A 281,357-nucleotide genomic window follows, 5' to 3' on the forward strand; every position below is an offset into this window, starting at 1 on the left:
AAATTATAGAACAATATCATTAATATCACACGCAAGCAAAATTTTGCTGAAGATCATTCAAAAACGGCTGCAGCGGTATATCGACAGGGAACTGCCAGAAATTCAGGCCGGTTTCAGAAGAGGACGTGGAACCAGGGATGTCATTGCTGATGTCAGATGGATCCTGGCTGAAACCAGAGAATACCAGAAGGATGTTTAAAAAAAAAAAAAAGAAGGCTGTTTACCTGTGTTTTATTGACTATGCAAGGGCATTCGACTGTGTGGATCATAACAAACTATGGATAATACTGCAGAGAATGGGAATTCCAGAACACTTAATTGTGCTCATGAGGAACCTTTACATAGATCAAGAGGCAGTTGTTGGGACAGAACAAGGGGATACTGATTGGTTTAAAGTCAGGAAAGGTGTGCGTCAGGGTTGTATCCTTGTACTGTACCTATTCAATCTGTATGCTGAGCAGATAATTTGAGAAACTGGACTACACGAAGAAGAAGAACGGGACATCAGATTGGAGGAAGACTCTTTAACAACCTGTGTTATGCAGAAAGTGAAGAGGACTTGAAGCACTTACTGATGAAGATCAAAGACCACAGCCTTCAGTATGGATTACACCTCAACATAAAGAAAACAAAAATCCTCACAACTGGACCAATGAGCAACATCATGATCAACGGAGAAAAGATTGAAGTTGTCAAGGATTTCATTTTACTTGGATCCGCAATCAACAGCCATGGAGGCAGCAGTCAAGAAATCAAAAGGCGCATTGCATGGGACAAATGTGCTGCAAAGGACCTCTTTAAAGTGTTGAAAAGCAAAGACGTCACCTTGGAGACTAAGGTGCGCCTGACCCAAGCCATGGTGTTTTCATTGCACCGTATGCATGTGAAAGCTGGACAATGAATAAGGAAGACCGAAGAAGAACTGATGCCTTTGAATTGCAGTGCTGGCAAAGGATGTTGACTATACCGTGGACTGCCAAGGGAATGAACAAATCAGTCTTGGAAGAAGTACAACCAGAGTGCTCCTTGGAAGCAAGGATGGTGAGACTATGTCTCACATACTTTGGACGTGTTGTCAGGAGGCACCAGTCCCTGGAGAAGGACATCATGCTTGGTAAGGTAGAGGGTCAGCGGAAAAGAGGAAGACCCTCAGTGAGGTCGATTGACACAGTGGCTGCAACAGTGGGCTTAAGCATAACACCGATTGTAAGGACGGCACAGGACTGGGCGGTGTTTTGTTCTGTTGTGTATAGTGTCACTATGAGTTGGAACTGACTTGATGGCACCTAACAACAACAACACTGCCTCCTAAGCTCCCTGTGTAACCTTCCGAGTTGCTGCTGTCAATTTGATCCCATAGAGATAGTTCGTAAAACAGCACGATGCTCAAGGCTGACGTTTTTCACCAGTTAAGCTAGACTATTGTTTGGTTTTAAGATGACTTCAGGAGATATTTTTGGTTTAAGGTTTAGAGACTATCTCAGGGCAATAGTTTCAGGAATTCATCCAACCTTCATGGCTCCAGAAAGTCTGGATTCCATGAGAATTTGAGATTATTTTCTGCATATTTTCCTTTTCTTTTCTCATTTTAAGTATGCACGTTTATTTTTATGGCGTATAGTAAATTGTTGAAAACCCTGGTGGTGTTCCGGTTAAGAGCTGTGGCTGGTAACCAAAAGGTCAGCAGTTAAAATCCACCAGGCGCTCCTTGGAAACCACACGGGGCAGTTCTACTCTATCCCGTAGGGTCGCTATGAGTCGGGATCAACTCGGTGGCAATGGGTTTGGTTTTTGGTTTTTTATAGTGACTCGTCAGTATTTTTTAATTAAAAAAAGCCTCAAATACATAAATGTTATTGCTGTTAGCTGCCATCGAGCAAACTCTGACTCCTGGTAAGCTTACGTACATGAGAACAAAACGTTGTCTAGTCCTGTATCATCCTTATAATCTGCAGAACGGTCAAGTTCATCATTGTGGCTACTGTGCCCATCCATCTCACTGAGGGTCTCCCTCACCCTTGCTGGGGTGGAAATGCAAATTTTCAGCAGGAGGTCGAACTGAAATGAACTGGTTTCAAGCCCTGCTGTTTCCTAGGATGTACGGTGGCCATGAAGCAACCCATGACAGCCAGGCTTTCTCCTTCCCGGGCTCCTGCAGGGGGCGGGGTGGCAGGCTTCTCCTCCTGCTGTTGCCCTGTAACCTTACGGAATCACGGCCGTATGTGTGGTCAGAGGTTGCCCAAATGGATGTTATGTGATGCACGGCTGTATATTGTTCACAGTGGGACATAGTTATTTCCACATTTATTTTCTAGGGCACATTTTTTTTTTTTTTATCTTTTTTTTTATCAATAAAAAACCCTCTTAGGGCACATTTTTAAATTTTTATTTTCCTGGAGTTAGTAATTGCCTTGGTATTGTGTGTCTGTGGCTCTGGCAGGGACTGAGTTCTCATAAGCATACTCCTCTCCAGTAGTTATCATATATAAGTATTGTTTAAATGAATATTCAGTGTTCGTTTTTGTTATAGATAAATATTAGTCACAGTGGAGTGATATACACTAAAGAGCGCTTTTATTTTCTAGGACATACCTTTTGATTTTCCTGGAGTTAGTAACGGCCTTGGTTTTGTGTGTCTGTGACTGTCTCTTCCCCAGTCTCTTCAACAGAACTGGTCCTGGCTCCTCTCTTCTTCAGCATCTAGGGATTCCTGGAATCAACCCCTATTTCTTGGGTCCTGGGTCTCCCTGCTTCTTGGTTTGTCCCTTTGTTTTGAGAGGGTGCACCGCCTAGGGACTTGCAGAGAAAGTGTCTTCCTTCCACCCTCTTGCATGGATTGTCGGTTTGGCTGAGGACAGTATTCTGGGTAGGGGGTCATTTTCCCTGCCCCACAGTCTGAAGCTGCCCTGTTTCCTTCTCTCTGGAAGCCTGGAGGATCCTTTCCTTGTTCCCTACGCCCCACATGTCCATACTGGTGGGTCTGGTATGTCACATCATATCTTCCATTCCTGGAAAATTTTCTTGAATGATTTCATCAGTGATTTCTTCCACGTCAGTTTCTCTCTTCTCTTTTTTCTGGAACTCTTCTTTGTCATAGGTTGAACTTCCTGGATTGATTCTCATTTTCTTTCTTTTTTGTTCTCATTCTACTTTCTGGGAAATTTCCTTAACTTTTTCTTCCATCTCTCCTACTGACATTTCTTTTTGACTACCGATTGAGTTTTTCAATTTCCAGGGGATCTTTTTGGCTCAGAGATTGTTCCTTTTAATTTCTTAAAGAAAACTTATAATGTTTCCTGGCTACTATGTCGTCTGTTTTCTCTCTGAGATTATTATATATGGAAGTTTTTCTAAAACTGTTTTCTTCTGCTTTCTGTTACCGTTTTCTTTGTTACTTTTTCCCTTTGCTGGTGTTGGTCTCTTCCCTGCCTAACACTTAGGAGGAGAGTACTACCCAGCTGAGGGGGGCGGTTTCACTGTGGGGGTCTGGCCACTGTAGTTGTACCCCCAAATGTCAGCAGCATCTCTAGTGCTTCTCTTTAGCCTGGCAGCCAGGGTTTGGAGGCCGAGAGGGCACACTAAACACTTGATAAACCCAAGTAGTTCCAGTGCCCAGTGAAGAAAAGCAGAAATTCACATAGTATAAATGACCCATTCACATGAGAAGAGAACACTACAAAGAAATACGGCAGTGTGTTAATAGCGGTTGATGGTTTTGCTTCCCTTTTTCCATTTTCCTGAATGTTCCAAGTTTTTTTTTTTTTATCATGAGAAAAATCCAGTGCATATTACATTTCAAAAACTGGACAGCTATAAATGGGGAGCTACAGTTTCCTTCCCCACCCCAACCCCCAGGCTGCCTTCTCTACCTTAAGGAGGAACACATGGTGTTCTCTGGCTGGTGGCTCAGCAGAGCCTTACTTAACCTGTTCGTCTGAGAAATCTTATCAGCCCCAGCGGCCAAACTAGCAAGGCGTCAAGGGGAGGGGGAGACCTAGTCAATATTTCCCAAAACAAACCCCAGAAAGTGGCCAAGCCTATATATATATATATATATATCTTGGTGCATACTCAGCTGTTAAAGGTTGGCTGTTTGAACCCACCCAGCGGCTCCACAGAAGAAAGGCCGGGCAATCTGCTTCTGTAAAGATTAAAGCCAAAAAAACCCTCTGAGGCAGCTCTGCCCTGTCACGTGGGGTCACTATGAGTCGGAATCCATTCCATGGCACCCAGCAACAACATAAATCATTAAGGAGTGAGGTAAGACCTGGGTGGCACAAGCTATTAAGTGCTCAGCTGCTAACCAAAAAGACTGGTGATTCCAGCCCACCCAGAGGCACCTCAGAAGAAAGGCCTGGCAATCTGCTTCGAAAAGGTTAGAACCTTGAAAACCCGATGGAGCACAGTCCTATTCTGCACACATGTGGTCGTCATAAGTTGGAATCGACTTGATGGCAACTAACAGCAACCACAGCCATATATCATTAGGTCCTTGAGTGGTGCGAATGGTTCGTACTGGACTACTAACCAAGAGGTCAGTGGTTCAAAAACCACCCATGCAGCAGTGCCCAGGAAGAAAGGCCTGGTGATATGCTTCCATAAAGATCACAGCCAAGAAAACCCTATGGAGCCGTTCTACGCTGACTCACATGGGGTCACCACAAGTTAGAGTTGACTTGACGGCAACGGGTTTGGTTTTTGGTTTTCACTCTGGCCAGATCCTGTGCTAAACAGTTAAGACACATTAACCCATTTAATCCCCATGACAGTGCAAGCGGTTTGCGCACGACTACTAACCTAAAGGTTGGAGGTTCAAACCCAGCAGCCATCCCGCAGGAGGAAAGACCTGGCAATCGGCTTCCGTAAAGATTACAGCCTAAGAAACCCTACGGGACAGCTCTACTCTGTCACATGGGGTCGCTATACGTCAGAATCGACTGGACAGCATCGGGTTTGGTTTGGTTTAACATGTCATTATTTCTTCCGACCCAGAGAGGAGGGAGTCACAGCGTTTTAAAGCTCCTTTCTGTGTTCTCAACGACCTTGCAGATAGACCCACACGCCTGCTCTCCCGTTCTGGTTTCTCAAGGGCCTGCCAGCTTCTCCATCCCTGCCCGCTCCCCAGCCCACACTCACCGCGTTGCCTAGCAACCGGGCTCGCCTGCCAGGACAGCATCCGCAGCAGCTGTGGTATCTCCACTCATGAAATGCTGCTCCCCGTGCCGTCCTGCTCCTTCGGGATCCCCCAGCCACTCCACTGTCCTGCTCTGGGGGGAAGATGGCCGGGGATGAAAGACTGGAGGTGGCGGCTCCTCTATGCCTGTAATGAGTTCAGTCGCCCAGACGGTTCAACCATCTTGTCCCAACATGTCACTAGACTCACTGCCTGATTTTGCTGCCTTAGACGAGGCACGGGTTTTCGGAGTTGCTGGGAGGGAAACTTAACCCTTGGTCAGCAGGGCTGGGTTTAGACCACCTGGTGGTGAGTGAGATGCCCGTCCTCCCTGGGAGCCACCGTGCAGGGTCAGTGATGAGGCAGGGTGTCAGGGAGGAAGGAAGAGACAGTCTGCTAAGACGGCAGAAGTGCAGCTGTGACGTGGAGCCGGCCTCGTCCCCGTCGCCATGGGTGACCTGCTCTCCTTCGTCACCGTCTTGCCACCGCCTTAGCTGGAGTTGCCTCAGGGCTGAGCCCAGCCACCGCAATCATCTCCTGCGATGGACAGATGGCAGCTGTGTTCTCTTAACTGCTCAGAAACAGGTTTCCTCTTAGGGAGGGAACCGCCTTTGTGAGCTGGAGTGGGGCTTCAAGCATTTAACAGCTATTTATTGAGAAGCCCTGGTGGCGCAATGGTGGTAAGTGCTGGGCTTCTAACCGAAAGGTCAGTGGTTCAAATCCACCAGCTGCTCCACGGGAGAAAGACCTGGCAACCTGCTCCTGTGAAGATTAGAGCCTGGGAAACCCTGTGGGGCAATTCTGCTCCGTCGTATGGGGTTCCTACGAGTTGGAATTAATTCGACGGCACACATAGCAACATTGAGTGACTGGGTGGTGCAAACGGTTAACGTGCTCAGCTGCTAACAAAAAGGTTGGAGATTCAAGTCCACCCAGAGGTGCCTTGGAAGAAAGGCCTGGTGATCTCCTTTTGAAAAGGCCGCCACTGAAAAACCTGCGGGACACAGTTGTTCTGTGACACATATGGGGTCAGTGGGAGTCAGGGTCAACTTGACGGCACATGGTTCGGGGGCAGTGGTGGCTCAGCGGGAGAATTCTTGTCTTGTACGTGGGAGCCCCGGGTTCGAGTCTGGCCAACGCTCCTCATGTGCAGCCACCAGTGGAGGCTGTTGTGTTGCTAGGATGCTGAACAGGTCTCAGTGGAACTTCCAGACTAAGGGACTAGGAAGAAAGGCCTGGCAATTGACGTGCAAAAAAATCAGCCATTGAAAACCACATGGTGCACAGTTCTCTGACACACATGTGGGCGCCATGAATTGGACTCAACAGCCACTGGTTGGTGTGTACCTGGCCTGCTCTAGATCTGGTGATACGGTGAGGAGAAAGCCAGACCTGTCCCGACCTGCAGAGAAGCCACGTTGCCAAGGGGAAGGCAGGTGACAGATAACTCTGGACAGTCATGTGTGTATAAAGAAAATGAACAGGGTCATGTGACAGGCTGGGGGGGTCGGGGGCGACATTCGAGCTGAGACTTGGAGGAGGAAGAACCTGCCATACAGGTCAGGGAAGCCATACCAGGCAGAGGGAGCATCTTGTGCAAAGGCCCTGAGGCAGGCACAAGTCAGGCTCATCTGAAGGTCAGCAAATGAGCTGTGGGTGGGGCTGGGTCAGAGGTATCAAGGGAGAAGGTGGGAGATGGGTCCTTGTGAGGGTGTTGTTTGGATTGAGATTTTTATCCTGAGCGCACTGGGGGCCGCTGGAGGGTTTAAACAACTGAGTGCCACAAGGATGGAGAGAAGGTTTGGCTGCAAAGCACAAAGGAATCCAGGAGGGCTGCCCAGTGGTGGTCAGACCGGCAGCTGGGGGAATGTCAGTGCTGCCGACGGAGATGGGGACAACTGGAGCAGGGAGAAAGGCGTGTGTGCGGGGCCACAGGCTGAGGGAAGGGGTGAAGCTCCCTGTGTGAAAGGCAAGGAAGAACTGATCAGCTGAGGTGGTGGTGGGGAAGCAGGAGAGCCGAGAGTGAGAGGAAGGGCTGCTGGGCAGAAGGACCCCCCCAGTCGGGGTAGGGGCCATCCTCCTGGTGCTGCAGGGGCATATGTGTGGGCAGGGGGCCCAGCCCTTCAGGAAGGAGCTTGGCTGCAGCAGACAATGACTGTCCCCTCAGGGTGGTCTGAGTGGCCAGGCACTTTGAGCTGCTTCCTGTTTCCATTATGACCGGCTGGCCCCGCTTCGCCGGCCACTGGGTGGAAGGTGGACCCTCCCTTTGGGCTGGGTTTTGAGAAGGGGATGCTAACTGTCCTGGCCTCTCTGCCATGTGTCATCTCCACCCCCATCCCTGGAAGACTGCTTCCCTCCCCATCCCCCCAGCCACTACCTGGTACACCCCAGGGGCCTGGCCTGGAGCTCTGCTGTGACCAGCTCTCTTCACTGGAGAAGCCCAGCCCTCTGATGTTTGCGAGGAGATTTGAGGAAGTGTGTGTGTACGTGCGTGCGTGTGTGCGTGCGTGCGTGCGTGTGTGTGAGTAAAGCTCTTGGTATGGAGCGGGCCTGCTACCCCTCCACACTTGGCTTGGCCACCTCCTTCTCCAGGAAGCCTTCCTGGGCTTCTGATCCATCCACTGCACGTTGTGTGAATGTCCGCCTTCCAGACCAGATGGCAGGGAACTCCCTGATGTCATGGTGCAATTCCCAGGGGCCAGTTTCCCTGCCCCCACAGAGTCCCTAGCCCCTGATTCCACCCCAAGTGGGATGGCCTGAGGGTGTCCCTGCTGGGCAGTTCCAGGCCCCTCCAACTCTGTGTCAGGTCAAGACCCTACTCAGAGCCCCAAGGGGGCTAGGAGACCAGGTGGGGCCTCCACCCCCAACTGCAGGACAGCCACTCCACACAGAGAAGACACCTCGTTTTATTTCCCTCCTTCCCTGCTGCTTCCAGGTAGCTTTACAGAGACGCTCCAATGTGAAGCCACACGCAGGCTGCAGTTTAGACACAGAAACGAATTAGGCAAACCATGTCCAGGGACCACAGGTCACATTGCCCAGGAGTTCTTGAGGGCAGTGCCATTGGTGTGGGGCAGGGCCCCTCCCAGGTCCACCTGAGCCCAGAGCCTGCTCCTGAGGGGCAGGGCCCTGGAGGAGACCCAAGTCAGGAAGGGCAGAAGGACAAGACATGACCGGGCAGCCCCTGCAGCATCGGCCACTCTCTGCAAAGACACTCAGAGATTTGGGGTCCCCAGGCTTGGCTCAGACCACAGGCCACAGGGGCTTCCAGGGCGAGGGTCTAGCCTGATTCCCCTGCCCCCTGGCCCTCTGCTGGGAGGGACGAGCCCAGCTCAGGGTAGGCTAAGGTACCACATGAAGGGCGTGGCTGCATGAAGCAGGTTGGCTGGGGCTGGGGGGTCCCTTGGGCTTTCCTGCACACACAGTGGCCTGAGTGCCCCGTGTGGCCCTCAACACCCAGCTCCCCTTCGCCTGGTCTCTTGTGGCCTCTTTTGGAACCTTCTGGGCCAGGCTCCCCATCAGTGGCCCCAGCACAGGCCTGCCTCATGATCCCAGGTCCAGCCGGCATTCTTGCCCTGAAGGCACCACGGGGGAAGTTTGAGGCCAGCAGCAAATACCAGTGTTTACAATGGTTGTGCCTGTGCCTTCTGCCCACCAGGTGTGGAGGGAGGGGACTTCTCTGGCACGGGGCAGGGGCCTGGGGAGGGGTGATGGATGCCGGCAGGGGACCAACGTCTTTAATGATGTGAGCATTAAGTGTTTTTAAAGAAACCTACAGGAGATGATTCAAAAGAAAAACACCGATTGTCAAATGTCAGAGACGAAACAAGACCTGTCCCCCATGCACACGCAGGTACAGGTGTGCACAGGTGTGTACAGGTGAGCACAGGTGAGTATGCAGGCTGTGGGGACACCTGTCCAGTGACCAGTGGTGGCAGCTCAGGCGGGCCCCTCTTCACCCCTCGGGACCTGCTTCCTCTTGCCCTGGCCCTCCTCGGCCTCGCCTACCTCCCATGGCCTCTTCCAGAAGCGGGCCCTGGGCCTGCCTCTCGGTGGCGGTAGAGGGTCCATCCCGAGGATCTTGTGGATCTGCCTGAAGGCTAACATGCGCAGGGCGTGCTGTTGGGCAGGCAGACTGTCAGGACGATCAGCTGCCAGCCCCCAGCCCCCTCCCTACCGCTCAGGCCCCTGTGTGGACACAGGTGGGACCCCCACCCTGGGTGCACGCGTGTCTGTGGGCCGCCAGCGGATGGGCCGATTTCCTGGCCCATGACAACAGTTCTCCAACTGCTGAGCCGCAGCCCCTTGGGGTGGGAGGAATGGTCCTCAGAACTGGCTGAGGGCGGGACTTCCTGTGCAGCCCCTCACCACTAGCTTGTCCTGCCTCCCCAGAGGCACCCAAACCCCGAGTTTCCCTGGCAGTTTCTTTCATCCCATGAAAGCCAGTCTATGAGGAGGCTCAGGCCTGGGTGATGTGATCTCTGCAGGGCTGGGGGGGCTTCTGAATACATGCGCAGGGCATTGGACCACAGTGGGGCCGGCTGGCTGAGATGGGCGGTTTGGAGTCACCTGGGCGTACCCTGGGACAGAGACCCCAGGCCTGCTCCTGACCACAGGACTGCAGCTTTACTCCAGGCTGGCCCTGTCCCCCTCAACAGTTCTGTTGCCCCAGGGTACCCATCTCTGTGGGCAGGAGGGAGGGGGACCCCAGACCATTTTCCTATACAAGGTCCTGCAGCTAATTGGGCTGGAACCTGGTTGGTCCCCCTAGTCTTGGTAGAGCAGCCCTGATCGGCCCCCACCCTTCTGGGCCCCCGCCCCTCCCAGGCCCCGCCCCACCTGGGCGCTGGCCGTGACGTCCTCTCGCTCCTGCATCGTCATAGAGTCAAGAACATCCATCGGGTCGCGCTCGCAGGGGTCCTGCAGCCCGGGCCCGTCTTTGGAGGGGGTGGGACAGCAGGGAAGGTAGAACACCTGTGAGAGCATGCACTCCACGGCCACTCATGGAGACGGGAGCACTGACAGGGTCTGCCTGCCGGGTTGGAACTCTCCAGGGGTCCTGCCCTGACCCGGCACAGGGTCTCCCCCAGCTGACTCGGGGCTCCAAGGCAAGGAGGAACTCAGCCTTCTAAATAGTTCTTCAAGAAACGCGTAAGCATTGATATCCTAGGCATCAGTGAGCTGAAATGACTGGTATTGGCCATTTTGACTCAGACAATCCTATGGTCTACTATGCTGGGAATGACAGCTTGAAGAGGACCAGCATTGCATTCATGGTGAAAAAGAACATTTCAAGATCCATCCTGAAGTTCAGCGCTGTCAGTGACAGGATAATATCCACACTCCTATAAAGAAGACCAGTTACTATGACTATTTTTCAAATTTATGGACCAACCGCTATGGTCAAAGATGAAGAAACTGAAGATTTTCTCCAACTTCTGCAGTCTGAAATTGATCGAACATGCAATCAGGATGCAGTGGTAATTACTGGTGATTGGAATGTGAAAGTTGGAAATAAAGAAGGATCTGAAGTTGGAAAATACGGCCTTGGTGATAGAAACAATGCTAAAGATTGCATGATAGAATTCTGCAAGACCAACGACTTCTTCACTGCAAATACTTTTTTTCAACAACATAAACAGCAACTATACCCATAGACCTTGCCAGATGGGACACAAAGAAATCAAATCGACTACATCTGTAGAAAAGAGACTATGGAAAACCTCAACATCATAGTCAGAACAAGGCTAGGGGTCAACTGTGGATCAGATCATCAATTACTCATATGCAAGTTTAAGGTGAAACTGAAGAAAATGAGAACAAGTCCATGAGAGGGAAAGTATGACCTTGAGTATATCCTACCTGAATTTACATACCATTTCAAGAATAGATTTGGTACGCTGAACACTAATGACTGAAGACCAGACGAGTTGTGGGATGACATCAAGGACATCACACACGAAGCAAGAGGTCATTAAAAAGACAGGAAAGAAAGAAAAGACCAAAATGGATGTCAGAAGAGACTCTGAAATTTGCTCTCAAATGTCAAGCAGCTGAAGTGAAAGGAAGAAATGATGAAATAAAAGAGCTGAATAGAAGATTTCGAAGAGGGGCTCGAGAAGACAAAGTATTATAATGACATGTGCAAAGAGCTGGGGATAGAAAACCAAAAGGGAAGAACACGCTCAGCATTTCTCAAGCTGAAAGAACTGAAGAAAAAATTCAAGCCTCGAGTTGCAATAGTGAAGGATTCCATGGGGAAAATGTTAAACGACACAGGAAGCATCAAAAGAAGATGGAAGGAAGACACAGAGTCATTATACCAAAAAGAATTAATCAATGTTCAACCATTTCAAGAGGTGGCATATGATCAGGAACGGATGGTACTGAAGGAAGAAATCCAAGCTGCTCTGAGGGCATTGGCGAAAAACAAGGGTCCAGGAATTGATGGAATATCAATTGAGATGTTTCAACAAATGGATGCAGCGCTGGAGGTGCTCACTCGTCTGTGCCAAGATATATGGAAGACAGCTTCCTGGCCAACTGACTGGAAGAGATCCATATTTATGCCTATTCCCAAGAAAGGTGATCCAACTGAGTGCAGAAATTATTGAACAATGTCATTAATATGACCAGAAGTAAAATTCTGCTGAAGATCATTCAAAAACGGCTGCAGCAGTATATCAACAGGGAACTGCCAGAAATTCAGGCCGGTTTCAGAAGAGGACGTGGAACCAGGGATGTCATTGCTGATGTCAGATGGATCCTGGCTGAAAGCAGAGAATACAAGAAGGGTGTTTACCTGTGTTTTATTAATTATGCAAAGGCATTTGACTGTGTGGATCATAACAAATTACAGATAACACTGCGAAGAATGGGAATTCCAGAACACTTCATTGTGCTCATGAGGAACCTTTACATAGATCAAGAGGCAGTTGTTGGGACAGAACAAGTGGATACTGATTGGTTTAAAGTCAAGAAAGGTGTGCGTCAGGGTTGTATCCTTTCACCATACCTAATCAATCTGTATGCTGAGCAAGTAACCCAAGAAGAGGGACTGTATGAAGAAGAACGGGGCATCAAGATTGGAGGAAGACTCATTAACAACCTGCGTTATGCAGATGACACAGCCTTGCTTGCTGAAAGTGAAGAGGACTTGAAGCACTTACTGATGAAGATCAAAGACCACAGCCTTCAGTATGGATTACACCTCAACATAAAAAAAAAAAAAAAAAATTCACAACTGGACCAATGAACAACAACATGATAAAAGGAGAAAAGATTGAACTTGTCAAGGATTTCATTTTACTTGGATCCACAATCAACAGCCATGCAAGCAGGAGTCAAGATATCAAAAGATGCGTTGCATTGGGCAAATCTGCTGCAAAGGATCTCTTTAAAGTGTTGAAGACCAAAGATGTCATCCTGAAGACTAAGGTGCGCCTGATCCAAGCCATGGTATTTTCAATCTCATCATATGCATGTGAAAGCTGGACAATGAATAAGGAAGACCGAAGAAGAGTTGACGCCTTTGAATTGTGATGTTGGCGAAGAATAGTGAATATACCACGGACTGCCAAAAGAACGAACAAATCTGTCTTGGAAGAAATACAACCAGAATGCTCCTTAGAAGCAAGGATGGAGGGACTGCGTCTTACATACTTTGGACGTGTTGTCAGGAGGGATCAGTCCCTGGAGAAGGACACCTAACAACAACAACAACACCTTCTCATGTGAACGCACCAAGATGCCACAGGCAGCTATAGGGAAGCTCTTCTTTTTTGCTGGTATAAAGCACACGGTGTTGGACATCTTTGTGCACCAACGACCGTGCAGGTTCCCGGCACTTCCTTAGGCCACATGTTCACGAAGGAAAAGGCCTGAGTGAGAGGACATGAGGTGTTTTGTTGCTTCCAGAAAGGCCGGGCCAGCCTCTGTCCTACCTGCCGTGGCCACCCACTCACCGTACGAGTGGCGCCTGTGGCCACCAGAAGGCCACGAGTCTGATAACAGCCCGTGGCCAGGTTCTTTTCCTACTTCTGTCTGGGTTCCCTGCTCTGTCCTCCAGGCTGGCCCTTGTCCCTGCTGTCACGCCCCACTTGCTTTCTTCTGTGAAGTGTGTGTCTTTGGTCTGTTCTCCTGTCTGGCCTGCACCCTGGGGTCTCCTGATGACCTGTGGCCATGGCCCCCACTCTGCTGTCTGCCGCACATGTTCCGGCGCTAACTCCACAGTGAACTCACCTGTCAGGAGTGTCCCTGTGGCCATGCACTCCAGGACCCTCCTCACGGCGTCCCCAGGACCCAGGGGCCCCGTTGCGCTGCTCAGTGCCTTCTCCACCAGAAGCTCCATGGCCTGCAGTGGGTGGGGGGCAGAAAACCACACACCGGGCTCTAAAGGGGGACGGAGGCCAGCTCCCTGGGGTCCCGCTCCCCTCACTGAGCTCAGAGAGGACCCATGATCCCCTCCTGGCTCTTCCCCAATTCCCCCTGCCCGCTGGGCTTCCATGGAGGAGGAGGGCGGGTATAGCCCTTGTTACCACCTGGCATGACCACAAGCAGGTATCTTCCCCTAAGCCTCAGTTTCCCCATCTGTAAGATGTGCTTGACAGTAACGCTGTGAACTAGTGTTTTGAGGATGAAGAAAAACAGCGTTTGTTTGCTGCATGCCACCTCCTCCAGGATGTCTTCCCTGGGCACACCGGGCTCCTGGGGGGGTCCATAAGTGACCATGCATGGCCCTGTGACTGAAAGCTCCAGGGACGGGGGGCGGGGGCCGTGACTGTGGCTCTCCAGGGCAGCAATAGAGGTGCCTGGGGCAGGCGTGTTAGGGGAGCTTCTACACAGACAGAAGGAGAGTGAGCCTCCAGGGAGGGCGTGGGGCCCTCTGGATGTTGGAGACCACCCGGGGCTGGCCAGACAGCAGAGTGACCAGGGACAGATGTGGCCTCCATGACCCCTTGAGTGCAGAAGGGGGTTATTTCCCAAGACCCTGGCAGAGCCCCTTGGGGCAGGAATCACACCTCTGGGACCTCAGACGCCCATGACTCTGGGGCCAGCCCTCCTGGAGAAGGCCAGGCTTGGGCTGGGGCACGGTGCAAAGGGTCCCAATTTTCAGGGCGCCAACCCTGGGCCCTGGGAAACAAGCCAGCAACAGAGGCTTCTGGCGGAGGCTGCGCGTAAGACACACCAGTAACCAGGTGCCACCAAGCTGACTCCGACTCACGGCGACCTCCTGCGTGTCACAGCAGAACTGCGCTCCACAGGGTTTTCAGTGGCTGATTTTTGGGAAGTAGACTGCCAGGCCTTTCTGCTGAGGTGCCTCTGGGTGGACTCGAACCTCCAACCTTTCGGTTAGCAGACAAGCGCCTTCACCGTTTGTACCACCCAGGGATGCCATAAAATGCACACTCCTCTCAAATCCCAGGGCAGAGGCCATAACTGGGCTTGAGCCTCCTTCCTCCAGGGTGAGGTGGAAATAGCGAGCCTTTGAAAACCCTGCATGTTTCTATCACATCCCAGATGCGGAGCACGAGTGGCTGTGTGACCGTGAGAGGGAAGGATGGACACGGGTAGGCCCACCGAGACAGAGCCAACAGAAAGATGGTGGGGAGAGCTGGGGAGGGCAGAGGAGTTGGGGATGCTGGGCTGTAGCTGGTGGAGAAGGTGCAGGGGTCGGCCGGGGCCGGGGTGACTCACAACTACCCACCCACCCACTGGGGGATTTGGGGGCATGGGGCTGCTCTGTGAGCTTCGCTGCTGCCCTGGAATTCTCTCTCCTCTCCACTTTCCCTGGAATATATGGGCAGTTCCTTCCTTCCTTCCTTTTTCTGTCTGTCTCTCTCTCCCTCCTCCCTCTCTTTCTCTCCCTGTTTCCCTCCTCCGGCCTTCTCTTTCTTTCTCTCAGTCTCTCTCTCCCTCTCTGTCTCTCTGTTCCTCTCTCTCTCTGTCCTGTTATAAAATATACTGTGTTGAACATCTTTGCCCACAAACTGTTCTCTGGGTTCCCTGTCATTTTCTTAGTAAATACTCTCAGGAAGGGAACCACCTGGGTGAAAGGATATGAAACGTGCCGTTGCCAGTTGGCTTTCTGGAAGGGCTCACGGGGGTGGGGGGTGTTAGCACCGCAGGGCGACTCCCCACCAGAGGGTGGGCTAGGCCTCGCCCCTGCCCTATGCTGCTGGGTCTGGGCCAACAGCACACATTTGCCTGGGCACCCAGACATTTGCATGGGATCCCAGTTTGCCTGCCTGGTTTCGGGTTTGAGATGAAGGCATTCAAATGAGGCTGTGGCCTCTTCCTGGACCCCGGGTGCCCTGTGACTGCCCGCCCTCATCCATGCAGGCATGCAGCCCCTGCCTGGAACCTAAGCCCTGGAGAGGAAACTGCATTTCTGAGGAAGTGAGGTGCCGCCTCCTTGGGGGACCTCCCAGAACCTACCCAGTCTGGCAGGGCCCCCCAGGTGGGCACGCGCTGGCACAGGTCCCGCAGGACCCTGAGGACTACCACGCAGGATTGCAGGCCGTTGGCACGTGCCTGTGGGGAGGAGCACACAGCTGGGTCAGGGACCCCGTGACACACAGGGACCATGCCCATGTGCCCATGGGGGGGCAGTGAAGATCAGTAGGAAGGGTCCCTGGGACACGGAGGGGGTCAGCCATGTGTGGGTGGGGACCCTGGAGGCCCAAAGGGTGGCTGGTGGAGGTGGGTTCACGCCCAATGGAACATCTGCCAACCACCCAGGAGCCTCGGCTGTCCCAGTACAGATCTATGTCCCCGTCCGTCTGTCACCTGCTGGCCATGAGGTGGCCGTGGGGCAGCACGTCCCCACCCCAGGAGTGGTCCCTGCATTCCTGGTCCCTGACTCAGTCGGTGCCCAGGAGCTGACTTGCTGACAGCCCAACAGGAGGAAACCCAGCCAGGCCCCCTCCCAGCTGTCCTGACCCCACACCAACCCCCATGGTGGGGGCTCTTTGCCCGGGTGAATCTTCAGCACAGACCCCTGCCTCTCAAACTTGGGGAAACCCCTTACCTGGAACCACTTGGCGTGGCGGAGGGCAGCCAGTGACTCCAGGCACCTCTCTGGGCTCAGGATATCCCCTGGGTCAGGCCAAGCCTCCTCTGCTCCTTCTAGAAGAAAAATGAGTGTGGAGAGGGGTGCGAGCCCCTCCCCTCTGCCCCAGCCTCCCTCTCCAGGCCTCGTTTTATCTCAGGGGACAATGCGCAGTCCCCCCACGCTGCCTTTTGGGGACCCTGCAAGGAGCAGAGAAATCCTTTCAGTGTAAACCTCCTCTCCCACACGGTCCAGACTCCGGAACAGCAGACTTTAGCGTGGTCACTAAGAGGCTGGTGGTGCAATGGTAAAGCACTCTGCTGCTAACTGAAAGGTCTGTAGTTCAAACCCATCCAGCAGCTCCTCGGGAGAAAGACCTGGCCATCTGCTTCCATAAAGATCACAGCCCAGGAGACCCTGTGGGGCACTTCTGCTCTATCACTTGGGGTCACTTGGAGTCGGAATCAACTCGATGGCACCCAACAACAAGTGATTTCAGCGCTGACCCTCTTGGTTAGCAAGTTAATGTTAGTGTGTAAAGCTATGAGTTAGGCCGCATTTCCAGAAACTTCTGAATGCATAATGAAGGGGAGAAAGTGGGTCAAATTGTAATACATCTTGTCATTGATGACAAAGGCCTCAGTGTCTGGAATTTGGGCCCATTTTTTATTTTTTATTATCACTCATTGCTTCTAGAACATTCTTCCCGAGAAGCTGGGCCATTTCATTAACACCAGTTTTATTGAGGCCATCTGATGGGGCACAGCGTTTCCTTAGCCATAAACATTCCTTGGTCTCCATCTGCTGTCTGCAAAGCTCTCGGTGCTAATGGCAGAGGAGCACGAGGTGTGGTGGGGGTCACAGACGCTAAGCTCCAGAGCATGCTGGGTGAGCTGGACGGAAGCCTGAGCTAGAAACGCCGAGAGGAAATGCCCTCTCTTGAAGGTGGGCTCAGGAGGCCCCGAGGTGAAGAACGCCAGCCCAGAAGCACTTCTGGTTCTCTTTTCATCCTTCCAGTTAGCCAAGGAAAGAGACTCCTTTTAGGCCATGGGCCTTGAACACTTTCTGTAGTTGTGTGCCCTCGAGTCAATCCTGACTCAAAGCGACTCTATGTGACAGAGCAGAGCTGTCCCATAGGGTTTTCTAGGCTGGAATCTTTACAGGAGCAGATTGCCAGGCCTTTCTCCCGCAGGGCCGCTGGGTGGGTTTGAACTGCTGACCTCTCGGTTAGCAGCTGAAGGCTTAACCGTTGTGTCACCAGAGCTTGAACACTTTCTAACACTGCTTGTTTGTTTCAAAAGAGCAGGCTCAGGTCCACCTCCGGCCATGTTGTTGTTGTTAGGTGCCGTTGAGTCGATTCCAGCTCACAGAGACCCTACGTACCACAGAACGAAACACTGCCACGGGCCATGGTGTCTAGCTAAAACTTAATGGCATTTTCTTCCCCACTGAGTTAATTTTTTTGATGACCCTCTATTTCTGACAACTGATAATGGTTCAGACTTTTCTTCTGAAGTAATTTAAGCTTTAACAGTGCATTGATTTATAGTGGTTGGGGGAGGGGAAGCTGTTGCTTGACGGGTACAGGGTTCTGTCTGGGGATGAAAGCGTTCTGGAATAGACGGGGTGATGGTGACAGAGCACTGTGAACGAGCCTGGTGCCGTCGCACTGTGAACGTGCCTGGTGCCATTGCACTGTGTGCTCAAAAACGGTTAAAACGGCAAAGTTTATGTTAGGCGTGTTTTACCACAAGAAAAAAAAATGTCAAAAGATAAAAAAGTGAATTGATTTAGAGAAGAATATGAGCAGTTCCTGGTCCACAGTGATTGCAAAAAAATTGTGAAGGGGTTATGTTAGCGGATGTTTGCTGTGTGTATTTTCACCACAGTTAAATAAACAAACAAAAGACACACAGATAGAAACACAGACAGTGAAGGGGCTTCCTGAGAGGCAGAAGCACGAAAGCCAGTCCCCGGGCCTATGCTGGGTGCCCCCAGGCCAGGGGGACCCTCACGCCCTCAGTGTGCGGGGACCTGTGGCCTCCACCGTGCTGTGGGTGCCCGAGCCTCTCACCGTCCTGGGAACTTGCCCAGCCGCTGCTCAGCCCTCTGTCGGGCAATGCAGATCGGGCATCTGGCCCCCAAGCCTCTGTATCCCACGTGAGAGGTGGTGGGATCCACCAGCCGTATAGGAGCAGCTGGCTGTCTAGGGCAGAGCCAAACTGGGCTGTGTAGACCTGCCAGTTCCCAGCAAAGCTGGGCTCGCCCTGGGTGGTGGAAGAAGGAGGAGACCTCTGCCCAAGTGGGAGGCTCAGGTGTGAACACTGACGCCATCAGCAGCCGGTTCCGGGCCATCTGACAGTCACCAGCTCTCTCCCTCCACTGCCCAGGACTGAGCTCCTTTTTGACCCACAGCCCCTGGGGTGACCACAGTGATGGAAGGCCACGTCATGGCCCCTCCTCCTAGAGCAGAGGTGGACCCCCTCATCCTGGGCATGAACGGCGCCTACAGTGCTGTGGGAAGGGGAACAGAGACCTTGGTCCGTGGAGGGGTCCTGCCGCATCAAGGGTGAGGTGACAGACACTGTGACCTGCATCTGGGGCTCCTGGCAGGAGGAGATGACAATGTTGGCCTCAGTGTCCGAGGAGACATCGTACCTGTCCTCAGTCACCACCTACGAGAGCAGACACAACATGAGGCCTCATTACTCCAGCCCAGAGGCTCACACCTGAGCAGACACAGACGTGGTGAGTGGGTGTATGTGTGCCACTCATTGTCAGTCTTCCTTCAAGGACACTCCCAGAGCGCCTCGTGGTACCTGGCCCTGTGCCGCGAGCCTGAGCCTTCCGTATAGCTGAGACCCAGGCCTAGCCCTCAAGGGTGCCCACGTGCAGAATACATGCCAAAAACTGACCCTGTTACATAGGACACCTTCAAATGGCAAATTGCTCTCATATGTAAAGAGCTCCTGTAAATCAATAAGAAAAAGACCAAGCATCCAATAAAAAAACTATATGGAACGATATTCTAGCTCACTCATGGTAAGAGAGAAGCAAATGAAAACAATAGTGGGGTATGAGTCTTCACCTGTGAGAAGGGGCAAACTCAAGAAGTCTGAGAAGCAGCGAGGTTGCAATTCCATACGTCTATTGAGTGGCTGGGTGGGCAATATAGATCAAAGATGATGAAGCTCTTTTCTTTCTCAATTATAAGTTGTTGTGTGTTGTAAAGTCAATTCCGACTCATAGTGACCCCATGTGACAGAGTAGAACTTCCCCATAGGGTTTCTTAGGCTGTAAACTTTATAGGAGCAGATAGCCAAGTCTTTCTCCTGTGGAGTTGCTGGGTGGGTTCGAACCTCCAACTCTTTGGTTAGTAGCCAAGCTGGTAACTGTTGCACCACCAGGGCTCCTTAAGTATTAGTGTCAGAAAAGCACCATAACAACAAAGGAATTGCTCTTCTGGCAAAAACTCAACTGCCATCCCAAAATACTAAACATGCCTTTCTGGTCCTGCAGACACAACTCCCAGTCGTAACTGCTGTAAATGTTTTACCTACAGTTTTCATTATCATTTTTAAGGACTGGGTTGGGTTAATTCTGCTGGATGGGTCACAGGAAGGAACACAAGTTATCATTCCCCGCTGGCGAAGCCTTTACATGTTTCCGCATTTTAGCCTGAACTCACTTTATAAAAGTGAGCCCCACGGTGGCACAGTGGATAAGCACTCGGCTGCTCACCGAAAGGTCAGCGGTTCAAACCCACACAGCGGCCCCGTGGGAGAAAGACCTGGCCATCTGCTCCTGTAAAGACTACAGCCTGGAAAACCCTATGGGGCAGCTGTACTCCGTCACATGGGGTTGCTGTGAGTTGAAATCAACAGACGGCACCCAACAAGAACATAAACACTTTGCAAAGAAACTCTGAAGTTGCCCCCACTCTCTCTTTGGGGGCTCTGGTTTTTTTCTGCTTTGAACACTCTGGTTCATTTCCAATAACAGCAGCTCTTGTTTCTAAAAATTGTCTAGAAAAAAAAGATTACCCCGTCTAGGGCCAGACGGAGTCCCTGGGTGGTGAACACGCTTGGCTGCTAACCCAAAGGTTGCCAGTGGAAGTCCACTCAGAGGCACCTACAAAGAAAGGCCTGGCAATCTACTTCTGAAAAATGGAAACCCTATGGAGCCCAGTTCTACTGACACACACGCTTTGCCATGAGTCGGGGTTGACTTGATGGCAGCTGATTTTAGGAGCCCAGAAAGCCCTTAGAAGAGGGCTGGTGGCCAGAGACACAGGAGGAAGAAAGAGAAGGGCGACCCGACCTTACCAGGAGCTGCCTGGGCAGCTGCTCGGCGATCTTGCGCAGCAGGGCGTGTGTGGGCTTCTCTGAGCAGAGCAGGGTCAGGTGCACATTCCTGTCACCCCGCAGGAGGAGGCCCTTCGCCAGGAGGCCGACCCGCATCACACCCTTCAGGACACGCAAGGCGGGGTCTGTGCTGCTGAGAGAACCAAGACCAGGAGGCACGGGGTGGGGGCAGGCATGGGGGAGAGGCACAGGGTGGGAGCAGACATAGGGGAGAGGCACGGTGGGGACGGGCACAGGGGAGGGGCTCAGTGTGGGGGCGGGCACGGGGAAAGGCACGGAGTGGGAGTGGGCACGGGGGAGGGACTCGGTGTGGGGATGAGCATGGGAGAGAGGGGTGCGGAGAAATGGAGCTTAAGGGGCTGGTTTGCACCCTGGCTTCTCAGCAACTTGCTTAACCTCTCTAAGCCTCAGTTTCCTTGTCTGTGAAATGGAGTGGTTTGCACCCCTGGCTCCTCCACTCTGAGCTGCATGAACCTCCTAACCGCCTAACTTTGCTGAGCCTTGGTTTTCCCGTCTGTGAAATGGGGCCAAGCCCCTTCCTCAGAGCACAGTAGCCAAGATGGAGATACTGTGAATGAAATGTATCTAAGAAAAGCTCTTAGGATTGAGACTGGCAAACTGTCCCTATACACCTGCCGTTAGTATTAGCCACTGGTAAGACTGCTGTTGTTGGGTGCCGTTGAGTTGATTCCAACTCATAGCGACTCCACGTGACAGAGCAGAACTGCCCCATAGGGTTTCCTAGGCTGTAATCTTTATGGGGGAGCCCTGGTAGTGCAGTGGTTACGAGCTATGGCTGCTAATCAAAACGTCAGCAGTTCGAACCCACCAGCTGCTCCTTGGAAACCTTACGGGGCAGTTCTGCTCTGTCCTATAGTGTCGCTATGCATTGGAATTGACTCGATGGCAGCGGGTTTTTTGTTTTAATCTTTATGGAGCAAATTGCCAGGTCTTTTTCCTGTGGAGCAGCTGGTGGGTTCGAACAACCAACCTTTCGGTTAGCAGTCTAGTGCTTAACCTAGTGTGTCACCAGGACTCCTTACTGGCAAGATTACAGCCTAGAAAACCCTGTGGGGCAGTTCTACTCTGTCACACAGGGTCCCTATGAGTCAAAATTGACTCAAGGGCACCCAACAGCAACACCAGTGAAGCGCACTTTGAAGGAGGACGTGCGCGATGGCTGGCCCTCTCCCGGGGTCCGCGGGCAGCTGCTGCCTGACCGCCGGCTCTCGGCCTGGGGTGGCTCTGCTGTTTCATCTCCAGGGCTGCCGTGCCCCCGCGCTCAGCTCCTCTCCAACACCCACCTCGCTGCGACAGTCTCAGGACAGTCTGTCACCTCTTTTTTCATATGTTTACCTATTTCCTGTTGGCTTCTCAACCACAGAGCCCTGGCGGCGCAGTGGTTAAGAGCTCGGCTGCTAACCAGAAAGATGGCAGTTCAAATCTACCAAGCGCTCCTTGGAAACCCTATGGGGTAGTTCTACTCTGTCCTATAGGGTTGCTATGAGTTGGAATCGACTTGAAGGCAGCGGGTTTGGTTTCGGCTTGGTTTTTCAACCACAGACTGTGCTAGCCCCCACAGGCTGAGGAACCAGGTCTCTCACACCCACCCGACCCACTGGGCCGGCAGCCCATCCACACTCCGGTCGACTTGCTGGGACTTACAGAACGTGGCAGAGCTGGATTCTGGGCACCTCTGCAGACTGCAGCTCCCTCCACCCCCCAACTGACTCAAGGTCTCCAGACCGGCCTGTGGCCACTAGGAACGCAGAGGCTGGAACAGCGCATTGAACAGCAGCACCGTGGTACTAGCAGCACAACCCAGACCAGGGATGTTCTGCGGGGCCAGGGCTCACGCTGGTCAATGGGGAGTTGTAGGGAAAGAAATGAGAGAGAGGAGGGGAGGGGCTAGAGGTCAAAGAGACTTAGGGGTTTATCCGTCAAGTTGGATCCCCATTCGAATTGTAAAAAAAAAAAAAAACCTTGGAAGAAAGTCCTGGCAAGCAACTTCCAAAAACCAGCCACTGAACACCCCGCGGAGCCCAGTTCTGCTCGGACACGTGTGGGTGGCCATGAGGTGGGGTTGACTCGACGGCAACTGGTTTTTATGGGAGCTTTGGAAACGTAGGAAACCCTGGTGGCACAGTGGTTAAGTGCTACAGCTGCTAACCAAAGGGTCGGCAGTTCGAATCCACCAGGCGCTCCTTGGAAACTCTATGGGGCAGTTCTACTCTGTCCTATAAGGTCACTATGAGTCGGAATCGACTCGATGGCACTGGGTTTGGTTTTGGAAATGTAAGCACTGAGACTGGACGATATTCAAGACTTATTGTTAATTTTTCCCAGTAGAGTAATTACACTGTGGTTTTGTTAAGCCAAAGAGAGTCCTCGGTTTTGAGGCACGTACTGAGATATTTACCGAAGTGATGACGCGATATCTGAGGTGACTTCCTGTCAGCCACCACGAGAGGGAAGGAGGCAGGAGCAAGGACAGATATGGTCACACTGGCCAGGATGTGGTCACAGCTGAGGCCAAGTGATGGCTCCAGAGTGCTTGCCACAGCCAATGAAAAGGAGCCTGTGTGGCACAATGGTTAAGTGCTAGACTGCTAACCAAGAGAACATAGGCTTGAACCCACCCAGTGGCTCCGTGGAGAAAGACCTGGAGATCCCCCCTAAAGATTACAGCATAGGCGGCCATCTAAGATGCATCAGTGGGTCTCAACCCACCTGGACCAAAGGAGAATGAAGACCACCAAGGACACAAGGTAATTATGAGCCCAAGAGACAGAAAGGGCCACATGAACCAGAGACGACATCATCCTGAGACCAGAAGAACGAGACGGTGCCCAGCCACAACCGATGACTGCCCTGACAGGGAACGCAACAGAGAACCCCTGAGGGAGCAGGAGAGCAGTGGGATGCAGACCCCAAATTCTCACAAAAAGACCAGACTTAATGGTCTGATTGAGACTAGAAGGACCCCAGCAGTCATGGTCCCCAGACCTCCTGTTAGCCCAGGACAGGAACCATTCCCAAAGCCAACTCTTCAGACAGGGATTGGACTGGACAATGGGATAGAAAAAGATGCTCGTGAAGAATGAGCTTCTTGGATCAAGTAGACACTTGAGACTAGGATGGCGTCTCCTATCTGGAGGGGAGATGAGAGGGCAGAGGGGTTGGAAGCTGGCAGGATGGACACAAAAAGAGAGAGTGGAGGGAAGAGGGGGCTGTCTCATTAGGGGGAGAGCAATTACGAGTATACAGTGAGGTGTATATAAGTTTTTGTATGAGAAACTGACTTGATTTGTAAACTTTCACTTAAAGCACAATGAAAATTAAAAAAAAAGATTACAGTGTAGGAAGCCCTATGGGGCAGTTCCACTCTGTCACATGGGGTCACTGTGAGTCAGAATCAACTCAACAGCACCTAACACAATAACAACATCCCAAAAAACCCAGTGAAAGTGAGGGAAACCCTCGATGAGATGGGTTGACACAACAGCCGCAACATGGACTCAAATATGTCAGAGACCACGAAGATGGTGCAGGATCTGGCAACGTTTCGTTCTCTTGCCCACAAGGTCGCCAGGAGTCGGAATCGACTTGATGGCAGCTGACAACAACAATGTACTGTTCTACTTTTGTGTGTGTTAGAAATTTTCCATAATAAGAAGTTAAAAAATAAAACTAATACCCTCTTTTTGGTGCTACGTAGATAATGCTCCTGTCACAAAAAACACAGCGTGTTGCTAGGACGCTGAAGAGGTTGTGGCGGAGCTTCCAGACTGAGGTGGACCAGGAAGAAAGGCCTAGTAATCTACTTCGGAAACTTAGCCAGTGACAATTTATGGGTCCTGATGGCCCGGTCCGCAAGCGACCAGGCGGTGGCCCGGGACCAGGCGGCGTTCCATGACCATCGTGCGCCGGGTGGCTGAGTCGGGGCTGACTCAACAGCAGGTAATGACAACAGCAATTAGCGGCAATGCACAGGGGCTGTGCGTCTCCTGGTGACCATGGTGACACACGACGACTGCCCAGGCATTGCTGATGTGGCCTCTTTTCATCATCCCCTTGTGAGGTGGAGGGGGCGTGTCAGAATGAGATTTGTCCCCATTTTGCAGATGAGGAAACTGAGGTTTACCGAGACTGGTTCAGCCCTTGGGAGCTACAGCTTTAGGTGCCCCTTCAATAGACGAGGCAAACTCATCTGCTTTAGAACAGCTGGCACCTGCTGGAGCTCAGTCACTACACTCTGTGCCTGGAATGCGCATCTGCTGAGACTCCCGCCTTGGGGAACTAGTCAGGGGCTAGAAAGCCCCAGGCGGCCCCAGAGAGCTCAGCGCCCATTGGAGTGGAGCCTGGAGTGGCCACCTCGGCCCCCTGCAGCAGCAGGTGCTTCCTGGGAGGAGAGGGGACACTCGCCCACCCAGGGACGGAGCAGGCAAGCCTTCACCCTCTTCTCTGCCACCACCGCCGATCCAGCGGACCGCCCTGTCCCTGCTTGCCCGTTACCCGCACTTGCTGCCCTTGTCCTCAGGGTTGGCTGCCTTCTCCTGGGCCAGCGAGTCAGACACGAGCTTGAGGGCGCGCTCCGAGTGGGAAACAGCCCGCTGCACGGCTAGCAGCTCTCCCTCCGTGGGGTAGATGGTGGCGTGCTTGCACATGACATGACGGTCATCGCTGGACTCGGGCCGCTGCGCCAGCTGTGGGGAGGGGGCCGCGTATCAGGGGTGGGACAGAGCCAGTGGGGGACTGGACAGCGGTGTCAGGGCTGCTCCAAGCTCTCAGATCAGCAGAGGTACTGTGGGCCTCAGGGGGCTGGCTTCAGGGGCAGCCGGCAGTGAGAGGGGTGTGGAGGCCCAGTGTGTGAGCCACGGAATATCTTGGCCGCACCCAGGGTTCAGGTGGACCTAACAACATAGAGGCTCAGGTATGAGTGGGGTGCTTACTAACATCCTCTTAGACACGCAAGCTACGGGGGGTGGGGAACTTCCCCTGAAACAAAAAAAAAGCAAGCCTGTTTCCTTGGCTGTGCCCTTATGGAAGTCGATTGCCAGGCCTTTCTTCCATGCTGCTGCTGGGTGGGTTCGATCTGCCAGCCGTTAGGTTGGTACCACCATCACCACCCATTGCTGTCGAGACAATAGATTCTGATACATAACAACCCTATAGGACAGAACAGAACCGCCCCACAGGGTTTCCAAGGGCGGCTAGTGGATCCTAACTGCCGACTTTTGGGTTAGCAGCTGTAGTACTTAACCACTGTGATACCAGGGTTTCTAGTTGAGTGTAAAATGCTTGCACCACCTACACCCAAATACGGTGCCAATCTAAAGGGGCCGTTTGACCGCAGGGCCCAGCTTGCCCAGACAGAGGCGCAGAGATGAGGAAGCGTGAGCCGCACTGCTGGGACAGACACAGAGCAGGGTTAGCACGTGGGAGGGACCGCCATGGCCAGAGGTGGGGGCTGGGGTGGGCCACCGAGGCCCTCGGGCCCTTTCTCCGCTCCAGTCCTGAGAACCACGTGGGCACCTTGGCTAAAACCGAGGAGCCACATGCTGTCCATAGAAGGTTCTGGATCCTCCCAGTGAGCTGTGAGCCCCCAGATGAGAGCATGAGAACATCACCCCATGGTGCTCCCACCCCCAGCCACGCATTTCAGTATGGAGGAGTCAGAGGAACACAGACCCACCAGGAGGGGCAGGGTGGGCGTCCCTGGCCGGGCCATCAGTGGGGGCAGTGGCCAGCTGGGCAAGGCCCAGCGCTGGTGCGTGTCCCGGAATGGCTGCTCCTCCCTGCGCCGCCACCAGCACCCTTCCTGATAGTGCCTGCGGAGGACAAGGACAGACAGACAGCCGTCACCCTGGTGATGGGCCGCTGCCCGCCTTCCACCAGAAATCCACAAACCTCCGTCCCCATGAAAACATTCGAGGCAGGCCCTGCTCCTTCCTGCCACAGGGGCTGAGTGCGGATGTGTGGGGGCTGACAGGCCCTGACTCTGCAAGAATGCCATGACGTGGGCAGGACTGGGTTCCCATTTCACGGACTTGGAAACTGGGGCTCAGATGGGGGAGCTGCAGCTCTCGGATCCGCCCAGCTTCCCCTTCCCCAGCTCCGACTTGCTACCACCCAATCTCCCGCAAACCAGAGCCTGGATGGGAAAGTGCAGTGCTCTGAGGGGGAGGAAGGGAGGAGGGCTACAGATGCTGCTGGCGGGGTGAGCAGCTGGGGGGGTGGGCAGCGCTTTGCTGCTGCTGGGGGCTCCTCTGTGACAGAGCGTGACAACAGGGCCACGTGACAACAAGCAGGGACTCTCATCCTCAGCAGACCTCTGCCCTCAGGGCCTGCCCCACGCTGCTGTCATTAGGTCTGTTGAGTCCTTTCCAACTCAGAGCGACCCCATGTGGTAGCGCGGAACTGCCCCATGGGGTTTCTTAGACTGTGACCTTTACGGGAGCAGACTGCCAGGTCTTTCTTCCTTGGAACCACTGGGCGGGGTTGAACCTCCAACCTTCCAGTTAGCAACCAAGCGCTTATCCATTGCACCACCTGGGCGCGCTAAGACCCTCTAACTCTCCACCAACTCCAGTGTCCACAGCTCATCGTCAAGTAATTAACAAGTGACTCGAGGTCACTATGAGTTGGCATCGACCGGCACATAGCAACAAAAGTCTGGACCCTCACAGCTGACGAGGGGACACCACTCGGATAGCAGACACCCACGGAGGGCACATGTTGGAGTTTGAGACAAAGCAGCATGGGGACACAGAGAGCTCAGATCTGGTCGGCCCCCACGGGCTCCTGCAGCACCGCCCCGGGCCCCGTCACAGGGGTACCTCATCTCCTCCTGCCAGCGCTGAACCTCCTCGCGCCGCCGCGCCAGCTCTTTCTGCCTCTGCTTCCGCATCTTCTCCTCGAGAAGTCTGCGGGTGCGGCTGCTGGGCTTCGCCACGATGGGGAGATCTGGGTTCACTTTTTTCTGGAAAAAAGGAAAGGCTGTGCGATCAGAGACCTGCATTTAGACCGGAATGCTGTGTATACACCTGTGTCTGTGTGTGCATGTGTGTGCATGTGTCGTGTTTGTGTGTGATGGGTGTATGTCCATGTAGACGTGCACGTGTGGTGTGTATGTATATATATGCATGTGTGCACTGTCTGTTACCTCTGTGTGTGTATATGCATGTGCTCACGTATGTATATGCATGTGTGGCATTCGTGTTGTGTCCACACATTTGTGTCCATGTCTGTGTGCTATACGTCCATGTTACATGTGCTTGTGTTCATACCTATGTATGTATGCGTGCGTTTGTGTGTGATGTATGTATGTGTGCATGCGTGTGCGTATATCTTGGGGACAGCAAGGAGAGCCCCAAAGGCTGACAACTCCTCTCCCCAAACACGATGGTGGGGGACGTGACCGGCTCTCCAGGTGAACAGATCTGCACCATGGACAAAAGTCTCCACCCACATCTACATCTCTGACACTGGCACCCAGGGAAGTTCTAAAAGGCAGATGAGACCCTGTTGGTGAGCAGTGACCCCTTGGGGGCACTGTACGTCCCCTGAGCCCAGCACAGGGGTGCCTGCTGAGTCACATATATGAATGCTTGTTCCCAGGCAGAACTCACCAGGGGAAACAGCCCGTGGGTAAGGCCCAGCTGGGTGGGGTTAAACAGCATGGCCATTTCACTCCTGCACTTCATTTTTAGCACTTAATTTCACCACTCAAACTGTAAAGCGCTGTCTGAAGGATATTCACTGGTGGGAAAACCCAAGCGTCCATCAACGAATTAACGGATGAACACACGAGGTCCATCCATACAACGGAATACTCAGCCATGAGAAGGAATAAAGCTCTGAGACACGCTACAACATGGATGAACCTGGAAAACATGATGCTCAGTGAGAGAAGCCAGATACAAAAGGCCACACGGTGTGTGATTCCATTTGTGTGAAATGTCCAGAACAGGCAAACGCATAGAGGCAGAGAGTGGCTTAGTGGTTGCCTAGAGCTTGGTGGGGGTGGGGGGGTGGGGGCAGTGACTGCTGAGGTGTGGGGTTTGTTCTGGGGGGATGAGAATGTTCTGGAATTAGTGGTTACACGACACCATGAATACACTAAATACCACTGTAACTGTTCACTTTAAATGGGTGAAATTTCTGGTGTGTGAAATATATGTTTAAAAAGCTGTTTAAAAAAAAACAATATTCATTGGAATGAAACCCAGAAACCACCCAAAGCTCCAGCAACTGGAGGCGAGTTAAAAAAACTGTAGCAATCCATACGCAGAGCAGTCTGCAGTCCAGCCTACTGTGGGCATTAGACACTGAGGATAGGAGAGAACTTTCCCACTTTAACAAGGTGGAAAAAAAGAAACACTTATAAAACCGTTGACGAAGTTAGGACTCCATCTGGGCCCTTTACCCCTGCATACATACTCTCTGCGCTCTCTATATGTACGCAGTGTTGAAAAGTTACCCCAAAACGTCAACACGAGTTACAGAGCGCGGTAGAAACAGGAGTGATTTCAACGTTTTCCTCATCTTCTGGAACGGTCCAGCCTCTCCAAATACCTAGTTCACGTGTAACCGGAAACCAGCTGCTGTGGGGTCGGCTCTGACTCACGGGGACCCGTGTGTGCAGAGCAGACCTGTGCGCCGTGGGGTTGTCAATGGCTGATTTTTGGAAGCAGATCGCCAGGCCTTTCTCCTGAGGTGCCTCTGGGTGGACTTGACCTTCCAGCCTTTTGGTGAGCAGGCAAGGGCATTAACCGTTTGTCGCCTCAGATTGATGGGGTCCTATAGGAGGGTCCCGAGCCCCACCTTGTACTGCAGCCGGTGCCGCCGCCCCCGCGTGTGCATGTCCTTGGCATTGGGGTCATTGAAGCTGCACTCACACAGCTTACAGTGGAAGCGGATCGTCTTCCCGTCCTCGTCACACACCTGCGACAGGAGACACATGGGGCAGCCGGGTGCCTGCGGGAGACGGGCCTCAGCTCTGCCAGCAGGAGCAAGGTCGGGACATTCCCCACGTGGCCCAGGTGAGAGCCGTTCCCCACGTGGCCCAGGTGAGAGCCGTTCCCCACGTGGCCCAGGTGAGAGTCGTTCCCCACGTGGCCCAGGTGAGAGCCTTTTCCCTGCTTCCCTCTGCCGAGCGGCTTTCAGAGGGACCCGGTTCTCACCACGAGGACTGCCCTGCGCAGTCCGCCTCCTCGCCCTCCAGGTACCCTGTCTCCCCTCTGCCTCCCCAGCCCCACTCCCCTGCCTCCTCCCTGGCTCCTTTCCACCCATTGGTCCCTTCAGTAATCACCCTCAAGTACTGCTCTCTCTCCCATACTTTTTTTTTAATATTAATATTTTATAATTGGTGAAAATATGCACAGCAAAACCTGCTCCCATTCCACAGTTTCTTGACACACTGATCAGTGACCTTGGTTACATCCTTCACATTGTGTCAGCATCCTCGCTACTTCTGTTCTGGTTGTTTCACTCCCATTGACTTAGACTCCCTGCCCCCAACCTTCTCGTTTGTGCTTTATAATAGCTGTCATCCGTTTGGTCTTATACAGATGATTCTTTAAGAGAGTGCAATACTCAAGGGTGACAGTCTTTACTCTTTGGGCTAAACTGTTACTTTTGTTTAAAGGTGACCTCAGGGCAAAGGAGAATGAAGAACACCAAAGACACAAGGTAATTATGAGCCTAAGAGACAGAAAGGGCCACATAAATCAGAGACTACATCAGCCTGAGACCAGAAGACCTGGATGGTGCCCGGCTACAACCGATGACTGCCCTGACAGGGAACACAACAGAGAACCCCTGAGGGAGCAGGAGAGCAGTGGGATGCAGACCCCAAATTCTTGTAAAAAGACCAGACTTAATGGTCTGAGACTAGAAGAACCCCAGAGGTCATGGCCCCCGGACCCTCTGTTAGCCCAAGACTAGAACTATTCCCAAAGCCAACTCTTCAGACAGGGATTGGACTGGACTATAAGACAGAAAATGATACTGGTGAGGAGTGAGCTTCTTGGGTCAAGTAGACACATGAGACTATGTGGGCAGCACCTGTCTGCAGGCGAGATGAGAAGGCCGAGGGGGACAGGAGCCGATTGAATGGACACGGAAATACAGGGTGGAGAGAAGGAGAGTGCTGTCACATTAGGGGGAGAGCAGCTAAGGTTACATAGCAAGGTGTGTATAAGTTTTTGTATGAGAGACTGACTTGGTTTGTAAACATTCACTTAAAGCACAATATAAAAAAAAAGCGGCTTCAAGGGACAGTCTTGATTCAAGGTTTAAAGAGCAACTCAGGGGCATGGTCTTGGGGACTCCTCCAGCCTCAGTAGGTCCAGTAAGTCTGGATTCTTTAAGAATTTGAGGCTCTGTTCCCCATTTTTCTCCCTTTCTATCAGGATCCATCTAGCGTGTCCCCGAGCAGAATCTAACTAAGCTCAGTGGGGTCTCCAATGGCACCAGTCCCGTTTGCTGGGGCTTTCGCATGCGGCAGAAGAGAAGCTGCTGGGTGGGTTGAATACCAACAAGAAAAGGGAGGAGACGTTATGTTAATGCTTTAACTTCTTTTCAGCCCTGGGCGACTCTTTGGAAACATTCTGCCATGTCGTTACACAACGGTGAAGCACTTGGCCTCTAATCGAAAGGCTGGCAGTTCAAATCCACCCGGTGGCTCGAGGGAGAAAGACCTGGCTCATCTGCTCCTGTAAAGATCACAGCCGAGGAAACCACTTGGGGCAGTCCGACTCTGTCACATGGGGTTGCCATGGGTTGGAATCGACGACGGCATCTACGACAACATGCCATTGGAGCACTTGGAGAGGGGCCTGTGGACACAGGGCGGGCCAGGGAGAAGGCTGTTTACAGTGAGCCGTGACTGCTTCGGGGCTTGGTGTCTGCGTGGTGGTGGTGTAGGGTGCACGCTGGTTCCTGGTGACCAGTCTCAGGCTGAGGTGCAGAACCACCTGCTCTCGGGGGGTGAGCTGGAGGCTGGCGGGTGTCCCGCGGAGGACGCTGGCCTGGGACATGGCAGACCTAGATGGGACCCTGGCTCTGCTGGTCAGCTGCATACCCTCAAAAGGTCCTGTGCCTGCTCAGGCCAGCAAAGGGGGCTGGACGAAGTGCCTCCACGCTCCTGCCAGCTTCAAGCCGCTCTGAGGCTCTGACTCCTCTGTCTAAGTCCCTCCTTCAGGGGCTGAAGGCGGATGGCTTGGTGCCGGCTGGCCCACCAGGAGGCACTGCTCCGCCTGCCTGGGCCTTGCTGTTGTTCGCTGCTGTCAAGTCAGTTCCAACTCATGGTGACCCTACATGCGCAGAGCAGAACTGCTACGTACGGTTTTCAAGGCTACGACCTTTTGGAAGCAGATCGCCAGGCCTTTCTTCAAGGCATCTCCTAGTGTGTTTGAACCACCAACCTTCTGGCTAGTAGTTGAGTGCTTAACGTTTGCGCCACCCAGGGACTCCTGTCCCGGGCCCCATATACCCCATTTTCAGTCCCCTCTTGGGGCTGCAATTCAGCACCCAGGACCCTTGAGCAAGGTCTGAGAGATCTGCCTGGGCCACTAATCACATGGGCGGGGCTAGAAGTCTTGGCGGGACAGGCCCTGAGGGATAGGCTCCCGGGTCTGGCCTGGTATCAGGTCCTCCCGACGAGACAGCGGACACAGACACAGACCCTAAGGGCCGTGGGGACGCTGTTGCTCGGGCAGAGTTACCTCCTCCACGTAGTCAGGCCCCACTGGCTCTGTGTCACGCCAGTCCCCAGAGGCTTCCCCGGAGTCTTCATGGGTGGCTGGCCGGCCTGGGCCCTCTGCTTTGGGTGTGGCTGGCGTCCCCTCCTCGGGCCAGCTGTGGGCAGCCTGTGGCCAGGGCAGCCCTGGATGGGAAGAACTGCGTTACTCATGACCCGCTCCTGGCAGGAACCGAAGGCCGCTGCCTGGTCTGCCAGGCTGTGGTGGGCAGGACATGACACAAACCTGTGTCTCTCCTTGTCCTGTTCACCTTACCCTCCCGTGCTGTTACTCAGAGCCACCCGTTACCAGTGGCTGATTTTGGTCGCACTGTTTCCCAGGGGACTGTGTCCCAGTCAAGCTGACAACAAGGCCACCGCCCCTGGCCCGTGGAGAGAGGAACCCACCCACTGCCAAAACGTATTGCCCTGAGTCGAGGAAGGTATTTAATCCAGTCCCTCTGGGCGAATGTCTCAAGTCTTGTTGTTGTTGTGGGTGGGTGCAGTCGGGTTGATTCTGACTCACAGCCAGACCCTGTGTGACAGAGCAGAACTGCCCACAGGGTCTTCTCGGCTTCGGTCTTTACAGGAGCAGATCACCAGGCCTTTCTCCTAAGGATCCGCTGGGTGGGTTCTAACCGCCAACCTTCGGGTTAGCAGCCGAGCTCTTAACCTTTGTGTCCCCAGGGCTCCTTGTCTTGAGCCTTGAAAGGGAGAAATCTGTTACCCAAACTCCTTGATGATTTGATCTTTGACCCCAGGTTATTATTCAAAAAACCCTGCTGCTGAGGCTAAAAAAAAAAAAAAAATGCAATAATAGGAGAAAAGGTAGTTTGAACGCACTGAGCGGTACTGCAGAATAAAGGCCTGGCGGTCTGCTTCTGCAAGGATCACAGCCAAGAAAACCCTACGGGGCACAGTTCTACTCCGTAACACGTGGGGTCGCCATGAGTTGGTGGCTACTCGCTGGCCACAGGCTTGGTTTTGTGTGCAGGGGCATAGGAAGCTCTCTGCATCTCTGCTGCAAATGTCCTGTAAAACTGTCGTTGTCAGCTGCCACGGAGGCGGCCCCGACTCACAGGGGTCCCATGCACCGCAGAGCCAAATGCTGCCCAGTCCTGCACCATCCCCATCATCAGCCGCGGACCGGTCGCTGTGTTCCGCAGGGTTCTCACTGGCAGGTTTTTTGCTAATTGATCTTCAGGCCTTTCTTCCTGGTCCCTCTTAGTCTGGAAGCTTTGCTGAAACCTGTTCAGCATCCTAGCAACACACAAGCCTCCACGGACCGATGGGAGGTGGCTGCACGAGGTGCCTTGGCCAGAATCGAACCCAGGTCATGAGTAGGAGAGGACTCTACCATTGAACCACCAATACCTCCCTGTCAACCTGAAACTGCTCTAAAATATAAAGAAAAAACCGAACAAAATAAAGTAAGGCCTTCTGAGCAGTGCTTGGTGGTCAAGAGCAGAGACTGTGGGACAGACCTGTGTTCAAATCCCACCTCCACCTCTTCCTGTGTGGTCTCTCTGCACCTCGGTTTTCTGATTTTCAAAGTGGGACCGGTGACCACAACTACTTAAATGAGGTGTGGTGGGGACTCGACCAGGCAATGCCTACAGTGTGTGACACGCCAGCTTAGAGATGACCAACTTGGGACCTGTTATCGAGGAACTGACCTTGACTCATAGCGACCCCATGTGACAGAGGAGAACTGCTCATAGGGTTTCCAGGGCTGTAATCCTCCTGGAAACAGCCCTGGTGGTACAGTGGTTAAGTGTTCGGCTGCTAACCAAAAGGTTGGTGGTTTGGGCCCCCCAGTGGCTCAGCAGAAGAGAGACCTGGCGACCTGCTCCTGTAGAGATGACGGCCTGGGAGACTCCCTGGGGCAGCTCTCCTCTGTCTCATAGGGCTGCTATGAGTTGGAATCGACTCGATGGCAACAGGGTAATCGTTACTGAAGTAGGTTGCCTGGTCTTTCTTCTGCAGTGCCCCTGAGTGAGCTCAAACCATCTGGCTTTAGATTAGCAGCCGAATGCAGACCGTTTGGGCCACAGGGACCTCCGACCAGCTCAGTGAGCATGGGTGGTCACTGTTTGGGGTCAGAGCAGGGAGGCAGCCCACAGTCGGTGCTTTAAGGAGCCTACCCTACCTTCCTGGTGCCCATGTCACCCATATTAGGGCCTGAATTTGTTCCCGGGAGCTCAGTGTGGGAGGAACAGCCGAGAGAATTCTCTAGGGGCTTCAGAGACCTGCTGCACCAACCCAGCTCTAAGGGAAGAGCCGTGTTCCCGTCTCATCAGTTCTGTGGACGCTCCTGGGAAGGGTCTCGGAGCAGAGGTCCTGACTGCAGTGGATGGAGCTGTGCCCCTGTGGCCCCACGGACTATGGAGGAAATGGCACTTCCTTCTCTGACAGCCTCCCCCATCACCGCTCCAGTTCCTCCCCAGGGGATGGGACCACTCTCACACACACAGTTACTTACACACACACTCCCAATCATTCATTCATCGACACTTATACACAAACTCCCACACACTCCCACACTCCCACTCATCCACACACTTATACAGACTCAAACTCACACACACCTATACTCACAATCACACTCACTTGCACACACTTATACACTCACACACATGTAAACACTCATACACACACTCTCACACTCATACATATACTCACACTCACACACACACACTCACACCCCCCCCAAGTGGGCAGGAACTCCTCAGAACTCGAGTGGAGGTTGGTGAGCGCCAGCAGACACACGGATTTGCACCCCAATGCCAGTAAACCCCAGAAACACGTACCAGTGTGTGTGGCCTTTGAGGTCACCAGTCTCTTGGGTGCTGGCCTGCTGGGTGGGACGCTGGGGCTGGGGGTGGTGGCAGGCCGGGCTGGGGTTGAAGCCGCAGGGGCGCTCTCTGGAGTGAAGGCCGTCGGCTGGCTGGCACAGGGTGTCTGGGCTGGGCCGGTGCTGCCTGGTGCAGGCTCTGTGCATGGGATGGGCTTCCCCAGCTTGGTGTGCGGCTTGAAGACCTGGAGGAGGACCCAGCCCATGATCAGGGGCACCTTCCAGCCTGAAGCACCTTTTTCGCGATGAGGAAGGGCCCATCTGGGGGCCAACAGTCCCCTCCAGGCAGAAGAGTGGGGGTGGTCTGTTCACCTGGGGGTTGCCTCCCAGTCCCACAAGGGCCCCACCCCTTCCCTCGACCCCCTGTAAAAATGTAAAGCACAAGATCAAAAAAGGGGGCAATGCAGAATAGAGTACCAGTTCTCATGGAATCCAGGCTTTCTGGAGCCACTGGGGCTGGATGAGCCCTGAAACTATTGTCCTGTAATAATCTTTAAACTTTAAACCAGAAGATTATCTCCTGAAGTTTAGCTTAACTAGTAAAGAATGTCTTCTGTGAGCATTATGCCCTTTTAAGAGCTATCCTTATGGGATCAGATCGACAACAGCAACGGGCAAGGTAAGACAGGAAGCTTAGGGGGCGATGCCTTCACGTTAATGCAGAGAACAACTTGGAGAAGGAGGGTGAGAATGTCACACCACTAAAAGAGTATCATCAGTGTGACTGAACTGCACACGCAGAAACTGTTGAGTGGGTGTGTGTTCTGCCATGCATATTCCCAACAACAACAAAATGCCGAGCACTGCTGCTTCCAGAAGGTCTTTGCTGAGCTGTCTCCTGCTCCTAGGCCCCCACGGCCCCCACAGGCCTCCTCGCCTGCTGGCTCCCCCCGAGCTCCCTCTGGACTCATCTGTGCCGGCCTTGGGGCCTGTCTGTCTCTGCACCGGGCACCAGCCCATCACACAGCCCATAGGGGCACCAGCCCATCACACAGCCGGTAGGGACTCCGCAAACCCGTGCCGGTGGGTGGATGTGTGCTAGGCTGCTGCCCACCTGAGCCGTGTCCCTGTCTGTGGCCCCACCCCAAGCTCCTCACCTCCAGGTGGGAGGCACTTACGAAGGTCCTGTTGAAGGGCTGCTCTGCCAGCCTTGGCTGGGAGCTGACTCCGCTCTCAGACACACTGGCCAGTTGAGGCCTCTGACCCCCCACAGAGCAGGACCTGCCACCCATCACATTCAGTTCTCAGGCCTCCCTGGCCCCCAGACCAAGCCCAGCCCAGCAGTGGGGATACCCGTGACCCCACCCTGCCTGGCGCCAGCTCTCTCACCTCCACCTCCTGTACCTGCCTCCTGCACTCCACTTGCCCCCAGGCATTCCCTTCCCCCGTCTCCCACCTCCTCCACCCCCCCATGCTTCATCTGCTCCTTCCCTTGGCGTTCACGTCTCCCACTTCCTCCACCCCCCCATGCTTCATCTGCTCCTTCCCTTGGCGTTTGCTCAGCATCTGCGCCCGCCCCAAGCTGAGCCAGTGAACGAGGCCCACAGTCCAGGTGGGCGAGTAAGGCGAGATGTCAGGTCCCTGGGCAGGCGACCTCGGGGCTGAAGTGGGGGCCAGGAGGATGGTGAGCCCTGGGGTGGGAGAGTGTATGTTATGGATTGAACTGTGTCCCCAAAATATGTGTTGGAATCCTAACCCCGTACCTTTGGAGGTGATGTGAGGTGAGGTAACGCAATATAATCACTTTCCATATGTGATGTAATGACCTTCCATAATGCAATCTAACGTAGTACAATCGATCAAATGAGATCATACCAGCGTAGGGTGGGTCCTCAGCCTGATCACTTCTGAATTACAGAAAGAACAGCACAGACACAGAGACATAGGGAAAGACAGACACCTTGTGAGGATGGTCTACAAGCCAAGGAAACAAGGGGCACCCAGGGCCGCCGACAAGAAAGGAATCAACACGGCAGGGCTGCGAGCCCACAGATTCCTGCACTTTAAAGCCACCACTTCTGGTGTCCCTGTTAGGGCAGCACCAGGAGACCACAACAGTGTGTGAGCAAGACCGGGGCACGAAGGAGGGAGCGCGGCAGGTGTGTGATTAGAGAGTGGGGGAAGGGACAGAGACTCTGCAACCCTTCCAGAGGCAGCACCCAGGCAGGTCCACCAGGGGCCCCTTCTCTCTGTGCCATCAGGTGAGCATGGTGTCGTCACCAACAAGGATGTGGGAAGAAGTCTGGCTGCCTTTCAAAGAGTACCCGCTGGGCTGTGGAGAGACAGGCCTGGGGACAGGGGATTGGGTGTCTCCTACCTTCTCACAGGCCGGTGACTCCATGGACCTTTCCCATCAGATGACATAATAGGAGCATTTTTAAGGCCCCAGGACAATGTGGACATTAAAATACAATGTGCTCAGAAGCCGGGCCCCCAACAGCAACTCCAAAGGTTAGACAGGAGCCTTAGAGGACAGTGAGTTTATGTCAGTGGGGGAGGAACAGCTCAGAAAGGGAGGGTGCGAGGGGTTGTGGGACTCCAGGAATATAATCATTGTAGCTGAATTATACACAGAGAAACTGTCGAAATGGTGTATGTTTTGTTGTGTATATTCTCAACAACTACAACAACAAAAATAAATTATGAAACAAACAAAAAATGCAGCAGGAACCACCTGGAATACTGTCTGATCTCGCCAATGTAAAACGGATGCGTGTGAACACACACGGGGCCCAGCAGGGCTTTCTCCACACTCTGGGTACCAGGCCCTCCACTCTGTGCTTTGGTGCAGTGAGTTGTTGCTGGGGACTGTGGAGTCAGCTCCAACTCATGGCAACCCCGTGTGACTGCACAGGACTGCCCCATAGGGTTTCCTAGGCTGTGAACTTTACGGGAGCAGATCACCAGGTCTTTCTCCCACGGAGACACTTGGTGGACTCGAACCGCCAACCTCTCAGTTAGCAGCCAAGTGCTTCACCGTTTCTCCACCTGGGCTCCTGGTACAGTGAGTAGGGATCTTATTGCTGGGGACAAGGGCTTGTGCTTCTTAGGAACGGAGACACGAGGGCCTGGGAGGGACAGCCGCCAAGTGGTACTTTTGGGGGAGCACCTCATCCTGGGTCCTCCCCATGGGCTGAGCACCAGGCAGAGGTCGCCGCCTACCTTCTGGTGCTTGGCCCCCTGGATGTGGGCCGTGTAGGCATCAGCCCCGGTGCAGGACACAGCACACAGGCCACAGTGCAGGGGCGCCTGCACACTGCGTGGGCTGCGGTCGCCCGCCCTCCGAGCCGCCTCCTTCTTCTTGTGCTTCTGTCCTTCCAGGTGCTCCCGGTAGGTCTGCAGTAAAGAGTGAACACAGTTTGCCAGGTGTGTGGCCCACACGGCACCACCCCGGCCCCTGCACTCACAGGCCCGGCACACGAGAATGCAAGAGGGAACAGAACCCAAGCCCCCACCGCCTCAGCACCAGGGCCATATTACTATCATTAACCCGCCCACAGGCCTCAGAGAAGAACCGGTAAGGTTTCTTCCCTTTTCTGAAAATAGGCACGTTGCTTAAGAAAGCATCAGCACAGGGTCGCATATTGAGTTTGGGGATTGCTCGGAAAGAAAATTCTGGGCTTGCAGAATTTGACCTCGGAAGCCACACAAGGTATGACCTGGGGACACTTCCTTAGAAAACTGCTCAGAGACCCAAGGGCTCCCCGTAAGTGAGGCTGCCGTGAGTCATGGCCAAGACGCCCCACCACCAGCCAAGAGTATCTGAGGGCGTGGGGCAAGCGATGGCTGACTCGATTCTCGGAATCCTCAAAACACGTCAAGCCACAGCTGACACACTGAGCGTGGGCCTGGTGAGCAGAAATGCTGAAACTCTGCCGAGAACTGAAGTTCCGTAGAATAAAGTCACTGCTGGAAAATGTGCAAGGAACTGGTAGCCTCGGTTGGTTACAGGGAGGGAAATGAGGAAATAGGGGACGGGTGGGAGGCAGGCATCGTACTGGGTTCTCTCGCAGCTTATGAAGCTCGAGCCTTGTGAACATATTACCTAAGCAATAGAACACACACACACACACATATACACACTAGGTAAAATCAGTCTGTGGAACAGAAAAAAGCTTGGAAGGATGTACGCCAAACGCCAACAGTAACTTACTTCAGGATGGAGGGATTATAGGTGGTTCTTGTCTGCTGTCTTCATGCGCCGTAGGAAGGGGACAAACCTTGGTTTGATTTCAATCTCCATGCCTAACACAGGCTGTGAGTTCCCTGGCAAGTTACTCCACCTCTCTGAGCCTCGGGCACTTGGTCTGTGCTCCGAGTGGATCAAAACGGGGGCAGGATTCACACATAATCTGCATCGCCGGCTGAGCAGAGCTCTAAGCGTAGGCCAGCTGCTGTCAGGTCAGCTCCAACTCACGGTGACCCCGTGTGTCGCAGCAGAACTGCGCTCCACAGGGTTTTCGGTGGCTGATTTTTCAGAAGCAGATCGCCAGGCCTCTCCTCGGAGGAGCCTGTAGGTGGACCCAAACCTCCAACCTCTCGGTTGGCAGCTGAGCACGTCTGCGCCGCTCATGGTCTCCGCTCAGCACACAGTGAGAGCGAACATTCACTATTTTATCAGCTGTATCGTCACGCTTCCTGTTGCAAGCACATATCAATAAGAAAAAATTTGTGGTTGTTGTGAGGTGCTGTTTAGCTGGTTCCAACTCACGGAGACCCCACGTACAACAGAACGAAACACGGCCCGGTCCTGTGCCAGCCTCACAATCGTTGTTACGCTTGAGCCCGTTGTTGCAGCCACTGTGTCAGTCCATGTCCTGGAGAATCTGCGTTTTTCACCGACCCTCTGCTTTACCATGTCCAAAGCACGAGACACAAAGTCTCCCCACCCTCGCTTCTAAGGAGCATTCCGGCTGTACTTCTTCCAAGCCAGGTTTGCTCGTTCTCCTGGCAGTCCATGGGATATCCAATATTCTTTGCCAACGCCCTAATTCAAAGGAATTGATTCTTCTTTGGTCTTCCGTATTCACCGTCCAGCTTTCACACGCATATGAGGTGACTGAAAATACCATGGCTTGGGCCAGGCGCACCTTAGTCCTCAAACTGGCATCTTTGCTTTTTTAACACTTTAAGAGGTCTTTTGCAGATTTGCCCAATGCAATACGTCTTTTGATTTCTTGACTGCTGCTTCCGTGGGCGTTGATTGTGGATCCAAGTAAAATGAAATCCTTGACAACTTCGATCTTTTCTCCATGTCTCATGCTGTTGTCCATTGGTCCGGCTGGGAGCATTCTTGTTTCCTCACGTTGAGGTGTAAACAGGGGAAGCCTTTTTAAAGTGGCAGGTCTGGCGCCCTGCCTTCCAGCGTTTGCTGGCTCCCGGGGGCCAGGGCTGCTTTCCCGCTGCCCCAGGCCAGGTTGTGGGTGGCTGTTGTCTTAACACGGAGATGGCATCATACACAGTGTTATCTCTGACTTAGAAAAACAGCATAGATGGGCACGAGAGAAAATGCAGAAGAGGCACCATCCAGCCACAGTGAGGCCACATGGACACAGCTCCATAACAGACTGCATATCGAGACCCCACGACTGTGAAAATGCCAACAGTGTTTACTACAGTGTCGTGAGGAAGCTGGAGGGGGGTGGGATGTAAAAGGGCTACCGAGGGACCTGGTGGTGTCGGACTGTTCAGTCCCGTGACTATGACCACACTGGTGATACATTTGTGTAAAAATTAAACACACAGACATGTCTATGCACATGTGGACACACACACACACACACACACACAAGACCCACGCACACACACACACATACAAACCCATGAGCACAGAAGGCACACACACACACACACACACAGAGCACATACACACATACCTGCACACAATACAGAGAAACACACACTCTTACATGCACACACATACGCCATGTACACACCCGCATAAGTGCAAGTAAAACTGGGGAAATCAGAATAAGACGGACGGGCTGTATCGATGTCCAGTATCCTGGCTGTGATGCTGACTAGAGTTTGACAAGGGGGTGGGGGTTCAGTGGTAGGATTCTCGCCCTCTGTGCAGAAACCCAGGTTCAATTCCCAGCCAAGGCACCTCATGCGTAGCCACCACCCACCTGCCCGTGACGGCCTGCGTGTTCCTGTGATGCTCAACAGGTTTGGCGGAGCTTCCAGACTAAGATAGACTAGGAAAAAAGGCCTGGTGATCGACTGCCAAAAATCAGTCAGTGAAAACCCTAGGGATCAGAGGGGTCTGATGCACAACTGCTCATGGGGATGGCGCGGGACCAGGCGGTGATTTACTCCACGGTGCATGCGCTCACCACGAGCTGGGGGCTTCCCACGAGCCAGCTGCTGTGCAAAGTGTGTCGACTGGTTTGGGCCCCGCAACGGCCCTGTGGGGCCACCCCATGACCACCCCCAACCCAGAAGGGAGCCCACACACATGCAGGGTCCTGCATGCTTAACCTCTGCGTGCAAGAGCCAGTGGAGGGGCCCACACTCGCTTGAAACGATGCGAGAAGAGTCTGGAATCCCCTGAGGAGATGCTGAGCCTGACCAGCAGGAGGAGCCAAGCAGGGCGCAGAGTTTTCTGTTCGGCAAGGTGCCAATGACGCAAAACAAAAATCAGCCACAGAGATAAATAAATGGCGGACATGTGTGATGGGGAACACATGACATTGTGCGTTTGTCAGAACCCACAGGACTGGAGGAACCAGAAGTGAGCTCGAGGTGAAGTGTGGGCTTTGGTCAATGACGGTCTCTCCGTCCCGGGTCATCACCTGTGACAAAGGCACCCTAGGAATGTGAGATGTCAGGAAGCGGAGACAGTGAGCAGGGGAGGTTATACGACGACTCTGCACTTCCTGCGCGTTTTTTCTGTGAGCCGCAAACTGCTCTTAAAAATACCCAAAACCAGTTGCTGGCAAGTTGACTCTGACTCGTGGTAACGCTGTGCGTACCAGAGTAGACCGGTGCCCACAGGCCTTCTCAGAAGTAGATCACCCGGCCTTTCTTCCGAGGCCCCTCGGGGTGGCCTCAACCTGCCAGTTAGCGCCGAGTGCACACACCATTGGCAACATCCAGGGTTGCTTTTTTTCTCTAAAAAATAAAGTCTATGAAACATTTTTTAAAATGAAAAGCAAGCACAGCCATGAAGGTGGGATCAATAAAACCAGCCTTTCACTGACGAGCGTGTATTAGCCTTGTGAAGGGAAAAAGGATGCTAGAAGCTTCCATAAGGACTCTGGAAAGCAGGTCAGCGTCTCCGGGCTCAAGGCGGAGGGGAAGGCCCCGAGGGAGAGGAGCGCCGGAGCAGGAGGTGGCCCAGTCTGCAGAGTGGGGGCTCAGCAGGGGTTGCGGAGGCCGGCCCCCACCTGCCATCTGACTCTGGAGTGGCTGTGCGTCCCCGCGTTCAGAGCTGCCTTCCAGAGCGTCCCAGCCAACCAAACAGGTGTAGGGTGTGTGTGTGCTAAGGACACGGCTGTATCGTCCAGCTGCCGTTCCAGGAAAAGAACCTGCCATTTGAGCCGGGTCACTGGGGCGGTTCTACTCTGTCCGATAGGGTCGCTCTGAGTCCACTCGACAGCAACGGGTTTTACTAGTGAGCTTGGGTGTGCTCACTTAGGAGATCCCTGACGGACATATGCCAAACAAATAATACATACACACACGTGCACACACACACAGACACAGATACACAGACAGCCATACACAGGCACAGAGACACATACACACTCAGACACACAAACGCATGCACACACACAGCCCCTCATGCACGGATTCACCCTCCTGCACACATGTAGACACACACAATCTCTCTCTCTCTGTTGGCTCCGAAGAGTGTTGCACTCGTCTTCTTCCTCCTGTGGCCCTGCTTAAATGGCCCTCAAACAAAAGGATGCCACACGACCCTCCTCTCTGGGGCCACGTCTGCCTCACCTCTGAGTGTGTCCGGCTAAAGCCCTGGGGCCCTCGGCCCTGAGAGCTGACGGAGAGGCAGCCATGGCACCTCTGCAGCCCACAGGCCCCGCTGAGCCTGGCTCTCTCGGTTCTTCCATAGGACCCAGTCAGCAGGGACCTGAAGGCACGTGCTCATGAAAGCACGTCACATCACAGGTTTAACAATGGACTTCTCCTGGGAAGACCCCGACGCAGACCCGGACCCCAACATTCAGTGTTCTGACTCAGGGGTGCCATGGGGACACAGGGACAGAGGGTGCCCCCAGGAGGCAGTGGGCAAGGGGAGGCTGACCTGGGGCCCAGCACAGCTGATCTTGCACACTTCACAGTAATGGACCGGGGGCTGCTTGGGGCCACTCCTGGCTCTCGCTGGCTTGGTGGGGAAGCTCCCGATGGCACCAGGACTGACACTGGGGCTGCTCCCAGAAGCACCCCACAGGGACGAGCTGGCTGGCCTCAGGAGAGGGGGAGGCAGCGGTGGTGGGGTGGGTCCCGGGGGCGGCGGGGGCTGCCTCTGTGAAGGGAGCGGTGGAGGATAATAGGGACCAGCAGCTGAATACGCCAATACGTCGTAGGCCGGGTAGTTAGGTCCTAGGAAGCAGAGAGAAAAATGAGAGAGAGGTTATAGTCCTTTCGACTGGGCTTCCGGGGTAGCAAACAGAGCGATCATCCAGTACCAGTGGCTGTCTCATGGCGACCCCACGTGTGTCAGAGAAGAACTGTGCTCCACAGGGTTTTCAGTGGCTGAGTTTTTGGAAGTAGATCACCAGGCCTTTCTTCCAAGGCACCTCTGGGTGGCCTCGAACCTCCAACCTTCTGGTTAGCAGCTGAGCGTGTTAACCGCTTGTACTGTTGTTGTCAGGTGCCATCAAGTAGATTCCAACTCACAGTGGCCCCATGTGACAGAGAAGAACTGCAATCGAGGAGCCGCTGGGTGGGTTTGAACTGCCGACCTTCGGTGAGCAGTGGAGCACGTTCACCGTTTGCAGCACCCAGGGGCTCCCGCACAGCCCGGCGCTATGCAAATGTTGTCTTACCAGTGTACGAAGCAGCAGAGGCGCTGTACGAGGTCAGGGTGCACGCTGGTGTGGTGGGGACTGCGGCTGAAGGTGGGGCGGTCGTCCCCGCAGGGTAGGTCTCCCCGGGCGGGGCTGTGGACCCCTGTCTCTGGGGCTGGGCTTGACTGTAGCCCCCGCTGTAGCCTCCTTTGGTACCTAGAGCACAAACACAGTCCTCACCACCTCACTGGGGAGGCTGGGGCCGCACTCCCGGTGCTGCTGTAACCTGCTCTGAAGTGCCCCAGGCCCGAAACTGGCTGGCAGGTGGGCCTGGCTCCTGGCCCCAACCCTGGGACGCTGAAGCTGGTCAGTGTCACCTGGGCCTGGGACAGAGACGAGCCCTGGCGCTGACTCGTGGTGACCTCGTGCCCACCACTCCTTTCTGCAGCCCAGCTCCTTCCTCCTCTGGGTCCTGGGGGGACAGGTGGGGACACTGAATGAGCTCCTCCGTCTCTTCCGGCTCTGGAGTCCATGGCCCCACAGAGCCTAGAGCCTTCCATCCTGCCAGCACACCCTAGACGAACGTTCAGCTCCGCTTTGCCTCCTCTCTCCTGTGCAGTACCACCAACTCCTGGAGATGCCAGGGCATAGGTGAGAACACAGACCTGACGTCCGCATCACCCCAGGTCTGCTGTGAGTCTAACTGACTAACTAGCTGCCGTCCAGCGGGCCCCGACTCACGGCCACCCCGCGCACCTGGAACGGAACGCTGCCGGGCCCTGTACCACCCCTGTGGTTGGCTGCGGATCGGACGTTTATGACCCACAGGGTTTTCTCTGGCTGATTTTTGGAAGTCAATCACCAGGCCTTTCTCCCTACTCCCTCTTAGTCTGGGAGTGCCACTGAAACCTGCTCAGCACCCTAACAATGTGCAGGTCTCCACAGACAGCGGGGTGGTAGCCCCGCATGAGAGGTAATGGCCGGGAACTGAACCTGGGTCTCCTACCACTGGACCACCCCGCCTTTCTCAGGGTTAACACCAGGTGCCATTGAGCCAACTCTGACTCACGGTGACCCCATGTGTGTCCTGTGCCCTGCGGGGTTTTCTATGGCTGATTTTTCAGTAGATCACCAGGCCCTTCTTCCAAGGCACCTCTGGGTGGATTTGAACCTCCAACCTTTTGATGAGCAGCTGAGCACTGAACAGTTTGTACCACCTGTGACTCCCCTGTGAGTCTAGAATGTTTCTAAACAACTTTTCTAGAGTGTTTATAAACAATGTTTATAAACAACTGAAGCAAACACCTGGCACTACCCTCTGCCTGGAGGACCCACCTGGCTGGTAGAGGGAGTCGGTGGTACTGTGCTGCGGCCGACTGGCCGCAGGCTGGGAATACCGCTCGTTCTCATAGCTGCCGGCTGCCGAGTGACCGTAGCTGTCCTGCAAATGTGTTTCCATGGAGAGACACAAGGAGACACAGTGAGAAAGCAGCTCAGGGCCACGCTCAGGACACGGCGTTGTCTGCACACATTCATTCGTTCACTCACTCAGGCATCCATGTTTACTGAGCCCCTGCCCTCTCCTGGGCCCTGGTGCAGAGCTGGGGACACAGTGATGAAGGAGCTGGACAAGGCTGCTCTTGTGGAGTGATGTCAGTTCCCCACACCAGAAAGGCCCTGAGGAAAACCAAGCAGGATGAGGGCTGCTCGGGTCGGTTCCCTGGAGGCCTGCAGAGACCTGAAGAGGCCCCCAGGCAGATGAACAGCAGAGCAGGAGGTGGGAGGGCTAGAGTGCTGCACCTGCAGGGAGAGGCACCAACAGGGCTTGGGGAAGGAGCGGAGAGCAGGGAGGAAGAGGGTGGACGCAGATGGGAGCTGAGTGGGATACCGGGGTGGCCTGGGGTGCTCCATGGATGTGTCCCCCCAAAAGACAGGCTGAAGTCCTAACCCCTAACCATGAATGTGATCTTGTTTGTAAACAGGGGTTTTCTTCTGTTGTGTTAATGAGGTCATACTGGAGTAACAGTGGGTCCTAAACCTAATCACCTGAGTGGTGTTTTATAAAGAGGACAGACAGAGAGACACACAGGGAGAGATGCCATGTGAGGCTCTGTTTAAAAGCCCAGGAGTGTCAAGAAATGTGCAGGGCTACAGGAACTGAGAGAGACAGGGACACGTCTTTCCCTAGAGCCTACAGAGAGAGCACGGCTCTGCCGACGCCCTGAATTCAGGCTCCTGGCCTCCAGAACACAGAAGATGATAAATTTCCATTTTTAAAGCCACCCACACGTGGCATTTTTATCATGGCCACCCTAGGAGACTAAGATGCCGCTTACTGACTCCAGCTGGGGAGAGCGTGGGTGAAAGGAATGGTGCAGGGGGTGGTGGACCCCGTCCAGCGGGGGATGCCTTTGCAACACCAAGTCTAAACATCTCAGCAGATCTGCCAGCCAACAGAGGAATGTTCTAGACTCTGCAGGGGGAGGGTCTGGGGGCACAAGGAGGGGGGCACAGGCCCGTCCCTCAGAACCCACGATTGCTGGGGGAGGGTCGGGGGGCATGAGGAGGGGGGCACAGGCCCGTCCCTCAGAACCCACGATTGCTGTGGGGGGGTCGGGGGGCATGAGGAGGGGGCGTAGGCCTGTCCCTCAGAACCCATGAGCCCCTGCGGCGCCACAGTCTTTAATGCAGGCTGGGGCCCCAGCAGCTGACAAGACTCCACACATTGCTGCGGACCCCAAAGCTCCGGCGGACCCCAAAGCTCCGGCCAACTCATCTCTGGAGGTGTGAGCAGAGCCGACTTTGTGAGAGCAGCTGTGAGCTCTCCCAGAAGGGGGTGTGTCTTAGTCCCCGGCAGCCGCTGCAGCAGAAAGACCTTAACAGGGTGGCTTTAACAAACAGAAGTGTGTTTTCTCCTAGTTCAGGAGGCTAGAAGTCCGAATTCAGGGCACCAGCTCTAGGGGAAGGCTCTCCCACCTTTGGCCCTGGGGGAAGGCCCTGGTCACTTTCCAGCTTCTGTTCCTGGGTTCCTTGGTGATCTTCGTTTGGCGGCTGTCCCCCCCATCTGTGCCTAATTGGCCCCTTTTATATCCCCAAAGCCACTGGCCTAAGACACACCCTATACTGACACAGCCTCACTAACATAACGAAGGAAACCCTATTCCCATGTCGTCGTTGGGTGCCTTTGAGTGGATTCTGGCTCACAGAGACCCCACGTAACAGCGCAGAACTGTCCTGCAGGGTTTTCTAGGTTGTCATCTTTATGGGAGCAGATCACAGATCTTTCTTCCACAGAGCCACTGGGTGGGTTTGAACCGCCAACGTTTGGGTTAACAGCCGGGTGCTTAGCCATTGCGCCACCAGGGCTCCTTATCCACAGGCACAGGGTTCAGAGTTACAACACGCACTTTCGAGGGGGACACAATTCAATCCGTAACAGGATGATTCCGATTTCACTGTATCTGCTCACCTTTGCGCCCACAGTCCTTGGGGGAAAGAGCGTGGGTGGCCAGGCCTGGGAGAAGGGGCCGCCATGCGAAACCCACCCATGTTTCCAAGGAACCCCAGGGTGTGAGTCAAAGCAAAGATGGGCCAGGTACCTGGTAGGCAGGCACAGCCGCAGGCGTGCGCTCCTGGGGCCGGCTGCTGTAGCTGAAGTCCTGGCTGGTGTGGGGCTGGCACTCGGCATACCCTGCCGAGGCAACCGGCTGGGGTAGCTGGGTGGTGGTGGGAAACCCTGGGGTCACGGCGGGGGCCGTTCCGGGAGTGGACGGTGCGGTGTAGCTGGCCCCGGGGGCTGGGTGGGAGAAGGCTGTTGCAGGCTGGGTGCTGGAACCACAGAGAAACACAAAACCCAACTGTGTCACATCTGAGTTCTAAGCAGAACTTGAACTGAAGGGATAAATTCCACACAACGCTGGGCCTTCAGCAGCACTGCTTCCGTTAGTACACGGGTAGTCCCGACTTACGACGCAGTGGAGTTACGGTGAACCGCACTTAACCACCATCCTTTTTCCTGGACATTTATTTGTTGTTAGTAGGAAACTCTGGTGGTGTAGTGGTTAAGTGCTATGGCTACTAACCAAGAAGGTCAGCAGTTCAAATCCACCAGGTGCTCCTTGGAAACCCTATGGGGCAGTTCTACTCTGTCCTTTAGGGTCTCTGAGCCGGAATCAACTCGACAGCAAGGGTTTTTTATTGTTAGTAATATGTACTACATACAACATTGCAGCGTGGGACTTGTTGATGTTACCATTCGCAGATGTTCACTGTCATGATCTACTGACCAAAACACTGCCGTACTGTAGGCTTGTCTACAGTGAAGCGTGTCAGTGTTGGCGTAGGGGGTCCTGGCGGACAGAAGGTTGGCTGATGTTCAACTCTATTAATGACATATGACAACTGAACTGCACGTGTCCGACAGCCATTTTTACCCACGGGTGCCGACAAATAAAGACAAGATTTATAGATACTGATAATAAAAGACAAAGACAATGAAAACTAAAAAAATATAAAAGAGGTATTCGACTTACATCAGAACTGACTAGAACCGGTGAGGTAGGGATGATTACTGTCCCTTTTACAGATGGGGAAACTGAGGCATAGTCTGTGGCCTGGTCAGGACTCCAACCCATCTAGCTGTTTTTATTTTAATTGTGCCTTAAATGAAGGTTTACAGAGCAAACTAGTTTCTCATTAAAACATTAATACACATACTGGTTTGTGACCTTGGTTTCCAATCCATGACATGTCAGCACTGCCCTTCTCAACCTTGGGTTCCCTGTTTCCATTTGTCCAGCTTTCCTGGCCCCTCCTGCCTTCCCGTCCTTGCCCTGGGCTGGTGTGCCCATTTAGTTTCATTTTGTTTTATGGGCCTGTCTAATCTTTGGCTGAACAGTGAACCTCAGGAGGGACCTCAGTACTCAGCTATAAAAGTGTCTCGGGGCCTCTCCAGTCTCTGTCAGACCAGTAAGTCTGGTCTTTTTATGTGAGTTAGAATTTTGATCTACATTTTTCTCCCGCTCTCTCTGGGACCCTCTATTGTGATTCCTGTCAGAGCAGTCAGCGGTGATAGCCGGGCACCATCTTGTTGTGCTGGGCTCAGTCTGGTGGAGGCCATTCTAGCTTCTGTTGTTGTTAGTTGTGGTCAAATGGTCGATTCCGACTCCTGGTGACCCTATGTATGTGGAGTAGAACTACTCCACAGGATTTTCAAAGTTGTGACTTTTCAAAAGCAGATCGCCAGGCCTGTCTTCCAAGGCACCTATGGGTGGGTTCAACCTACCAGCCTTTCAGCTAGTAGTTGAGCACTGAAGCATATATGCCACCCAGGGGCTCCCTCATTCTGCTGCACTACTTCTCAGATAATCCACTCATAGTGTCTGGGGTTTTAAAGGCTTGGGAGCAGCCATCTAAGATACATCTATCGGTCCCATCCTGTCCGGAGCTAAGGAGAATGAAGAAAAGCAAAAACTCAAGGAAAATATTAGTCCAAAGGACTAACAGACCACCTGAACCACAGCCTCCACCAGCCTGAGCCCAGAAGAACTAGACGGTGCCCAGCTGCCACCACCCACCACTTTGACAGAGATCGTAACAGAGGGCCCCAGACAGAGTGGAAGAAAAATGTAGAACAGAATTCAAATTCCCCTAAAAAGACCAGACTTACTGGTCTGACAGAAACTGGGGGAACTTCTGAGACTATGGCCCCCAGACACTCTAACTCAGAACGGAAGCCACTCCGGAAGTCCACCTCTCAGCCAAAGACTAGACAGGACTACAAAACAAACAATAACACACGTGAGGAACGTGCTTCTCAGCTCAATCAAGCGTATGAGACCAAATGGGCCACACCTGCCCAGAAGCAAAGACGGGAAGGCAGGAAGGGACAGGAACTAGGCTATGAACGCGGGAGCCCAGGGTAGAAAGGGGAAGGGGGAGAGCGCTGCTGTCTCACAGGAATTGCAACCAACGTTGCAAAGCAATCTGTGTAAATTTTTGAATGAAAAAAAAAAAAAGGAGAATCCACTTGTGTAGCTTCCTTTGTCCTGGGATCGAGAGTCTTCAAAGAAAGTTAAATCTAACAGAAGGAACCAACCAATCCACCCTATTATTAAAATACGGGAAGACCAGTTAGTGCAAAACTAAAAAATCTGAACTGAAAAGGACCAATTTTCCACTTCGCCCCCACTGGGATGGCTCACCTCAAAAAAAAAAAAAAGAAAATAACAAGTGTCAGTGAGGATGTAGAGAAACCGGCACGCTGGGGCATCGCTGGTGGGGGCGTGAAACGGTGCAGCCACGCTGCAAACGGTCCGGAGATTCCTCAAGGAGTCAAACATTAAATTACCATAAAAACTAAGCCCGTTGCTATTGAGTCGATTCTGACTCAGAGCGACTCTTGGAACGGAGTAGAACTGCCCCACAGGGTTTCTAAGACTTAATCTTTTTTTCTCTTTATTTTATTGTATTTTTGGTGAAAGTTTACACAGGAAATTAGGTTCCCATTTAACCATTTCTATACACACTGTTCAGTGACACTGCTTATAGTCGTCACACTGTGTCAACATTCTTATTTCCAGCTCATTGTTCCGTTTCCATTAATCTAGGTTCTCTGCCCCTTTACCGTCTCGTCTTTGCTTTAGGGTAAATATTGATCGTTTGGTCTCAACAGATGACTATTTAAAGGCGCACAGTGCTCACGGGTGATATTTAATTTTATGAGCCAATCTATTATTTGGCTGGAAGGTGACCTCCGGGAGCAGGTTCAGTTCCAAGTTTGAAGGGTATCTTAGGGCGATAGTCTGAGGGGTGCCTCTAGTCTCTACCAGTCCAGTAAGTCTGGCCTTTTTTTAGGAATCTGAGGTTTGTTCTACATTTTTCTCCCGTTCTATCTGGGCCCATCATCTACGGTGTCCCTGGTCAGAATGGTCATCCGTGGTAGCCAGGCACCATCTCATTCTTCCGGGCTCAGGACAGATGAGGCTGTGGTTTACGTATTAGTCCTGTGGACTAGTTCCTTCTTTCGGTCTTTGGTTTTTTTCTCTTTTGCTCCTGACGATTAGATATCAATAGTTCTATCTTAGATGGCTGCTTGCAAGATTTTAGAACCCAGATCTACATCCAAACTAGGATGTAGAACAGTATCTTTATGAACTATGGTTATGTCCAAGGCTGTAATCTTTACGGAAGCAGACTGCCATACCTCTCTCCCGTGGAACCGCGGGTGGGTTTGAACCACCAACCTTTTGGTTAGCAGCTAAGTGCTTAACCACTGTGCCACCAGGGCTCCTAAAATTACCATAGGACCCAGCCATTCCACTCCTAGGTATATGCCCAAAAGACTGAAAGCAGGGACTCAAACAGATACCTGGACACCAGTGTTCACTGCAGCCTTATTCACAATAGACAAAAGGCTGAAACAACCAAGCAGAATGGATAACAACGGCAATATCATTGTTGTTAGTTGCCATCGAGCCAAGGCCAACTCAGCAACCTCACGTGACAGAGCAGAACTGCTCCACAGGCTTTTCAAGGCTATGACCTTTCGGAAGCAGACTGCCAGGCCTTTCTTCCGAGAGGCCTCTGGGTGGGTTTGATCTACCAGCCTTTCAGCTAGTGGTTGAGTGCTTAGCCATTTGCACCACTCAGGGACCCCGGTGAAATATTATTCGGCCATAGAAATGAATGAAGTCCTGATACATGCTATCACCTGGATGAACCTTGAAAATATCATGCTCAGTAAGAGAAGCCAGACACAAAAGGATAAATACTGTCTAAGCCCACTTATATGAAATGTCCAGAACAGGCAACTCCAGAGAGACAGAGAACAGATTAGCGGTTGCCAGGGGCTGGGGTGAGGGGATTGGGGGTGATTCTGTCCTCAGGGGACATGGGCAATGTCTGGAGATATTCTTGGTTGTCACATGGCGAGGGTCTACTGGCATCGAGTGGGTGGAGACCAGGGATGCTGCTCAACACCCCGCAGTGCACAGGATGCCCCCACCCCAGAGAAGGATCTGGTCCCCATGTCAGCAGTGCTGCCCCTGAGAAACTTTGATCAGGGTTGGGGTTTCCCAGGCTTAGGGATCGGTAATTAGAGCCTGGAGTCCCTGGGTGGTGCAGACAGTTCACAGTCACAGCTGCTAACTGAAAGGCTGCAGGTTCGAGGCCACTCAGGCACCTTGGAAGAAAGCACTGGTGACCTGCTTCTGAAATACCACCCACTGAAACCTCGGGGAGACAGCTCTACTCTCACACGCGCGGGGTCGCCACGAGTTGGAGCCGACTCCATGTTGCCTGGTTGTAACTGGTTCGGGGAAGCAGCTGAGTCAACCAGCAGAGCGGCTCCTGCCCAAGATCCCCCACACCAGGTCCGAAGGGCGAGAGACCCACCCCTTCTCCAGCTTCCGCCAACGGTGGGGGCGGTGTCACTGCTGGTTGCCTCACTTCTCTGCTCCACTTCTGCAAACAGGAAGCTCACCCGCTAAAAGCCCTTTCCTGGGTCCTTTTGAAAGCTGTGGCCTCCTGACCTCGTGACTCCCTGAAAACCCGCACAGCCAGTTCTGTCTCTAATTGCCTTGGATTCCAGATACCAGGCTAACGAGCCTGCAGGTGGGTGGGGCAGAAAGCCTTTGTGAAGGTGACAGTGCCTGGCAGCAGTGCCCTGGTGGTGGAGGATGGGACACGGGGGCTCTAAGGACTCCCCCCTAGGGCGCATCTGGGACACCCGGGAAAACCTCCGTCAACATCGCACCTGCTGAGGCTGGAGTCCTGGCTGGCAAAGACCGATCAAGCTTTCTCACACGTGGGCTGAGACCTGGGGGCCAGAAATGTTCTGTGACAGGTACGGCGAGTACCTCGGATCTTCTGGCCCCATGATGCCAGGATGCTTGTCCTGTCGACGGGCAAAGAGGGTGCCTGCGTGGTTTGAGCTGCAAGAAATACTCTGACGGCCTCCGGCCTGGGGGACCTCATCTGTCCCTTCCTCAAACCGCCCCCACGGCTTTTGCATTCCCCCTCCCACTCACACATCTGTTTTGTTGTTCGCTGCCAAGTCGGCCCCCACTCATGGTGACTCCATGCACAAGGGAACAAAACGCTGACCCGTCCCGCCACATCCCCGATTGGCTGTGGATTGGGCTGTTTTGATCCATATGGTTTTTATTAGCTGGTTTTGGAAGCAGATCGTCAGGCCTTTTTTCCTGGTCTGTCTGAGTCTGGAAGCTCTGCTGACTGTCGTTCCCCGTCATCGTCAGTCCCCAACCCCCACCCCCAACTCCTAGGCAACCGCTACTCCACCTCCTGTCTCAGTGGACTTGCCGGTTCTGGGCCTTTGCTCTGTGGCCTTCTGCAGCTGCTTAATTTTTTTATTTGTTGCTCTTGTTGAGAATATACACACCAGAACGTATACCCATTCAACAATTTCCACGTGTACGGTGCGCTGACATTGATTACATTCAAGTTGTGCAATTGTTCTCACCCTCCCTTTCAAATTTTTCCTCCCCCTTTAACATAAACTCACTGCCCCCTCAGTTTCCTATTTAAGCTTTCGAGTTGCTATTGTCAGTTAGATCCCATATAGTTCTTCAAAGAAGCAAAATGCTCACAGCAAACATTCTTTACTAATTTAAACTGTTGTTTGGCTTAAGAAAGACTTTAGTGGATATTTTTGGTTTAAGGTTTAAAGACTGTCTCAGGGCAATAGTTTTGGGGGTTCATCCAGCCTTCATGGCTCCAGAAAGTCTAGATCTTATTAGAATTTGTAATTCTGTTCTGCATTTTTCCCCTTTTGATCAGGATTCTTCTACAGAATCTTTGATGGAAATGTTCGGTAATGGTAGCCGGGCACCATCCAGTTCTTCTGGTCTCGTGGCAAGGGAGGCAGTTGTTCGTGGAAGCAATTAGCCACACATTCCCTGTCCTCCTCCCATTCCTGACTCCCCTCCTTCCTCTGTTGCTCCAGGTGAATACAGACCAAAACAGGTGATATTTTAAAGCCTCAAGAATGGGTGAGATCTACAAGTGAGAGTGTGCTTTGAACAGAGAAGAGGCTCAAGGCCTGAGCCAGGGTCCTTCAGCAATAACTGAGGGGGGAGGGGAGCAGCAGAAGTGACTGGGAAGGTTCAGCAGCAATGGCAAGTGGGGGGCAGGCGGCGTGGGGCTCTGGAAGCCAAGTGAAGCCAGGAGGGGACAATGGACATGGGCAAGACTGCTGGCTGGGGCTGAGGAATGAGAAGTGGCCAGTGGGGGTCCCGGGGCACCGTAATGACCAAGCCCTCCGTGCAGCAGAGGGGGTTGAGTCTGGCCATGGTGAGCTTAAGAGAGAATTTTGGTGGTGTTTGTCACTGAGTCAATTCTGACTCATAGTGGCCCCATGGGACAGAGTAGACGGCCCCATAGGGGTTCCTAGGCTGTAATCTCTACAGGAGCAGATCACCGGGTCTTTCTCCTGTGGAGCCACTAATGGGTTCGAACTGCCAACCTTTCAGTTGGCAGCCAAACACTTAACCATTGCACCAAGAATGGGAGGAGACGGACTGTCGGCAGCAAGGAAAACTGCTTTCATGTTTTGCTGTAAATAAATCACACTAGTTGATAAGGAGTCAGCCTCAACTCACAGCAACCGTGTGTATGTCAGAGAACTGTGCTCCACAGGGTTTTCAATGGCTAGTCTTTCAGAAGTAGATTGCCAGGCCTTTCTTGCAAGGTGCCTCTGGGTGGATTTGAACCACCAACCTTCCAGTTAGCAGCCAAGCACCTTCACTGTTTGTGCCACCCAGGGACTCCCTGCTACAAATGGAAGACAAGAAGGGGAAATGTTAGCCAAGAGAGTGTAAGATGTGAACACCCTCACCAGCATCCCAAGGAGCCATTAAAGAGCCAAGACACTGGGAGGAACTGGTCGGGAGAGCTGTTCTCTGGTAGCACAGAGGGGTGCAATCTAGTCCCTAAGTGGAGGGGTGGCCTTTGCCAGGAAACAGGAGGGGAGCCAGAGCGCTGGGCACACATGCAGGTGGTAGTGGTGGGGGGCTTCAGGGACCTTCTCTTATTGAGAAGACCTTGATTTTCTCCATGAAATTGGAAAAAAGGCAAGAGCAGGGCATGCGGAGGGAGGCAGAGGGATGGGACGCCTGAGAGGAGGCAGAGTGGAGAAGTACGGGAACCAGGGAGGCAGCCACAGCCACCAGAAAGCCCGTGGGGCCCACCTGTGGCTATGGCTGTGAACTTGAACTAAAATGAGACCGGCAGTTCTCTCTGGGTTCAGCAACACAGGGGCAGGTGCAGAGCGGGCCTGAGAGCTGGAGTCACCTGGTCCTGCACCACCATCCCCACGATCAGGTGCCAATCTGTTATGATCCACACGGTTTTGACTGGCTGATTTTTGGAAGTTGATCGGCAGGCCAACTAGCCAAGGGAGTTGAGGAGGCAGGCAAGGAATTGACGGCAACAAACTCTTGTGGGATTTTCGCAAAGGAGGTTGTGGTCGGCAGAATAATGGCCACCCAAAGATGTTCACACCCTAGTCCCCAGAACCTGTGAACACGTACCTTGCGTGGCAAATGGGACTTTGTAGATGAGATTAAGAATCTTGAGATTCCCCTGGATTATCTGGATGGGCCTGATGTAACCACACACACACACAGAAACCCACTGCTGCCAAGCTGACCCCGACTCATAGCGACCGCATGTGACAGAGTACAGCTGTGCTCCACAGGGTTTTCCAGGTTATGATCTTTACGGAAACTGACCGCCAGGCCTTTCTTCAGCAGTGCGACTGGGTGGATTCAAACAGCCAACTTTTAGGTCAGTAGTTGAGTGCAAAGTGTTTGTGCCACCCAGGAGCCTTGATGTAATCACAGTTCCTTATAAGGCTGAGAGAGAGATGTGACAAGGGTAGCAGAGCCTGGGGCGATGTCTCAAGGAATACAGAGGCCTCTACAAGGTGGAAGAAGCAAGAAACCAATCCTCCCCTGGAGCTTCCAGACAGAACCAGCCTTGCCCACACCTTGACTTTAGCCCACCAAAACCCACTGCCGTCAAGTCATTTCCGACTTACAGCAACCCTACAGGACAGAGCAGAGCTGCCCCATAAGGTTTCCAAAGCCGTAATCCTTAAGGAAGCAGACTGCCACGTCTTTCCTCTGAGGAGCAGCTGGAGGGTGCCAATTGCCCACCTTTTTGTTAGGAGCCAAGCACTTAACCACTGCACCACCAGGCCTCCTGACTTTAGCCCAGTGAGACTGGTTTTGGGCTTCTGGTCTCCAGAACTGTGAAATAATACATTTGTGTTTATTTTTTTATTTTAATTTTATTGTGTTTTAGGTGAAAGTTTACAGCACAAATTAGTTTGTCATTCAAAAACTTATACACAAACTGTTTTGTGACATTGGTAAACTTGTCTTTTATTGCCACTAAATTTGTGGAAATCCGTCACAGCAGCCAGTGGAAACTGACACAGATGCAGGGAAGACAATGAGGGGTGAACTGCAACAGAACAAAAACCAAACCAGCTGCCGGCGAGTCCGCTCCAGCTCATGGAGCGCCCACGTGCGTCAGAGCTGAGCTCCACAGGGTTTTCAGTGGCTGGTTTTCCAGTAGGGAGCCAAGACTTTCTTCCAAGGTACCTCTGTATGGGTTCAAACCAACTTTTTGGTTAGTAGCGGAGTACTTTACCATTTGTGCCACTCGGGCTCCAGAAAAACTGGGAGAAGGTGGGCTGGAGGTCCTCGTGGTACAAAGGACTGGCGCAGGGGAGCCAAAAAGGCAAACCAGGAGGCGGTGCTCAGAGGGGCTACAGACAAGCTGCAGCCACTGATCTAACGTGGTTTTCGCCCACTGCTGCCGAGTCGGTTCCGACTCAGGGCGACCCGTGCGCCCTGACACAGAACTGTGCTCCACAGGCCTTGACCGGCTGTCATCTTTACGGAAGCAGGTTGCCAGGTCCTCTCCCTGTGGTGCTGCGGGCTGAGGCGGAACTGCCGACCTTTAGGCTAGCAGTTGAGCGCAAACCATTTGCGCCACCTAGGCACCATCTGTCTAAAGCAGGGTCAGCAAACTTTCCCATCAAGGGCCAGATGGTAAATATTCCTGGCAGGCCATGTACAATCTCTGCTGCATTTTCTTTTGCACATTTTGCTTCCGTTTTCTATAACCCTTTACAAAGCCTCAGCTCAGGGGCTGCACAAGGCCAGGCTGCAGGCTGTGGTCTGCCGAGCACTGGGCAAGGGGCGAGCGAGGGGCTGAAGGAGATGTCCAGGAGCACGGAAGCCTGTATTTGGAAAGATGGCAGTGTATCTGGGAAGGGGCAGTGGCGGTCCAGGGGTAGAATTCTCGCCCTCCACGTGGGAGACCCAGGTTCAATTCCACGGACCTCATGCATCTATCGCCCATCTGTCAGCGGAGGCCTGCGTGCTGCTACGATGCTGAGCAGGTTTAGCGGAGCTTCCAGACTAAGACGGACTAGGAAGAAACGCCTGGTGATCGGCTTCAGGAAATCAGCCACAGAAAACCCTACGGATGGGGGCAGGGAAGCCAGAGTGCTGGAAATGGAAAACCAGAACACAACTGAGAACACTGACACAATGTGAAAGATGTAACTAATGTCACTGATCAATTTGTGTGGAAATTGTCAAAGGGAAACCTAATTTGTTGTGTAAACCTTCACCAAAAACACAATTGGGTATTATTAAAAACAAAAACCCCTCTGGATCACAGCGGTCCGACTCACGACCCATCACAGGGATAGCACAGGACCGGGCAGCATTTTGTCCTGCCGTGCATGGGCTCATCGTCAGTCGGGGCTGACTCAACGGCAGCTCATGACAACAGTCTCTGGAAGGATGGATGCTGCCAGGGCACTTACAAGGACAGACTGAAATCGCCAAGGATTCCGATAGGGAAAATGCTGGAGGGAAGTAAAACCTCCAAGGACTGAGGACAAGACAGAGGGTCAGAGAGTCTGGTGCCCTGAGAGTCAAAGCCAGCAGTTTGTAGAGAGGACAGGGCGTGTTCAGGAAGTCCCATGAAGAGCAGGAGGACCACTACCCAGTTCCAGGTCAGGACAGGCAGGAGGGAGGGCCCAGGGAACACAGAGCCTTCAGGGCAAGCAATGTTTCCCAAGAGCAAGAGGATGTGCCATGAGACCAGACCTGGATGGTATCTGGCTACCGTTACTGATCAAAAGGGGGAAAATGCAAAACAGAATTTCAAAATCTCATGGAATCCAGATTTTCTGGAGCTGTGGAGGTTGGACAAACCCCTGAAACTACTGCCCTGAGATAATCTTTAAACCTTAAACCAAAAATAGTCCCTGAAGTCTTCTTAAAACCAAACAATAGTTGTAGTTTAACTAGTAAAGAATGTCTGCCTTGAGCATTGTGCTTTTTTGCAGATCTATATGGGATGAAATGGACAACGCTAATTTGCAAGGTACGACAGGAAGTTTAGGGGGCAGTAAGTCTATGTTAATGGTGGAAGAACAACTCAGAAAAGGAGTGTGAGAACAGTTGCACAACTCAAAGAATGTAATCAACGTCATTAACTGTACAGACATTGTTGGTGTATATTCTACTGTGTATATTAACAACAAAAAATAAAAACAGAAGGCAAAGAAGAGAGGCTGAGAATGGGAGGGGCTCTGCAGAGAGCCAAGAGGAAGAGCGGGTGTGGGCTTCCAGCTCGGGAACTGGGAGGGCACATGCAGCCCAAGAGGGATGTGGGTTCTGCAGCCCAAGTGCTTGGCTTCCAGGCCCGGCTCTGCTCACTGTGAGGGCCCTGAGCAAGCCACTTACTCGTTCTTAGCCTCAGTTTACTCACCTGTGAAATGGGGGCACCTGCCTCTGGGGATGGCATGACCATTCAACAAGAACACCCACGGGACAGTGCCTAACACACAGTGGCGGCATATAGTGCAGACCCACTTGGAGAGCTGCTAGAAGCCGGGGCTTCTGTAAAATCTCTCGGTTTTTAAATGCTGGCAACTGATTCAGATGAAGTGAGCCAAAAACTAGGTACACAGGCCAAGGGAAGCAGGTCTGAGAACAGGCCGTGGTCTGCAGGTGGCCATTTTTCAACCTCTGACCTACGTGGAGGAGTGGTGACTGGGGAACAGAACGAAGTCACAACACAAATTTACTGAGTGAAAAACCAGAGCCAGGTGCCAGCGAGTCAACTCCAACTCCCAGCAACCCGACGTGTGTCAGAGCGGAACTGGGCTCCGTGGGGTTTTCAATGGCCGACTTTTTTTCTTCTTTTTTTTAAAATTGTACTTTAGAGGAAGGTTTACAGAACTAACTTTTCATTAACCAGTTGGTACACACACTGTTTTACAACATTGGTTACCACCCCTGTGACATGTCAACACCTTCCCTTCTCGACCTTGGGCTCCCTATTACCAGCTTTCCTGCCCCTCCTGCCTTCTGGTCCTCTCCCCTGGGCTGGTGTGACCCTATAGTCTCGCTTTGTCCTGTGGGTCTGTCTAAGCTTAGGCTAAAAGATGAACTCTGTGGTGACTTCATTACTGAGCCTAAAGGGTGTCCGGGGCCATACTCTCAGGGTTTCTCCAGTCTCTGTCTGGTAAGTCTGGTCTTTTTTGTGAGTTAGAATCTTGTTCTACATTTTCCCCAGCTCTGTCTGGGACCCTCTACTGTGATCCCTGTCAGAGCAGTCAGCGGTGGTAGCTGGGCACCATCTAGTTGTGCTGGACTCCGTCTGGTGGAGGCCGTGGTAGATGTGGTCCATTAGTCCTTTGGTCTTTAGCTTTCGTCTTCCCTTGCTCCTGAAGGCGTAAGACCTGTGGAGTATCTTAGATGGCTGCTCACAGGCTGTTAAGACCCCAGACGCTGCTCACCACAGTAGAACACAGAACATTTCCTTTATAAGCTATGTTATGCCAATTGAGCTAGGTGTTCCCTGAGACCACGGTCCCCACAGCCCTCAGCCCAGTAGTTTGGTCCCTAAGGGAGTTTGGATTTGTCCATGGAGCTTCTCAATGGCTGTTTTTCTGAAGGAGACCACCAGGCCTTTCTTCTGAGGTACCTCTGGGTGGGCCTGAACCACCAACCTTTTGGTCACCATTTGCACCAACAGGGACTCCGCTCTTAGTAAAGCTTCCCCTTACACAATGAGCCTAAGCTTCCTGCAGCTGTTGTTAAGTCGCCTGTTGCTCAAAGGGAATGTGTGTCACTGTACTAACGGCACCAACAGCTGCTATCTCCATGGCAACACGGACCAGCTGGTGCTATCTGTCTGGGGAGGGAAGAAGAGCTGGGAGTGTCCCTGCAGCCAAAGCACCAGTCACCTTTTAGCTGACAGAGCTTGCAGGCTTCCTGGGTAATGAAGACTTCTAGGTCCTGGCTGGGCTCATCTTTGTGTCACGAGCGACATTTCTTTTGACAGCTTTTTGGCGTGAATATTTGTTTTGGGGGAGTCAGGCTTTTTGGGGTACATTCCTAGATAAGATGTTATAATGCAAAGCTGATCAGATGGTCACCTAACTGATGGGGACGTCACGTGCCCACAGAGTCCTAGTCTCTGGACCAGGGCTCTCACCTCTGGACATGTTCTCCCACCTGTCCCCTAAGGGCAGACCCCTTGAGGTACACCCGGGAAGTGGTGATGAATGTCTCAGGGTTGGGCAGGATGATGGCGGGTCGTTCTGTATTTGTATATGATGATGCTTTCTGCAGACCACCTCTTCCAAAGGGTCACCCTCGATGAGAACACAAAAAATAAAAACCAAAAGTTAGGTTCAGAGTCCAAGGAAAAAATCAAGTGGAAACGTCACTTTCCTGGAATCACAGAGCAGAGAAACCTCGCAGCGCTTTCTGTGAAAATCCTGGAATGCCCCTCCTAGGACAGGCACAGCTCGTCACCTGCTTACCCACCGCCCCCTCCAGCGCCCCCCAGGAGGCGGGAACTAAGCCGGAGAGAGATCCAATCTCAGGAGCCAGCCAGCTGGGAGTCGGTCTCTAAGGCTGCCTGCCTCTGGGGCTCTGAGAGAAGACCTCTGCTCTGACCTTGACCTCAGCTCCGCCTTCCGGGGCTGAAGGAGGCCTGGCGGACATTCAGGGTTCATGGTCACGGTGTCCGTGTGTACAACGCTGATTTGTAACCTGCAAGACAAAATGTTCTTCCGTTCACTAAGGACGTTCAGCAGGAAGCATGTTTTCAAATGTTTTATTGGCAACAAAATCACGTTTCAATTACTTCATGGGCATATACATATACATACATACCCAGGAAATATTTCATTTGGCAATTATTTCACAAGAGTGTTGTACTTAAAATATATAACACAAACGGTCACACTCAACAGTTTTGGGTTTTTTAACAGCAGAATTTCTTCTCTTTTTCTCACCATGAAGGCCCCAAGTGCCTTCTCCATGTGAAAGGCCCATTTCACATCAGTTGCCCCCAGAAAACGGCCCAACATATTAGAAATGGATTCGATAAACTGTGTCATTGGGCTCTTGGGGGATCTGACCCCCCACCCCCATTTGCACCTTCTTTAAAATGCGGCTGCAAGTCCTCTTTACAACAGGGTCAGCTGGTTCTTCCAGGCAGGGACTCTGGGCTGGTGGAGTCCTCCAGACGGGGACTCCGAGAGTTTCCCGAGCTTCAGGGGTGAGCCGGCTCCACGTTTGCCAGTGGAACTCAGGGCTTCTCTTCCATCCTCTGGAAAGGAACACGGTCCCCACAGGCAGGGAGGCCACCTGGTTACCCAACGTCAGGAGCTGAAGACGACCGTCAGGATGCTATCCTGCTGGTTAGGCTGAAGAGAAAGCACTACGTGCTGTCCTTCTAGAAGCAGGGAAAGGGAAGGCTCTCCACCCAGCACTGAGTCAACACGGCGATGCCTTTTTACTGCTGGGAACCAAACTGGTAAAACTACCAACCTTTCTGGAACAGCGAGAGGCATGTGGTTCCAGCTGCTTCAGGGCCAAAAAGCCTCTCCAGCCGCGCCTATGCTAGTCTAACACGTGAACATCCCGCGTGAACAGACGAAGCCTCAACACACCAGGCAGCCAACATGAGCTTCTCCTGAACAAGTGCCACAGACAACAAGCCATCGGCCCGGGCTTTAACCAGTCACAGTCAAAACGTACAAGAAGCATACAACGTGCTCCAGAATCGAAGCAAAGCAAGTCTCAATGCGCGGTCAGCAGTGACAGTAAGAACTTGGAACATTCATTAAATGAAGGCAAATGACAGTGATTTGCTCCAAACGCAACTTACCTTAGGGGGAAAAAACTGCTCCAAACGAAAAAAATATCCACATATTCCCCAAAACACTAACAAACACAACTTCCAGACAAAAAAAATTTTGCAACCTTTAAATTGTAACACAAGACAAGTACAGCAGAACGGGACAGGTGGAGACTTTCAGTTCCTGGTTGGTGGCTGTTAGCTACCGCTGAGTCGACCCCTGACTCATGGCAACCCATGCACAACAGACCATTGTGATCCACGGGGTTTTCACTGGCTGACTTTTGGAAATAGATCGCCAGGTCTTTCTTCCTAGTCTGAGCTAGAACTTTTGCTGAAACCTATTCAACATCACAGAAGCATGCTAGCCTCCACTGACGGATGCGTGGTAGCTGCGCATGAGGTGTACTGGCTGAGGAACAAGATACCCGGACTGAAAAAAAAAAAAAAACCACTGTTGTGGAGTTGATTCTGACTCATAGTGACCCTGCAGGGCAGAGCAGAACTACCCCATAGGGCTTCCAAAGTTGTAAATCTTTATGGAAGCAGACTGCCACATCTTTCTCCCTCGGAGTGGCTGGTGGATTTGAACTGCCAACCTTTCAGTTAGCAACTGAGGGCAGGTAACAACTACCAACCTCTTGGGGTGCTAACAGTGTCGTCAGAAGTGAGCTCCTCAGCTACTTTAAGAACAAGGGAGAATGTATCCATTAGATTGTGGATGGAGTCAAGGCCTTTCTCTGGCCAAGATTCTAAAGGATCTTCTTTGTGTGAACAGCAGCCTTCAGTTTAAGGTGTCACTGCGCCTAAAACGATGTGAAAGAAGAGAAAGAAAAACCAACAGACACTACTTTGTAATAGCAAGCTTTGTGGAGGCCTACGATTTTAGTCTGATCCAGATAGCCACACCTGGCTTCCATGAGGGAGCCACCCGAACGATTTACAGCTGAGATGAAAACAAAGCCTGATACTAACTTCTTCACACAAACAAAAACCCCTCAGACTCTCCTTAAGCCACTCAAACTCGTGGAAGTGGAGGGCCCCTCCTCCTAGCTGTGACATGGACTTAAAAAAAATTAATAAACAAAGAAACCTGTTGCCGTTGAGTCGATTCTGACTCACAGCAACCCTAGAGGACAGGGCAGAACTGCCCTAAGGGGCAAGGGTTTCCAAGGAGCAGCTGGTGGCTTCGAACCGCTGACCTCTTGCTTAGCAGCCAAATGCTTAACCGCCGCACCAGTCCTCTTGTCGAACGCGTCTGTACCTGCTCTTTAAAACAGGAAGCTGCGGTGACAAAGCAGCAGCCTGTCTCCTCTGTCCTACGGTTTTAATTCGGGGCCTGTATTACACGCTGCGGGATTTCACATAGAAAGGGGACTTGTGAAGCCTCCAAGTGGCCAGATTTGCCACACGGGGTTCCCGTCGCATGTGTCAATGACGGGCGGAGCGAACGTGTAAGCTAGAGTTTGACATCTCTCCCCAAATACACACATTCTCTGCTGTCTTAAAACAAACAAAAAATCACTAACCCAGTTGCTATCGAGTCAGTGGCAACCCCACGTGTGTCAGAGTAGCAACGGAGCTCCGTCGGTTTTCAGTGGGGGAGTTTTCAGGAGATTGCCAGGCCTTTCTTCCAAGGCACCTCTGGGTGGACTCGAACCTCCAGCCTTAGGGTAGCAGCTGAGGGCATTCACCGTTTCCACTATTCAGGGGAATTCATGTACCTGTCTGGCCCCTATAGGGCAAGCTGTGATCCCTCATCTTTCAAGTTACCAATATAAAAAAAATGAACATGAGGTTTCCAAAACCCTTTTATACACCGTCCTTATTTTCCTAGCACTACTTAGTTATTTTGGCGCCCTGGTGGCGTACTGGTTAACAGCTTGTGTGCTAACCAAAAGGTCGGCAGTTCGATTCCAAGAGCCACTCCTTGGAAACTCTACGGAGCAGTCCTAGTCCACCCTATAGGGTCTCTATGAGTCGGAATCAACCTGACCACAGCGAGAGAGCTTTGACTTAGTTATTTAAGGAGCCCTGGTGGTGCAGCGGAAACCCTGGTGGCGTAGTGGTTAAATGCTACGGCTGCTAACCAAAAGGTCGGCAATTGAATCCGCCAGGCGCTCCTTGGAAACTCTAAGGGGCAATTCTACCCAGTCCTATAGGGTCGCTTGAGTTGGAATCAACTCGATGGCAGTGGGTTTGGTTTGGGTTTAGTGGTGCAGCAGTTAAAGCACTCAGCTGCTAACCGAAAGGCTGGCAGTTCAAACCCACCCAGCAGCTCCACAGAAGGACCTGGCAGTCTGCTCTTATAAAGACTACCCAAGAGGAAAACCAAACTTGTTGCTGTCGAGTTGATCTTTCTAGGAATAGGCCGCCACGTCTTTCTCCCGATGCGCAGCTGGTGGGTTCCAACTGCGAACCTTTCAGCTGGCAGCCGAGCACTTAACCGCCGCACCCCAGGGCCCCTCTGTAAAGATTACCGCCCAGGAAACCCTATGAGGCAGTTCTACCCTGTCACATGGGGTCGCTAGGAGTAGGAATCAACTCGACAGCCTAAACAGCAACTCAGCTACCTATACAGATCAGGGGGTCTTCTTCTCCTTACCTGTGTTACCCTGCAAAAGGACCCCAATTACACTCACTTCAAAAATAATGTTAAAGGATTATTGGAAAATGCTTTTCAACTTGCTATTTGTTCTGCCCCCCACATGCCTGTCAGGGTGTCGTACCGTGGGGGCTCGCATGTTGCTGTGATGCTGGAAGCTATGCCACCGGTATTTCAAACACCAGCAGGGTCACCCGTGGTGGACAGGTTTCAGCAGAGCTTCCAGGCTAAGACTAGGAAGAAGGACCCAGCAGTCTACTTCTGAAAAGAATTAGCCAGTGAAAAACCTTATGAATAGCAGTGAACATTAACAATCGGAATGTGGAACGTACAAAGAACGAATCTAGGAAAACAGGAAATCGTTAAAACTGAAACGGAACGCATAAAGATAGATATCGTGGGCATTAGTGAGCTGAAATGGACAGGTAGTGGCCACTCTGAATCAGACCACCATATGGTCTACTAAGCCGGGAATGACAAATCGAGGAGGAATGGCGTCGTGTTCATCGTCAAAAAGAACCTTTCAAGATCTATGCTGAAGTACAATGCTGTCAGTGACAGGATAATGTTCACACACCTACAAAGAAAATCAGTTAATATGGTTATTATTCAAATTTATACACCAATCACTAAGGCCAGAGATGAAGAAATTGAAGATTTTTACCAACTTCTGCAGCCTGAAATTGATCAAACACACAATCAAGGTGCACTGATAATTACTGACGATTGGAATGCGAAAGCTGGAAACGAAGGAGGAGGATCTATAGTTGGAAAATATGGCCTTGGTGGCAGAAATGACATTGAAGGTTGCGTGATAGAATTTTGCAAGACCAATGACTTCTTCGTTGCAAATATCTTTTTTTCACCAACATAAATAGCGACTATGCACATGGACCTCGCCAGATGGAATACACAGGAATCAAACTGACTACATCTGTGGAAAGAGATGATGGAAAAGCTCAATATCACCAGTCAGGACAAGGCCGGGGGCCGACTGTGGAACAGACCATCAATAGCTCATACGCAAGTTCAAGCTGAAACTGAAGAAAATCAGAACAAGTCCACAGGAGTCAAAGTGCGACTTTGAATATATGCCACCTGAATTTAGAGACCATCTCAAGAATAGATCTGATGCATTGAACACTAGCAACCGCAGACCAGACCAGTTGTGGAATGACATCAAGGACATTATACATGAAGAAAGAGGTCACTAAAAAGACAGGAAAGAAAGAAAAGACCAAAATGGATGTCAGAAGAGACTCTGAAACTTGCTCTTGAACGCTGAGTAGCTAAAGTGAAAGGAATGACGAAGTAAAAGAGCTGAACAGAAGATTTCAAAGGGCTGCTCAAGAAGACAAAGTAATATAATGACAGGTACAAAGAGCTGGAGAAAGAAACTTTGGATGAATCCTGGCTGAAAGCAGAGAATACCAGAAAGATGTTTACCTGTGTTTTATTGACCATGCAGAGGCACCTGACTGCATGGATCACGACAAACTATGGATAACACTGGGAAGAACGGGAATTCCAGAACACTTAATTGCGCTCATGAGGAACCTGTACTTACACGAAGAGGCAGTTGTTCAAATAGAGCAAGGGGATACTGTGTGGTTTAAAGGCAGGAAAGCTGTGTGTCAGGGCTGTGTCCTTTCACCATACTTATTCAGTCTGTATGCCGAGCAAATAATCTGAGAAGCTGGACTATATGAAGAACAGGCATCAGGGTTGGAGGAAGACTCATTAACAACCTGAGATATGCAGATGACACAACCTTGCTTGCTGAAGTGAAGAGGACTTGAAGCACTTACTGATGAAGACCAAAGACCACAGCCTTCAGTATGGATTACACCTCAACATAAAGAAAACAAAAATCCTCACAACTGGACCAGTGAGCAACATCATGATAAACGGAGAAAAGACTGAAGTTGTCAAGGATTTCATTTTACTTGGATCCACAATCAACACCCATGGAACACAGCGGTCAAGAAATCAAAAGACTTACTGCATTGGGCAAATCTGCTGCAAAGGACCTCTTTAAAGTGTCAAAAAGCAAAGATGTCAATTTGAGGACTAAGGTGCACCTGCCTCAAGCCAAGATTTTTCAATCTCATATGCATGTGAAAGCTGGAGAATGAAAAAGGAAGACTGAAGAAGAACCGATGCCTTTGAAGTATGGTGTCGGAGAAGAGTGCTGCATACGCCACGGCCTGCCAGGAGAACCAACAAATCTGTCCTGGAAGGAGTACAGCCAGAATGCTCCTTAGAACCAAGAACGGCGAGACTACGTCTCACATACCTTGGACGTGTTATCATAAAGTGGAAGGTCAGAGAAAAAGAGGAAGACCCTCAACGATATGGATTGACACAGTGGCTGCGACAACGGGCTCAAACATAGCAACGACTGCGAGGATGGCACAGGACCGGGCAGTGTTTCGTTTTGTGGTACACAGGGTCACCATGAGTTGGAACCGACTCCTCGGCATCTAACAACAACAACATATTTGTTCTGATTGTTCCAAATATACGTGGTGGAAAACCCACACAAAAGAAAACTGCTAAAAATTCAGAACTGAGAATGTAATATTTTTAGAAAGATTTAGAAAAAAATCTCCATTAGGAATCTACTTATGCCCTAACGCTGGTGAATAAAAGGAAAATTCAAACTACACATTTCAAACCATTTTAAGCCCATCCAATTGTGGTAGATCTACCGTAGCACTGCGCTTTCACTTGAAACCTTCTCCTTAAAGTACACTTCGCTAAGTGTTCATTCGCAGTGCTGAGCTGCCTCTCCAAAGGCCCTCCCAAGGACTTCTTTCAGTCCCTCCCTGAAGCATGGGTCAGTCCTCAGAGAGCACCCTCGAACAGGGAGAACGGGCCCTGCCTCGCTCCTCTGGCATCTGGACTCAAGGAGAGCGCTAGTTAAGTGCAGTCGCCTCCTAGGATGCTTCAGACTCTGCCCGTTACTGTTGCTGTGAGGGGCCACCACGTGTGCAGAGCAGAACTGCCCCATGGGATTTTCAAGGCTGTGATCTTTCGGAAGAAGATTGCCAGGCCTTTCTTCCGAGGTGCCTCTGGGTGGGTTCAAACTGCCAATTTTTTTTGCTAGTAGTCACCCCGGTATCTGAGACTCAGCTAGAGTTCCCAACCTGCCCCATTCTCCATGTGGTTAATGCAACCCCACTTTTAGCTGTGGTGGCAGGGGTCTGCAACAAGTCCCCGGAGGCAACAACATCAGATTCTCCTCCAGGGGCACCTGGGCTCCTGTGACCTGAGCTCCAAGGACAGGCTGGCTTTGGTGGCGAGTGGCACGGCCACCCCAGGAGGGCCTGGAGGGCCGTGGGAGGATGCGTAGCAGAGGCCGGGCTGGGTATGACCAGAACTGAGTTACCCTGGCTGCAGTCATACCTGACAGAGCAGGGCTCCCAACTGGGGGCATTAACAGGTGGTCCTCCACAAAGGACCGACAAATGGCGACTATGGTTTCTACCCATCACTGATAGAGTTTAGTGGGCTTCCAACCAGGCTTCTAACTTCCTGCCACCCTCCCGATGAAGGAATTCAGCCTGTTAAGACGTGTGCCAAAAGCTTATTAAAATAGAGCTTGCCTTTATGGGAAGTTAAGTATTACCCCCGAACCCAGCAGGTGTCACATTTTGATTTAACAAGAACGCAAAGACAGAGGTAGCCAACTGTGTAGTACCAGGGGAACTGGACAAAGAGCTGGACTAAGAGAGAAAGGTAACAACGGACACAGCTGTCTGCTTCCTCCACTGGTGTGGACTTACGACACACAGCTCTGAGCTTTCAATGTCTTGATTACCAAAGCAATTAAAACACACAGCAAACCCCATTGTGATCTCCTTAGCTGCTCTCTGCTCACAACTGAAAACACACTCAGTGCTAACTGAAAGCGCTATGGAGCTCACCCTTTCCCTTTGGAAGGTTACTCCTTGATCCTGAACTCTGCAGCACTCATGCTTAAACTCCAAAAAAGCCATCCGACACCCACGAGACCATCTCAAATAAAATAAAGGATCATCGACAGGCCACTGCACACTTCCATAACACCTTCAAGAGTGAACCTGCATCCAATTCTCACCACTGCTGTCATGGATTCGACTCTAACTCGTGGCCACTACACGTGTGTCAGAGTAGAACTATCTTGTATTGGGTTTTCAACGGCTGACCTTTCGGAAGCAGACTGCTAGGCCTTTCTTCTAAGGTACCTCTAGGAGGACTTGAACTGCCAATCTTGCAGTTAGCAGCTGACTGCATTAACTGTTGGTATCACCCCGGGACCCCCTCCAATTGTTGCTGAGTGCTGCTGAGTCGATTCCGACTCACAGTGACTCCCTGTGACAGAACAGAACTGCTCCACTGGGTTTCCCAGTATATAATCTTTACAGGAGCAGATTGCCAGGTCTATCTCCCAAGGAGCTGCTGGGTGGGTCTGAACAGACAAGCTTTCGGGTAGCAGCACCACCACGGCTCCATCTCTGACTCTTGCCGACCAACAATTAAAAAACTGCAGATCTCAACCCTATTTACGGGTGCTGAGGTACAGAATACTGCCACCTAGGACAATGGTTATCCATATTTTTTAAAAACATATTTAAAAATCTTATGAAACAAACTTTTGTCTTTGCTTTGGCAAGTCATGAAATGGGCTTTATAAGTACTGTTGTCCCAAGGCCACCATAACTTGGTATTCACAAAATCTGTCATCTAACTAGCTTTTCCACAGTGTACTATGTAAGGATTATAGACTTTAAAAAGTAGCTGAGTTTCCCAGCAAAGCTCATTTACCCCCAAAAAGGTCTGGTTAAGTGAAAATCATTTGGATTAAAAAAAAAAAAAAAAAAATTCAGATAACGCACATTATCTCGTTCCGAGGTTCTGTGAGAACGGCATTTATTTTGCTATGAGTCCTGGGCTGTGTTTAGCCTTAGTCAATATCTACTCTTTTCTCAAGAACAACGCACTCTCAAGGACAATTCTAAAGATAGGCTAATGTGACGCACACTTGACGGTAGTGCCACATCCTTGTTACGTGGACACTGTCTCACTGATGTCATTCCAATACAGAAAATTGCTGTGCTAAAATCTTTAAGTACATTAATTCGAATAAACGACAAAACATCTACTGGACGTTGGCAACTACCTATTATAGCAGCATAAATGCTCAATTTCTCCTCTGGAAGGAAATCTTAATCAAAAGCGTAACATTCAAGTTATTTTCCTCATCTCACCGAAGATCACACTGGAGAAAGCAATAGAAAAAGAGAGAAAAAGAAAGGACAGGGGAGCCAGCTAACACGCACAGGTGTTAAAGGCTCTGCACCAGGAAAACAGCAGATTATACATTCTCTCCCCGATAGAAAATTCACGGCTAGCCATATTCTGTTCCACCACAGAAACCACTCCGAAGGCAGAAAACACGAGGTGCACTCCCGATTCCACAGTCCGTGGCTCCAACCCATGGTTTCTCTTTATGATTCCATGAGAAGGAACACGGCAAACGACTGGGTTGGCAGCGGAAACACTGGTGGTGTAGTGGTTAAGTGCTAGGCTGCTCACCAAAAGGTCGTCAGTTCAAATCTACCAGGTACTCCTTGGCAAGTCTATGGGGCAGTTCTACTCTGTCCTATAGGGTCGCGATGAGTCGGAACCGACTCAACGGCAATGGGTTTACAGGGTTGGCAGATTCTGTGAAAAACTGAAACACAAGTCTTAAATTTATTTTCAACTTTTACTGAAACCAATATTAACGAAACAAGCAGCCAAGCCTCCTCATTCAGCTGATAACCTATCCATCGATTGCCTAAGGTGCTACTGGCATCTGTGGTGGGCTCAGCAGGGTCTGTGAGACACTAGCCCAAGAGGGGACACCAGGCTACCGCGTGGAAATTGTCGCCAAGGTGAGAAATGAAAGCGATGGGGTGTTGTGTGTTTGTGAGTGTGTGCACATTTGAGGTGTCCCATCCACAGATCCTTCCTTCCTCTGGCTACTTTCCCTCTTGCCATCTCTTCTCTAAGCTCCTCTCCTCCCAAATGCCTGGGTCCCCATTTTTTGTTGTTGTGGGCCACCTAGTTGGTTCCAACTCACAGTGACCCCATGGGACAGAGCAGAACTGCCCACGTGGGGTTTCCTAGGCTATAATCTTTACGGGAGCAGATCGCCAGGTCTTTCTCTCATGGAGAGATTTCCAGCCGAGCGCTTAATCACTGCAACACCAGGGCTCCTTCCGCATCCTCTTCTGGGTCTTAAATATCCAAACACCTTCTCCATAGAGTTTTAAGGTCCCAAGTCCCTCTCGCCCGCCTCACTTTCCCCTTCCCTGGAAGCCCCAGGTGCCTATCCTCCTACGGGGTCTCGGGATCCCTCCGTATCAAGTGCCTGCCCTGCCCCATCGAGCCTCAGTTTACCCCCAGGTCTCTGCCCCTCCCTCTGGCCTTCTCTCCCCCTCCCCATCAGGGGTCGGTTCCCCCAGCCCCCACCTCCTCTGCCAAGGTCTCCGTCTCTCCCCTTGCCCAGCCAGGTCCCCTCCACGTCTGTCTTCTCCTCTCCCCCTCAGGTGTCGGTACCCCCCTCGATGTGAGCCCCCTAAGGTACTGATGCCCTTCCTCAGCACGGCTCGGGCTGCAGCCCCCAAGACAGGCCCAGGCCCCCTCCCTCCTCTCTCCCCTTGACGGACTGAACTCAGGGTCGCGGCCTCTCCGGCTCCGCGGCCGCCGCCATCTTCGCCAGAATCAGCCTCCCAGCCGGGGTCCGGGCAGGTTCCGACAGAGGCCGCGCACCCGCGGGCTCCCCACGGCGCGGCTGCCCCCGGGCCGGGACCAGGCGCGCGGAGAGGGACGCGGGTGAAAGTCGGTTCGCGGCCAGGCTGCGGGGCCAAGCCGAGCGGGGCGGGCGCCGCGCGGGGCAGTTACCTGTACTGCGGGCCGGTGCCCTGGGCGAAGCCGTAATAGTTACTCGCCGCCATCTTGGCGTCCTCACAGAGGCCTGCCGGCCCAGAAGAGGAGCGAAGGGGCGGGTCGCCGACTTGTGACGTCACCCTGGCTCCGCCCCCAGCCGCGTGCCGCTCGCGCCCCGCCACGTGCCCCAGGCCACGCCCCCTGCGCGAAGCTCCGGGCTTCTGGGTTCCTGCTGCGTGTCTGGGGGCGAGTCTCTGCTTCGCGCCCGCCCCCACTCAGGCCCTGGCCCTTGCGCGAAGCCCCCCCTCCCCTTCCACTAATCTGGGTGGGGTGTCGGCCACAGGCCCGGTTCCCTCGGCCCCGCCACTTATGCAAAGACCCACCCCTGATGCGAAGCTCCACTTTCCCTTTAACCACTTAGCTGTGGGGTCTCTGGGAGCCCTGGTGGTGCAGTGGTTAAGCACTTGACTGCTAACCAAAAGGTGGCGGTTGGAACACACCAACCGCTCCCCAGCAGAAGGATGGTGGCAGCCTGATTCCATAAAGATTACAGCCTTGGAAACCCTATAGGGCAGCTCTACTCCATCCTGTAGGGTTGGTATGAGTCGGAAACGACTTGATGGCAATAGGTTTTTAGTGGGGAGGGGCGCTCTGACTCAAACCCCGCCTACTCCCTCAAGTACTCCTCATCCAGGTCTCTGCCTCACTCCTGGCCCCTTGCACAAAGCCCCATCCCTTGCTCGGAGCCTTGCCTTCCTTTCGAGTACTCTAATGGGGGGAGTCTCTGCCTTGCGCCCCGCCCCGCACCCCAGGCCACGCCTCCCGGGCGAAGCTCTCACATCGCTCAATGAGGGATAAGTGTCTTTACATCGCGTCCCGCCCCCCGCTTCAGACCCCTCCCCTTGTGCTAAGCCCCACCCCTTATGCAAAACCACACCTTCCCTTTAACCATTCAGCTGTGGGATCGCTGCCTTATGCCCCGCCCCTTGAGTGAAACCCCACCCCTACACAAAGCCCCGCCTTCCCTTCAAGCACTCACTTTAAGGACCTTTGCTTCGGGCCCCTTCCTGCACCCCCGGCCCCGCCCCAGAAGCAAGCCTCTAGGGGCTCTCTAATATCCACCAGTCCCTCCAAGCGTGGGACGCTCTCTTCGGGGATGATTTTACTTTTGTTCCAGTTCAGTGGGTTTGGGAACCCCGATGGGCGGCGTATGCAGCCCCTTTGACACTGCAGAGTCCCGCTTGTGTCTTCAGCAGCCCCCTGGGTGCCAGTCTTCTCAAGGGGTTTTGTAAGGACACCTTTGGCACCTAAAATTCAGTGGCCCTAACCCAGCGGGGATCACCTGGGGACATTCTGGCCCCAGGGGACACTGGGCAGTGTCTGGGGACATTTGTGGTTGTCACAACTGGGGGAGGAATGCTACTGGCATCCAGTGGGTGTGGGCCAGGGATGCTGCTCAACACCCTACAGTGCACAGGATGGCCCCAGCCCAGGGAAGGAGCTGGCCCCCGTGGCAGCAGTGTCAGGGGAAGAGAGCCTGCTGTAAACGTAATTCGTTTTGACGACTATTTACTGAGCCACCTGCTATGGACTTGGCCACTTGCATGCAGCAGTCAGCAAAGCCGTGGTAGCTACCAGCCCTCCCAGAATGTGGAAACAGGTAAGCAGACCTTAACCACACTATTCATGACAATTATGGTTCTACCTTTTGTTAATGACAGCTTTGTTCTCAAGATACGATTCACATACCATACAATTCATGCATTTAACATGTACAGTTTAGTGGTTTTTTAGTATGTACACAGTCATGCAACCATCCTTTCTATCTCATTCCAGAACATTCTCGTCACCCCAAAAAGAAACCCCTTACTTAGTAGCAGTCACTCCCCCACTCCCCACTTGCCCCAGACATTCTGTCTTTGTGGATTTGCCTATTCTGACCATTTTTTATGAATGGAGTAATGCAACATGTGGTCCTCCGTGTCTGACTTCTTTCACTCCGCATAGTGCTTTCAAGGTTCATCCCTTTTGTAACGTGTATCAGAGCTTTATTTCTTTTTATGGCCGAATAATATTCCATGACCACCTTGTGGTGGTTTTATGTGTTTTGGTGATTCTGGCAGCTATGCCACCAGTATTTCAAATACCAGGAGGGCCACCGATGACGTAGAGGGTTCAGCGGAGCTTCCAGACTAGGACAAACTCAGAAGAAAGGCCTGACGATCTACTTCTGAGAATCTAAGAAAACCTTATGGATCACTAGAGAGTGGTGTCCAACTCGCTTGCTTTGGATATGTCATTAGAGGGGGGTCTGTCTCTGGAGGAGGACATCAGGTTTGGTGAAACAGAGGGCCAACAAGGGTGAGGAGACCCTCAGTGAGATGGATTGGCACGATAGCCCCAACGATGGACTCAAGCATGCTGACAATCGTGAGGATGACACAGAACTGGGCAACGTTTCATTCCATTGTATGTAAGGTCGCCATGAGTTGGAGTTGGCTCAAAGGCAACCATCTAATACTTGTGAAGAGTGTGCTTCTTAGCTCAAATAGGAAGCTTAGGTAGCAGTGAGTTCATGTTAATGGGGGAGGAACAATTTGAAAAAGAAGGTGAGAACGATTCACGATTGGAAAAATGTAATCAGTGTCACGGAATCGTACACGTGGAAATTGTTGAATGGGTGTATGTTTTGCTGTGTGTATTCTCAAGAACCACAAAAATAAAATGAAATAAAATACTTTTTAAGATGTCATTACGTTTAACCAACACTAACTCCTGAGGTCACCTTGTAGCTAAGTAACCAACTGGCTCACAAAATAAAGAATATCACCTGTGAGTACTGTGCTCCTATATGAGACCAAACAGTCAACGATTATTTTAACATAAAGATGAGCATGTAAGGGGGCGGGGAAACTAGATGAATGGAAACAGAACAACCAGAATGGAAATAATGAGCATGTTCACACATTATGAAGAATGTAACCAATGTTACTGAACAACTTGTGTGGAAATTGTTGAATGGGAACCTTAAACCACTGTGTAAACCTTCCCTGAAAACACAATAAAATATTGTTTTTTTAACAAAAGTCATTAGGTTTAAGACACACTCTATGCTGATGTTATGAATTGAATTGTATCCCCCCAAAATGTGTATCGAGTTGGCTAGGCCATTGTCATGGATTGAATTGTGTCCCCCAACATACGTGTCAACTTGGCTAGGCCATGATTCCCAGTATTGTGTGATTGTCCACCATTTTGTCATCTGATGTGATTTTCCTACGTGTTGTAAATCCTACCTCTATGATGTTAACAGGGCAGGATTAGAGACAGTTATGTTAATGAGGCAGGACTCAATCTACAAGATTAGGTTGTGTTTTAAGCCAGTCTCTTTTAAGATACAAAAGAGAGAAGCAAGCAGAGACATGGGGACCTTATACCACCAAGAAAGCAACGCCAGGAGCAGAGCGTGTCCTGTGGACCCAAGGTTCTTATGCTGAGAAGCTGCTAGACTGGGGAAGACTGATGACAAGGACCTTGCTCCAGAGCCGACACAGAAAATCATCCCCTGGAGCTGTGCCTTGAGTTTGGACTTCTAGCCTCCTAGACTGTGAGAGAATAAATTTCTCTTTGTTAAAGCCACCCACTTGTAGTATTTCTGTTATAGCAGCACTAGATTACTAAAACAGCCAAGAGTCCCAGTTTTGTGTGGTTGTACTCCATTTTGTGATCTGATGTAATTATCCTATGTGTTGTAACTCCTAACCTCTATGATGTTAATGAGGCAGGATTAGAAGCAATTATGTTAATGAGGCAGGACACAAGCTACAGGATTAGGTTGTATCTTGAGTCAATCTCTTTTGAGATATAAAAGAGAAGGGAACAGAGAGGATACCGCCAAGAATGAAGAGCCAGGAGTAGAGTGCATCCTTTGGACTTGGGGTCCCTGCGCTGAGAAGCTCCTAGACCAGGGGAAGATTGATGACAAGGACCTTCCCCCAGAGCCGACAGAGAGAGAAAGCCTTCACCTGGAGCTGGCACCCTAAAGTTGGATTTCTAGCTTCCTAAACTGTGAGAGAATAAATTTCTATTTGCTAAACCCACCCATTTGTATTTCTGTTATTACAGCATTAGATGACTAAGACAGCTGGTACAGCCTCAGTCACATAACAAAGAAAACCCTGTTCCCAAATGGGGCCAGAAGGGACGCAATTCAATCTGTAACAACACTTCACAGCCTCGTGCCCCCCAGGAGCCTAAGCACCATGTGACAGGTACGTCTGCATAACCCCCGGGGTCCCTCAAGGCCACGTTCAATTACAATAGCCCCCTCACCGGACTCAGGAGAGCCCAAAGCTATCACCCTGATGGGGTATTTATAGTTCATTTACTGTTCTCCGGGTCCCTGACGCATGATACGAATCAGGAGCCATTCGATCATACACGATGTTGCCTAGAAACAAAGTTGACATTTTTGTCTTAGTCCATTTCCAAGACAACAAAACCAGAAGGTGTCACATGGTCAAATTCTCTTCTGGAGGAGGGAAGGGTTTGGGAAATCCATTATCTAAAGCAAGAATTGAAGAGTGCCGGGGCAGAGTGAGCAGCTCTTACAAGGCTTGCTCAAGTAAATGTCTGGGCAATTATCCTCTACAGAGTCCCTGAGTGGTGTGAACAGTGAACACGCTCACCTGCTCACCAAAAGTTTGCAGGTTCGAGTCCACCCAGAGTTACCTCAGAGGAAAGCCCCGGCCACCTGGTTCTGAAAAATCAGCCATTGAAAGCCCTGTGAATCAGGGCCACAATAGATGGACCCTGATACAACGGGAGAAGAACACAGAACTCAAATTCTGAAAAAGTCTGGACTTAACTGAACCTGTTGAGACTAGAGGACTCCCTGAGAATATCGCCCTGAGATACTCCTTAAACCTTGAACCAAAACTATCCCCCGAGGCCACTTTTTAGTGAAACATCAGATTAGCACACAAAATAAAAGATATTACCCATGAGCACGGTGCTTCATTAAAAAACCATTTCTGGGAGACCAAAAGGGCAACAATGACTCTAAACCAACAATGAGAAGCTTGGGGGGCAGGGAAGCTAGAGTACTGGAAACGGAACCACCAGAGCACAGAGAGAATGTTGACACATTGTGAAAAATGTAACTAATATCACTGAACAATTTGCGTAGAAATTGTCAAATTGGAACCTAACTTACTGTGTAAACTTTCACTGAAAACACAGTAAAATATTATTTTAAAAACAAAAAACCCCGTGGAGCACAGTTCTACTCTGACACACATGGGGTCACTATGAGTCGGAATTCACGCAGCAGGAACTGGCGATGGTAATTTTATGGTTAACTTCTTGAGGAACTGCCAAACTGTTGTCCAAAGCCACTGGACCATTTTATGTTCCCACCAGCAATGCACAGGGCTTGCAGCGTGTTCACATTCTCCCCAACATTTGTTACTGTTCGTTTTTTTCTGATAACAGCCATCTTAGTGGGGGTGAAGTGGTATCTCACTGTAGTTTTGATTTGCACCTCCCTAAATTTTTTTTTTTAATGACCCAAGCCTGGTGGCACAGTGGTTAAGAGCTCAGCCGCTAACCAAAAGGTTAGCTGTTCCAATCTGCCAGCCGCTCCTTGGAAACCCTATGGAGCAGTTCTACTCTCCTATAGGGTAGTTATGAATCGGAATTGACTCCATGACAACGGTGTTTTTTTTTTTTTTTTTTTAATGACTGAAGATGTTTAACATCTTTGCATGTGCTTATCGGCCATTTGTATAGGTTCTTTGGAGAAATGTTAATTTTTTTTCTCTCTCTATTTTTTATTGTACTTTAGATGAAGGTTTACAGAACTAGTTTCTCACTAAACAGGTAGTACAAGTATTGTTTTATGACATTGGTTAACAACCCCACAACATGTCAACACTCTCCCCTTCTCAAGCTTGGGTTCCCTATTACCAGCTTTCCTGTCCCTTCCTGCCTTCTAGTCCCTGCCCTGGGCTGGTGTGCCCCTTTAGTCTTGTTTTATTGTATGGGTCTGTCCAATCTTTGACTGAAGGGTGAACCTCAAGAGTGACTTCAGTACTGAGCTAAAAGTATGTCTGGGGGGCCATACTCTTGGGGTTTCTCCAGTCTCTGTCATGCCACTAAGTCTGGTCTTTTTTTGTGAGTTAGAATCTTGTTCTACATTTTTCTCCAGCTCTGTTGGGACCCTCTATTGTGATCCCTGTCAGAGCAGTCAGTTGTTGCGGCCGGGCACCATTTAGCTGTACTGGACTCAGTCTGGTGGAGCCCATGTGGACAAATGTGTATTCAAGACCCATTTGGCTTTTTGACCATGGAATATTACAAGAGAATCAAAAACTTAAAGTACATTGGGCAACCCTGGAGAGGCAGTGTTTCTTTGTCTATGTTAAGTGTTGTTGTTGGGTGCCATCAAGTCGATTTTCAACTCACAGCGATACCATGTGACAGAGTAGAACTGCCTCATAGGGTTTCCTAGGCTGTAATCGTTATGGGAGCAGATCACCAGGTCTTCTCCCTCAGAGCTGCTGGGTGGGTTTGAACCACCAACCTTTCAGTTTGCACCCAAGCACGTAACCATTGGGCCACCAGGGCTCCTTTATATTCAGTACCAAAAGCCAAAGACAAGAACAAACAAAAAACATTCTGACTCATAGCAACCCAGTAGGACAGAGTAGACCTGCCCCATAGGGTCTCCAAGGAGTGGCTGGTGGATGTGAACTGTTGACCTTTTGGTTGCCAGCCAAGCTCTTAACTACGGCGCCACCAGGGCCCCTTATACTAAGGAAGCATCAGTAAAAATACCAGTTGCCATTAAGTCAACTTCAACTCACAGGGATTCCGTGTGTGAAGAGAACTGATCCATAGGTTTTTCCAGGCTGTGACCTTTCAGAAGTAGATTGCCAGGCCTTTCTTCCGAGGCATCTCCAGGTGGACTTGAACCTTCAACTTTTTCGCTAGCAGCCGAGCACATTAACTGTTAGCAAGACCCAGTTTGGACTCCCGTATTATTAGCTCTGGTGGCACAATGGTTAAGTGCCTTGAAAACCCTTACGGGGCAGCTCTACTCTGCACACATGGGGTCGCCATGACTTGGAATCAACTTGACGGCACCTAACGACAACATATAAGATGCAAGGTCCCCAGGCAACACAAACAGTTTGTGCTCGACTGCTAACCTAAAGGTCGGTGATTTGAACCCACCCAGCAGCTCCCCAGGAGAAAGACCTGGCCATCTGCTTCTGTAAAGATTAAAAAAAAACCTACGGGGCCTAGAAAACCCTACGGGGCCATTTTACTCTGCACACATGGGGTCTCCATAAGTCAGAATCAACTCGACGGCAGCTAACAACAGCAATGACAGCTAATCCTTGGACAGAAAGCCCAGGGTGCCGGGGGAAGCCGTGTTGGTGAGTTAGCCATGGCATCCTTCCCCGGGGTCGTCCTGACCATGTGCGGCCACTGGACAGAGTCTGAGGCGTCTGGTGACTGCAGCTCTCCCAACACTCCCTGGCTAAGGGCCAGCTGGGTAATGACTCACCGCCAGCCTCTGGTCCCCCCGCCCCGCCCCTCAGCTCTACTTATATAAGGAAGGCTGCTTCCTCTTGGCAAAGCTGGTTCATTTTAGTGTTTTCTCTGCCGATACCAGAGGCCACATATTGTATGATTCAATTTATCCATAGAGACAGAAAGTAAATGAGTGGTTGCCTAGGGGATGGGGAGTTTGGGGGGAAATGGGGAATGGCAGCTAATGGGCCGTTTTTGTTCTTATTGTTGTGTGCCATCGGGTTGCTTCTGACTCATGTCGACCCCGTGTGACAGAGTTAGAGCTGGTGGATTCGAACTGCCAGCATTTTGGTTAGCAGCCTGGGCTCTTAACCACTTCGCCAAAAGATCACAGCCTAGCAAACCGTATGGGGCAGTTCTACTCTGGCACACAGGGTCGCTATGGGTCAGAAACAACTCAACGGCACACAGCAACAACAGTCTTTATGGGAGCAGATCGTCAGGTCTTTCTTCCTTGAAACTGCTGGGTGGGTGCAAACCACTCACCTTTCGATTAGCAGCCGAGCACTTAACTGGTGCATCATTAGGTCCTAGCTAATGAGTAGGGGGTTTCTTTTTGGGGTGATGAAAATGTTCTAAAACTGATGATGGTGATGGCTACAGAGCTCCGTGAATGCAGGAAAAGCTATTGGATTGTACACTTTAAATGGGTGAATTACATGGCATGTGGGTTATAGCTGTATAAAGCTGTTATTTTAAAGAATGAAAAAGAAGAGGCAAGAGTATCTGCAGATGGTATGTAAATATATCTGGTGTGCTTATATATCTGGAACACCCAAAAGAAGGAATGGAAAAATGCTATGAATGTTAAGAAACTAGGGAAATAAAAAAACCAAACCCATTGCCATCAAGCTGATTCCGACCCATAGTGACCCTTTATGACAGAGTAGAACTGTCCCTTAGGGATTCCAAGGCTGTAAAGCAGACTGCCACATCTTTCTCCGGGAGAGTGGCTGGTGGATTTGAACCGTCTTCCTTTTGGTTGGCAGCCGATTGCTTAATCGCTGTGCCACCCAGCCTCCTTCATTAGCCGTTGTTGCTAGGTGCCATCAAGTCAGCTCCGGATTGTAGTGATCCTATGTACAACGACATGAAACACCGTCTGGTCCTGCACCATCTTCATAATCGTTGCTGTGTTTGAGCCCATTGTTGCCACCACTCTGTCAATCCATCTCAATGAGGGTCTTCCTCTTTTTTGCTGACCCTCTACTTTACCAAGCGTGATGTCCTTTTCCAGGGACTGGTCCCTCCCGATAACAACGTGTCCAAAGCACGTGAGATGGTCTCGCCATCCTTGCTTCTGAGGAGCATTCTGGCTGTACTTCTTCCAAGACATTAGCTGTTAGGCAGATGCAAATCAAAACCACATGAGATACCACCTTACCCCCATTAAAATGGCAAAGATCAGAAAAAATGGAAAACAGTAAGTGCTAGCGAGGTTGTAGAAGGGTGCAGCCGCTGTGGAGAAGTTTGGCGGTTCTTTAAAAAGTTGAACATAGAACTACCATATGACCCAGCAATCTTAATCCTAGGTGTATACCCAGAAGAAGTGAAGGCAAGAATGAAGACCGAAACTGTACACCAGTGTTCACTGCAGCACTTTTCACAATAGCCAAAGGGTGGAAACAACCCAAGTGTCCATCAACAGACGAACCGATAAACACAACGTGGGCCCTCTGCACGATGGAGTACCACTCAGCCGTAAAGAGGAATGCAGTCCTGCTGCACACCACCACATGGGTGGACCTCGAAAACATCATGCTGAGAGAAATAAGTCAGTCACAAAAGGACAAAGACTGGATGATCTCACTTATATGAAATCAGGAAATATATAAAAACCAAAAATTATTAGTGGCTACCAGGGGAGGGAGGGAGGGGGAGACAGGGAGTGTTTGCTTAGGGGGAAGTGAGTTTATGTCAATGGTGGTGGAATGGTCTGGAAAAGGACAGTGAGAGTGGTTGCACAACTTGGAGAATGGAATCAATGTCACTGAATTGCATGTGGAGAAATTGTTGAATTGGCATATATATATTTTTTAATTTTTATTGTGCTTTAAGTGAAAGTTTACAAACCAATTCAGTCCCTCACACAAAAATTTATATACACCTTGCTATATTTTTATATACTCCTAGTTGCTCTCCCCCTCCAAGGAGACAGCATACTCCCCCCCTCCACTTTATACCCTTATGTCCATTCGGCCAGCTCCTGTCCCCTTCTGCCCTCTCATCTCCCCTCCAGACAGGAGCTGCCCACATAGTCTCATGTGTCTGCTTGAGCCAAGAAGCTCACTCTTCACCAGTATCATTTTCTATCCCATAGTCCAGTCCAGTCCCTGTCTGAAGAGTTGGCTTTGGGAATGGTTTCAATCTTGGGCTAACAGAAGGTCTGGGGACTATGACCACCGGGGTCCTTTTAGTCTCAGTCAGACCATTGAGTCTGGTCTTTTTATGAGAATTTGGGGTCTGCATCCCACTGGTCTCCTGCTACCTCAGGGGTTCTCTGTTGTGTTCCCTGTCAGGGCAGTCATGGGTTGCAGCCAGGCACCATCTAGTTCTGGTCTCAGGCTGATGTAGTCTCTGGTTTATGTGGCCCTTTCTGTCTCTTGGGCTTATAATCACCTTGTGTCCTTGGTGTTCTTCATTCTCCTTTGCTCCAGGTGGGTTGAGACCAATTAATGCATTTTAGATGGCTGCTTGCTAGCATTTAAGACCCCAGACACCACTCTCCAATGTGGAATGCAGAATGTTTTCTAAATAGAGTTTATTATGCCAATCGACTTAGATGTCCCCTGAAACCATGGTCCCCAAACCCCCGCCCCTGCTATGCTGGTCTTTGAAGCATTCAGTTTATTCAGGAAATTTCTTTCCTTTTGGCTTAGTCCAGTTGTGCTGACCTCTCCTGTATTGTGTGTTCTTTCTCTTCACTTAAAATAGTTCTTATCTACTATGTAATTAGTGAAAACCCCTCTCCCTCCCTCTCTCCCAACTCTCATAACCATCAAAGAATATTTTCTTCTCTGTTTAAACTGTTTTTCAAATTCTTATGATAGTGGTCTCATAAAATATTTGTCCTTCTGCAACTGACTAATTTCACTCAGCATAATGCCTTCTAGATTCCTCCATGTTATGAAATGTTTCATGGATTCATCACTGTTCTTTATCGATGCGTAGTATTCCGTTGTGTGAGTATACCATAATCTATTTATTCATTCATCCGCTGATGGGCACCTTGGTTGCTTCCATCTTTTTGCTATTGTAAACAGTGCTGCAATGAACACGGGTGTGCATATATCTGTTCGTGTAAAAGCTCTTATTTCCGTAGGATATATTCCAAGGAGTGGGATTGCTGGATTGTATGGTAGTTCTATTTCTAGTTTTTTAAGGAAGTGCCAAATCGATTTCCAAAGTGGTTGTACCATTTGACATTCCCACCAGCAGTGTATAAGAGTTTCAATCTCTCCACAGCCTCTCCAACATTATTTTGTGTTTTTGGATTAATGCCAGCCTTGTTGGAGTGAGATGGAATCTCATCGTAGTTTTGATCTGCATTTCTCTAATGGCTAATGATCGTGAACTTTTCCTCATGTATCTGTTAGCCACCTGAATGTCTTCTTTAGTGAAGTGTGAATTGGCATATGTTTTGCTGTGCATAATTTTTTTTTCATCACAATAAAAAAAAAGTCAATTAGAAGATATAACAGGAGAGAAGACCGTGTTTATGACAGCAAAGTAAGATGCCCTGGGGTACAATAAGCATATAACCCTAAAACACTCCTGGAGGGAGGAGAAGCAACTTGAGCTAGAGAAAGACATGTCTTTTTTGTTGTTGTTGTTCTTTTTTAAGGAAGATTCAACATCATAAAGATGTCAATCTTTCTTAAGTTCATTGATAAATTATCAGGTGGAAAACAGTTTGGTGGCTCCTCAAAAAAATTAAACCTAGAATTACCACGTGACCTAGCAGCTCCATTCCGAGATATAGACCAAAAGAATTGAAAGCAGGAACGTAAACAGTAACCTGAAGGCCAGTCTTCACTGCAAAGCTGTTCACAGCAGCCAGTAGGCGGAAACAACCCAAGTGTCCATCACAGATGATGGGTAGACACAACGGGGTCCATCCGCACAGTGGCAAACTACTCGGCCATAAAGAGGGATGAACTCCTGGTGCCTGCCACCAGAGGGATGAACCTCAGAAACGTCATGCTGACCGGAAGAAGCCAGACACCAGAATTTACCTACTGTATGATTCTTTTCCCCCATGCCTCTGTCGGTTGGTCGTGCTGTAGGGGCGTGTGTGTTGCTGTGATCCTGGAAGCTATGCCACCGGTATTCAGATACCAGCAGGGTCACCCATGGCAGACAGGTTTCAGCGGAGCTTCCAGACTAAGACAGACTAGGCAGTAAACCCGGCAATCTAAAAAAAAAAAAAAAAAAGGCCAGTGAAAATCTTGTGAATAGAAGCGGAACATTGTCTGACTGGTGTAGTGCACGAGGATGAGCCCCCTGGTTGGCAGGCACTCAAAATACGACTGGGGAAGAGCTGCCTCCTCAAAGGGGCGTCGACATGGTTGGAGCTGAGCGTTCAGGACCATCTTTTGCTGATGTGGCACGACTCAAAATGGGGAGAAACGGCTGATTCCTTTGATAAGAAATGTCAAAGAACAGGCAAATCCATGGAAACAGAAAGTGGATTAGAGGTTGTCCCGGGCTGGGGCTGGGGCAAGGACATGGGGGGTGACTGCTGAGGGCTGGGGCGTTTCCATCAGGGGTGGGGCGTTTCTGAGACTAGATAGAGGTGGCCATTACACAGCGTTGTGAATATATGTATATGAATTGTACACTTTCAAATGATAAAAGTGGTAAATTTAATGTTAGATGTGTTTTACCACCATGAAAAGAAATGCATTAAACCTAAAAAAAAAATCAGATCAGACTGTGGGACAGAAGGCGATGGAGTGGGAGACAGGGTGGGGGGTGATCAGGGAAGTCCTCTCTAAGGAGATACCTTCTGAACTGGTGGCACAATGGTTAAGCGCTAGCTGCTAATGGAAAGTTGGTGGTTCAAACCCACCCAGAGGCTCCATGGAAGAGAGGCCTGGCGATTGGCTTCGGTAAAGATTACAGCCAAGAAAACCTTATGGAGCAGTTCTGCTCTGTCACACCTGGAGTCGCTATGAGTCAGGCTCGGACGCCACGGTGCCCCACAACAACGACTGGGGGAAGAGTGTCCCAGGCAGAGGGCACAGCACGTGCAAAGGCACTGCGGAGGAAATGACCTTGATGTGTTCCTAGGACAGGTGCCCAAAAAAAAAAAAAAAAAAACAGCGTGGTGATTAAGATGGTCAGGGGAGAACAAGGCCTCCGTTTCTACTTGGGTTCTCAAAATACAAACAACAATAGCAAGGAACATTTGTAGAGCCTCTCCAGGCTCCGGTGCTAAGAGCGCTCCGTGAGTGAGCTCGTCACGTGCTGAAATGGTAGTTCCATATGTCCCCATTTCACAGATACGGAAACTGAGGCCCAGAGAAGCCAGATCCTTTACCTCAGGCCCCCCGGCTAGCGAGTGTCCGGGGCCAGGATTCAGACCCCTTTCCCATCTGACTCCAGAGGCGATGCTGTTATCCCTACGCGGTTCCACTGTCTTCTCCAAACCCTCCAGGGCAGGGCCACCCCAACGCACACCTCCAGGGGGCGCTTTTCGCAAGGCGGCTGGAGAAAGTGCGTCTGGGCAGCGCCTGTGTCCCCCCGCTCTCAGTCCCGTCCTCAACCCGTGGTCTTCCATCCCCGATGTCCATCTGACTCACTAGCCGGTGAGACGAATCCCAAGGACATTATTTCTGTGCCTGCTAAGACGGCTCAGAAGAGGCTCCAGTTTGGAAGTACAGGTGCCCCTACGGCCTTGTATTTTTTCCCCTCTCTTCGTTTTTAAAAACGAGGCCATCACGGTCTTTATTTATTTATGTATGTCTGGACCCCTTGTTTTGTTTTTTTCCAATCGGTGATGCGCCATCAGGAAGTCGCCTGCGCCGCCGCTGGCCCTGCGGAGCCTCACGGAGATGCGCCCCGCTCCACCAATGGAGAGGACCGGATTCCGGCAGGGGGCTGTGCTTTGGGATCGGACCTGCCCCCACCCACCCACCCAGCACACAAAAGCAGCATAATAAAGCGCCTCCTGGAAGCGCAGCTTCCCTCCGCCAGCTGTGAGCTGGGTGGGAGAAAATCCCCGGTGGAGGAGGCGATGACAGGGGGCGCAGCCCGGGCGGAGCGAGGCGGACCCGCGCGCTAGCCCACCTCTGGACCACCGGGTCCGAAGCGCTGGCCGCGTTGCCCCGGGTGACCTTTCTTGGGCGCAGCTTCCTCGCCTGCATCGTCCTCGGATGCGCTGAAGGCCTGGGGACCGCTCTCCGAGGGTCGGGGATGCGCGTCCGGGCTGGGCGCGCCTTTGTCTGCCTGTGACGCCTGCTGTGACGCCGGGAGGCCGCCGCCGCGGAGGTGAGTGCACCTTCCTTCCTGCCTCCCTCCCCGCGGAGGAAGGCTTGTCCGGAGGCTTTCAGTGCTGCTGCCGAAATCCCTTTCCGGCAGATGGGCTGGGTGAGGGCAGAGAATCGCCGCTCCGGCCTCCTTGGATGCTCACACATCTCTTTTGCCCGGGGAAACCGTCCCTCTCCGCGCACACACCCCCCACCGTCTACCTGGGAGGCGGAAAGCTGCACCATTTTCAGAACCCGCTTAGAGATGAAGCGCGTTCAAAACCCCAGTCTCTCTCCAGGACGCTCGCTTCCCGGGAGCCCGAAATGTCCAAGTCCCACCCCCGCGTTTCCTATTTATAACACCAAGAGGGACTGGGACAACCACCCTGGGCCATTTGGAGCGAGATTTTCAAAGTGTATATGTAAAGGTTTGCCTGTGGGGTTGGGATGGGAGGGAGACGGTGAAGGAAAGGAAACCCGTTGCCGTGCAGCCGATTCTGAGTCATGTGTCAGAGTAGAGAACTATGCCATGTAGGGTTTTCTTGGCAGTCATCTTTACGGGAGCAGATCACCAGGCCTTTCTTCTGTTGCGCGGCTGGGTGGATTCGAACCGCCAACCGTTCGGTTCGCATCTGAACTTGTGCGTCACAGCTCACGTCTGAGGTGTTGGGCACGTCACCTCGTAGCTGCCCTCAAAGGTGAAGCCGGAAGCTGAATTCGGGAGTGTATGGGGTCCCTCGGGGCCCACCCACACCCCATATTTAGAGGATGTGTGGGGTCTGTGCAGGAAGTTCCAACGTCTCTTCCAGCGCCTTGCTGGGGGCTGAGGTCGCACCCCGCTCAGTACAAGGACGCGGGGTCTGTAGAGGAAAACAGACGCCAAAGCCACTCCCTTCGGATGGAAACTGAATTTCCAGGGACGTGAACGTTCCCTTGGAAAGGGAGTGGGGGTGCCGGAAGCTTCTCGGTAGTTGCTGTTGCCCGCGGCAGACCGGAAGGGGAGGTTTGGGGGGCTGCGTCTTACCCTCCCACTTGGGTGGACGAGTGCCGCTGCTCTGGGCAGGGAGGAGAGTGGAGTGAGAAGCCCTTACCTGAAGGGGGATGAGCTAGTCTGAGCCGTCCCGCCCTTCCTGGCGGCACCTACCTGTCTCAGCCTCCCAGGAGCCCCGGCCTCCCTTACCGAGCCATATCCCAGGCAAACCAAATATCGGGGTGGCTGCAGTCGCGTAGGGGCTTAGAAAAAAACGACACCCCAAACCATTAGCCTGGCAGCAGCTGCACAGAGAGGCATTTGTGGGGTCAGGAGCAGAGCCTGAGGGGCAGGGGAGGGGGACAACCACAGGGGAGCTGTAAGATGAGATGATGCCATGCAGTCAAAGAGGGGGCTCGGGGGCGACTGCCGAGACCGTGTCCCTTCACAAATATTCCGGGGCCCACAGCGGCTTCTGCTTCATTGAAAACAAGGTCCCTCCCCCTCAGCACCGCTGACGGGGGGCCGGATCCTTCTCTGGGGCTGGGTGTCCTGTGCACTGTAGGGTGTTGAGCAGCATCCCCTGGTCTCCACCCACACCCCAGTTGTGACAACCACAAAAACCCTCAGACATCACCCAGTATCCCGTGGGGGCAGAATCACCCTGGGTGAGAACCCCTGGGTTCGGAGATTCCACTGACCCGCGAGAGACTGCGTCTATAATCGTCTGACCTCCTGACATCCTAGGACGCTGCCCACATTTAAATCCACGCCCTGAGTGGGGAGGGAGGGGGTGGAATCCCAGGAGCTGGAGGGCCCCCTGGTTTATACCTGCTGACCCAGTGGGAGTACAGCGTGCACAGGGTCGCACCATACACTATTTTTTCAAATAACTAACATCATAAGATATCAAATAATTTTGAAATAGTTGTGAAAACAATTTTCAGATAGTTATTTGAATATTTTTTCAGGTAATTAACATAAGATTTCTTCCTGTCAGCACTGTTAACGTTTAGGGCTGGATCGCTCTCTGGGGTGAGGCCGTCCTGTGCACTGTAGGGTGTTGAGCAGCATCCCTGGCCTCCACCCACTCCATGGCAGTAGCACCCTCCCCCACCCAAGTCGTGACACCCACAGATGTCTCCAGACATCACCCAGCATCCCCTGGGGGGCCACAATTGCCCCCCGTTGAGAACCACTGGGTTAAAAGGATGGAATGGGTGATGTTGGTTGAGTCACTGCGTCCTGGAGTGTCATGGCGGAAGTGGGCTGTAGAGATTATTTCTGGTCCAACGGTTTCATCTACAGACAGGGAAATAGGCCTGGAGAGATGAATAGCCTGGGAGTCTGCCCTGCCTGGGTAGATGCGAATTCAGACCTCAGACAGCCAGCCCTTGAGCAGTCCGCCATCCCCAGCCAGCTCCTGTGAACACCATAAACAAAGCCAGCATCTTGTGCTTGGTAATCATTATGGCAGTTTGCTCTCAGCTACTAACCGAAAGGTTGATGGTTCAGACCCACCCAACCACTCTACAGAAGAAAGGTCTGGCGATCCGCTTCCACAAAGATTACAGCCAAGAAAACCCTATGGGGCACAGTTCTACTCTGACACACATGGGGTCGCCATGAGTCAGAATCGACTCGAAGGCAAGGGGTTAAATAATTATGATCCCGGCTAGCCATCCCACTATTCCACACTACCTTCACCAGCTCTGGGGTCAGCAGGTTTTCAGAATTTGCTTCTTCCTGGGGGCAGACAGGCAGGGCAGGTGGCCTGGAGCAGATAGCAGTGAGCTGGGGTTGACCAGGACCTCTTCGAAAGTGCCAGTCCCAGCAGAGAAGTCAAAGTGGATAAGTCGTTAAGCCAGTTGCCATCTAGTTGACTCCAGCTCACAGCAACCCCATGTGTGCAGAGCAGAACAGTGCTCCACAGGGTTTTCACCCTTTTTCTTTCAGAAGCAGAGCACCAGGCCTTTCTTCCCAGGTGCCTCTGGGTGAGTTTGAACTACCAACCTTTAGCCTAGTAGTCGATCACCTGACCATTTGTGTCAGCAAGGGGCTCCCTATATCCATCATTCGCACTGCCACGTGAATGCCTTAATTGGATTTATTGCTTCCCCGTTGAAGTTCAAGGGGGGGAGGATTAATCCGGATCCTGGTAGTCCCTGGGGGAGGAAGGGTGAATTTCAGAGCTGCCAAGGAGGGGATCATACCTGGGTTCAAACTCCAGACTCGCCTGGGAACAGCTGGGTACGTTCAGCCTTCTGAGTCTCCATTTTCTCATCTGTGAAATGGGCATGCCTCGAAAGGCTAGACAATAAGTCAATAAGACAGTGAGCATGAGGCCTTTTTGTAGAACAATCTCTTATTTTTGCTTAAGCGTGTGCTGTTATATTACATGTTTCTTTTTTAAAATTTTTTATTTTATTCTCTTTGTTGCTGTTGAGGACAATACTCAGCAAAACATACACCAGTTCGAGAGCTTCTACATGTACAGTTCAAACACTGATCACTTTCATCAAGTTGTGCAGCTATTCTCAGCCTCCTTTTCTGAGTCCTTCCTCCGCCATTAACGTGAACCCCCTGCCCCCTAAGCGTCCTGTCTAACCTTTCGAGTTCCTGTTGTCCATTTGATCCCATGTAGATAGACCTTAAAGAGCACAATGTTCAAGGCAGACGTTCTTTACTAGTTAAGCTAAACTGCTGTTTGGTTTAAGGAGCCCTTTTTTTTTTTTTTTTTAGTGGTGCAGTGGTTAAGTGCTCGGCTGCTAATGAAAGGTTGGCGGTTCAAATCCACCAGCTGCGCCACCTGAGAAATATGTAGCGGTCTACTTCCGTAAAGATTTACAGCCTTGAAAGCCCTATGGGGCAGTTCTACTCTGTTCTATACGGTCACGATAAGTCAGAATCAACTCAATGGCAGTGGGTATTTTTGGTTGAAGGGGATATTTTTGGCTTAAGGATTAAGATTTAGGGATTATCTCAGGGCAGTGGTTCCGGGCATTCACCTAGCCTTCATGGCTCCACAAAGTCTGAATTCCATGACAATCTTAAATTCTGTTCTGCATTTTTTCCCCTTTTGATCAGGGTGGGGGATTGTTGTGACAGTCATCGTCCAGTGAAACCTGCCCCTCTGTCTGTGGCCCCCCTTCAGGACTCATCTGGGCTTCGAGCATCTCCTCTTCCTGGCTGCCATGGGGACCACGGAAGCCACGCTCCGGATGGAAAACGTGGATGTGAAGGAGGAGTGGCAGGATGAGGACTTCCCCAGGTACAACGTCCCAGGGTTCCAAGCCACCGTGGGGAGAGTGGGTCTGGTGCTTTCTCCGAGGTGGAGGCCAGGGCAGGGGCAGCCGGGTTCTCACCCACTCACCACTCACCGTCTCATCCCCCACAATCCACGAAGGCTCTGTCCATGTGTCCCCTCTGCAGCCTCATCAAGGATTAGCATGGCCAGGCACAAAACAGAAGCTCAGTGAATATATGCTCCGTCCTTTAAGATGTGTTTCCGCCCCTAAAGCTATAGAAAGTCCCCACCGGCACATTATTTTAAGAATTCTAAACATTTAACAATTCTAAATGTTTCCTGGGGGCAGCGGTGGTTCAGGAATAGAATTCTCACCTTCTGTACAAGAGACCCTGGTTCGATTCCCAGCCAGTGCACCTCATGGGCAGCTACCACCCGTCTGTCACTGGGGGCTTGCGTGTTGCTAGGATGCTGAACAGGTTTCACAGAGCTTGCAGACTAAGATGGACTAGGAAGAAAGGCCTGGGGATAGACCTCTGAAAGTCAGCCAGTGAAAACCGTACGGATCACAGGAGTCCTATCGGCAGCTGATCCTGGGGACGGTGCAGGAGTGGGCGGCATTTCGTTCTGTTCACGACAGGCCTAATTTCCAAACATGGACTTGCTGCTAGCTGCAATCCAAGTCGGCCTCTGAGGCTTGACGACCCCACGCACAACAGAACGAACCGCTGCCTGGTCCCGCATCATTCGCTTGATTGGTTGCAGATCAGACGCCTGTGATCCATAGGGTTTACACTGGCTGATTTTTGGAAGTCAATTGCCAGGCCTTTCTTCCTAGTCGGTCTTAGTCTGGACACTCTGATGAAACCTGGTCAGCATCCTAACAACGCGCCAGCATTCACTGACAGACGGGTGGTGGCTGCGCGTGAAGTACACTGGCCGGGAACCGACCCTGGGTCTCCCACATGGGAGGCGGGAGTTCTACCACTGAGCCACTACTGCCCCTGAGCCCAGTATTGAAAGGTGCTTTATAGAGCTCAGTCCTGTTCAAAAGGAAATAGCTGCTGCGGGAAGCTGTGAGCTCCTTGTTGGTTTGTGTCCAGTCAGCAGGAAGAATATGGAGGAAGGGACTCCCCACATTTGAGGACTTTGCCCCTCTTCTAAGACTAGATGTTTGCAACGGTGAAGTGGTGGTGCAACGGTTAAACACTCAGCTGCTAACCGCAAGGTTGGAAGTTCGAATCCACCCAGCACCTCCACAGGAGAAAGACCTGGTGGTCTAATCCCATAAAGACGACAGCCTAGAAAACCCTATGGGGCGGTTCTGCCCTGTCACGTGGGGTCGCCATGAGTTGGGACCACTCAAGGGCACCCAACCCCATGTTTATTTTACACATACCTGCATTTCTTTACAGTGAGAGGCAGGCAGGAATCCCTTGTTCTGCTCAGTACCTGGCGTGGTTATGGTGGATTTTCTGCAGGAGTTTGCATTCCAAATATTTCAGCAGAAAGGTGGTGTCTTAGTCTCCTAGAACCGCTGTAACAAATACCACAACGTGGGTGGCTTCAAAGAACCGAGATGTATGGTCTCACAGTTCTGGAGCATAGACGTGTGAATTCGGGGTGTTGGCAGGGCTGTGCTCTCCCTGAAGGCTCTAGGGCAGGATCCCCCTTCCTCTCCCCCAGCTGCTGTAGCCCTGGCCGTTGCTTGGCTTTCCTTGGCTTGTAGATGGATTCTCACATGCTATCTTCGCTCTGTGAGTGGCTCTGTTTCTCTGTCTGCCCTTCTTTTTCTTTTTTTATCGTGGTGAAAATATGCACACCAGAACATTCCCCAGTGCAGTAGTTTCTACATTTACAGTGCAACGGCCTTGATTACCTCCTTCAAGCTGTGCAAACATTCTCGCTCTCCTTTTGCCAAAGTATTTTCCCATGAGAAACATAAACTCAATGTCCCCTAAGCAAAGACTCCCCCTTTCCCCTCGCTCCCATCCCTGGTAACCACTAAGAACCTTTGGCTTCTACATATTTGCTTATTTCACATAACTGAGATCATGCACTATTTGTCCTTTTCTGACTGACGTTTTTCGCTCAGCATGATGTTTTCAAGGTTCATCCATGTTGTGGCAGGAATCAGGATTTCATTTCTCATTATGGCTGAGTAATACCCCATTGTGTGTGTCTTAGTCATCTAGTGCCGCTATAACAGAAATACCGCAAGTGGATGGCTTTAACAAAGAGAAATTTATTCTCTCACTGTCTTGGAGGCTAGAAGTCCAAATTCAGGGCATCAGCTCCAGGGGAAGGCTTTCTCTCTCTGTCAGCTCTGGAGGAAGGTCCTTGTCATCAGTCTCCCCCTGTTGAGGAGCTTCTCAGTTCAGGGACCTTGGGTCCAACCTTGCGCTATTTTCCTGGCTCTTTTTTCTTGGTGGTATGAGGTCCCCCTGTCTCTCTGCTCCCTTCTCTTGTTTATATCTCAAAAGAGATTGACTTAAGACACAATCAAATCTTGTCGTTCCAGTCAACATAACTGCCTGCTAATCCCATCTCATTAACATCATAGAGATTGGATTTACAACACATGGGAAATCCCATCAGATGGCAAAATGGTAGACAGTCACACGGTACGGGGAATCATGGCCTAGCCAAACTGATACATTTTTGGGGGACACAATTCAGTCCATGACAGCGTGTATATACCACATCTTATTTATCCACTCATCTGTTGATGGACATTCTGTCCTTCTGGTTTATAAAACACCACTTAGAAGTGTTTAGGATAAAGACCCACCCTACTCTGGTATGACTGCATTAACTAAACTGATAAGATCTTCAAAAAAAAGACCCTATTTCCCCAAACAAGGTCCCATTTATAGGAACAGGGGTTAAAAAAAAAATCCATTGCCATCCAATTGATTCCAACTCATAGCAACCCTATAGGACAGAGTAGAACTGCCCCGTAGAGTTTCCAAGGAGCGCCTGGTGGATTCAAACTGCCGACCTTTTGGTTAGCAACCGTAGCACTTAACCACTACGCTACCAGGGTTTCCGGTACAGAGGTTAGGGGGACACAATTCGATAACAAGTGGCTACTTGGATGGTGCCTACCTCCTACCTGTCCTTTCACCTTGAGAAGGTTCTTCTCCTTTCCACATCCCTTCTATAAATCTTCCTCTTGGACCCTTGTAAGTTGGGCTGATGCCTGGATATTTACAAAGGGCCTGTTGTGACGGCCAGACTTGAAAGTTCGGGCAAACTCAGGGTCATCTGTAGTGAGGAACTCACGGTCATTAAGAACCCAGGGTGGCACACACGGTTCACGCTTGAATACTAATCGAAAGGTGGGCATTTCACATCCACCCAGCAAGGCACCACAGAAGAAAGGCCCGGCAATCTGCTTCCATAAAGATTGTTATTGGTGGTCATGGTGCTGTCACACTGATTTTTGACTCGTAGTGACCTGCATGTGACAGAGTAGAACTGTTCCACAGGATTTTCTAGGCTGTAATCTTTACAAGAGCAGATCACTAGGCCTTTCTCCCACAGAGCCGCTGAGTGGGTTCAAACCACTGACCTCTTGGTTATCAGCCGAGTGCTTAACCCCTGGGCCACCAGAGCTCTTCTCCATAAAGATCTCAGCCTTGAAAACCCTATGGAGCTCAGTAGCACACAGAGTTACCATGAGTTGGAATCGACTTCACGGCATCGGGTTTGTTTCATGGTGTGGTTTGTTAGAGGTGGCCTGGACTGGGGACTAACTTATTCCTGGTGTGCCCTGGAGAAAGGCACTTTTTCTCCAGCGTAAAGGGTGGAATCAGATCAGGGGATTTCTGTGGTTCCTGCCAGCAGTAAACGTCCAAGGTCCTGGGGGGTCTTCTGATCAGTGCTCAGCTTCTCTGAACTCTGCCCTGGATCCCTCTGCCCTGCTGAGACTGAAGCACCAACTCTTGGGGCTGGGCTTGGAGTTGGAGAACCTTCTGATTCAGCCGTGCGTCTCCCAGCATATAGCCATCCTTGATGCGTGAAGGTGCTGTTGTAACTCAGCACAGGGCTCGTCCTGCTTGTTGTAACTCAGCACAGGGCTCATCCTGCTCGCTGATGGCGTTTTGAGCAGCATAGCCTAACAAAGGCTAAGCGAACCTGGACACCCATGTCCACTGCAGCGCTTTTCACAAGAGCTGACGTGGGGAAACTACTGAAATGTTCATCCACAGATAAATGGATAAACAAGATGTGGTGTGTCCACACAATGGAATACTACTCAGCCATGAAGAGAAATGAAGTTTTTCTACCAGGCTGAGTCCAGCACAACTAGATGGTGCCTGGCTACAACCACTGCCTGCTCGGACAGGGATCACAATAGAAGGTCCCAGACAGAGCTAGAGAAAAAAGTAAAACAAAATTCCAACTCACATTAAGAAAAAAAAAAAAAAAGGCCAGACTTACTGGCCTGACAGAGACTGGAAAGGCCCTGAGAGTATGGCCCCGGACATCCTTAGAGCGCAGTACTGAAGTCACTCCTGAGGTTCACCTCTCAGCCAAAGATTAGACAGGCCCGTGAAACAAAACGAGACTAAAGGGGCATACCAGCCCGGGGCCAGGACAAGAAGGTACGAGGGGACAGGAAAGCTGGTAATGGGGAACCCAAGGTTGTGAAGGGGAGAGTGTTGACATATTGTGGGGTTGGCAACCAATGTCATGAAACAATATGTGTAATCATTGTTTAATGAGAAACTAGTTTGCTCTGTAAACCTTCACCTAAAGTACAATAATTAAAAAAAAGAATTGCAAAAAATAAATGAAGAGAAATGGAGTTTGGTTGCATGCCACAACATGGATACACTTACAAACATCACGCTGAGCGAAATCCATCAGCTCTGCACGATAGAAGGTCCTGGAGAGAATGGAAGAAAAATGTAGAGCAAAACTCCAGTTCCTAAAGAAAACCAGACTTCCTGGACTGACAGAGAGTAGAGGAACCCCTGAGACTCTTGCCCTAAGATACCCTTTTAAGTTGCAACTGAAGCCACTCCCAGGGGTCTCCTTTCAGCCAAATAATAGATTGGCTTACAAAATAAATAATATCACCGGTGAGGAAAGGGCTTCCTTAAACAACCAACTCCACGAGACCAAACGGTCCACATTTACCCAAAAGCAAAGATGAGAGGGCTGACACCTTGGGAAAATTGTAACCAATGTCACAGAACAATCTGTACAAAAATTGTTGGATAGGAACCTAATTTGCTGTGTCAACTTTCACCTAAAACACGGTAAAATATTCAAAAAACAAAACAAAAAAGAACTACGTCATCACAGAAGGGCAAGCACTGTGCATCTCAGTTATATGAAATAAGGAAATACACAGGAACCAAAGCTTGTTAGTGGTCAGCAGGGGCGGGAGGGAGGGGGAAGGGGGGGTTTTGCTTGGGGGGGCGTTGAGTTCGTGTTAACGGCGGAGGAACGATTTAGAAAAGGTTCACGAGATTGGTTGCACAACCTGAAGGGTGTGAACAGCGTGGCTGAATTATACCTGTGTTGAGGTGGCACGTGTTTTATGTATATTTTCAGTACAATAAAATTTAAAAAGGAAGAGGGTGCGAGCTTTGGAATTGGTTGGTCTTCGATCAAATCCCCAACTCCAACAGACTTGGGCAGCAACTTGAGCACCCTTTTTTTTTCATTGTGATAAAATAGAGAATTTGGTGTTTGGACCATTTTCAGGGGACAACTCAGTGGCATTAATTACATTCACTGTGTTGTGTAACCATCACCGCTGTCCATTTCCAAAACGTTTTCATCACCCCAAACAGAAATTCTGGCCTCACGAAGTAATACCCAAAAAACCCACTGCCATCAAGTCAGTTCCGACTCATAGCGACCCTAGAGGACAGAGTCGAACAGCCCAGTAGAGTTTCCAAGGAGCGCCTGGTGGATTCAAACTGCCGACCTCATGGTTAGCAGCCGTAGCACTTAACCACTACGCCACCAGGATTTCCCGCTGAGTAATAAGTCCCCATTATCTCCTCACCCCAGACTCAGGGAACCACCAATCCATTTCCTGCCTCTGCATTGGCCTAGTCTAGATATTTCGTCCAAGTCAGACCATATGATATTTGTCCTTTGTGTCTGGGATCTTTCACTCAGCATAATGGTTTCAAGGTTCGTCCATGTCGTAGTAGATATCAGGACTTCATTCCTTTTTTTTCTGGGCTGAGTAATATTGCATTGTATGTATATACCACGTTATCTTGATCCATTCATCTGTTGATGTCTTGGGGCTTCTTGGTGCCTCTGTTTTCTTATCTGTAAAATGGGTACAATAAGCCATTCTCAGCAAGTTTTTATCAGGATTGGATGAGATATTTGGTATGAGATGGAGATTTATAAATGATGGGCTATCAGTGGCCATGGAGTCAGTTATGACTTGGAAGAAAGGCCTGGTGATCTCCTTCTGAAAAATTAGCCACTAAAAACCCTGTGGAGCACGGTTCTACTCTGACACACACGGGGTCACCGCCAGTTGGAATTAACTCAACGGCAACTGATAAATCCCTTGGTAGCACAGTTAGTGTGCTCGGCAGCTAACCTGAAGGTTGGAGGTTCGAGTCCACCCAGACCCAGAAGCACCTTGGAAGAAAAGCCTGGCAGTCGGCTTCCGAAACATCAGCTGCTGAAAACCCTACGGAGCGCAGTTCTACAGTGACACATGGAGCTGCCATTCTAAAAGATGACAACCACACAGAAGTATTGAACTATCATTATTATCAGCCTGTACCTTATTCCCTCTAGTTCTTTTCTTCCCCATATTTTAAGCGATATCTCGCCTCCCGAGCCTTCTTAAGACACAAATGGGGCTGAGCGCAGCTGCCCCTGCGAACGTGAGTGGGGGCAGCGCTGAAAGCACTGGGTGGGTTTCAGGCGGACATCTCCCAGCTGCAGCAGGGCTCCTGTCCCGTTTCAGCAGCTCAGTGTCTGCAGGATAGTGGCCTTGCTGTGCATCCAGGCCCTGAGGGCTGTGCCTTGGCCAGAGCAGCGCTTCCTACACAAAGCTTCTGTCTTCCTCAGCGCGGGAAGAAATGACTTGGGCTCCTTGTCAAAGGGTCCAGCTGCATCTTAACATAAGCACGTCTGTCTCGCCCTGGACAACTCATAATTCTCTTACTTCCAGCTCCCAGGGGCTTCTTCATGCTTCCGGAGCATGGGGAGGGTGTCAGAGCCCTTTCCCCAGGCCCACCGCCCTTCCTGCTGCCAGGCGTTGTTGTTAGCTACCGTTGAGTGAGCCCCGACTTACGGCAACCCCGTGCACAAAGGAACAAAATGCTACCCAGTCATGCGCCACCCCCAGTATCCGTTGTAGATCAGAATGTTGTGATCCATAGGGTTTTCATTGGCTGATTTTCGGACATCGGTTGCCAGGCCTTTCTTCAGACGCACCTCTGGGTGGACTCGAACCATTAACCTTTTGGTAAGCAGCCACGTGCATTCACTGTTTGCACCATCCAGGGACTCACAATGATCAAAGTCAGGAAATTTAACAATTATATAGTACTACCTCTGGAGCCCTGGAGGCGCAGTGGTTAAGAGCCATGGCTGCTAACCAAAAGGTTGGCAGTTCAAATCCACCAGCTGTTCCTTGGAAACCCTATGGGGCAGTTCTACTCTGTCACAATGAGTCGGAATCAATTCGGCTGCAACAGATTTGGTTTTTGGGTTATTCTCTAATCCGGGGCCCTGGTGGCACAGGGGTTAAGAGCTTCACTGCCAACTGCAAGGTCTGCTGTGAAAATCCACCAGCCACTCCCTGGAAACCCTGTGGGGCAGTTCTGGTCTATAGGGTTGCTTTGAGTTGGAATCAACTCGATGGCAATGGGTTTGGTTTCATGGTAAAGGGATTAGCTAATCCAAGGAGCGTTGGTGGCACAATGGTTAAGCGCTTGGCTGCTAACAGAAAGGTTGGCGGTTCAAACTCACCCAGAGGCTCTGCAGGAGAAAGACCTGGGCTGAAAGGTCTCAGCCTAGAAAACCTATGGAGCAGTTCTACGCTGTCACATAGGGTCGTCATGAGCTGAACATGGACTTGACATACCAAACAGCAACAGTCACAGAGGTGATGCTGCCCTTCCCCCATAGTGCCAGGACTCACACCATGTCGATTTGTTCACTGCTGGGATTGTGAAACTTGATTGCTTGGTTAGGGGGTGTTGTCCAGTTCTCTCTTATAACATTACTGTTTGCCCTTTGTTAGGAATGAGTATCTTGTGGGGAGCTACTTTGGGAACCTGTGTACGCCCCACTTCCCATCAAACTTCCTCTCGTTTGTTTTAGCACCCACGGATGGCTCTTGCCTGAGTCAGTTATTTACAGCGTGGTTGCATCTTTTTTTATTGTTGTAAAACTACGTATATGGTAAATAGATACGAGTCGATTTCGACTCATGGCGACCCCGTGTGACAGAGTAGAGCTGCCCCAGAGGCTTTTCTTGGCCGTAATCTTCACAGAAGCAGATTGCCAGGTCTTTCCCCCACGGAGCCATTGGGTGGGTTCAAACTACCAGCCTTTCAGTTAGCAGCCAAGCGCTCAACCGTTGCGCCACCATGGCTCCTTGTAGATGGCTCAATGTTTGCCAGTTCAGTATTTTTCATGTGTACAATTTAGCGCTCTCAATTACATTACTCATGTTGTACAACCATCACCCATAATCGATGCCGGTATCCCCCGACCGGGAACAGAACCTAAAGGCTTCCTAAACAAGGACTCCGCGCTCCCTCCCTCCTGCCCCTGGTACCCGCTAACAAACTTTGGTCTCTGTATCTTTGCCTATTCTAGATGTTTCCTATGAGTGGATCATACAATATTTGTCCTTTTTGTGACAGACTTATTTCACTCGGAGGAGCCCTGGTGGTGCAGCGGTTAAGCGCTCAGCTGGTAACCGAAAGGTTGGCGGTTGGAACCCACCAGCCACTCCTTGGGAGAAAGATGTGGCAGTCTGCTTGGTAAAGATTACAGCTTTGGAAACCCTCTGGGGCAGGTCTACCCTGTCCAACAGGGTCACTATGAGTGGGGATCGACTCAATGGCAATGGATTTTGTTTTGGTTTGTTTTTGTGGTATTTCACTCAACATCATGTTTTTAAGGTCCACCCATATTGTAGCATGTATCAGGACTTCATTTCTCTTTATAGCCGAGTAATAATTATCAGGACAGTTGCACCTTTTTTTTTTTTTTTTAATATTTTATTGTATTTTTTGTGAAAGTATACCCAGCAAAACAGGTTCCCGGCAGGTGTATCAGTTACCATTGGGTCATTTCTGACTCATGGCAACCCCGTGTGTGTCAGAGTAGAACTGTGATCCACAGGGTTTTCAGTGGCTGGTTTTTTGGAAGGAGATCACCAGGCCTTTCTTCAAAGGTACCTCTGGGTGGACCCTTCAGCACGAACTCACCGCCCACATTTCCTGGGCCCGAGGCTGGCATTCCAGGTCATGACATTTGTGGTTGTCACACAAATGTCTCCAGACACGGCCCAGCATCCCCTGGGGGCAGAATTACCCCCAGGTGAGGCCACTGCTCTTGAGTTTGAAAAGAAACCCTGGTGACTGAGACAGGATTAAAAATATATATAACCCAGGAAAGAAGCGGGGTATTTTTCCTTCCATATCATTAGGAAATGTTACTTTTGAGACTACAAATCTTCAATTAACAGTGAAGTTTGAGCCCCTACCATGTGCTCATTACAAAACATACAAGATATGGTTTTCAAACACCAGGAGTTGGAGCTATTATTATTACTGGCATTTTAATATTATTATCAATTATTATATCATTTTATTATTATTAAATTAGTGCTTAGTAATATTAGTATACAATTCAATTATTTAAATATTTAAATTATTGTTTATTATTAAATTTATTTTATTCACTAATAAGTAACAGTTACTACAGTTGGCTATTAAAAATTATTATGAACAATTATTAAATAATTATAGTAAATATAAAATAATTATCATTATACTAGTCATTGCAGTCAGCTGCTAATTGAAAGGTTGGCAGTTCAAGCCTACCCACTGACTCAGCGGGAGAAAGGCCTGGCAATCTGCTACCATGAAGATTACAGCCAAGAAAACCCTCTGGGAGAGTTCTACTCTGTCACATGGGGTTGCAAAGAGTCGAAATTTACTCAAGGGCACACAAGAACAATAACTGTTATTAATACTTGATTATTTAATTGCAATATCTGTTGAATATGTCTCAGATATTACTAAATGCTATTTAAAAAAAAAAAAACTCAAATCCATTGCCATCAAGTCGATTCCTACTCATAGCGACCCTATAGGACAGAGCAGAACTGCCCTGTAGGGTTTCCAAGGGACAGCTGGTGGAATCGAAGTGCCAACCTTTTGGTTAACAGTCGTAGCTCTTAACCATGGCACCACTGGGGCCCCCATTCAATGCTAATGTTTAAATTAAACTGGACCAATAAGCAACATCATGACAGATGGAGAAAACATTGAAGTTGTCAAGGATTTCATTTTACTTGGATCCGCAGTCAACACCCATGGAAGCAGCAGTCCAGAAATCAAACGACACATCGCATTGGGGAAATCTGCTGCAAAAGACCTCGTTAAAGTGTTAAAAAGCAAAGATGTCAATTTGAGGACTAAGGTGTGCCTGACCCAAGCCATGATGTTTTCAGTCCCATCATGTGCGTGTGAAAGAAAGCTGGGCAGTGAATGAGGAAGATCGGAGAAGAACTGATGCCTTTGGATTGTGGTGTTGGCAAAGAATATTGACTATACCATGGACTGCCAAAGAATGAACAGGTCTGTCTTGGAAGAAGTGCAACCAGAATGCTTCTCAGAAGCAAGGATGGAAAGACTTTGTCTCATGTACTTTGGACATGTTATCAGGAGGGGCCAGTCCGTGGAAAAGGACATCATGCTTGGTAAGGTGGAGGGTCAGCGGAAGAGAGGAAGACCCTCAACGAGATGGACTGATACAGTGTCTGCAACAATGGCCTCAAGCTTAACAAAGCTCGTGAGGATGACGCAGGACCAGGCGGTGTTTCGTTGTGTCGTACATGGGGTTGCTAGGAGTCAGAGTTGACTCCACAGCGCCGAACAACCACAGCAATGTTTAAGCACTCATATGGGGGCCCTGGGCTAAGTCAGTTACTCTTAACTAACCCCCACGACAACCTTATGGGGGTTGCTGTTTGCACCCCCATTTCACAGAGGAGGAACCGAGATTTGCAGCAGAGAAGAGACTCCCTGGAGGTCACCTGCCATAAGCTGGGTGTGTTTACAGCCTGTGTGGTGCAGAGCCCATGTCACCGTCAACTAGACCCCCCCTCCCATGGAGATGGGTCACCAAGAGAGAGAAGACTTGGAGGGGCAGTGGGTGGGAAGGAACAGCCGGGAGGGGATGGGGGCGCACGCAGTGGGGGAGCTGTTAGGAGCTAGAAGGGGGCAGGGGAAGATATCACAGCATTGAGGGAATGGGGGGGAGTGAACAGCGACTGGAGCTGAGGAAGGGGGGGAACCTGGGGCAGGGCGGCGTGGAGGGGATGGGGGGGTCAGGAGGCGGAGGAGCTGCCCGAAGCTGGAAAGGGGTGTGCGGGGGTGGGGAGGGGACTGTCACAGCGTGGAGGGGATGGAGGGCAGGGCGGAGGCAGGAGGAGGACCAGGCGGGAGGAGCCGCGGTCGGGGGGTGAGCGCTCTCTGGCCCTGCCCCCGGAGCGTCCTCTTACCTCGCCCTCCGGCTTAATGCGGCGCTCGCTGGCCGTGCAGAGCCTCCACCTCCTGGAGCAGCCCTTCCGGGCGCAGCTGGCAGCCAAGAACCCCCGCGGGTCCCCCTGAGCAGCACAGACCCCACCCCACCGCTAGGCAAGCCCCAAGGCAAGGGACAGCAGCCTGTGCTGCGACCACAGGTAAGGAAGGCCATTTTTGTCCCCTCCTCCCTGGGGGAGCCCAGACCACCTGTCCACGCTGTACCATGGGCGGGCAGAGACGAGGACAGCGGTGGCTTTGTGTGTTTCCTCCTGCCACACCTAAGAAGCCACCCCATTTAGGGACAGAGTGTCCCTCCCTCCCCAGGTCGCCCCTGCCTGGAGTTGGAGCTGGGCCAGTGACACATCCTTGCAGGTGACCTCGGGCGGGACCTGCCAGGCTGCGGAGCTCGGGCCCTGTTTGCATCCACTGGCCCTGCAGAGAGCAGTCCCAGTAGCCCTCCTCCAGCCCAGGGCTGATTTTCTGTGCACAGCCCACCATTCCCAAAAGGGCAATGCCCAGGACCATGGGGTGGGGCAGGAAGGGATGGTGGATGTTGACCAGCCCAGCCCCTTCTGCCTGCCTCAGCTCTCCCTTCCTGCTCTCCTGTGCTCCAAGCACCCCAGGCTCTTTCTCTTTTCATTTCAAAGACCATTTGCCAAAAAAAAGGGGTCAGGGTACACAGAGACCATTGTGATAGTTGCTGTCTATGGTCCTGATTGAGACTTGGGGTTTCTAAGCTGATTCTAGGGGACACGGGAGCCCGCTGAATGGACAGAGGCTGTTGGTAATTCGTGGGGAGAAAAAAAAAAAAAAAGATTTACCTTGTCTCTTAAACCAGGGAGGTTGCCAAGAAATATTTTTATACCTCCTAGCAGTTTCCTCTCTGCCGCCCTTGGCTTAACTTTCTGGGTACCATACCCCTGAGCCCCGACACTGTTGCTGGCTAAGCCTCAAGCCTCATAAGCACCTACTTGTGATGGGTGAAATTGTGTCCCCAAAGAGCTATGCTGAAATCCTAACCCTCGTACCTTAAATATGATCCTGTTTGGAAATATGCGGGTTTCTTTTGTTACGTTGATGAGGGTATACCGATGTAGACAACAAACAAAGCCAAACCAGTTGGCGTGGAGTTGATTCCAACTCTTGTCAGTCCCATGGGTGCAGAGCAGAACTGCTCCATGGGGTTTTCCTGTGATCTTTCAGAAACAGATCACCAGGCCTTTCTTCTGTGGCATCTCTGGGTTTGGAGTAGGGAGGGTCCTAAACCTAATCCGTTCTGCGTGGTGTCTGATAGAGACAGCAGAATAGACACAGACACACACAGGGGAAGCGACTGTGTGAGGAACCCTCTACAAGCTCAGAAAAGCCATGGAACGCCTGGGGCGACCAGCAAGAAGACTCTCTCCTAGATCCAATGCCCTGATGTGTACTTCTGGCCTCCAGAACTGTAAGACAAGTAAAAAAAACCTGTCCTTTAATGCCACCTAGTTTGTGGTGGAAAACCCTGGTGGCGTAGTGGTTAAGTGCTACGGCTACTCACCAAGAGGTCGGCAGTTCGAATCCGCCAGGCGCTCCTTGAAAACCCTATGGGGCAGTTCTACTCTGTCCTATAGGGTCGCTATGAGTTGGAATCGACTCGACGGCAGCGGGGGAGTTTGTGGTATTTTGTTATGCCGTCCAAAGGGTAACAAAAGGGTTAAAGGTTTGAGGCCACCCATTGGTGCCTCGGAAGAAAGACCTGGAGATCTGGTTCTGAAAGGTTGTTGTTGTTGTTAGGTGCCATCCAGTTACAGTGGCCCCTGTGTACAACAGAATGAAACACTACCGGGTCCTGCACCATCGTTACAAGTGTTGATATGTTTGAGGCCATTGTTGCAACCACTGCGTCAATCCATCTCCTTGAGGGTCTTCTTTTTTCGTTGACCCTCTACTTTACCAGCACGATGTCCTTCTCCAGGAACTCGTCCCTCCTGATAACACGTCCAAAGTATGTGAGATGAAGTCTCACCATCCTCCCTTCTAAGGAATATTCTGGCCGTACTTCTTCCAAGACAGATTTGTTCATTATTCTGGCAGTCTGGTACATTCGGTATTCTTCACCAATACCGCAATTCAGAGGCATCAAATCTTCGGTCTTCCTCATTCGTCATCCAGCTTTCATGTGCACACGAGGCAATCTGAAAGGTCACAGCCATGAAAATCCTATGGAGCATTTCCACTCCGATACACGTGGGGGCGCCATGAGTGGGAATTGACTGAGTTGACTGGTTTTTTGTTTTGTTTTGTTCACAAAGCGCTAATAGGGTTCTGAGTCAGAGTGCAGGGGACAGTGAAGGTCGGGCTCAAACAGGCCTTCCTGGAGGGAGACCGACCCAGCCTTGGAGGTTGAGCAACCACACCAGGCAAAGACAGCAGGAAGCGGTGTTCTAGGCGGAAGGACAGAACGTGCAAAGGCACTGGGGCAAGGAGGCCTTGTCATGGCAGAAACTGCAGTGTTACAGCGCGGCTAGGTCACGGGTATGAGGTGCCTGTTGGAGGCATTCACAGTTGCTACCTCCTGAAGGGACACCCGGACGAGCAGTTTAGATTTTACTCTGAGAGTGTGTGTGAGCTTCCTGAGGCTGCAACAACAGCACCCTGTTGTCGCTAGGTACCATCGAGCTGATTTTTGACTCATAGTGACCCCATGTGGCAGAACATAACTACCCCATGGGGTTTTCTCGACTGTAAAAATAAATACAGGAAGCAGACCTCAAGCAGCCGCTGGCTGGGTTTGAACTGCCAACCTTTCTGTCAGCAGCCGAGCACTCAGCTGTTGTGTCACCAGAGCTCTTACTGAAAACAAATGTATTCTCACAGCTCTGGGGGCCAGAGGAGCCCTGGTGGCACAGTGGTTAAGAGCTCGGCTGCTAATCAAAAGGTCAGCAGTTCGAATCCACCAGCCGCTCCTTGGAAACCCTATGGGGCAGTTCTACTCTGTCCTACAGGGTCGCTATGAGTCGGAATCAACTCGGTGGCAGTGGGTTTTTGTTCTGGGGGCCAGAAGTCCAAAATCCTGGTGTCAGTAGAGCCATGTCCCCCCTGAAGGCTATAAAAGGAGTACCCTGTGTTGCCTTTGATAGCTCTGGTGGTTACCAGCCGTCCTGGTCTTCCTTGGCTTGTGGCAGCAGCTCTGCCATCTTCGCCTCCATCATCACGTGGCCGTCTTCCCTCTGTGTGTCTGTCTGTGCCTCTTCCTTCTTGTAAGAGCACCAGTCATGTTGGATTAGGATCCACCCCCACTCCATTATGGCCTCATGTTAACTAATTACGTCAGCCAAGACCCTGTATCCAAATAAGGTCACATTCACAGGGACTGGGGGTTAGGACTTGAACGTGTATTTCTGGGGGGACACCATTCCACCCACTACAGAGGGATAAAACCAGGCTGTCCACCTTGCGTGTTAAGGGGAAACCCACTTCTTACAGGGTTGCCTGTCACAGACTGAGAACAGGCTCTGCAGAAGGACCTCCCTCAGGGCCGGTGGGGGGCTCTTCAGGTCTGGATGGCTGGGGAAATAACAAGGGCGCACTTGGCCTTGAGACACCAGGGCATTTGGTTGTTCCGTGTTGAGGAGCAGTGGGCTTCTCCGGGGAGTCTGGAGACCTGCTGAGAAGGCTTCTCTGGTTCAGTATTGTCTGGAACATGTATAGAATGTCTACTGTACCAGGGGACTCGGCCCCACGAGCTCACCCCAAGCCCACGAGAACTCCTCCTGGTGGCCCTGTCTCCCTCCCCGCTCTCATGCCCCACCGCTTTCTCCTCTCCCATCGGTCTACTCTGTCACTGAACTCACCAAGCTCATTCCGGCCCCAGGGCCTTTGCATCTGCTGTACCTTCCATCTGGAACGCCCTTTCCTCTTTCTCCAGTGACTGCCAACCCTTTGCTCTCAAGTCTGCACTCAAAGGCCACCTCCTCAAAGAAGCCCACCCAGACCACCCTGGGCAAGGTGCCCTCCCCCTCCTCCTCCTTCATCTTGTCTGTTTTCTTTGTTGAGAATATCACCATCTGCTTTGTTCGTTCTTTGATTGATTATTGCCTTCCTTGTCCTTCAAACTGGGACCCTACCATGGCAGGGACCTTGAATCTGATCTTATTCGACTCTTGTATCCCAGCACCCAAACATCTAATACGTATTCGCTAGTGAATGAAGGACAATCAGAACGCTCCTTAGAAGCAAGGATGGTGAGACTATGTCTCACATACTTTGGACATATTGTCAGGAGGGACCAGTCCCTAGAGAAGGACATCCTGCTTGGTAAAGTACAGGGTCAGCGAAAAACAGGAAGACCCTGAAGGAGATGGATTGACACAGCGGCTGCAACAATGGGCTCAAACATAGCAATGATTGTGAGGACGGCGCAGGACCGGGCAGTGTTTCGTTCTGTTGTACGTAGGGTCGCTATGAGTCGGAACTGACTCGACGGCACCTAACAACAACAGTGAATGAATAAGAATATGGATCCTGCATAGTGCAAACGGTTAAGCACTCGACCACTAGCCAAAAGTTTGGCGGTTCAAACCCACCCAGAGGCGCCTCAGAAGGCTGGCCTGGTGATCTTTTTCCAAAAGGTGACAGCCTTGAAGACCCTATGGGGCAGTTCTGCTCTATCACAGGGGGTCACTATGAGTTGGAATTGATTCAACAGCACCCAACAACAACAGTGAATGAATAAAAATATAGATCTCTGGGTGGCGCAGACAGTTCAGCACTCAACTACTAGCCGAAAGGTTCGTGGTTTGAATCCACCCAGAGGCATCTTGGAAGAAAGGCCTGGCAATCTGCTTCTGAAAAGTCACATCCTGGAAAACCCTGCAGAGCACAGCTCTTTTCTGAGACACATGGGGTCTCCCTGAGTCGGCATCAACTCAATGGCAATTAACAACAACAGTGAATAAATAAAAAGTAGGTGCTATTCTATTCCTCTTTTATAGATGAGGAAACTGAGGCCCAGAGAGGCCCCAAGTCAGAACGCTGGAGGGTGGCTGAGCTGGGCTTTGCACCCAGGCTCTCTCGGCCGTCTACACTATTTCCCTGACTCTCTTTGGCCTCCCACGGTGCACCCTGCAGCTGAAATCCCTTCCTCACCTTGACACTTTGGCTGCAACTCTGTAGCAGTCTGCCAGATGAGCAGCCGTACGGGATCAATGTGCACTGACCAGGGTTTTAGGAGGGTGACTCACACCCTGATAAGATGCCAAGACGGCACCGGCTACAAAAAAAAAAAAAAAAGGAAGAGTTTTCCTGTGGTGGGGGGAGGGGATGTTGCAGCTGGACAGGGTGCTGAGGGGGCCCTTGGCTCGGTGGGTCGGGTGTCACCTACCCCTAAGCGTTTCTTCCCTTTTCCCCCACTGGAGTTTGTGCTCCTGGAAACACGTTCTGTACATGATTGGACACGAGGGGGCAGTAAAGAGCAATGACCAGAGCCCAGGGCTGGAGCCAGGTTGGCCTGGGCTGGACTCAGCTCTAACCCCCCGGGAACCCTTCACCCTGGGCAAGATTCCCCTCGCCAGCCTCAGTCTCCTCCTCTGAGAAATGGGCTCCCACCTGCCTCATAGGGTTTCTATGAGGATTAACTAAGATCATGTTGTAAACATCCCAGCGTGGTGCCTCGCCCCTGCGAGTGTCCTCCACGGGGTGTAAGTTGTGATTCTAGATGATTCTGCAGCAACAGGAAATGGAGACTCAGACTGGTAGGGACCCACCAGACAGGGTACATGAGAGAAGGAGCCGGAAGGAAATTCTGACACCCAGGTGAGCCGGGAAGGTGGAGAATGGCCAGTGCCTGTTGTTACCACTCAGAGAGAGCGGGTCTTCTGACTCAGGAGAACACGGAAATCACGACGTTTGGGTCTCGTCTTTGATTTGGCAACACATGAAACGTGTTCTTCAGTGCTGTGTGTTATTGTTAGGTGCCTTCGAGTCGGTTCTGACTCATAGTGACCCCATATGACAGAGTAGAACTTCCCTATAGGGTTTTCTAGGCTGTAATCTTTACAGTACCAGATTGCCAGGTCTTTTTTCCTGCCGACCTTTCGGCTGACCATGCTGGGGAGCTTTGTAAATGAGCAGTATGCTTCCTGTACTCCAGGGCCCTGAACTTACTCCCGGGTCACCAGCCCCCACCCCCAGATTTCGGGAGCAGGCATGAGCAGCTACAGACAGAGGGAGCTTACCTGCAGTGGGTGTGTGATTGACTTCACAGTCCCGGCCTGCCTCCTTAAAACTTTCTTCTGGCTTTATTTGAGGCTTACTTAAAAAAAAAATTTTTTTTTAGGTGAAATTAACATAAAATTCACCATTTTAAAGTGTACTGACATTTAGTGCGCTTACAACGTGGCGGAACCACCACCTCTATCTAGCTCCAAAACATTCCCATCGTCCCAAAATAAAACCTTGTGCCCATTTGAAGTCACTCATCATTCCCTGAGGCCCCCAAGCCCTAGGCAACCACTAATCCACTTACTGTCTCTATGTATTTGCCTGTTGTGGACAATTCACATGAATGGAATCAGACAATATGCATCCTTTTGTGTCCGATTTATCTCATTGAGCATTATGTTTTTAAGGTTCCTCCACATTGTAGCATGTATCAGAACTTCATTCCTTTTTATGACTGAGTAATATTCCATTAAAACAAGTCCACGAAAACCGAAGTACAACCTTGCGTGTATCCCACCTGAATTTAGACACCATCTCAAGAATAGATTTGACCTATTGAACACTAATGACCAAAGACCAGACAAGTTATGGATGACATCAAGGACATCATCCCTGAAGAAAGCAAGGGGTCATTAAAAAGAAAGACCAAAATGGATGTCAGAAGAGACTCTGAAACTTGCTCTTGAATGTTGGGTAGCTAAAGCAAAAGGAAGAAATGATGAAGGACAAGAGCTGAACAGAAGATTCCAAAGGGTGGCTCCAGAAGACAAAGTAAACTATCGTAATAAAATATGCAAAAACCTGGAGTTAGAAAACCAAAAGGGAAGAACACGCTCGGCATTTCCCAAGCTGAAAGAACTGAAGAAAAAATTCAAGCCTCAAGTTGCAATATTGAAGGATTCTATGGGCAAAATATTGAACAGTGCAGGAAGTATCAAAAGAAGATGGAAGCAATACAGAGTCACCGTACCAAAAAGAATTGATCATCATTCAGCCATTTCAGGAGGTAACATATGATCAGGAACCGATGGTACTGAAGGAAGAAGTCCAAGCTGCTCTGAAGGCATTGGCAAAAAACAAGGCTCAAGGAATTGATGGAATATCAATTGAGATGTTTCAACAAATGGATGCAGCGCTGGAGGTGCTCACTTGTCTACACCAAGAAATTTGGAAGACAGCTTCCTGGCCAACTGACTGGCAGAGATCCATATTTATGCCTATTCCCAAGAAAGGTGATCCAACCGAATGTGGAAATTATAGAACAATATCACTAATATCCCATGCAAGTAAAATTCTGCTGAAGATCATTCAAAAACGGTTGCTGCAGTATATTAACAGGAAACTGCCAGAAATTCAGGCCGGTTTCAGAAGAGGACGTGGAACCAGGGATATCATTGCTGATGTCAGATGGATCCTGGCTGAAAGCAGAGAATACCAGAAGGATGTTTACCTGTGTTTTATTGACTATGCAAAGGCATTCGACTGTGAGGATCATAACAAACTATGGATAACACTGCAGAGAATGGGAATTCCAGAGCACTTCATTGTGCTCATGAGGAACCTGTACACAGATCAAGAGGCAGTCATTCTAACAGAACAAGAGGATACTGATTGGTTTAAAGTCAGGAAAGGTGTGCATGAGGATTGTATCCTGTCACCATACTTATTCACTCTGTGCGCTGAGCAAATAACCCGAGAAGCTGGACTACATGAAGAAGAACGGGGCATCAGGATTGGAGGAAGACTCATTAACAACCTGCGTTATGCAGATGACACAACCTTGCTTGCTGAAAGTGAAGAGGACTTGAAGCACTTACTGATGAAGATCAAAGACCACAGCCTTCAGTATGGATTACACCTCAACATAAAGAAAACAAAAATCCTCACAACTGGACCAATGAGCAACATCATGATAAACGGAGAAAAGATTGAAGTTGTCAAGGATTTCATTTGACTTGGATCCACAATCAACAGCCATGGAAGCAGCAGTCAAGAAATGAAAAGACCCGTTGCATTGGGCAAATCTGTGGCAAAAAACGTCTTTAAAGTGTTTCTGGCAGTGTTGCGTTCTGTCGTACATGGGGTGGCTATGAGTTGGAACCAACTCAATGGCACCTAACAATGATAACAACGACATTCCATTAAGGAGCCCTGGTGGCACAGTGGTTAAGCACTGGGCTACTAACCGAAAGTTGGTGGTTTGAATCCACCAGCCACTCCAGGGAAGAAAGATGTGGCAGCCTGCTTCTGTGAAGATCACAGCCATGGAAGCCCTGTGGGGCAGTTTTACTCTGTCATTTAAGATCACTGTGAGTCGGAATCAACTCAGTGGCAGTGGGTCTGGTCTTTTGGTTCAACATTCCATTGTATGGCTGGACCCCACTGTGTTGTCATCAGCCGATGAACACTTGGGCTCTTTCCACTTTTTGGCCATTATGAAGGATGCTGCTGTGACCATCAGCATGCAAGTTTTTGTGTGGACGTATGAGGAGTCCCTGGGTAACGCAGATGGTTAAGCACTCAACCTCTAGCTGAAAGGTTGGTGGTTTGAATACACCCAGAAGCGCCTCTGAAGACAGGCCTGGCGAACTGCTTCCGAAAGGTCACAGCCTTGAAAACCCTGTGGGGCAGCTCTGATCTGCACACATGGGGTCACCGTGAGTCAGGGCCAACTCCATGGCAATGAACAATAACAACATGTTTTCATGTCTCCTGGGCCTCCACTCTGACCTTGACCTTTACAAAAGCAGGATGGTGTCTGATTCACCCTGTACCCCCAATGTTCTTGGTACATCTAGTTACTCAGAGAACATTCAATGGGAGAAAGAGGAGGAGGGAAAGAGAGAAAGAGGGAAGGAGGTTGGGAGGGAGAGGGAGCGAGGGAGGGAGGGAAGAAGGCAAGATTCCACCCTGAGAAGGTTGTCAGCTCCAGCTCTCAGAGGAACAGAAGCAAGGCAATAACTACAAGAAAAAAGCATCCTGGCCTCCTTCCCCATCCAGACAGCTCCCCTTCCGCTGAGCTGGCTCTGCTGAGTCGCAGAGATGAATTGAAGGCTGACCTCCCTGCGTCAGCACGCCCTGGAGCCCGACCCTCCTCTTGCCCTGCACTCTGCAAAGCACTTGGCTGGAAGGGAGTATTTCCCTGGGGAAGCAGGAAGCCGGAGTGCTTGGGTCAAACTCGGGCAGCGGGCAGCGGGAGCTGTCGCTCCAGAAAGCAGTCCAGGATTGCCAGAGAACCAGGTCTTATTTTCCAAATGTGAGCACAGCCAGCCAGCCTCGGTGCAAGAGCCCAGGGCTGCCTTAAAGGGGCGGATGCTTGGTTGGCTAGCCAGGCTGAGGTGAAATTCACATACCATCAAATTCACAACTTTCAAGTGAGCGATTTACGTGACCAGTTCAGTGGCATTTCTCATGGTCTGCAACTGTCGCCTCTGTCTAGTTCCAAACATTTATGTCACCCTAAAAGGAAACTGTGTGCCCATTAGCGGTCACCCCCCATTTCCTCCTTCCCCAAGCTCTAGCAGCCACTAATCCACTTCCTGTCTCTATGCATTTACCTATTCTGGACATTTCACGGAGCCCTTGTGGAGCAGTGATGAAGCACTCGGCTGCTAACCGAAATGTCAGCAGTTTGAATCTACCAGCTGCTCCTTGGAAACCCGATGGGGCAGTTCTACTCTGTCCTATAGGGTCCCTATGAGTCACAATCGACTCAAAGGCAACAGGTTTTAGTTTTGGGTGGATATTTCATATCAAGTGGGATCATATAACACAGCATTTGTCCTTTTGTGACTGACTGATTTCACTCAGCATAGCATCTTCCAGGTTCGTCCACGTCATGGCGTGTATCAGAGCTTCGTTTCTCTTTATGGCGAACGCTCCACTGTATGGATGGACCAACAGTTTACCCGTTCATCTACTGGTGGGCACTCAGGTTGTTGGCGCCTTTCCAACAGTGCGGCAGTGAACACCGGTGTCCGAGTGACTGTCTGAGTCCCTGCTTTCAGTTCTTCTGCGTATATACCTAGGGGTGGAATTGCTGGCTCAGAGGGTGATTCTGTCTTTAACTTTTTGAGGAACCGCCAAACTGCATTTTTAAAAATGCATGTTCTAAACGAGACTAAAGGGCCCCACCAGCGCTGGGGCAAGGACTAGAAGCCAGGAGGGGACAGGAAAGCTGGTAACAGGGAACCCAAGGTTGAGAAGGGAGTGTTGACACGTTGTGGGGTCGGTAACCAATGTCATAAAACAATATGTGTACTGTTTAGTGAGAAACTAGTTTGTTCTTTATAAACCTTCATCTACGGTACTATAAATTTTTTTTTTTCTTTAAGTAGCTCTTTAAAAAAATTAAAACTGGGACACACAGTTAAGCGCTCTACCACTAACTGAAAGTCGGCAGTTCGAATCCACCCAGAGGCACCTCAGCGATCAACTTCCAAAAGGTCATAGCCATTGAAGAAAATGTTCTATTTTAGAGCAGTTTTGGATTTCCAGGAGAGCTGTGAAGATAGTTCAGGGTCCCCATACGCCCGACACCGAGTGTGGTGCGCTTGTTGTAATTAACATGCCAAGACTGAAAAATGATCGTGAAGTAAAGCCTATACTTTATTTAGATTTCCTCAGTTTCCCCCAAAGTCTGTTTCCATCCCTGGGCCCACAGGACAGTTGTCACGTCTCCTCAGGCTCTTCTGGGAGGTGATGGTTTCTCTGCCTTCCCTAGTTTTTGATGCCCATGACCTTTATGGGAAGTGCTGGTCGGTTGTTAAGGAGCCCTGGTGGGGAAGTGGTTAAGCGCTCAGCTGCTAACTGAAAGGTTCACAGTTTGAACCCACCACCGGCTCCGAGGGAGAAAGCTGTGGCAGTCTGCTTCCGTAAAAATTACAGCCTTGGAAAGCCTATGGGGAAGTTCTCCTCCATCCTGTAGGGTCACTATGAGTTGGAATCGACTCGACGGTAGGGGGTGGGTTGAGTTGGTTGTTCTGTAAGATGACTGGCATTTGGGATTTGTCTGATGTTTTTCTCATGATTAGATGGGGGTGATGGGCTTTAGAGAGATCCGTGGGTGGTACAAATGGCTTCCACTTGACTACTAACCTGAGGTGGGTGGTTCGGACCCGCCCAGTAGCAGGGCGGAAGAAAGGCCTGGCGATCTGCTTCGGTAAGGATTGTTGTTGTTAGGTGCCGTCGAGTCAGTTCAATTCATAGCGACCCTGCGCACAACAGAATGAAACACAGCCCAGTCCTGCTGCACCCTCACAATCGTTGCCACGCTTGAACCCACTGTTGCAGCCACTGTGTCAGTCCACCTCGTTGAAGGTCTTCCTCTTTTTCGCCGACCCTCTACTTTACCAAGCATGATGTCCTTCTTCAGGGACTGGGCCCTCCTGATAACATGTTCAAAGTATGTGAGACGTGGTCTCACCATCCTTGCTCCTAAGGAGCATCCTGGCTGTACTTCCATAAGGATTACAGCCAAGGAAACCCTATGGAGCAGTTTTACCCTGTCACATGGGGTTGCCGGGAGTCGGAGTTGACTCAATGGCGATGGGTTATGGGTTTGGGGAGGGAGACCTTAGAGTCTTTCCTCCCATCATCTCAAGGGTGGACACAATCAGCATATCACATGTCCCCTCACTGCTGATGTTGACCTTGAACACCTGGCAGAGGTGTGTTTGTCAGGTGTCTCCACTGTAAAGTTGCTCTTCCCCACCTCCTTTCCAACCTGTGCGATGTGGAAGGAGGTCGCTGCGTAGCCCACACCTGAAGACTGAGGAGTCATGCCCTTCCTTCTGGAGGGCAGGGTTGTTGTCAGCTGCCACTGGGCCAGCCCCGACTCACGGCAAGCCCGTGCGCAATGGAACCAAATGCTGCCCGGTCCTGCGTTATCCCTGTGATTGGTTGCAGATTGGACCATTGTGATCCAAAGGGTTTTCATTGGCTGATTTTCAGGAGTCTATTGCTTCTTTTTTTTATTGCCAGGCCTTTCTTCCTAGTCCCCCTTAGTCTGGAAGCTCTGCTAAAACCTGCTCAGCATCTTAGCAACGCGCAAGCCTTCACTGACAGTTGGGTGGTGGCTGCACGTGAGCTGCACTGACCGGGAATCGAACCCAGGCCTCGGCTTCTCTACCACTGAACCACCATTACCCCCTTCAGGGTGGCGTATCCACATAAATTATTAGGAATTCTTCTGTACAGGAACTTTATCTCCTCTCTCCTATTTATTCGATCATTTACTTAAATCAGGGTGGAGCCATGGACATTTATTTTATCTTTTGGCTTACAGTCCAAATACTGCATTATTTATTTTGTTGGTCAAACTATTCCAACATTAGGGACGCTCTTCCCGTTGGCTCCCGGGCCCCTTTACCACACAGCTTCTCGAATTTTCTAGTCACCAATTCCACACAGACCAACCCACGTGGGCCTCGCCACCGGGAGAGTGCTGCTTATATTCCGAAGCACGTAGAAAAGTGTGAACCTGGACCCGTCCCTTGTTCTCTCCGCTTCTCAACTTTCCCCAGCTGTCTCAGCTCCCTAGCGCTGCTGTAGCAGAAATACCACACGGGGGTGGCTTTAATGAACAGAAAATTATTTTCTCACAGTTTAGGAAGCCAGAAGTCCAAATTCAGGATGCCGGCTCCAGAGGAAGGCTCTGTCTGTCTGCTCTGGGGGAAAATCCTTGTCTCGGCTTCTCTAACACTCTTCTTGGCACTCCTTGTCAGTCTTCACGTGGTATCTACCTTTTCCCCATTCAGGCTTGCTTCTTGGTGCCTAATCTGTTCTTTTTATATCTCAACAGTGATCAGGTTTAGGACCCACCCTACTCTGTATGGCCTCGTTAACTAGCACAGAAAACCCTATTCCCAGACAGGATCACATCCGTAGGTACAGGGTTAGGATTCTAACACATAGTTTTGGGGAACACAATTCAGTCCATAATGCCGTCCAAAAAACAAAAGGCTTATATTAATTAAATGACCTACTCTCTAATATTTGTTTGTTAAAGTCAATTTTTTGTTAAATAATATTTTATTGTGTTTTCAATGAAGGTTTACACAGCAGTTTAGGTTCCCATTCAAAAATTTCTACACAAGTTTTTGACTGATGTTTGTTACATTCTTCACAAAGGGTGAACGTTCTCATTATTTCCATTCTGGGTGTTCCATTTTCATTCATGTAGTTTCCCTGCCCCCTTAAGTTCTCATCTTTGTTTTAAAGTAATTGTTAACCGTTTGGTCTCATATAGATGATTTTTTAATGGAGCACGGTACTCACAGGTGGTATTCTTTATTTTGTAAGCCAATCTGTTATTTCACTAAAAGGTGACCTCGGGCGCTGTTTTTGATTCAAGGTCTGAAGAGTATCTCAGGGCGATAATCTTGGGGAGTCCTCCCGTCTCAAATGATCCGCTAAGTCTGTTTTTCTTTTTTTTTTAATGGAAGGAATCTAAAGTTCTGTTCTGCATTTTTCTCCCATTCTATCAAGGCCCATCTTTTGTGGCCCTGATAAGAATGGTCGGTCCTGGTAGCCAGGCACCACCTAGTTCTGGTCTCAGGGTAGGTGAGGCTGTGGTTCGTGTAGACTGTCCTGTACACTAGTTTCTGCTTTGAGTCTTTGACTTCCTTCTTCCTCTTTTGCTCTGGACGAGGAAAGCCCAATAGTTGTATCTTAGATGGTCACTCACAAGCTTTTAACACCCCAGACGCTACTCACCAAACTAGGATGTAGAACATAACTTTATGAACTGTATTGTGCCAATCAACCAAGATATCCCATGAAGCTACGGTCCTAAGCCTTCAACACCCCACCTCCCACCCCTACTAATGTTTTATGAGTTTCTGTGCTAATGGAGAAGCCTACTTTGGCTCGGTGATCCCCAAAGCTAAAAGCATTTTGTTCCTGTTGTTTTATTGGAATGCGCTTGGCCACACCTGCCGGCGTCACTCCACACTCCTGGGGCTGGATTTGTGGTGCCTGGTGGCTGACGCTGCGTCTGCAGGCCTCTCCCGGAGGAGACAGGGATGGATTCGCTGGACGGCCCTGCTGGAGAAGCATCCTGTGAGTTTCCACACACACAAACACACAAGCAGTCTTCGCAGATTTCCAGGTTTGCCCTGATTGTAACCCTAGAAATGTCAAAGTTCACACTCCCTAGGTCAGGGAAAGGTGCCCTCCAAGGCCAGCCAAGACCCTGAGGTTGGCTGAGATGGGTCTTTCGGGCCTGGCCAGCCCTCGCCTGAGTCACTTCATTAGCATAAACCCTCAGGTGTGGTCTGGAGCCTTCCTGGATAACAAAGATTGCAAGCCCTGGAGAAATTCCAAGGTTTCAGAGGTTACCTAAGGCCTCTGGGGGGCTCAAACGGTTTTGCACTCGCCACTAACAAAAAGGTTGGCAGTTCGAACCCACCCAGCAGCACCACGGAAGAAAGGGCTGGCGACCTGCTTCTGTAAGATCACAGCTAAGAAATCCCCATGGAGCAGTTCTACTCTGTAACACATGGGGGCCCCATGAGTCAGAAATGCATTGACAGTAGTGAGTCGGGAAATGGGGAGGAGGAAAAAGAAAGAGCCCCAGGCCAGTGGGCTTTCTCCGTCTCTTGCAGCCCCCCCAAACACTTTAAACTTCAACGGGGCTCATCGTAAGAGGAAGACGCTCGTCGCCCCGGAGATCAACATTTCCCTGGATCAGAGCGAGGGCTCTCTACTGTCCGACGACTTCCTGGACACTCCTGATGACCTGGACATCAACGTGGACGACATCGAGACCCCCGACGAGACTGACTCGCTGGAGTTCCTGGGGAACGGCAATGAACTGGAGTGGGAAGGTGAGGAAGCTTTGGGGGTTCAGTGGTAGAATCGTCACCTTCCATGCAAGAGACCCGGGTTCGATTCCCGGCCAGTGTACCTCATACGCAGCCACCACCCATCTGTCGATGGAAGCTTGTGTGTTGCTGTGATGCTGACAGGTTTCAGTGGAGCTTCCAGGCTAGGACAGACCAGGAAGAAAGACCTGGTGATCTACTTCCAAAAAAAAAAATCGGCCGGTGAAAACCCTGTGGACCACAAGGGTCCATTGTGCATGTGGTAGCCGTGAGTCGGGGGCCAACTCAGTGGCAGCTAACAAGGTCAGCAACCAGGGTATGTGCCACCAACTGGGAACTGAAATTCTCCACCCATTCCTTCTACTTACCCATTCCTTCCTGCGTCATCTTAAAATTCTAAGGTTACCAGATTTCTTTTAGCCAGAAGCTTCACTTGTAAATGTTTTGTGGAATGGGAGTTCTTTTTTCGGTAACTATTTTGTGCTCTCCCGGCCGCTCTCATCCCTCCCTGGCCCTCTGGTTTCAGGTACAGCTGACTGGCTCTTGGCCCTGTGCAGTCTGCATTCTGGCCAACCGCTCAGTGTAGCCCTGAAACCTGACTCGAGGCTTCCTTTGGCCTCGCCAGGCCGCTTGCCAGAGCCCCTCGATCCCCAGACTCAGGGAGACACGGCAAGAGGCGGGTGGGATGAGGGTTCCAACCTGGGGCTCACGGAACAGCTCCGGTGTCTACAGCTTAACCCACATGTCTGTGGTGGGTGTGTGTATTCGTCTTTATCAGATTCTCAAAGGCCACAGAGACTCAAACAAAGTGCGTCCGACGGACTCAACATTGGTCAATTACTTCTCCTGGAGGTCCCTAGGTAGCATAAACGGTTTGTGTTCGACTGCTAACCAAAAGTTTGGCGGTTCAAACCCACCCAGCAGCACCTCAGAAGAAGGGCCTGGCAGTCTGCTTCCACAAAGATTGCAGCCAAGAAAACCTTGCGGTGCACAGTTCTACTCTGACGCACATGGAGCACGGGGTCGTCATGAGTCGGAATTGGCTCGACGGCAACTAACAACATTTATGCTGGGGCAGGTCTGGATTGATCTCCCTGAGCTACAGCGGGGTCAGGGCAGAAAGAGATGGTTCCTACCCACGCAGGTTGGAGCCCTGATGCACAGTGATTAAGTGACACAGCTGCTAACGAAAAGGTCAGCAGTTCAAATCCACCGGCTGCTCCTTGGAAACCCTATGGGGCAGTTCTACTCTGTTCTTTAGAGGAGCTGTGGGTTGGAATCAACTCAACAGTTACAGGTTTGTTTGTTTGTTTTTAGCCACACAGGTAGTCAGAAAGAGAAACGCTAAATAATGAGATAAATCTGCAGAACACCTGGTCATCAGTGCTCCGAGGAAAATAAGATGAGGGTGATAGGGTTAGAGCAGGGGTTCTCAGCCGGGGCCATTCTGCCCCCAGGGGACACTGGGCGATGCCTGGGGACATCTGTGGTTGCCACTACTGGGGGAGTGCTGTTGGCATCAACTGGGTGGAGGCCAGGGATGCTGCTCAACTCCCTACAGTGCACAGGCTGGCCCCAACCCAGAGAGGGATCAGGCCCCCGTGTCAGCAGTGAGGGGGAGAAGCCCTGGGCTAGAGGAACTAGGTGGGAGCACCTTTCGAAAGGGGTCAGGAAGGGCTGGATGTGAAGACACCGAACACTCTGGAAGCTGAGGGGAGGGTCAGGCTAAAAGGGGGGCTCCTCAGCTGGGTGCAGGCACTCTGGTGACGGGGTATACGATATTGAGGACTGGGCAGGATCTGGGGGCTGCCAGAGCGTGGCCGGTGGGAGTGGGAGGACCCTGGCCCTCACCTGGGGCCAGGGCTAGACTTGATCCTGTTTCTAGGTGTGCCCAGCTCCAAGGAGGGTAAGATGCACGGGACACTCACCCCATGCCTGTGAGTTCCCTCATGGCTTGACGAAGCAGACAGACACTTTGACCGTCTCTGGCAGGCCAGCAAAAGGGATGTCCAGGAGGGCTTCCTGGAGGAGATGGCATTTGAGCCAGGACTTGAAGGGAGACTAGGCGAGGAAGATGGGCAAGCAGGACATCCAGGTGGAGAGAGCACATGAGCAAAGGAGAGAGGTCTGGGATATGTGGCCACCTGCAGCCAAGGGTGCAGAGACAGGGAGGCTGGGTGAGGAGTTTGGGACGAGATCCAGCGATCCCCCACACATAACACAAGAGATCTAGACTCAGACATCCCCTCTGCTCACCCCCGGCCTGCTTCCAGATGACACCCCTGTGGCCACTGCCAAGAACATGCCTGGGGACAGTGCAGATCTGTTTGGGGACGGCACGGTGGAAGATGGCAGTGCCGCCAATGGGCGCCTGTGGCGGACGGTGATCATTGGGGAACAGGAGCATCGCATTGACCTGCATATGATCCGGCCCTACATGAAGGTGGTGACCCATGGAGGTGAGAGCAGCACCCCTGGCCCCCCAGGCCTGCTGGGCAACCGGGGTCCTCTCTGAACCTCAGTCTCTTCATCTGATCCACGAGGAGGTTAAGCCTCCCTCTCAGGGTGGGGGCGGGGTTGAGATGTGGATGAAGTGTGGATCACAGGGGCACCCCTGATAGTGGTGCTTTTTCCCCACCAGAGGTGGAGACAGACCTGCTAGGCTGTACAACTCAGAGCCATTTGCGCCTGAGTGCCTGTGCAGTGGGAAGGGGCTGGCTGGTGAGGAGGTGGACGGGGAGAGTGCGAGGGCGGCTGAGAGCTCATCAAGGGCTCTGCCCACCACTGCTGGGGGTTAACACTCCGTGCCCGGCTGCTCCCCCAGGGTACTATGGTGAAGGCCTCAACGCCATCATTGTTTTCGCCGCCTGCTTCCTCCCGGACAGCAGCGCCCCTGACTACCACTATATCATGGAGAACCTCTTCCTGTGAGTCCCCCAGCCCCTGCGGAGCGCCCAGGCTGCGAGAACCACATGGTGGGGCTGCGTGCCGCTGCCCGGCACCAGGGAGGGGCTGGCCACCAGCAGGGCCCAACCCTAAGGAGTAGGTGTTGTTGGTGGCTGTCGAGTCAATTCCGACCCATGGTGACACCATGTGTGTCAGAGCACAACTGTGCTCTGAAGGGTTTTCGGGACTGTGACCTCTTGGAAGCAGATCGCCAGGCCTGTCTTCCTAGCAGCCTATGGGGAGGTTCGAACCGACAACCTTTCGGCTAGTAGTCGAGCGTTTAACCGTTCACGCCACCCGGGGCCTCCTCGCTCCTGATCCCTGCTAGCCCACCTGCTCACCATGCAGCTTTCTTTCTGAGCCCCTGGCTTCCCATCCACCTTCATCATCCCCATCGTCACTATCATTTACTGAGCACCAACTGTGTACTCCAGTCTCTCAGGGTTGGTGGGGAGATTAAATGAGATACTGCCTGTGAAGCACTCGGCCTGTAGTAAGTGCCTGATAAAACAAGCTGCTGTTACTACTGTGAGATGGAATCGACTCTGCAGCCCCTAACAGCAACAATTACTACTATTAGGAGCCTTGGGGGCACAGTGGTTGCGTACTCGGTCGCTAACCGTAAAGTTTGGTGGTTTGAACCAGGGCTTCAAACCGGTTCAAGCCCTGGTTCGAACCCACCCCTCGGCTCCACAGGAGAAAGACTTGGCGATCTGCTCCCGTAAAGATGACAGCCTAGGAAACCCCACGGGGCAGTTCTATCTGTCACATGGTGTCACTATGGATCAGAATTGACTCGATGGCACCCCACAACACCGGGAATGTTCCTACTATTGTTATACCCACTGATGGACATTTGGGGTGGGTTGGGGTTACTCACACCCAGTCCCACTGGAGCATGCCAGGACAGACGACAACTGAGCAGGCGTGGCTGGCACACTGGGGCAGGTGTGGGCCAAGAGGACGGCACCAGCCCCCAGAGCTGGGTCTTCCTGACTCAGCCCCACTGCACTGGGTCTCTGTCATCTGCCTCCCCTGCCAGGTATGTCATCAGCAGCCTGGAGCTCCTGGTGGCCGAGGATTACATGATCGTGTACCTGAACGGTGCCACGCCCCGGCGAAGGATGCCTGGCATCGGCTGGCTGAAGAAGTGTTACCAGATGATCGATAGGAGGTGGGCGGGGCAGAGGGGACCGAGGGGCGGGAGCCACCTCGGGGCAGAAAATCAGGCAGAGCGAGGGACCCTGAGGGCTGTGGCCCTTCTGAATGTGGTCAGAACCAAGGGCACCCGGGGAAATCTTTCAGAAATGGGAGACAGTGCGGCCGCAGTGTCAAGAGCTAGGGCTCTAAGAAGAGAGCAGGGCTAGAAACAGGAGTCCCTGGGTGACGCAGACAGTTAAGCCCTTGACTACTAACCCAAAGGTTGGCAGCTCGAACCACCCAGAGGCAGCTCAGAAGACAGGCCTGGGGATCTGCTTCCCAAAGGTCACAGCCTTGAAAACCCTATGGGGCACAGTTCTACTCTGCACACATGGGGTCGCCGTGAGTCAGAATCAACTTGACAACACCCAGTTTGATTTTTTTCCTTGGGGCTAGAGGTCAACTCCCCCTCTGCAAAGAGGACTCAGCCTAGGTTGGTTGGCTTGTAGAGGATCATCACATGGCGTCTCTCTTCCCTGCTCCCTGAGTGTGTGTGCGTGTGTGTGCATGTGTGTGCGTGTATGTGTTTGTGTGTGTGCGTGTGTGTGTGCGTGTGTGTGTGTGAGTCTAATCTGCTTTTTTTATAACTCAGAAGTGATCAGATTTAGAACCTACCCTACTCGGGTATGACCTAATTAACACATCAAAGAGAAGCCTGTTTCCAGACAGGACCACATCCACAGGTATAGGGGTTAGGATTCCAACAAATATTTTGGGGGTACATAATTTAATGTATAACAGGTATGAGAATACAGTCTTGACTACTCACACTTTGCCCACCTGGTCCTCTTGCTATACACTATGGGGGTCCCTCCCTTACTCTGCCCACCTTGGGGTCTTCGGGACTCAGAGGGTATGTCTTCATCCCCTTGCAGGACCCACAACTCCTGGATGGGGTCACAGATTTGACAGGTCCATGGAGGTACAGGTACCTGGTACATGTACAAGTACCTGGTATAGGTACAGGTATGTAGCACAGGTTCATGGTACATGGTATGGGTACCTGGTACAGGTACAGACATGTGGCACAGGTACATGGTACCTGGTACAGGTAAAAGAAAAAAAAATTTTTTTTTTTGGTACAAATACAGGTACCTGGTACAGGTAGATGATACGGGTACCTGATACAGGTAGATGGTACAGGTACAGGTACATGAAGGACACCTGTGGAATGAATGAGTGATGAACACATGCCTACCTCTCTCCATCCCTTCCGCTGCCCCCACCCAGCCGCCTAGCCCCCAGTATCACTAGGAGCCCATCTTGCCCTTTTTGCCTCCCCCTACAGGTTGAGAAAAAACCTGAAGTCCTTAATCATCGTCCATCCCTCCTGGTTTATCCGGACGGTGCTGGCCATCTCCCGCCCTTTCATCAGGTGAGGAGGAAACTGTCCCATCTCCAGACACCATCGTAGGCGGGGTGGGCTGTCTTTTCATCTGCATTCCCAGCTTCCCTGTCGTGAAGATGTGTTATTGCTTCGTAACAAGGACTAAACCGTTCTAACTTATATCTATTTTTACTAAGAACAACCTCGGCGAGATGCCTCCTTTTCTGTCTGTGAGTCTCTATCCATTTTCTCTTTCCCCGTCTCTCATGCACACTGCAGGGGGACTCGTGATCCGAGGATAGTTTTATTGTTTTGTTTGTTTGATTTTTGGGGGGGTCCCAAAGTCAGATCCTCAAATTTTACTATGGGAAAAGAAACCAAAAGTCATAGGATTATCCACGCTAAAAGCAAACTCTAACCCCAAAGCCCCCTCTGCCCTTTTTGTGAAATACATAGAGTTTCCAAGGAGCACCTGGTAGATTCGAACTGCCGACCTTTTGGTTAGCAGCTGTAGCTCTTAACCGCTACGCCACCAGGGTTTCTGTAAAATATATAGAACATAAAATTTACCGTTTCCACCTTCTTTTTTCTTTTTTTTTGAAATTTATTTTATTTTTTTGGTTATTGCTGAGAATATCCACGGCAGAACATACACCCATTCAGCAGTTTCTCCGTGTACCGGTGACATCGATGACATTCTCCCCGTTGTTGCAGCCATTCTCACCCTGCTCTTCTGGGTTGTTCCTCCCCTGTTAGCATAAACTCACTGACCCCTAAGCGTCCTATCTAATCTTTCAATATGTGTTGGTTTTTAATTATAAAAGTAAATCTGAGCTGTACAAAAGCAGTTGAGGATTTTGTCAGTTCCAGCCACGACAGCCACTTCGTGACTATCCATGCAGAAAATATCAGGCTCATTTCCTAGTCGGTGACTGTTGGCTTTCTCCCAAGCAACTGGCTTCTTTTCCCCTTTCAGACACTGAATTGCACTGGGTGCCTGAAAGCTTGAGCCCAAGTTCTGTCTAATCTCTAAAAATTAAAACCTCTCGACAAACCTTGGCACACTCTGGACTCTCTTTGACTTGTCTACCATTATATTCTCTTGGCCTTGTGCTTCTCATCATTACAAAAATTATTTTACCCTGAAAATAATTTTATTTTATATTTCACCAAATTTGGGTTTAATAAAAAGAAAAATTATTTTTTTTTTAGTGTGCTTTAGGTGAAAGCTTACAGCCCAAGTTAATTTCTCACACAAAAATTTATACACATATTGTTGTGTGACATTGGTTGCAATCCCCACCGTGTGAGAGCACACCCCCCTTTCACCCCGGGTTCCCTGTGTCCATTCGACCAGTTCCTGTCCCTTCCCGCCTTCTCCTCCTGCCTCTGCACGGGAGCCGCCGTTTGGTCTCGTGTATATGATTGAGGTAAGAAGCACACTCCTCACTCTTATTAGTCTTTGTTTAAAGTCCTGTCTAATCTTTGTCTGAGGAGGGGGTGTCCAGGGACTATAGTTTTGGGGGTTCCTCCAGTCTCTGTCAGACCCTTACGTCTGGTCTTTTTACTAGAATTTGAGGTCTGCATCCCACTTTTCTCCTGCTCCATCAGGGATGCTCCATTGTGTTCCCTGTCAGGGTCAAAAAAAAAAAATTTTTAACGGAACAACCAATGTCACTGAATCACTTGTGTAGAAATTGTTGAATGGGAACCTAAACTGTTGTGTAAACCTTCACCAAAAACATAATAAAGTATTATAACCACGAGCTCAAAGCCACGTGCTGAGGAGAAAGCAACTAACTCACGGTACCGGGCAGAATGGGCGTCGTGGCTGGAGCGGGAAGCAGCTGTTCACCAGTGAAGGATGGCCAGTTGGTCGCCTGTCCCGTGTGCCCCCTTTCATGGCTGGCGTCCTCAGCCGTGACAGCAGTGCCCAGGAAGTCTCCTCGGGAACACCTGAGAAGAGGCTCAGTTTTGTTAATTGCCGTTGGGTCAGCTGCGACTCACGGCAACCTCACGCTCAACAGAACAGCACGTTGCCTGGTCCCGCGCCGTCTTCACTGTCGTTGGTGTCTTTGAGTCCATCGTTGAGGCTACTGTGTCAATTCATTTGTTATGAGTGAATTCTGTCCCCTCAAAATCTGTATTGTGATCCTAAATGCCATACCTGTGGGTGCCAGCCCATTTGGTAATAGGGTTCTCGCTGTTATGTTAATGAGACCGTGTCAGTGTAGGGTGTGTTTTGAGTCAATCACTTTCAGATATAAAAGGAGCAGGTTAGACACAGAAGCCAGGAAGTGCGGGCGGAGAAAGACTGATGCCGCGTGGAGATCGCCAGGGAACCCAGGAAGAGTAGTTGAAAGAGACAAGGATTTTCCCCAGTGCTGGAGCCCTGAACCCAGACTTCTAGCTTCTTAAACTGTAAGAAAATTAATTTCTGTTCACTAAAGCCACCCACTTGAGTATTTCTGTTATAGCAGCACTAAGAAACTAAGACAGCATCTCACTAAGGTTGACCCTGTACCAACCATGACGATGTCCTTTTCTAGCGGTTGGTCTTCCCTGATGACATGTCCAAAGTAAGCAAGCCGGAGTTTCTCCACCCTTGCTTCTAACGAGCCCTCTGGCTGTACTCCTTCCAAGACAGATGAGTTCATTCTTATGGCAGCCCATGGTATATGCAATATCCTTTGCCAGCACCACAATTCCAATGCATTGATTCTTCCTGGGTCTTCCTTTTTCATTGTCCAGCTTTTGCATGTGTATGAGGTGGTTGAAAATACCATGGCTTGGGTCAGGTGCACTTTAGTCCTCAGAGTGACATCTTTGCTTTTTAGAATTTGAAAGAGGTCTTTTGCAGCAGATTTGCCCAATGCAATGTGTCATTTCTTGATTGCTGCTTCCATGGGTGTTAATGGTTGATCCAAGAAGGATGAAATTGTTGACAGCCTCTCACAGATGATGGAAAAACCAGAGGCGAACCCAGTAGAATGTGCTTGCTTCTCTGGATCCTTCAAACACAGTGGGAACCCATCTTGCTTGCACAGCTAAGACATTTCTATCCTGGTTGGCTAGTGCTGCTGTAACGGAAATACCACAGGTGGGTAGCTTTAAAGAAGAGAATTTTCTCACAGTTCTGGAGGCTAGAAGTCCAAATTCAGGGCACCAGCTCTAGGGGAAGGCTCTCTGCATCCGCTCAGGGAGAAGATCCTTCTCTCGGCTTCTGTAACCCCGGCGTTCCTGGGCTCCTTGGCCATCTCCACATGGCACGTGTCTTTCCCCAGTTGGCGCTTCCTTCTTTCGGTGTCTAATCTGCTCTTTTTTTGTATCTCAAAAGTCACCAGGTTTAAAACACACTGTACACTGATATGGTTTCATTAGTATAAGGAAGAAAACCCTATTCCCAAACGGGCTTACATGCACAGGTCTGTTGCTGTTATGTGCTGTCGAGTCAATTCTATTCCTAACACCCCTAAAGGACAGAGTAGAACTGTCCCATAGGGTTTCTGAGGCAGGAGTCTTTACAGGAGCCAATTGCCAGGTCCAAAGAGCCACTGACTGGTGGTTGGCACTGCCAGCCCTTCAATTAGCAGCCGAGCACTTAACCGTTGTGCCACAGGGCTCCTTACGTTCACATATATAGGGTTTAGGATGCCAACACATATTTTGGGGAAACACAGTTCAATTCATAGCAACTTCCCTTCTTGCAAAGGCTTTGGGCTCAGACTTTGGGTCCTCCTCTCCGCACCCCATTGGTGGGGACCAAGTAGGGAGGGAGGTTTGAGCGGAGGTGCCCGGGGCTTTCTGGAATGGGGTCGTGGGTGCTTCCTACCTGCGATCCTTCTCTCTGGGCCCTGGGTAACCACACTAAGTGCTTTGGGGTTCCTCTCCTGCCAGCGTGAAGTTCATCAACAAGATCCAGTACGTGCACAGCTTGGAGGACCTGGAGCAGCTCATCCCCATGGAGAATGTCCAGATCCCAGACTGTGTCCTCCAGTGAGTACCTGGGCCGCGACTCCCCCAGCAGCCCCTGGCTCCCCGTCCTCCACCTGTTCCTGCACCCTTCACTTTCCAGTTCCGCCAGCTCAGCTCAACACAAACAGTAGTAAGACCATACCCTGTCAAAGACGGGAGACTTCCAGCTCTCAGAGGTTTCACAGTGAGATCTGGTTATGTGGTAAAACCTGTGCGAGCTGGAACTCGCTGGGACTGCCTTGTTTTTCCGGGTCTTGCAAGTTTTCCATCTTTGACAGGGTACAGTCTTAACCATTTTTCTCTCTCTCCTTTTGGTAGAAAATACTTGAATTTTTTTCTCTGGCAGGTTTCTGCCTTACACGGGCTCCAGCTTTTGCAGGTTTTACTATGTATAAATATATATATCATGAACTATTTGCATGTCAACATTTTTACACGTACAGCTCGGTGACTTGAATTATGTCCGTAATGTGATACAGCTGTCACCACCCTCTGTCTCCAGTTTGCCCGTCGCCCTTGGCAGAAGCTCAGTTCTCCCCAAGCAGCCAGTCCTCTTTCCCCCTCCCTCCCACCTCTGGCCACTACTAATAAACCCTGGACTCTACTTTTGCCTCTTCTTGATATTTCATGTAAGTAGGGTCATACAATATTTGCCGCTTTGTGTGTCCTATTTCACTGAGCATAACGTTTTCAAGGTTCGTCCATGTCATATCAGGACCTCACTGCTCTTTATGGCTGAGTGATATTCCATTGTGGGGACGGACCACATTGTGTTCGCCATCACCTGTTGACGGCCACTTGGGTTGTTTCCACTTTTTGGCCGTTGTGAATAGTGCTGCAGTGAACACGGTGTGCAGGTATCTGTTTGAGTCCTTGCTTTTATTTGTCTTGAGAGCGGAATTGCTGGGTCATATGGTAGTTCTAAGAAGCTCTGGTGGCAAAGGGGTTAAGCAGTTGGCTGCTAACCAAAAGGTCGGTGGTTCAAACCCACCTGTCGCTCTGCATGAGAAAAGACCCGATGATCAGCTTCTGTAAAAATTACAGCCTAGGCTTAATGGTCTGACTGAGGCTAGAGGGACACTGGAGGTCACGGTCCCCAGACCCTTTGTTAGCCCAAGATTGGAACCATTCCTGAAGCCAACTCTCCAGACGGGGATTGGACTGGACTATAAAATAGATAATGATACCGGTGAGAAGTGAACTTCTTGGCTCAAGTAGACACATGAGACTATGTGGGCAGCTCCTGTCTGGAGGGAAGATGAGAAGGCAGAGGGTGACAGGAGCTGGCTGAATGGACACAGGAATACAGGGTGGAGAGGAGAAGTGTGCTGTCTCATTAGGGGGAGAGCAGCTAGGGTTACATAACAATGTGTGTAGAACTTTTTATATGAGAGACTGACTTGATTTGTAAACTTTCACCTAAAGCATAATAAATAAATTAATCAATTAAAAAAAAATTACAGCCTAGGTAACCTTATGGGGGCAGTTCTGCTCTGTCACGTGGGGTCACTGTGAGTTGGCATCAACTTGACGGCCCCCAACAACAACAGTGGTAGTTCTGTGACCACACTGCTTTCCACAGCGGCTGCGTCATTTTACAGCCCACCGTCAGTGGATAAGCATTCCAGTTTCTCCATATCCTTGCCAACACCTGTTGTTTTTCATTTCAAGCATGATTTTTAATGGCTACATAATTGTTGTTGCTAGGTGCCGTCAAGTGGGTTCCGACTCATAACAACCCTATGTACAACAGAACAAAACACTTCCCGGTCCTGCGCCATCTGCACAGTCATTGCTGTGTTTGAGCCTGTTGTTACAGTCACTGTGTCAATTCGTCTTATTGAGGGCCTTCCTCTTTTTTGCTGACCGTCTACTTTACTAAGCATGATGTCCTTCTCCAGGGACTGGTCCCTCCTGATAACATGCTCAAGGTATGGGAGGCAAAGTCTCTCCATTCTTGCTTCTAAGGAGCATTCTGGCTGTACTTCTTCCAAGACAGATTTGTTCCTTCTTCTGGCGGTCCATTATATATTCAATATTCTTTGCCAATGTCATAACTCAAATGCATCAGTTCTTCTTTGGTCTTCCTTATTTATTGTCCACCTTTCCCATGCATATGAGGCAATTGAAAATACCAAGGCTTAGGTCAGGTGCACCTTAGTCCTCAAAGTGTTATCTTTGCTTTTCACCTTTTAAAGAGCTCTTGCAACAGATTTACCCAATGCAATACGTTCTTTGAGTTCTTGACTGCTGCTTCCATGGGCATTTAGTTGTGGATCCAAGTGAAATGAAATCCTTGACAACTTCAGTCTTTTCTCTGTTTACTATGACGTTGCTTCTTGGTCCGGTTGTGAGAATTTTTGTTTTCTTTATGTTGAGGCGTAACCCATACTGAAGGCTGTGGTCTTTGATCTTCATCAGTAAGTGCTTCAAGTCCTCTTCACTTTCAGCAAGCAAGGTTGTGTCATCTGCATAACGCAGGTTGTTAATGAGTCTTCCTCCAATCCCAGTGTCTCATTCTTCTTCATATAGTCCAATTTCTCAGGTTATTTGCTCAAAGCGCACAGATTGTATAAGTGTGGTGAAAGGATACAACCCCGACGCACACCTTTCTTGACTTTAAACCATGCAGTAGCCCCTTGTTCTGATCGAACAACTGCCCGTAGAATCCTTCAGCATTGCAGCTCGAGGCTTGAATTTTTTCTTCAGTTCTTTCAGCTTGAGAAATGCTGGGCGTGTCCTTCCCTTTTGGTTTTCTAACTCCAGGTCTTTGCACATGTCATCATAATACTTTGTCTTCTCCAGTTGTCCTTTGAAATCTTCCATTCAGCTCTTTCACTTCATCATTTCTCCCATTCGCTTTAGCTATTCTACTTTCAAGAGCAAGTTTCAGAGTCTCTTCTGACATCCATTTGGGTCTTGTCTTTTTTTTTTTTGCTTTCTTCGTTATGGTGTCCTTGATGTCATCCCACAACTCATCTGGTGTTTAGTCATTCGTGTTCAATACTTCAGTCTGTTCTTGAGATGACCTCTGAATTCAGGTGGGATATGCTCGAAATCATACTTTGGCTCTCGCAGGCTTGGTTTTATTTTGTTCAGCTTCAGCTCGAACTTGCATAGGAGCAACTGATGATCTGCTCTGCAGTTGGCCTCTGGCCTTGTTCTGAGTGATGATATTGAGCTTTTCCATCATTTCTTTCCACAGATGTAGCCGATTTTATTCCTGTGTATTCCATCTGGTGGGGTTCATGTGTATAGTTGTGTTTATGTTGTTGAAAAAAGGTATTTCCAATAAATAAGTCCTTGGTCTTGCAGAATTCTACCGTGTGATCTCCGGCATAGTTTCTATTGCCAAGGTCATATTTCCCAACTACTGATCCTTCTTCTTTGTTTCCAACTTTTGCATTCCAATCACCAGTAATTTTCAGTGCATCTTGATTGCATGTTTGATCAATTTCAGACTGTAGAAGTTGGTAAAAATCTTCAGTTTCCTCATCTTTGGCCTTAGTGGTTGGTGTGTAAATTTGAATAATAGTCGTATTAACTGGTCTTCCTTCTTGGCATATGGATATTATCCTATCACTGACAGCGTTGTACTTCAGGGTAGATCTTGAAATGTTCTTTTTGGCAATGAATGGAGTACCATTCCTCTTCAATTTGTTATTCCCAGCATAGTAGACCATATGATTGTCTGATTCAAAATGACCAATACCCATCCATTTCAGCTCACTAATGTCTAGGATATCGATGTTTATGCATTCCATTTCATTTTTTTAAATAATTTTTATTGAGCTTTAAGTGAACGTTTACAAATCAAGTCAGTCTGTCACATATAAGCTTATATATACCTTACTCCATACTCCCACTTACTCTCCCGCTAATGAGTCAGCCTGCTCCCTCCTTCCAGTCTCTCCTTTCGTGACAGTTTTGCCAGTTTCTAACCCTCTCTACCCTCCTATCTCTCCTCCAGACAAGAGAGGCCAACACAGTCTCAAGTGTCCACCTGATACAAGTAGCTCACTCTTCATCAGCATCTCTCTCCAACCCATTTCCAGTCCCTTCCATGTCTGATGAGTTGTCTTGGGGAATGGTTCCTGTCCTGGGCCGACAGAAGGTTTGGGGTCATGACCGCCGGGATTCCTCTAGTCTCAGTCAGACCATTAAGTCTGGTCTTTTTATGAGAATTTGGGGTCTGCATCCCACTGATCTTCTGCTCCCTCAGAGGTTCTCTGTTGTGCTCCCTGTCAGGGCAGTCATTGGTTGTGGCCGGGCACCATCTAGTTCTTCTGGTCTCAGGATGATATAGGTCTCTAGTTCATGTGGCCCTTTCTGTCTCTTGGTCTCATAGTTATCGTGTGACCTTGGTGTTCTTCATTCTCCTTTGATCCAGGTGGGTTGAGACCAGTTGATGCATCTTAGATGGCTGCTTATTAGCATTTAAGACCCCAGACGCCACATTTCAAAGTGGGATGCAGAATGTTTTCATAATAGAATTATTTTGCCAATTGACTTAGAAGTCCCCTTAAGCCATAGTCCCCAAACCCCAGCCCTTGCTCTGCTGACCTTCAAAGCATTCATTTTATCCCGGAAACTTCTTTGCTTTTGGTCCAGTCCAGTTGAGCTGACCTTCCGTGTATTGAGTATTGTCCTTCCCTTCACCTAAAGTAGTTTTTATCTACTAACTAATCAGTAAATAACCCTCTCCCACCCTCCCTCCCCGCCCCCTCATAACCACAAAAGTGTGTGTTCTTCTCAGTTTTTACTATTTCTCAAGATCTTATAATAGTGGTCTTATACAATATTTGTCCTTTTGCCTCTGACTAATTTCGCTCAGCATAATGCCTTCCAGGTTCCTCCATGTTATGAAATGTTTCACAGATTCCTCACTGTTCTTTATCGATGTGTAGTATTCCATTGTGTGAATATACCACAATTTATTTAACCATTCATCCATTGATGGACACCTTGGTTGCTTCCAGCTTTTTGCTATAAACGTGGGTGTGCATATATCTGTTTGTGTGAAGGCTCTTATTTCTCTAGGGAATATTCTGAGGAGTGGGATTTCTGGGTTGTACGGTAGTTCTATTTCTAACTTTTGAAGGAAATGCCAGATAGATTTCCAAAGTGGTTGTACCATTTTACATTCCCACCAGCAGCGTATAAGAGTTCCAATCTCTCCGCAGCCTCTCCAACATTTATTATTTTGTGTCTTTTGGATTAATGCCAGCCTTGTTGGAGTGAGATGGAATCTCATCGTAGTTTTAATTTGCATTTCTCTAATGGCTAATGATCGAGAGCATTTTCTCATGTATCTGTTAGCTGCCTGAATATCTTCTTTAGTGAAGTACGTGTTCATATCCTTTGCCCACTTCTTGATTGGGTTGTTTGTCTTTTTGTGGAGAGATCAGGCGCTGGTCGGAGATGTCATAGCTGAAAATTCTTTCCCAATCTGTAGGTGGTCTTTTTACTCTTTTGGTGAAGTCTTTAGATGAGCATAGGTGTTTGATTTTTAGGAGCTCCCAGATGTCTGGTTTCTCTTCATCATTTTTGGTAATGTTTTGTATTCTGTTTATGCCTTGTATAGGGCTCCTAACGTTGTCCCTATTTTTTCTTCTGTGATCTTTATCGTTTTAGTCTTTATGTTTAGGTTCCATTTCATTTTTGACAGCTTCCAATTTTCCTAGATTCATGCTTCGTACATTCCATGTTCTGATTATTAATGGATGTTTGCAGCTGTTTCTTCTCATTTTGAGTTGTGCCACATCAGCAAATGGAGGTCTCGAAAGCTTGACTCCATCCACGTCATTAATGTCAACTCTCCTTTGAGGAGGCAGCTCTTCCGCAGTTGTATTCTGAGTGCCTTCCAACCTGGGGGGCTCATCTTCCAGCACTATATCAGACAGTGTTCTGCTGCTATTCATAAGGTTTTCACTGACCAGTTTTTTTAGAAGTAGATCTTCAGGTCCTTCTTCCTTGTCCATCTTAGTCTGGAAGCTCGGCTGAAACCTGTCCATCATGGGTGACCCTGCTGGTATTTGAAATACCGGTCCCATAGCTTCCAGCATCACAGCAACAGGCAAGCCACCACAGTAGGACAAACTGACAGACGAGTGGTGGACTCCACTCTATGGTGGTGCAGTTCTGGCAGGGCCAGCTCTGTGCTTTCCCAGCCCCCAGTGAAACAGAGGAAGCAAGCTGTATTGGTTTCTTAGAGCTGCTGTAACAAAAGCCACGGTCTGGGTGGCTTTCAACAACAGAAATTTATTGTCTCAGAGTTCTAGAATCTGGGAGTCCAAAATCAGGGTGTCAGCAGGGCCGTGCTCTCTCTGTCTCCTCTAGGGAAAGATGCTTCCTTGTCTCTCCCAGCTGCTGGCAGCCCCAGATGTTCCTTGGCTGGTAGATTTATTGTCACGTGGCCCTCCTTCCTCTGTCTCTGTTTCTGACTCTTCTTTTTTTTATAAGAACACAACTCATACAGGGTTAGGCCACACCCTACTCCAGTATGACCTCATGTTAAATTAACTGCCAACATCTCCAGAGACCCTATTTCCAAACGAAGTCATGTTCACAGGTACAGGGGTTAGGGCTTCAGGATATCATTTAGGGGGGACACAATTCCATTCATAACACAAGCACATCTTTGAAGTCAAAGAGCACAGTAGCCTGACACATTTAGTACAGGTCAGGAGTCAACAGACCAAACCTGGCCCCCCACTTGTGTTTGTAAATAAAGTTTTATTGGCACACAGCCATGTCCATTTGTTTACCTGTCATCTCTGACTGCTTTCACTACAATGACAGAGTTAAGTTGTGACAGAGACCATGTGGCCCGAAAAGCCAAAAGTGTTTACTGTCTGGCCCTTGACAGGAAAAGTTTGTCAACCCTGATGTGGGGGTGTATAGACAACCCCACATCAGCGAGAGTGCCGATGCGTAATGGCACCATCCAATCACTGATGCCGAGTTCGGCAAAAACATTTACCAGGTAACAACTACACCAGATGCTGGAATAACTAGTTGCCATAGAGTTGAGTCCATGTATGTCAGGATAGAACTGCACCCTGTAGGGCTTTCAGTGGCTAATTTTTTGGAAGTAGATCACCAGGCATTTCTTCCAAGGTGCCTCTGGGTGTACTGAAACCTTTTAACCTCTCAGTTAGCAGCCGAGCACATTAACAAAATCAGTGCTCTCTGCCCTGGCAGAACTTTTTTTTTCTTTTTTTAATTTTTATTTTGGTAAAAAAAAAAAAAAAAAAACTCACAAAACCCACAGCCATTCCTGTTTCTACATGTGCCGTTCAATGACACTGGTTACTTTCTTCATGTTGTGTCACTGTTCTTGTTATTGCTCCCCATTTTGTTTCACCACCGTTGGCCTGGACTCACTACCCCCTAAATTTCTCATCTACATTTTAGAGTTACTGTTGACAATTTGACCTCACATAGGTAATTCTTCAAAAGACCACAGTGCTCATATAGGACATTCTTTACTAATTTAGCTGAACAGTTTAGCTTAAAGATGACTTCACGGGATAATTTCAGTTCATAGTTTGAAGATTTTCTGAGAGCAATAGATTCAGGGATTCCTCCAGTCTCAGTAGGTACAGTAAGTCTGGATTCTGCAAGAATTTTAAATTCTGTTCCACAGTTTTTCCCCTTTCGATCAAGATTCAGCTACTGGGCGCTTGATAAAAACATTCAGTAATGGTAGCCAGGCACCATCCAGTTCTTCTCATCTCAAGGCTAAGGAGCTTCTGAAGTAGGTACAGAAGCCTGACCACTGGAACTGTACCCACTGCTCAGGTGTGTATTCAGATACTACAAGGAGATGGTTCCTTGTTCCCAAAAGGAGGGAAACCCCCTGGCAGTGCATGTGTACAGAAGAGAGGGCTGTATCTGAGCTGTGTCTGATGTCCTTTTCATTATTCCAGGTACGAAGAGGAAAGGATCAGGGCCAGGAGGGAAAGGTAGGCTCAGAGCCACCTCTGTTGGGTCTAAGGTGGGTGGAGGACGGGGCTGGTGGCTGAGTTGGGCCCTCCCTTGGTGGCTGACCCAGTGCCTCATAGTGTGCATGGGGTGGGAGAGGGTGGGCAGGGTGCACCCAATAAGTGCACATTTGTGCCTCCAATGACCAGCTCAGAAGGAAGTCGAGGGTCTCTCCTCTCCTCACACCCACCCCCTTGCAGCCAGCCATCCCTTCATTTAACCCCCGGCCCTGGGCAGAGGTCCCCCCGACCTCCGTGTTCCTGGGTAAGCACTCCCAGGGGCAGTTCCTGGAGCTGGGGCTACAGACCCAGGCCCACTCTGTTCTCAGCCCCTTGGTCCCTGGCCACTCAGCACCTGGCTCTCTCTGTCCTCAGTGGGCGGCCCCAGCCAGAGTTTGTCCTGCCCAGGGCTGAAGAGAAGCCAGGGATGACGGCGGCAGCAGCAGCAGCAGAGAGCAGGTAACCTTGCAGGTGACACATGACCCCTACTGAGTCTGCTGAGACCCCAGGGGAAGGCTGGTGGGCCGCAGCCCAGGAGCAAGGTGGGTGACACGAACAAGGCGATATCCAAAGTCAGAGACCAAGACAGATTTTAAGGAGCCCTGGTGGCACAACGGTGAAGTACTCTGCAGCTAACCAAAAGGTCAGCGGTTCAAACCCTCCCAATGGCTCTGCGGGAGAAAGACCTAGCCATCTCTTCCTGTTAAGATTCCCACCCACTGCCGTTGAGTCAATTCCGTCTCATAGCAACCCTATAGGACAGAGTAGAACTGCCCCATAGGGTTTCCAAGGCTACAAATCTTTACGGAAGCAGACTGCCACATCTTTCTCCCGGGAGGTGGCTGGTGGGCTCAGATCACTGACCTTTCGGTTAGCAGCTGAGTGCTTTAACCTCTGTGCCACCTGGACTCCATTAAAATTACAGCCTAGAATACCCTACGGGGTAGTTCTACTTTGTCCTGTAGGGTCACTATGAGTCGGAATTGACTCGATGGCTCACACAAGAACAACAACAAGGCAGATTATAAATGTATGAGTTTATTTGAGCAGGACCAAAGGATTCATGAATTGGGCAGCATCTGCCGGCAGGAAAAAAAAAAAAAAATCAAGGGTTTCTATAGTGGGACAAGAAAGTTCAAGTCTTAATTAAGGTTTGTTGTTGTCAGAGGTGCCACGGGGTCGATTCCGACTCACAGAGACCCCATGTAACAGAGTAGAACTGCCCCATAGGATTTCCTAGGCTCTCATGTTTACAGGAGCAGATCGCCAGGTCGTTCTCCCACGGAGCCACTGGGTGGGTGGTAAGCAGCCGAGCGCTTAATGGGTTTGCCACTGGGGTTCGTTGTTAGTTATTTTATAAACAGGTTCTTTCCTTAAGAGTTGGGGTGGTTTTGATCTCTCAGTCGTGAGACTCCAGCAAGTCTGGAGGGTATACATTTTTATTTCCACACCACATAAGTAAGTGAGTCCGGCCGAATCCAGCCCACCCAGTCCCGTCCAGGGGGGGCTTCTACAGGAAGCATTGCATGCTGGAGCCAGCTCAAGGGCTTTTTCCCAGAAGGGGGTGCCCTCGAAATGTCCCACAAATGCTTAGAGCTTCACGCAGTAGGCAGGAGCCAAACGCAGGGTGTTGGACAAGGAGAACACCTGGGGTCGTCCCCAAACGGAGTGGCTGCTGCTCACCCCCAGCCCTCCACCTTCAGCCAGAACATCTCAATCTCCCCCTTTTTGAAAAATAGACTTTAATATGTTGTAGAGCAGTTTTAGGTTTACAGAATAATTGTGCAGAAAGTGCACAGAGTTCCATATGCCCCTTCCCGGACACACGCAGCTTCTCCTAGTATTAACTTCTGCATTTCTTCCTATATTTTTTTTACAACTGATGAAGCAATATTGATACGTTATTGCTAACTGAAGTCCCTAGTTGGCGTTCAGGTTGACTCTTGTGTTGTACAGTCCTGTGGGTTTTGACGAATGCATTATGTTGTGTGTCCCCCATTACGTTATCATACAGAATCGTTTCACTGCCCTAAAAATGCCCTGTGCCCCCCTATTCATCCCTCCCTCCTCCCCCTGAACACTTGGCAGCCACTGATCTTTTTCCTGTCTCCATTAAAAAAAAAAAATTGCCATCGCGTCAACGCCAACTCATGGAGACCTGATGTGTGTCAGAGTAGAGCTTTGCTCCATCGGGTTTTCAATGGCCGAGTTTGCAGAAGTAGACCGCCAGGCCTTCTTCCGTGGTGCCTCTGGGTGAACTCGAACCACCAGCATTTCAGTTAGCAGCCAAGCACGTTCACTGTTTGCACCCTCCAGGGAGTCCAGAACAGCATTAGTGGGTTCATTTTCCTTCGGCAGAGGGGCTCACTGGTCTTCTTGTGATGCCTATCCTGGCCCGTTTGTTCGGCAGCTGACTGTCTCTGACACTCGCTTTGTACCAGACAAAGATGAAGCCGTGTTGGCCCGTGAGGCTTATAGTCTTGACCAACATGTAGAAAATGCTGAGGCTCTGACAGATTGGCAAGTAATTCACGCTCCTTCCCTCTCCTACAGGTCAGCTCCGGTCATAGAAGATCAGGAGACAAGGTGGGTGTGAAGCCATGTGGTTGGTGCCTTTCTGGAAATGTTCTAAGTGGAGCCCACTGCAGGAGACAAGCCCCATGATATATTGTAGGGGGGTCAGCCCCACCGGGGAGTCAGGGAGGCGTGGTTACTGGGTCACCGACATGTCCCGCCCAACTCTAAGGAGCACCATTTACACAGACCAGCATGTGAATGAAGCCCCAGAGCTGGGGTATGTAGCAGCCCTGACAGCAGTGCACACCTTAAGCCAGGCCCCCCCAAAGCCTCAGTGACAAAGCGGACCATCTCCCATGGCCTCTTTCAATGTCTCGCCCTCGCTCCAGATGGATGGATGGATGGGTTGGTGGACGGGTGAATGATGGACAGATAGGTGGATGGATGGATGGATGGATGGATGGATGGGTGGATGGGTGGGTTGGTGGACAGGTGAATGATGGACAGATAGGTGGATGGATGGATGGGTGGATGGTGGATGGATGGATGGATGGATGGATGGATGGATGGATGGATGGATGGATGGATGGATGGATGGGTTGGTGGACGGGTGAATGATGGACAGATAGGTGGATGGGTGGATGGATGGATGGATGGATGGATGGATGGATGGATGGATGGATGGATGGATGGATGGATGGATGGATGGATGGGTTGGTGGACGGGTGAATGATGGACAGATAGGTGGATGGGTGGATGGATGGATGGATGGATGGATGGGTGGATGGGTGGGTTGGTGGACAGGTGAATGATGGACAGATAGGTGGATGGATGGATGGGTGGATGGTGGATGGATGGATGGATGGATGGATGGATGGATGGATGGATGGATGGATGGATGGATGGATGGGTTGGTGGACGGGTGAATGATGGACAGATAGGTGAATGGGTGGATGGATGGATGGATGGATGGATGGATGGATGGATGGATGGATGGATGGATGGATGGATGGATGGATGGATGGATGGATGGGCGGATGGGCGGGTGGGCGGGTGAACGGATGGATGTTGAAACCTCCCTCTGGATTGCTTGAAGGCACAATGCCCTGGGGTTTGTTCTTCTGGGCCCAGGAAGGAAGCCCGCTTCAGAGCAACATTTGGAAGGTGTACCCTTCAAGAGGCAGGTGCTGAAAGTTCGCCAAAGCCAGATTCGATCATTCTTTTGGATGACATGAACGTGGAACGGTGTTTTCCACTTTCTTTAAAGAAAATAGCTTAGCCTGTGTTTCTCCCTCTCCAGCATGTCCTGAGGTGAAGTGAGTACAAAGAAGGACACGTACGAAGACTCCAGGTGCCGAGATACTTCTGTCAGCTGCCCTCTGGCCCCGATCTCATCCCTGCCTCACCCAGGGTTCCATTCCTCTGAGGATGCCAGTCTCTCATCCGTCTCTAAAACCCAGTGTCCTTTTGAGCTGCTTGAAAACACTTTTCTCCAACTACTCAGTACTAGCGCATTCTGGAAAAGGACCTCTTCTCAGCCCTCCTCCCTTCCACACTCATGAACTCATGGCCCAGAAAAACGAGAAGGGCTGGGACCGTGCATACTTGGTGGCCTCCATTGCTGCTCTCAGAATTTGTGGCCTCAGAGACACCTCTCACAGTCCCAGCTGACCCCTGGCCAGCGCCGGACACCAGGTCCTGGTTTAAGACCCTTCTCTTCCCCGTCACTCACCCCAGGTCGGAGCCACAGATGCCTAGGCGGCACCCTGGCTGCCTCTGGTTTTGTTCCTGTGCCTTTCCTTCCAGAGCGGCCCCTGCAGCTCTCAGGCTCTAGCCTGGAAGCTTACGTCTTAGCAGGGCTGTGGCCTGGGCACCTCCCGGGCTCTGACCTCATGTCCAAAAGTCACATTCACCTCTAAGAACACTCACCCTCCTTGTGAGCTTCAGAGTCCACACTGCAATCAGGAGTCACTGCTGATCAGTGTCACTCTACCATTAAAAACCACAACCCCCTCGACCCAGAACCTTCTCAAGCCTCTCGAACGTGGACTCCACACCAAAGGACAATCATGATCAATACCTCCTTCCGAGAGAATGAGCTGCCTCCACTCTCCGATCCCTCCAGTGCCCAGTGGGGACTCACCACATGGGCTTCCTGCCAAGAGGATGAGAAGCTGACTCGGAAATAGGCTCGTTCCAGAGGCGCAGATCTGGAAGGAGGAAGATGCAGGGTACTAGACGTTAAAGTGTTTCAAAGGTCACTTAGAAAAATAAACCCAAGTGGACTGGAGGCCAGGGATGCCTGAAAGGTGGCCAGGCCGGACCAGCGGGTCCACATTCGAGAGGCCAGCCTCCCTTGGATGAGAGGCAGACCTTTCTAGTGTGGTCCAAACACTGGACAAGTGGCCCCTGGAGGGAGTGAGCTCCCTGTTTGTGAGGGAATTTAAGAAAAGCCTGGGTGGCATCTGCAGAAGATGGCCCTGCATGGTCCCCTCCAATCCTAAGAATCTGTATCTCTATGAATCTGATCAGAAGTTGAGCAGGCACATTCTCCAGGCACCTTTTCCAGTTGTGCTTCTCAGCGAGTATTTTTTAGGTTCGGTTGACTGGCCACACAATTTTTGAGGATCTTGGCCCTGGCCTCAGTGGAAAATTTGGATGCTTCTCGACCTGGCAGAAGGGGATGCGTTTTGGGTTATCCCAATGACTGGAGGGAGCTGGTGGTATTTAGTGCTGAGGACCAAGGATGCTGAGTGCTTTGCAGAGTGCAACCCGGGGATAAGCTGTCACACCTCAAATGTCTGCCTCTCCAGCCATGAGAAATGCAGGATCTCCAAGTGGGCTTGGGTCTGTGAACCCCACCACAGAGCCTCTGGGCTAGGCTGGGGACATTTGGGAATTTGGTGTGCTTTTTGCATTTTTGTTTCTGATCTGTTTCGCACATGTTAATTAAAGGACCAGAAGCATGGAGGGCAGGGGCCATGTACCCGGGGGTCCCTCTGTATCACCTGGAGCCTGGCACCTCCCCAGGGTGCCCTGCAAAAGGCCCTTCCACTCCAGGCTTCTTTGTCTCCCATCCCTGCCCAGTGCCCTTGTTTTTACAACGCAAGGTACTCTGTGCATCAGCTGGGTCCCTGAGTGGCCCAAATGGTTTGCTCTGGATTACTAACCTAAAGGTCAGGGGTTCGAACCGACCCAGCAGCTCTGTGGAAGAAAGGCCTGATGATCTACTTCCATAAAGATGACAGCCAAGAAAACCCTGTGGAGCAGTTCTACTCTGACACACACGGGGGCGCCATGAGTTGGAACACACGTGGCGGCAATGGATTTGCTTTGGCTTGGTGCATCAGCCAGGCGGCCCAAGCGCCGAGGCTCTGGAGGCCGTCACTGCCCATCGAAAGTTGGCACATGGCCCAGAAGGCCCCAAACCCCTACCTGAGTGAAGGCCAGCACAAGATGAGCAAAACCATCAGACCACTCTGAGGACAGAGCCCCGGGTGGATGCCAAACCCACTCCCCATGATACCCCAGCCTGAGCCTTTGTCCCCCAACAGTGACAAGTCCTGGTCCTTGACCTTCATGGAAGACCCAGTACCTCTTTCCAGCTCAGAAAGAGGAGGCAAGAATAGCAAACCATTCGTTTGGCTCTGTCCCACAATTACTAAGGGAGGGCCTGATGGTGGCACAAGACCGTCGTATATGGGGTCGCCACGAGTACGAGCCCACTCTGGCAACTAACAGCAGCAGCAGCAGCAGTGAGACGTTGATGAATGAGACAGACAACCTCCGCCCCCTAAAGATTCTGACTCATCAAGCAACTCCAGGGGGAACCACCTCTTGACACCGTGGCCCACCCACCACCCCGAGATCACCAGCAGCCACTAAGAAAGGGCATGCCGAACCAAGGACCCCAACTCAGCTGCAAGGAACCCTCCAGAGAGAAGAGAGAGATCCCCGCAAAGGCAGAGGACAGAGTCCTACTGCTGGGACCCCAGACTGGCCGCCAGGTGTCCTCCACATAACCAGTCAACTGCTTGCCATTGAGCCCATCCTGACTCACGGCGACCCCATAGCTCAGTCCAAACAGGGCCACCGGTTCCAAGCACAGCTGAGGCTGCTTCGTGAGCAATCTGTATCTGGAGGCTGGTTTTGGCACAAATGGCGGGTCGCCAGCCGCTGTCTTTGCAAAGGGAGACGGGGACTTTGTCTCGTTGACAGGAGATGCATCACGAACCCTCCCCCAAGTTGTCAGTTCTCAAACAACCACACATTCACCCTCCCAGCAGTGAGGTTTGCCGTTTTTAAAAACGCACACAGGAATTATGCTGACAGTTGTGACGTGAACATATCAGTTCCAGGAGCTCGAGGGGGATTTTTATGTGACTTAAATAAACGATAAGTGCAAGGGCGGCTGGCTGCTTTTGTCAGTTGCCCACAGACGTGAGGTTGGTCTTTGGCGAGGTACGGGGGGGTGGGGAGGGCACTCAGCTGGGACCCCGCTCAATGCAGCGCAACACTGGCCTTCTCTGGCTTCCATCTGCGGAATGGGTGCTGCCTGGGTTGTTTCCAACCCCCTCCTGGCCCTGCCTCTCTTGGATGTTGTCTTACTTCTCTAGTGCGGCTATCACAGAAATATCACAAGGGGGTGGCTTTAAGAAACAGAAATTTATTTTCGCACCGTTGAGGAGGTTAGAAGTATGAATTCAGGGCACCCGCTCTAGGGGAGGGCTCTCTCTCTCTCTCTCTCTCTCCCCCTCTCTCTCCCTCTCCCTCCCTCTCTCTCTCTCTCTCTCTCTCTCTCTCTCTCTCTCTCTCTCTCTCTCTCGGCTCTGAGGGAAGGTGCCTTGTCTCTTTCAGCTTCTGCTCCTTGTTCCTTGGCCATCTTCACGTGCTGTCTATCTTCCCCCATTTGTGCTTGCTTGCTTCTGTGCCTAAGTGGCTCTTTCTGTATCTCAGAGATGATGTTGTTGTCGGGTGCCATCAAGTCGGTTCCGACCCATAGCGATCCGTACAATGGAATGAAACACAGCCGGGTCCAGCGCCACCTCACAGTTGTTGCTGTGCTTCAGCCCATTGTTGGAGCCACTGTGTCAGTCCATCTCGTTGAGGGTCTTCCTTTTCATTGACCCTCTACCAAGCCTGAAATCCTTCTCCAGGGACTGGTCCCTCCTGATAATAAGCCCAAAGTATGTGAGACGTAGTCTCACCGTCCGTGCTTCTGCCGGGCATTCTGGCTCTACTTCTTCCAAGATGATCTGATATAAACTTTATATAAACTTAAAACACACCCTACACAGATGTGGCCTCATTAACCTGACAAAGAAAACCCTGTTCCCAAATGGGATCACATCCACACGGATAGGGGTTAGGATTTATAATGTATTTTGTTGTAAATATTATAACAGTAATACATATTTTGAGGGGACACAATTCAATCCGTAACAGATGCCTCCAGACCTCTCTGGGATCAATAGTAATGATGATAACAGCCTGTGTCCAACTGGGCAGTCCCCATATTACCAAGTGGGAAACTGAGGCACAGAGCAAGGACGTGGCTGGCCCAAGGTCACACAGAGAGCGAGTGAAGCCTGACCCCATCCACCATCACTACTGGCCATCTTTTCCTCAGCCGGGGCCCCAGGCCTTCTGTCAGCTGCAGGAGGATTGAGGGGCTGTGCCCCTCAAAGGGTCATCCACGCCCACGACACTGGGACCTGCTGGTGCCAAGGATGCTGAGGCTGACTGTTCTCCTGATGTTAACACAATGTCACTGTGGGCTCAGTGGCAGGGACAGCGGATGTTGAGCCCACCTGGCCCTGCCAGCCTGCCTCCTGTGATGTCAGCGGAGGGGCCCTCTGGAGGAGGTGGCTGCAGGGGTGCTGGGAAGGGGAGTGTCTTCGTCATTTAGTACTGCCATAACAGAAATACCACAAGTGGATAGCTTTAACAGAGAGAAATTCATTTCCTCACAGCAAAGAAGGCTAAAAGTCCAAATTCAGGGGGTCAGCCCCAGGGGAAAAACATTTTATTGGCCTTCTCATCAATCTTCGCCTGGTTGAGGAGCTTGTCTGTGCAGGAACCCCAGGTCTAAAGGACACACTGTGCTCCCAGTGCTTCTTTCTTGGTGGTATCAGGTCCCCAACTCTCTGCTTGCTTCCCTTTCCTTTTATCTCTTGAGAGAGAAAAGGTGGTGCAGGCCACACCTCAGGGAAGCTCCCTTTATGCTGGATCAGAGAGGTGACTTGAGTGAGGGCAGTGTTCCAATCCCACCCTAATCCTTTTAACATAAAAAACTACAATCACAAAATGGAAGACGACCATATGATACTGGGAATCATGGCCTAACCAAGTTGATACATTTTTGGGGGGACATAATTCAATTCATGACAGGTAGGGTGGGGGCTGCTGTCACACGGCGGGGTGGGGAGCCCAGGGGGCTAAACTGGCACTGAGATGACGGGGGGTGGGGGAATACTCACAGTTTACGGATCAAGAGCCTACCCTTTGTCTCCAACCCCACCAAGTGCCGGACTACCGTAAGGAGTTTCTTGAAAACCTCACTCATTCACTTACTCATGAATTCACTCACTCATTCCTTCATGCATTCATTCACTCATTCATTTCACACACCATTCATTCACTCCCTGGGCATTGGTGATACAACAGGGACAGAGTCCCCTACATTGCTCCCAGCCCAGTGGGGAGCTCAGCCCAGGAGAATCGAGGCCTCAGTGGAACCTGGAGGGAGGTCAGGAAGCGTTTCTGGAGGAACCAACAGAGAAGGAGCAGTCAGGCAGCCAGAGGAGGAGAGGGGCTCCCAGCAGTGGCAATAGCAATGGTGACAGCTTGGATGCAGGGCTGGGCCGAGGATTCCAGGAGCAGGGAGCCAAGGGCAAGACGGAGGAGGCATGGGGCCAGACTGCACTACTATGGAATGTCAGTGGGGAAAAAAACCAAAAACAGCTGCCATCACGTCAGCTCCAGCTCACAGCAACCCAGTGCGTTTCAGAGTAGAACTGTTCCATAGGGTCATCAAGGCTGCGACCTTTCGGAAGCAAGTTGTCAGGCCTTTCTTCTGAGGTACCTCTGGGCGGACTTGAACATCTAACCTTTTGGTTAGCAGCCAAGCTTGTTCACCGTTTGCACCACCCAGGGACTCCTTATCAACGACTACGGCCCACTTAAACAAAAGCTCCTGGGTCTGCGGTGCTGTTACAGGATGAGAAGGTGTCCTGAGACCCCAGAGTTCCAGCTCCAGGCTCCCGCTGTCCTGATGCAGGTCCTGGCTCTGCTCTTAAGCAGCTGCTTGAGCTCTTAGCTTCCATGGGTACAGAGCAGGGCCACCATGGGCGGGCCCGTCTTCCCCCCATCCAGGGCTGCTGCCAGGCTGAATCAAGTGACTTCGCGGCCCTGGGTGAACGGTCCCTCACGTCACACTGCGATGGTCCTGGTGGAGCCCAGCGGACCACAGCAAGGCCATCTCGTGAATCACCGTTGCTCTGGGCCTTAGGCGTGTCTGGGCGGAATGGGAAGTTCCCCACAGGGCCAGGGCCAGGCTCTGGGGTTGGTGCTGCTGCTGCTGCGTCCCGTCCTGTCCCTGAGGAAGGAGAAGGAGGAAGGTGAGGAAGGCGGGAGGGCGAGGCCCCTTTTTCAGCGCCACGAGGACCAGTCTTAATGTCAGGGTCAGGCCCTGGGACAAGCTGGGGAGGGATATTTTTAGGGAGACAATTGTGTAGCCCTTATCTGTCCCGTGGGCCCTGCAGCCAGGAGGGGGGAGAAGGGCAGGAGAGAGGAGGGGAGGGAGGAGGGAGAGACTGGAGGGAAGAGGAAGAGGGGGAGGAGGGGAAGAGAGAGAAAGTAAGGGGGAAGGAGGAGGGGCAGAGGGACAAGGCAGCCGGGTGACAGCCACAGCCCTGCCCTGCTGGCTGGTGACTAATTTAGGCAAAAGGCGGCGGGGAGCTATTTCCATCCAGGAACAGGTGCGGCGCCTGCCCGCAGCCTCCCAGGCTATAAAGGCGCCCGGTTTTCTCAATGAAGTCGGGGCGTGCGGGGAGCGCACTGAGAGGGCGGCCCAGCCTGGGCTCCTGGAAGTCCGGCCATCCACAGGCCACTGAGCGCAGTCCCCGCCGTCCACCCTTCCACGGAGATGAAGGTCATCGTAGGCGTTGGAGGGTGAGGGGGACGGAGGGAGGCCGGGAGCGAGGGAGGCCGGGCTCCTGCTGTGGGGCCGGGAGTCCAGGGGGACCAGGGGGGAAGAAATGGATGCTGCCCAGGTGTCTGGGGCCTTAGGGTCCCACCTAGGTCTGAACCTAGACAGTGGTCTCTGTCCTGGGGGCTCAGCGCCTCCAGCTGGGTAAGTGGATGCAGGACCCCATTCGGCACCCCATCTTTTTAATTTTCCCATTGGGAATAATTTTTGCCCCTTAAACTCGCTGTCAGAACAAACTCACTGGGGACAGAAAATTATAAAAAGGTCAAGGACGTGTTGGCAACTCTTGACTGGAGGGGGGATGGGAAGATAGAGAGAGAGGGAAGACGGCAAAATTGGTATGAAACGAGAGACTGAAAGGGCTGACTCAATAGGGGGAGAGCAAGTGGGAGAAGGGAGTAAGAGGTATGTAAACCTACATGTGACAGACTGATTGGAATGGTAAATGTTCACTTGAAGCTTAATAAAAATTAATTAAAAAAAAAAAAAAAGGTCAAGGAGAACCGACTAAGGTAGGGGCCATTCTTGCAGGCTCCACCCCCTGGGACAGATACGTGGGGGGGCCTCCCCAAAATGACCTTCCTTGTGGCTGTGTGTACACTCCTGCCTTTGAAGCCATTCTGTGTGACCTCAGCCACCTTGCGGACCCGACTTCCTGCTTCATCCATCACCTAGTTTTAAACTCTCCATTCTATTACCTGTGAGACTTTTTCAATGATGCAGGAAGCATTTGAGGTCCCTGGGTGGTGGAAAAGGAGCCCTGGTGGCACAGTGGTTAAGCGCTCGGCTGCTAACTGAAAGGTCAGCAGTTCGAACCCACCAGCCACTCCAGGGGAGAAAGATATAGCAGCCTGCTTCCATAAAGATGACAGCTTTGGAAATCCTGTGGGCAGTTCTACTCTGTCCTGTAGGGTCACTATGAATCAAAATCGACTCGACGGCAATGGCTTTGGGTTTTTTGGTTTGGGTAGCACAAACGGTTTGCACTGGCCTACTAACCTAAAGATTGGCAGGTCAAACCCCCCAGTGGTGCTGCGAAAAAAAAGTCCTGGCGATCAGCTTCCTTAAAGGAGACAGTCATTGAAAACCCTATAGAGCGGTTCTACTTTGCAACATCTGGGATCGCCATGAATCGGAATCAACTCGACAGCAATAGATTTGGATTTTTTGGCTTTATGAAGCATCTGACATGGGCTGAGTTGGCTTCGCGGGCCCACGGCACTCACCAAATTTGGTTTTAGGTTCTATCCCCATCTTGAAATTCTTAATACTTTTTGGGCAAAGGGGTCCACATTTTTATTTTGCACAGTGCTGGGGAAACTCCATAGTTGGCCCTGAGCACAAGATAAGCCTTAAATTACCGTTAGGTGTTTTCTAACCTGTTTCTTATTTGGGGCGGAGGCGGGGGAGGCCTTTTTCTGTTGACTTTTTATCGGCTGCCGCTTGTCACTAGGAGTCCCTGGGTGGTAAAAACAGTTAAGCGCTCAACTACTACTAACCGAAAGGTCCGCGGTTTGAACCCACCTAGAGGTACCTCGGAAGAAAGGTCTGGCAAGCTTCCAAAAGGTCACAGCCTAAAAACCCTATTGAGCAGTTCTACTCTGCACACATGGGGTTGCCATGAGTCACAGGTGACTCAGTGCCAAGCAGTTTGGTTTATTGGGGGGGCTTGTCACCTCTTCCACACCCAGGTTTGTGCCCCGGATTCCTAGAAAAGCAACTATTGAGTCAAAGTGACAACACTCACTAGAGGTCTTCACAAAACATCGCCCTGTCGCCTGCCAGAAAGTTGGTCCTCGTCACCATTCTTTGCTCTTTTTACCATAAGTTGGCCAAGTGTCCTGGGTTGCCTGGAATGGAGGGGTTTCCAGAACACCAGACTTTCAGCGATAAAACCAGGAAAGTCCCAGGCAGATGGCAACATTGGTCACCGTACTTGGCCGATTGCTTGATTTTTTTTTTTTTTCCCTTTTCTTTTTTTTGGTCTTTTCTTGGTTATGAACGAGGTTGTACATCTTTTGTTTGTTTTTTTGTTGTGGTAAATATATATGTAACACAGATTGCACGTCTTTTTTTTCTTTTTTGCTTTGTTTTGTTTTTTATTGTGGTAAATATATATGGAACAGGTTGTATATTTTTTTGTTTTGGGTTGTTCGTTTTTTGTTGTTGTTTTTGTTTTATTTTTTATTGTGGTCTTGAGGTTTTAGGAGCCCTGGTGGCGCAGTGGTTAAAGCACTTGGCTGCTAACCAAAAGGTCAGTGGTTCGAACCCACCAGCTGCTGCACGGGAGGAAGCTGTGGAAGTCTGCTTCTGTAAAGATTTACAGCCTTGGGAACCCTGTGCGGAGTTCTAGTGTGTCCTATAGGGTCTCTGTGAGTCAGAATCCACTCAATGGCAACCGGTTTGTTTTGGTTTATTGAGGTTTTATGTCTTTTTGTAAATCAGTTGCCTCTTTCTGGTTTGGAAGTGAAGTGCTAGCTTTTTCTATTGGAAATATTTTCCTCCCAGTTTGCTTACAAGTGTTGGCTTTTTTTTTTTTAAGCCCTAAATGAGGCTTGGCCCTTAGTTTCTTTGTCTGTAAACACAGGATAAAAGTCCCACCAGCTAGGGTTTCGGTGAGGATTACGTTTAGTCGATCCAGGCTCAGTACTCAGCATGACCTGGCACGTGATATGTCTGCATAAGTCTCAGCTTCTTTTTTATTCTTCTTTCATGCTTTCTGCTCCTTTTTGCTATTCAGAAAGCCTGCCCTGACTCTACTAGTTGCCATTAAGTCAACCCCAACTCAAGCGTCAGAGAAACTATGCTCCATAGGGTTTTCGATGGCCGATTTTTCAGAAGTAGATCACCAGGCCTTGCTCCCAAGATGCCTCCAGGTGGACTCCAACCTCTAAGCTTTCACTTAACAGCCAAGCATATTCACCTTTTGTGCACCCAGGGACTCTCCCCGAACCTAGATGAATAAAAATATTCTCTTGTCTGCTCTGTGATTTTACCCTTTTGTGTTTTATGTTTAGGTCTAGTCCTGGGGAGCTTGTTTAGAGGGAGGCCTCTGGGACCATGATAGATATAGAGGGTCAGGCTGGACCTCAGACGCCATCCACTCATCTACCTGCCCGCCCTGGCTCTTGTCTGCCTAGATGTAGATTCAGAGGGTCAGGCTGGACCTCAGCTGTTGTCCAGTGGCCCAGGCAGCCTCACACACACACTGTCTCCCCAGCATGACCAATGGCGGCAAGACCACACTGACCAACAGCCTCCTCAAGTCACTGCCCAACTGCTGCGTAATCCACCAGGATGACTTCTTCAAGGTGCTGCCCTCGCCCAGGGGGTGGGGGGGCATCAGCAGTCTCCAGGCCTGGGCCAGCCCCAACCTCTGTGCACAATGGCCTCACAGGCACAGGCCTCCCCTCACCTGACCCCTCCAATCACCCTGGGCGAACCCAGGCCAGGAGAGCGGAAGTGCGGACTCCTGTTTCCTGAGCACCTACTGTGTGCCTGGCCTACTCCCACTGGACCCCCCACAGTAGGGACCCCTGCTGGACAGATGAGGAAACAGATTCCAAGAAGGGATGTGCAACTGTGGTGCCAAGGGACTTTTCAGGCAGTAATACCTTTGTCCCTCTATGTCTGTACTTTCCCAATCTGCAAAATGGGCTCAGAGCTGCCCTCACCGGTGTCTCCAGGGTTGGGGGCGGGGATTGAGATGAGGGGTGATGGGTGTAAAGTCCACTCCCTCCTGTTCCCACCTGGCACAGGAGAGGGTCCAAGGGCCAGCCAGGCACCCCATCCCACCCTGACATCCAATGCAGAGGGAGGGACAAGGAGCTCCACCCAGACCCCAGGTGGGGTCGGGGAGGTGGGCACGGGTACTGAGCCCGGCTCGGGCTGCTCTGTTTCAGCCCCAAGACCAAATAGCAGTTGGGGAGGACGGCTTCAAACAGTGGGACGGTAAGGACGACTGGTGTACCCCTTCTGTCCCTCGCAGGCCCCCCCATCCCGCACCCCCCTTCCAACGCCCCTTCTCCCACCCCCAGTGCTGGAGTCTCTGGACATGGAGGCCATGCTGAGCACGGTGCAGGCCTGGGCCAGGAACCCCCGCAAGTTCGCCCGTGCCCACGGGGTCAGCGTCCACCCTGACTTCTCGGACACCCACATTCTCATCCTGGAAGGCTTTCTGCTCTACAGCTACAAGTGAGTGGCTGAGGGCCAGGCGGGGAGACTTCAGACCCCCCCAGGCATCCATCCCGGAGATCAAGGTCTGGGGGCAGCAGGAGGGGCAGATCCGGGGTCAGCTCAAGGGTTGGGGGCACACCCCCCACTTTTTGGAGAAACTGAGTCCTCCCTCCCGAACCTGGGGTTTCTCAGCAAAGCAGTGGGCTGGGCTGGGTGCCCACTCCACTGTGTGACCCTGGGCAAGTCATTGCACTACTCTGTGGCCATCTAAATTGGGGTGAGGGGGATCCCATCCTGAGGTCCCTGGGATGGTTTGCGCTCAACTACTAACCAAAAGGATGGCGGTTTGAACCCACCCTGCTGTGGTGCAGAAGAAAGGCCTGGCAATCTGCTTCCGTAAAGATCGCAGCCAAGAAAACCCTATGGAGCACAGTTCTACTCTGACACACATGGGGTCTCCAGAAGTGGGAATCGACTTGACGGCTATGGTATTTTTGGATCCCATCCTTGGGAGAGCCCCTGCCGATGTGGTCCAATGGGCTGATGGGGAGTCCTCAGTGACCCATTAGGGGTGTACCTGGTGCACAGTGGGAGGTTGGCCGGTGCCGGTCCCTTCCTGGCCCCTAACGTAATGACCCAGACACCCCCACCCTCACGTCTCCATCCAAGGTGGGTCCATGAAATCCGCCCCACCTGGAGGATCTGTGGGGGCCGAGGTCAAGAGTACGGGGTATTTTGCCGCAGGGGAAGGAAAGCTAGACTGCTGACCATGTCCCCCACCCCCAGGCCCCTGGTGGACTTATTCAGCCGAAGGTACTTCCTAACTGTCCCCTATGAGGAGTGCAAACGGAGGCGGAGGTGAGCCTGGGGGCTGGACAGGGCCGGGCACAGACCAGGTGGGACCAGGGAACCCGGGAATCCCACTGGACACAGGGCCACCCACAGTAGGCCAGGGGGCGGCACGCCCACGTAGCTGGGAAATTTTGCAGCCTGTGGCGTGAAGAGCAAGGTCCACCCTCATCCCATCCCCCTTGTCTCCCATACCCATGGTATGAGGACACCTGGGGCCTCTGACTGAAGGGCCTTTCCTCCGTGGAACATCCCTGATGGTGGCCTAAGTCGGTTCCCCCAGGGCAGATAAGAAGGCCACGGTCCACTCGTGATCTCTCACTTGGCCCAGGTGGCCACCACTCATTGTCACCCATCTCCCTCTGCAGCACCCGCAACTATGAGGTCCCAGACCCCCCAGGCCTCTTCGATGGCCACGTATGGCCCATGTACCAGAAGTACAAGCGGGAGATGGAAGCCAATGGCGTGGAAGTGGGTAAGCCCCTGAGCAAGAGGAGGCCCAGGATACGAACATCCATAGCAGCATTCTCCATAATACCCCAAAAGTGGAAACAATCCAAGTGTTCATCAACAGATGAATGAATAAACATCCATACAGTGGCCCCTCCCCACTTGGGACCATTTGGAAAACCTGGAAGTCCCTCCTTGAGTCTCACTCACTGTTCCTCTTGCTTTTGGCCTGGCAGCTGTTTGATTCCAGCAGCCTGACTCAGCAGGCAGGTCACCTTCCTCCTGACCCAGCAGACTGACTGCCTGTACCCCTTGTGAGCTGGCTACCTGCCTGCTGGCAGCAGTCCATTCAGTAGCCCAGAGCTCAGCAATTCCCTGATCGTGGCCCCTCTGATTTCAGTGTACCTGGATGGCACGAAGTCCCGTGAGGAGCTGTTCCACCAAGTCCTGGAAGACATTCAGAATTCACTCTTGAACCACTCCTAGCTGGGAGAAGAGGGGGCCCAGCCTCTCCCCTGGGACCCAGGCCTGCAGCATCGGCTGATTCTGTGTGACCATTTCCCTCTGGGGAAGTTTGTACATAAGGAGGGGCAGAGGCCCCACTCCCAGCCTCTGTAACCTCACCGTGGCTTATGTATTAAACTCAGTCATTTTTATAAGCATCGGGATCCAGCGTGTTCTGTGTGAGATGCTAAGGGGAACTATTGTGTCCCGTGTTATTGTGGTCGTTGTGTGCCATCGAGTCAATTCCGGCTCACAGTGACCTGATGTCACAGAGCAGAGCTGCCCCGTAGGGTTCCCTAGGCTGTAATCTTTACAGGAGCAGATTGCCAGGTCTTTCTTCCACGGAGCCTCTGGGTGGGTTCCGACCACCAACTTTTGATTAGCAGCTGAGTGCTTAACAGTTGCGCCACCGGGGCTTCTTGGTTTATTGGCAGCCTCTGGGCACAGCACCAAGAGCTCTAGGCAGTTACAGTCTCTACCTGGTGGGGCTGCCAATGGGACCCATGGGGCTGATCGGGGTTCCTCGCGGCCTCAGTTTCCCCAAATGGGAAATCTCCTGCGAGCTTTCAACAGACAAGACAGTGCAGCTAGCAGTCAGACCCAGACCTGGGGCTGTAACTGGATCTTCTCCCCTCTTGTTTCACGCTGAGCCTCACCTTCTCCGAGCCTCTGTCTTCTCTTCTGTAAGCTGGGTTGATACTTACTTCACAGGGTATGGGGAAGCTTTCATGAACCCAAATCCCAATATAGCAAACAATTCTATCCCAGGAACCAAGCCCGCCCCCTCGTCCACAAAACTCATGTCTCCACAGGCCTTCCCAGCAGCCTCGGTGAGACATTTTATTATGTACACCCATTTCAGAGAGGCGGAAACTGAGGTCCAGAGACAGTCAGTGGCTTGGCAGAGCTGGGGTTGGAACTCCCGTCTCCCCAGACCCTGTTCTATCTGCCCAAGGCAGGCTGCAAAGCTGGGCCAAGACCTGAGCCCGGGATGACAGGAGTGGGGGGCACCTCTAGGCCTGAAGGCAGCACCCCACAGCTGGATGTGGAACTGCGTTTGCTGGCCCACTCAGTCCAAAGGGGCAGAAAGATCCCCCCAACCAGACAAGTTTGGACAAAGGCAGAGAACATTTGGAAATTATGAAAATAAAAACAAAGAACAAATTACCATATGACCCGGCAATTCCACCCTAGGTATATGTTAAAAAAAAGTTCCCATTAAGTTGATTCCAACTCATGGCAACCCTGTGTGTGTCCGGGTAGAACTGTGCTCCACTGGGCTTTCTTGACTGATTTCCCAGTAGACTGCCAGGTCTTTCTTTCGAGGCACCTCTGGGTGGATATGAACTGCCAACCTTTCGGTTAGCAGCCAAGAACTTAATCATTTGCACCGCCCAAGAACTCCCCTAGGTATATACCCAAGACAAATGAAAACAGGGACTCAAACAAATATTTATACAGATATACATATTCACAGCAGCATCCTTCATAATACCCCAAAAGTGGAAACAACCCAAGTGTCCATTAACAGATGAAGGGATAAACAAAAAGGGGTAATCTTTATGGAAGCAGACTGCCACATTTTTATCCCATGGAGCTGCTGGTGGGTTCGAACTGCTGACCTTTCAGTTAGTAGCCAAGCGTTTTAACCACTGCACCAACAGGGCTCCTTCAAAGGACTATCACTCTGTCATAAAGTGAAACGAAGTTCTGATACTAGCGACGACGTAGATGAACCTTGAAATCATTATGTTCAGTGAGAGAAGCCAGACCCAAAAGGGCATGTGGTGCATGATTCCATTTAAAAGAAATGTCCAGAATAGGCAAATTCCTAGAGACAGAAAATAGATTAGTGGTTGTCTAGGGGTTGGAGGAAGGAGAATGGGGAGTGACTGCTAATGGGTTCAGGGTTTCTTCAAGGGGTTGAAAGTGTTCTAAAATTAGATTGTGGTGGTAGTTGTATAACTCTGAATAGTCCATAAAGCGTTCGGTGAATTGGGTGGTGAGTGAATTATATCTCAATAAAGCTGTTAAAAAATCCTTTAGTGCTTGGTTAAAAAAAAAAAAAAACACAGTCATGAATTTTACTTATTGGATAGTATTTGCAACATTTATGCAGTTGTTAAAAATGCATTCATCCTGATAGAATAAGAGAAAAGCATGGAACAGAACTCAAATTCTTAGTAGGTCCAGGCTTAACTGAACCAGTTGAGACCGGAGGAGGACTCCCTGAGACTTATCGCCCTGAGATACTTTTTAAACCTTGAACCAAAACTATCCCCCAAGGCCACCTTTTAGTGAAATAACAGATTAGCACATGGTGCTCCAAAAAAAAACCATCTATATGAGACCAAAAGGTCAACAATGACTCTAAAGCAAAGATGAGAAGATAAGGGGGCAGGGAAACTAGATTAATGGAAAAGGAACAACCAGAAAGCAATTAAGGAGAACGTGAAAACTGTAACTAATGTCACTAAACAATTTATTTAGAAATTGTCAAACGGGGCCTTAATTTGCTGTGCAAAATTTCACCAAAAACACAAGAAAATATTATTTAAAAAAAATGTTTTTAATGCATTCATGCCCATCTCATTAAAATATAACAAATGGTACCTGGCTGTCATGCTGAAACAGGGACACATGTTTCCATGTGGACCAAATGTTAGTTCTTTCAACAAATGGGTTTTGGGTGTCAACGTCAAGGGTCATCAAACTACAGCCTGAGGGCGAAGAATGGTTTTCACGGCTTTAAGTGGTTGGGGGAAAAAAGAAGAATTAAATTTCGTGACACACAAAAAGTATATGGAATTCAAATTTCAGCGTCTATAAATAAGGTTTTATTGGCACAGGGCCACGCTCACTCATTTACACATAGGTTTTGGCTGCTTTCTCACTACAAGGGCACAGTTTAGTCATGACAGAGACTGTCTGTTCTGTAAAGCTGAAAATGTTTGCTCTGTGACCCTTTGCAGAAAACATTTGTGTGGTACATTCAAGATCTGGAGCAGGGGGCCGTGGGGAGAGGGGCTGGCAGCAGTCAAGGTCGATGTACCCTCTAGAGAGAAGGAGGAGGAAGGAGCCTGGGGGCCCGCCAGAGCCTGCCCTTTGCCACAGGCATGGAGTATGGCCAGGTTGCCCTGCTGTCACTGGGTCCAAAATAGTCCAGGACAGGGCAGGGAGGTAGGAGACGTGGTTCTGGGGCACCCAGCGCTGTGCCTACCCACCTAGACTCTTGGTAATTATTGTTAAAAATGACAATGAAGGCACCATAAGGTGACCAGCGTGTCCCGGTTTGCCTGAAATTTTCCCAGTTTTAGCATTCAAAGTCCTGAGTCTCAGAAAACCCCTCCATCCCAGGCAAACTGGGACAGTTGGTCACCCAAATACGTACCAGCTACCTTGAGAGACCAGATTCTATTTCCCTTGTCTCTACAGCTCAGAGATGGAAATGGACCCACCCAAGGCCCACCTCCCCAGCTGGCCTGTCTTTCTCCCATCAACATATGGGAAGGGTCCCTCTTATGCCTGCCAGAACAATCCTGCCCCCGTGAAGACATCTGAGGGGCCCGGAGAATCCCACCCCAACGTTGCCCCATGGCTGAGTTGCTCTGGCTATAGGGACGACATCGATGCTTCTAACCACAGCCCCCACCCTCCTCGAACACAAGTTGATGGTCAAGGTCCCCAAAGACAAGCCAGAGGTGCCTCCTTCCATTTCTGATAAGCACCCCCAGGTGTGCCCCTTAGCTGATGCCACATGGTCTCCCCAGACCCAGGGACATGAGACACCGTCATCTTGTTTGCCGCAACACGAGTGGGGGGTACGGAATTGGCTGCCTCCACTGAACCCCACCCGGCCACTTCCTGGCAAGGTGTCCTTGGGCAGGTAACCCGCCTCCTCTGAGCCTCAGCTCCCTCATCGGCACACTTAGTGTGGCCGCTGTTGTGGGGTGCCGTCGGGTCAGTTCCGACTCATAGTGACCCCGTGTGACAGACTACAGCTGCCCCACAGGGCTTTCTAGGCTGTAATCTTTACTGGTGCAGGTTGTCAGGTCTTTCTCCCGCGGAGCCGCTGGGTGGGTTCAAACCACCAACCTTTCGGTTAGCAGCCGAGCGCTTAACCCACCAGGACTCATATTTAGTGCAACACTGGGGCCTTATTATTATCATCGTGGCTGTTGTTTTTGTGGTTGGTGTTGTTATTCACGATGATGACCGTGTGTATCTGAGGCCTGCCCCTCCACCCGGGCCAGCCCAGCGAGCGAGGGGAGGGAATTTACACCTGTCGTATACCTGTCAGGTGTTCAGTGGGGCGGGAATTCTCCCCACTGCTTAGTGAGATGTATGCAATTTATTCCTCTTTGCAGATGAGGAAACTGAGGCTGGGAGAGATGGAGTCCCTTGCCCAAGGATACATTTAAGAGGTGAGGTTAGGCATCAGAGCATCTGACATCAAAGTCCCTGGGTGGTGCAAATGGTGAACACACTCGGCCGCTGACTGAAAGGTTGGAGGTTCGAGTCCACTTAGAGGTGCCTCAGAAGAAAGACCTGATGAACTTATTCCAAAAAATCAGCCATCGAAAACCCTCCGGAGCCCAGTTCTTTCTACTCTGACACACGTAGGGTCACCAGGAGTTGGAGTTGGCTCCGTAGCAACTGGCTTGGTTTGTGGTTCGGTGTAGCTCAAAAGGAGTCCCTGGGTTCACTCACTTGGCTGCTAACTGAGAGGCTGCAGGTTTGAGTCCACCCAGAGGAGCCTCGGAAGAAAGGCCTGGAGATCTACTTTAAAAAAATCAGCCATTGGAAACCCTATGGAGCACAGTTCTACTGCGACATACATGGCGTCGCCATGAGTCAGGGTCAGCTTGGCGCTCAGATGAAATAACACTCAAGCCTCCCTCCTAACCAGCAGATGCTGCGCCCATGCCACCCCCACCCCAGGCTCCGTCTCCTGTCCTGTGCCAGGGGCTCAGCCATGCAAACCAGTCGCCTCGGAGCCCCTCTGCCCTGGAAGGGCCCCCCCAGCTCCCAGGGCCGCCCACCGCCGGAGTTTACCAGAATCCCTCCTGGAGCCCCGGGTGACCCCAGGGCCTCGCAGGACCCTCAGCTGAGGCCCAGCCCGCGGCGTCCGTGACTCGGCCCCCTGGAGACCTACCCTCCTCCTCCCACCTCCACGGTCAGAGTCCTGGCCGAGGACGCCCCTGTCCTGGGTCTTTGCTAGTTTCCATTATAATTCTCACGTTCTTTATATTTTAACTAATTCGATTAAAAAGAAAACTTTGTGGTGTTAGGGTACATGGGAAAACCCTGAATTTTCTAATACATATTAAATCCATCCACATAACTAGGAAAACTAAAAATGCTTGACCACCCAAAATAGAATGCTTTTATCATTGAAAATTGTCCCAGGACCCCCAGTGTGAAGAATCCCAGAAGGTCCAAGGCCAAGAACAACCTCAGGTCAGGCATTCTCACCTGGAGCGATTCTGCCCCACCAGGGGACACTTGGTGGTGTCTGGGGACGTTTGTGGTTGTCATAACTGGGGTGTGGGTGGAGGCCAGGGATGCTGCTCAACACCCTACAGTGCACAGGACGCCCCACCCCAGAGAAGGGTCCGGCCCCCATGTCAGCAGTGCCAAGGGAGAGAGACACTGCATTAATTTTTTAGAAAAAAATTAAGTTCGATCCCTGCTCACACAGTATGTCAGAATAAATTCCCGCTGGGTCAGACGGTGTAAACCAGGGTGACCTCCCAGCTCCTGTGATTTCCCTCCTCTCTCCTCCCCACTCAGCATGTGGATTTAAATGTGGGCAGCGTCCTAGGACGTCAGGAGGTCAGATGACTATGGGACGCAGAGTCTCTGAGGGTCAGTGGAATCCTCTAAACCAGGGGTTCTCACCCAGGGTGATTCTGCCGCCCCAGGGGGACATTCAGCAACGTCTGGGGATATTTGTGGGTTTCACAGCTGGGAGCAGGTGTTACTGGCATTAAGTAGGTGGAGACCAGAGATGCTGTTCAACACCCTACAATGCACAGGAGGGCCCCACCCCAGAGAAGGATCCCGCCCTCATGTCAGCAGTGCTGGGAGTGGGGTAGGAACTGTCCTAAAAGCAGAGTGTAAGCCCAAACCCTGCGCCTGTCCCCCGAGGCACACGGCGTGGGACAGTCTGTGCAGAGTGACCCCAAGAAGGGACTGAGGGCCCCGCCCTGACACACAGGTTCACACGCCAGCACCCCGTGGCTGACACCTCTCTGAGCCAAGTCACCCCCACCCCGAGGAACTTGGCAGGGCCCCGCTTGGCTCTTTGTCCCCTGCCCAGGCCCCACTTTCTTGATCCCTGCAGGGCCCAGGGTGGCAGGGAGCCCACCCTGGGGGGGGGGTTCTGGGGCAGCTGTCCCAAGTCACAAGAGAAGCTCCACGCTCAGAACTGATGTCCCGAGGGGTCATTGATCCTTGGCTCCCGGGTCACCCTCCCTGTCACTCCTTGGTGGGAGTCTCAGGATTCCTGGGGGCAATGGAGGCAGGTGGGACCCCCTGGCCCTCTACAGGGCCCCAAAATCCCCTCACTGGAGCCTGACCCCTCGGTGGCCTCCCCTGTGGGGACACCCCTCTGTGGCCCCCTGGTTGTCAAGAAGATCTGACCCCACCCATCCAAGCCCACCCTGGGGAAGGGGCTGTGGGCTGGACGGATGCACCAGCAGACTGATGGACCGAGGACCTTCCATCCAGGACCAACATGCCCTGTCCTGATGACCCCCCAGGGGAACCCCCAAACCTAGGATGGCTACCAAACTAGAACTCAGTCCGTGGCCCCTCCCCAAATGTCCTAAGAGCCACAAGCCCACCCCGATAGAGGCAGAGAGGTCCTGGGAGGTGAGGAGGCTGAGAAGTGGGGAGGGGGTCCTGAGATATGGGGGGTGAGAGGTCCAAAAGTGGGGGGCAGAGGGCTCTGAGAAGTGAGGAGTGGGGGTCCTGGGAGGTGGCAGCGTAAAGGGCCCAGAAGGTGGGGTACTAAGGGCCCTGGTAGGTGGGGAGTGGGGGGCCTCTGGGAGGTGGGGGATGAGGGGTCCCAGGAGATGGGGGGGAATCTTGGAAGGGGGAGGAGGGCCCTAGAAGGTGGCGAGAATGGAGCTCTGGGAGGTGGGGGGCGGGGATACTAGGAGGTGGGGGTAAAGGCCCCAGCGCCTCCTCCAGCCCCCCATTCTATTTCAGGACATCCCCCACCCCCACATCTGCTGCCCCTGTCAAGTAGCACTCAGACGCTCTCAGTCAGCAGCTCTCTGCCTGTGCCACCCCCGTCCACGTCCCTGCCAGGCCAAAGGCCCACCTCCCAAGCAGCCCCACCTCGGCGGCAACGGTCCTTCCAGCGCCGGCCCCCCAAGGGGGTGTCCTGGGGGAGAGGGGGCAGATGGCCAGGGACAGAGAATGCTCATGGCTTCAGACTGTCACATGCTTTCCGCCTCCCAGGAGGCCCCCACATCCACCCAGTGGGTTCTAGGGGGCCTGGGGGCTCCCACAAAACGACCTTGTCTCCTCCCCATTCCCATCAGAGCTTCGCTAGCACTGGACAAGGTCATGGAACAACGGACTGTCGGACTGTCAGGGAGAACGGACAGAGGTCTGTCCTTCTCCAAGGTGGGGAGGTGGCAGGGGGTTGGGCAGCACCCCCGGAGCAGAGACTTCAGGGGGTTCACAGGGATCAACCCAAAGGGGGCTCATCCACACTCTGAGGAGCTGCATCTTCAAAACACAAACCCCCAAGGGGGCCGGCGGCACGGGACAAAAGTCAGAGGTGTGGGTGGGGTAGAGAACACCAGACCTCAGTCCCCACCCTTCACCTCCCAAGGGGCCAGGACAAATCACACATCACCACAAGACAGACATGCATTCGGGGTCGCCTGGCCTGGGCAAGGGTCCCCGTCCCTGACCATCTAGAGCAAGGAGAGCCCGTGATCTGGCTGGTTCCCCAAATAATTCAGCTGCCCCTCCCCCCGCCATCTCCCCTGCTCTCGGGGTGTGATGCGGCTGGGCTGTCCTGGTGACCCCCAACCCACCTGGGACAACTGGGTGCCACCAAGGTTCTGTGTTTCAGACGTCCTTTTAATGGGCAGGGGGGTCTTATTTTACCACTGTATGTCACCATCCCGGCCACCTGGGGGGGCCGCGTTCTGCGTGGGGCCAGGAGAAGGGCCAGGGAGAAATGGTTTTGGTACTTACTTTTCTTTTTGTCTCACAACAGGGGGGTTAAAGGTCTCGGGGGCTGAAGGAGCCGCTCGGGGCTGGCGTGCCTGGCTTTATAGGGGCGCCCGTGGCCTGGGCAGACGTGCCTCGGTTATTAATAGCAGCGTCCACGGAGCCTGCAGCTTCGTGTCCAACTATGGTCAAGACACAGCAGCTGTGGGCTTGGCTGGACCTGGGCCCACTTTGCACCCGCTCCGAACCCCCAGGGTAGGACAGAGTGACTCGTGCCCCACAAGAGATGGGCAGCCACCCAGCGTGACTTGGCGATTAGTAAGTCTGAACCCCTGGATGGCACGAACAGTTAAGCGCTTGTCTCAGTCACCTAGTGCTGCTGTAAAGGAAATACCACGGTAGGGGGCTTTAATGAACAGAAACTTACTCTCACCGTTTAGGCAGCTAGAAGTCTGAATTCAGGGTGCCAGCTCTAGGGCAAGGCTTTCTCTCTCTCGGTTCCTGGGGAAGGTTTTGGTCTCTTTTCAGCTTCCGCTCCTCAGTTCCTTGGCAATCTCCACGTGGCATCTGTCTTCCCACATTTGTGCTGGCTTTCTTCTGTGTCTAAGCTGCTCTTTGTGTATCTCAAAGTGATTGGCTTAAAACACACCCTACACTGATATGGCCTCATCAATGTAACAAAGAAAGCCCCATCCCCACAAAATTACGACCACTGGTATAAAAAAAAAAAAAATTGCTGTCTAGTCAATTCCAACTCATAGCAACCCTACAGGGGTTAGGATTTACAACATAATATACAATAATTCAATCCCTAACAGCACTCGACTACTGGCTGAAAGGTTGGTAGTTCAAACTTACCCAGAGGGGCCTCAGAAGACAGGCCTGACAATCTGCTTCCGGAAGGTCACGGCCTTGGAAACCCTATGGAGTAGCCCTACTCTGCACACACGGGGTTGCCATGAGTCAGATCAACTGACGTCAGCTAACAACAGCCTTGACATCCGGTAAACCCGAGCAGCTTAGTCATCGAGCGATACAAGTGCGTGGCTTTAAGGAACAGAAATCCATTCCCTGAGTTGATCCCAACTCATAGCAACCCTGAGTTTATGGGGCAGAACTGCTCCGTGGGGTTTTCAAGGCTGTGACCTTTTGGAAGCAGATCTCCAGGACTTTCTCCCGTGGTACTACCGCGTCAGTTCACACTGCCAACTTTTAGGTGAGCTGTCGAGCTCGAACACTTTGTGCCACCTTAGGGTGGCGTGGCTTGGGGGAGACCCTGGTCTCAGCTTCTGAAGCCCCGGTGTGCCCCAGTTCCTCGGGATCTCCACGTGGCAGCTACCTTGCCTCCATTTGTGCTTGCCTGTGTCTGTGTAACCTGCTCTCTATAGCTCGGGAGCGGTTAGGTGTAAGATGTGGCTATGGTAAGAAGGAAACGTCCACGCCGAGCAAGTGTGTAGAGACCAAATTAGTGGTTGTCCCACGACTGGGGGGGGGGAGTGACCGCTGCCCGCTTGGGGCTTCCGTCTGGGCTTCTCTGGAGCTGGACAGTGGCGACGGCTGCACTTTGCTGAATGCACTGAGGACTGTACACACTCAATGGGTGGATTTCATTCTTTGTGTATCGTATCTCAATATTTTAAGTCTTTAAAAAAAAAAAATGCTTGCCCATGGGGATATGGAGTCAACACAAGTACCTGCAGAAGCTCAGAATTTCCGCTCCAGGGAAGGAATAAAGGGTCAGGGCGACCCCTCCGTGGAACATTCCAGACCTAGAGACTGAGCTGGGCTGCTGAGACAGCCTCCATCAGCCAGCAAGGGGCAGGGATCTGTTGGCCCCCTACCTCCTGGGTACACCTGGGGCTGCCCTGCCTTGCGGGGGTGCCGTGGACACCCATGGACATGCCCAGTGCCCTCAGGTCCTGTGCTGGGGTTTCCACTTGGGGACCAGAGCCCCGCAGACCCTTTCAGCCTGGGGACTCCCATGTGTGACTTGGCAGCATCTTGGAGAGGAGAGAGAGAACACCCCTTTGACCTGCCTCTGGTGACCCCGAAACTTTCCTCTCACTGCAGAGGAAGGTTGAGACTGGCCAGGCCCCAAGGAGAAAAACAGAAGCCAACAGACCCAAGGGTGAAACTGCCCGCGACTCCCCAGTGCTGGCTGTCCCCCGCCAGGTCTGAACCACGGGAACACTCGCGTCAGGTAAACTGAAATTTTATTTTCTTTTAGCTGCAACAGGCGCGTTCTTGTATACGCGTGTGCACACCTGTGTGCACATGCAGCCCCCGGGCACAGACCTCTGCTCGGAGGGCCCCACCTGGCTGAGGCCCCACCTGCCCAGTCCCTCCCCACACTCCCGCAGGGCCTCAGCTCCCGGAACCCATTTGTGCAGAGGGAAGAAGCACATAGGCGGCCCTCCCTCAGGCAGCCAGCTCCATAGGACCCCAGGCTGCAGCCGGGAGCGAGGACAACACTGAGCAGGTTCCCCGAAGCCTCTAACGCCGACGTTCTCGGTGGCGTGCTGGCTGAGGGCGGCCCCCAGTGGCTAGCCTTGGTACTGCAGCCGCTGGCTGGAGGCGTCCACAGCAGCGGTTTGACCACCAGGACACAGCCCAGGGGGAGCAGCCCTGGGCCTCGAGTGCACTAAGAGACATGGGGATGCTCCCTGGAGAGGACACAGATGTGCACACCGCCCCACGCCCACCCCATGGCAGGGACTTGGAGTGACCCGTCCCAGTGCCCACCCTGAGGCAGGCCAGTTGAGCACCTTCGGGGGCCGAGGCCACAGAAACAGGAGACTCTGCCCCAAGGGTGGCTGCAGACGGACTGCTGGGGTGCTCACTGCAAGCCTGCACCCCACGTTAGCAGGGCGATGGGAGGGGCAGGATCCACTCCCTCACCTCAGCAAGTAGGCGGTCTGCGGGAGGGGAACACCACGGCCGCCCCCCGCTCCCCCGCCCCCGATTCAGAAACACAGGCTTTTGCAGGCGTTGCTTTTCCACCCCCCCTTGCCCCCACCACCTCCAGATCAAATTCTTAAGGGCGGGTCTCTCCCTCAGTGTCACCTCCTGTGGCCACCCAGGGTGGGGCACACAGCAGCCAGGCGTGTGTCCGGTGGACAGGATAGTGGGCATGGGAAAGCCAGACTCAGGGGCCATGCCTGTCTCTGGAAAAGTCACCTCCCATCTTTGGTATGGGGGTGGCTGGGCTGTTCCACAGTGACAGATCCCCCAACCCCAGGAGTCCTGGCCAGGCCTGCACACCCACAGCATACTTCACCAGGGCCTCCCGGGTGCTGGGCCAGCCACAGGGGACACCACAGCCGAAGGGTCAGGCCCCATAGCCACCAGACCCAGGCCCAGGCTGCCATCCCCTGCCCAGCAGGGCGTGAGGCGTCCACGTCCACCAGGGGCAGACCCCGCAGAGTTCCCTGTTGATGCTGCAGGAGTGGGGGGCTGGGCCTCAGGGACCAGTGAGTGTCTGCGGTCCTGCCTGTCCCTTCACCCCAGGGCGTGAGTGTCTGGGTTCCGTGGAGCTCCCTAGGCAAGTGCTCTCGGCCCCTGGGGCCCCAGCCTGGAGGCCCACGATGGGGGAACAAGGCCTGAGGGACGGTCCCCGGCCCACCCCGCCCCGAGACCTAGCGCAGGCCGCACTCGCCGGCCTGCAGCTTCTCCAGCTCCAGGCTGCGCACCAGCTCCTGCACGAAGTGCATCTCGGACGCCACCTGCTTGGCCAGGGCCTCATAGCGGTTCTCCAGGCGGCTGAAGCGGCGCTTGAGGCCACTGGCGCCGAGCAGGGCACCCTTGGTCTCCTCCTGGGCCTGCCGCTTGAGCGCCTCGGCCTTGTGCAGCTCCTGGCGCAGCCGCCGGAGGTCCCGGCCGATGCTCTCGTTCTCCTCCTTGTACCAGGCCTCCTTCTCCACATAGATGGCCGTTAGCGCCTCGATGTCCTCGCGGAAGAGCCGCCTGCTGCGTTCCAGCTCGCGCAGGCCCTCCTCGGCCGCTGCCACCTCCTCCAGCACCTTGGAGAAGCGCTCGAAGTTGACGTAGGTGTTGTTGGGCGGCATGCTGGAGTGCGACTTGATGGTGTACTCCTTGAGGCGTGTGGTCTTCAGCCGCCGGCGCTCCGGCTTCCGGCCACTCTCCTCACTCCGCACGTTCCGACGCTTGATTGCCTGCAGCAGGAGGGGTTCGACAGACCGAGGCCACATCTGGCCCTCCGCTTGTGTTTGTGAATAAAGTTTTATTGTCACACGGCCACATCCATTCATTACGTATCATCTATGGCAGCTTTCTGGCTACGAGGGCAGAGCTGAGCGGTCATGACAGACTCGTCTACAAGGCCAAAATACTCTCTGGCCCTTTAGAGGAAGTTTGCCAACCCTGGCCTACAGGTGACCCCTTTCTGATAAGTTTCCACGGGGCAAGCCCTGCCAGGTACACACATGGGCCAGCAGCAGCACCCTGAGCTCCAGCCATCCCCGCCCAGGCCCACTCCTCTGGGGACTCCTCCCTAATGGTCCATCCCCGCTGTGGCCCATACATGGGAAGAGACCACTTAGACCCCAGAGAAGGCAAGGATGGGCAGCGGCTGGGGCCCCACAAAGCCCCACCCTCCTCACCTTGATCCAGGAATGCTCCAGGCTCTGAGCGATAGTCATTCTCCGCCTGGAAGAACCGCAAGCTGGATTAGTCACACACGTGCCATCTGCACCACCTCATGGCTGGGGCACAGGCAAGCGGGGACCAGGAGGGTCCTGACTGGGAGGGGCAGCAACACCAGCTCTCGACACATGGCCCTCAGGGCAGCCAATCCCAGGATGCCCATGAACCTGCACCCCCAGGTCAGGCGTGCAGCTCGCTGGGCCAACCACAAGGCACGTGGGGGGCGAGCTCCCGGGGCTCCATGTCTCTAGGGGGCCAATCAACAGAACTGTGACCCGACTCAGGGGTTGTGACTCTGGCTCCCATGGGGGATGGGTTGCGGGGAGCTGGGCAGACGACAACACCAGGCTACGCAAGCCAGGGGAGGAACACGGCAAACTGGGCACCATCCACCACTGAGGGCTCAGTGTGGCCAGGACTTTAGATTGTTCTAAAAAGAAACCTAGAATTTGAAACCTCTGTTTTTAAAGGTTGGTAACAAATTTTAAAAATTCTTAAAGCCACAGTGTTGCCCAGATACAGCTGAGGGCTGCCCACAGGCCCATCTGCTGCCTCCAGTCCTGAGAGGGAGTGGAACCCAATTCCCGCAACACAGGGTGGCAGCGTGGAGGGGATGAGGGCGGAAGGGACCAGGTCCCACCACGCCATGGCTCAGATCCAGCCCCAGACTCCCTCAGCCTATCCCACCCAAGGCCCTGGCACTCCTACTTGGGGTCTTTGACGAGCAGCCGGCGGATGAAGTCCTTGGCCAGCTCACTGGTGTTGCTGAAGTACTCCTCGTCAAAGTCGTAGTTCACCGCCGAGATGTTGGTCAGCGTCTCCTGCTTGGTCTCCCCCAGGAATGGGGACGCACCACTTAAGCTGGAAGACGGACGGACATAGGGACTCAGAGGGGCCGCCCCAGCACACGCTATGCCGTTTCCTGGGCTACCACCCACAATGCCATGCCCACAAGCAGAGGGGAGGCTGAGGGTGGGTCCCCAGGCCACCCCACACATCTAGGCTCCCTAGCGCCTTCCCCCCGACATTGCCCTGACTGCTCACACACTGAGGGCTGCTAAATGGAGCAAGCAGAAGGTTGAGCAGGAACTCAGAGCATCTACCCAGATGCAGTCTCAAAGTGCCTCCCCCAACTACAAAGGGGAAAACCCTAACTTCACGGCAGTGAGTTCTGGCCGAGACCACTTTAGCCAAGAGATCAAGGTCAGCGTCACCCACGGCAGGACACGTCACCATCACGTGCCTCCTGACACGGTATGCTGATGCCCCATCACCTGCATGGTGTCCTTTCCAACAACGCACAGAAAAAACAATTTCCGAGCCAACCCCAGCTCCTGGCAACCCCATGGGTGTCAGAGTAGAACTGTGTTCCACAAGGTTTTCAAGGCTGGAACCCACTGAAAGGAGATCACCAGGCCTTTCTTCCAAAGGGCCTCTGGGTGGACTTGAACTGCCAGCCTTTCAGTGAGCAGCGGAGCACATTAACCGTTGGCGTCATCCAGGGCCCTTTACTGATTCACCCAGTGTTTTCAGGTCAGCCCCTAGGCTGGGTGCTGCGAGTCCTGCGTGGGCAAGACGCGAGTCCCTGCCCTTACGGCTGCCAGTTCAGCTGCCCCGTGTCCACCCAAGCTCCATCTGCTGCCCGGACAGGTGTGCACAGGTGGCCGGCACTTGGCCCCTCCCAACCTTGCTTGCCCCTCCCCCCCCGCCCTCCTCAGACGAAACAGGCCTCTGGCACTCACAGGATGTAGGTGATGACGCCAATACTCCTGGAAGAGGAGAGGAGAACAAGCGGGTCAGTTCAGTCGTGGGGACCCAGCACCCAGCCCCCAGACACAAACTCATGCCCCTGCTTTCTGAAGGCATGGGACCAGCTCCGGTGGTCGGGACCCCAGGCCTGCGGGCCGGGCCAGCAGCAGGTGTGGGGGACCCAGGACTTGTGGGGTACCAGCTCTGCCTCCAGGTCCTGCCTCCCTGGAGGCCAACTGTGGTCCCCAAATAAGCAGATCGGGTCCCCCCCCATCGCCGAGCTTGAGTCTCAGGACTCGATCTCTTTGCCGGGGTGGGGCAGGCAGACTGCCAGACCACTGGGTCCGGTGAGTGGGCTCATCTGTCTGCCCAGGCAGGTGGAGGAAACCCACTCTAGGTTTTGCTGGGCTAAGGTGGGGTCGGCAAACACCGAATAAAGGGTCAGACGGGACATTTCAGGCTCCACGGGCGACAAGGGTCTCCGTCACACAGTCTTCAGGGTTTCCTGATGTTTTTTAAAATGGCCCTCTTGAAATTAAGGACCATTCCTAGCTCATGGGCCCTACCAAGCAGACCGTGGGCCAATCCGCCCTGCAGGCTGGAGTTTGCCAACGCCTGTCCTGAGGCGAAAAATCCTCCCCCAGCCCGTCAACATCAGGACCCTGTGCGTCCAAGCCTTGTCCCTGTGGGCCTGCAACTCCGGGGGTGGTGAGGGCAAGGAGCAGGGAGTACCCATTACTGAGGGAGACAGCACGGGCGGGTGAAGGGGGCCACGTTTACGGGTGCTGGCCCAGGGCCCCCTGGCTGCCCCGACACTCACCACATGTCAGCCTCCAGCCCCAGGGGCTCATAGTTGACAATCTCAGGAGCTGCGGGGACAGGGAGACAGAAGGGTCAGGTGCTTGGCCATCTGGGTCAGGTACAGCTCCCACCATCACGTCCACGGGGCACATGGACTTAGGGTCCACACTTGGCAGAGAACTCCATCACCACATTGTGGGGAAGGGGGCGCAGGAGGGGCTGCTTGCTGGGAAGGTGAGCACACCAGCCGGAGGCCTCAGCGTCCCATGCTTCCCGTGGAGGAGAAGCGAGAGGGAGATTTGGGGGCTGGAGCCCAGGCACGAGAGGCCACAGCCCTGCACTCCCCACGCTCCGCTAGAAAGCCTCAAGGCCCACCTCCCCAGCCCCAGGCCTCCATAACTCCCCAAAGGCCTCACCCACGAACTCAGGGGTGCCGAAGATGTTTTTGAACTCGTTGCCGGCCTCAATCTTGTGGGCGATGCCGAAGTCAATGAGCTTGATGCGTGGATTGGGCACGTCCTTGTCCAAAAGCATGATGTTCTCTGGCTGCGGGGGGAGGGAGGGTAGGTTCTGTAGGTAGCTCTGTGGCTGATGGCACAGCACCCAGATTTTCCCTGGGAGTCCCCTCCTCCTCTCTCAGGCCACGAGGGTGGGCTCACTATACCCTGTGTGCCCCAAGCCTGCAACTCCCGAGCGGCATCTGGTTCGGGGACATGTGGTCTGTCCCCATGAGGCCGTGGGAGCTGGTGGAGGCAGCACCTGCTGGACTTGAACTCAGGACCAGGGTGCCTGGGGCCTCGGGGAGCCACCCGAGAGCATGACCAGGACTGATCACACCCAGGTCAGCCGCGGTTTTAAAAAGCCTGGTGGCACAGTTTGCGCTCAGCCGCTAGCCAAAAAGCTGGCAGTTCAAACTCATCCATCCAACAGCACTGCAGAAGAAAGGCCTGGAGACCCGCTTCCGTACAGATTAGACCCAAGAAAATCCTATGGAGCAGTTCTACTCCATCACTCATGGGCTGCCATGAGTCAGAATCGACTCGACGGCGACGGGGCCGGGTTCGGTTGTTGTAACTTGGCAAGTTCCCAGTTTTGCTGAGGAAGATGGTCTCAGCTGGCCTTTCTGTCCCATGAAATGAGGCTGTCCTCCTACCAGGCCGTGAGGGCACAGAAAGCAGGAAGACCTCAACAGTGATGCACTTATTTCAGGAAACCAAGTTGTATCTTTTTTAATGCTGAATCGACCTTGCTGTTTTCAAATATCACACCCGCCTTAGAGGACGCTCACAGAGACTAAACAGTGAGCCTCTGTGGCGTGCGGAGGGACCTTCCACGTGCACCGGCCACGCGGCAGAGAGGCCTCGCAGGATGTGTCTGCTACTGGACCTGGACTGTCACATCCGCCACGTGCAGGGGACGCCTACATGTCAGTGCAAAGCGCTCCCTCGGAAACACTGCTGTTGTCAGCGGCCGGCGAGTCAATGCTGACTCCCAGCGCCTTCACACGTGCAGAGCAGAGCTGCCCCGCGGGGTCTTCAAGGCAGTGGCCTTTCAGAAGCAGATGGCTAGGCCTGTCTTCCGGGGCGCCTCTGGGTGGGCTTGAACCACCAACCTTTCGGCTAGCAGTCAAGCGCTTTGCCGTTTGTGCCACCTAGGGATCAGAAATGTGCACTGAGTACCTAAGGTAAGTCCGCGTACCAAAGGAGACCACGTACAATCCCACTCACGTGAAGCATCTAGGGCAGGCAAACGCAGAGGCTGACGTTCATTGCTGGTCATCACGGGCAGAGGGGAGGAGCCCTGGTAGCACAGCGGTTAAGTGCTCAGCTGCCAACCAAAAGGTCATTGGTTCTAACCTGCCAGCCGCTCAGCACGAGAAAGATGTGGCAGTCGGCTTCCATAAAGATTACAGCCTTGCAAAACCAATGGGGCAGTTCTACTCTGTCCTACAGGGACGCCAGGAGTCGGAATCGATTCCACTGCAGTGGGCTTTTAATGGGAGGGGCAGAGGAAGGGGGGAGAGGGAGAGCTGCTTAATGGTAGAATGATCTGGAAAGGGACAGTGGTGATGACTGCACAACGTGATGAACGTAATCAACGTCACTGAAATGTACATGTGAAAAACTGTTAAACTGGCAAGCACACTGTTACACACGGAAGCCCTGGTGACGCCATGGTTAAGAGACTGGCTGCTTGCCCAACGGTGGGCAACTCAAATCCACCAGGCACTCCCTGGAAACACTATGGGGCAGCTCTCTGTCCTCCAGGGTCACTGTGAGTCAGAAGTCACTCAACGGCAAGTGCGTTGTTAAATGTGTATTTTTTAACTGGAATAAAAAATTTTTTTTTTTTTAAATCTTCCTCAATGATCCATACCTCACACCATACACAGAAACTAACTCAAAATGGGTCAAAGACCTCAATGTTAAAGCTAAAACTATAAAGTCCCTGGATGATAACAGAGACAAAACTAGGGGACTCATTTTTTTTAAAAAACAGATTATCAAGCACAACCACAAATGCACAAACAGAAGACAAATTAAATAACTGGGACCTCCTAAAAACTAAACACTTACACTCGTCAGAAGACTCTGTCAGTGTGTTGTTACTTGTCTTGTTACGTGCCACAGAGCTGGTTCCGACTCATTCGATCTGCACAACAGAACAAAACACTGCCTGCCCGGTCCTGCGCCGTCCTCACAATCGTCGTTATGCTTGAGCCCACCGTTGCAGCCACTGTGTCAATCCACCTCGTTGAGGGTCTTCCTCCTTTTCCCTGACCTTCTACTTTACCAAGCATGATATCCTTCTCCAGAGACTGATCCCTCCTGATAACATGTCCAAGGTACGTGAAACATAGCCTGGCCATCCTAGCTTCTAAAGAGTGTTCTGGTTGTACTTCTTCCGGGACAGATTTGTTCATTCTTTGGGTAGTCCGTGGTATATGCAATATTCTTCGCCACACCATAACTGAAATGCATTGATTCTTCTTTGGTCTTCCTTAATCATTGTCCAGCTTTCGCATGCATATTTTCAGGCAACTGAAAATACTATGGCTTGGGTCAGGCACACCTTAGTCCTCAAAGTGACATCTTTGCTTTTAACAACACTTCGAAGGTGTTCTGCAGCAGATTTACCCAATGCAATACGTCGTTTGATTTCTTGGCTGCTGCTTCCATGGGCGTTGACTGTGGATCCAAATAAATGGAAATCCTTGACAGCTTCAATCTTTTCTCTTTTTATCACGGTGTTGCTTACTGCTCCAGTTGTGAGGATTTCTGTTTTCTTTATGTTGAGGTGTAATCCATACTGAAGGCTGTGGTCTTTGGTCTTCATCAGTAAGTGCTTCAAGTCCTCTTTCAGCAAGCAAGGTTGTGTTATCTGCATAATGCAGGTTGTTAATGAGTCTTCCTCTAATCCTGATGCCCCGTTCTTCTTCATACAGTCCAGCTTCTCTAATTATTTGCTCAGCATACAGGCTGAATAGGTATGGTGAAAGGATACAACCCTGATGCACCCCTTTCCTGACTTTAAACCAACCAGTATCCCCTTGTTCTGTTCAAACGACTGCCTCTTGGTCTATGTACAGGTTATCAATGCAGAAACTGGAATCGGTGTATGTTTTTGCTGTGAATATTCTCAACCACAAAAAGATAAAATAAATTATATAATAAATAAATAAATAAAAGACTTTATCAAAAGAGTAAAAAGGATGGCAACTAGGATCACATAATATGTGTATAAATTTTTGTATGAGAAACTAACTTGAGCTGTAAACTTTCACCTAATGGACAAGCAAAAAAAAAAGATGTACACACACACAAAAAAAGTAAAAAGCCAACCTACAGACTGAGGAAAAAATCTTTGGGAATGGCATATCTAATAAGGGTCTCATCTCCAAAATATACAGAAAACTTCAAAAACTCAACAACAAAGAGACAAACAGTTCAATAAAAAAAAGGGCAAAGAACACGAACAGACACTACACCAAAGACGACACCCAAGCGGCCGACAAACACATGAAAAGATGCTCGTGATCATCACTGTCTTTGTTCTTAGGTGCCGTCAAGTCGGTTCCCATAGCAACCCTACGTACAAGACAACGAAACAGCGCCTGGTCCTGCGCCATCCTCACAACCATTTTTATGCCTGAGCCCATTGTTGCAGCCACTGTGTCGTCCACCTCATTGAGGGTCTTCCTCTTTTCTGCTGACCCTGTACTCTGCCAAGCATGATGTCCTTCTCCAGGGACTGATCCCTCCTGACAACACATCCAACGTACGTGAGACAAAGTCTCGCCAGCCTTGCCTCTAATGAGCATTCTGGCTGTACTTCTTCCAAGACAGATTTGTTCGTTCTTCTACTTGCTGTTGTTGTTGTGAAGTGTTGTCGAGTCAGTTCTGACTCATTGCGGCCCTACATACAAGACAACGAAACACTGCCTGGTCCTGCGCCATCCTCACAACCGTTGTTAGGCTTCAGCCCATTGTTGCAGCCACTGTGTCAGTCCATCTCGTCGAGGGTCTTCCTCTTTTCCGCTGACCCTCTACTTTACCAAGCATGATGTCCTTCTCCAGGGACTGATCCCCCCGACAACATGTCCAAAGTACGCAAGGCGCAGTCTCGCCATCCTTGCTTCTAAGGAGCATTCTGGTTGTACTTCTTCCAAAACAGACTTGTCAGCCTGGAAGTTCAGCTGAAACCTGTCCGCCATGGGTGACCGTGCTGCTATTTGAATACCAGTGGCAGAGCTTCCAGCATCACAGCAACACGCAAGCCCCCACAGTATGACAAACTGACAAACGTGTGGGGAAAAACCAGTTCTTCTGGCAGCGTGGGTATATCCAATACTCTTCGCCGACACCATAATTCAAAGGCCTGAGTTCTTCTTCGGTCTTCCTGATTCACTGTCCCGCTATCACACTCCTCATTAGAGAGATGCAAATCAAAACTACAATGAGATACTATCTCACCCCTTCAAAACTGGCACCAATGGGAGAAAAAAAAAACCCAAAAAACAACAAATGCTGGCAAGGATGTGGGGACACTGGGACCCTTATCCACTGCTGGTGAGACTGTAAAATGGTACCACCACCATGGAAAACGGTACGGTGCCTCCTCAGAAAGCTGGAAACAGAAATACCTTATGACCCAGCAATCCTTGGTGTGCACCCCGGGTATACACTCCAGAGATCTGATAAAAAAGTCGCGGGCGGACACACGCACACCTATGTTCACTGCAGCACCATTCACAAGAGCCGAACAATGGGAACAACCTACGTGTCCTCTGACAGATGAATGGATACGCCAACTCTGGTACCTACACACACGCAGCTGTGAGAATAACTATGAGGCCTCGAAACATCGTATAACATGGATGAATCTGGGGGACACTATGCTGAGTGAAATAAGTCAATCACAAATGGGCAAGTACTGTATGGCAGCACTTTTATAAGAAGCCGAGAATTGATACATATACAGAGACCAATACTCACTGGTGGTTCCCAAGGATGGGTTGGAGGGGAGTGGAAAGTGCTCTCGAGAAAGACACACTTGTTATTTGTGGTGATGAGACAGGTAGCATGGGATGTGGGTGAGGTGTACACAGCTTAAACAAGGTCAATGATGTCGCTAAGGAGTTCACAGGAGAGGACATTTTTGGTAATGAATATGAGAACTATAACTGTGCAACAACACCAACAGCAGCCGAAAAATAAGTGAGTGGTTACTCAAGTATGTACATAGGCATATACGTGCATGGGTATGCATATGTGGGTATATGCGTGCGCTGACAGATGTGTCTCCAGGCGTATACACATACAGCTATGCATGAGCATGCGTGAATATCCATATATTTAATAAACTACAGAGGAGACACAGGTACGGGTACTTCCTACACATAACCAAACACCTAGGAAGAACGGTTTTCTGAGTCTGAAGGCTTAGGACCACAGTCCTATCGGACAACTCAGTTAATTGATAATAGTACATTCTACATCCCAATGTGGTAAGTAGTGTCTGGCATCTTAAAAGCTTGCAAGTGGCCATCTAAAGAACATCTGTTGGTCTCTACTCGACCGGAACAAAAGAGAAAGAAAGAAACCAAAGACTCAGACAAGAAAGTAGTCTACAGGACTGGGAGTCAACACGAGCCACAGCCTCATCTACCCTGAGATCAGAAGAACTAGATGGTGCCCGGCTATCACTACCGACTGTTCTGATTAGGACCACAATAGATGGATTCTGATAAAACGAGAGAAAAACGTGGAACAGAATTTAAAAGTTTAAAAAGTACATACTTACTGAACCAGTTGAGACTAGAGGAGTCCCTGAGACTACCACCCTGAGATATTCTTTAAGCGTTGAACCAAAACTATCCCGAGGTCACCTTTTAGCAAAAAAACAGACGGGCACACAAAATAAAGGATATTACTCAAAAGTATGGTGCTCCATTAAGAAAAAAACTGTATGAGACCAAAAAGTTAACAATGACGCTAAAGGAAAGATGACAAGATACAGAGGCAGGGAAACTAGATTAATGGAAAAGGAACAACCAGAACGCAATTAAAGATAATGTTGACACACTGTGGAAAATGTAACCAGTTATCACTGAATAATTTGTGTAGAAATTGTTAAATGAGAACCTCATTTGCTCTGTAAACTTCCTCAAGCACAAAAAAATATTGAAAAAAAAAATCTTCCTCAGAACCCAAGCCAAAATAAACCAAACTCGTTGCTGTCAAGTCGATTGTGATTGATAGCGACCCTACAGGAGAGACCGGAACTGCCCCATACGGTTTCCAAGGAGCAGCTGGTGGATTCAAACTGCCAACCTCTTGGTTAACAGCCCTAGGTCTTAACCACTGCGCCACCAGGGCTCACCTCAGAACCCAGTGGATACTAAATGCCATGGGAGACTCTGGATCGGGCCCCAGGGCAGTAAAAGAATGTGAGTGAAAACAGTGGTGAAGCCCAGGAAGGTCGGTGGCTGAGTTGGTGGTACTGCACCAACGGTACCTTCTCACCCTGAGAAACGCGTGTGGTGACGGGCGATGGTAACATTAGCGGAGGCTGGGTGAAGGGCAGATGGGAACTGGGAACTCTCTGTACTATCTCTGCTATCGAAAATTATCCCAAGGTAAAAAGTTCTTTTTAAAACGCAGCTAAACCCACACAGAAACCTGTACATGATATTCACTGCGGCGTTTTTCACAATAGCCAAAAGGTGGAAACCACTGAAATGTCCACCCACAGAAGAACGGGTAAACAAAACGCGGCCCGTCCACACAAGGGATGTTACTCAGCCATGAAGAGAAACGGGGTTCTGACGCGTGCCTCAAGGTGGATGAACCCTGAAAACACCATGCAAGACAACAGCAAGAAGACAGATACTGTATGAGCTCACTTACATGTACCAAATACATAGAAAACCAAAAATAATTTCTGGTTACTGGGGGCGGGGGAGAGGAGGGGTTTTTGCTTAGAGGGTATTCGGTTTAGGTTAACTGTGGTGGAACGGCTCAGAGAAGGACAGTGAGAACGGCTGCATTCCTTGAAGAGCGTAATCAATGTCACTGAATCGTACCTGCGGAAACTGGAGAATTGGTAAAGGTTTCGTTGTGTGTATTCTCACCGCAATAAACAGAAACGCAACAGTGGGTTGGAGAGAGATGCTGATGAGAAGGGAGCTACCGGTATCAGGTGGACACTTGAGACTGTGTTGGCATCTCCTGTCTGGAGGGGAGATGGGAGGCCAGAAAGGGTTAGAAACTGGGAAAACGGTCACGAAAGGAGAGACTGGAAGGAGGGAGCGGGCTGACTCATTAGGGGGAGAGCAAATGGGAGTATGTAGTAAGGTGTATAAAAGTTTATACATGAGAGACTGACTTGATTTGTAAACTTTCACTTAAATCACAATAAAAATTATTTTAAAAAAATGCAATTATTTTAACGAATGGTGCTGGCATAACTGGATACCCATTTGCAAAAAAATGAAACAGGACCCATACCTCACACCATGCACAAAAACTAACTCCAAGTGGATCAAAGACCTAAACACAAAGACTAAAACGATAAAGATCATGGAAAAAATAGGGACAACGTTAGGAGCCCTAGTACAAGGCATAAACAGAATACAAAACATTACCAAAAATGATGAAGAGAAACCAGATAACTGGGAGCTCCTAAAAATCAAACACCTATGCTCATCTAAAGACTTCACCAAAAGAGTAAAAAGACCACCTACAGATTGGGGAAGAATTTTCAGCTATGACATCTCTGACCAGCACCTGATCTCTAAAATCTATACGATTCTGTTAAAACTCAACCACAAAAAGACAAACAACCCAATTAAAAATTGGGCAAAGGATATGAACATACACTTCACTAAAGAAGATACTCAGGCAGCTAACAGATACATGAGAAAAACCTACAATGGGATTCCATCTCACTCCAACAAAGCTGGCATTAATCCAAAAGACACAAAATAATACATGTTGGAGAGGCTGTGGAAAGATTGGAACTGCTGGTGGGAATGTAAAATGGTACATCCACTTTGGAAATCTACCTGGCATTTCCTTAAAAAGTTAGAAATAGAACTACCATACAACCCAGAAATCCCACTACTCGGAATATATCCTAGAGAAATAAGAGCCTTTACATGAACAGATATATGCACACCCATGTTCGTTGCAGCACTGTTTACAATAGCAAAAAGATGGAAGCAACCAAGGTGTCCATCAACGGATGAATGGGTAAATAAATTATGGTACATTCACACAATGGAATACTACACATCGATAAAGAACAGTGAGGAATCTGTGAAACATTTCATAACATGGAGGAACCTGGAAGGCATTATGCTGAGTGAAATTAGTCAGAGGCAAAAGGACAAATATTGTATAAGAACACTATTACAAGATCTTGAGAAATAGTTTAAACTGAGAAGAACACATTCTTTTGTGGTTATGAGAGGGAGGAGGGAGGGAGGGTGGGAGAGGGTTATTTACTGATTAGTTAGTAGATAAAAACTACTTTAGGTGAAGGGAAGGACAATACTCAATACAGGGAAGGTCAGCTCAACTGGACCGGACCAAAAGCAAAGAAGTTTCCTGAACAAACTGAATGCTTTGAAGGTCAGCAGAGCAAGGGCGGGGGTTTGGGGACTATGGCTTAAGGGGACATCTAAGTCAATTGGCAAAATAATTCTATTAAGAAAACATTCTGCATCCCACTTTGAAGTGTGGCGTCTGGGGTCTTAAATGCTAACAAGCAGCCATCTAAGATGCATCAATGAGTCTCAACCCACCTGGATCAAAGCAGAATGAAGAACACCAAGGTCACAAGGTAACTAAGAGCCCAAGAGACAGAAAGGGCCACATGAACTAGAGACTTACATCATCCTGAGACCAGAAGAACTAGATGGTGCCCGGCCACAACCGATGACTGCCCCGACAGGGAGCACAACAGAGAACCCCTGAGGGAGCAGGAGATCAGTGGGATACAGACCCCAAATTCTCATAAAAAGACCAGACTTAATGGTCTGACTGAGACTAGAAGAATCCCAGTAGTCATGGTCCCCAGACCTTCTGTTGGCCCAGGACAGGAACCATTCCCGAAGACAACTCATCAGACATGGATTGGACTGGACAATGGGTTGGAGAGAGATGCTGATGAGGAGTGAGCTACTTGTATCAGGTGGACACTTGAGACTGTGTTGGCCTCTCCTGTCTGGAGGGGACATAGGAGGATAGAGGCGGTTAGAAACTGGCAAAATGGTCAGGAAAGGAGGGACTGGAAGGAGGGAGCGGGCTGACTCATTAGGGGGAGAGTAAATGGGAGTATGGAGTAAGGTGTATATAAGTTTATATATGAGAGACTGACTTGATTTGTAAACTTTCACTTAAAGCACAATAAAAATTATTTTTAAAAAAATGGGTGGAGGTATAGAAAAAAAAGAAATGCAATCAAACATGACTAAACAAAAGACAACAACTAGGTAACGTTATCTTCATGAAACAGAGAAATGGAGCTCGGGAAGGGCTTGCTCCAGGCCCCACAGCTCACAAAGAGACAGAGGGATCCTATCCCTCAGATTCCAAGCACCTCTCCCTGGCCCCACCCTCGCCCACCTGGCCAGGGTCTCCAGCTCCGTCCTTGGGGGAAAGGGTGAAGCGTAAGGGGCAGTGCCCTGCCGTCCTTGGGGGAAAGGGTGAAGCGTAAGGGGCAGTGCCCTGCCCGCGGCTCACCTTGAGGTCGAAGTGGGCGATGCGTTTGGAGTGCAGGTAGTGGACACCATCCAGGATCTGCTTGAGGAACTGGGTGGCTTCATCCTCGGTCAGAGATTCCTTCTCGGCCAGGAAGTCGAAGAGCTCGCCGCCCGAGACCAGCTCCAGGATGAGCACCACGTCTGTCTTGTTCTCGAAGATGTCGTGCAGCGTGATGATGTTGGGGTGCCGGATCTCCCGCAGGATGTTCACCTCCCGCTCGATCTCCTCGCGGCTCACACCCCGCCGGCTGGATGACAGGCGGCGCTTCTTGATGAACTTGGCAGCGTACTCCTTCCCGGTGCCCTTCTGCCGGCACTTCCGCACGATGGCAAACTGGCCGCTGCAGGGCACCGGGGGGACAGGGAGAGGGGAGGTGGGCAGGGGGTGGGCCAGTGACCAGCTCCTCTGTGCAGAAAGCCCAGGACACACGCCCCCTGCTGGCGGAAGAGGAAACTGTACATCCTCCAACCCCATTCAGGTGCTTCTTCCAAACGCTCAGCATCCCCCTAGGAGCCCTGGTGGCGCAACAGCGAATGCTCCACTGCCAACCGAAAGGAACCCACCCAGCGGCTGCACAGGAGAAATCTGCTTCCATAAAGATTACAGCCTAGAAGACCCTATGGGGCAGTTCTACTGTCACCTGGGGTCAGCATGAGTCAGAAGGGACTTGACGGCACACAACTACAGGTGGTGCAAACAGCTCGTGCTTGGCGCTAACTGAAAGGCTACAGGTTCAAACCCACCCAGTGGCTCCCTGTAGAAAGACCTGGTGATCCGCTCCCATGAAGATTACAGTCTAGGAAGCCCCATGGAACAGTTCTACTCTGTCACATGGGGGTCACTACAAATCGGTGGTTCAGGGGCAGAATTCTCGCCTCCACGAGGGAGACCCAGGTTCGATTCCTGGCCAGTGCACCTGATGTGCAGCCACCATCCATCAGCGGAGGCTTGCACGTTGCCAGGATGCTGAACAGGTTTCCATAGAGCTCCCAGGCGAAGGCACACTAGGAAGAAACGCCTGGCGATCTGCTTCCCAAAAAGCAGCCAATGAAAACCCTGCAGATCACAATGACTGTGAGGATGGTGCAGGACCAGGCAGCGTTTTGGCCCCTTGTGCACGTGGTGGCCATGAGACAGGGGCCAACTCAACAGTGGCTAACACCGACCTCCAGCAGAAGGTCCTAATACGTTTTCAACAATAAAGTCTAAGATTTTTCCGGTTGGGGATGGGAACGGGGCTGTCTTCTCTACCCCTCTAGGGGAGGAAAGTCCTAAGGGAAGGATCTAAACCTGCACAGCCCTGACGCACGGCTCAGTTATTTACATTCCCTTCCAGTGACATCATGGGGCTGGCCTGAGGCTGCTCCAGGAAGGCCGGCCAGCAGCCGAGCTCACCAAATAAGGTTGGAGAAGCCACAAAAATGAAGGCGGGCCTGGCAGTGCCTGGCTGCTGTGGGGGGCCCAGCCAGACAGGAAATCAGCTGCCTGGCTGGAATGGGAAATCTCAGCTTTTCCCCCACAAGAATGCAAAACAATGGGCAGGGGTGTGGGTCCAGACAGGGGCTTGTCCCTTCAAACACGTAAGAGCTCAGAGAGCTCTGGAGTGCCCTGTCTCCCACGTGAGAAGACTGAAGACACGGTGGACCCTTAGTAATGAAAATAGTGAGCATCTACTGCCCTCTCCCTGGGTGGTGCTAACAGGGAGCGCACTCAGCTGCTAACCCAAAGGCTGGAAATTCGAATTCACCTAGAGGAGCCTTGGAAGAAAGACCTGGCCAATCTAACTCCAAAAAAATCAGCCATTGAAAACCGTATGGAGCACAGTTCTACTCTGACCCACGTGGGGTCACCATGAGTCAGAGTCAATTCAACAGCAACTGGCTTTATCACTCTCCTACTGTATGCAGTTCAAACCCACCCAGAGGCTCCACAGGACTAAAACCTGGCGATCTTCTCCCATAAAGATTATAGCCTGGGAAACTCTGGGGAGAAGCTCCACTCTGTCACTATGAGTCGGAATCGACTCAGTGGCATCTAACGACAACCCTGTGCCAGGCACTGTGTTAGGTGCTATCTATACCCGATTCCATTTCTCCCCAGAAGACAGGCACAGCAATGTCCCAGCAAGAATTCACAGCCAGGACCATCTGACTCCAACACCTGGCCTTGCTCCACCAGTGCATGATGCTGACTCATTTCTTCTTGAGGAGTCGGATAAGGACAGGAAATCCCCCCTCTCCTCTTCCCCTTCACCCAGGCCCCTCTGACTGCTCACCTGCCCAGTTCCTCCCCCATCTCATAGTGGTCCTCCACGTCTTCCTGCCTGAATGTAGACATGGCGGTGGCTCTGCCTTCCAGCGGCTTCTGCTCCAGTGAACACCCAGTCGCAGAGGCCTGGAGACAGGACCTGAGGGATGCCCCCTCACCGTGACCCTGGAGGAGACAGGGAAACAGCCATTGCGTCAAACACCAGCCTCATCTCCTTCCGCTGAAGCTCACTAGAGCTTCCAGACTGAGAAAGACAAGGAAGAAAGGCCTGCAGATAGACTTGTGAAAATCAACCCATGAATACCCTCTGGATCGCAATGGTCCGATCTGCAGCCCACCATGGGGATGGCTCAGGACAGAGCAGAGTTCCGTTCTGTTATCCATGGGGTCCATCGGACCCTGACAGTTCAGTGGGCAGGGTACTTTCATGTGTCACCTCACTGACATCTTAACCACTCCCAACAAGGTTGGTATGAGCCCCTACCTACCACCTCTGTCCACGCAGCCCTCCTATGCACAGTGCTCTCAGCACCGCCCCCGCCCCCACTGCTCCAGTATCTCTTTCTCTACATCTTCCTCCTAGACTTCTCTCAACTGCTCATTCCAGAACGTTCCCCCTACTCTTCCCACCCCCACTCCGAGGGCACCCTTACTCACTGCTAGCCTCCTCGTGTAAGTTCTTCTCCCAAGAGACCGCCATCTCCAAGCCCATCAGCTACCTTAACCCTGCCTCACCCTTACCTGATCCACCCCCACACACCTAAGACCCTCCTCAGAGAGGTACCCCCCCATTCTCTTGTTGGTAGGTGCCATCCAAAAGACTCCAACCCATAGTGACCCCATGTGACAGAGAAGAACTGCTCCACAGGGTTTCCTCGGCTGTCATCTTTACTGGTGTAGATCACAAAGGCTTTTCTCCAGCTGAGTAGCTGGTGGCTTCCAACCACCCACCCCTTCATTAGGACCCCAGGCCGTAACCACTGATCCCCCAACCTGACTTCCCCGGCTCCGGATAATGGCTTCCAAGCTGCTGCAAGCCCCCTACCCACTCTTGCACCCCACTTCCACTGTTCTAGAAAGACTAGGTAACCGCTTCCTCCTCCCTGCTCCAAAGAACCTCCCCCATGGATGGAAGGTCCCCCCAGCCCAGTCTCCCCAGACCCCAGGCGGGCCCCCCTTTGGCCCCTCCATTCCCCCTGCAAAAGGGCCACAGTGAGTCTCCCCCTCGACCTCCACCCCGCCCCCCATGTCCCCAGCCCCAGCACAACCTCCAAGGGCTGGCTCCAAGGGTCCCCTAGGAACACCCCTGTCTCCCGACCCCCGACGTTCCTCCTCAAGCGTTCCCGCGTCCGCCACGCCCCTCGCAGGCACGGAGCAAGCCCATTCTCCGGCCCGGTCACCCAAGAGGTCCCCAAGCCAAGCCGCCCCAGAGCCTCTCTGTCCCCCTGTCTTCCAAGGATCCTCACGCGACGCCCCAGCCCCTGCCCAGCCCGCTGGCCTCGCACCGGGTCCGCTCCACACCCTCTGCGGCCCCGAGCCCCGGCTGCTCCGCCGCCGCGCTGGCCGCCGCCTTCGCTGTCCCCGGCTCCCCAGCCTCGACCGCGGTGACGCGCCGACGTCACCGCGTCCGCCAATGCCCGGCCCCGGAACGCGGATACCCAACCCCCATTGGTTCGCGCAAACGCCGTTCGTGCCCCTCGCTCCCAGGGGCGGCTTCGCCATTGGTCGATGGGCTCGCCTTCCCGCAGCTGATTGGCTAAAAGGAACGCTGGTCAAGGTGACGGAAGTAATGCTGACTTCCGGACCCTGGACCGCCCCGCCCACCTCCCTGACCCGGGTCCTGAAGCTGCAGGGCGGGATGCTCAAGTCCTGGATCCTTGTCCTTCCTTTCTCGCGCGCAAGGTACGTTGAGTCAGAGGTCTAGCTCAGGCTAGGTGCGCGCTGCTGCTCCTGGGCTGCACCCTGGTGCTGCATGCGTCCCTGTGTTGTAGCTTTGCCCCTTGTAAAATATTATCTACATTCTAAATACCTAAATAAATGCAAATGGAGAGGTCGGTCGGATGAGGGGGAGTTTTGCTGTGAGCTGCTGCCAGTATTGCTTCTGGAACTTTCTGGGACTTCTGTTGATCTCAAGATAAATAATTAGGTTATTGTTGTGAGGTGCTGTAGAGTTGGTTCCAACTCATAGCGACCCTACATACAATGGGATGAAACACTGCCCCGACTCGCGCCATCCTCACAGTCGTTGCTTGAGCCCATTGTTGCAGCTACTGTCAACCCATCTCACTGAGCGTCTTCCTCTTTTTCGCTGATCCTTTTTCACTGATAATTAGAGCTAACATTTATTGCCCCCCACGCATATGTCAGTTTGTCATACTGTGCGGACTTGCAGGTTGATGTAATGCTAGAAACTATGCCACTGGTATTCAAATATCAGCAGGGTCATTTATGGTGGACAGGTTTCAGCTGAGCTTCGAGAGTAAGACAGACTAGGATGAAGGACCTGGCAGTCTACTTCTGAAAAAAAACTAGCCAATGAAAATCTTACGAATAGCACCAGAACAGTGTCTGATATAGTGCTGGAAGATGAGCCCCCCAGGTTGGAAGGCACTGAAAAGACGACTGGGGAAGAGCTGCCTCCTCAAAGTAGAGTCAACCTTAATGCCGTGGATGGAGTCAAGCTTTCGGGACCTTCATTTGCTGATGTGGCACGACTCAAAATGAGAAGAAACAGCTGCAAACATCCATTAATAATCGGAACCTTGAATGTACGAAGTATGAATCTAGGAAAATTGGAAGTTGTGAAAAATGAGATGGAACATATAAACATCGATATCCTAGGCATTAGTGAGCTGAAATGGATTCATTTTGGCCACTTTGACTCAGACAACCCTGTGGTCTACTATGCCGTGGTCTACTATGCCAAAGTCTACTATGCCAGAAATAACAAATTCAAGAGGAATAGCGTCACATTCATCAATAAAAAGAACATTTCAGGATCTATCCTGAAGTACAATACTATCAGTGATAGGATAATATCCAACATATATATATATGTATATATATATATCCATCTGTCTGCAAAGAAGACCAGTTAATACGACTATTATTCAAATTTACACACCAACCACTAAGGCCCAAGATTAAACTGTTGAAGATTTTACCAACTTCTGCAGTCTGAAATTGATCAAACATGCAATCAAGATACATTGATAATTACTGGTGATAAGAATGCAAAAGTTGGAAATGAAGAAGGATTGGTAGTTGGAAAAAATGGCCTTGGTGATAGAAATGACACTGGATCACATGATAGAATTTTGCAAGACCAATGACTTCTTCATTGTGTATACCTTTTTTCAACAACATAAGTGGTGACTATATACAAGGACCTCGCCAGATGGAACACGCAGGAATCAAACCAACTACATCTGTGGAAAGAAACAAAGGAAAAGCTCGATATCATCAGTCAGAACAAGGCCAGGATCCGACTATGGAACAGTCCATCCATTACTCATATGCAAGTTCAAGTTGAAGCTGCAGAAAATTAGAACTAAGTCCATGAGAGCCAAAGTACGACCTTGAGTATATCCCACCTGAATTTAGAGGCCATCTCAAGAACAGATTTGATGCATTGAACACTAACGGCGGAACACCAGGGGAGTTGTGGAATGACATCAAGGAATCATGCATGAAGAAAGCAAGAGGTCATTAAAAAGGAAGGAAAGAAAGAAAAGACCAAAATGGATGTCAGAAGAGACTCTGCAACTTGCTCTTGAATGTCAAGTAGCTAAAGCAAAAGGAAAAAATGATGAAGTAAAAGAGCTGAACAGAAGATTTCAAAGGTCAACTCGAGAAGACAAAGTAAAGTATTATAATGAAATGTGCAAAAGACCTGGAGATAGAAAACCAAAAGGAAAGAACACACTTGGCATTTCTCAAGCTGAAAGAACTGAAGAAAAAATTCAAGCCGTAAGTTGCAATATTGAAGGATTCTGCAGGGAAAATACTAAACTGCAGAAAGCATCAAAAGAAGATGGAAGGAATACACAGAGTCACTGTACCAAAAAGAACTGGTCAACATTCAACTATTTCAGGAGGTAGCATATGATCAGGAACCGATGGTACTTAAAGAACTCCAAGCTGCGCCAAAGACATTGTCAAGAAACAAGGCTTCAGGAATTGATAGAATACCAACTGAGATGTTTCCACAAACAGATGCAGCCCTGGAAGTGCTCACTCATCTATGCCAAGAAATTTGGAAAACAGCTTCCTGGCCAACCGACTGGAAGAGATCTGTATTTGTATCCATTCCCAAGAAAGATGATCCAACAGAATGCAGAAATTATCAAACAGTATCATTAAGATCACACACAAGTAAAATTTTACTGAAGATCATTCAAAAGCAGTTGCAGCAGTACATCCACAGGGAACTTCCAGAAATTCAAGCCAGATCCAGAAGAGGGGGTGGAACCAGGGATATCATTGCTGATGTCAGATGGATCCTGGCTGAGAGCAGAGAACACCAGAAGGATGTTTACCTGTGTTTTATTGACTATGCAAAGGCATTTGACTGTGTGGATCATAACAAACTACGGATAACATTGTGAAGAATAGGAATTCCAGAACACTTCATTGTGCTCATGAGGAACCTTTACATAGATCAAGAGGCAGTCTTTTGAACAGAACAAGGGGATACTGTGTGGTTTAAAGTCAGGAAAGGTGTACGGCAGGGTTGTATTCTTATTCAATCTGTATGCTGAGCAAATAATCCAAGAAGCTGGACTACACGAAGAAGAACAGGGCATCAGGATTAGAGGAAGACTCATTAACAACCTGCGATATGCAGATGACACAACCTTACTTTCTGAAAGTGAAGAAGACTTCAGGCACTTACTAATCAAAGACCACAGCCTTCAGTATGGATTACAGCTCAACATAAAGAAAACAAAAGTCCTCACTACTGGACCGATAAGCAGCATCATGATAAACAGAAAAGATTGAAGCTGTCAAGGATTTCATTTTACTTGGATCCATAATCAACGCCCATGGAAGCAGCAGTCAAGAAATCAAAGGATGCATCGCATTGTATTAAAAAGCAAAGATGTCACTTTAAGGACTAAGGTGTGCCTGACCCAAGCCATGGTATTTTCAGTCACCTCATATGAATGTGAAAACTGGAGAATGAATAAGGAAGACCAAAGAAGAATTGACACCTTTGAATTGTGTTGGCAAAGAATATTGAATATACCACGGACTGCCAAGAGAACAAACAAATCTGTCTTGGATGAAGTACAGTCAGAATGCTCCTTAGAAGCAAGGATGGCAAGACTACATTTCACATACTTTGGACATTATCAGGAGGGATCAGTTCCTGGAGAAGGACATCATGCTTGGTAAACCAGAGGGTCAACAAAAAAGAGGAGGACCCTCAACGAGATGGACTGACACAGTGGCTGCAACAATGGGCTCAAGCATAATGACAATTCTGAGGATGGCACAGGACCAAGCAGTGTTTCATTTGGTTGTACACAGGGTTGCTGTGGGTCGGAACTGACTTGATGGTGCCCAACAACAACAACAGTCTTTAAGTAAGCAGATTGCCAGGTCTTTCTTCCATGGAGCTGCTGGATGGGTTCTAATCACCAACCTTTCTGTTAGCAGCCAAGTGCTTAACCGCTGTGCCACTAGGGCTCTTTGTCACAACCAATGGCCTAATGATAGATTAGTATTAACCCAAGTCCATACTTTATTCAGAATTTCTGTTTTTTCCTGATATCCTTTTTCTGTACCAGGATCCCACGTCTGCACAGGCTCCTCTGACAAAACTGCTTTATGTTAAAAATGTGCAAAACTAAATGTAATGTGAGATCCTGAATTGGATTCTGGAGCAGAAAAAAAGGATATTACTGGAAAATCATGGCATCTGCATCAACTCAGTCATTTAGTTGATAGAACCCCGGTAGTGTGATGTTTAAACATTCAGCTGCTAACCAAAATGTTGGAGGTTCAAATCCACCCAGCAGCTGAGTAGAAGAAAGGCCTGGCAATCTGCTCCCGTAAAGATTACAGCCTAGAAAACCCTGTGGGGCCGTTCTGCTCTGTCACGGAATCGACTCGCCAGCACACGACGTTTCTCTCTTAGCTCTGACTGATGCACCATGGTGATGTAAGCTGTGAACGTGGGGGAAGCTGGATGCGGGGTAGACTGGAACTCTCTGTAATATCTTTGCAGCTTTTCTGTACCTCTAAATTTAGTCAAAAATAATCTTTTAAAGTGAAAAAAAATACTTTGAGTGGGTACGTCAGGCAATGTCTTTTTTTTTTTATTAACTTTTATTGAGCTTCAAGTGAACGTTTACAAATCAAGTCAGTCTGTCACATATAAGTTTATATACACCTTACTCCGTACTCCCACTTGCTCTCCCCCTAAGGAGTCAGCCCTTCCAGTCTCTCCTTTCGTGACAATTTTGCCAGCTTCCAACTCTCCCTATCCTCCCACCCCCTCTCCAGACAGGAGATGCCAACACAGTCTCAAGTGTCCACCTGATATAATTAGCTCACTCTTCATCAGCATCTCTCTCCTACCCACTGTCCAGTCCCTTTCATGTCTGATGAGTCGTCTTCGGGGATGGTTCCTGTCCTGGGCTGACAGAAGGTTTGGGGACCATGACTGCCGGGATTCCTCTAGTCTCAGTCAGACCATTAAGTATGGTCTTTTTATGAGAATTTGGGGTCTGCATCCCACTGATCTCCTGCTCCCCCAGGGGTTCTCTGTTGTGCTCCCTGTCAGGGCAGTCATCGGATGTGGCCGGGCACCATCTAGTTCTTCTGGTCTCAGGATGATGTAGGTCTCTGGTTCATGGGGCCCTTTCTGTCTCTTGGGCTCATAGTTGTCGTGTGACCTTGGTGTTCTTCATTCTCCTTTGCTCCAGGTGGGTTGAGACCAATTGATGAATCTTAGATGGCCGCTTGTTAGCTTTTAAGACCCCAGACGCCACATTTCAAAGTGGGATGCAGAATGTTTTCATAATAGAATTATTTTGCCAATTGACTTAGAAGTCCCCTTAAACCATGGTCCCCAAACCCCCGCCCTTGCTCCGCTGACCTTTGAAGCATTCATTTTATCCCGGAAACTTCTTTGCTTTTGGTCCAGTCCAATTGAGCTGACCTTCCCTGTATTGAGTGTTGTCTTTCCCTTCACCTAAAGCAGTTCTTATCTACTAATTAATCAATAAAAAACCCTCTCCCTCCCTCCCTCCCTCCCCGCCTCGTAACCACAAAAGTATGTGTTCTTCTCAGTTTTTACTATTTCTCAAGATCTTATAATAGTGGTCGTATACAATATTTGTCCTTTAAGCAATGTCTTTTTATTAATTAAAAAAAAAAAAAACGAACGCATTGCCATCAGTCGATTCTGACTCATCGCAACCCTATAGGACAGAGTAGAACTGCCCCACAGAGTTTCCAAGGAGTGCCTGGCGGATTCGAACTGCCGACCCTTTGTTTAGCAGCCATAGCACTTAACCACTATGCCACCAGGGTTTTCTTTTATAAATGTAAATGATTACAAATAAGTTTTCCATCAACACAAATGGCCCAGTGAGACTTTGGAACATGTGCAGGGGATGAGGTGTGCAGGACGATTATTGGTGGCAGGACGGTTGCATGCATTTAGGAAATCCAACATCCCTGGCTCCTTCCTCATAAATGCCAAAGGCTCCCCCATCTTTACGACAACTCAGAATACCCTTACACATTTCCAAAATGGCACCCCCAAAACAATTGAAAGAGTTAACAAGACCAAAGGCTAGTTCTTTGAAAAAATTAACAAAATTGATAAACCATTGGCTAAACTGACAAAAGAAAAACAGGAGAGGAAGCAAATAACCCAAACAAGGAATGAGATGGGCCATAAAAAGACTAGACTTAATGGTCTGACTGAAACTAGAAGGACCCCAGAGGTCATGGTCCCCAGACCTTCTGTTAGCCCAAGACAGGAACCGTTCCCAAAGGAAATCTTCAGACAGGGATTGGACTGAGCTAAAAACCCAATGCCATCCAGTTGATTCCGACTCATAGCGACCCTATAGGACAGAGTAGAACTGCCCCGTAGAGTTTCCAAGGAGCGCTAGGACAGAGTAGAACTGCCCCGTAGAGTTTCCAAGGAGCGCCTGGCGGATTTGAACTGCTGACCCTTTGGTTAGCAGCCGTAGCACTTAACCACTACGCCACCAGGGTTTCCTGGACTGGACTATAGGATAGAAAATGATGCTGGGGAAGAATGAGCTTCTTGGATCAAGTAGACATATGAGACTATGTTGGCATCTCCTGTCTGAAGGTGAGATGAGAGGGTAGAGGGGGTCAGAAGCTGGCTAAATGGACACGAAAAGAGGGAGTGGAGGGAAGGATTGTGCTGTCTCATTAGGGGGAGAGCAATTAGTATATAGCAAGATGTTTATATATTTTTATATGAGAGTCTGACTTGATTTGCAAACTTTCACTTAAAGCACAATGTAAATTAAAAAAAAAAATGAGATGGGCGATATCACAACAGACCCAACTGAAATTAAAAGAATGATATCAGATTGCTACGAAAAATTGTACTCTAACAAATTTGAAAACCTAGAAGAAATGGATGAATTTCTAGAAACACAGTACCTACCTAAACTAACACAGACAGAGGTAGAACAACCAAATTAACCCAAAACAAAAGAAGAAATTGAAAAGGTAATTTAAAAAACTCCCAACCAAAAAAAAGCCCTGGCCCAGACAGCTTCACTGGAGATGTCTACCAAACTTTCAGAGAAGAGCTAACACCACAACTACTAAAGGTATTTCAGAGAGTAGGAGAGGATGGAACACTCCCAAACTCATTCTATGAAGCCAGCATATCCCTGATACCAAAACCAGGTAAAGACACCACAAAAAAAGAAAATTCCAAAATGGCCCCTGCAAAGGGGCCATACTGTTACTGTTGACAGTCTGTTTCTAGCAATGCATTCTGGGTGCTGCTTATCCAAGAAAGATAAAGAGGGATTCCAATAAATACAGATCTTAGTTCTACATTAAAAATCTGGAATTGAATGTTTTAAAGTTAAAATAAAAGTCTCTGAGGTATGTTATCATTTTTTTATAATTCCTTGCTTTAGTCAACTTTTTCATATAACCAATCTAGTTGGGTAAGATGACTTTTATAGATATATGGTTATTTTTGACTTTTGATAGTCTTTATTGTGGTAAAATATGCATAAAATTTACCATCATTGCCATTTTTTAATTCCTTTCTCTTTAAAAAAATTTTTTTTATTGGGTTTTTGGTGAAAGTTTATTCAGCAAATTAGGTTCCCATTTGACAACTTCTACACAAGCACTGGGTCTGGGTTGACACAAATTGTTCAGTGACATTAGTTACATTTTTCACAATGTGTCAACATTGACTTTGTGTTCTGGTTGTTCTATTTATTGTAACCATTTTTAAGTGTACAGCTCAGTGGCATTAATTATATTCACAATGTTGTGAAACCATCACCATCACTCATTTCCACAAGTTCTCCATCAAATGGAAACTTTGTACTCACCAGACAATAACTCTCCACTCCGACTTCCCCTACTCACTAGGCAACCACTAATCTACTTTCCGATTTGCCCTTTCTGGGCATTTTATATAAATATGGTCACGTAATATGTGGTCTTTTTGTCTGGCTTCTTTCACTTAGCATGACGTTTTCAAGGTCCATCCATGTTGTAGCATGTATCAGAACTGCATTTCTCTCCTATCCAAAAAAACCAAATCCACTGCCATCGAGTCAATTCTGACTCATGGCAACCCTACAGAACAGAGTAGAACTGCCCCATAGGGTTTCCAAGGAGCAGCTCGTGGATTCTGGTGGATTCGAACTGCTGACCTTTTGGTTAGCAGGCAAACATTTAACCACTGTGCCACCAGGGCCCCTCTCTCCTATAGACTTTGAAAATTAGTTTTCTTCTATTCAAAAATATATAGTTTCTACTGCGTGTCCCATGCTGTGTTGTGTCTGAACATAACGAAATCAGTGGACAAGGCAGATATAACAAAATTTGACTTCTAATGGCAGAAGACCCATGATAAACAAGATCATTACAGAATATGGCCAAAGATATAGTAGAAAACCAATGACATGAAGTGAGAATAGCAAGAGGGTAGGGAGGGTAGCTTACCAACATCGGATGGTCGGGGCAGTTTCTCTAAGGTCCACATAGAGAAATGGAACTCATCACCTTCTCCCACAAATCATTCCTTTTCTATTTTCCATCTATTACAGCAGTAAACCACCAATTATTCCAGACCAGCACTGTTCAATAGAACTTTCTACAGTGATGTAAATGTCCCTCATCTGTGCTGTCCAGTGGTAGCCACTAGTCACAGGAAGTAGCCCTGGTGGCGCAGCTGTTAAGTACTTGGCTGCTAACTGAAAGGTCAGCAGTTTGAGTCCACCCAGCGGCCCCATGGGACAAAGATCTGGCAATTTGATCCCGTGAAGATTATAGCCAAGAAAACCCTATGGGGCAGTTTTACCCCATCACATGGGGTCATTATGGGTCAGAATCAACTCAATGGCGTGTAACGACAGGTCACATGGGACTAATGAACAGTAGTAACATGACTACCGTAAAGAATTGAATTTTAAAATATAATTTTAAATAATTTAAATTCAAACTTAAGTAGCCACATGTGTCATTTTCAACCCCTCCTGTCAATTAAGTCACAAGTCATAAGTCACTTGTAAGTCTGCCGATATTATGAAACTACATATATTTTAAACCTCGTAAGACATAACTATTATTGTTATGGAGCCCTGGTGGCACAATGGTTAAGAGTTTGGCTGTCAACCAAAAGGTTGATAGTTCGAATCCACCAGCCACTTCTTGGAAGCCCTATGGATAGTTGTCCTCTGTCCTATAGGGTCGCTATGAGTCTGAATCAACTCAACAGCAACAGGTTTCAGGTTTTAGTATTGTTATAATCAATAATGTTAATATTCGTTTATTCCTTCTATAGCTCTTCATTCCTTCTTGAAATTTCTACGTTCCCTGCTGGGATCATTTTCCTTCTGTCTTGTGAATTTTCCAGTTTTCTGTTGATTTCTAGTTTCCTTCCATTCTGGTCAGGGATGACATTTTTATGATTTCAATGTTTTAAATTTATTGGAGACTTGTTTCGTGGCCAGGAGCCCTGGTGGTGCAGTGGTTAAAATGCTTGGCTGCTGAGAGGTTGGTAGTTTTAATCTACCGGCTGCTCCTTGTGAGAGAAATGTGGCAGTCTACTTCCATAAAGATTACAGCCTTGGAAACCCTCTGGAGTCACTGAGTCGGAATCAACACGATGGCAGTGTTTTTTTGTTTTGCTGTTTGTTTTTGTGGCCTAACATCACCGCTATTCTGGAGAATGTTCCCATGCACCTGAGAAGAATGTGCATTCTGCTGGTAAGGGGTGGAAATTTCCCTAAGTGCTAGGTCTAGTTGGTCTATAATGTTGTCCTATATTATTGATTTCGTCTCTAGTTGTATAGGGGTATTTGTCTCCAACTATTATACACAAGTCTATTTTTGTTAGATGCCCTCGAGCTGGTTCCCACTCATAGCAATCCCACGTACAACAGAATGAAACACCGCCCGGTCCTGCACCATGCTCACAATCATTATGTTTCAGTCCATTGTTGCAGCTACTGACAGACAAGTGGTGAAGTCTGTTTCTCTCATCAGTTCTGTTGGTTCTTGCTTCATGTGTTTGGGGGCTCTGTTGTTGTGTACAATTTTTTCTTCTTGATGGGTTGACCCTTTTATCAATACACAGTGACCATTGCTTTTTCAAATATTCTCTCCCTCTCTTTCTTCCCCTCTGAGACTCCCATTATACGTATGTTGGTCCTTGATGGTATCCCTCAAGTGTCTTCAGCTCTATTCATTTTCATTCTTTCCTTTCTGCTCTTCAGACTGGATAATCTCATTGACCCATTAAATTTTGCTGATTCTTTCATCATCTTGCTTAAATCTGAACTCTAGTGAATTTTTCATTATTGTACTTCTTAGCTCCAGAATTGCTATTAATATTTGGCTCTTTGTTGTAATTTCTATGCCTTTGATATTCTCTAGTTATCAGACATCGTTCATTCTTTGTGTCCATGGTTTTCTTAAGCTCTTCGAGCGTATTTAAGACAGGTGATTTAAAGAAGTCTTTGACTGTTAAGTCCAACACCTAGGCCTCCTTAGGGGCTGTTTCTATTTGTTTCTTTCCATGTCTCATCTTTTGTTACTGAAAACTGGACATTTTGATTACAATGCGGCAGCTCTGGAAATCAGATTCTCTGCACTCCCCAGAATTACTGTTGCTTGTTTGGGGGTTATTTAATGATTTTTGTGAAGTCTGTATGTTCATTTGTCATGTGAATTCTTTCATCATGTGTGGTCACTGAAGTCTGTGTTAACTTAGTGGTATGTGGTGTTTTGACAGTGTCCTTAAATGCCTGGAACTAAGAAAAAAAGTCTTATCTCAGTCTTTGGAGATTGGTTGTGCTGGGGCACTCAATACTTAGCAGGACATTCACAACTCTGCCTTAGCTTTTACTTCCTGTGTGTATGGCGGTTTTAAAGCTGTTATTCCCCCACATTATCTCCTTTCCCAGCCTCTCTTCTCATATGTTTGGTCTATTGCTTCTGCCGACTCTTCTCCCTTGCCTGAGGCTGCTGCAGCCAATACTTTTTTTGCCTTTAAGTGCTTTTGGCAAAAGCCACCCAGGAAGCCATCTCATCCCTGTGAACCCAGAGTTGGGCAAAACAAGTACTGTACAAGCCTTTGCACTGGTCTTTGGGGGAGTCACCAGACAGGTCCAAACACACAACCACAGTTCAAGTACTACTCCCTCTGCAACTAACAAGCTGCATGAGGCACAGAGGGTGAGAATGAGGTGGGAACAAGTAGCCACTGACCACCCCTCGGCACTGGAGGGCTGTTCCTAAACTGAGGTACAGTTGATTAGTAGTTTTGAGGGCAAATTATGAGGAGCCTAAGAAAGGTAAATCGTCAGGAGAGGCTCGTTCAGCCTTGGAATTACATCTAAGACTTTCAGGTATTTACAGCCTCATGGCATTTTATACTCCAAGTTATTTTTCCTTAAAAAAAAAAAAAAAAAAAAGCTACTTCTATAGCTTTACATTTAATACTTAATATATTGCCACTTCCATGTTATTAAAAAATGAAACTGCTCCAGTTTCCCTCCTTGTTTTGATTGGTAGGAATCTCAGCATGAGTTACAGCCCAAGTTCAAACACTAAAAACCAAATCTTATGGGTGGCAAACTGTGTGCACTCATCTACTAACATAAAGGTTGATGGTTCCAACCCACCCACTGGCACCACAGAAGGCCTGGCGATCCGCTTCTGTAAAGATCAGCCAAGAAAACCCTACGAAACTCAAGCTCAGTTCGCCTAACAGGAATGACTCAATAGCTGTGCCTTTGGGGCTTCAGCTGATAGTCCTGAGGCAGTACGGTGCCACACTGGCCACTTCTGCATTGACACTCAGGCACCTACATTTCACCATCCCCCGCGGCCTTCTTGAGGACAGGCAGGCAAATCTGGAAAGTGATAGCCTATGTGTGATTTTAACAAACTTAGACAAGGTTTGAATGGATAAACTGAGCTTACTTTTTAGAATTCTCTTGGCCTTGGAACTGTAGCTGTTAAAAAGCTTATTAGCATTAAAATTAGATTCTCTTTTACACATGAGCTCTTCATGGGTTACAAAAATGGGGCAAAAGGGAAAGTCAAGTATCTGTGGGATAAATGTCAGTATATCAGCAACTTTAAACATTGTGCAAACCTGCAGTGTCCAATACAGTAGCCCCTAGGTGCATCAGACTGTTGACACTCCTTTAAACCCAAGTGCTCCGTAGCCACACAGGGCCACTGGCTCTCACTTTGGACAGTAGATACCAGAACTTCCATCCTAGAAAGTTCCACTGGACCGTGCTGCCTAACTGTTGGTGGCCTGGGACAGAGTACTGCTATGACTCAATGTCTCTCTGCCACCTGAGCTTGCACATTTATACTGGAGGCTGTACTGAACTTCCCTATTGGGAAACTGGACTGCCCTGTTCTCTTCAGACGGCAGCACGAGTGGATGAAGAATAAGTCGCGTAGGCTCCAGACGGTAACAACCATACCAAATTTATTATTTCAATGGCACTGACACAGCTGGAGGTGCTCACGGTGACACCACACACAACTTCCTGCCTTCTAGCTTCTGTCCACAGAGAAACGTCTACCCTGTCCCTTCCTCCTTTCTGGGGGAGGGAGAGTTCACTATGGGCCATTCACCCAAATAAACCTCTTAATGCGTTAATTTTAAATTTTTTCTGACTTCTGAGTTTCCCTCTGAAGAAACGGGGGAAAAAAGTGTCAGGTGTCCCACCCCCACCAGCCAAATAAGTCCCTGCAAAGAGGCCATTTCTGCGGCCCCTCTGAAATCTTGAAATAAATATTTGAAAGAACGGCATCAAGTGTGAACGTTGGAGCGATGGCACAGAGTGGCCCCCGATGCCACGCGGGCGGGCTGGCAGGCAGGGGTGACGTCTCCAGGTGTGAGGAGAATGCGAGGACGTGTTGCTGTGGGCGCGCACTGGCCGAGTCCCACCGGGGCTGCCGGCTGCCGCCACAAGGACCACCTACAATTTGTCCAGGAAGTTGTCCAGGGCTGGGATGCCCTCCTTCAGGCCTTTACGTTTGCGGGTCTCAGCCACCACCTGGCTAGGGCGGCTGGTGTTGTCGAAGGGGTCTCCGGGCAGGATCTGCCAGTGGTCGAACACACACTGGGGGAAGGCCTGGCCGCCTGTGTTAGACCTCAGGTCAGCTGTAAAGCCTGTGGGAAAGGCAGAGTATGTCACCAGGCAGCCAAAGCAACCACTGAGAACCCAGGCTGGCCACACTCAGTGGAGCCCTGCCTAGGCCTCCCTCCCCCAGCCACTTCCAAGAGAGCTACTCTACCTGCTGTGGGCTCAACGCTTAACTGAGTTGACACACCACGGGCAATCAGGCCCACTTTCTTGACCATGACCTGGTGTGACAACCTTGTTCTCATCCCAAAATTAGGCTATACTGGCCGGCACTTGGAGCAGGCACTTACCAAAGGACTCATTGACAGGCAAGTAGGCCTTCACGACAAACATGGGGGTGCCAGCCACCTGGGACTCCTCAAAGACATGGCCTCGTTTCCTGTTCAGGACACCGTAGATGCCACCAACCACCTGCTCCGGACACTGTCAGGGAGAGAAGAACTCTTAGCTGCTCCTCAGGGCGGACAGTTCCAGGGATGTGAGAGCAGGCCCCGTCCCTCACCTGGATCTCCACAAGGTAGATGGGCTCCATGAGGCGGGGCTGCGCGGTCAGCACACTGGCGTAAAGGCAGCGCCGGGCTGTGGGGATGATCTGACCACCCCCGCGGTGGATGGCATCAGCATGCAGCGTCACATCGTGGACGTCGAAGCGCACACCCCGCATGTTCTCCTCACACAGCGCCCCCTGCAGGGCAAGGCAGAGACCACTGTCAGGCCAAGCACACCACTCCAGTAGCCCTGTACCCACAAGAAACCCAGGCCCCAAGATGCCTGCCTGCCCACCTGTGCCCCCCCATCCCATGCCACTCCTCTAGCATCTTCCCAGAGTGCTTTACCCAGAGGCACCCAAGCATCTGTTCAGTGAAAGAAGTCTCCTACAAACGACCAACTCCAATGCACAAACTGGGAAGACAGGTGAGCCAGAGAGCCCGTGCTGAGCCCACTCTGAAAGGACGACGCTTGACCAGCCCCTCCTCCCTGCCACCTGCTCACCTCCTTGGTGGCCCACTGGAAGCCGGCCACCACGCTGTCCTTGATTTCATTGAGGTACTGCACACCCTTGGTGATGTCAGTGAGGATATTGGGGCCGGTGCCGTCGGGCCCAAAGCACCAGATCTTACGGGCCTCAGCCACATCCCACTCGTACTTCTCTGCCAAGTAGCGGGCCCTCTGCTTGAGCTCCTGGCGCGCTGACACCTCCCCCTTGTCGATGTCCTCGGCCAGGCCGTCAGGGAAGGGCCGCGCCTTCATGTACAGCCGGTTGTGCTTGTTGGGGGACTTGGAAAGGCAGAGCACGTTTGACTCCTCGCTGACGGTCTCCCGATATGAGACCACAGGATCAGATTTCTGCCAGAGGAAGGGAAAGGGGGTAAGTGGGGGACCCGTCAGTAAAGATGACCTACAAGCTTTTCCTACCAAGTCTGGTTAGGAAACACGGACTAGCACTGGGCACATAAGATAGATTTGATTTGCTACACAGGCATGTGTGCCTTACTTCCACTCAAACACAAGGTGTTCAGTACAGAGCCGTTCACGTGTCCGAGGCTGCCCATTGCCAACAGGACTGGCTAAAGACCCCTCAGCATACAACATTCCGCCAGCTCTGACACGTGGGAGCTGGGGAAAAACGTGGCGCAAGCAGGCATGGCCACAACCAGCCCCTTGTTAGCACAGAGAAGCAACTGTAATACAGGCGCTCTGCGAACACTTAACTTCCTATGAGCAAGGACAAATGAAAGGTCTCAGAAACTCAATGACAAAAGCACGCTTACGGTAAAACTCCCCCACCGGGTAGCGAGCCGTGCACAGGTCTGAGCTTGGCACCCAGAGCACCCTCGGAAGAGGAAGGCTGCTCCTGGATTCACCAATCTGTGCACCTCAGAACAGTCTACCAGATACCTGAGGTTTTAAAACCTGTTAGCCACTACACCTCACCTTCAGAGCCGTCAACCCAAAGGCTTCCTCAGAGGACCCTGTGAGCCTGGTTTCAACCAGCATGCTCCACCCGCCTCCCCCCACCCTCACAGACAGCTGCATGCACCTGGCAGCGCAGGGGAGGACAAAGATGTGTGACAACAAGGCCACAGGCCCTGAGGACCCTGCACTTGGACCTGTGAGCCTGGTGCGTGGAGAGCCAGGTGGGCACCTGCGGGCCAGCCTCACCTTGATAGGGATGCAGGCATGGTCCTCCTCCAGGTCCTTCAGGCAGATCTCCAGGTGGAGCTCACCGGCCCCTGCGATGATGTGCTCACCCGACTCCTCGATGATGCACTGGAAGGGGCCTGAACGTCAATGCCAAGGCAGGCTGCACGGACGCTGGGGGCCCCGGTACTGCTAGGTACGGGTAGGGTAGGGAAGGCACAATCAAGCTGCCCTCCTGGTGGGGTTTTAGGGAAAGGTGTCAGGGGACCTAGGAACACCCAGAGGCAGCAACCAACCTGACAACCTGCTTCTCAGCAGCCTTAACCCCTTAAAGACTCACTCTTCTACAACAAACTTGTACAACTAGATAACTTATAAAAAAAAAAAAAAAATGGCTGCTAACCAGGAATGTCGTCCCTCAGAAGAACAACAGTTCCATTGGGGACCATGTGGGCAACACGCCTCATGCCCCCAACAGGCGACAATCCTTGTACAGCTCCATCCACCTTCCACCAGAAATGAAGCCTTCCCCGCCACCACGCCCTCTCCTCCTGCAGCACCGGCCCACCTGCACCATGGGGTCTGACTTGGCCAGCCGCTTCAGGCCCTCTACCAGCTTGGGCAGGTCGGCCGGGTTCTTGGCCTCCACGGCGACCCTGACTACAGGGCTCACACTGAACTTCATCACCCGCATGTTGTGGGCATGCTCGAAGGTGGTGATAGTCCCCGTCTTCACCAGGAACTGGTCGACGCCCACCAGGCCCACAATGTTGCCGCACGGCACGTCCTCAATGGGTTCCACGTAGCGGCCCATCATCAGGATAGTTCTGGGAAAAGGAAGCAAGACTATCAGTTACTGGAAGGGCCGGATGGCAGGAACCCAAGCCCAGCCCAGCAGCAAGCCTCGGCTCCACCTGTAGCCCGTGTTCTTGTTTCCATGATGATCCTGGGTCCTGTACCCCCAAAGACCGATGACACAGCAGTGCCCCCTGCCCACAGATGAGAACTCAACTGTGACATCAACACCACTCAGGGCCCATTGCTGACTGCATGGGCCAGGCATCAGTCCTGTTTTCCCTGCCCCCGACTCAGGAACCAGAGGGTCTCTGGGGTCTGAGTCTGCTCTTTGAATACACAACAGAACTGTGCTGCAACTACCTGGGAGTTTGAGTACCAAAGGTGAATCAAGGCCGGCTGCACCCGGCCCTTACAGCTGGAGTTCCACCCAGTGCAGCCTGGCCTGCTGGGCCCCATGACCCTGGCTCCTCCAGGGAGATTCTTCGTCCAGACTGGAGCACCCGCTCTCCTCCTCGTTGGGTTGTGAGGATAAAAACACACCCGGAAACCCCTGAGCCCCCAACTTCAAAAACCCTTCCTCAGTTAAGACTACATTACTCCTGAATGTTGAGACACGGCACGACTGGCTAGAGCTGGAAAGCCGTGACCCATCAGTGGGCAGGAGGCAGGCTGGTGCAGGCTGCTCACCTCTGGATTGGCTTCAGGTACAGGTCCTCCTTCTTCCCGGGCGTGTAGTTGGGCCCCATGATCCTGACCTTCAGGCCGGTGGACACCAGCCCCGAGAAGACTCGCCCAAAGGCATAGAAGCGCCCTTTGTCAGAGGTCGGCACCATTTTGGAAATGTACATCATGAGGGGGCCTTTGGGGTCACAGCTTTTAATACCTGAGGAGAGAGGATCACCTTGCAGCAGAACACTCCAGGATCCAGAAATCTAAGGCCAGACAGTGAGGGGCATTCAGACCACAAAATCACAGCTCGTTGCCCACCCAGGCCCGGGCAAAGGATTCCGTGCACAAAGGCCACCGCCTTTGAGCGTGCTGGTGTCCCAGTGGCCTGGGCCAGGCACCACTGCCTCGCTTACCCATGGCAGCCTCGTCGTCTGGGGGCCCCTCGTACAGGAGTTCACAGCGATACTTCTGGGCGGTCACGGGCGAGGGGAGGTGGATGGTAATCATCTGCAGCAGCGCGTCCCCAGCAGGCAGCCAGCGGCGCATCACAGCCTGGGGGCGGGCGGGAAAACAGGGATGTGTGGGGACACCCCATGCCTTCCGAGTCCTGTGGGCCCTTCTAGAAGACTATCTGCAACGCAGAAAGCCGGTGACGCCCACACCCGGGGATGCTGTCCAGGACACAGATGATCTGGGTGAAGGGTGATACCACCCTCCCTCCCCACAGACCTGGGGCGCTGAAGCCCCGAGCAGGGGCAGCCGAGCTGTGACAGGGACTAGGGGAGAGGGAGCCTCCTTACACACCTTTAGAAGAGGTTTGCCTTCTTTGTCCTTATCTTCGCTGTCCAACTTGATGTCTAGTTTTTCGATCAGTTTTGCGGTCTCCTCTTTCTTGAAATTCATGATTGCGTCAAATACCTGAAATCATAACAGAGTGGGGGTCAGCTCACCCGGGAGCAGCTGCAGAGGCTTGCAGCTCAGAGGCCAGGGGCAGAGCAGATGCATGGCTGCAAAGACCCAATCTACCTGCCACCAAGGATCCAGCCCACAAGATAAAGTCAAGAGAAAAAGATAAAGTCAAGAGAAAACACCCATGGTAGGTTTAAAAACAAACAACAAAACCCACCGATTCACAGACATCTCCCAAATCTGATTCATGTAAGCAGTTACCCACGCCGACACATTCCCTCTTCAGTCTAGTCGGACTCTAACCTCCCCTCATCGGGGAGGCACAACCTTCCCCGTTTTTCCGTACAGAACCCAGCCACAGACTTTCCACGGTGGGACCTCAGGGGCTCGACTTCTAGTTAACTATGTTGCTCCTGCCCCACTCTACAGCAGCCTGACCCCATCACCCTTCCTCTGTCCTGTGGGATCACAGAGCCATCGGGGCAGGTGGCAGCACTGCTGTCACCCCACATGCAGCACGGGCCTCACCTTGAAGATGGGGTCCAGGATGAGCTGGCAGAACGTCCGGGGTAGCTTCTTGCCATCAGGGCTGGTAGCGGACTTGCTGAACTTGCCGTTGGTGGGGTCAAAATACCTGGCAGAGAAGACACAACCTAGACATGCTGGGGGAGCCAGGGGTGGTCCCGGGGTGCAACCACCCACCAACGTGGGCAGAGAACACCAGAAGGCTTCTAGGGCCGTCCTGCAAATCACAGTTGGGACCCTGCCAGCCCCTAGAACTGGAAGAACTACAGCCCTCAGGCTGTGTTGTGTGTTGGCAGGACCCTCCACACCCTAGCACTAGGCCTCACACTCACCGGTCACCCCAGAGCTTCTTCATCATGTCCTCCACTTTCCTGGCCCGCTCGGCAGGCCCCAGCTGGCCCTCGCCCTTGGCGGCGAACTTGGCCACATACATCTCAGCGAACTGCTTCAGGGTGAAGGCCCAGCCATGGAGGCCAGAACCAAAGCCAACGGTGCCAAGGACAGGGTCAATCTGAGGAGAAGAGGGAACCATAGAGCTGGGGCGGCGGGGGCACTGGGGTAAAAATCACAGCCTCAGGCTCCCCAGGTACCGTGGGCCTCAGACACTGGGTTTCTTCAAGACACATCAGGTCAAAGTGAAGAAATGTCAGTCATCACATGCTGGCGTGCCCAGCCCAGCCTCCCTCTCCCAGATACCAGTGGCTGAAATCAACCTCTTCAAGCTCCTCAAAACTACCATTCCCCAATGACAGCACCCACTAGACAAGAAAAGCCGAGTCTCCCTAGTCCCTGCCACAGAGAACGGCCTCCCACCAAGCACCAGGCCCCGCACCATGATGTTGCCCATGGGGCCACTCTCGCCCTCGCCGTAGGTGGAGATAATGACGTTGACGTTCTCCACGATGCGCTGGAAGGTCTGGTAAAGCTCCTCGGGCTCCAGCTGCAGCTCCAGCAGGGCCCGGTCCATCTTGTTCATCATCAGCACAGGCTTGATGCGCTCGGCGATGGCCTGGCGCAGCACCGTCTCCGTCTGCACGCACACACCTGGGGACGGAACGGTCAGTCACCCAGAGGATGACCCAAGCGGAGACGGCCCGAGTCCCCCCCCCAACCAGAGGGACCCGCTGCTTACCGGACACACAGTCCACCACCACCAAGGCGCCGTCAGTGACACGGAGAGCAGCTGTCACCTCTGAGGAGAAGTCAACGTGGCCAGGTGAGTCAATGAGGTTGATGAGGAAGCCAGAACCGTCCTTACTCTGCTTGATGAAGTTCAGGTCGTTCTCTGAGAGCTCATAGAAGAGGGATATGGCGCTAAGAACAGACAGACAAATCTTACGGATGGATGGACACGGACCCAGGTTGCACCAGCCTCAGATCCCTGCCCCAGTGGGTCAGGATGTCTGGCCCCCAATTCCCAGGTAAGACAGGGATGCCACTAAACACCCAGATACAGACCCCTCAGAGCAACATGCTAACCTGTGCCCCCACAGTATCAGTCATCCCTCAAAATGGACTTTACACACAAAACCCACCCATGGCACCCTTGACCAGGGATCCTCCCCTTCCTGGGGGCCCCCAGCCCCTTGCTCCAGGGCCACATCACACCTAATTCTATAACCAACCAGGACTTAAGAACCCCAAGACCTACTTGTCCCTCTCCTGGCCCAACTGCAATAAGTCTAACTATAAAAGACCAAAAAGATCCTCTAAATTACCAACTAAAGACAACTCGGCCTTGAATCAACCTCAATCTGGATACTACGGACTTGCACGGACACAGTTCTCTGTGCTGGTGGGCAGGTTGTCCTGCGCATCACAACGTGTTCAGTAACAACCTTAGAAATTTGTAGCATCCCTCCCAGCTTTGACAACCGTACCAAGTGTCCCTGGAGGAGTGGCCAAGTCACTCCCCAGGAGGAGACCACTGGGTCAAACCTTCTCCTCTCCCCAAGGCCCCCAATCTCGACCCAGCGGCACCTCGTTAAATTGAACCATATTTTCCTATGGTTGGGCAGACCAGCCCCAGCCCCAGAAAGATGATACGTGCTGTCACCCCCCCCCCGAAAATGATGGTACGTGCTGTCACCAGCCTCCACCCCCCAACAGCCAGCTGATCAGCCACTCCCTGCCAGGGCCCAGAAAGCACCAGGGACTCACGTGGACTTGATAGTGATGCAGCGCTCCTGCTCGTCCTTCCGGGTGTCAGTGAAGCGGGTCTCCCCAGCCCGGGCGGAGGCAATGATGCCGGCCTTGCAAACCAGGGAGTCTGTCAGCGTGGACTTGCCGTGGTCCACGTGGGCAATGACTGACATGTTTCGGATGTTGGCCTTCTTGTCCATGATGGCCCGGATCTGATCTACCGTGAAGTTCACCTGGGGGAGGGGGAGAACAGGATTCCAGGAACCAACTTGGCACTCAGAATCCGGTCGATACAACAGCCAGGCCCACGGCCAAGAGCAAGCTGGCACCCCCAACTGATGACCAGGGTGCTCTGAAAAACCTCTCTCCCAAATCTCCATAAAAACCTCTCTCCCAAATCTCCATAGCAGCTCTGATTTCAGTTGCCATTTGCTGGTGACAGCCCACAAAGTAGGCTATACAGTGAGTCACCGAGGGTGACACGACTCCCTTCAGGCCAGGTGCAAAAATGATGATGTCAGTTAACAATGCCTCCCCCAAAACTCCTAAAGAAAAGCCACGGAGCTACCCCGCTCTCCTCCCCCCAAAAGCCTTTGATATCCAAGGTCACCTCTCTGCTGTGGGGGTCGTCACGGAGATCCGTCCCACCCCTCAGATCCCTACATAAGCTCTCTCCTCGGGCACCCAGGCACCTTTCGCACCCCCAACAAGAGCCAGTCCTCACCTAGCAGCAAACCAATCATTTCTGTAGCTGACAAACACAGAAACGACAAGGACCAAGATTACCCAGGATGCGAAGGAGACCGGGGCGGGGGGCTTAAGGACTCCGTTGCCTCCTTTCGCTGGCTCCCCGCCGCCCACGGCCCCCGGACAGAACCCCGAGCTCCAACTCGCGACCCGCGGGTTACATAAGGCGCCTCCCTCGCCGGCCGCGGCGCCCGCCATTACAGCGCCTGCCACATCACCATGCCCCCACCCCGCCTTCACCCCGGCTCCCGCCGGGCCCGGGCTCCCGCGAGGCAGCGGCGCCCCCGGAAGCAGAGAACGGGCTGCGCCGACAGCGCGGCACGCAGACATGGCGGCGGCCGCTTCCCCAGCCCCGAGCCCGCCGCCGCCATGTCTCTCCCCGTTCTCGGCGGCCTCGGCGCACCAGACTCTGAAGCGCCGACTCCTCGGAGGCCCCACCGCAGGCCCGGGCCGCCCGAGAGACGGCGTGACTCACCATGGTGGCGGATGGCGGTGGATTCTCCCAGGCAGATACGAGCGAGGCGAGTCGCGCCAAGGATGGCGGCGACGACGGCGGAAGAGAACGCTGACGTCAACACTCGGCCTTTTATAGGCCGACGCCGGTTGGGCGGGTCATCTGACCGCGCTGCGGGGGCAGGGCGAGGCGCCACCTTGCGCAGGCGCACTGACGCTTTCCCCGGTTAACCCTTCAGTCGCCGTCCCGAGCCTGGATTTCCGAGGGGCGGTAGTCAGCTGCCAGCTTGGTGCACGCCTCCGGGATGCAATATTCAGGTTCACAAAGCTAAGTGCGCCGCTTTCGCTGAGAATAATAATAATAGCAACTACAGTAGCTTGCCAACCACTATTATTGAAAGCACGTTACAGTCTGAGTACGGGCTGCGGGTTGGAGCAATGTCAATTTCCTGGTTTTTACATTGTCCTGTAAAATGATACCACTGGGTGAAGGGTAGTCGGTCCTTCTCTGTACCATTTTTGCAACTATTTGTGAGTCTATAATTATTTCAAAATAAAAACTTTTAAAAAACAGGTACTGATCACTCATTTCTTCAACAAATGCGAGTGTATGCTGCGTCCTAGATAGAAAGAGAAGCGGTTGTACAGTGGTGAAGCGCTCACTGCTAATCGAAAGGTCGGGAGTTAGAAGCCACCAGCCGCTGAGCCGCTCAGCTGGAGAAAGATGTGGCAGTCTGATTGCGTAAAGATTTACAGCCTTGGAAACTCTATGGGACAGTTCTACTCCGTCCTGTAGGGTCGCTATGAGTCTAAATCCAATCGGCAATGGGTATGTGCCAGGCAGTCATAGGTGCTGTGGATATAGCAATGAACAAACAAAATACCTAAATCGCTCCACCACAGTTACTTTAATTTCTGTGCCTCAGTTGCCCCATCTGTGAAATGGGAGTGCTCAGTACTACGTCACTGTTGAGATAGCAAAACGAGTTAAATACACGTGAAGAGATTAGCACCATGCTGACACACAGGAACTCTTCTTGAGCCATTTTAATTAACTTCCATTGATATTAATAAAACAACTATTTATTTCAGGGGTTGCTGCGTGTCTTAGTCACGGGCTAAGCGCTTTCCATGTGCAATCTCACTGTCTCGGTTCCTCTCCAGGGGCAGGCGCAAGGAAGGCTATTTAGCATTTGTGTCCTAATCTGACCCTAAGAAATAGTTGTATTTCGGAACTTTCGCTGGTGGAGACGAATTGGCTATTCAATTCCGTCTCTTTACGCTTTGAGTCCAGCTCAATGCCTGGCAAGTAGTCGGCTATCACCAAGTAATGAACGCATCAATGAAAGATGCTCTCACCAGCTCAGATGAACTCGCTGCAGTACACCTTCCCCCAAACTCACTCAGTAAAAAGCAAAGCACTGCAGTGCTTCTCCCGGGCTGGGAGAGGGGGGAGGTCCGCAAAAGCCTTGCAAATTCTCGAAAGGACGCTAAAATAAACCTGTACACCCCTTCCGCCCCGGCAAATGCAGTGCACATTTAGCTTTGAGCTGTCGCAGCCCTGATTTCATTCAACCCACGACTGCTCTTGCTATCACCGTCCCGCGTTTAACCCAGGAGGAAACTGAGGCAGGAAGGCGCCGCTCCATAAATATCTACTCAAAGATCCAGGCTCACCACCCCCCCACACACACAACTCAGCCTGGGTTTTTAAACATCAACGCCTGTGTTCTACACACGTTTTATGTTAATTTTACAAGTCAATTGCATGCGCCATTGGGGGGACGCGTATTCAGCAGATGGGTATCCGCTTTCCCTTTTTCACAAATTAATTTTTTAAAGTTTTTAAGCACCTACTGTGTGCTGGGTCCCGTATTACGCACTGCACAGCCGTTTGTCCTTTCTTCCTTGCAAACCGGGGGCACTTAACAAATGGCATGCAAAGGTTTTCCTTAGAAAAGCGAGTTTAATTTGCCCTCAAATGAATACATAGCTCATTGAGAAAATTGATTGTAAGGTATATTCAAGGGGGGCGGGGCTGGAGAGTTCAAGGGGAAAGGGAAGATTGAAGTCCCTCCCGCCCCCGCTGTTGTGCCTCCACGGAAAGGGCTTCGGCACCCCACCCCCGGCTGCCAGATGTTGGCCAGAGCTGGGGGGACCTCTCTCCAACTCCAGTCCCATTCCTGACTTTAGCAGAAGCCTAGGGGAGGAGGGTGGGAGCTTCGACTGTGAGCCAAAGCAACCACAGCCAGGTTCACGGTCTGCAGTCATAAATACCCGCTGGGGTTAAGGGCGGGGAACAGAAATTAAAAAAAAAAGCCCCCTCTGCAGGGAGGCTCAGCTGCGCATGCGCCCGCTGCGGCGTCCGGAAGGACGCGGAGACGACGGTAGCGACCCCTGCTGACCAGCGGCCGCCACTGCAAACCGCTCCGTTCTGCCTTTGATATTAACCCGTTGCGGTTGAGTCGATTCGGAGTTACAGAGAATCAGCGCATAATAAGGGCTGGCCTCAAGCCAAAAAAAAAAAAAAATGCATTGCTGTCGAGTCGATTTCGACTCAGCGACCCTATAGGACAACTAGAACTGCTCTATAGGGTTTCCAAGGCTGTATGCCCTTTAAATCAAGTAATTCATTTAGTTCTTCCCACACCCTGAGCTTTGGGTGGCCTCCTGTACTAATGAGGCTACTAGTGCTCAAAAAAGTTAATTATCCCAAGATTACACAGCTAGGAAAAGCACGGACGAATATGACTCAAAAAAGCATGCTTCGGTCGGGAAGCAATTCTACAAAATTCTGTTAGCTAGATGTGCTTCAGCTTTGGTTAACCGAGACCAGACATCCTGAGTTTACAGGCTGATTCTGCCCCTTCCCTAGCTGTGTGACTTTGCACGAGTTACGTAACCTCTCTGAACCTCAGGTTTTGCATGTAAGTTATGGACTAACAACAGAACTTCTTTTACGGGGCTCTTCTGCGGCTTAAAGACATTAATACAAGTAAAGCACCGAGCACAGTGCCTGGTATGCAGAAATCACTAAGTGTTTGCTCCCGTTACGTGATAGAAATGCTATGTTTTAGGTACTGTGATCATTCCGTCTACACGCATTTATTAGGCATCTACTGCATGCTAGGTTGATGGTTTGAGTCTGCCCAGAAGTGTGTCAGAAGAAAAGCCTGGTGATCTAAAAAAAAACTACTTCCAAAAAAATCAGCCATTGAAAGCCCAGTGGGGCACAGTTCTACTCTGAAACACACGGGGTCGCCATGAGTCAGGGCCGACTCCACAACGACTGGTTTGGTGTTTTTGTTTTGTTTTACGTGCTGAGGAGGACTGGGACTAGGGTGAGGAGAGCCAGACACCGACCTCAGGCACAAAATTTAAGGGGGCTCCAAAAAACTCATGAATCAAGATAGTAGTGTTTTCATACTTTTTAAGTAAAAATGAATGCAAAAAAAAAAAAAAACATGAAGAACAAGAGACCAAAGTTTCAGTAAGCTAACTGCACCACCCAGGGAGTTTACCTCAACAATAGCTAACAGTTACCCACTGTCGGCCAGTGATTCCCAGCTGGTGGATTTGAACCAACTAGCGCTTAACCCCTCCTCTACCAGAGCTCCAGGTAACAGTTACAGGGGCATAAACTGAGTCTCAGAGGGAGCTTTATACTCTGTCCTTGTTGTTGTTTCCAACTCATGGCGACCCCATTGCGCAGAGTATAGCTCCTCCATAAAGTTTTCAAAGCTGTGGCTGGTAGCTTAATCATTTAAGCCACTGGGGTGCTCCAGCTTGCCCTTAGGGACCTGGATTAGAGATCTTAGCAGGCTGTTTTGCATTTCTTTGTTTTAAGCTGCCCCTGAAACCTCTAGAAGGAGCCCCGGTGGAACAAAGTTAAGCTCTGGGCTGCTAAAGGAGAGGTCCGCGATTTGAGCCCAGCCAGCTGCCCTGTGGGAGAAAGACCTGGCAATCTGCTGCCATAAAGATTAAAAAGCCTAGAAAATTCCGTGGAGCAGTTCTCCTCTGTCACAGGAGATTGCTCTGCAGAGTTGCTCAACTTTTCCCCTAGTTTACCACTTCCCCAGAAACCCAGTTCCTCAGATCCCTTGGACTCATTTGGCTCAGCAAATATTTCCCAGGCCCTCTCCTCTTTTTTTTTTTTTTTCTCCTCAGCATAGGGGACACAGGAGCAAAAGCAGCAGACAAGAATCCGGGCCCTCCTGGCACTGGTCACCTGTGCCTTGGTAGCACAAAAGTAGCCGTAAAGAACACAGGAACAAATGAATGGGTGTGGTTGAGTGCCCATCTAACTTTATTGATGACATTCAAGTTGAACTGCATGTAGCTTCCACATGACATGAAATATTACTCTCCTTTTGCTTTTTTTAACCATTTAAAAATGTAACAACCATCAAATATTTGCACAAAGCGAACATTTCAAAGTGTGCTAGGAAGGAGAGTGAATAGTAAGCAGATATAACAGGAGGGTTATGATCTTGCCTGGGGATCACAAAGGCTTCCTGGAGGAGGTGACCTTTTTTTTTCTTTTATTGTGCCTTAGGTGAAAGTTTACAGAGCAATTTCTCATTCAAAAATTGATACTCAAATTGTTTTGGTGACGTTGGTTGCAATCCCCTCAATGTGTCAGCACTCCTTTCTACCCCAGGTTCCCTGTGTCCATTAGCCCAGGTTTCCTGTCCGTTTTTGCCCTCTTCTCTTTGCTTTTGGGCAGGTGTTGTTCATTTGGTCTCCTATACTTGGTTGAGCTAAGAAGTACATTACTCACGTGTGTTATTGTTTTATAGGCCTGTCTAATCATTAGCTGAAAGGTGGACTTTGGGAGTGGCTTCAGTTCTGAGTTAGCAGGGTGTCTGGAAGCCATAATCTCAGGAGTTCCTCCAGTCTCTGTCAGACCAGTCAATCTGACTTTTGTGTGTGTGTGTGTGTGTGTGTGTGTGTGTGTGTGTGAATTTGAATTTTCTCTACCTTTTTCTCCCACTCTGTCTAGGACCCTCTATTGTGATCCCTGTCAGAGCAGTCGGTGGCGGTAACCGGGCACCATGTAGTTCTTCTGGGTTCAGGCAGGTAGAGGCTGTGGTTCATGTGGTCCTTTAGTCCTTTGGACTAAGATTTTCCTTGTATCTTTGGTTTTCTTCATTCTCCTTTGCTTTGGAAATAGGACCAATAGATGTATCTTAGATGGCCACTAGGAGGTGACTCTTGAGCTGAGAAAATGTTAACTGGGTAAAAGTGGGAGGGCAATCCAGGGAGAGGGAACGGCAAGTGCAAAGGCCCTGAGGTAGGAGGCACGTGGAAGAAGCTGAATTAAAGCAAACATGGCTGCCTCAAACCCTTCCATCGGCAACTGCGACACCAGCTCTAAAAGGAAAAATCTAAGCGGGAGTGTAAAAAAGTGGAGAGGTGGCTGCTTTTGATGGACTTGAGGACCAGGGTCAGCGAACTCAAAACATTACAGAGGAAAATTCTTGTAAAAAGACCAGACTTAATGGTCTGACTGAGACTAGAAGGACCCCGATAGTCATGGCCCTCAGACCTTCTGTTGACCCAGGACAGAAACCCTTCCCAAAGCCAACTCTTCAGACAGGGATTGGACTGGACAATGGGTTGGAGAGGGATGCTGGTGAGGAGTGAGCTTCTTGGATCAGGTGGACACTTGAGACTATGTTGGCATCTCCTGCCTGGAGGGGAGATGAGAGGGTGGAGGGGGGTTAGAAGCTGGCGAAATGGACATGAAAAGAGAGAGTGGAGGGAGGGAGCGGCCCATTTCATTAGGGGGAGAGCAATCGGGAGTATGTAGCAAGGTATATATAAGTTTTTGTGTGAGAGACTGACTTGATCTGTAAACTTTCACTTAAAGCACAGTAAAAATTAAAAAAAAAAAATGTTACGGAGGAAATATTTTCGGCTTTGCCATTCTTTCGCGTTCACCCAGAGGAGCCTCGGAAGAAGGGCCTGGCGACCTACTTCCAAAAAAAGCAGCCATGGACAACACATGAGAGAATGGGTGTGGTTGTATGCCAATAAAATTGTACGGGCAGCCTTAAAGCTGAATTGCCCACAATTTTCGCGTGACATGAAATATTCCTCTCCTTTTTTTTTTTTCTTCCAGCCATCTAAAAATGTAAGAGCCATTCTTAGCTCACGGGCATACAAAAACAGGTGGAAAACTGATGATCTTTCTCTTAGCAGCCAGGTGTTTATCAACGCACCGCTGGGGCTCCTTGCACTTAACGTTACCAATCAGCATTTGTCTGTGTTGTCCCGGGGGGCCAGACTTGTTTATTCTCACTGCAATGTTCTCTTTTTGTGAATATGCAACCGTTTGTTTATCCATTTTGACCGTTGTGGGCGTTTGGGTTGTGGGCAGTTTGGGCTGTTAAGAATGAAACTGTTACGGAACATTCAAGCGTGTGTTCCAGTGACATTTCTCTTGGGTATATACCTAGGAGTGGAGTGGCTGAGTCATGGCCTGTCTCAGCGTTAGGGAACACAATAGTTTACCAAGTAGAAACCATGACAAACTTGAAAGCCAAAGAGTGCACTGTCTTAGGCTGGGTTCTCTAGAGAAGCAAAACCAGGAAACCATACAAACATATATGCTGTTTTTAGGTGCCGTTGAGTTGGTTCCTACTTATAGTAAACATATAGGACAGAGTAGAACTGCCCACAGGGTTTCCAAGGAGCAGCTGGTGAATTTGAACTGCTGACCTTTTGGTTAGCAGCTGAGCTCTTAACCACTATGCCACCAGTGCTCCACAAATATATATACAGACAGATTTATATCAAGGAAATGGCTCACGCAGTTGTGTTGTTGTTAGGTGCCGTCGAGTCGGTTCCGACTCCTAGCGACCCTATGCACAAGAGAATGAAACACTGCCCGGTCCTGCGCCATCCTCACAATTGTTGTTATGCTTGAGCTCATTGTTGCAGCCACTGTGTCAGTCCACCTCGTTGAGGGTCTTCCTCTTTTCCGCCGACCCTGTACTCTGCCAACCATGATGTGCTTCTCCAGGGACTGATCCCTCCTGACAACATGTCCAAAGTATGTAACGTGCAGTCTCGCCATCCTTGCCTCTAATGAGCATTCTAGCCACACTTCTTCCAAGACAGATTTGTTTGTTCTTTTGGCAGGCCATGGTATATTCAATATTCTCCGGCAACACCACAATTCAAAGGCGTCAACTCTTCTTCAGTCTTCCTTATTCATTGTCCAGCTTTCACGTGCATATGAGGCAACTGAAAATACCATGGCTTGGGTCAGGCGCACCTTAGTCCTCAAGGTGACATCTTTGCTCTTCAACACTTTAAAGAGGTCCTTTGCAGCAGATTTGCCCTACGCAATGCGTCTTTTGATTTCTTGACTGCTGCTTCCATGGGTGTTGATTGTGGATCCAAGTAAAATGAAATCCTTGACAACTTCAGTCTTTTCTCTGTTTATCATGATGTTGCTCATTGGTCCAGTTGTGAGGACTTTTGTTTTCTTTATGTTGAGGCGCAATCCATACTGAGGGCTGTGGTCTTTGATCTTCACTAGTAAGTGCTTCAAGTCCTCTTCACCTTCAGCAAGCAAGGTTGTCTCATCTGCATAACACAGGTTGTTAATGAGTCTTCCTCCAATCCTGATGCCCCGTTCTTCTTCATATAGTCCAGCTTCTCGTATTATTTGCTCAGCATACAGATTAAATAGGTATGGTGGAAGACTACAACCCTGACGAACAACTTTCCTGATTTTAAACCAATCAGTATCCCCTTGTTCTGTCCCAACAACTGCCTCTTGATCTATGTAATGGTTCCTCATGAGCACAATTAAGTGTTCTGGAATTCCCAGTCTTTGCAGTGTTATCCATAGTTTGTTATGATCCACACAGTCAAATGTCTTTGCATAGTCAATAAAACACAGGTAAACAGCCTTCTGGTATTCTCTGCTTTCAGCCAGGATCCATCTGACATCAGCAATGTTATCCCTGGTTCCACGTCCTCTTCTGAAACCGGCCTGAATTTCTGGCAGTTCCCTGTTGATATACTGCTACAGCCATTTTTGAATGATCTTCAGCAGAATTTTACTTCTGGTCATATTAATGACATTGTTCAATAATTTCTGCACTCAGTTGGATCACCTTTCTTGGGGATAGGCATAAATATGGATATCTTCCAGTCAGTTGGCCAGGAAGCTGTCTTCCATATTTCTTGGCATAGACAAGGGAGCACCTCCAGTGCTGCATCTGTTTGGCGAAACATCTCAATTGATATTCCATCAATTCCTGGAGCCTTGTTTTTTGCTATTGCCTTCAGAGCAGCTTGGACTTCTTCCTTCAGTACCATCGGTTCCTGATCATATGCCACCTCTTGAAACAGTTGAACATCGACTAATTGTTTTTGGTATAATGACTCTGTGTATTCCTTCCATCTTCTTTTGATGCTTCCTGCGTTGTTTAATATTTTCCCCACAGAATCCTTCACTATTGCAACTGGAGGCTGGAAAGTCCCAAGTCCGTGGGTCAGGCTGGAGGCTTCTCCTGACTCACATAGCTGCGTGTGCTGGCGAATCCAAGATTGGAAGGTCAAATAGCAGGCCTCTGGCTCATGGTCTGTGGAGGCTGAGTAATCTCAAGATTGGGCAAGATGACAGGTAGGCTGCTACCTCAAATCCCAAGAACTGAAGATCAGATGAGCAGAAGCCAGCTGCAGGATCCAGAGCGAGAAAAAGCTAGCAAGCCTTGCTGGGAAGTCCACCTATATTGGATATGGGCCACGCCCCCAAAGAAACTCCCTTTCAACTGATTGGTTGCTCACAACAGATCCCATTCTGGAGGTGATCACATTACATCAGACCTCATCATGGAAGTGATTCCATCTTTACACAACTGCCAAACTATATAACTGCCAAACCACTGAGGATCATGACCCAGCCAAGTTGACACACACATCCTTAATGATCACAGGCACTGATTTAATTACACAAAGAGAATAGCCGTAAGCCAGGCATCTAGGCATAAAGAAAATAAAAATCCTCACAACTGGACCAAAAAGCAACATCGTGATAAACGGAGAAAAGATCGAGGTTGTCCAGGATTTCATTTTACTTGGCTCCACAATCAACACCCATGGAAGCAGCAGTTGAGAAATCAAAAGACGCATCACATTGGGCAAAGATGTCACCTCAAGCACTAAGGTGCACCTGCCCCAAGCCATGGTGTTTTTAATTGCCTCATATGCATGTGAAAACTGGACAACGAAAAAGGAAGACCGAAGAAGAATTGAAGCCTTTGAATTGTGGTGTTGGTGAAGAATATTGAATATACCATGGACTGCCAAAAGAATGAACAAATTTGTCTTGGAAGAAGTACAACCAGAATGCTCCTTAGAAGCAAGGATGGTGAGACTACGTCTCACATACTTTGTATGTGTTATCAGGAGGGATCAGTCCCTGGAGAAGGACATCATGCTTGGTAGAGGGTCAGTGGAAAAGAGGAAGACCCTCAATGAGATGGACTGACACAGTGGCTGCAATAGTGGGCTCAAGCATAGCAACAATTGTGAGGATGTGGCAGGACCAGGTGGTGTGTTGTTCCATTGTTCTCACTATGAGTGAGAACCAACTCGACGACACCTAACAACAACAGCAACAGAGACCTCGGTGGTTCAGTGGTAGAGTTCTTGCCTTCCACGCGGAAGACCTGGCTTTCATTTCCAGCCAGTGTATGTCATGCACAGCCACCACCCAGCTGTCAGTGGGGCTTCTGTGTTGCTAGGATGCTGAACAGGTTTCAGCGGGGCTTCCAGATTAAGATGGAAACCCTGGTGGTGTAGTTGTTAAGTGCTGTAGCTGCTGATCAAAAGGTTGGCAGTTCAAATCCACCAGGCGCTCCTTGGAAGCTCTATGGGGCGGTTCTACTCTATCCTATAGGGTTGCTATGAGTTAGCACCAACTTGACAGCAATGGGTTTGGTTTGGTTTTCCAGACTAAGACAGACTCAGAAGAAAAGCCTGGTGATCAACTTCTGAAAATCAGCCAGTAAAAATCCTATGGATCACAACGGTCCAACCTGCAACCAATTAAGGGGATGGTGTAAGACCGGGCAGCATTGTGAGACCCCAAGGAGAGGACCTGGCTCCCACAGAGACCATGAGATAATAAACGTGTGTTGTTTTAAGCCACTAAGTCTATGTGGTTTGTTACACAGCAGTATCTGACTAACACACATAATCAAAGGTAAAGGTACTCGTATAAAGAAACTTTACATATTGTGATGGTTAAAGTTGTGTGTCAACTTGGCTGGACCAGGATTCTCAGTGGTTTGGCAGTTATGTAGTTTTGCAGCTCTGCAATGATGTAATCACCTCCTTGAGGAGATCTGTTATGTGCAGCTAATCAGTTGAAAGGGAGTTTCCTTAGGGGTGTGGCCTGCATCCAATATAGGTAGGCTTTCTGGAAAAGCTCGCCGGCTTTTGTTCACTCTGGATCCTGTAGCTGGCTCCTATTCATTTGAACTCTGGTTCTTGGGACTTGAGGTAGCAGCTTACCTGCCACCTTAACTGTCAATCCTGGGATTCCTTGACCTCCACAGCCCGTGAGCCAGAGGTCTGCTGTCTCACCTGCCAGTCTTGGGTTCCCCAGCCCCTGCAGCTACACGAGTTAGGAGAAGCCTCCACCCTGCCCCAAGGACTTGGAACTCTCCAGCCTCTACAACTGCGTGAGCTATTTCCTTGATATAAATCTCTCCCTGTACGTATTGATATGTGTCAATGGTTTTGCTTCTCTAAAGAACCCAGCCAAAGACACATGCCAACCACCCAGATTCAACAATGATTGAGAATTTGCATGCTTGCAATAATTCCAATCATGTAATCCCTAGTCTGTCATCCCTGGGTGGTGCAAACAGTTAAGCGTTTGGGTGCTGACTGAAAGGCTGATGGTTCAAATTCACCCAAATGTACCTTGGAAGAAAGGCCTGGGACTCTACTTCTGAAAAGTCAACCACTGAAAACCCTGTGGAGCACAGTTCTACTCTGACACACATGAGGCTTGCCATGAATCAGAGTCAACGTGATGGCAACTGGTTTCGTAATCTCTACTTGTCTTAGTTCTCTAGTGCTGCTATAGCAGAAATACCACGAGGGGGTGGCTTTAATGAACAGAAATTTATTTTCTTTAGTTTAGGAGGCTAGAAGCCTGAATTCTGGGTGCCAGCTCTAGAGGAAGGCTCTCTGTCCTCTCTGGGGGAAAATATCTTCGTCTCAGCTTCTTTTCAGCATTCCTTGGAGATCTCCGTGTGGCATCTACCTTTGTTCCGTTTATATCAGCTTCTCTGCCTAACGTGCCCCTTTTATATCTCCAAAGTGATTGGCTTAAGACACATCCTATATTGATTTGGTCTCATTAGTATAACAAAGGTAGTCCTATCCCAAGTGGAATTACATCCACACAGAGGTATAAATCAAACCAAACCAACTGCTGTTGCAACCCCACGTGTGTCAGAGTAGGGCTGTACTGTGGCGGTCCACTGACCTTTCTGGAGCAGATCACCAGGCCTTTAGGCACCTCTGGGTGGGTTTGAACCTCCAACCTTTCTCTTAGTAAACTTTTGCCCCACTCAGGGATTCCATCTACAAGGATAAGGGTTAGAATTTACAACATGTATTCTGGGGGAACACAATTCAAGCCATAACGCTTGACTATATTCAAATTTCCTGAAATTTTCCCAAGTTATTATTTTTTTACTGCTTTTTTATTTTCTTTCAACCAGAATCCAACTAGGTCCATGAATTATGTGTAGTTGTCATGGCTCTTGGGTCCTTTTTGATTTAAGCATTCCTCCTTCTACCACCTTCATTTTCCAAACCACAACCTCATTGAAGAAACTGGGTCACTTGTGCTGAGAAGTATGACACATTCTTAGATTTGTCTTCTGTGCTTCCTTGGGTGCCCTTTAGCCAGCTGCTCACTCTAGCTCCTGCAAACATGAAGTTAGGACAAGAGCAGGGGTGCATTATCCAATAGGCAAGGTAAACACCGTGCTTACCTTGCTGACCAGGTCCTCTGTAGTGAGCAACTTCACCGTTTTTCACCACGTCAAAGATTCTGCTTCCAGGTAATGGCTGGCATTTGCCTCTTTCCCAACCCCACAGCACTTTCCCATAGAGTCGAAGTCTCTTTTCAAATTTACAGTTCCTGACAGGGTCCAATGACCCAGTAAGCAAGGTAAGCACGGGTTTACTTGTGCTAACTTACTAACCTGTAGTGTTCAATTTCACTATGGATGACCTAGAAAACAAGGTAAGCACTGTGATTACCTTGCCTACTGGATAATCCACCCCTAGACAAGAACCTTGGTAAGTTCAAGTGCAAGTTTAAGGGGAAGAAGACTTCCTAGGTTTGCTTCCTATCGCACCATAGAGGGAGGCTTGTGAGACTCCTTGTCCCAAGTGGGTGATGCTAAGATAGACCAGTAGGTCCAGGAGGTAGCAAGGCAATCCCTTCAGTGTCCAGTTCCCCATCAGCCTCTCATTGATTGTTTTCACCCACTGATTACCTTGGAGTAAGAACCATTACAGTCAGCCTGTGGGGAACAAATGAGATCCGTTCCTGTGCCTTTACATCAAATTTATAGGTAAGTCAGAACAGGTACATATGGCTCTTATTCGGCCTTTAGTGCAAGAGGAGCCCTGGTGGTGCAGTGGTTAAGAGCTCAGCTGCTGTCACGGATCGAATCATGTCCCCCCAAATGCATGTATCAATTTGGTTAAGCCATGATTCTCGATATTGTGTGATTGTCCTCCATTTTGTGATTGTAATTTTATGGTGAGAGGATTAGGGTGGGACTGTACCACCACCCTTACTCAGGTCACCTGCCTGAGCCAAGGTACAGAGAGTTTCCCTGGGGTGTGGCCTGAACCACCTTTTACCTCTCAAGAGATAAAAGGAAAGGGAAGCAAGCAGAGAGCTGGGGACCTCATACCACTAAGAAAGCAGCACCGGGGGCAGAGCAAGTCCTTTGGACCTGGGGTCCCTGTGGCTGAGAAGCTCCTTGACCAGGGGAAGACTGAGGACTAGGACCTTCTTCCAGAGCTGACAGAGAGAGAAAGCCTTCCCCAGGAGCTGATGCATTGAGTTTTGGACTTTTAGCCTACTTTACTGTGAGGAAATGGATTTCTCTTTGTTAAAGCCATCCACTTGTGGTATTTCTGTTATAGCAGCACTGGGTGACTAAGACACAACCCAAGTGTCTATCACCAAGGGAATGGAGAGCCAAAATGTGGTCCGTTCATACAATGGAACATTAAGACACAAAGAGAGATAAAGTTCTAGTGTACACTATGGTATGGGTGAACCGTGAACGCATGATAATCAGTGAAAGAGGCCTGACACAAAAGGGCAAATATTGTATGATTCTTTCTGGGTGGCATGACGTCCCTTTCCTCTGCTCCATTCTCTGTATCTCAAGAGATATCAGCATACAACCTAACCCTGTAGGTTGAGTCCTGCCTTATTAACAAAACTGCCTCTAATCCTGCTTCATAAGAGGTAGGATTTACAACACAAAGGATAATTACATCAGGTCACAAAATGGTGGGTAGCCACAGAAGATTGGGATTCATGGCCTAGCCAAGTTGTCACATATTTTGGGGGGCCACAATTCAACCCATAACAGATCTGTTTCTACCTTGTGGCTATTGAGAATGACGCAGCAATGAACAGTGGCACTCAAGTCTTTCGGGTATATACCTAGGGGTGGAATTGCTGAGTCGTATCAATGTTTGAGTTTTTGAGGAACTGCCAAACTGTTTTCCCCGGAGGCTGCACCATCTTATGTTCCCACCAGCAATGATGTTCCCACCAGCAATGAAGAAGGGTTCCAGTTTCTCCACATCCTCACCAAACCTTGTTATTCTTTCGTTTTAAATCACAGCCATCCCATTGGGGGTGAACCAGTATCTCACCGTGGTTTTGTGAACTCATGAGTTTTTATACATGTAATGTGTCTTAGCCAATTGCCATCATTTTATTATTTTTTGAGAGCTGAGCTTTTATTTTTTCCCACTTAAAACCATGTCACAAAAACCTGTATTATTTCAAGTCTAAGATGTAATGCGTTGTCAGTCTCAACATGATTACTGTGACTTTACGTGTTAATAAAATAGAAAATACACTGCCTATTAACCTACATCACACAATTGATTGTCAAGAGCACCTAATTTCTGAAACATTAAAATATGAAAACCTGTGTTTTTTTTTTTTTTTTTTTTAAGAATCATGGTACATAACAATCTATCTTGTCCCTTTTTTAAACTTTGTATGTTGAAGTAATTATAGAGTTACCTGGGGGACATCTAGCTCAATTGGCATAGTTTATAAAGAAAATCTTCTACATCCTACGTCGTTGAGTAGCATCTGGGGTCTTAAAATCTTGAGAGTGGCCTCTAAGGTACTCCACCGGTCCCACCCTGTCTGGAGCAAGGGAGAATGAAGAAAACTAAAGATATGAGGGAAAGATTAGTCCAAAGGACTAATGGACCACAACTACCACAGCCTCCACCAGACTGAGTCCAGCACAACTAGATGGGCCAGGCTACCGCCACTGACTGCTCTGCCAGGGATCACAATAGAGGGTCCCGGACAGAGGTGGAGATAAATACAGAACGAGATTCTAACTCGCAAAAAAAAAAAAAAAAAACAGACTTACTGGTCTGACAGACTGGAGAAAACCCAAGTGAGTATGGCCCATGGATACCATTATAGCTCAGTAATGAAGTCACTCCTGAGGTTCACCTTTCAGCCAAAGATTAGACAGGCCCATAAAACAAAACAAGACTAAATGGACACACACGTCAGGGGTAAGGACAAGAAGGCAGGAGGGGACAGGAAAGCTGGTGATGGGGAACCCAGGATTGAGAAGGGAAGAGTGTTGACATGTCACGGGGGTGTCAACCAATGTCACAAAACAATATGTGTATTAATAGTTTAATGAGAAACTAATTTTCTCTGTAAACCTTCATCTAAAGCATAACAAAAAAAAAAGAAAAATATTGTAGAGTTACCGGGAGTTATGAAGGTAGTACAGCCGGATCCCGTGTACCATTCACGCAGTTTCCCACCTTATATAATTGTAATACAATATCAAAACCAGGAAGCTGACATTGGCACAATGTGTATACGTAGTTCTAAGTCAGTTTATCATGTTGTCCCTCGGTGGAGCAAATAGTTAAGTGTTTGAAGACTAGTCAAAAGGTTGGTGGCTGGAACCCACCCAGAGGCGCCTTGAAAGAAAGGCCTGGCAATCTCGTCCTGAAAGGTCACAGCCTTGAAAACCCTATGGAGTAGTTCCACTTTGCACACGTGCAGCCGCCATGAGTGGGGATGGACTTGATGGCAACTAACAACAGATTCATGGAGCCACTGCCGCAATCTAGATACAGAAGTATCCTATCGCATGTTCCTCATGCTATCCCTGTACGGTCACACCGACTCCCCTCCCTCCACCCTGTCCCTAACCTCTGGAAACCACTCATTTGTTTTCCTTCTTGTTACGGTATTTTCAGTTGCCTCACATGCACGGGAAAGCTGGATGATGAATAAGGAAGGCCGAAGAACTGACACCTTTGAATTGTGGCGTTGGCAAAGAAAATTGAATATACCATGGTCTGCCAAAAGAACAAATATATCTGCCTTGGAAGAAGTGCAACCAGAATGTTCCTTAGAAGCAAGGATGGGGAGACTAGGTCTCACACACTTTGAACATGTCATCAGGACAGATCAGTCTCTGGAGAAGGACATCGGGCTTGGTAAAGTGGAGGGTCAGCGGAAAAGAGGAAGACCCTTAACAAGAAGGATCGACACAGTGACTGCAGCAATGGGCTCACACATAACAATGATTGTGAGGATGGTGCAGGACCCGGCAGTGTTTCGTTCTGTTGTCCGTAGGGTAGCGAGGAGTTGAAACCTACTCCACAGCACCTAACAACAACCATCTCGTTATACATTGAATTGTGTTCTCAAAAAGATAAGTCCAAAGGCCTGGTACCTGTGAATGTGACCTTGTTCAGAAATGGGGTCACTGAAGACGTTATCGGCTAACATGACGTCATACGGGAGCACAACCAGTCACTGTGCAGTCAGCTCCAATTCACGGCGCCCCTGTATGTGTCAGAGAAGAACTGTGCTCCATACGGTTTTCGATGGCTGAGTTTTTCAAAAGTAGATCGCCAGGCCTTTATTCCAAGGCACCTCTCAATGGACTCAGACCTCTAACCTTTCAATTAGCAGCCCAACACATTAACCTTTTGCACCACCCAGGAACAATACTGGAGTAGAGTGGTTGCTAATTCAATGTAAGGGGTGTCATAAAAAGAGACAAAACAGAAACAGAGGGAAGGCAGTGAGGTAAGGACGCCTGGAGCCACCAGGAGGTGGGAGAGGTAGGGACGCCTGGAGCCACCAGGAGCTGGGAGAGGTAAGGACGCCTGGAGCCACCAAGAGCTGGGAGAGGTAGGGACGCCTGGAGCCACCAGGAGCTGGGAGAGGTAGGGACGCGTGGAGCCACCAGGAGCTGGCAGAGGTAAGGACGCCTGGAGCCACCAGGAGCTGGGAGAGGTAAGAAGGGATCTTCCCTAGAGCCTTCAGTGAGAGCATGCCTTTGCTAACACCCTGAACTCAGGCTTCTAGCCTCCAGAACTATGAGACAATAAATTTCTGTTCTCAGAAGCCACTTGGTTTGTGGCATTTTGTATGGCAGCCCTAGGAGACTAATACATCTCTACAATTTTGTCATTTCAAGAATGTGATACAAATGACATCATATGGTATGTGACCTTTGAGATTGGCTTTTTTTTTTCTCCTCCCTTCTCAGCATAACACCCTCCAGATGATCTTGTCCTTTTTAAATGAGTGGCAAATAATATTTAACAATTTTCAGTGCTTTTAACATGCCAGGCACTAGACTACACGTTTTATAAAAAATCAGTTGCGTCCAGTTGACTCCAACTCATGGCGCCCCCATGTGTGTCAGAGTAGAACTGTGCTCCATAGGGTTTTCGGTGGCTGATTTTTTGGAAGGAGATTGCCAGGTCTTTCTTCTGAGGTGCCTCTGGGTGGGCTCGAACTTCTAACTCTTTGGTTAGTGTTAACTGTTGGCTCCACCCACAGTCTTCCATATCTCAGGCAAAAGCAATTGGAAGGGAAAGACTCTAGAAAGGCAGGGAATGTGGAAGGAGAGTTCAGAACTTCTGTTATCAGCTGTTTTGAGTCTGGGGGTGTGAATGGTTAACAGGCTTGGGTGTTCACAGAAAAATTGGAGGTTCCAGTCCACCTGGAGGTGTCTGGGAAGAAAGGCAGGGTAATCTGCTTCTGAAAAAAATCAGCCATTGAAAACCCTATGGAGCACAGTTCTACCCTGACACACAGGGTCACCTTGAGTCAGAGTTAACTCCCGGGCAACTGGTACTGGTTGGTTTTCTGCACCAGGCCCTGTGTTGGCTGCTTGGCAGAGGGGGAGAGGAAAAGGGAGAGAACATTCCAGGCCGAATAAACAGAGGGACGGAAGCCCACAAGGGGAGAAGGAGGCAGCAGAGCGTGAGAAGGTGAGAAAGTCAAAGGGAGTTTGGGTCACAGGAGCTCTGCTACGGGTCGCACCATGTAGGGCAGTGGCCTGCAGGTAGTTCAACCCTTCCCCTAAAGGAGTGGCTTCCAGAAAAGGAACTGAGTCCAAAAGCAAGACGAAGGGTGTGGACAGTGAGTGGTGGGAGGGGAGAGGGTTGGGGGTTGCTGAGAAATATCCTGGGGGTGGGGAGGTGAGAAGGATAGACAAATTTCTTGACTCTTGATTAGATTACAGACAGATTCCTCAACCCTGATTAGATCAGGGGAAACCCTGGTGGCATAGGGTTAAGTGCTACAGCTGTTAACCAAGAGGTTGGCAGTTCGAATCCACCAGGCGCTCCTTGGGAACTCTACCAGGCAGTTCTACTCTGTCCTATAGGGTCGCTATGAGTCAGAATCGACTCAACGGCAGTGGGTTGGGTGGCTTAGATCAGGGCTGTCTCCAACATCTTTAGGGAATCCCCATTTTTGTCTCTTTGAGCCAGAAAATGTGATCTGTGATGGGAACTCTACCAGGCAGTTCTACTCTGTCCTATAGGGTCGCTATGAGTCAGAATCGACTCAACGGCAGTGGGTTGGGTGGCTTAGATCAGGGCTGTCTCCAACATCTTTAGGGAATCCCCATTTTTGTCTCTTTGAGCCAGAAAATGTGATCTGTGATCAAGATTATATGGTGATATAGAAGTTCTTGGGTTAATGCTTTCCACTGCTAACCAAAAGGTTAGAGGTTCGAGTCCACCCAGAGGTACCTCAGAAATAAGGCCTGGCAATCTACTTCTGAAAAACCAGCCACTTAAAACCCTGTGGAGTGCAATTCCACTCTGACACACATGGGGGCGCCACGAGGCAGCGTCTACTCCATGGCAACCGATGTCCTGGGATGGAGACGTAGGAACATATACATTGTGTTTACATTGTTATCTAGTTTACTTGTTACCTGTACTTATTGTGTATTTACATTGTTACCTATTTTAAGGCGCTTTAACACTAAACCTACGAATTTCACAGGTATACTTGGCCTAGACCTGATTCAGTTTACTTCAGTGCAAAAAAGGAAGTCAAGTTTCTACAGCTATGTTGCTAGTCGGCCTCTAAGAGATTCCAACTCTTGGCAAGCCCGAGTGTGCAGAGTAGAACTACTCTACAGGGTTTTCAAGACTGTAACTTTTTGGAAGCAGATCCCCAGGCCTTTCTTCTGAGGCACCTCTGAACAGCTTGAAGCACCAGCCTTTTGGCTACTAGTCACATGCGTAACCATTGTACCACCCAGGGACTCCTTCTATACCTATTAAAAAAACAAACCAGCTACCGTCGAGTGGATTCCAATTCCTGGCAAACCCATGTGAGTTAGAGTAGAACCATGCTCCGTAAAGTTTCCAATGGCTGGTTTTTTGGTAGTAGCTTGCCAGGCCTTTCTTCCAAGGTGCCTCTGGGTGAGTTCCAAGAGGTAACCTTTAGGTTAGCAGCTGAGCGGTTAACCATTTGACCACCCAGGGACTCCTCTGTACTTACACCTATATGTATATCACCTAACAGTTCAGGTGATTTGTGATCTTGGCTAAATTGGGAAGGATATGACTAGACTTGATGAATTCTGATTTAAAGCTGGCTGTATAATGGTCTTGTGGGGATTTAACATTTCCTCTCTATTTTTTCTGTCCTTAGTTGCTGTCAAGCCCACTCTGACTCATGGTGACCCAATGTGTGTCAGGGTAAAACTGCTTCCTAGGTGGTATGGATTGTCCCTCTAAAATATGGAAACCTTGGTGGTGTAGCGGTTAAGTGCTATGGCTGCTAACCAAAAGGTTGGCAGTTTGAATCTGCCAGGAGCTCCTTGGAAACTCCACGGGGCAGTTCTACTCTGTCCTATAGGGTCCCTATGAGTCAAAATCAACTCCAGTAGTAGGTTTTGATTTTTTGGAAGCCTTCAATCATGATTCCATTTGGGAATGGTCGTTTTTGTTATATTAATGAGGCAGGATTAGCATAGGGTGTACCTTGAGTCAATCTCTTTTAAGATATGTTGTTGGTAGGTGCTCTGAGTTCCATTCCAACTCATAGTGGCCCTCCTTACAACAGAATGAAATATTGCCCAGTCCTGGACTATCCTCGCTATTGTTGCTATGCTTGAGCCCATCCTTGCAGCCACTCGTCAATCTATCTCATTGAGGGTCTTCCTCTCTTTCATTGACCCTCTACTTTACCAAGCATGATGTCCTTCTCCAGGGACTGGTCCCTCCTGATAACATGTCCTAAGTACGTGAGATGTAGCCTCGCCATCCTCTCTTCTAAGAAACATTCTGGCTGTAACTTCCAAGACAGATTTGTTCCTTCTTCTGGTAGTTCATGGTATATCCAATGTTCTTTGCTAACACCATAATTCAAAGGCATCAATTCTTCTGTCTTCCTTATTTATTGTCCAGCTTTCATATGCATATGAGGTGATTGAAAATACCATGGCTTGGGTCAGGCACACCTTAGTCCTCAAAGAGATGCCTTTACTTTTTAACACTCTAAAGAGGTCTTTTGCAGCAGATTTGCCCAAGGCCAATACGTATGTCCTTTGATTTTGGGGTGCTAGCTCTCGTGGGTGTGGTGTGTGTGTGTGTGTGTGTGTGTTTAGCTCTCGTTAGGAAACCCTGGTGGCATAGCGGTTAAGAGCTATGGTTGCTAACCAAGAGGTCGGCAGTTTGAATCCACCAGGCGCTCCTTGGAAACTCTATGGGGCAGTTCTACTCTGTTCTATAGGGCTGGTATGAGTAGAAATCAAGTCAAAGGCAACTTTTTTTTTTTTTTTTTTTAAGCTTTCATTAATTGCAATTTGAATTTGTAGGGCAGGACTTTTGCCTGTTTTGTTCACTGCTGTGAACCTCAGGCCAAATCCAGAGTGGATTCTGTCTTTACTTAAAATATTGATATTTTATTTATCATGGAATTTTTCTGCATTTATTTCGATTTTTAAAATTTTTGCATTAACATATTTACCTTGATCACAGGATTGTTTGGTGCCTCCTTAATTTTTCATAAAATTTAACTTTGTTTTTGGTGAAAATATACACAGCAAAACATGCTCCCATTTAATGGTTTCTGTTTGTCACATATTGTTCAGTGACATTGGTAACATTCTTCATATTGTGTCAATATTCTTGTAATTTCTGCTCTAGTTATTTCACCCCCATTAATTTAGGACATAATGCTTGATAAAATAGAGGGTGAGCGAAAAAAAAACCCTCAAGGAGGTGGACTGACACAGTGGCTGGAACAGTGGGCAATGACTGTGAGGATGGCAGTGTTCCATTGTTATATACATGGGGCCGGTATGAGTCGGAAGTGAACCTATGGCACCTAACAATTTAGACTCACTGCCCACTAAGCTCTTCTATGCTTTAGAGTTACTGTTGTCGCTTTGGTCTCATATAGTGTTGTTTTTTTTTATCTCAATAGTTAAGGATGGTATTCTTTTTAAGCTAAACTTTTTTTTTGTTTGTTTGTATAAAGATGACCTCAGGAGATGGTTTTGGTTCAATGTTTGAAGAGTATCTCAAAGCAACAGTATCCGGGGGTTTCTCCAGTCTCAATGGGTCCAGGAAGTCTGGATTCTTTGGGAATTTGAAGTTCCAGTCCACCTTTTCCCCCTTGCTATCAGGATGCATCTAATGTGTCCCAGATAGAAACGTTTGGTAACAGTAGCTGGGCACGGTGCAGTTCTGGTCTCATGTTAGAGGAAGTAGTGGTTCATGGCGCCTCCTTAAATTTTGCGCCTGAGAATTAGCATCTCAGGGGATAGGTCTTGAAATAGAATACATTTATGTCCTCTTTCTTCCCGCTTTGGACACAGGAAAGAATGAGATCCGCTGACTATGGGCACTGGGGAGCCAAGGACAGCGTTTGAGCTCGGGAGGTTCAGGTCAGTGCAGAGCCGGAATTCCGAAGGGGTGGGTGGGGGAGACAAAACGTGGGGGGAGGCGCCTGCAGAAGGACGCGGGCTGCACGAGGGGCGGCGTGTGTGGGCGGGGGTCCAGCGTTTCTCAGGCTGGCCGGGCTGGGGGGCTGCAGAGCCCGCCCCCCGGCCAAGGACCCGGATGTGCGGCGCTTGGGGCGCCAGGTCTGCACCGCGCTGAGTGCACTGGCGTCCGCTTCAGTGGAGCGACCGTCCCCTCCCCCCACGCCGCCAGGCGTCCGGGCACCTACCTGGCGGGCGCCCGGCGCAGGGAGCCGCGGCACCTGGCTGCACTGTTGTCTGCGCCGCCCCACGCTCCCTCCCTCCCCAGATGGGCCCAACCTTCCGCCCCCACCTGCGCTGGACTCTGTCCCTTTAAGAAGCGAGACCCTGCCGCGGGTGGGCGTGGTCACCGCGGGCGAAGGAGGGGCGGCTTTGGGCCGCCCTGATTGGCTCGAGGCCCGGGCGCGGCCGCGCGCGCAAGCGCAGCGCGCAGGAGCGCGAGCCGCGGGGGAGGAAGCCGCGCGGGCGCTTATTGGCCCCGGCGGCGGCCCCGCCCGCGAGTGGCGGGCGGTCACGTGACGCGACGGCTGGGGGTCCCGGCGCTGGGGACGCTGGTGGCCAAGATGGCGGCGGAGCTGGTGGAGGCCAAAGTGAGTGAGCGGCGGCGGCGCCGGCCCGGGCGGGCGGGCGAGGGGGCGGGGCGCGGCCGGGCGGCGAGCCGGGGCCTGCGCCTTCCGCCCGGGGCCCTACAGCGCGGCCCGACGCCCGGGGTCCCCGCGTCGGCCCCGGTCCGGGTCCGGGGCTCGGGGTGCGGGCGGGGGCGGGGAGGCTGGGGGCGGGGTCCCAACACCTCACCCCCATCATGCCGCCCGGAATCGGGGATCCCCCAACCCGCTGCGAGGTGCCGCGATCCGGGGCTCCGTAAATACAGGAATAGGGCCGCTCCTCCCAGCTTGAGGCAGGGTCCACCCCGGACAGCGTGATGGCTTGGGGTTCTCGTCCCCTCCTCGTCCCAGCGGGGTCCGTGCTCTTGGGCCGGGAGGAGTGTCTGCGTCTCCCTTGCGCCCCCTCCCCATGCCATAGAGGGCTAGGATCTGGGGTTTATCCCTCGCGCAGTGAACCAGCTTAGAAGGGTCCCCTGACTGCAGCCGTGTGCTGCCACCGCCACCAGCCCAGGCTGCGGGACCAGGGTCCTAGATCACCACTAATACTGAGTCCGCTGGCGGGCTGTGCCCCAGGCTTGGTTTCGGGGGCCCCGCTGGGGCTCCTGCCTGAGTCCCGGAGCCCCGCCCCCTGGGGCTGAGCCATTCCCTGTTGTGGGTCAGAGGTCTCAAATCCTTCATCAGCCTCACGCCGTGGGTACTGCTTTCTCCTTCTTATTCCCCTCAGGACAGCATCGGGAGTGACTGACCCCGTTTCTAGGGGTTCTAAACCCCACGCTCATGCCATCAGATGCCACTTCCAAATCTTGGGTGTTTTTCCTGTGCTCTGTAGTAGCAGCAAACTTCTTGGCCTAGGATATCTTCCACCTCACCCAGCCCCAGGACTGGTCCTTTAAGTGGTTCCGATGTGGCTTGAGTCCCTCTTTTTTCCATATATTGGTCCTTGGAAGGTCCCCAGCTGGTTCCAGGAGAGGTAGGTCCCTGGGCTTCTTCCCGACACCCTGGATCAAGGATCCAGGCTCTGCACCCTCGGAGATGGTGGTCCCCTCTAGCAGCTTGGGGTCCCTTCTGACCATCCTGGGATAAAGCTGAGAGCATCCCTACCCAGGAATCTGCTTTCTTCCAGATCCTCCCAGAGGCGAGTTCCCAAAATGTTTGCCTTGATTCAGAAGTGACATAGGATAGAGGAGCCCAGAACTTCTCTTAGGACCTCATCACAGCCCTGCCCCGCCCCTCCTGGGGTGCCCTCCCCAAGGCTCCAACCTGCAAATGCATGCTTTTTTCTGCCCCTCCCTCTCTGCTTCTGCCTCCGTTTCTGCTGGGATCTGAACACAGCTCTCCTGGTTCTGGGATCATAGTGTGTATCTCCCCCCCAGACCCCCGCAGTCCACAGTCCCCACACCCCACATGCTTCTGCACTTCCGGGGCGATGGAGAAATCGCCACTTTGCCCTGGAGATGTGACAGCAATCACCCCACTTAAAGTCCCCCCAGAGCCCTGAAATCTAAAACTTCTCATGGGGCCATGGAGCTGTGACCCCAGACCCCTCCACAGCCAGAGGGTAGGGGCTGTCCTTTCTTATACTGTCCTGGACCTTGAAATGTGATCTCATGAACTCTGCTTGACCCATTGGCGGCTGGGGCCCCCTAACCCCAATTAAATCAAGTTGACCCTTCTTTCAAGTCCTGTAAAACGTGAGCCTCCCTTTGGGGAACTTGGCTCCAGCAAAGCTTCCCTGATCCTGGGCACCTTCTCTATCCTTTAGTCTTTTGTCGTGGTCCGGTCCCCGCGCCGCCCCCCCCCCCCCCCCGCCAGCTTAGAGTGCCTTAGATGCAGTGGAAATGCCCTCTGTTTTTCTTTATCTCTGGGACTCCCGAGAGGCTGCTCCCCTCTCTCCCCAGACCCTCCTATTTTCGAGCTGGATATTTGCTTTTGGGTGCAAAATAGAAGTGGGGTTTGTCTATAAACTTTGAAATCTGAGACTCTTCACTTGAAAACCACGAGGTGGGTTTGGGGCGGGGGTGGGGGCCATAGCAGCCTTCCACCATCTCCTGCATCTGCGTCTTGCCTTTTTCTGGAGCACAGGCCCACCACCTTTCTCTGATCTTCAGAGGAGCGCACGGCGGAGACAGGGTTCAGCACGGCTACTGGAGCTGGTGTCTCCACGCGGCATCCAAACACGTCCACTGTGTTCTGGAAGCTGTTCGTAGAAACAGTTCTGAGAGGCAGAGGGTTCTGAGAGGCGGGTGGGCCAGGATGAAGCCGCAGCAGGAAGTGCTCTCTGCGGCCTGTGAGGTTCTTTCTGAGCATCCATCCCCCCCGCCCTGCACCCCCATCAGCAACAAGGACAGGCTGCTCAGTGGTGGCAGCTGCTGGGGAATTTGAGGCATGAGCCTATGGAAGCCTGAGGGGTGTGCTGTCAGCTGCCTGTGCCGCCCTGTTCCTGCCTGGCCTGGGCGAAGGGTGCCTGGGGGCTCTCAGGGGTGGACTGATGCCGCTCATCGGTGTGGTCACGCTCACACACTGCTTATGGCTTAGTAGTGGGTGTCAAGTTGCCGCATGGTATCACCTCTCCCCTTTCAGGCCTTGGGGGTCTTCCAGAAGAAACATCTGCGTGTCTTTTTTTTCACTGAAGTTAGGAAGCTTCTGGACTCATTGAGGGCCAGCAGGCTGCTCAGGTCCCTGGGCAGGGGGTGTCCTGGTGAGGAGGGATCTCACAACACCCAGGCAGGTGGGCAAAAGCGGAAGGAAGATGGCCTCAGGAGCCAAAGGCTGCTGGCTCTGCCACTTATAAGCAGGGTGGCCTTGGGCCAGCCACTTCCCCTCTTTGAGCCTCAGTTTCCTTACTTGTGTAGCAGGTGAAGTTGTTACGGGATTTGCAATGTTAAAAGCTCCTACCTGGTGCCTGGCACATGTGAGGCACCGTACGTCTGCAGTGGCAGGAGTAGAGGGATGTGGGGAAGCCCCCATCTGATTTTTGTAGTCAGCACTGGGTTGCTTTGCTGTCTTGTCCCTGTCATTGGAGACCGGAGGTGCCTCCATCTGCAGCCAGACTCTAGCATGTAGAGCCAGAGTACTCCTGGCGCGTTTCCAGCCCATGCTCACAATGAGGGGCCCAGCTCAGAGAGGCCTGACTGGCCCCGGGCTGTCTGGCAGTTCGGGCAGGGTTGGAACTTGAACCCAGGGCTCCTGATTCCCAGGACCACTGTGAAACTCCATACTGAAATGTGCTGTGGTGGCCCCAGCCTCTGACACGGCTAGGAACGGGGCAAACAACGGAGGCCCCCCCGCCCCCCGTTTTCTATGTAAACACCTGCACTGCAGGGTCACTGCTAGGCACAACTGTCAGTGTCTTAGGATTTTTCCAGTGGAGTTGAAGTGAGTTGTTGGTTTCTTGGGGGATGGCCTGCCCTGCCGCCCCGGTTTTCCATATTCTGCGTTGCTACTTGCACCCTTTTTTGTCCCATCCCCTCTGGAAGTTTCTTTCTCCCACCACCTTTCATCGCAGGCCAGTTGGAGGCTCAGCGTGGGTGGCCCCGAAACCATACCAGCCCCTTCCTCGAGGACACCTTCCTGCTGTAGCTGATTGGGGCGCTCTCTTTTGTCTTCTGGGGTCCTGTGGCGGGCAGCCCCTCCCCCCCATGGCTGAAATCAAATGCTGGGATTCACTGAGCGCATCCGTTTGGTTAGATTCAGGCGGAGGGATCCTGCCGGGTAGTGAGTGCCAGGCCATGCCAGGCCCCAGTCATCGCGCATCTGCGGCTCAGCAGCCTCTCCAGCTGCTGGGTCCCCAGAGATGTCCCCTAGACCCATGATTCTCAGCCCAGGACAGGTCTGCCCCGCCCCCGCCCCCCCCCCCCCGACATTGTGATGCCTGGGAACATTTCCCATTGTCACAGTTGGGGGTGCTACTGGCATTGAGTGGGCGGAGGCCAGGGATGCTGCTCAACACCCTTCAGTGCACAGGAGGGCCCCACTCTAGAGAAGGACCTGGTCCCCATGTCAGCCGTGCTGAAGTTGAGATCAACAGTTTGGAGGCATTGACGGGGCCCAGGGGGGTCATGGTAGACCTGGGTTTGACTGGGCGCTGCCTTCCTGAGCTTTTTGTCTCCTCCTCTGTAACGGTGAGGTGTCACTAAACTCACAGAGGTGTGTCAAGGTTCAGAGCCCAGTTCCTGGCAGGCGGTTAGCGCTAAGTAAATTGTGGTTATTGCCACTGAAAGGGGCCTTGGTGGCATAGCGGCTAAGTGCTTGACTGCTAACCGAGAGGTCAGTGGTTCGATCCCCCCAGCCGCTCTACACGTTGTCTGCTTCTGTAAAGATTACAGCCTTGGAGCAGTTCTGTTCTATCCCATAGGGTTATTGCGGGTTGGAATTGACTCAACAGCAATGAGTTTGGTTTTGGGGGTACCATCACTTATACTGAAGCGAAAACGTCATGACTGATGTTGGGGAGCACGCACTCTGCCACGCGCGTTATGTGGTCCCTCCGGCAGTCCCGTGAGGTGGGCACCGTTATCATTTCCACTGAGGAAAAGACTGAGAGGCCGACAGGCTGTCGGTGTTGGTCGGCCTGCGAGTGGCAGAAGCTGCTTGGGGCAAATCAAGACTCCCAGTTCCTGTCCTGGGGCTGCTTTCAGGCTGGAAGATGGTAGAAGAAAACCTAAAATAGAAGTTAGTGAGGTGGGAGCCAGAGGCAAGCTTTGCTGTGCTGGCATCGCCGAGGAAGGTTTGATGGGGAGGGGCATCACTGGAAGGGTTAGCCTCAGCCTGAGCAGTGGCGTGGAGGTGGGCTGGGCCTGGGGCCCATAAGAAGTGAGGGGAGTGGAGGGGCCGGTGGTTGATGAATTCCCGCAAAGTAGGTACAGCTAAAGGGAGCCCTGGTGGCACAGTGGTTAAGCACTTGGCTGTTAACCGAAAGGTTTGCAGTTAGAACCCACCAGTTGTACTCTGACCTATTGGGTTGCTATGGGTTGGAATTGACTCCATGGCAACAGGTTTTTGTGGGTAGGTACTGCTAGGTCTCTGGGTGACACAGATGGTTTGCACTCAGTTATTGATCTAAATGAAAGTCAGCAGTTTGAACTAATCCAGCAGCACTGTGGAAGAAAGGCCTGGCAACCTGCTTCTGTAAAGATCACATCCAGGAAAATACTATGGCATACAGTTCTACTCTGTAACACGTGGGGGCACCATGAGTCAGCATCAACTCAACAGCAGTGGGTTTGGGTGCAGCTTGGAGAGTGTCTCCATAAATAGCCCCCCAGTCTGGGCCCGGGAGACCCTGGGGCAGCCCTGTGTTATGGCAGACCCCTGATGTGGCCGCTCTCACATGCACGTGTGTCTGTGTGTGGTTGCTCTCCCCCAGAACATGGTGATGAGTTTTCGAGTCTCCGACCTTCAGATGCTCCTGGGTTTCGTCGGGCGGAGTAAGAGTGGACTGAAGCACGAGCTGGTCACAAGAGCCCTACAGCTGGTCCAGTTTGACTGCAGCCCCGAGCTGTTCAAGAAGATCAAGGAATTGTATGAGACGCGCTACGCCAAGAAGCACGCCGAGCCCGTCCCGCAGCCCCACCGGCCTCTGGACCCCCTGACCATGCACTCAGCCTACGACCGGGCCGGCACGCTGCCCAGGACACCCCTCTCGGGGCCCAACATTGACTACCCCGTGCTCTACGGGAAATACTTAAACGGACTTGGACGGTTGCCCACCAAAAACCTCAAGCCAGAAGTCCGCCTAGTGAAGCTGCCCTTCTTTAACATGCTGGACGAATTGTTGAAGCCGACCGAGTTAGGTGAGTCTGGGCCGCCTCCCCCAGGGGGGACTTCTGAGTATTCTCTTAGCCCCCACCGGCCAGCCAGGCCATCAACCTTGAGTGGTGTTTTTGACACAGCAGCCAGGATTGGTGAGGAGCTTGCCCCTCCTTTGGTGTCTCTGTGGTCGTTAGCTGTGGCTGCGTAACAGATAGCCCCCAGATTCAACAACCTAAAACAATGATCGCTTAATAGGTCTTAGTTTCTGAGTCTGGAATCTAGGGCAGCTGAATTGGGGGCAGGGTTCCGGCTCGGGGCCACTCACGAGCTTGCCGTCAAGCTGTCGGCCAGGACCGCATCATCTGAAGCCTTGACCAGGGCTGGAGAAGCCGCTTCCCAGCTCCCCCATGTGGGTTTGGGCTGGCCTTAGTTACTGCGTGGTTGTTGGCTGGGACCCTGGTTCCTTGCCACGTGGACTTTTGCACGGATGGCTCGAGCGTCCTTGTCACATGGCGGTTGGCTTCCCCCAGTGTGAGTACTAAGAGAGAGAATAGCTGTGTGCACACAGCCGGGCTGGGGGCTGCAGTCTTGCCTGTGGCCTGTGACTGGACGTGACACACTTTCACTTCCACTGTGTTCCCCTGACTGAATGGCTCAACCCTGGTGCCGTGTGGGTGGGGGCAGCACAAGGCCGGGACTCCGGGAGGTGGGAGCCCCCAGGGCCAGCCGGGGGGCTGGCTGCCGTGGTCTCACTCCCCGTGGAAACCAGCTCCGTCTGGTCCTGGGTTAGCCCGATTCATGGCGGCCCGTGGGTGTCAGGGGAGAACTGTGCCCTTTGGAGGGTTTGTGGTGGTTGAGGTTTTGGGAAGTAAATCACCGGGACTTTCTTCTGAGATGGCTCTTGGACCCGAACCTCCAACCTTTTGGTTTGCAGCCAAGTGTGCTCACCATTTGCACCACCCAGGGACTCTCCCTATGGAAAAGGAGCTGAAAAAAGTCTCCTGTGACCTCCCCTCTTTCTCCCCTCAGCTCTTGTTTCCTACCGAGTGTCAGCAGGAGTCACTTCATAAATGGGCCCAGTCCGGTAGACTCCCCGGGCCGGCCCGTCAGGATGCTGCAGTGTACTCCCGAGGGTTGGGGACAGTCGGGGGAGGGGGCTGCAGCCCCTGTGGCTCCTTGCTCTCCTTACTTGTTTGCTTTTTCCTAAACATCGGCTGAGCACCTACTGGGTGCCAGAGTATGTAGCCCAGGCCGTGCAGAACCATCCGTCCCTCCCCGGGCAGTCCTGACGCCGTGGGCTTCCAGCGCGCTTCCTATGCTGCCCTGTACCTGCAAAGACCCTGGCCAGCACCTCTTCCCGCCAGTAGCAGGTGCGGGAGCGTCCAGTGCGCAGGACTCGTGGGCCAACGGGGTCACTGTGGCCCTCTCCTGGGCCTCTGTCAGGCCCTCGACTTTGACTGGGCTGAGTTTTCCTGGAGGCCAACTGCTCTTGTTGTCTCTTCTCCCTGTCTTCCCCCATTCGTTCATTCATTCATTCACGCAGCAGTGGTTTGAGCACCTGTCCCTGGCCAGAGGTGTACCAGGCTTGGGGCATCAAGCTGTCAACGTGACAAAGATCCAAGGCTTTGTGGGCTTTCTCCTCTGGCATCTCCACATGGGGCAGCGGGGTGCCCTAAACCTGTGCCCAGCTCTGTGGGTCCTGTAGCACGCGATTCATATCCTGTTCACCCGCCCGTGTCTTCCTCTCCTGCAAGCTAGGTGCAGGGCCTGGGGGCAGGTGTTTGTGGCTGGGGTTGGTTGCATGTTGTGGCATCATACAGGGTGGCAGAGGGCACAGTCCCCCCATACTCCTCCCATTGCCCCTGGCCCATGTGATTCTGACCCTGGGCTTGGAGTCGAGGCCTCTGACACCCTGCCTTAGAGCCTGGGAAGACCCCGCGGGCTGCTCTGCCTGACTGAGCTTATAGACTCAGCACCAGCCGGCCCCGTGCTCCTAAAGCCTCCCTGAGTCCCTCCGGTGCCTCTGGCCCCTCCCCCAGCCCCTTCTAGGACACTGGGAGCCTCTTCCCCTGGGCTTTCAGGGAGGCCTTTAGGGCGGCTCAGACACTCAGGCTTAGGAGAACCAGAGAACAGTCCTCATAACAGGGAGGTTGGCTTGGCCCTGGGAGGCAGCCAGGCGCCTGGTGGGTGGGGGTCCAGGGCTGGAGGTGACTTTGAATGTGGGGCTGTTAGCCGCACCCCCTCCACCCGGAACGTGTGCTTCCTTCCTGCCCAGCAGGCACAGATTGGCTCCTGCCCCACAATGCACTGCGTTGCCCCCAGCCCCCGGGGACCCCAGTCACCTGATCTCCGGGAGAGGCTGCTCTCTGTCTACACTGGGAATTACTCTGCTGGCGGCTCGGAACAAAGACACCAGCCCCGCCCTCTCCATCCAAGGGTGCCCACCTCTCCCCAGACCCTGTCCTCTCTGGAACTGCCCAGGGGCTGCCCCGGTGCGTAGTGAAAGGTTTTGTATAGGGCGGCCTCGACCCTGAAGTAGGGGTGTTACTAAACTCATGGGCTGGTCCCTGTTGTCCCAGGGCCCGAGGTCTGTCCACCGGGTGTCTTCCTGAAGCCCAGGTCAGCTTGGGGTGGCACTGCCCAGGGCCCATTTCAGGGAGCTCAGCTTTCCCTTTCCCCCACTCCGGCCCACCACCAGGATGGGGCCCTACACACGGGTCTCCTTTCCCGGAAGAGCCCCAGCCGGCTTGGGTGGAGAGGACAGGGACGTAAATCACCCAGACTAACAAGAGTGCTTGGCTGGGGGGAGGGGCAGGGATCACAAGACCACAGTGGTGGGTGCTGGGAACCTCTGCGGACCGAGGCCACTCAGCAGGGGACAGTGCTCTGAAAGGTCAGGAGACTTGCCCAAGGTCACACAGCAGCCTGAACGAGGGTGCTCAGGCTTGGAGGCCTGTGCTGCTCCCGACCCCCTCCTGTCCCCTTGCCTGCCCCCAGGCTGTCCATGCCAGCACCCTGCAGGGAGGCATCAGCCCTGAACCACAGGGAGGTTCTGGACTGCAGCCCTCCTGCCAGCTCAGAGCCTGGCCAGCCTCTCGCCCAGCCAGGGCCAGGAAGGGCTGAGGGCACTTGCTCCCAACTGCCACACAACTAGATGCTACAGAGAACAGGAAGGGGTCCTGCCGTGGCATTTGTCTGCCCTGGGGCTGCCGCTCAACCCTGGCCGACCCTCGGCTGTCATGGCAAGAGGCTGACTGGGAGAACTCCTATAGGGCGGGAGGCCTTCACGAGACTGCAGGGAGGAGGAAGGAAGCACAGTTATCTGGCGTGGCGCTCTTTGTGCCGTGTAGGGTGGGGCTGCCCCAGTGCCGTCCAGACACGGTTCTCCAAACGTCCGTTGAGATGCACAGTGCTGACACGGGGGCAGCCACTGGCCGTGCACCTGCCCTGCGGTACCACACATGTGGCCCTCAGCAAGTCTCCTGCCTCTTTGGCCACAGCCCAAGAGGCGATGAGACGCTGCCAGTTGTAAACGCACCTGAGGGAGAGCCCACGTACACAGGGGGGCTGTCAGGGACAGGACCCCCCACCGTGCTTTTGGAGGCAGGGAAGTCGGGAGGGCTTCCTGGAGGCAGCGGCGGCAGTGATCTGGTCTGTAGCCAGGACATGAACAGCAATAAGCCAGCAGAGGAGGGGTGGGGGTGCGTTCCAGGCCGAGGCCTGGCAGCAAGAGGCTGAATGGAGTCCATTGTGACCAAGGGTGCTGTGGCGGGTGGGGGTGCCTGAAAGCGGGTGGCAGAGGCCACGGGGAAGGACGGGACAGACTCCATCCCAAGGGCTGCGGTGGCACTGAGCTGCTGGGGTGTTTTTGTGGCCTTGTTTTTGTTTTGAGGTAGACGTTCCCTGTATTGTCAGTGAAACTGAGGCAGAGGGGGGCAGTCACTCTACAGCCAGGCCCAGCCCCAGAGACGCCGGTGGAGGGACTGCTCAACGGAGGGCCAGGGTTTGGGGAGCACTCACCACAGCCCACACAGGGGACCCCATAGGTGGGCTGGTCCCACTGAAGGCCCTGCTCAGGACTCCACCCCCACCTTCTATGACCTGCCCCCTCCTGTCCATCATTTCTGGCAGCCCCAGTGTCACCTGCCCACCTGCCCCATCCTCCCTGGTCTCTCTGCCCCTACCCAACAGCCAGAGAAAGCTTTTAAAATAGAAGGCCATATCATCGCTCTGCTCGCAGCCCTTCAGAGCTCCCACCTCTTTTGAGTAAAAGCCTAAGTCCTCCCTGAGGCCCACAGGGCTCTATGACCTGCACTGCCCTACCCCTCATGCCCTTCCCTCCTGCTTTCTCCGCCTTGCTCTTTTCCAGCCGCAGAGCATCTTCACTGTTTCTCCAGCTCAGCAGGCATGGTCTTGCCTCAGGGTCTTTGCACAGGCTGTTCCCTCTCCCACAGTTGTCATATGGCTGTTTTCTTTCTCATCATTCAAGCCTCGGCTCAAATGTCACCACCTCAGAGAGGCCTCCTTGATTGCTTCATTAAAGCATATCACCCTTTTCTCCTGTCTCCTCTCACCTCCCTCATTTCTTCCATAGCCACTCCCTCCAGCTCATGCTGGCCTGCCTTGTTCACTGCTGTGTCCCTGGGCGGGGTGTGGAGGCAGAGGGCAAGGGCCCGGTGGTGAGGGGCAGCATGGAGGCTGCTGCCAGCATTCCTGAGCCTTTTCAGGCGCGACCGCATTTCATCCCCGATAACCGGTAATTGTGGGAGAAGGAAGTAGGAGCCCCTTGGGGGTATCAGGTTGAGAGGTGCTGCGCCCTAGTGAGTGGAGGGGCTGGCGTTTGGGCTGGGCCCATGGTGTCCGCGCAGGCCCTGGCTCTGCCCAGCTCCCCTCGCCCCAAGTCCCCGCCCGCTCTTCACCTGCCTTGCCGAGAGGACGGAGCAGTAGGTGTGGCTCCTTCGCCCCGCCACGAGCACGTGCCCCATCTCCCGACTCCTTCAGGACCCCCGTGCCCTTCAACACCATTCCTCAGACCTTGACTTCTGCTGTCCTGTTCATCGCCCTGCTTGAGGTCCTGGTGGTGGAAGCCATGGCTTACTCGGGAGTCATTGTGTGCCAGTCGCCATGGCTGGGTGGGCTGGACAGTGTCCACACCCCCACACAGAGGGTGGGACCAGAGACAGAGACAGACGGCAGAGAGAAGGGCCTGGGGATTGGCTTTCTTAAATGTTTTTTTTTTTCTTTTTTATTTAAACTTTCTTAAAAGCCAGTGTTCATCATGGCACACAAGTTCCTGGCAGCAAGTCTCTCTGCTGACCTTTACCCTCAGACCCCGGAGCAGGCCAGCAGTGGTTTGGGGTCTGTTCGTGCTGCCTTCGTTCCTTCGCACATACGACTGTCCGGAAAGGTTGCCGTGTCCCAGCTGCTGTGTTCAGCCCTCCCCTATATTGTGAGCAGCTCCTCCCATTACTGAGCACCTGTGCCGCCAGCGATTGCGAGGCTGCCTGGTGTCCTGGGGAGCTGTGGCTGCTCCAGACTCTTCCCACTGGTGTGCTGAGTCGGGCCCAGAGGCTGGTTCCGCATGTCCCGGGTCACAGCTGCTCGGAGCAGGGCCTCCTCCCTTCAGTCTTTGCAGGGGAACCATGACCCTGGGTGGACACAGGGCTGAAGGGACTCTGTGCGTATGTACGCACAGGTGCGTGTGTGTACATGTATGTGTGTACATCTATGCACGTGTGTGTGCACATATTTGCACACTTCAGTGTCTCTTCCTCCCCAGCCTGGTGAGCCCCATCAGCCCTTTGCTCTGCCTGGCAGGCCACCACGGTCATCCCACGGTCACCGGCTTTGGATGAGCCAGGAGAAGTAATTCTTCAGACAAAACATTGGGGACCCTGAGCTACAGTGGGTGATGCCTGGGTGATGTAGAAGGGCTATCTGGTCCCCTCGGTTCAGTGCCTGCCATGGGCCAGGTAGCGAGCAAAACAGTGTCATCTTGGAGGCTCTACTTCCGTGGGAGAGGGGGCCAAAGCAAAGGAGATTCTAGAAGATAAAGGTGCAGAAAAGTACAGCAGGGAAGGAGGTGTGGAGCACCATAGTTGGTGGGGGGAGGGAGGTTTCAGTTTTTGGTGCAAATAATGTGCTTGGCTGCTAAACAAAAGTCTGGAGGTTCGAATCCACCCAGAGATAACTCCGAGGAAAGGCCTGGCAATCTGTTTCTGAAAACTCAGCCGGTGAAAATCCTGTGGAGCATAGTTCTACTGGGATATATGTGGGGTTGCCACGGGTGAGAGTCAAATCAGCGGCGGTTGGTTTCTCGAGCTTTAAGTAAGGTGTTTAGGGAAGGCTTTGTCCCTGTAGCATTTGCCCAGCGACTTAAAGGATCCCGGAGCCGTGAAGATATTTGAAGGAGGAATGCTCCCGAAGATGGCATGATGAGTGCAAAGGCCTTGGGGCAGGTGTCTGTGGCAGCTTGGGGAGGCCAGGTCGGTGTCGTGGAGTCAAGGCCACCAGCTTCCACCACCTGGGGGGGCTCGTTCACCTGAATCAGTTGGACAGTGGGCTTGGAGTGGGGGGTGGGGGACAGCAGGTGGGCCTGGGGGCTGTAAGGAAGGATGGCCAATGTGGGGCACAGGGGACGTGGAGACTGAGAAGGACATTTCGGTGGTGGGGGGAGCGGGTGCATTTTGGAAGTGGGGCCAATAGGACTGGCTGAGGGCTTCGACGTAGGAAAGAGGGAGCAGAGGAGAGGCACGGTCACCTCCCAGGTTTTGGGTTAGGATGGAATTCCTGCTGATGGAGGTTGTGAAGGTTTGGGGAGACCCCGGCCCCCTCCTGACAGTGTGGGGTGGGCAGGCAGGGCACATCTCAGCCCCTTCCTGCCCAGCCGCCCGGCTTCCTAGGCTGGGGCAGTCCCCTCAGCGTGGGGCACTCATCTGGAAATAGTCTATCCCAGGGAGAAGGCCTGGTTCCCGTTCTCAGGGACCGCCTGCCTCGGGCCATCTCTGAGCCCAGTCTTTACAGGATGGTGCTCCAGGCCAGCTGGGTGGCTCCCAGGAGACACTGCGGTGGGGGCAGGCTGGTATTTGCCATCCCCTTCCTACCCAGCCTCTGGGCCCAGCTCAGATGTCGACTCCTGTGAGGCCTCCCTGTCCCTGCCCTGCCCCGGATAATTGCTCCCCGGGCACCCTGGGCAGATCGCTGCGTGTCTGCAGGCCGCCCGGTTGCACTTCCCTTGCCCCAGTTAGACCGCCTTCCTCAGGAGCCCGGCCAGCACTCGGCAGCTGGAGTTGCCCAGGGACCCACCGAGCTGCCACAAACAGTGGCCTGGCCGAGTGTAGTGATGACAGCAGCCACGGAACACCAACTACAGACCTGGTGTCACACCATGCCCTCCCTCCAGCACCCAGAGAAACGGCGTTCATACTGGGGGGTGGGGGATGCTTGGGCAGAGCCCAGGTGGTCTGGCTTCTGAGCCCGCTAGTTTTCAGTGAAAACTGTATTTGCTTTTTGAACAGTCTCGTGGCTACAAATTCACAGGTTTTAAAGCAGGGGCCTGCAAACTGGGACTTGAGGGCCAAATCCCAGTAGTCACCTGTGTTTGTAAATAAAGCTATATTGGCGTGTAGCCATGCCCATTTGTTTACTGATTTTCTGCGGTGGCTTTCTTGAAACATGGCTGTCTGACCCTGTACAGAAAGAAGTTTGTTGACCCCCTCATCCAAAGGGCTGGCAGGACAAAGCAGATCTCCTTGTTCATCCCCAACCACTCGGAGGCGGAATTGTGGCTGGATTCTTGCGTCCCCTTCCACAAACATGTTTTGCACATACGAGCAAACACAGTTTTATTCAGATCTCTCTTTTTTTTTTGCATGAACAGTAACTACTTTGCACCTGCTTTTTTTTTCCATAATATTTTTGTTTTTGTTGAGAATCTACACATTGGAACATGCACCAATTCAACTTCTCCACACACAATCTAATGACATGGATTACATTCCTCAAGTTTTGCAACTGTTCTTAGCCCCCTCTCCCGTTGACATAAACTCACTGTCCCCTAAGGTTCCTGTCTAACCTTTCAAGATACTGTTGTCTACTTGATCGTATATAGATATACGTACGTATGTAGATAGCTCTTAAAAGAGCACAATGTTCAAGGCAGACGTTGTTTACTAGTTAAGCTAAAATGTTGTTTGGTTTTAAGAAGACTTCAGGGGATGTTTTTGGTTTAAGGTTTAAAGATTATCTCAGCCCCCCTCCCCCGCACACACTCTGTTAGCCCCAAACTAAAACCATTCTCAAAGCCAACTTTTCAAAGATGATACTGGTGAGGAGTGTACTTCTTAGCTCAAGTAGACACATGAGACTGTGGGTAGCTCCTGTCTGGAAGTGAGATAAGAAGGCAGAGGGGGACAGGAGCTGGTTGAATGGACGCAGGGAATACAGGGTGGAGAGGAGGAGTGTGGTGTCGTATCGTAAGGAGAGGAACTACGGCCACACAGCGATGTGTGTGTAAGATTTTGTATAAGAAACTGACTTGAACTGTAAACTTCCACTTAACCTGCTCCCGTTGCTGTTGAGTCAATTCCGACTCCTAGCGACACTACAGGACAGAGTAGAACTGCCCCATAGGGTTTCCAAGGAGTGCCTGGTGGATTCGAACTGCTGACCTTTTGGTTAGCAGCCATAGCACTTAACCACTATGCCACCAGGGTTTCCAAAACTTTCACTTAAAGCACGATTTAAAAAAAAAAAAAAAAAGATTATCTCAGTGCAGTGGTTTCGGAAATTCACTGTGCGCCTGCTTGTTCCCAGACGAGAAACACCATGGAGGTCATTCCTCATCGGCACAGAAAGAGCTTCTTGGTTCCTGCTGGTCTCATTTCGCAGCTGTGTCGTACCCTGCTGTGGGCTGTCCGCGTTGCTGGGCGCGGAGCTCCTTCATTTCTTGCAGATAGAAAGGATTCCGAGTAATGTAGAACCTTGTGGCATCTTGTGCGTGTGTGAGCATATCTGGAGTTGTCATGAAGTGCCGTCGAGCCTGTTCCGACTCATAGCGACACTGTGCACAACGGAACGAAACACTGCCCAGTCCTGCCCCATCCTTACAGTCGCTGCTCTGCTTGAGCCGGTTGTTGGAGCCACTGTGTCAGTCCACCTCGTCGAGGGTCTTCCTCTTTTTCACTGACCCTCCGTTTTACAAGCATGATGTCCTCCTCCAGGAACTGGTCCCTCCTGATAACATGTCCAAAGTATGTGAGACAGTCTCGCCATCCTTGCCTCTAAAGCGCATTCTGGCTGTACTTCTTCCAAGACAGATTTGTTCATTCTTTTGGCATTCCATGGTACATTCAATATTTTTCTCCAGCGCCATAATCAAAAGCATCAGTTTTCCTTCGGTCTTCATTATTCGTTGTCCAGCTTTCGCATGCATAGGAGGCGATGGAAAACGCCATGGCTTGGGTCAGGCGCACCTTAGTCCTTACAGTGTCATCTTGGGTTTTCAACACTTTAAAGAGACCTTTTGCAGCAGATTGGCCCAACGCAGTGCATCGTTTGATTTGGAGTTGATGTTCCTAAAACTTTAGGGTTGTTGCTTCTCAGGTTTAGATGTTTCCAATTTTGGTAGAAGGAGCCCTGGTGGCGCAGAGGTTAAGCACTCGGCTGCGAACCAAAAGGTTGGTGGTTCGAACCTACCCGGTCACTCTCCATGAGAAAGATGTGGTGGTCTTCTTCCATAAGGATTGTGTGTGTGAATGGTGTGCCATGGAGTCAATTCGAGCTCACAGCAACCCTATATGACAGATTAGAACCGCCCCATAGGGTTTTCTTGACTGTAACCTTTATGGGAGGGAATTGCCAGGTCTTTTCTCCTGTGGAGCTGCTAGTGGGTTCAAACTGCCAACCTTTCGGTTAGCAGCCAACACTTAACCACTGTGCCACCAGGGTTCCTTCTGTAAAAATCATAACCTAGGAAACCCTACAGAGCGATTGTACTCTGTCATGTGGAGTTGCTATGAGTTGAAATCGACTTGACAGCACCCAATGACAAAATTTTGGTAGATTGTTTAGATGGTCTAGGTTTTCTTTCCTACCAGCCACACCCTCATCACTTTTTATTAGGCTTTTTCTTCTCTTCCAACCTTCTGATCGCATAGCTTCTCAGTGAAGTTTAAATTTTTTAAATTGTGGTGTAGTGCACACACAATGAAGTGCACAGATGTTAAGTGTGTACTTTGAGCTTTAACAAACTAATGTACCCCGGTAACCCAGCCCCCATCAAAATGCAGAACTGCCTATCATCGCAGAGTTCCCTTTCGCCCCTCCCCAGGAAGTCCTTGCCCTCCCCACCCCCGCAGGCAGGGCGGTGACTCTTCTGATTTCCATCTCCATAGATTAGTTTTCAGGAGCCCTGGTGGCTCAGTGGTTAAGTGCTTGGCTGCTAACCGAAAGGTTGGTGGTTGAAGCCTGTCCTACCACAGCTCATTTATCCATTCTGCCTAGGGATATTTAGGACTCTCAGGAATGAGTATACTGTATACAGTCTTTTTTTTTTTAAAGTAATAGTTTACTGAGTTTTCAGTGAAAGTTTACACAGCAAACTAGGTTACCATTTGACAGTTTCTAAATAAATTGTTCAGTGACATTAGTTACATTTTCCAGAAAGTGTCAGCATTCTCCTTCATTGTGTTCCGGTGCTCTAGTTTCCCTGCCCCTTTCTCTTTTCTTTTTTACTTCAGAGTAATTATTGACCTTTTGGTCTCATATAGATGGTTTTTTTATGGAGCCCCATACTCGTGGCTAATATCTCTTATTTTGTGTACCAGCCTGTTAGTTAGCTAAAAGGTGACTTGGGGGATAGTTGTGGCTCAAGGTTTAAAGAGTATCTCAGGGCAGTAGTCTCAGGGAGTCCTCTAGTCTCAACTGGTCCAGTAAGTCTAGACTTTTGAAGAATTTGAGTTCTGTATTTTTCTCCCACTCTATCAGAGTCCATCTTTTGTGGCCTTGATGAGAACAGTTGGTAGTAGTAGCTGGGTACCATCTAGTTTCTCTGGTCTTAAGGCAGATGAGGCCGTGGCTCAGGTAGGCCATAGCCCCATAGACTAGTTTCTTCTCCGAGACTTTGATTTCCTTCTCTCTTTTTTGCTCCTGATGAGTAGAGAGCAATAGTTGTATCTTAGATGGCCACTTGCAGGCCCTGAGGACCCCAGATGCTACTCAGCTCACTAGGATGCAAAACGTGAACTTGATGAACTCTATTGTGCCAGTTGACTGAGTTGTATCATAAACATTCTCATACAAGATTTTTTTTTGTGTGGGGTTATTTCCATTTATTTTGGGGTAAATACCTAGAAGTGGAACTGCTGGGTCATAGAGTAGATCTGTATGTTGGACTTCATAAGGAACTGTCCAGCAGCTTTCCAAAGTGGTGGTACCATTTTATACTCCCACCAGTAAGTATATCAGAGTTCCAGTTGCTCCGTGTCCTTGCCAACACTAGGAGTTGTCCAGCTTTTTAATTTTAGCCATTCTAGTGGCGTGTGGGGGTTTGAAACCTGTCTTGCATTCCTGAGATACATCCACTGGGTCTTGATGTACAATCCTTTCTATATATTGCTGAATTTGTTAATATTTCATTAAGGAGTTTTACATTTACGTTCGTGAGAGGTATTCACCTGTAATGTTCTCTTCTTGATGGCATATTTTGGTAGCACAGCTGAGCTCATAAAATGAGTTGAGAAGTGTGCCTTTCTTCTTTATTTTCTGAAAGATTTTATGTAAAATGTTTATGGTTTCATTCTTAAATGTTTTGTAGAAATGGCCAATTCTGGATTTTTCTTTATGGGAAGGTTTTTTAAATATGAATTTAATTTCTTTAAGAGCTAGAGAGCTATTCAAGCTTTCTATTTCTTTTGGAGTCAATTTTGGTGATTTGGATCTATGGTAGAATTTGTTTATTTCATCTGAGTTGTCATTTTATTGGCATAAATTTGCTTATACATTCCCCTGTTGAGCTGAAAGACTGGGATCTTTTAAAAGACCATGGTAGTATTTTCCTTTAATTTCTGACACTGGTAATTTGTGTTTTCCTGATTATTTTTATTGTTCAGTCTAGGTAGGTGTTTATCAGAGAACAAACTTCTGGCTTTGTTGATTTTCTGCACTGTTCTATATTTCATTTTCATGGAAAAATCTTTCTTCTTTCTAACAAGTTTGGCTTTAACCTGCTCTTCGTTTTTTATCTTCTTATGGGAGAGCCTAAATCATTCACCTTAAACCTTTTTTTTTTTTTTTTTTTTTTTGCTGTGAGCATCTAAAGCTGTAACTGTTCCTCTGAGCACCCCACAAATTGTGGTGTGTTGCATTTTATCTGGTTTATCCCATTCATCTCAAAGCGTTTTCTAGTTGCCCTTGTGATTCTCAGTATAGCTGTAATTTGCATTTCTCTGAGAGTGAAGAGGAAACCCTGGTGGCGTAGTGGTTTAGAGCTATGGCTGCTAACCGAAGGTCTGCTGTTTGAATCCACCGGGTCGCTTCTCGGAAACCCTAGAGGGCAGTTCTACTCTGTCTATAGGGTTGTCGTGAGTTAAAATCGAATTGAAGGCAACAGGTTTGTTTTTTTGGTAGAGAGTGAAGAGCCCAGACTTGTAACCTCTGTGGCCTCAATACCCTTCCAGAACTTTCCACCAGATTTCTGCCCCAAGTAAGTGCTGTGTGGTGGTGACAGGCTCTGGGCGCCTTGTCTTCCTCTGCTCTGCTCCCCTCCCCCTGCTGCTCTCCTCGGGCCTCCTGCTCTCCTGGGGCCTCCCCAGCTGGAACCCGGCCCTTTCTCAGAACTCTTGTTATTTTCCATTTGGACTTTGGAGTTCTGTTCCTGGTCCACTTCCTGATCTCCCCTGCTGGCCTCTGAGTGCCGCGAGGCTAGAACTCCTGTCCCGCATGTCCCTCCTCGTCTCCCCACAGAGCCATGTGGAGCACATGGTGCCTCGGGTGTCCTCCCTGTCTCCATTGACCCAATACGTGCAGGCACCTTATGACACAGGCCCCATCTCATCCCCAGAACTGTCACACGGGGCTGAACTGTAGCCGGCATTGTACAGACTTTGAGAAAACAAGCTTGGAGAGAAGGTCAAGTGGCCAGCTCAAGTTCATGCAGAGCCAGGGCAGAGTGGACCACCACACTGGGGTCTTCCACCACCGTGGTGCTGAGCCAGGGGAGGGCCGGTGTCCTGAGGCCAGCAACTTTTGGTCTTTCCAGATAGACGCTAGAACTCTCGGGGGCTGAGAGGGCGGCCAGCCCTGTGAGTGGCTTCAGACGTTGGCATGTGAGGAGGAGAATGCGTGGTCCTGGAACCAGGAGTGCTCCTCAAATCAGGGGCGCTTCTCAAATTGTGGGTGTACCTCAAATCAGGAGTGCTCCCCGAATTAGGGGTGCTCTCCATGGAGTCTTTTTCCATGGAGTGGAGCCCCAAGGCAGGGCAGGCCAAGTCCCCCTCACTTCCACCACAGAGTGGCCCCTGCCTGCCTGGGAGCTCAGTTTCCCGTTTCCTGTCTCCTTGCCTGAGGAGGGCTAGGCAGGACCGTGACCCCATGTCTGATCTCAGTCCCACAGAACAGCGAGAAGCTTCAGGAGAGCCCATGTATCTTTGCGTTGACGCCGAGGCAAGTGGAGCTGATCCGGAACTCCAGGTACCCTGGCAGCCTGGACCCTCCCCCTCCCCTGCCCCCACAGATGAAGGGCCCTGGGTGTGGGGGGTGGGGGAGGCTGGTTAGGAGGCCCACCGGTGACTGATGCTGGCACACTTGATGCCGATCCTGAACTGTCCAGAGCAGCAGTGGGGAGAGGGGAGCCAGTGTTCTGGAAAACCACGGCCTGTATGTGCTGGGCGGCCTGCGTGTGCTGGGCGGCCTGTGTGTGCTGGGCGATGGGCTTCAGGCGCTTTCAGAGGGAGATGGTTGCCCCCTGAGCAGGGCTTTTCTCTCTTGGCACTGCCAGCATAGAGTCCGGATCCTTCTCTGGGGTGGGGCCATCCTGTGCACTGTGGGGTGTTGAGGAGCACCCCTGGCCTCCACCTACTTGATGCCAGTGGCACCTCCTCCCCAGTCGTGACAACCACTAATGTCCCCCCGACAGCGCCCAGTGTCCCCTGGGGGCAGAATTGCCCCAGATGAGAACCCCTGGGTTAGAAGCTTCCTCTGACCCCCCAGAGACTCCATGTCCCATAATCATCTGAACTATTGACGTCCTCGGATGCTGAGAGAGAGGGACCAAAAAAAAAAAAAAAAAAAGCCATTGCTGTTGAGCCGATTCTGACTTATGGCGACCTTCTAGGACAGAGTAGAGCTGCCCCATGAGGTTCCCAAGCAGCGGCTGGTGGATTCAAACTGCCGACCTTTGGTTAGCAGCCGAGTTCTTAACTACTGCGCCACTGCTCTGAGGGGGACAGAGAGAGGAGGGGAATCACCTGGGAGTGGCCTCAGCTGCCCCTAGGGGAAGGGTCCACGTGGCTGCTGGACACCTCCCTCCTGGCCCCTCTCTCCACAGAGAGCTGCAGCCGGGGGTCAGAGCTGTGCAGGTCGTGCTCAGGTAAGCACAGGTGTGCGTGCCCCTGAGGGCCCTAGGCCGCTCTGCCTCCTTCCTTGTGGATGGTCCCGTGCCACCTTTGCCCCCTGCCCTGGGTGGCCTACGCCCTTCTTCCTGCCCTGAACATGCCACGGGCAACCCTCAGATCCTCCAGCATCAAGACACCTGAGCCCAGCCCCAGCCCATATGCTCCATGGCCCCTCCAGCCACCCTCCCTGCAGTGGCCTAGCATTGTCATCTCTGCTCGTGCCCTCAAGGCCTTGTGGCCCTCGCTGTCCTTGCAGAATCTGCTACTCAGACACCAGCTGCCCTCAGGAGGACCAGTACCCACCCAACATTGCCGTCAAGGTCAACCACAGCTACTGCTCAGTCCCGGTGAGTCTGCCTGCCTGGCTGGAATGTGCCGGAATCGGCGTTTACGGAGTCCTTAGGTCTGCTGGAGTGGGAGGCTTTGGCTGCGGGGTGGGGGGCCGGGGGCTGTTCTGAAAGCCAGCGTGCCTGCTGGCGAGCAGCCCCCCTCCAGTGGAGTGAGCTGGTGTGCGCCTCATCCCAGGGCTACTACCCCTCCAACAAGCCAGGCGTGGAGCCCAAGAGGCCCTGCCGGCCCATCAACCTCACCCACCTCATGTACCTGTCGTCTGCCACCAACCGCATCACTGTCACCTGGGGCAACTACGGCAAGGTGAGTGCGCTGCTGCCCGGCCTCCCCCCAGCCCAGCCCACGGGCCCCCTGCCGCCCATCCCTGATGCTCTCCTCTGCCTCCAGAGCTACTCCGTGGCCCTGTACCTGGTGCGGCAGCTGACCTCCTCAGAACTGTTGCAGCGGTTGAAAACCATCGGGGTCAAGCACCCGGAGCTATGCAAGGCGCTGGGTAAGCGCACGGCCCTGTTGCGCCTGTGATGGGCAGTCACGGCTTGGGCCCTGCTGACCATCCCTTTGTGGGGCGTAGGGTGCTGGCCTGGCTCACGAGAGCTGATATCTGGGGTGGGGAGGGGCTGCTGTGGACTCAGGATTCCCAGGGTCACAGTTGTGGGACCCCGGGACTGTCGCCAACATGCCCCAGGGCAACACCTGCATGGGGAGGTGCTGAGACGCTCATGTGGCTGGGCGGTCAGGGGTGGTCTCTGGAGGAGACAGGAGGAAGGCAAGTGCGTGGCAAGTGCGAAGGCCCTGAGGCAGGGACGGCATGGTGGGTTCAGAGACCTGTGGGGACAGAGGCGGAGCGAGAGGCGGGTGGGACCACTGTCAGTGCTGTTTGGTTGGGGCCTTGTTCAGCGCCGGAAGGCTGAGAGTGGAAGAAGGGCCTAGGGGAATTGGTGTTCTCGAGGCCCAGACCCGTGCTGCCTGGCTGGGCACCGTGGTAATAGAGTGGCCACTGGGGACCTCAGTGTGCATGTCTGTGAACTGCAGTGGTGCAGGACCTGCCTTGCCTTGCCCATAAGGAAAGAGACACACGACAGTGTGGTGTCAGTGGGTGGGCCCTCGGGGTGCAGTTCTGGACAGGCAGCTGGAGCCAACGGCTCTGGGCCCCAGGAACCTCTGGGCCAGTCCCACCAACTTAAGCACATGTGGCCTCAGGCCGGCAGCTTCCACCTTTGAGCCTTGGAAACCAGGCCCTCCCAGTTGGCCAGTGTGAACCCGAAGGAAGCGCCACGTGTGACGGGGAGGCCCTGGTGGTTACCCACTGCATGGATTCCCCCAAAGGCTGTGAGCTGATGGCCACCTGCTTGTGGCTGCCGTGTCCTGCTCCTGGCCCGGCGTGGCCCCCCAAGTCCCATTATCCCTGGTTCGGCCAGGAGTTCTCCCTCGGGGGCCCTAGGGGGTGACCTCTGACCACACCCACCTGAGACTGGCCGGCCCTGGCGATGGGGACATGGGAACACAGAACAGCAGGGTTAGGGCTCCTCCTCCCTCTCCCCTCGAAGGGCCCTTTCTTCAGCCCCCACCTGCTGGTCCACCCGGGGACAATGGCAGTCTTGACCAGCGGGGGCGGGCTCCCTGTGTGTCCGCAGGCCTGACTGGCCAGGTGGCAGCCAGTATAGTCGTGGTTGGGCAGGGCTGACCTGAGCCCTGCAGGCCCACAGTCAGGCTGTGGGTCCGGTTCTCTTGAGAGCCTGGCTTAAGTCCTCCTCAACCAGCCAGGGCCAAGGGCAGCGGCCTGGAGCCCTGTGTTGCCACTGCCTCCTAGTACCTTCCAGGATGGGAGGGTTGGCAGTCCTCTCTGGACAGGCCCCAGGCTGTCCTTCCACAGCCTGCCCCAGACCTGGAGTCTCCGCACCGCCATCTCTCTCCACTCACAACCAGGAAGTCCTGTTCTTTGTCTTGCTGGCACCCTGCTGCGCACATTTGTCTGTTAGAGGAGAAAGGGCCAGGCCTGCCAGGGAAACCCAGTGAGCTGCCCAGGATCTTTTTGATGTGGTCAAGGCCTATGGGTCCACCATTAGCACTTGTTAAACAGAAAGCAGGAGCCAAGGGGTATACAGTAGTTCGTACTCAGATGTGAATGACTGCCGTGACTTTGGTCTGGTGCAGGCGGAGGTGCAGAAAGAGGAGGCAGAAGTGCTGAGGGACCAGGAATTGTGGGCTGAAGGGTGGGGGAGTGGGCAGTGACCATGGGGAAGGCCATGAGGGGCCATGTGTGTGGGGAGCAGCAGCCATGAGGGGGCCGTAGGGGGTGGGGCTGAGGGGTGGCACCCTTCCCACTCAGGGTGTTTCACCCGTGGCCCTCGTGGCCCTCTGCGGGGGCCCGACCTGTGCATCTCGTAGTCCTGGAAGTACCTTTGGTCTGGGAGGTGGATGTCAGGGCGTAATATGGACTGTTTCCCGCCTGCGGACTGGGGTGTGGGCAGCTCCCGCCTCACCAGACGCCGCAGGGGATGCGGGCAGGTAGGGCGTTCCAGTGGGCATCTCAGCCCAGCCACAGCCCCTCCATCCCCCAACTCCTAACCGTGCCCGCCCCCTTCTCCACAGTCAAAGAGAAGCTGCGTCTGGACCCAGACAGTGAGATTGCCACCACCGGTGTGCGGGTCTCCCTCATCTGCCCGGTGAGTGGCGGTAGCATCCCTAAGAGTGAGCCCCCACCACCTCAGCCCCTTGGCTCTCTTCCCCCACCCAGCAACTCCCTGGCCCTTGTGCCCCCAACCCCTGCCCACCCCGCCGGGCAGCGTGCTCAGCGGTCTGCAGGCCCGCTGAGGGCAGGGACGGTCATGCCTTCGTCCCCGCGGTGTCCCTCATGGTCCAGCAGGGGCCCAGGGCTGGGGGCGCTACAGAGCAGCAGCCTGTCACACTCAACCCCCCACAGCTGGTGAAGATGCGGCTGTCGGTGCCCTGCCGGGCAGAGACCTGCGCCCACTTGCAGTGCTTCGACGCCGTCTTCTACCTCCAGATGAATGAGAAGAAGCCCACCTGGATGTGCCCCGTGTGCGACAAGCCGGCCCCCTACGACCAGCTCATCATTGATGGGTGAGTGCCAGGGGCCGGCCCCACCTCTCTGGGCCCTTCTGTAGAAGAAAGGATGCAGACAAGCCCTGAGGTTCCTGTTGCCTCTGGCTTTTTAGAGATTGTGGCTGGTTCCACAGTGCGGCCTGAGTGTACTCAGCAGTGTCAGACGGCATAGCGCCACTGAGCTCGGGAGGCCCTGAGTGACCAGAGAGACGGTTGCTTCCTGCAGGGTATACCAGCGCCTCCACTGAGCAGGAGGCAGCCGTGTGGCTCAGGGTCCAGAGGTGGGCCTGGACTTCGGTTTCCGTCGTCGTTCCCTGTTACCTCAACCTCGTAGTCACCTCCGAATCTCAGTGCCCGCCCGTGGAAAATGGGGACTACCAGAGCCCTGGCCACAAGGGGTTGCTGCACGGATTTGGGCGCTCCTTCCCGGGCAGTGTCCGTGAAGAAAGCACTCAGGCTTAGTCTTTGCTCCAGGCAGGAAGGACAGAAGTCTCCCCAAAGCTCTGGCTGCAGTTGGTCATCCCCTCCCGTGGTGGTGCCAGAGGGGAACTTCCCTCGAGTTTTAGGTTTCCAGAAACTGGACTCCACTGTCCACAGCACCTGACTCGGCTCCTGCCAGGCCTGGCCACACCCGTCTCTTGTACCTGAGCCACTGGGTGGGAGCATGGGTGGCCTACCTGGGCAGCAGCAGACACATTCCTGACCGCCATGTGGCGCTGTTGGCCCCATCCTTGGCCCCCAGAGGACCCGAGACTCAGGTACAGGGAGCACATGGGCCACGGGAGTAGAAGGCTCCTTCAGCCTGCAGGGTGACTCAGTTGTGGCAACATCGGTCTGTGCCAACATTCGCGCCCTCGTCTGTGCCCAGCACATGGCGCGCAGGGTCTTGCCAAGCCTGCCCTCACGGCCGTCCCAGGAGGTGACCATCCCTCTTCACAGATGAGGAGACTGAGCCTCGGGGGCAGCCACCAGCCAGGGCCCCCAGCTTGCAGGACTTGAACCCAGGCCTGGTCAGCCCTGAGCCTGGTCCCCTCCCTGGAAGGGCCCAGCCGCTACCCTGCGCTGCCCAGCCTCGGGTGGTGTGAGGAGGCCCCTTGGGCCGGGCACTTGGGATGGGCCTGAATGGCTGCTCTGTTCTCGGCCTGGCAGCTGCATGGCCCGCGCACCCTCCCCCACGCATGCCAGCATTAGGCACTCAGCTGTGGTGATGGCTGCCCTGACGGCTTGAGAGGCTGGGGCTAGGACTGGGACAGGGCTGTGCCCCACAAAGAGGCCTGGGCAGCCAGGGAGGCTTCCTGGAGGAGGCGTCCTGGGTTCACACGAGTGTCCCTCAAATCTCCTAAAGGACTGTACCGTGGACCCTTGGGGTATGGAGGCAGAGAGCCTAGGCTATGTGCGGGAGCAGGGAGAGGGCCAGGCGAGCAGGGCTTAGAGGGTGGGTAGGAGTTTTCCAGGTGGGAGGGGCGTTGCAGGCACAGGTGACCTTGAGGGGCTGGGTGACCCTGGGGGTGGAGTCTGAGCAGGGTGGGGCTGCCAGGCTGGGAGGGGCCTTGGGTCCAGAACCTGAGAACCTTGATTGAGGCGGGGAAACACCTGGAGGCAGGCGGGCCTTTGCAGTGAAATGTCAGAACCCAGGTGGGCCTGGCATGGGTATGGCCTGGGCACTGGTCTGTTCAGTCCTCACACCCGTACAGCCACAGGGGACCATGGGCTGCCCTGTCCTGTGGGTGGGGAGGCTGAGGAGGGGTGGGGCTGGAACCTAGGCAAACAGACAAGGCCCTGGCCTGGTGCCTCCGCCTCGCGTGGTCTAAGGCCGCTCGCCTCTTCCCTGGGCCTCAGTGTCCCCATGGTTAATGGCGCTGACGGTGCCATTGCATGCTTATTGGGTGGGACCAGCACCCAATGGGCGCCAGTGGACAAGGCCCACCGGGAGTGAGGCTACCTTGTCCTGGTCCCATTCTCCCCTCCCCCGAGCCTCAGCTTCTTCATCTGCCAGGTGGGTGGTGTGCCCAGATGCTGTGGTCACAAGATCCTGAAGACCACCCAGGTCCCCCACCTAGCTTCACGCTGGTCTGCATCCTGGAGCAGTCACCTCTTGGGTACCTGTGTCCTGCCTGTAGAAACGGGAACAGTGGGGGAGGGGGCAGGCACAGGACTCCCGGCCTGGTGGTTGGAGCTGCTCTGTGGGGGTTGGGCAGGACCTGCCTGGGGTGCTGCCCTGGGGAACCCCAGCCTGTGCTCGCAGGAGCTTTTGGCAAGCAGCCAACAGGTGTTCCAGGGCAGCATGCAGGGTGGGGGGACATGGCGCCTGGCCTCAGCCCCCTGGGCCTGCCCGTGGGTGTGCTTCTGAAGCTGCTGTGCAGAGTGGCAGTGAAGGGCACTTGACACGGGCAGGCCGAGCCTGGAGCAGCCTCCACCCTCCTGGTCCCCAGGCTCCTCTCCAAGATCCTGAGCGAGTGCGAGGACGCAGACGAGATCGAGTTCCTGGCGGATGGCTCGTGGTGTCCCATCCGCGCCGAGAAGGAGCGCAGCTGCAGCCCCCAGTGCCCCATCCTGGTCCTCGGTGAGTCCCCATCCGTGCCCCGGGACTCGGTCCTCCGTGATCCAGGTCCCTGTGGCTGGAGACGTCTGTGTCTGAGCTCAGGTCCTGCAGCTATCGTTCTTATAAAACATGGCCAGGAAGAGAGGGTCCCCCAGACCCTCGTCTGCACATGTCCACAGCTTCCTCCCTTCCCCAGCCTCCCGTCCACAGGGTGCATGGTGCCCCCATCTACAGCCTCCTCCCATCCATAGCCTCCCCCCATCCACAGTCTCCTCCTGTCCACAGCCTCCCCCATCCACAGCATCCATGGTCCTCCCATCCACAGGGTCCATGGTGCCCACGTCCACAATCTCCCCCCATCCAGGGTCCTCCCCAGTTCACATTTGGGGGTGGCTATAGCAGGTTGTAACTGGAATCAGGTTGGAGGCACGGGCTGGACCTGGAATTCTCTTGGCGCGTTCCTTTGTTGAGCGTCTACTGTGTGCTGCCCTGTGCAGGGCACCGGAAACCCGATGTCTGGCCTGACGCAGCCTGCCCTCCTGGGGCCTGTGCTTGGTGAGGTAGACAAGATGTTCCAGGGTGTTCCGGCCTTGTCTGCCCGCTCTGGGTTAGCTGCAGACCTGAGGACTGCCCCATTCTTGTCCCCCGCAGGCACATCTGACACCAACGGGCTCCTCTCTGCCCCCAACATCAATGGAGGTGGTGGCGTTGGCAGCGCAGCCAGTGGCAGCAGCGGCGGGGGCAGCGCAGCCAGCGGTGTGGAGAACGGGAAGCCAGGTGCCGACGTGGTGGACCTCACGCTGGACAGCTCGTCCTCCTCGGAGGATGAGGAGGAGGAGGAGGAAGATGAGGAGGACGAGGATGAGGAGGGCCCCCGGCCCAAGCGTCGCTGCCCCTTCCAGAAGGGCCTGGTGTCAGCCTGCTGACCGCCCTGCAGACGCTCGACTTTCCTGGTGCTGACCGCGTGGAGGGCGCAGGCGGCCTATGCCGGAGGAGGCGCCGTTTCGTTCGCTTTTCCCTGTCCTTCCTTTTGTTTCCTGGCCCAACCCCGGCTCCCGGCGCCTGTAGCTCTGGACTCCCAGCGGAGGATTAAAAAAGTCAAATGACAGAAAAGTTTTTAAAAAGTACAAAAGAAAGGAAAAATGAAACAAACACAAAATCAAACTCTTCGAAACAAGGCGAACTGCCCTCCAGCTGATTCCCTGGTTGGAGCTTCCGCCTGAAGACTGGAGCAGGCAGGGACCTTCCCGATGCCCCTCGGCTGTCACCACCACCTCCAGAGCCGTCTGTCCTTTCCGACGACCATTCCAGCTGGTGCAGGGGGACCCGGGCTGCAGGTTGGGAGGCAGGCGCCCTCCAGCTACAGCCGCGTCTTCGTCGTCCCCCGGTTCCTTTGCTTTCTTTCTCTCTGCAGACGTGTCCCCTTGCCCAGAACTCCTCGCAAGCAGCGAGCCGTTTTAACCAAGAAGCCATGGAGTGGGGGGAGGAGGCGGGTGGGATTGGGAGGTGACGAGTGGGTGGTGGGGTGGGCAGGGGGGATCTAGCCACAGATGTGTTGTATTTTTTTGAAAGTGCAATAACTCGGTCTTTCGTAGCCCCAGCGTGTGGCCAGGCCTCCCCATGGAAGGTGGGGGCCCTGTGGGGTGGCACCACGTGGCGTGGGGGGGGGTCTCAGTTTTCTAGCCAGCTACCTCGGTAACTCCAATTCAGGTTAACTTCCCTACGGAACAGTGCAGACACCCCCTGATGGCGCTGCCATTGCCACCATTGGCCGGGTCACCTGCAGGTGGACAGGCGGTCACTTGGCCACAGCAGTGGCCGCTCCGCGAGGGGCAGCAGGGACTCCCTCCTCTCTCTCTCTCCACTTGGGTTACTTCCTTTTCGTTCTTGCTCTTGGGTTTTCAGACGGGTACGAGGCTTGCTCGGCGCCCCCTCCCCGGGGCCTCGCCCTTGTCTTCCAGCAGGACCAGGCCAGCCTGGCATCGGGAGTCCCTCTGCACTGCTCCTCTGGGGTCCCCAGCCTCGGGCCTCCAGGACCCCGTGATTGGGTGCCAGCCCCCCACCCAGCCACTGCACCCCAGGAGGCACGGGAGCAGGACGCGGCTTCCTCGGACTTCCCGACGGCCCCTGCCCACCGTTTTGATTTGCTTTGCTCTTTCTCTGCCCGCCACTCCCGACCCCAAGACCGGTTTCCTCTGCCAACTGTACCCTTCTAGTCAGGAAGCAATACCATTTCAGGTCTCGAGAAGAAGGGAACTGGAACCTGGCGGAGGGCAAACTCGGTCTTGGTATAAACTGGGCGGCGCAGGCCGGCCCCCGCCCGCCTGCCCAGGCAGCTGAGGGCCGCTGTTTTCTAATATTTGTATTCTAATTTAATTGTTTTTTAAAAATGCAAATAAAAACGGTCACGGCGAAGCCAGCAAGGTGTGGCTCCTCTGCCTTTTCGTTGTACAGCCTCGGGGTCAGCGGCCCCTGAGGGGGTTGTCCTATGTTCAGTCTTTGCCTTTGCTGTGCAGGGTTGAGGATTCAGAAGGGTACAGCGCTGTCCAGGGAGAAGGAGCCTGCTTTGTACCAGCTGAGACCAGTGTATGTCTGCTGGGCTGGGAGCCCAGAGAGCTGGCTCAGGCCGGCACCAGGATTGCCCCGCCTCCCCGGGTGGTCAAGATGCTGTACAAATGGCCGCAGGTTCATGAAAAGATGCTTAGTGTCGTTAGCATCAGGTAAATGAAATCAGAGTCACGGTGAGGTGCCACTTTGCCTCCACTAGGATGGCCATAATCAAAAAGACGTTAACAAGCGTTGGCCAGGGTGTGGAGAAACTGGAACCCTTCTGCATTGCCGCGGGATATAAAGTGGTGCAGCTACTTTGGGAAATGGTTTTTTATTTAAAGGGTTAAACAGTTACCATGTTGGGTACCGTGGAGTTGGTTCCGACTCACAGTGAGCCCATGTGACAGTAGAATTGTCCCATAGAGTTTCTGGGCTGTAATCTTTCTGGATCGCCAGGTTTTTCTCCTACGGAGCTGCTGGGTGGCTTCGAACTGCCAACCTTTCACTTAGCTACTTAGTGCTTAACCATTGTACCACCAGGCCCCTTAGTTACCTACTGTATGGCCCAGAAATCCTGCTCCTGGGGGTACACCCAAAAGAATTGCAAGCAGGGACTCAAACAGATAACTTGTAAGCAGTGTTCATTGCAGCACTGTTCACGGTAACTGAAAAGTAGAAACAATCCAAGCGTCCATTAACAGATGAGTGGATAGTGTGGCCCATCCGTACAGTGCAATCTTCAGCCATAAAGAGCAGTGAAGTCCCGATGCATGCTCTGACATGGAGGAACCGTGAAAACATGCTAAGTGAAAGAAGAGCAACACAAAAGGACACGTAGTTCGAGATACTGTTTATAGGAACTGTCCAGAGAGACAAATCCATAGAGACAGAAAGTAGATCAGTGGTTGCTTAGGGCTGAAGGACAACCATGAGTGACCACCAATGGGTACAGGGTTCCTTTTTTTTATTTACTCTTTTGGGGGAGGGAGTTCTTTATGAGGCAAGGAAAATGTTCTAGAATCAGACTGGTGCTGGCTGTGCACCTCTGAACGTACGGGTAGTTGCCAACTTATGACAGCCTTCTTTTCCAATATCTCCGTCGTAAGTCGGTTATGACATTAAGTCAAATACCTAATTTTTTTTTTAAGTTTTCATTAGTACTGCCTTTTTTTTTATCAGTATCTTTATAAATCCAGTCTTTGGGGTTGAAAACATTACATATAAACTTACAGATATGTTTTAACATTGTATGTAGTACACATTACTAACGATCAGATGTACAAAAAAAGAAGGGACAGTTGGTCATAACTGAATATATCGTAAGCTGGGGATTACCTGTACGAAAAGGCATTGATTCCTCACTGAAGTAGATGGATTTTAAGGTATCTGAGGTCTAGCTCAATTGGAAACAAAACATGCCCCATCGTTGAGAGGCTGTGGGGGTGAAGAGGCCCCCTCGCATGGGATGGGTGCTCCTACCCTGGTTCTCGATCCAGAGGCCTCTGATGTCCCGTGACCTCAGCTTCCAACGCCATGTGACCTCCACCTGGCCTCTGGTGTTCTCGGGACCAGGGGTGGGATGGCAGGTTCAGGAGGGGTCCTCGGTGGATACAGGACAAGCAGTCAGGGCCCAGGCCTGACCCACTGCCCTCTGCCCAAGCCCACTGTTGAAGACCAGGGTTTCTGTCTTCAGTTGGCATGTGGCCTCTCTGAGCCATGACAGCTAGCCCAGCAGGGGAAGAGGAGGGACTTTGTCTCCAAACCCTGGTCCCAATTCACAGAGGAGGAAACAGGGGTTCCTAGTGGACCCTATTCCCCTTGGGGTGGGTGGGCCGCCATGATACTGGGTTGCCGTGGGCCAACTCAGCCATCCAAGCCCCCAGTTGCAGTTCCATGTCCTGGGGCTGAGCCCTCACTCACCGCTATACCAGGTTCCCTGGCCTGGAGACACTGCTTAGCTGTGGGCCCAGCCAGCTGGGGGACAGGTCCCAGGAGGTGACTGTGTTTAGTGACCCCACCCCCTGGCCTCCCTCCCTAATGAGTGCACTCTGTGGGGGCTGGCTGGGTGGGGCAGTCGGCTCAAGTTTCTGGCCCCAGATCCTTGATAATTTCCCTGGGGCCTGGCGTGGGGTTGCTCCTTCCGGGCCTGGTGGAGCCCCAGGCCAAGTCTACCCTGCCCAGGGCCTCCAGAAACCCTGGGTTGGAGGTGACCGAGGCTCAGGCCGTGGTCTTGATTCTGGGCACCCTAGACCCCCCACTCCCACTGCTCTGGGAGGATGGAAGCCTGGTTTGCTTCACCGCACCCCTGCCTCCCCACATACGACAAAGGGGCCCGCCTCACGGGAAAGATTCCCCAGACCAGGCGGGACAGAGTTTAGGGTTCTCTCCGGGCCCCCAGGAGTCAGATCGAAGTGGTGAGGATGAGAGAGGCCTAAATCCCCGGGATTGGGTCAGCGCCCCCATGCTGGATTTGGATTTGGGGCTGCCAGGGGAAGGGGCCCCCCAAAGCCTCCACCCCGCTCCCCAGCCTCCCCCCAACAAAACACAAAGAACACCAAAATCAGGCGAATGAGGCAGCGGCGGTCGTAACAGGCTGCGTTTAGTGGTTTTTATGTACAAGAAAAATGGTTTTTTTTTTTCTGGTTTTTCATCAACTTTTGTCTCTTTTTTGTTTTTTTTTTGTTTTTATTACTTTAAAGCTTCCCCCCACCCCCACAAAGTGCATTTTTATCATTTATTTTTGTCATCTCCCACACGTTATAAAGACTCTCAAGTACAATCTATGGAATGTCTGCTCTGTGCTGTGCCCCCTGCGGGCGCTGTCCCAGCCCCCCATTTGCCAGGCCTAGCCCCCAAAGTCGAAGGCACCTCGAGTCCAGGCCTGGGGCAGGGGATCTGGGCATTGGGACCCCCCCATCCACAGGCAGATGGGGTCCCCCCAGCCCCCTCCATCTCCTGGTCCTGCCCCCCACCCCCCCCATGTAAATCTATGTATTTAGTGCGAGCTAGTCTTCACTCTGAGGTTGTGGCTCTTGGGGTGCCCAAGCCCCCAGACCCTGACCCGTCCTGTGCCAGCCACCCCTCTACCCCACTCCAGGAAGGCTGCTTCTTCAGCTTAAATAACTTTTTAAAATAAAACTGCAAATATAAATATCTTTCTTTCTCAAAAAATAGGATTTTTGCGCGCTTTTTTTGTTTTTTTTTTTCTCCCTTTTTTTTTTTTTTTTTTTGTGTCTTTTCAGTCTCTCCATCTCACCTCCTACAAATCCGGCTGCCTGGACTATCTCAGTCCTGGAGGGGAGGGGACGGGACCCCAGCTCCTGCCTCAGTTTCCTCCATGTGCTAGTAGCTGCACCTGCTCCAGCCCAAGGGTCTGAGTAGTGCGAGGAATCAGTCCCCCAGGAGGAAGGGGCTGGGGGACCCTCTTCTCCTGCCGGAGACCCCTGTGGGGTGGAAGCCAAAAGGTTACAAGACTAGACAGCCACGTGGGGTTCTCCAGGCAGTCGCCCGAGGGGGCTGACTTTGGTATCACCCAGCTGGGCACAGGGCCACACCCGGGCCAGGCCAGGCCTGGTCCAGCATTTTACATTCACTAGTTGTAACAATTTTTTTTTTTTTTCTTTTTTTTTTTTATCCCTTACTCTCAAAAGGTGGGGGGAGGGGGGTGGCTAGGCAAGGGCCAGCAGCATCTAAAGCAAGAATGTTGCTCTTTCTCCTGGGCCCCTCAGGCTGACCACCACTGCAGACGAGGGCTCCGGCCCCTCTCTATCTGCCTGCCCCAGAGACACCCCCCGGAGCCCCTGCCTTAAGCCAGGGGGCCTGGCTCACCCTCATGTTCACACGCGCGCACACACACACATCCACGCAAGTTCATCACGATGATGGAAATAACAATTTTGCTTGTTTTTTTCTTTCTTTTTTTTTTTTGTACCAGGCAGTTAAAAAGAAAAAAAAAACACCCCAAAAAAAAAGAAAACATAAAAAAAAAAAACAACCAAACAAAAAACCTTCTGCTTTGTCCTTTCTGACGAGTCAGCCCGTCCCTCCTCCGTTTTTTTTTTTTTGTTTGTTTGTTTCCTGAAACGCGAGAATTCAGCAGTATCTTTGGCAACACTTTATCACGACCTTAATTTAAAGAATAAAAATAAAATCGATCCACATCTATATACAGTATGTGATTGCGCGGAGTTGGGGCGGGGGGTGAGGCGGGAGGGCAGGGGGTCCCGGCTCTGGGCCCATGCAGAGGCTGCAGCCTCTCGGACAGCCCGCAGGAGAGAGGTTAAGGCAGAGTGGGGTTGGGACTGGCGGAAGCGAGCGCGGAGCTGGGGGCAAGGGTTTAGTGCAATTCCCGAGGAGGTTTGTGTTAAAGTGTTGCCTGGGAGGTTGTGGCCCTGGTTTCTACCACAGTCCCAGAGGGCTCCATCCCCCAAGTCCGGTCGCCCCCACTGGCCAGGACGACATCTGTGATTTTCAATTGGTTTTATTGCGAAGGGGTGCGTGGGAGGGGGAAGAGGGCTCTCCCCTCAGGGAACCTCTCTGGGAGTTGGGGGGAGGCGGCGAGGGGGTCTCGGCCCAGCCTCCGGCCCGAGCACTGGGCTCCCTGTTCAGCCTCCAGAGATGGTTCTCCAAAATAGCTCGCCCCAAGACTTTCAGGTGTGAACACAGCAGCCCTCCACCACCCGGCCCTGGGCCTGCCCCCTCCCCTGGACCCAGAGGGGGGATCCTGAGACATTTGGGGCGGGGGGGGGCTGATGGGCTCAGGAGATGGAAAGAAAACTATTCTGTAGAAACGGTGATGAAAATTGCCTTCTTAAAAAGCTTCCCTTTAAAAAAAGAAAAAAAAAAAAAATAGACGGAGACAACGCACTGGGTACAGGGAGACGGGCCGGCGGCTGAGGCGGGGAGCAGAGACACCCCCCTTTGGGTTTTGACAAGAATGTCTCAGTTTAGCAGAGTGTCTATTTACAGGGTCCCAAGTTAGGATTTGCATATGCAAGAGGGAGACGGGGTGAGGGCGCCCTGGCTTCTGGAAACATCACCTCCCCAACCCTGGCCCCTGTCCGTGGCCTGAGGCTCGGTCAATGCCGGGCCTTTTGGGAGCCAGAGGTTGGGGGGAGGCAGGTACCAGCCCCCAGAGTACAGTCAGTGCCTTTGAGTAAAAAGAGGGGTGCTGGAGTGGGGGGGGTGTAAGGCCCTGGAGATGGGGCTCCCTCTGTGGCCCACCTCAATGGGAATGGCGCATCCAAGATGGCAGCTCCTTGGTGGCCACATGAAAGGGCAGCCATGTTGGAAGAAAGCCCAATAGTGGGCAAGAGGAAGGAGGAGCAGGGAGGATAGAGGGCGAAGGGTGGGTGCGGATTAGATTGCTCTGGCTGGTTGGAAGGCCAGCCCTCTCTCGGGCCCATCCCTGAGCTAGGGAATTAAGTAAGGAGGATCCCTATCGACATAGATGGCCACTGGTATGGCTAACGGGATGAGACCGCTCCACGTCAGGAGGGAACAAAAAAAAAAAGAAAAGCGGGGGGGGGGGGGCGGGAACAGAATGGGAGAGCGGGGAGAACACAGAACAAACACAAAAACCCCACAGTCCTGCCTTAAATGCAAGCTTCCACGGTGAAATACAAATACCTCAGAAGATTTTTCCGGGCCCTTCCCAAAGCCTACCTGACCCCCGCCCCTTGCCTTGGGGAACAGAAGTGGATTCTACGTTTGTGGTGGGTTTTTTTTTTATTATTTTGTACAAAAATAAATCGACTTTTAGGAATTTCTTTTGCTCGCTCTCTCTCTCACTCTTTTTTTTTTTTTTGTCTTTTCAACTTTTCATATAAGTTGGTTGCAACTTGTAAACATGTTTTTAAATTAAGAATTAAGATAAAGTGTAGTAGTACCCGTTCTGTGACAAAGTGCCAAGACTTCAAATGTGGTTGGTTGTCTTTTTTTTTGTTTTTTTTTTCCTTTCATTTTATAAAATCTTGTTTTTTATTGCTTTTGTGGCATTGGAACTTCTAGACTCTTCTCCCGTCCTCTCCCGTGGCCCATTCCTGCCATATCCGAGACCCTAGGTAGGTTCCCTCCGCTCAGCTACACTCACCCCACCCTGCTGTCTGCTCCTCTGAGGAAAAGTATATTATATATATATATATCTATATATAAATTTCATTTTTAAGGAGGAAAAGAAAAAAATCTAAAAAGTGCTTTTAAAAATCGGGAGAGGGCTACGGGATAGGGAGAAGACCTAAGTGTTGAATTTTCAAACGTCTCGTTGAGGGGGGACCCAGGTGAACTGGGTTGGAGGTGCCGCCCCGGGGGGGCTGGTCTCCAGGGGTCCTGCCGGGTTGTAAGTGCCGTGAATGGAGGCGGCAGGATCCCTGGGGGAGCCATCCTGGCGGCCCCCCCACCCCAGTCTTATCCCCTTTTTTCCAAGCTGGGAAATAAATAGATTTGTGTCTCGGTGGTTGGGAGATCTGGGGAATGGGGAGCCAGAGGCAGGATGGGGAAGTGGGGAGGCCGTTCGGGAGATCGCGGGGGGAGACCCCCCCCTTAATAAGTGCCCTGAGGAAGGAGGGTGGGGGGTCGGGGACGGGGGCCATTTTAACGTCCACTCACAGCGGACAGAAAGCATTTTTAAGGTCTTGTCTAAAAGACTCATAGAAACCAGCGAGCGGAGGAAAAGAAGAGCTCACCCCAATCTCAGGCCCCCCATGGGGCCCACCCTCACCCCAGCCCAGGGCCCGGGATGGGGCAGGCCACAGATGGGGACCCAGGCCCCAGGCCGGGTGCCTGCGGGGCTGGAAACCCTTGTGTCACGTCCCATAACACCCCCAAACCAGGCCCCGAAACCCAGCAACAGGGTGGCAGGAGGGGACCAGGAGCGAGAGGGTCCCTGTTTAAGGAGAAAACATCAGGAAGGAGAAAAATCTAAGAAAAGCACTATCCTAAAATCTGTGAGGCTTCATATATATATATCTGTATATATATATATAGATATAGATATCTGTATATAGATTTTCTTTTTTTGTGTTTTTCGGGGGGGTGGTTGGTGATTTTTTTTTTCTCTCTCTCGGGTTTCTGGTTTCTCTTTTTTTGTTTTTGGTTTTTAGGCGAGTCCGGCCGTGAAGTTACCGTCAGCGGCTCCCCCACCGCTGCCGCCTCCACCGCCGCCGGGACCTGCTACATTCAACTGGCCCAAGCCATCGGGGCCCACCTCGTCCTCGTCCTCCTCCTCGTCCTTAAAGTGCTTCTCCTGGCCGTTGCGCCTGGCGTCGGGGGAGCCGGGCGGCGCGGGGGTGCCGGGCGGCGCGGGGCCCCCCGTGGTGGCCGGGTCAGGCCCGCCGCCCGCTCCCAGCCCCCCGCCCCGCACACGGGGCTTGCGGCCGCGGCGTGAGGGCACCCCGTTGCAGCCGTCCTTCTTGAGGTGTCTGTGCAGGTGGTCGGAGCGCACGAAGGTCTTGCAGCAGCTGTCGCACTGGTAGGGGCGCAGGCCCGTGTGCACGCGCATGTGGTTCTTCAGGTCGTAGTTGTGGGCGAAGGCCGCGCCGCACTGCTGGCACAGGTAGGGCTTCTCGCCTGTGTGCTTCCGCATGTGCACCTTGAGCTTGTCCTGCCTGCGGGCGGGGCGGGGGAGGGGCGGTCAGCGGGCCTGCGGGGGACACGCCCCAGGGGCAAAATCACCGTTCCCGGAGCAACTGCAGAAAACCCTTGGGAATTGCTTCCGGGTAGGGAGGAGGCAGGAAAGGAGCCCTGGTGGAGCAGTGGTTAAGCACCCAGCTGCTAACCGAAAGGCTGGCAGTTCAAACCCACCCAGCGTTTCTGCAGAAGACCTGGTGATCCGTTCCCCTAAAGGTTGTTGTTAAAAAATAAAAAGGAAAAAAAAAACAGCGTAGCCCTCAATTCCAACCCATAGCGACCCTATAGGACAGAGTAGAACTGCCCCATAGGGTTTCCAAGGAGCGCCTGGTGGATTTGAACTGCCGACCCTTTTTGGTTAGCAGCCTTATCACGTAACCATTGTGCAACCAGAGCCCCAAAAGTTGTTTAACAACAATGTCAATTAAAGATTGTTGTTAGGTGTTGTCAATTTGATTCTGACTCACACTGACCCCATGTGACAGGGTACAACTGCTCTATAGCGTTTTCTAGGCTGCAGTCTCTACGGGAGCAGATTGCCAGGTCTGTCTTCTGAGGCACCTCTGGGTGGGTTTGAACCACCAACCTTTTGGCTAGTAGTTGAGTGCTTAATCGTTTGTGCCATACAAAGACTTCTAGGATTATTTTAGGGTAAGAAGAGGGTGACTGATGGGTTTTCTGGGAGGCAGGGCATTCAGCGCTCAAGCTGAGAAAGTTCTGGGCAAACGGGGACAAGTAGGGGCGGTTTAACAGTCTGGTGGCAGCGCTGAGGGCCCGCAGGAAGTCTTGAATGGGCCTTAGACCTGGCTCACTGTGTGGCCCTGGACAAATGGATGACCTCTCTGAGCCTCACTTTTCTTATCCATAGAACAACCAAGCAACCAGTTGCCATCAAGTCATGTCCAGCTCATGTCGCCCTCATGCATGCCAGAGTAGACCTGTGCCCCATAGGGTTTTCAATGGCTGAGTTTTTAGAAGTGGAGTGCCAGAATTGCCAGGCCTTTCTTCTACAGCACGTCTGGATGGACTCGAACCACCCTTTCAGTTAGCAGCTGAGTGCTTAACTGTTTGCACCACCCAGGGACTCCTTATCCATGGAAGGAGATGGCAACAGGTTTCCCGCCGCTGCCTAAGTTCTGTTAGCAATTCTGCCCCAGGAGGGGTGAAATGAGGCCAACAATTGGCCACTGCATTTACTCACACCATGGGCATTTATTGAGTGTCTGCTGAATACTAGAAACCCTGGTGGCGTAGTGGTTTGGAACTCAGCTGCTAACCAAAAGGTCTGCAGGTTGAATCCACCAGCAGCTCCTCGCAAACCCTCTGGGGCAGTTCTACTGTGTCCTATAGGGTTGCTATGACTCAGAATCAACTCAAAGGCAATCGACTTGGGCCCTGTTCCAGGTGCTGAAAATACCGAAGGGAACACAACAAGCAATCATCCCTTCCCTCTGGGAGCCGGCAAGTGTTGTGTTTGGTGACCGATAGTGACCAACAGTCCCCATTTACCCAGAACTTTCCCAGCTTTAGCCCTGAAAGTCCCCTGTCCCAGGAAACCCGTCAGTCTCGGGCAAAAGGGGACAGTTGGCCATCCTAGTAACTGAGTCCCCCAACTGTTCCCTCACCTCTGCGTCATTCCCCTGTGCCAAACTGGTTTCCTGGCTGTCACCCCGTACACACCAAACATGAACCTACCCCAGGGCCTTTGCATGCGCTGTCCCCGCTGACTGGAATGCTTTTTCCTCCCAGATCTTCACTAATGTATTTAGGCTCAAATGTTACCTTCTCAGAGAGGCCCTCCCCCCGGCTGCCCTGAGTTCCCTCACCCCCAGGTGCTGCGCTGTCCAGTACGGCCGCCACTGGCCACTTGCAGCTCCCATGCCCTTGAGATATGGCTGGTCCAAAGGGAGATATGCTGGAAGTGCGAAAGGCACTGAGATCCTGGGACGGGTAATATAAAACAAACTCAGAACCCTGCATGCTGCTTACATGCCAAAATGATGATAATTGGATCTATTGCATTATATAAAAATATATGGCTAAAATTAACTTCACCTGTTTCCTTTTTTTTTTTTAACGTGGCCACCAAAATATTAAAAATTATGTTATGTGGCCCGCATAATATTTCTGTTGCACAGCACCAGCCCATATTCATGGGGGTGGGTTCCTGTCCCGAATCGTCAGGGCAGGGGTGGGACCAGGGTCTTTGAAGCCCAGGGCAGCTTCTCACCAGCTCCTTTCTGCTGCCTCTTGTACCCTCAGACGCTCTGGGTCTCTTCCTTTTCATACCCGCCAGACTGAGAGCTTCTTCAATGCTCACACTAAGAAACTCCTACTCATCCTTTAAAGCCCCAACTCAAATGCCCTTCCCTCCTCCAGGAAGCCTTTTCCAAACCCCAAAGACCTGGCTCCCCCTTTGAGTTTCTCCAGGTCCAGTCCTTCTGTCGGGTACAGCCCTGACCACAGAGAACTCAGAGAGCCAGTGTCCCTCCTTGCTGTAACCCATCCATGGCTCTCAAAAGCCCTTGGGTTCAAGGCCAGGCTGCTAGGCCTGACTGTAGAGACCCTTAGCAAACAAAACCCAGCCCTGCTCTCTGCCTTGTCACCCCCACGTAAGCCGACAGAACTCAGCCTGTGAGGAACTCACTACTCCCTGGCCTAGCCAAGTCTGTTACCAGCCTGTGGGCTTTTGGCTCCTGCAGCTGCCAGGCTCAGAGAGGGGAAGTGACTTGCTCAGAGGTGCACAGCAGGCTGGGGGCAGAGCCAAGGCGGGCTGGGGGCGGAGGCAGCCCCAGTTTCGTCACCCCGAGCCCCGGCTGGGTAATTATAGCCCCGGCCGCCACAGGCCCCGCTTACTCAACGCTCCGGTGTGACTCAGAGGGGCCCCTGGCTCTGGAGCCTGGAGGGAAGGTGGGGGCTGGGGCCCTGGGTGGGGGGCCAAGAGGAACCAAGCGGATGCGTGGGGGAAGAGGCCTGGCCGAGTGCCTGTCCCTCACTGGGCCTCAGTTTCCCCAATTGCCAAATGGGATTGTCCCCGGGTCGGGAGTGGGGGTGGCCAAGAGCACGGTAACTCAGAGTGAAACGGAGCTCCAGGCCTGTGGTCAGGAGGCCCCGGGCCTGAGTAAGGTAGGGCGGAGTCAGGCTCCACTCCTGGGCTGGTCCCACCTTCCAACCTTTGCTTAAGTCTGGTCACCTCTGAAGGCCTTGGCCTTCTGGGCCTCGACCAACCGCCCTGGTCTGGCCACTCCTCCTAGGCCCAGAGACCCCAAGGGCATGACCCACAGCCACCTCAGGACTCTCCAAGTTCACTGTCACCCCAATTCTGCCAACTTGACTGGCTGCCTCTCAGTTGGTACCCTTCGACCCCGTCTGGCACTCCTGGCCTGGGAGTCCAAGCCACACCCTCTCTCCTGGCCTGCCTGGGGAGGGGACTAAGGGGCTGGAGAGGGGGTCAGCCCCCAGTTCCTGTCCCCACGGGGTGGGGCTGGGAAGCTAGGACAATGGCCTCTTTCTTCAGCTTGGGCGGGTGTGGCTGGGGGAACCCCAGGGCGGGGGGCAGGGTGATGCTGAGTCACCCAGCCTGGCCAGGCCCCTGCGTGCCAGCCCCCCACCCCCACCGGGCCAGCCCGCCCTGGGTCTACATGGCCCAGTAGCCATCTCTGAACTCTAATGACTGAATTACAAACTCCTCCCTCTTGACCTCAAACTCCACCTGGCCCAGGACCTCCTTTCCCCACCAGCCCTGTGGCTCCTGGGTCCTCCTCCCTTCACGCTCCCCTGAGCCGACTCTGCCACGGGGCCTTTGCATGGGCTGCTCCCTCTGCCCTCCTCCCTCTATGCTCCCCCAATCTGACTCTGCCACAGGGCCTTTGCACACGCCATTCCCTCTTCCTGGAACGCCCTTCCCTACATCTCCCCCCGGCTGCCCCGTCTCTTGCTCAGGTCTCAGTTCGGACACCACCACCCTAGTGTGGCCTCCTTTAGCACCTGCAGCCCCACCCCAACTGTGTTCCTGCTCCATTTCTCTCCTGGTACTTTCTGCCAACTGGTATCAGAAACTCCACGTATTTATTTTGTGTACAGTCTACCGCCCAGCACCTGGAACGTCAGACCTGCAAAGGCAGAGGTTTGGGCCTGTCTCAGTCCCTGCCGCATCCCCAGCACCTACAACAGGGCACGACACAGTCGGCACTCAACAAACATTGGCTGAATGAAGCAAATTCCTGGGGCAGGACATTAAACCACAGAAAACCAAACCTGCTGCCATCCAGTTGATTTTGACTCATAGTGACCCTATAAGACAGAGTAGAGCTGCCCCATGTGGTTTCCAAGGAGGGGCTGGTGGATTCAAACTGCCAACCTTTTGGTTAGCTGCCCTCATAGCTCCTAACCACTGTGCCACCAGAGCTCCTGGGGTAGGACCTAAGCGGGCTCAAAATCAATTGCCACTGAGTCAACCCTAACTCACGGCAACCTCAACTGTGTCCCAGCCCAAGTGTGCTCCATAGGGTTTTCAATGGCTGACGTTTCTTCCGAGGTGCCTCTGGGTGGACTCAAACCTCCAAGCTTTCAATTAGCAGTCAAGCGCGTCTACCCTTAGAACCACCCAGGGACTCCGTGAGTCCAAATCAACTCAGCGCCAACTGGTCTGGGACACGCTTTGGGTGTACGGCGGGCACCCGGCTTGGCTTCTGCACTTTACCCCCCACCAGAACGTCACCAGGGCAGGGGACCGTCTAGCTCATTCTCGAGGGGCACCTGGGAGATGCCTGGAAAGGGACGATCCAGGTCAGCGTTAGGGAAGGCAGGAGGTTCAGGTGTGGCTAGGAATTTGGGCCAGGGACCCTGAAAGCTGGGCCGCCCCCGGTCCCGCCCACTCAACGCTCAGTCCCACCCACCAAGCAGTGGCTCCACCCACCCCATCCTCAGCCGGGTCCCGGGCCAGCTCCGGCCCCGCCTCCACCCTCAGCCACACCCACCCACCCCCAGCCCCGCCCCCGTCGGCGCCCCACTCACCTGGTGAAGCGGACCTTGCAAATGTTGCACTCGTAGGGCTTCTCGCCCGTGTGGGTCCGGATGTGCCGCGGCAGCTTGCCGGCGCCCTGGATGACCTTCTCGCAGATGGGGCACTTCTGGAAGGCCTTGGCCCGGATCTTCTTCTCCACCTTCTGCGACCAGGCCGGGTAGACGTCACCGTCGTGGGCGCCGCTGAAGTACTTCAGGTAGTAGTCCATGACGCCCTTGTCCTCCGCCCTCGACTCCTCGTCGCTGTCCGCGGCCCCCGCCGCCGCCGCCCCCGCCCGGCCCACCGACGACATCACCTGCTGCAGCAGCGTGCTGGCCGCCAGCCCGTCCACGTCCGGCCCGTCCCCGTCCTCGCCCTCGGCGGCGCCCGAGTGGAAGCCCGGGGAGTCGCCCGGCTCCGGGGCCGCCTCCGACAGCGAGGCCGCCTCCTCCTCCCCGGCCCGGCCGTAGTGGCCGTTCTGGGTGGCGGCCGGCGCGGGGAACAGGCCCCCAGCGGCGGCGCTGGCCGCCGTGTCCTCGTCCCGCTCCGGCCACAGGCCCGGGTTGCTGTCACCCTCGTCGCCCTCACCTGCGGGGGGCCGCTCCCCCGGGGGGCCCGGCCCGTAGAAGTCCAAGCCGTTGCAGTCGCCGGCGGTCACGGCAGCCACGGCGGCCGCCACGGCCTCCTTGGTGGGGTCCAGGTCATCGTCGGAGGCGCCGAAGGCCGACCAGGGGAAGGCGGCCGCCGCGGCCGCGGCCGCGGGGGGCAGGCTGTTGATGGGGTTGCTCTGGAAGAACTCGAGGTACTCCTTGGCGCGCAGGAGGTTGCGCTGGTCGATCTGCTCGACCAGGTCCAGCTGGCCGGCGGCGGCGCCCGGCTCGGCGGCCAGGATCTGCCGGTCCAGCAGGTCGGCGCAGACGTGGCTGACGGCGGGGATCTCCAGCAGGCGGGCGGCGCTGAGGATGTCGCCCACGTTGGCGGTGCTGACGGTGAGCGTGGCCGTGTAGGCGAAGTCCACCAGGGCGGTGAGCGCCTCGGCGCTGACGAAGTCGATCTCGTACACGTTCTGCTGGTCCACCACGGCCCCCGACGTGAACAGCTTCTTGAAGTACTGGCTGCAGGCGGCCAGCACCGAGCGGTGCGTGGGGAACTCGCGGCCCTCCACCAGGATCACCACGTCGCACAGCAGGCCCTGCGTCCGCTGCTCGTTCAGCCCGCTCAGGATGTCGCTGCTGTGGTCGGGGAACGGGATCCCGATGGGGCCGTCCACGCCGCCGGCCATCTTCCGCGCCGAGACCTGCCACACCGGGGAGGAAGGGGGGACTGTGGTGAGGCCGGGTCCCGCCCGCCGTCCCGCCCTGCCCCAGCCTCGGTTTCCCCAGCTCTGTGTCGTCCACCGATGTAGCCCTGCTCTCAGGGCTTCGCTCTGACCGTCTGTCAAATGCGAGAGCCGGGCCTTGGGGCAGAGTGCGGGCAAAAGCCCACACTGGGGACTCAATTAAACATCGCTGGCACCCTCCCTGCCACTAGAGGCCCCAGAGGAATACCCGTTCAAGGTGGGCTTGGAGGCGTCCTACAAGCACACAGTAGGTCCTTAATAAATGTGCCCCGACATACAAGCTTGGTTATTTTTTGTTGTTGTTGTTGTTAATCTGAGCGCAGGCTTAGCCAACACCTTCTCCCAGAGATCACAGCAGTAAGGTTTACAAAGCACCTACTGTGTGCCGCTCACGTCAGCACCCCTGAAGAGTTCCATAAACACCACCATTGTCAAGGGGAGGGGACAGAACAAGGCTCAGGGAGGGGGGTGCCCTGCCCACAGCCCCACAGCAAAAAAACTGGGGCCTTTGGACCCCAGAGCCCAGCTTCAGCTGATACCCATCCTGCCTAACCCCTTGTCCCCTGCCTCCCTGTTGGCCTGGAGCTCCAAGTCAAAAGGAAAGAGTGAGGCTGGGGCCCAGGACCCATCCTGGGGTCAAGGCAGGCCCTGTGACTTTGCAGGATGAACTGCTTCCTGCCCCACTGAGCCCCCAGAACACGACTTGGCCCTGGGTGTGAGAAATCAGGGACCCAGGTTACCACCTCCCCATGCTGGCTCCCCTCAGAAGGAGCATTGGATTGGGGATCTCCTGCCTTCCCAGGGCCCCGCCTGGTGGGCTGTCCCCAACTCTCAGCTCCCCAGGCTATGCTGCTCAGTCAGGCAAGGCGCCCTGGTGTGCTCTGGGTCTCAGTCTCCCCATCTGTCAAATGGGCAGAGGCTTTTGGAAGGGCTGGACCCTGGGGACCTGTCTATCCGTCCTGCCCCCTCTCCCCCCCTCCTTTTTTCCGCCTTCCCCTTGCTGTGACTCATCCACCCACTCCGAGCTTGTGCAACCCTCTGGCTGCCGTCCCCACCCCTCCACCCTCTCCGGGGAGCCCCTGGCTGCCCCAAGCCACCCCGCACAGCACACATTCCTGCGGGCTGGCCACAGCACTCGGGTTGGGCCTCCTCGGCCTCCAGAGGCCGAGCGACCCTCCTCTCCAGCCCCGGCTCTGACCAGTCCCTCTCGCTCTGCCACAGACATAGGCAGCCGGCCCGGTGCTGGTCTGGCGGACACAGGAGGTGGCCCTTGCGGCCCTGGCTGGGCTGTCCCAACCCCCTGGCAGCAGGGTGCGGGCGGTAGGCGACACACAGGCCTTTGTACAGCAGCGGCTGAAGCACTACACTTCCCAGGACGCCTCTCTCCCCTCAGCCCCCCTCCACCACCCCCCCGCCCCCGCCTGCCCTCCTTCCCGCCTGGGCCCAGGCACCAGCTGCTCAGCTCCCCCCTGCGTCCGCCAGCCTGCCGTGGGGCGGGGGGGAGGCTCAGATGTGGCTGCTGGGAGCAGGGAGGGTGGGGGGCGAGCCCCCTTTGGCGGCTGCCACCCCCTGCCACCATCTGCCGTCTGGCCCGGGGCTGCACGGCCTGCGGGCAGATGGGGTGCAGGATACGACTGCCTTGCCCTGCCTCAGCTCCTGTAGGGAGGGAGGGGACTTCTGACCCAGGCCACCAACGCCCCAAGACGGCCACCCTGGCCCTGCAGGGCAGCTGCACATGATCCAGGATCCCCTCAGGCCTTGGTCCCCAGGTGTGACTAGGGAGCACCTCCCAGGGCCTCTAGGTTGGGACCTGGGATAGTCCAGGTGATCTCCATACTTAAGCCTCCCCCTTCCCCGGGCCACGCGTAGCAAGCGCTATCTTCCCACAAGGCACTGGTCTGCTCAGCCCATTTTTAGGTTCAGGGTGGTGGGTGGGACCTGTTGCCGGAAGTCACCCAGCAGGGATGGGACAAGCCTGGGACTCGAACCCAGCCCAGAGCCCGAGACCAAGTCCCAGGCCTGGGCCTCCAGGGGCTGACCAGCTGGGTCCTCTATTTCTCCAGACATCTGTAACCTGTTCCACAAAGGGCAAGGCCAAGGAGAGCCCCCATGACAGCACTAAGAGCCCCCATTTTACAGATTACCTACAGATTAGCAAACTGAAACCCAGAGACAGCTATTGTCCTGGCTGAGGGCACACAGCAAGGCTGACCCACAGGGGCCGAATGGGGGTGGCCCCACCTCCCGCCCCCACCCCCAGAGTCACCACCTCCTGTTCCCTGGAAACCAAACTGGCTCTGCAGACAACTGACCCCTAACCTCCCTCCAGGAACACAGGCCACCTGCCGGCCCCACCCAGGCTTCTCCAGGCCCAACCCCTCAGAGCCCGAGAAGGAGGGCAGTGTGCCGGTGGGCGAGGTCCCAGTGCACCTACTGCGTGTACGGCCTCTCACTGTTCCCTTCACCCTAACAGGCCCGGCAGGCCCCTGGCACACAGTAGGTGCTCAATAAATGGCGGTTTTGTTCACGACAATCAGAACGCACAATCTCTCCTTTGGGAAGCCCTCTCCCCCAACGCCCAGGGTCCCTGAGCTCAGGGCCCCCACCCCTCCCGCAGCTCATCTTTCATCATGGCCCCTCCCCCACTCTCGACTCCGTGGGATTTCCGGGGTGCTCAACGCTGACTCGGCTACCCAAGAGGGGCAGGCCCCAGCAGGCCCCTCCTGGGCTGGAGGCGGGGCGCACTCCTCCCCCTGGACTTCTCTTGGCCCCTACGCCCAGTGCTCTGCATGGAGGCACACAGTAGGGGCGCATCGGATGAACCACAGGGTGGACCAAAAACTAAAGAAACACCCTGAAGAGAGCCCATGTCTGGCCCCGCCCACCAGGGCACACCCAGTGTCAGGGGACTCTGCAGCCTGCCAGTCCCACCTCCTATCTAACCTAGGGCCAACTTGCTGTTGCTGTTTTCCAAGGCAACAGGACCCAGGCCTGTTTTCAGTTCTCTGGGGTCCTTTTCTGTGTCCTGGGACTTTCCAGAACTAACCTAGGCCTTTCCCTGGGGTGGGGAGCTGCTTGGGCACCCTCAGTTTACCTTCCATCAGCTTTTTCTGGCTGAAGAAACTGGGGACTCAGAGAAGTGAGGGGGCCTGGCCAAGGTCATGCAGCTGATCAGTGGCCAGGCCTGACCTCCTGCCACTCAATTGTGGGGACACGGGGGAGGTGGGGGGGGCTGGCACAGCAGGTGTCACGCAGGAGGAAGCTAGGAAGGTGCTCCTGGCATGGGAACCAGCAGGGGCAAAAGCCTGCAGGTGGGTGCAAGGAAGGGGGGCGAACAGGGAAGTGGGAGGCTGTGTTGCTAGGGCAGGAACAGGGAGTCTGGGGCTCCTCAAGGTCACCTAAACGGGTGAGGGGTGAGACCGGGCCTCCTCCCACCCACACTTCCCGGGAAGGAGAAGGGGGGCAGGGAGGCAGGTAATTGCCACCAACACCTTCCTGAAGGAGTGCCTGGGGGCGCAGCTTAATGAGGGGTTAAGGGTCCCCCACCCCCCAAGGAGAGAATGGGGTAGACCTAGAAGTCCTACTGTTTGCCATGCCAGGCAGCCCAGGTGCAAATCTATCCACCCCCCGCCCCGCCACCGCCAAGCGATATGACCCCAGGCAAGAGGTGAGGCCTCTCTGTGCCTCAGTTTCCCCGGGGGCCATTCTTTCTGGGATCAGAGTTTCATTGACAAGGGCTCAGCAAACCTTGCCTGAGGGCCTACTGTGTGCCAAAGGCAGTCCTCAAAAGTGCAAGGAGGCTGTTCACCCTCCAACTTCCCTTTAGAACGTTATTCCAGAATCCAGCCTCCTCTCCACCTACTATGTGCCCAGGGAGTGGGCAGAAGGGTCCCAGGAGGAAGCTGGGGGAAGCCGTCTAGAGGGAAAAACTGGGCCCAGAGAGGGTGGGTGGCGGGCCCCAGGTCACACAGCAAGCCAGGCATGCAGGTGTGGCTGCCAGGCCCATGCCCGTCGGCCCCAGCCCCCTCTCGGCCCGCGGACTGTGTCGCAAGGTTCGTACAGACAGGTTACCCCGCCCCGACCTGGTGCCAATCCTCGCCTGGCCTGGTCCCGGCTATAATGGGAAGGAATGCAGTGTCCCGATTGGGGGGCGGGGGGCACTGACCGACTGCCCGGGGTGGCTGCCAGCTGCCTGCCTGCCCGCCCCCTGCCCACGCGGGCCTCCGGGCCAGACATGGAGCAAACAGGCCCTCGGCCATTTTCCGTGTCCATTTATTGCCCTAAATGGGGAGGGGCTTCCTGCCCAGGCCTTAAAGGGCCAGAGGCAGGAAGGCTGTGGCCCAGCGGGAAGTGTGAGTGGGTGGGGGGATGAGGAGGCCCTGGAGATTCCATCTGATTCCCAGCTCATGGGTGAGGCCAGGGCCCACCCTGTTCCCACGCTCAGGGTTCAGCCCCTATACCAAGGCCGGGCTGGGAGGAAGCCAGAGCCATCCACAATGGAGGTGGAGGAATGAGCTTCCCATCACCGTGGGTAAGCAAAGGCAGACTGCAGAATTCCATCACTGTCCACACCGCCCTGGGCTCAGGCTACACCTGCTCATCCCAGTGCCAGGGACAGGCTAAGCTCTCCTCCTGTCACTGGCTTGTCACCTGCACACACACATACCGGCCCGGCCTGACCAGGTGGAAACTGCAGCCTGGGAAGCCCCCGGTGAAGGTCTGTGCCCACAGCGCCGGGTCAGATGGAAGGTGGGACCAGGCCTTGTTTTCCAGTCAAACCAGAAAGGCGTGGGTGGGGATGCTTCCACTGAGCGGCCAGCCACAGCCTGCTGGGGGGACAGATGGAGGAGCTGGACCTTTGGCCATCCTCCTCCCAGGTACGGGATTCTCCGCCGGCCGGGCACCTTCTGCGCCTCGGTGCTGGAAACTCAAGGCTCGGGCCCCAGGGCAGGGGCCACTCCTGGCGGGGCTGGGAGCCTGGTCATCACATCTTGACCATTAAACCCACCAGTCTTCAAGCGCTGGGAAGCAGGATTTGTAGTCAGCGTCTCATTTTACATATCAGAAACAGGCTCAGAGAGGGGCAGTGCCTTGCCTGGGGTCACACAGCAGAGCCATTTGACTCCATCCTCCCTAACTTGGTCTCTTGGGGAGCAAACTATACTCCATCGTAACCGCCAGGTCCCAGGTACATGTCAGTGGAGGGCTAATCCCCTAGGCCCCCTCTTACTCTCATGCCCTTGGGGAGCTGCCTTCCTAAGGGGTGAAGTTTGCCTGACCTTGGGGCAAGCCTGGAGTCCAGATAAAGTCTGTGAACTCAGGGTCCTCAGTAGTTGCTCAACAAACGTTCCCAAGGAGTCACCGACTGAATCCCTGAGATGACATTTTTGGGCCCATGGTCATCTCCACGTTGCACTGATGGGGAAACCGAGGTTGGTGGAGGGGAAGTGGCCTCCCTACGCAGACCTCAGGCGGAACTCAGGGCCGAGCTGGGATTGGACCATGCTCGCCCCCACCCAAGCCTGTTCCTCTGGTCCCCACTGCCCAGGGCTGTCACAGGGCGGTTTATGATCTGTAGGGTGCCTGGAGCACCAGGTGACAGGTTGGGGGGGGTGAGTCTCAGGTGGCTAGTGACCCCACACCCAATCCCTGTAGTACCCAGAGCTGAGCCTGGTGCTCCCCACTCCACGACAGGGGGACAGACAGTCCCCACCTGGGGGAGGGTCACCATAAAAACCAAACCCATCTTACAGAGGGCTATGTACATGTGAATAGTAAATACCCTCCAAAGTCACCCAGGAATTAAAATTTCAGCGTCCCCTTTGGCCTCGGGGCTGGTCCAAGGTCACAGGGCAACTGGGCCAGCATTCGAACCCACAGCCGGCCTCCTCTTTGGAGCACTAGCTCTGGTACCATGACCCTTTCCCTCTTGGTTTGCTCTGGAATAATGGGGTCATAAAATCCAGAGCCCTGCCCACCTCCGAGGGCCAAGGTGCAGGCTGGCCGCTCAGGAGGGGCACCCATAAAAGTACCCGCCATGTGGGGGTGGGAGGCAAGAGCAAGGGGGCCTGTGCTGTGTGACCTTGGGCTTCTTGCTGGTCCTCTCTGAGCCCCAGAGGCTCAACTCTGCCAGCAGGTGCTTGAGACTGAGGCTGGATCACCGACCTCCAGCTGGATCGAAGACAGGTTGGGCAGGTGCCCCCAGCCTGCGCCCCAGGGAGGACTTTGGCCAGGTCCTGGGCCAGGAGGCAGGACCACAGGGGTCGACCAGCCCAGCCCCGGATAGGTGACCTCAGGCTGCTCTCTGCCTCCCTCCGGGCCTCAGTCTCCCCCACCCAGCTCAGCACCTGCTCAGAGGGTTGCTCCAAAACCCCAGGTTGCCACGTTCACGGTCTGCTTCCCCTCTAGGCCTTGGTGTCCCCACCTGGCAATGGGGACCATGCCACCTGCTGGCCCCAGTGCTAGGTTAGAGAGCCTTAAGGAATAGAGAGAGAAAAAAAAAACACCACCAAGGACTTGCTCATGGCCTAGGAATCTGACACCCTGAGTCCAGGCTGAGTTCTGCCCTGCTGGGCCTCAGTTTCCCCCAGCAGAGAATAGGGCACGGTGGTGCCCTGCATTGCTGCTAACTGGCCACTTTGCAGCCAGTCAGAACTGAATAATAAATACCCCCCCAAAGTGACCCACGAATTAAAATTTCAGTGTCCCCGTTGGCTCCTCTTTCCTTCATTAGCCATGCAGAGCCCAGGGTTCGCGCTCCCACCCCCTCCTCCCCCAGGCTCCGTCGCCACAGAGATGGCTGGCAGTAAACAGAGCCCCGAGCCCAGTGTGCTTCGGGGCCCCCTGGGGGAAAACGCCCCCTGCCTGGAGCCCTGGACAGCCTGGCCAGCTCCAGCCCAGCACCCCTACCCCAGTCGCCAAGGGGGTTCTGGGGCCTGGACTCCTGAGACCCCTCCCTGACACCCTCTGCCAATAGGAAGTGATCAGCGGGTGGTGGGGAGCCCCCCCAGTGTTGGAGCGGCGCTCTGGGGTTACGCCCTGGCCCTGCTGGGGAGGAGGGGGGTGACACAGAATCCCGGACGGAGAGGGCGTCCGGCTCCGGCTCCCGGAGGCAGCTGGCAGGGAGGGGGCAGAACACCAAGGCCACCAGTGTGTGAGCCAGGTGGGCACCGCCCGGGCAGGGGCGCCGGCACCCCTCTCTCTCACTTCCGCCGGCCGAGCCACCAACTCCTGACTGTATTCCCCACACACTTAGTGGGCGCTGACTGTGTGCCCGGGCCTGGATGGACAGCACCCTCCCTCTGCGGCCCACCAAGCTCTCCCGCCTGCCAGCCAGCGCGGGCAGTGCTTCCTGGGCCCCGCAAAGGCCTGGGCCCTGGGGTACACCGCCTGCCTCCCCGCGCTGCTCAGCCCCCTGCCTGCTCCTAGGCCTGGGGCTGGGGGAGGGGGCTGGGTCCCGGACCAGGGCGGCAGGGAGGGCGCCGGATCCCACCAGTTCTCCCCCTGCTCGGCCCGGGCTCCGACTTCGCACGTGGTGGTGGCGTCAAGGGGAGGGGGGGTCCAGGCACGAGGAGCCGGGGTCACGCGCTTTGGGGGCGCAGGCGGGGAAGGAGAGGTGCTCTCTTCTCTCGCCCGGGGGCCGGGATCGGGCGGCCGCGCGGGCAGGAGAGGGACCCGGCCGGTCCCCCCAGCCCGGGCTGAGTCAGGCCGGGCGGGGGCAGGAAGCGGCCCCCTCCCCCGCTGGCCGCAGCGCTCGGCCCCCGCCCGGCCCGCGGGCCCCCGCCGCGCCGCCCGCGCGGGGGGGTCCTACCTCCTTCCCGGGGCAGCGGCGAGGGGGCCCGGCCCCGGCGGCGGCGGTGGCGGCGGCTGCGGCTGGGCTGGCTCCCTCCGAGGGGCCGGGAGGCGGCAGTGAGCCTGGCCCCGCGCCACCCCCCGCCGCCGGCGGCCAATCCCCACCCGGGCTGGGGGGAGGGCGATGCAAATTACCCCGGATCTGGGTCCGCCCGCCTCCCCCACGCCCGGGCCCGGCCTGCACTAGGCCGCGCATCCCCGGGCTTGCCTGCGTCGCGCGGCCGCCCGGGCCGCCGCCCTCCCCGGGGAGCGCCGGGCGGGGGCCCCCCCGAGGCGGGGGGCCGAGGGGAGGGGGGCTGGGGACGGTTACACAACCAGGCGGGGAGGGGCCCCGAGGCGGGGAGGGGGCCGGCCCGCGGGCCGCGCAGCCGGAAGCCGGGGACCGCCACCGGCCCCCGGCGAGGGGAGCCCGGCTCCAGGCCCCGCCCCCATGCCGGCCGGGCCCGCCCCCGAGCCGCGCCGCGCCAGCCTCCCGCGCCCATTGGCTGGCCGGCCCGCCGCTCACCGCCCCTCCTCCGCACCGCCCCTGCCCGCGGGCCGCCGAGCGCCGCCGGCGCGGCTCACCCTGGGAATTGTAGTCCGAGCCGCCGGTCACCTGCCAGCTGCAGACGCCGGAGAACTACGACGCCCAGAAGGCCCCGCGGCCCTGCCCGCCCACCCGGACACCCCACCCCTTCCCCCCCCTTTGCAAAGCCCCCCTCCCTGTTTTTTCAGCCCCCTCCCCCCCCAATCCCCCATGGAGCTCAATCCTGGCCAACTCCAACGTATGCACGCAGCACCGAATAGGCCCTCGGGGGGCGCGAGCGCCCCCCGCACCCAGCTGCAAACTTAGCACGCGACGCGCCCCCCTCTCTCCTCACGCCGGTTCCCCCCACCCTCAATGCAGCCCCGCTTCCCCTCCCCCGCTCCCCGCGCTCCCCGAAAAGCCATGCACCCGGCTGGGCGGGGGGGCTGGCACACGAGCCCATGCACTTCGCCCCCGATCGCCCCTCCCGGGCGGCGCCCTCACCCCGCGCCCGGGATCCGGGGCGCCTCCAGCCCCCGGGCAGCTGGCAGCCACCCCCTCCTCGGAAACTTGGGGACAGTCCCCGGATCTCCCCTCCGCAGAGGGCAGGGTGGGCGCAGCGCCCCCGGCCCGTCCCCGCCTGCACCGGGTCCCCAGGGCCGCGTCAGGCGCCCACTTACCTCGCGGGGCCGGGCCGGGGCGCGCGGGGCCGGGGCCCGGGGTGGGAACTGGGCTCCGGGCCGCTGGCCTCCGGGGTCTGGGCGCTCGCTGGCTCGCTTGCTCGGCTTCCCCTCGCGCTGCGCCTAGCTCCGGCGGCGGCGGCGGCGTCACTGCCCCTACAGTAACTGTACAGTACAGCCAAAGCCCCGTATGATGCTCGCGACTCCCTTCCTGGTTTCTCCGAGGGCAAGAGGGGTCCTCCCTTGTCTTAAAGGTGCCGCAGCCGCCGGCCCCCCCCCCCACCGCGCCCAGCCCGCCCCCCCGGCCGGCTTGGAGCCTGGAACAGGCTCGGCAGGTCCCCTCTTGCCACGTCTCTGCCCTCCCGTGGGGCTTCGCCCGCTGCGCCGGGGAGCCCGGGCGGTTAGTAGGTTTTGTCAAGTTCACGGGGGGGGGTCCGGCCCGCCCCCAGCGCGCCCCCCCCTCCTCTGACCTCTCCGCCCCGCGCCGCGGCGCTGTGCCAGGTAGCCAGCTTATCTGGCCCCAGAGCTGCCCGGGGCACGGGGGGAGCGGGCCCCCCGGGGCGGAGGGGGGGTGGGGGCCTCCAGATAAACAGGCCCCCAGCCTCTGCAGCGGGCGGGGTGCGGGGGGGCGCGGGCTGTGCCCCCGACGCCCGGGGCGTGGCACGGTGGCAGCGGGGGCGGGGAGGGCTGTGCGCACGGCGAGGACGCGCGCGGGCGTGGGGCGCGGTGGGCCAGACCGCGGGGGCTGGGGTTGCGGGCGCGGCGGCCCTCAGTTTCCCCAGCCTCACCGCGGAGCCGGGGCGCGCTATTGAACGACGGCTTGGCGCGCCGGGGCGCCCTCAATGCCACAGCCAACCTGCCCTCGCGCGATTATATAAAGGAGTCGCCTCCACCCGCTGCGCCAGGGGCGTAGCGGGGGAAGGGGTTGGCGAGGGGCGGGGAGGGCGGTTGTTTTCCCGGCTTGCCCAAGTGCCCCCACCCAACTGCGGGTTGCTGGGCGGGCCAGGGGACCCGGACCCGGACGCCTGGGTTCTGTGGGCCGCTCCCGCCTGGGTCTGCGTGGCTTGGGAGGGGCGGAGGTGGGGAGTGGGGAGGCGTTGGCTCGGTCGAACTTTTTTTGCCTGGCTATTTCTCCCACTTCCTCCCCGGTCGTGGGAGAGGTCCGGCGGGGGACGGGGGAGGGGGAGGAGGGGACGAGTAGTGAGAACAGCCTGGCCCGACCCGGCCGGCTGCCCACTGCACACAGTAGGCGCCCAGGGAGGGTCGGCTCGTGTCATCAGCTGCCTGGAGGCTCCGGGCCTCAGTTTCCCCTTCCTCCTTCCCTGGGACGGAGAGGGCTGGCACTCGCTTTAAGTGCCATTTACCGAGTGCTTAGCGGTGGATGGCTCTGTCCGGGGTCCTGTTTACCTCCATTCTGACATCCAGTCCCATTGTCGTTATTATTATAGCTCCAATTCTACCTTCCAGAAAAAAAAAAAAAAAAAAAAACTGGCCCTGCGATGGGTAAAAATAACCCCGCCTGTCCCGGGACTTCAAAGCCCTTCTTTCCCACTCTTTATTACCTCCCTGCGCAACATACTAAAAGCGCCTTTCAAGTCCCAAACGGGTTGTATTGGCTTTTGTCCTAATAATTTGGCTTCAAGGGGAGCCCGGAGAGGCCTCCAGAGCGAAAGCGACAGGCCCCAAGCCTGCATTCCGAAACCAGCGCGGGTGGGTGGAAAGGGACCTGGGGGAGGGGCCGCTGGTCCAGGGTGAGGGTGGAACCGCGTGGACTTTGCTCTAACGACCCCGCCTGGGCTATAAGCCCTTCTTCCTGTATCCACTGGGCCACCAGCCTCTGGAACAGGAGTCCAATGGGAAGCACAGTTCCGGGGGGCCCACCTCTGTGCTTAAATTCCCACAGATAACAAGCTGGGCCTGAGCCCTAAATGCTCTCACTTCTAAGGGCTTCTGATTTCCACCCAACTGGGTGACTCAGTTTCCCTTCCTGTACCACCCTGCCTGGGATATCCTGCACAAAAGGACATCGCATTTCTCCACCGTTGACACCTGATTCAGAGGGGTCATATACAGGTACTGAGTGCCATCAGCTGCCTCGGTTTCCTCTTGCTCCCTCCCTGGCCCGCAAAGGGCTGGCACTCTCTCTAGCTGGCGTTTACTGAGCGCTTAGCTAGAGGCTGTCACTGTCCCAGGTCCTGTTTTCATCCATTCTAACACCTACTCCAGTTGCTATTGTGATGATGATGATGATGGTATTGAACTGGGGATTCAAACCCACCCAGCGACTCTGCAGCAGAAGGACCAGGCGATCGGCTTCCATAAAGATTACAGACAAAAAAAAAACCCCTATGGGGCAGTTTTACTTTGTCACATGGGGTCTCTATGAGTCACAATTGACCAGAGAGCAGGCAACAATATTCTAATCTCATTGCTATTGTAATAATGATGACGCATTGAACGGTAACCAGTTCACCAGTTGCCTTTAAGTGGAAAACAACCCTGCGTGTGTCAGAGTAGACACGCAGCTCCGTAGGGTCGTCAATGGCTGAGTTTTCAGAAGTAGATCGCGAGGCCTTTCTTCCAAGTCACCTCTCAATGGATCGGAACCACCTACCTCTTGGTTAGCCACCGAGTGAGTTTACACACCATTTATGCCACCCAGGGGTTCCTTTGCACCACTCAGGAATATTGTAATCTTATCCTCATCGTGTCCTGAGAAGCAGGGGTTAGGGCTCCCCTCCTACATTTGAGGAAACTGAGGCCCAGAGAGAGACAAAGAGAAAGGACATCAAGTCCAGCTGGCTCTGGGCCCTGCCAGAGGGAGTGAGGTGGGCAACAGGCCCTGGAGTAATGTCAGGCTATAACCCCTTCCCGTGCCCAGCCTTGCCCCAGTAGCGAAAACAGAATGGGGGGGAGGGCAAAGCTTTTTCCCACCTCTCACTCCTCACTCCGGACTGCCTCCCACCCCCCCAAAAAAATCCACCCAAGTAGATACTCTTTTTTTATTTTTTTTTAATGAGGTAAAAATATGTACAACAAAACGCTCGCCAATTCAACGATGTCCACAGACACGATTCAGTGACGTTGATTATGGTCTTCATGTTGCACAGCTCTTCTGGCTCTCGTTTTCCAAACCATCTCATCACTCTGAACATAAACTCAATGCCTCCTAAGAAAAAACTCCTCCTCTGCCCCTCCCTGTCACCCCTGGGAGCCACTAGGAGCCTTTGGTTTGTATATAATTCCTTATTTCATGTAAGTGAGATCATCCGGTATTTGTCCTTTTGCAACTGAATTATTTCACTCAGCATTTCGTTTTCCAGGTTCATCGGTATTGTGGCACGCATTTCTCTTTACGGCTGGATCTTGCCTCTCCCGCCCCCTCCCACCCCTGGTTTAAAAAAAAAAAAAACCAAACCCATTGCCACTGAGTCGATTCTGACTCATAGCGACCCTATAGGACAGAGTAGAACTGCGCTCTAGAGTTTCCAAGGAGCGCCTGTTGGATTCCAACTGCCAACATTTTGGTTAGCAGCCATAGCCCTTAACCACCACGCTGCCCCTGGTAGCCACTACTAATCTTTGGTTTCTGGATATTTGCTTATTTCAAATGCAGTATTTGTCCTTTTGTATCTGGCCTTGTTCACTGAGCATGTTTTCAAGGTTCATCCGCGTCATGGTATGTCTCAGAACCTTGTTTTTCTTTATGGCTGAGGAAAATTCCATTGTATGGATGGGCCACATTTTGGTGATCCATTCCAATAGATGCTCTTTAAAAGCCTAATAAACTATGAAAGATTGCGTTACTGTGTGACCCTGGGCAAGTGACTTAACCTGTCTGATCCTCAGAGTCCGGTGGAGAGAATAATGTAGAAACTTCTAAATAAGAGAAATGCGAACATACGTCCACACCAATGTTCTTAGCAGTATTATTCAGCACAGCCCAAAGGTGGAAACACCCCAAATGTCTATCAGCTGATGAATGGATAAACAAAATGCACTAGAGCCATACAATGGAATATTGTTTGATAATAGAAAGAAATGAAGTCTTGCACAACGTGATGAGTGCAGTTACCACCACGGACCTATACATGTGAAGGTCTTCGAAATGGCAGATGTTCTGTTACCCATATTTGTTGTTGTTGTTAGGTGTCATCAAGTCGATTCCGTACAACAGAATGAAAAACTACTTGGTCCTGTGCCATCCTCACAATCATTGTTATCCTTGAACCCAACTAGCTCCTGGTGTTGTTCGGTGAGCTTGAGTCAATTCCAACTCCTAGCGACCCCGTAGGACAGAGTAGAACTGCCCCATAGGGTTTCCATGGAGCAGCTGGTGGATTCGAACTGCCAAGCTCTCAACCACTGTGCCACCAGGGCTCCCTGTAGTTCATAGTAACTTATATATAATGTACCTATATAAAATTAAAAAAGAAAAAAATGAAGTAGGACTACAACATTGGTGAGCCTTGAAAACATCCTGCTAAGGGAAAGAAGCCAGACACGAAAGGCCACACGTTGTATGGTCCCACTTCTGTGAAATGTCCAGAAGAGGCAAATCCGAAGACACACAAGTGGATCAGTGGTTGCCAGGGCCTGGGGGAGGGGGAGCAGGGACTGACTGCCGAGGGGAGAGGGGTGTCCTTCGGGGGTGATGGAAATGCGCTGAGATTAGACAGTGATGACGGTGGCATAACTCTTTGAACGTACTGATAACCACTGAATTCTGTACTTTAAAGGGCTGAATTGTATGGTATGTGAATTATATCTCAGCAGTTAAAAATATATAAATATATATAAGAACGTCCTTACTTCGTGACTGAGAAACACCTTGCAGCATACAAACACATATATGTGTGTCTATATATGTATATATGTAAGTATATAGGTGCGTGTATAGGGTCGCTATGAGTCAGAATCTACTCGAGGGCACTGCGTTTGGTTTTGTTCTATA

At 52.1% G+C, this 281,357-nt stretch overlaps 7 protein-coding genes and 1 non-coding gene across 36 annotated transcripts; 3 read left to right on the forward strand and 5 right to left on the reverse strand.

The window, feature by feature from the left end:
* Positions 1-7,964: 7,964 nt before the first annotated feature.
* On the reverse strand, positions 7,965-71,981 carry ZFR2 (zinc finger RNA binding protein 2). 16 transcript variants are annotated; one of them, XM_049876407.1, is made up of 19 exons: positions 71,902-71,964; positions 47,756-47,984; positions 45,492-45,597; positions 44,196-44,372; positions 43,451-43,749; positions 38,347-38,520; positions 35,141-35,369; positions 32,317-32,477; positions 29,414-29,533; positions 27,427-27,569; positions 26,283-26,418; positions 25,103-25,293; positions 20,549-20,720; positions 18,760-18,898; positions 16,203-16,300; positions 15,611-15,706; positions 13,415-13,526; positions 10,013-10,110; positions 7,965-9,292 (listed from the first exon to the last, which is right to left on the reverse strand). In XM_049876407.1, the coding sequence occupies exons 1-19, from the start codon at positions 71,952-71,954 to the stop codon at positions 9,113-9,115; spliced, it is 2,913 nt and encodes a 970-aa protein (XP_049732364.1). In that variant the 5' UTR covers positions 71,955-71,964; the 3' UTR covers positions 7,965-9,112. The 16 variants fall into 16 exon arrangements, 3 of the variants coding, with proteins under 3 accessions (XP_049732364.1, XP_049732366.1, XP_049732367.1); XR_007516413.1 differs by lacking the exon at positions 7,965-9,292 and having other exon boundaries at positions 10,098-10,110; positions 12,917-13,526; positions 20,549-20,717; positions 25,109-25,293; XR_007516412.1 differs by lacking the exon at positions 7,965-9,292 and having other exon boundaries at positions 10,098-10,110; positions 12,917-13,526; positions 20,549-20,717.
* A 13,912-nt stretch (positions 71,982-85,893) lies between these two features.
* ATCAY (ATCAY kinesin light chain interacting caytaxin) lies at positions 85,894-141,328 on the forward strand. Of its 4 annotated transcripts, XM_049876414.1 has the most exons (14): positions 85,894-85,977; positions 88,882-88,919; positions 90,080-90,196; positions 116,147-116,205; positions 116,751-116,972; positions 119,243-119,428; positions 119,794-119,896; positions 120,958-121,089; positions 122,404-122,490; positions 126,340-126,438; positions 134,349-134,384; positions 134,778-134,861; positions 136,956-136,988; positions 138,220-141,328. In XM_049876414.1, exons 3-14 carry the CDS (start codon positions 90,120-90,122, stop codon positions 138,227-138,229), a joined length of 1,128 nt encoding a protein of 375 aa, XP_049732371.1. In that variant the 5' UTR covers positions 85,894-85,977; positions 88,882-88,919; positions 90,080-90,119; the 3' UTR covers positions 138,230-141,328. The 4 variants fall into 4 exon arrangements, with proteins under 4 accessions (XP_049732371.1, XP_049732369.1, XP_049732372.1 ...); XM_049876412.1 differs by lacking the exon at positions 88,882-88,919 and having other exon boundaries at positions 85,895-85,977; XM_049876411.1 differs by lacking the exon at positions 88,882-88,919 and having other exon boundaries at positions 85,918-85,977; positions 90,013-90,196.
* A 3,630-nt stretch (positions 141,329-144,958) lies between these two features.
* Positions 144,959-151,226, forward strand: NMRK2 (nicotinamide riboside kinase 2). 5 transcript variants are annotated; one of them, XM_049875784.1, is made up of 7 exons: positions 144,959-145,091; positions 148,349-148,441; positions 149,006-149,079; positions 149,166-149,322; positions 150,091-150,162; positions 150,522-150,628; positions 151,004-151,226. In XM_049875784.1, exons 1-7 carry the CDS (start codon positions 145,066-145,068, stop codon positions 151,087-151,089), a joined length of 615 nt encoding a protein of 204 aa, XP_049731741.1. In that variant the 5' UTR covers positions 144,959-145,065; the 3' UTR covers positions 151,090-151,226. The 5 variants fall into 5 exon arrangements, with proteins under 5 accessions (XP_049731741.1, XP_049731738.1, XP_049731737.1 ...); XM_049875781.1 differs by having other exon boundaries at positions 148,349-148,439; positions 149,031-149,079; XM_049875780.1 differs by lacking the exon at positions 151,004-151,226 and having other exon boundaries at positions 148,349-148,439; positions 149,031-149,079; positions 150,522-150,816.
* A 9,241-nt stretch (positions 151,227-160,467) lies between these two features.
* Positions 160,468-180,665, reverse strand: DAPK3 (death associated protein kinase 3). Its single transcript, XM_049876416.1, has 9 exons — positions 180,557-180,665; positions 179,059-179,216; positions 176,763-177,123; positions 166,932-167,061; positions 166,535-166,583; positions 165,708-165,734; positions 164,674-164,826; positions 163,923-163,968; positions 160,468-163,475 (listed from the first exon to the last, which is right to left on the reverse strand). Exons 2-9 carry the CDS (start codon positions 179,118-179,120, stop codon positions 162,939-162,941), a joined length of 1,365 nt encoding a protein of 454 aa, XP_049732373.1. The 5' UTR covers positions 179,121-179,216; positions 180,557-180,665; the 3' UTR covers positions 160,468-162,938.
* Positions 180,666-193,235: 12,570 nt separating this feature from the next.
* Positions 193,236-202,429, reverse strand: EEF2 (eukaryotic translation elongation factor 2). Its single transcript, XM_049876417.1, has 15 exons — positions 202,329-202,429; positions 201,125-201,339; positions 200,097-200,278; positions 199,797-200,008; positions 199,297-199,475; positions 198,968-199,073; positions 198,335-198,448; positions 197,944-198,082; positions 197,549-197,744; positions 196,632-196,890; positions 196,085-196,192; positions 194,915-195,268; positions 194,424-194,606; positions 194,212-194,344; positions 193,236-193,947 (listed from the first exon to the last, which is right to left on the reverse strand). Exons 1-15 carry the CDS (start codon positions 202,329-202,331, stop codon positions 193,754-193,756), a joined length of 2,577 nt encoding a protein of 858 aa, XP_049732374.1. The 5' UTR covers positions 202,332-202,429; the 3' UTR covers positions 193,236-193,753.
* On the reverse strand, positions 199,561-199,625 carry LOC126074167 (small nucleolar RNA SNORD37). Its single transcript, XR_007516969.1, has one exon. It is a non-coding gene; the product is annotated as a small nucleolar RNA SNORD37 (small nucleolar RNA).
* Positions 202,430-219,880: 17,451 nt separating the features above from the next.
* Positions 219,881-252,337, forward strand: PIAS4 (protein inhibitor of activated STAT 4). Of its 3 annotated transcripts, none has more exons than XM_049876425.1 (12): positions 219,881-219,898; positions 223,756-223,824; positions 229,891-230,317; positions 243,881-243,965; positions 244,822-244,863; positions 245,145-245,235; positions 245,414-245,542; positions 245,627-245,732; positions 247,832-247,905; positions 248,163-248,323; positions 250,738-250,868; positions 251,499-252,337. In XM_049876425.1, the coding sequence occupies exons 3-12, from the start codon at positions 229,894-229,896 to the stop codon at positions 251,771-251,773; spliced, it is 1,518 nt and encodes a 505-aa protein (XP_049732382.1). In that variant the 5' UTR covers positions 219,881-219,898; positions 223,756-223,824; positions 229,891-229,893; the 3' UTR covers positions 251,774-252,337. The 3 variants fall into 3 exon arrangements, with proteins under 3 accessions (XP_049732382.1, XP_049732383.1, XP_049732381.1); XM_049876426.1 differs by lacking the exon at positions 219,881-219,898 and adding an exon at positions 220,033-220,049; XM_049876424.1 differs by lacking the exons at positions 219,881-219,898; positions 223,756-223,824 and adding an exon at positions 224,372-224,510.
* Positions 252,338-257,861: 5,524 nt separating this feature from the next.
* ZBTB7A (zinc finger and BTB domain containing 7A) lies at positions 257,862-276,676 on the reverse strand. 5 transcript variants are annotated; one of them, XM_049876418.1, is made up of 3 exons: positions 276,404-276,676; positions 266,040-267,325; positions 257,862-261,001 (listed from the first exon to the last, which is right to left on the reverse strand). In XM_049876418.1, exons 2-3 carry the CDS (start codon positions 267,308-267,310, stop codon positions 260,494-260,496), a joined length of 1,779 nt encoding a protein of 592 aa, XP_049732375.1. In that variant the 5' UTR covers positions 267,311-267,325; positions 276,404-276,676; the 3' UTR covers positions 257,862-260,493. The 5 variants fall into 5 exon arrangements, with proteins under 5 accessions (XP_049732375.1, XP_049732378.1, XP_049732380.1 ...); XM_049876421.1 differs by lacking the exon at positions 276,404-276,676 and adding an exon at positions 275,427-275,601; XM_049876423.1 differs by lacking the exon at positions 276,404-276,676 and adding an exon at positions 275,354-275,390.
* Positions 276,677-281,357: the final 4,681 nt, after the last annotated feature.

The sequence above is a fragment of the Elephas maximus genome, chromosome 3, assembly GCF_024166365.1.
Source record: "Elephas maximus indicus isolate mEleMax1 chromosome 3, mEleMax1 primary haplotype, whole genome shotgun sequence".
Lineage (NCBI taxonomy): Eukaryota > Metazoa > Chordata > Mammalia > Proboscidea > Elephantidae > Elephas > Elephas maximus.

What these genes read in the sequence shown, in the direction of transcription:
- ZFR2 (XM_049876407.1), bottom strand. Translation starts at nt 71,954, where the DNA reads ATGGCGGCGAGTAACTATTACGGCTTCGCCCAGGGCACCGGCCCGCAG. An exon ending in CTCTGCTGCTTCGTACACTG is followed by an intron (nt 43,750 to 44,195) that starts GTAAGACAACAT and finishes TCTGCTTCCTAG; the next exon opens with GACCTAACTACCCGGCCTAC. An exon ending in GGACCCCTCCACGGACCAAG is followed by an intron (nt 16,301 to 18,759) that starts GTCTCTGTTCCC and finishes TTTTTCTTCTAG; the next exon opens with AAGGAGCAGAGGAGGCTTGG.
- ATCAY (XM_049876414.1), top strand. Translation starts at nt 90,120, where the DNA reads ATGGGGACCACGGAAGCCACGCTCCGGATGGAAAACGTGGATGTGAAG. An exon ending in TACCAGATGATCGATAGGAG is followed by an intron (nt 121,090 to 122,403) that starts GTGGGCGGGGCA and finishes CTCCCCCTACAG; the next exon opens with GTTGAGAAAAAACCTGAAGT. An exon ending in ATCAGGGCCAGGAGGGAAAG is followed by an intron (nt 134,385 to 134,777) that starts GTAGGCTCAGAG and finishes CTCTGTCCTCAG; the next exon opens with TGGGCGGCCCCAGCCAGAGT.
- NMRK2 (XM_049875784.1), top strand. Translation starts at nt 145,066, where the DNA reads ATGAAGGTCATCGTAGGCGTTGGAGG. An exon ending in CAGGATGACTTCTTCAAGGT is followed by an intron (nt 148,442 to 149,005) that starts GCTGCCCTCGCC and finishes ACGGGTACTGAG; the next exon opens with CCCGGCTCGGGCTGCTCTGT. An exon ending in CGGCTTCAAACAGTGGGACG is followed by an intron (nt 149,080 to 149,165) that starts GTAAGGACGACT and finishes TCCCACCCCCAG; the next exon opens with TGCTGGAGTCTCTGGACATG.
- DAPK3 (XM_049876416.1), bottom strand. Translation starts at nt 179,120, where the DNA reads ATGTCTACATTCAGGCAGGAAGACGTGGAGGACCACTATGAGATGGGG. An exon ending in ATGGGGGAGGAACTGGGCAG is followed by an intron (nt 177,124 to 179,058) that starts GTGAGCAGTCAG and finishes GGTGCCCTGCAG; the next exon opens with CGGCCAGTTTGCCATCGTGC. An exon ending in GGGCTGGAGGCTGACATGTG is followed by an intron (nt 165,735 to 166,534) that starts GTGAGTGTCGGG and finishes CTCCTCTTCCAG; the next exon opens with GAGTATTGGCGTCATCACCT.
- EEF2 (XM_049876417.1), bottom strand. An exon ending in AAGGCAAACCTCTTCTAAAG is followed by an intron (nt 198,083 to 198,334) that starts GTGTGTAAGGAG and finishes GCCCGCCCCCAG; the next exon opens with GCTGTGATGCGCCGCTGGCT. An exon ending in TACCTGAAGCCAATCCAGAG is followed by an intron (nt 196,891 to 197,548) that starts GTGAGCAGCCTG and finishes TCCTTTTCCCAG; the next exon opens with AACTATCCTGATGATGGGCC.
- PIAS4 (XM_049876424.1), top strand. Translation starts at nt 224,484, where the DNA reads ATGGCGGCGGAGCTGGTGGAGGCCAAA. An exon ending in GCTGTGCAGGTCGTGCTCAG is followed by an intron (nt 244,864 to 245,144) that starts GTAAGCACAGGT and finishes CTGTCCTTGCAG; the next exon opens with AATCTGCTACTCAGACACCA. An exon ending in GACCAGCTCATCATTGATGG is followed by an intron (nt 248,324 to 250,737) that starts GTGAGTGCCAGG and finishes CCTGGTCCCCAG; the next exon opens with GCTCCTCTCCAAGATCCTGA.
- ZBTB7A (XM_049876418.1), bottom strand. Translation starts at nt 267,310, where the DNA reads ATGGCCGGCGGCGTGGACGGCCCCATCGGGATCCCGTTCCCCGACCAC. An exon ending in TGCAAGGTCCGCTTCACCAG is followed by an intron (nt 261,002 to 266,039) that starts GTGAGTGGGGCG and finishes CCCCGCCCGCAG; the next exon opens with GCAGGACAAGCTCAAGGTGC.